The 288,358-nt window shown below is 42.9% G+C and overlaps 1 protein-coding gene across 1 annotated transcript; it reads right to left on the bottom strand.

Annotated features, from left to right (window-relative positions):
- Positions 1–72,545: 72,545 nt before the first annotated feature.
- On the bottom strand, positions 72,546–219,971 carry LRIG2 (leucine rich repeats and immunoglobulin like domains 2). Its single transcript, XM_073615716.1, has 19 exons — positions 219,498–219,971; positions 160,490–160,561; positions 154,792–154,866; positions 146,964–147,098; positions 143,490–143,633; positions 143,228–143,371; positions 138,035–138,178; positions 136,822–136,965; positions 120,592–120,672; positions 110,453–110,524; positions 107,890–107,958; positions 105,622–105,785; positions 103,558–103,878; positions 97,914–98,195; positions 92,740–93,189; positions 88,527–88,676; positions 86,574–86,723; positions 85,982–86,233; positions 72,546–83,536 (listed from the first exon to the last, which is right to left on the bottom strand). Exons 1-19 carry the CDS (start codon positions 219,674–219,676, stop codon positions 83,301–83,303), a joined length of 3,264 nt encoding a protein of 1,087 aa, XP_073471817.1. The 5' UTR covers positions 219,677–219,971; the 3' UTR covers positions 72,546–83,300.
- Between the last annotated feature and the right edge of the window lie 68,387 nt (positions 219,972–288,358).

The raw sequence follows: 288,358 nt of genomic DNA on the forward strand, positions 1-288,358 counted from the left end.
AAGATCCTGGCTTCGATCGTAGCGGTGAGTCGGTAGAAGCACCGCAAGGCGGCGGGAAGGGGGGACGTCCCCTCTCGCCTCCCGTAAGAACGATCAAGCAGTGGAACAGCTGCTATGATTGTTCTCATGGTGTAGGGAATCGCCGGCTGAAAAAGCTGATATCTGAATGATGCCTGTAGCTGCAACCATCATTCAGATATCTCCGCACAAAGTCAAGGACGTTGTATGACGGCCGGCGGGCGGGAAGTGGTTAAAACGCTTTTTTTTTTTTTTAACACAAAGTTGTCCATTTATACAATATTTCTACCACATAACATGTACATACCAAAAATGACACCCCAAAATAGATTCTCCTGCTCCTCCTGAGTACGGCGATACCACATGTGTGAGACTTCCACAGCCTGGCCACATACAGAGGGCGAGTACAGCTGAGCATGGCTCAGCATGGCAGGGTATGGCGGGGTATTGCGGAGTATGGCGGGGTATTGCGGATTATGGCGGGGTATTGCGGAGTATGGCGGGGTATTGCGGAGAATGGCGGGGTATGGCGGAGTATGGCGGGGTATGGCGGAGTATGGCGGGGTATGGCAGGGTATTGCGGGGTATGGCGGAGTATGGCGGGGTATGGCGGGGTATGGCGGAGTATGGCGGAGTATGGCAGAGTATGGCGGGGTATGGCGGAGTATGGCGGGGTATGGCGGGGTATTGCGGAGTATGGCGGGGTATGGCAGGGTTTTGCGGGGTATGGCGGAGTATGGCGGAGTATGGCGGGGTATGGCGGAGTATGGCGGAGTATGGCGGGGTATGGCGGAGTATGGCGGAGTATGGCGGAGTATGGCGGAGTATGGTGGGGTATGGCGGAGTATGGCGGGGTATGGCGGAGTATGGCGGGGGCATGGCAGAGTATGGCGGGGGGCATTGCAGAGTATGGCGGGGGCATTGCAGAGTATGGCGGGGGCATTGCAGAGTATTGTGGGGGCATTACAGAGTATTGCACAGCATTGCAGAGTATTGTGGGGGCATTGCAGAGTATTGCACAGCATTGCAGAGTATTGTGGGGGCATTGCAGAGTATTGTGGGGGCATTGCAGAGTATTGCAGAGTATTGTGGGGGTATTGCAGAGTATTGTGGGGGTATTGCAGAGTATTGTGGGGGTATTGCAGAGTATTGCAGAGTATTGTGGGGGTATTGCAGAGTATTGTGGGGGTAATGCAGAGTATTGCACAGCATTGCAGTAGTGAGGGATGGCTGAGCATGGATGGATGGATGGATGGATGTCTCTGTGCAGCGTTGTGGGCACTACACATACAGCCCACAGCGCTGCAGACATCCATCCATCCCCCTCTCCGCTCACAGTGTACCGATCGGTACACAGGAGGGGAGGAGAGGAACCGGCGTCATCAGATGACGCCGGTCTGTTTACATGTGATCCCGCCGTCATTTGACGGCTCGATCACATGGTAAACGGCCGCGATCAGCGGCCATTTACCAGGATCCGTGATGCGCCGGGTCCCCTGGACCCGGCGGTCACGGATGTGTTCGGGTGCGCGCCCCAGGGGGCGCGCAAGAGGGGTATTCTGGGAGGACGTCATAGTACGTCCACCCAGAGTTATCCAACCGCCCTGCAGCCGTCATTCGGCTATGGGCCGGTTGGTAAGTGGTTAAACAGAGTTGAACCGTGAAAACCAATAAAGGTTCCGCGCTGTTTAACCGTAGCAGAAGCAGTATAGAATTGTGGATATGATGATGAAAGAAATTTGGGATAAACTTTATCAGTGAAATGAGTTTCCTGCAAACATATAATATTAGCTTTCTTCATAGCAAGAGAGCGTAAAGCCTTGGTTCGCTTATGTGGAGTATTAAACCCTTGTACATTCAATGACAAGATATTTATAGAAGCCATAAACCAACAAATCTGAATATAATATCATAACGAGCAAAGTACTCACCGAGAGCCAGGATCACCAACCCGAGAGTCAGAAGGGAATAGTAAAGGTTAAAGAAAGAAGCAATAGAATAAAAAAAGAAAAAAAAGAGAAGAGAATCGAGCAAACCCAATAGGAAGACAATTTAGCAGTATATAAAGGCTAAATAATAGGGTGTGGGAGCATCTCAGGAGAGTTTTTAGAACTCCCTGAGAGGGTCCGGGACCACCAACAAAGACCCCCATAACAATGGTAGGAGTCCTTAGGTGGTATGAGGGGCAGCAAGAAATTCCTAAGGGATGAATAACATTGGAGAACCACAGGAACTATTCCATTGCTATCATGGAAATATTTTGTTGAAATTGTTACAAAAAAGAAGATAAAGTTCAAAAACTGAGAGAAAAAAAAAAAATTTGTAACTATAACAGTAGCATGTAACCATAGCTCATTTCAGTCATGAATACGGCCAATTAAGTAACTCTGCCAGCATGCAGTGCTGGAAAAAAGTAACAAGGGCGAATAACTAGTCGGACCTAGAGTGTTAGTCTATTGAAGCCTCATTGTTCGGCGGTGAATGTTCGTATCAACCTCGCTTATTAAGATTTTGGTGGGAATATGTGGAATAGCTGGGTTTTAGGTTCTTATTTTACTGTGTAGATCTAGAGGCTGGGCGTCTGTGAGACTGGTCTTTGGATAAGACTGCTTTGGCTAAACCCATATCGATTAGGGCTGACTTCGAGTCCTCTGAAGAGCGACAGACATATTTAGTTTCCAGATGAGTGAAAATAAGACAAAAAGGAAATCCCCATTGATAGGAAATTTGATTTCGCTGAAGTATCTGCAGTTGAGGTTTAAGTGCACGTCTCTTTGCGACCGTAAATGGGGACAAATCTGTGAAGAGTTGATAGGCATTGCCTTGAAAGCTGAGAGATTCTCTACCTCTGGCAGCTGTTAGTAGCTGTTCTTTGGTTCTGTAGTAGTTCAATTTGGCTATTATGTCCCTCGGAGGACCATTTATTTTACGTGGGGCTAACGCTCTATGCATTCTATCCATTTCAAGCCTGTCAATAGGGGTTCCAGGTAATAATTCCTGAAAGAGCGCCGTGACAGTAGCCTGCAGGTCTAGAACAGATTCAGGGATTCCCCTGATTTGCAGGTTCGATCGACGATCCCTATTCTCTTGGTCCTCTAAACGAGTCTGTAGTGTAAGGTTTTCCTCTTTTAGTAGGAAAACAGAAAAAACTGCGCTATATATAAAAAATGTGAAAAATTATTATATGCAATAAACACACACATATGACAATGATGTCAAATCAGTATAGTAGATTACTAACAAAGTTCGTTAGTGTAAAAGAAACAAAAAAAGTCCCCTGATATTTCTCCGTGAGATTCTAGTGAAAAATGGAGAGCAAGTACACCATGCAAAATGAGCCTCCACCATCAAACGTATGCGCTTACCAGATGGGTAATGCAAATAAGCACATCTCAGGACAGCATCCAGGTAGAGCTGCAGAACAGTGGAGACAATCCTCTAGATACCCCTATGGATGGTGAGCATATGAGCTAGATCACGGTATGCTGTCTACGATCTCTCTCTGTGCAGCGTGGCTCCGACCAACCAGCAATCCAAATTATAAACAAAACATCAGTAGTAAAGGAGCAAACGCCGGCCGGCAAGCGAGCACCCGTTCGTGGTGAGTTGTGATGACGTCAGAGCGTCACCCTCCCGATGTACGTTTCGTCTGTCACTGACGTCGTCTGGGGAACCTTTCCTCTTTTAGTATCATCATCTCAGACATGTAGTTCTGTGTAAAGTTACCAATTTCTTCAACCCTCAGTTCTAAGTCAGCTGTTCTCTGACCTAGTTTTCTTATTTCTTTAGTCAATTTGTCAGTTATGTGATCAGAAGTCTGCTTGAGGGCTTTCTGAAGCATATGTTCAAATTTTTTGAACATGTCAGGCTGTGTAGCAGTTTGTAAATCACAGTTTTCATATTCAAACTCACCATTAGCAGCCTGTGTCTTCTGGCTGTGAGGTAAAGATTTTTTAGTGTATGCACCGCTGCGCTGTGAGGGAGAGGATGCCGCCGCCATTTCAGCCGCCAGCCTGTGTGCCGTTTCCTTCGATTTACCGGTTTTAATTTTTGTTTTAGGTACTCTCAGGACCATTGTCAATAAAGCTGATAGTATTAGGTAGAGTTGTCAGCAATTTTGAGCTATTTGCCGCTTCTCTGGGACCTGTAGTCCTCCGGTGAAAACTCCAGAGGAGCGGAGCTCTAAGGTAGCATTACCATCACCTCAGGCCCCCCACTGAACATATTTCAAGCCTTGCAGAAAATATGCTAAAGTCCATAATTCGATTTACTGCTATTTTCCTGCAAGATACAACTGATTTTTTTTTTAACAAGCTTCCCAATATATAGAGCAATATACTGCATTTACCAGAAAATAAATTTCTAGTGATTATGGATGTAGAATCTCTGTATAGCAACATGCATCACAAGGAGGGGATTGCTGCATGTCACAGATTCTTATCATCTTCAACCAACCACAAATACAGTGCTGAGATGTTAGACAGCTCATAGAATTCATTCTAACACAACAATTTAATTTTCAATAATTATATCTATCTTCAAGAAATGGGCACTCCTATGGGGATTAAAATGGCACCACAATATGATAACTCATTAATGGCAAAAAACAAAACAAAATAAATTACACAAAACCATCCAAAGGTCACACACAATACATGTATTATATACATGTATTTGGTGACCTTTGGTGTCCTTGTGCAGTTTTTTCCTTTAAGAAAAGAAAACAAAGAAACAAACAATTAAACATCATTTTATGGCAATTTAAAATTCTCCTTTGTAAATGTCAGTGCCTGAAAAAATGATCCCAGCTGCTTTGAATTTTGATTTTATTGGGGTTCGGGTTCAGCATATAAACTACTATGAAGTTCAGCAAGCTCTGCTGGAATCAGGTTGCTGCCCCTGCACCCTTAGCTGACACTCTGTTCTGACAAATATATAACCAGCGTGGAAATCATTCTCATTTTAATAGTGTGCAGCATCAGCCCTGAATAAGGGAGACCCTCTCTCCCAAAATACATTGGTTTGATGTAGTTGTCGCTACTCTCAATAAACGCCTCTTAATCTACCATCAAACTTTTTTTCTTTTGTACATCGGGCGCTCCTTCTATTTTACTATTTCACAAAACAATCACAGAGTTTAGAAATATTCGGATCATACAGCTGGCTGCACCTCCAGTAATGTGGTGTACCTCATTCAATATAGGCAACCAGATATGCTACTTTGGGCAAACAGGACAGAAATTACAAAAAAGAAATAATCTACAGGAATACAGCATAAAAGAACATAAGGAAAATGACTACTGCCCATCTCTGGGTCATCATTTCTCATATCCAGACCACTGTATAAAAGACATAAATGTTTTGGTTTTTAAGGGAGATTTTGAAAAACATTAATAGGAAATGAAAACCTTAGATATATGCATATTAAATCTGTTGGAGACAAGAGATAACAGACTGAATGTGGATTTTAGTTCTCTAAATCACTATCAAAAAGTTTCATGACCATTCTCTCATCTGTGACTCCTCCCCTCCCCCTCATTTCCCCTTCTTTGCTCCTTATCTGACCAGCTGAGGTCCGGAAGGCTTAAACCCCTTCACGACCAGGCCATTTTTTTCTATTTGGCACTGCGCTACTTTACCTGGCAGTTGCACTGTCATGCAACACTCTATCCATATAAAATTTATATTATTTTTTCACACAAATAGTTTTCTTTTGGTGGTATTTGATTACCATTGATTTTTTTTTTTTTTTGCTACAGTATATAAAAGAAAAAAGGCCAACAATTTTGAAAAAAATATTTTCTACTTTCTCTCTCAAAATATATCCAATAAAGTCAAAATTCTTCATAGATTTAGACCAAAATGTATTCTGTCACATCTTTGGTAAAAAATAATGCTAATACGTTTATTAATTGGTTTGGGTGAAAGATATAGCATCTACAAACTATGGTATATATATTTGAAAATTGATCAATCGTGGTATACTGACATCTCATTTCTTGAAGTCCTAAAATGCCAGGACAGTACAATTACCACCCAAATGACCCCTTTTTGGAAAGTAGACAGTCTGGGGCATTTAGTAAATTTTTTTAAGTTGTAATTATTTGGCCCAATTTTTTGGAAATGGAAGAAATTAAATAAAATTTTTTTTTTGTCACCTTTTTGATATTGTGTCAGCTGTGCAGTACAGCGTCATCTGAGATGGTTCAATAAAAGGTGGATTAATCATAATCATAGATACAGTCGACCCCCGCGAAGTCGTGGTTCAAAGTTTGCGGCCTCAGTTGTTTGTGGGTTTTTCCCAGCCTAGCATTCCCACATCATAAATGCCGGTTCACACAGGGGCGACCTGTCTGGTGACTTGTCAGCCTGACAAGTGGCGCTCCATGCAGTACATTGGAACTGTTCTAAGTCAGAGCGACTCAAGTCACTCCGACTTAGAAAAAGGTTCCTGTACTACTTGGGGGTGACTTTGGAGCAGCTTGCATTGACTTCTATAAAGAAAGTTGTTTTGCAAGCAGCGCTGAAGTCGCTCTGTATAGGTCGGCTTCAGAGTTGGACAGGAGTCAAGCGATTTTGAAGCCGCCCCTGTACGGCACTTACAGTTTAATAACACATTCAAAATTTGCGGATTTTCATCATATTCATGGGTGCTCAAAGAACGTAACCCTCACGAATTTCAGGGGTCGACTGTACTCCATAATAAATCCAACTAAATTCATCCAAAATCGATATGCAGTGATTAGTGATGAATACAGCCCATAGCCTCCCTGGCGGTTTTCCCGAGTGTGGCTCGGGGTTAAAAATCAGGACCATTAGCGGTAACCCCGAGCCACACTCGGGATTACATCGCAGGATCCTGGTGTGGCTTTACTTACCTTGTCCCCGGGATCCTGCGATGTCCCCCGCAGTGTCCATGGGCTCCGTCCTCGTCCGAAGCCTCTCCTTGCCAGGCTCCGTTCCCTGCGAGCGTCGCGACGCACGGGGGCGGAGCCTGGTGGCAAATTCAAAAAAATGTCAAAAAAATGCACATCCCTTTTGTCCCCAGTGCTTTGGCCCATGCCCTGCATGCAGTTTTATGTGATATATACTGTTCTTTCTGCCTGGAAACTGGAGATTGTCCATAGCAACCAAAAAGTGTCCCTTTACGTCAAAAGTGGATTTAGACCATCTAGAAGTAAATTAGAACACTTGCAGAATTGAGCGATAGTGAATCGTGGGGAAATGTATTTTATTACTATTTATTTTTATTTTTTTTAATTATTTATTTTTATTTATTATATTATAATTTATGTTTTTGTGTTTCAAACTTTATCATACCCGGGATATCTACTAGACTCTTGTTTGGACAGATTTAAGTGTGTTATTGTTACAGACCTACAATATAAAACGCCAAATTTCCATGCAAAATAATTGTACCGCTTTCAGCACCTAAAATCCAAAATAATCATACCGCCAGGGAGGTTAATATCCACAATAAATTCCAAGAAAAAACTCTGAAGTCTCTCCACGTGCTTGTAATCTTGTGTGTTGCCCTCCATCTGGCATTCACAAATACAGTCACAAAGTGCTATACAACATCATGTGCTTTTTATAGGCTCCCAGTATAAATAACACCTGTACACACACTGTACGATTTATATTCCCTTCTTAGGATGGTACCAGTCTCTCCTTCCATCCACAGGGGCCCCTCTCCAGCTCACTCCTTATTATGCAGGTTATGTGTATGGCTCCTTAATTCCCACTCTCAGAATTCAGGCAGCCATTCTGCATAGCTCACACTTCCATAGACAGATCACTTCCTTCACCATACTATATCCTGTGCTTCTCACCATAGAGTATTCAATCTTGGAAGCCAATCAACCAACAGTCCTGTTTTGAATCCAAGTTTTTGCTTGGATTTTATTGTGAATATTAAAAACTGTAATCATCACTAAACACTGTGTATCGATTTTGGATGAATTTAGTTGGATTTATTATGGAGTATCTATGATTTTGATTAATTCACCTTTTATTGAACCATCTCATTACTTTTTTTTAGCACATTAAGTTATTAGCACTTTTAATAGCAGTGCAGTACTTTCTATACTATTTATGTTACTATATACATACATTGTAGTTGCAAGTAAGGGAATGGGAAAGGGGATAAGGTAACAGGGATATGGAGGAAGATGGATATGGGAAAAAGATGTTAATGGATGCTAAAATTGATACATACAGATGAAAATGAAACTGGACAGAAGATAGATGTGCAATCATATGTAAATGTATCAGATAGAATCCATATTCTGTCATCTGTTTTTAGTAGCGGTGACTATGACGCCAATGTGAAAGTGGCCTAAAAAAATGGATATCAAGCGAAAAATGTATTTCTGGCTTTAGACTTGAAAGGGAAACAGAGATTTTGTTGAGTTTTTTTGATATACTGATATAGTTAGATTTATCCTCTAATCCTATTCTGCAGACCTCTGGTCCCTTCCAGCAGATAACAATTTCAGGACATGGGAATTGTAATAAATTTAGAAACAGAAGCATAGACAAAATGAAACGTATGACAGGTGTTTTAACCTTTCCACAGTCTGCTAAATACAGTAAAACCTTGGTTTGCGAGCATAATTCGTTCCAGAAACATGCTTGTAATCCAAAGCACTTTTATATCAAAGTGAATTTCCCCAAAAGAAATAATGGAAACTCAAATGATTCGTTTCACAACCATTTATTCATAGGTCCTTCAGTTTATAGTCCATATAAAAAGATGATAGCAATGTGACCAGGTTGTTTAACCATTTATTCATAGGTCCTTCAGTTTATAGTCCATATAAAAAGATGATAGCAATGTCACAAGGTTGTTTAACCATAAAATGTCCATCCACAAATGGAAGCCTCCACAAGGGGATTAGAAGCAAAATCCGTCAGGAGCTACAGAGTATAAAAGAGAAGAGAGGTTCCTCTAAGTGTAGCAATATGGTTACATTTAATGAAGGTACAACATTTAGCAACTCACATGGTTGATGATTAAAAGAGGCACATCTAAGTATGCAGGTATCTGGGATAAAGCTGTTCATATAGACTATCCCCCGCACCGCCGGCTCTCACTGCTGTCAGACTGCAATTGTGACCGGGAAGACTACCCTGCAGTAGAGCGATCTGAAAGCGAGGCTTGAACCGCTTGAGGAGTGCAGAGTGGAAGGGATGATGTCGATGGCGGTGCAGGGGATGGTCTATGTGGACAGCTTTACCCCAGATGCCTGCATACTTAGATGTGCCTCTTTTAATCATCAACCACTTGAGTTGCTAAATGTTGTACCTTCAATAAATGTAACCATATTGTTACACTTAGAGGTATCTCTCTTCAGTTTTATACTCACTATAGTTGTGACATGACGCTACTTGTATATCAAGAGATCGCTTGTATATCAAGTCAAAATTTATGAAAAATGTTTGCTTGTCTTGCAAAACGCTCTCAAACCAAGTTATTCTCAAACCAAGGTTTTACTTCATACGCAGTGTTTTCCTATTTTATATATGGTGGCAAATTAAGTTAATTTTGATACTGTTAAAACGCTTTCAACAGGCCAGAAAATCTGTTTAAATCACTCTACACTAGCAGTTAAAAAATAACATATCCTTCTACTCAAGAAAGGCATTTAACTGACTTCTAAAGAAAAAATGGTTGAGGTAGTTAATAAAGCATGTCTCTGGACAGCCCAGTGATGCACAAAAAACAATTGAACCTAACTCTTGGTTGACATGTTCAGGTCCATTCCCATTTTTTCTCTCCTTCTATATTAGGATCTCAGCATCTCTATCATTACATACGACTCCACAGTAAAACACACTGCTGTAACATAGTGTGGTCCCTAACAATAACCTTATAGTCTTTGTTGCATGTAATATTTTTTTTTTTTGGTGCAAGACAGCAATCTATGTTTTGATTCCTTTTGCATTGCTTGTATTTTGTATGGGTTTGTGTTTTAGGGCTATTAAAAATAATACAAAAATTAAATTATAATGTTGACTATCAAATACAGAGGATTTTTTTAAAATAAATTTGCAAAAACTTTAAAAAGCTACACCCTGAATATGTGTCATGAGAGATAATTATAAAAAAAAAAAGTGGGACCTACAGAGAAAGGGAATTTGCACTTAAATTAAGTAATTATGTAAATCACAAACTGGAATTTTAAAGTAATTTAGACCATTGAAGATATTTCTAAACTAATTATCAAGCGTACTGGCCTCAGATTTAGAAGTAGCTGAAATCTCCTCATATAATATGCTTGTCTCAGGATCATGTTCTTTAGAGATGTTCTAAGTACGGTAAATAAATTAAGATTTTAAATAATCCATTATACAATACTAATATAAAATTATTTGCAATGAAATGAATCAGATTAGGAAATAGGACTGCAAGTCAAAAGACAAATGAAAATGCTGAAGGATGACGATAAAAAAAGAAGGTTGTTTTTCTTATACTGTTTCCACTCTCGCCGATGACTCCTCTGCCATCATGGACAGAGCTGCTGTAAAAAAATCAATATTAATAAGATCCTTAAAAAATATATAGTTTTATAGGTTAGAAAGACAATTTAGATCACAAAATATAACATTTTCTATTCTGCTTCTTTAAAAAAAAATGGTGTTTAATTGTTAAATATTACTCAAATTATGTAACTTGTGGCACCTGGGGGTTGATTTACTAAAGGTAAATAGGCTGTGCGCTCCACAGCTTAGTAAGTGAGGGGAAGCTTCTGAAATCAGCCCCTTGTGGGCGGGGTTTATGCGTCCATGTGGGGACAAGTGGAGCTGCGCTCCCTAATGACTGAACTTCAGGCTGGGAGCTGTGGTCATGTGACAGTCAACATTAAGGCAGGTCTCCTGGACTAAGAAGAGAACTGCAATGACACCGTTAACAACGTTGCTCTTCGTTCTAACTTCATTACACTGATGACACTTAAACACTCCTTTGTATAGAGGACACCACTCTCAGGTGTGCAGCATTTTGAGATCAGTACCTCTGAGCCTGTAGCGGGCTCCACCAATCAAGCAGTTTATGTCATCTCTCCCCCAGTGATATCTCATGGTTGCTATGGAATACATAAAAAGCTCTCTTTCTTTCTCTCTCCAATCTCCATGCTTGCTCTCTCCTCCAGGGGCACCTCCACACACCCTCTTCCATGACTCCAGGCTGGGTCCCTAGGCACATTGTGCGGGTCTGGTTCCTAATGAGTGGGGAACCCCTTTTGGAGGTGCCAAACACTTAACCCCCTCCAATACCAGAGGAATCATCACCCTCGCCAGTCACCCGTCTCCTAGCTGAACGACTGCATTAACCACTTGCCTACAGGGCACTTACACTCCCTTCCTGCCCAGGCCATTTTTCAGCTTTCAGCGCTGTTGCACTTTTAATCTGATGGATACTAGATCTAGTGTCTAGTGGTCTAGTGTCCATCAGATGGTTTATCTGGGGGGGGATTTCAGGAGGGGGACCGTACCTGTTTAGCCTTCGTGCACAGCCATCCAGTGACATTCACAGTGATGTTTGTTTGTTGTTTTTTATTTTTTTGCCTAATTGTTATTTATATGTTTCTTGTAGAACAACAACCGCTATAATCCTTGCTCTGTTCCCCTGATGAAGCCAATGTTTTGGTGAAACTAGTAGGGACACCTCAACCTACTTTCATCTACTATTGGTTGTACAAAACACTGTTTCATGCTCCCTCAACTTGTGTGTTATCTATGAGTTGTTGTTTTTTAAGCAATTATAATAAACTTAATTTCTTTTATATGCTATTTTGTATTGATGTATTTTTGGCACCGCAATAATCCCCTCTCCCTGTTTCCTATTGTATTCATTATCGGGATGAGGTGCGTTATCTACTAAGGACATTCCAACCACTACTTTCTTCCTTTTACAGCCAAGAAAGCTGCTTCTGTTTGATCTGAAACTGCCATGGTGCTGCACATGTGATCAGTTATGACTCCAGCCATTTGACGGTTTGACAGTTTGGTCGAGGACACATTCAGATGCGACAGTTTGCATTTCCAGCGTGCAAGGAATGTATCTGTTTTTTTAAACCGGTAAATTGATGGGTTTAATTCTGTCGTATGAATTAGCTGGGGCTTTGGGTTTCTGCAAATTGGCAGCTTCCAGCCAGAAGTAACAGGAATAGTGCTGGAGGCAATTTACAGCACTCATTAATTTTGGTAGCATAATTATTAATGTGGAATGTATGTTGCTAAATAACATTATTTGTTATGGGTAAAGTTGTTATGGGTAAAGTTCCACTTTAAGCAATGACACAAACACTGTAGACCTTAGCAAAAACAATTAACTTCCACTGGACAGTACTCTGTGTGTATTTATTGCATCTTTCTTTAGCTCAGTCCCAGGATCACCACGGATGGCACTGACAGCTGCAGCTTGTGGGTGCATGAAATACTGTATTATTGGCTGCAGTCTCTAATGACAGCGCTGCCCGTGGTGATCCCAGGCTATATGCAAGCTCTTCATCTATATTGCACCAGATTTTTGCACAGAATAATGTGTGTTATTTTATTGCTGCTAATAAATTATGGTTATTTCTTGGGAAAAAAACACCCCACAAGGATAGAGCCCCCCTTTGCGAGGGGGTGTGCTGGGTTGAGTGGGGGGATGATAGCAAGGGGGGGTTGGGTTGGAGGATCCCCCTGTTTGGGGTTAGCCGACACACACTGTGATGCTATTTGCATAAGCATTTGATGTCCAATAAATTACTATATACTGCAATTAGTAGCCTCTGAGGTGCTCTGCCCTTGTGGGGTGTTTTTTTTTTTTTGTATGGTTTTTGGATGCACTTCCCCTTCAACTGGGTCTGGCACTAAGCAGGTCTTCAACTCCCAGGAATCATTTCAGGTGGGGTTTTATGGAAAACACTTATGCCGTGTACACACGGGCAGACTTTTCGACCGGACTGGTCCGATGGGACGAATCCGTCAGACAATCCGACCGTGTGTGGGCTTCATCGGACCTGCAGCGGACTTTTTCGGTCGAAAATCAGACGAACTTTAGATTTGGAACATGTTTCAAATCTTTCCGACGGACTCGAGTCCGGTCGAAAAATCTGCTCGTCTGTATGCTAATTTGACGGACGAAAACTGACGCTAGGGCAGCTATTGGCTACTGGCTATCAACTTCCGTATTTTAGTCTGGTCGTATGTCATCACGTACAAATCCGTCAGACTTTGGTGTGATCGTGTGTAGGCAAGTCCGTTTGTTCGAAAGTCCGTCAGAAGTCCGTCAAAAGTCCGTTGAAAGTCCGTCGGAAAGACCGTCGGACCTTTGATGCCGGAATGTCCGCCCGTGCGTACACGGCATAAGATGTTGTAAATTTCTTTTGGAGGATTTATATCTGGATATATGGCAAGGCATATGTGATCTGGTGGAGGTGGTGCAGGATTCCAGTGATCTGGCACATTGGAGTTGTTACCCCTAAAGGGACAAGTGCATTTTTACCAAATTGGTAGTAGGTCATAATATTAAGATGAGCTGCTTTATGGCAGTGGAGGACACATCACATGGTGATTGGTAACATCACTGGAAAATTGTGGAGAAAACAGTGCAGTCACCTTTAACCCCCCCACTGGCCGAATCCTCCAACAGCTCCCTGCAAACACCTTCAAGCATATGCAAAATCCCAGGCTGGTAGCTCTCCAGGCTAACCTCATGCCATTATGTGCCAGGCAAGGTTGTATGTGAAAATAGTACTAACCTTCCGGCTGCCTTTTACCTGGTAAAATCATACATGTATGTTACCATACAGTGCAACATTTCATCATGAAGTACCTGGCTTCCAGAAGGTCCTACAGCAACCCAGAGGTATTTGTGGCCACTTTAGGTGGTCATACCATGCTATGGCTCTCCTGGCAGAAATGCAGTGCCAACTGCCTGACCTGTGACACCCCTACAGAATGGAACTCAATGTTGTGATGAATTAACAGGAAGTATAGGCAGACAGCAAGGAGCTTTAACAAGAGCCTTGTGTTTAACCACTTCAACCCCGAAAGATTTTACCCCCTTCCTGACCAGAGCACTTTTTACAATTTGGCACTGCATCGATTTAACTGACAATTGCGCGGTCATGCAATGCTGTACCCAAATGAAATTTGCCCCTTTTTTTTCTTCCCACAAATAGAGCTTTCTTTTGGTGGTATTTGATTACCTCTGCGGTTTTTATTTTTTGCACAGGGCTGAGCTTTCTCAGCTGCTTCAATCCCATTTGTCTTTTGGCGACAAAAGATGAATGGGATTGAAGCAGCTGAGAAAGCTCAGCCCTGTGCACTGCCCTAGGAGCCTGGAGGAAGCAGAAGCCGCTGGTTGAATTGGACCCTCTGTCTGTCTGTCTGTATCTCAGACACCTTGGGTATACCAGTCAATAAGCTCAAATTGACAGCTTTTGGTTTGGCTGATCTGCCTCTGGATTTATCTGCATCCATCTTACTGAACCCATCACCTTGGAGATTGCATTCTATGGAATAATCAGATGCCCTTCTGGTCACCCCTAAAGCGTGATTGGCTTGTCCAATCGTTACGGTAAGAGACTGGTGGTTCTGGTGGTGGATGCTCTATGTCACTCATTACTCACTCTGATGTTTGCTCAAGACTTCAGTGACTGTCATTTATTTTATGTTTTTTTCAATTACACACCTTTGAGACTTACCATGATCTTTTGTGGTCCCTCAATATTTTAAATGGACACTACTCCTCACCGAGTTTATGTAATTATTTTTTTAATTATTCTATTTGATTTTTTCATTGGTTTATTTATTATATTTCTTAACATTTTGTCATCACATCTTCACTTTGGATTTTTGATCATAGTCATTATCACTGTTGCTGAATATCCTAATTTTTGTAATTAGTTTTTTATAGCGCTGCATATTTTATACCTTGTCTGCGGGCGGGGGGCTTATCGGAATCTGGAAGCCCCCTTTACCAAGGGGACCCCCAGATCCCAGCCCCTCCTGTGTGAAATGGTAACGGGGTACAAATGTACCCCTACCATTTCACAAAAAATGTGTGAAAATAGTAAAAAAAAAAGACAATACACACCTTGGGACAAGTCCTTTATTAAAAAAATAAAGAAATAAAACTGCCCCACAAAGTCTTCTTCTTCTCTCGCTCCGACGGACTGAAAAAGAAAAAAAAAAAAAAAAAAAAGCTGCACGCCGCCTACGATCTACCCACCATAATGACTGGCCTATCAGGTGACAGCTCTTTTATAACTGAGGGCGGGACCACATGATGATGTTGCCGGGTGACCCCACCCCCCTCTGACGCATGGGGACATCCCAATGGCTTCCCCGTAGCATCAGAGGGGGGCGGGGCCACCCGGTTATGTAGCTAAGCCCCCCGCCTGCAGACCCCCACAACCTCCGGGCAAGGGTTGTGGGGATGAGGCCCTTCTCCCCATCAACATGGGGACAAGGTGCTTTGGGGGGCTACCCCAAAGCACCCTCCCAATGTTGAGGGCATGTGGCCTGGTAAGGTTCAGGAGGGGGGCACTCTCTCGTCCCCTCCTCTTTTCCTGTGGCCTGCCAGGTTGCGTGCTCGGATAAGGGTCTGGTATTGATTTTGAGGGGGACCCCCATGATATTTTTGTTTAAATTTTGGTTCGGGGTTCCCCTGTGGGGGAATCCCATGCCGTTTTTATCAATGAACTTTTATGTGTATTGCCGGGACCGACAATTCATTATAGCCGCAAGTACTTTTAAATGACTTTTTTTCCTTTAGAAATGTCATTTTGCTCTCGGACTGTTCTAAACACGGGAAACATGCGCCACTTTACAGGCATACTATAGACACCCCCCCAGGTACGAAATTTAAAGGAATATTACACTTTTATTGTTTCACTTTAAGCATTATTAAAATCACTGCTCCCGAAAAACGTCCGTTTTTAAAACTTTTTTTTGCATTGATCCATGTCCCCTGGGGCAGGACCCAGGTCCCCAAACACTTTTTTAAGACAATAACTTGCATATAAGCCTATAAAATGAGCACTTTTGTTTTTTCATGTTTGTGTCCCATAGACTTTAACGGTGTTCGCATGTTCGAACAAATTTTTTGCCTGTTCGCATGTTCTGCTGCGAACCGCACCCGGGGGGTGTTCAGCTTATCCCTAAATCATCTTTCACAGGCCAGAATTCCTGTTGTTCAGGACACAGCTTCTTTGTTTTTCTGGCCAGCCATTGCACATTACACGGGTTAGGTTTTCTTGGACTTTATCCTGCTTGATGACTTGTCTTATCCTATCCAGCCATACATCCGATATTGGAATGTTTACTAGTACTGTATGTACCTGTTCTTCCAACTCTATCTGCCATTGGAAGTTGCTTTCCAGGCTTATACTTCACTGTGAGATCATACTGCTGTAATTTCATAACCATCCGCTGTAGACATGGAGGTGTAGAAGCTAGAGATTTCTATAGGATGTATAGGATGTTTCTATAGGATGTGGTCCATTTCCACAACTACCGGGTGACCATATATGTACTGGTTGAAATTTCTCACATCCATTCACAATGGCCAGCATCTCTTTCTCAATTTGAGCATAATTGGCTTGCGTTGTGGTCAGTGCTCGTGAAGCATATGCCACAGGATGTCCTTGTTGAGTCAGTACAGCACCTAACCCAAACTGGGATGCATCCACTCAAAATACAGCGTCACAGTTTACGTCAAAATATTTCCGTATTAGCCCTGGATGTTTAGTGATCATTTTTTTCACTTTGTCGAAAGTCTTTTCCATGTTTGCATCCCAACACCAAACAGCATCCTTCTGTAGCAGTGTACGTAGTGGTGCTAGCTGTTGAGCAAGGCCCTGAAAGAATTTGGATAGATAGTTGAAAATGCCCAGTGATGTCCCCAGCTCCTTTCTGGAGGTTGGGGCTTCATGTTAAGAACTGCTGTATTTTTCTATGGATCAGACTTCAAGCCCTCTTTGGTTAGTAGGTGTCCAAAATATGTAACTTCTTCTACCCCAATTTGCATTTTGTTTGGATTGAGTGTAAGATTCTGCTCATGACACCGATTGAGCAAAGCAGCAAGGTTTTTTGTCATGTTCCATTTGATCCTTTCGATAGACCAGCAAACTATCAACTATTACTTCAACACCCTGTAGACTAGCGATTGATTTGTGTGATTTCTTTTGAAATATTTCCTGTGCAGATGCTATGCCGAAAGGTACCCTTGTGAAGCACCATCAACCCAAAGGGGAGTTGAAAGTTTTGAAGTAACTGCTGGCTTCATCAAGACGCAATTGCCAGTAACCAGAATGGGCATCTAGTACACTAAATACTGTTGCTTTTACTGGCTTGTGTGCTACATCCTTTATGGTGGGGAGTTTGTAGTGTTCTCTCTCATTATGAATTTGTTCTGATCATGTGGGTCAATGCATATACGAATTGCACCTGTGTTCTTCTTCTCCACCACAACCATAGAACTGACCCATTCCGATGGTTCTGTGACCTTTTTTACTACTCCCAGATTCTCCATCCTAGTGAGTTCTTGTCTGGCTTTATCCACAAGAGTTAAAGGTATTCTCCTTGGTGCGTGAATGACAGGTTGTGCATCCTCTTTTATACATATGTGGCTTACACCCGGGAGGCACCCCAGGCCCTGGAATAGATCACAGTACTCACATTTAATATAAATTAAAAAACTGCGCTAAAAGAGAATAAATGTCCAAAAGATTTATCTGTGGGCATCAAACAGAGGCGCTAAGGATCACCCGAACACCATAAATGTATGGAAAATAAATAGTGAGGTGCCCGACCACCGTGGCTGTAAATTGCACTTACCAAACAGCAAGCAGTATGAGCAGATGGCTTACAACAAAGCCCGGGCCTTTTGGGTGTAGTAAATACTTCCGCTCTCTCCAGGCTCAGATCACCGTTCCCTCAGTAGATATATACCAAAAAGAGAGAAAAAACAAGAGAACTGGCCATAGTGTAGTATGTCTGAGTATCACACGTGGACACTTAGTTGCAGCAAACACCCTGGTGTGCACTTAAAACAAAAGTGATAACCCGACCACCGTGGCTGTAGAATGTGCTTACCAGCTTGCAAGCTTTAAAACGCAGATGGCTTAGAACTCAACCTGGAATCTTTAAGGGTGCTGATAGGAAGTAAGGCTATTCAATCACTACAGCCAGGAGATCCGTTTCCTCAATGTGTGACCCTGTGGCTGGAACCTAGGCACTGGAGGTCCCTACATGGCCTGACACTGATCTTCCATTATCTTAGATGCACAAGCACCACAGACCTCTGTACAGACCGCCGCCGTTCCGGGCTGTCCAGTCACCGCACGTACACACCGACTGGCCACCTGTACCGCGGGCTGCACAACTCCTCACATTTAATGTCAGCCTCTGTCAGACCTCTGTGCCCACTGTCCACGGTCATTATGATCTACACAAGTCCAATCTCTTTACTCGTTCTGAGAACTAGCAAGGCTGGGGCTTGCGTTTCTATCACAAACAATTGTAAAACCTTTTCAGATCCCTTGTAAGAACATTTTGCATGACAGCGACCCATTAGTTTTAGCTTTTCACCCCCATATCCCATTAGTTTTGGTAGGTACTGAGTATCTAAGGGGGATTCATTACTGAGGTGTTCCAGGTATATGTGGCTTGGCACACAATTTACTTGTGCTCCTGTATCTATTTTGAATGTGATTGAAGTTTTGTTAGCCCCTATCTGTAATGTTACATTTGCTTCATCTGCAGACTGATGTGTTTTCTGTACTGCTGCAAGATGTATTGGGTTGCAGTCAAAATCTTACCCTGCATTGTCATCATTGTCCTCAATGGCCTGTGCAGACCGTGTTTTTGACCTTTCAGGTTTGTGAAGACAGTTTACACACCCTGGCAAAATGTCCTCTTTTCTTGCATTTATTCCACATTTGCCCACTTGAAAGACATACACTATTTTTATGGTGCATGTTCCCACAATATCCACACGCTGCTTGTGTGTTACTTGTCCCAGTGCCTTAGGTGCCATTTAATTCTTTGTGTGCTTTTTCTTGCTTATATCTGCTGCAGTGATTTTCTATAGCATTAATCAAGAGCTGTATTCCTTCCCGTACCCGCATGTCCTTTCTTGACATTTCATATGCCCTGGCAATCCTTATGGCTCTCTCAAGATTTAAGTCTTCTTCCTGCAACAGCTTTTCCTGAACTTCCTTAAACTTATTTCCCATCAGAATGCGGTCTTTTATCATATCTCCAGCATCATAGAAAGCACAGTGCAGCTGTGTCATCTATTTATCCACAGACTCACCTCCACACTGGTTCCTCTCATAAAACAGTTTCCTTTGCACTGTGGAGTTTCTCCTTGGGATGCAGTATGTTTCAAACTTTGCAAACAGTACCTCTATTTTCTTTTTGTCCTCTGCAGTGATCTGCCCACCTGCTTGCCAGGCTCGGCACACATTGCGTCTTTTTTGTCCCACACATATCAGAAAGTGAGCTGCTCTCTGCTGATCCGTCCATTTGTCTGTATCTGGTCCTGCAAACACAAGCTCTGTCAGCTCCCTCCATTTTGACCAGTTTTCAGAAACATTCCCCAATTCCTTGTCAAAAGAAGTTTATTGAGTATACAATGTTATAAAGATACATAAAGTAAGTTTACAAGGATCTATAAAGTAAGCTCATTGTTTTACAGTAGGGTTTATATAGGTAAATATCATGAAATTTCAAATATTAAACATTGGGTTCACGTAAACCTAAATTAAAGATATATATCATTTCCTTAGTTACTTTTGTAGGTATTTAAATGATTTATACCTACTATACATATTGTTTACAATTAGAGTGTATATAGGTCAAATAAATTCTGATAATGAGCTTTAATCGTAAGGTGGAGAAAAGGAAAGAGAAAGAAGAAAAAGGGTTGAAAGGTAGAGGTATGGTCCACAAGGTTGTCCCGCTCGTCAGTTTATTATTCTTTTTAGTTCTCTTTGAAGCCTTAGAATGGGTGTCTCTGTAAGTCATTTAATCTGTTACCATGGCAACAGGACAGAGTCATTGAAGTTTGACAGGAACTGTTGTTTTATCCAAGGATGCCAAAGTTTTTCAAATTTTGGAATTTGATTTTGATCGATGGCTACCATCTTAGCATGGGACATTGTATTATTCATTCTATGAATTGTTTCTGCTAGTACCAATGTAGGAGATTTCCATGCCTTGGCCACTGTTTGTTTTGCAGCCGTTATTAGTTGGATCATAAGTTTGAATTGAGAGAGTGTTAACCATTCCGGTTTTAGATTAAGTAAAGTTAAATATGGATCTGGTTGTATTATTTTTTAAAATATTTTAGATGCAGTCACGAAGACTTCCTTCCAGAAGGTTTGGATTACTGGGCACGTCCACCATATGTGTAAATATGTGCCTATTTCTGGGCATCCTCGAAAACAAAGAGCTGAGGTATTAGGTGAATATTTTGCCACTCTAGCGGGTACAAGGTACCAGCGAGTTAGGACTTTATAATTTGTCTCCAGTGCTAAGATGTTGGGTGAAGATGACTTAGATGTGAGCCATATGTTAGACCAGTCCGTGTCTTCTAAAGTTCGTCCCAGGTCCTCCTCCCACCTCTGAACGTAAGAGGGTCTCTTAAGATTTGCTACTCCATATAATTGATTATAAAGTGATGAAATTGTACCTTTAGCAAATGGATCTTTTGTACAGATTGATTCAAAAATGGATAATTGGGATAATGGTGTATCCCCCTTTAGGAATGGTGTATAGAAATTTTTGATTTGGAGATATCTAAATATCTCAGAGTTTGGTAGATCATATTTTTCTCTAAGCGATGGGAATGAAAGGAATGATTTAGATGCTATGAAGTCATTTAGTGTCTGAATGCCTGATGTTGTCCAAGCTTTAAAAGAATTTGGGTAGATCCATGCCGGATAAAAGGCCAGATTTCTGATAAAAGAAAGGAGAGGATTGTGTGGAGATTGTAACTGATATTTGGTTTTTAGTTTATCCCAGAGAGATAAGAAGTGTTTAGTTATGGGATTATGTATTTTAAAGCGGTCTTTAGGATCAAGCCATAATAAATTTGATATTAATAGAGGGTCATTTTCTGAAGCCTCTATAAATACCCATAATGGGATTTCCTGTTTTGCATGGTATTTGGACAGACTGGCCAAATGTGCTGCTCTGTAGTAGTTAGTAAAATTAGGGTATCCCAGGCCTCCTTTATTTTTGGGAAGATGTAGTGTGTGTATAGGTATACGTGGTTTAGAAGAGCCCCATATAAACGAAGTTGCTCTTTTTTGTACTATTCTCAAAAAATAGGAAGGAATTGGAATAGGGAGGACTCTGAATAGATAAAGCAATTTGGGTAGAATAGTCATTTTGATTGCATTAATCTTCCCTATCCAGGATAAAGGAAGTTGTGACCATTGTTTTATTAGATTTGTGATCTGTCTTAATACAGGAGGATAATTGGTTGAGAACAAGTCAGAATGAGATGCTGTTAAATGAATTCCAAGATATGGGATTGATTTTTCTGCCCATGTGAATGGGAGTGCAGCCCTAGCCGGGATCAATTCCATGTTTGTGAGTGAAATATTAAGCACTAGGCATTTCTTAGGATTAATCATAAGGCCGGATAGGGCTGCAAACCCATCAAGAGCTGGTATTAAGTTAGGACCAGAGACCTGTGGTGATGATAGAAAAAGTAATATATCGTCTGCAAATATACATAATTTGTGTGTAATACCTCCTACTTCAATGTCAGTTATAGTTTGGTTTGTTCTGATGTATTGGGCCATGGGTTCGAGTATAAGGGCAAATAATAAGGGAGATAATGGGCAACCCTGTCGGTTACCTCTTTCGATATTAAAGGCTTCAGATTTGTATCCAGCATATTTTATATAGGCTTTGGGTTTATTATATAATGCTTTGATCCATGTTAAAAAGTGGGGTCCAAAACCCCATTTTTGTAATGAATATTGCATATATTGCCAGGATACTGTGTCAAATGCCCTCTTAATATCGAGAGATAGAAAACATAAAGGGATTTTCCGTTTTTTAGCAATATGTGCCAATAACACTGCCCTGCGTATATTATCTCCTGCCTGTCTATTTGGCATGAAGCCTACTTGATCTCTATGTATTAATTTTCCTATAATGCTATTGAGGCGTTTTGCTATTATTTTTGCTAATAATTTAATATCGAGGTTTAACAGGGAGATAGGCCGATAATTCACACAGGAAGTATCATCAGAAAGGGGTTTTGGGATCATACAAACAATTGCCATTAGTGTTTCTTGCCGAAAAGAATGTCCATCTAGAAGTTTGTTGAAAGTTTCAGTGAGAATGGGAGAGAGTATTTCTGAGAATGTTTTATAGTATAAAGCCGAGTAGCCGTCTGGGCCTGGTCTTTTGTTAAGTTTTAGGTCTTTTATGGCGTTAGCAACTTCATCTATAGTTATAGGCTCATCCAAACTGCTTTTTTGATTCTGAGATAACTCAGGTAAGGTTATTTTTGAGAAGAAGGATTCAGCCTCTGTAGGATTAAATTCATTGTTTGTCTTGTATAAAGTTGCGAGATGTGAGTGAAATTTATGGACTATTTTAACTGGATTACAAGTGTAAACATTTTTTGATAATTTCAAACGTATTGGTTTGAAAGATTTGTTAGTTGAATTTAATGCCCGAGCCAAATATGTACCTGGTTTGTTTGTATTCATGTAGAAATTGTGTTTGGAGCGTTTGAGGGATTTATCAACTGACTCAGTGAGAAATAGATCGTATTCCAATCTAGATTTTTCCAGATGAGATTTTGTACTCTGAGATGGATTATCTTGAAATGATATGTAGGCTGCATTAAAATTGAGTTCTAGTTTTTTTGCTAGATTTTTGCGTTCCCGTTTAAATAGTGCCATTTGTCTTTGTATTGTACCACGCAAGACAGGCTTATGAGCTTCCCACAGTGTTATTGGGGAGATGTCTGTTGTATTATTAATTGATATGTATTCCTTTAAAGCTTGTTCAATGGCCATCTGATGTAGTGGGTGTTTGAGCATTATGTCCGGTAAGTACCACGTTGGGTCATGCGCTTTTGGTATGGCTGAGGCTATAGTAGTGTATACTGCATTATGGTCAGCCCACGGAATCGGAATTATATCTGATGCAATAATTTCTGGTATCATTCCTATTGTTAGAAAAATATGATCTATTCTGGTGAAGGTTTGATGAGGGTGCGAGTAATAAGTGAATTTCTTTTTCATTGGGTTACTTTCTCTCCATGAATCTACCAGATTGTATTTGGAAAGAAGTTGAGAAAAAGGTAATCTAGAGGTTATTTTGGATGGTGTAAAAGGTGATTTATCTAGAAATGGGAGGAGGACCTGGTTCGAATCCCCACACATTATCACTGTTCCTATTTTGTGTGTATTAATCACTTGTAATATATGTGAGAGGAATGGTGTAGGTTGTTTGTTAGGAGCGTAGTAGGAAATCACCGTGATTGCTGTATCCATTATATAACCCATGAGTATCAGGTATCTACCTTCTGGGTCTTTAATTTCTGATGATAAGGTGAATGGTGTGGATCGGTGACATGCAATTAGAGTTCCCCTTTGCTTGGTACAGGCAGAAGCCGTGTAAATTTGTTGATAAAAAGGAGAAATATATTTTGGAGTAGAATCTTTGGTGAAGTGTGTTTCTTGGAGGCATACTATGTGAGCCTTCTTGTTATGGAAAGTACGGAAGGCTTTGGTCCTTTTTTGAGGGACATTTATTCCCTGAACATTCAGGGAAAGTATATTCAGTGGTGCCATGGCAATAGATCAAATAGTTTTGACTTACTTTTTGTTATGCAGAGCTGACTGCGCAGATCAACCTGTGTGGACTGAAGAGATGAATAGATAGAAAAGAAACCAGTGAATTCTGGAGTAAAGAGTAAACAAAAAACATATGAGATTAGATGATACATTGTATAAATTATTTTTTGCAAGTAATCACAATTTACCCGTGAAAGAGAATAAATATCTCTCTCAGGGGAATAAGTGCCTTCGTCACACTCCCACATAATATGGTTGGGAGAATGAGGAGGGCTAATGGGGGTACACGGATCTTCCGCTTACAGGAGAGAAGTGCTATGTCAAAAGACATCAAAATGATGTTTCATTAATTGGAGTGCAGAATATAGTTTTTGTTGAAATTATTTATTCCAGGGTGGTTGTATATGGTTAGTCTTGCCCTAGGCTAAATAATTCAGTTAGAAAGGTACTGTTAATAACTTTGGTATTGATGAAGATAGTTTGAATTATTTTGGGATTTTAACCCTTTTAGAGTAAACAATTACATATTTTATTCATACGTAACTGTTTAGATATGTTAACTCATAAAATTGAGGTTGTATTGCTTCAGATTAGAATAAACAAAAACATAATTCTAGGAACTAGTTAGGTAATAATATATTTGTTTTAAGAAAAGAAAGAAAAAGCTTCCATTACTTCTGGATTATTGAACATATTTGTCCTAAAAAGTAATAAATCTATTGTTATTACCTGATAATATATAACTGAACAAGAATTTCCTTATTTCACTTATATATTCTAAGGCTATATGAATCAGAAGTAATAAGAAATATAACTGGAATGTAACATGATCCCACACAGTGTGTGACTCACAGAATGCAGTTACATTCAGTTATAAATATAGGTTTTATATAGAGAACCATCTCTTAGTATAATAAATGAAGAGATATCAGGAATTAGGATGTCAGTCCATTGAATCTTCTTGGTCCATGGATGATGTGGCATAACGGCCTTTTTTGTGAGAATGATGATTCCCATTTTGTTCTGAAATTTTCTGGGTGCTGCCTGAAGGTGAAGATGATGCCATTCTTCTGCGTGTGGGAGTGTTGCTGCTTGTGGGTTCTGTCAGATTTAATTTTAAAAGGGTTTGTTGTAGTTCATCTGCTGATCTGCTTCTGTAAATTGTACCTTGGTAGTTAAATCTGACTGAAAAGGGGAAGCCCCATTGATACATAATGTTGTGGCGTTGCAGTTCCATTAGTTGGGGTTTCATGGATCGTCTTTTAGTAATAGTAAGTTGGGATAGGTCAGCAAAAATTTGATAATTGTGTCCTTGAAAATTAAGTAACTTTTTTTCTCTTGCAGCAATTAGTATTTGTTCTTTCGTTCTGTAATAATGAAATTTTGTGATTATATCACGTGGGGGTCCATCTTTCTTTTTGGCTGTGAGGGCTCTGTGTACTCTGTCCAGTTCTAAACGTTCAATAGGGATATTTGGCTTTAGTTCTTGTAATAGAGCAGTAATAGTAGATTGCAGGTCTGTCACAGTTTCAGGTATTCCCCTTATGCGTAAGTTTGAACGTCTGGCTCTATTTTCGTAATCTTCGAGCTTAGTTTGAAGTATTAAATTCTCTTTTTTTAATTGTTCCAAATCTGTTATATTTTCTTGGGTTGTAATTTCAATTTCATCCATTTTTATTTCTAAGGCTGCGGTGCGGTTTCCCAGCTCTCTTATTTCTTTGATTAGGCTGTTTGTTATTTGGTCTGAGGTTTGTTTTAAAGCCTTATGAAGCATCTTTTCAAATTGTAATAATATTACTGGGGATACTGAGGAGGCTTGTGGAGAAGTTTGTGAGAGGATTTGTTCTGTATCTGACTCAAATGGAGAGTCTTGCTGTGACATTTTCTGTCTGTGAGAGCGCCCTGATGCTGTATCTTGTGAGGTGACTGGAGCTGCTTCAGCTGCAGTGAGTGCCTGTGAGCTCTTTGTGAGGTGATTTTTATTTCTGCCACGGTTTCCTCCCAGTACCATATTTCCTGCCCAAACTTTCACAGTTTGTTCCCTGGGGCAAAAAGGTTCAAATGGATACCTTTTGAGCCTGCAGGCTCCGCTTTGTCCTTCTCTTCTCTCCTCAGCGGTGTGGAGCTCTAACAATGCATGTCTGCTCCGCTAGGCTCCGCCTCCTGCCTTTCTGAACATTCCCCAATTCCAAATCCAGGGAAGGAATTTTCTTTGTGTTGTCGTTTGCTGCAATGATTCTTCTGACCCGACTTCTGGTACCATATGATGAATAAACACAATGTATAAGCAGACAGCAAGAAGCTTGAACAAGAGCCTCCTGTTTAATCAGCAGAGTCCATTTTACAACAACTACTGCTCCCCGCCCCCAGATCACATGACTAAGACTGTAAACTGTTTCCTAACATACATAAAGAACTAGGCATAACAATTGAACTTGAAGTATATCATAAGGCATACAGGTCATTACAAATGTTGGCCATGTTGGAGAGGCTGCTCAAGCAGCAGTGTGCTATAAGTGAATATCTGTGCAATTATGGTATGGTGACAGAATATGGAAGATGTTTCACAGTATTAATGGCTCATTATTTAGGATGTGTGGGGAATGTTAGCATCTTTTGAAGAGGTGACCAAAATAGTGAGCTGTGACGAAGTAGAGAATAGTGATAGAATCCCTTTCATGTTCTTCTTGAAGTACTCACTGCATGACCTGATGAATTGGGCAGTAGAGGCACAGCAGCAGGAGGAAGAAGACGACTTGCTGCTGTCTCAGGACCAGGAATTTTTGCCTGCTGCCTCCATTCCTATTAAATCCCCCATTGGTGTAAAATTGCCAATCTACCGCCACCATCCCAAAGGTAGCCCAAAAGGAGGTGCTGCATAAAAATCTTTTTTCCACATATCCAGATGGTGTCAGGATCCCATCTGATGACCAAAATGCTTCCAGTATTCTGATCCCTGACAGGAGGAGCAGCTGTGGTGGTATCTAGGATGAACCATTGTTCACAACTTGTAGGCAGTGTGCTGCCTTAGAGGGCCTTCAGTGCAACGGGACGTTTTAATACGGAGAGGCGAATCAACCTGTCCTGTGTCATTAAAATAAACTAGTCTTAAATTATCAATGGGTACAAAACCCCTGCTGCTGATGCTACTGACTAAATTTTGAGTGACCTGACACCTGACACCATTACCAATTTCTGCTACCTCTACTGGCCTATTTTGGTGCTCCAGCACTGGAAAGGTGCCACACAATTTTTATGCAGCTAAACATCAGCAAAAAAAAAAAAAATTCTAATGTTTGCTGCAGGGTAAAACCTGCATTAGTTTGCATTCTATTACAGTGTTCTGCAAAACAAATAGCAGCTATTGTTTTTTAGATAATAATAATTTATATTAGAGTCTCCCTCTTAGATTATGACCTATCCACATTGCTTACATACTGTCTAGCTACTATAAAACATTTGTGAATATTGTGTTTATTGTTTAATGGTTATTTCAAATTAAAGTGGTTGTAATAAAGCCTAAACATTTTTTACCTTAATGCATTCCTTGCATTAAGGTAAAATATGTTTAGGTGTCAGACAACCCTTTCTGCCCATCTCTGTTACTACTGCTTCTATGAATGAAAAGCAATCTACCCTTCAATCATTACCCCCACTACCTCCATTTATAGCTTGGGATAGCTCTCAGAGTTCTTTTAATTCCCGCCACATCAGAAGATTACGCCATCGGGGGTATCAATGGAGAAGGATTTCACCTAACAGAAGAGGCAGAAGCACAAGGAACACAAACTACTGATTGTAAGTTATGTCCTTTGTGCTTATATTTGTGTTTTTTATTTTGCCTGCACTTGAGCTTTAACTATCATGCTTGCCGTCTTGCTTTACTAGTTTAATTCACTGACGCAGAATACTTATACAGATAGGGACAGACTTTTGTAAGACTTCCCTGCATACTTGCTCAGTCAGTCACTTAGAAAATAAGTAAGCCAAAGGATCAAAATAAAACCCACACAATAAACATTTTCAGAAGGATGCTAGCAAAAGCATCCCTTGTATGTCTCTCATGGCAAGTTTCTGAGCTATATGGTCTTTGCCATCCCTCTGAAAAGTTATTTGTGGTGGATCGCTTTTCAGGGGGCAGTTGACAGGAAGCTGGGAGGCGATCTATCACCCCTTCACACCTATTTTAACCCTGAAAAGTAATCTCTAATGCCCCACAACCATGTGTAGCACAGCCTTATTCACCTGAATGGGTCAATATACATTAGGGCATATTTTATAAATCAGTGAACATGCATTTCACCAAACATTCACTGTAAATCAATCACTGTAATTCAAAACTCATGCACATATAATGTATACACCTGCGCTCAATGTTTGGTGAACATCATGTTCATTACTTTATAACTATTCCCATAAAAAGAAGTCTAGGTAACTCTAGGTAAGATATATACACTCATCAGTAAATATGGATGTATAAGTAAATACTCTTTGTTTATCCCAGGAACCAATGTGGACATGCTTGTCACTAAAAAACCCATCAAACGTGATGTTTTCCTGCATGCTGCATTACTCCAGACTTTAAGGTTTCTTAATACTATTGTAGAGACTTGCTTTGCATTTCATATGAGGTGTATTAGTAGCCAGTCTTCCACTGCCCTCTAGAGGTAAAAAAAGAATAATGCACTAATAGTAACTGCTGTTGGGATAAAATGACCATTTTCTTTCTTTAACCACTTCAGCCCCGGAAGGTTTTATCCCCTTAATGGACAGGCCATTTTTTGCGATACAGCGCTGCATTACTTTAGCTGACAATTGCACTGTTGTGCGATGCTGTACCCAAGCAAAACTGATTTCCTTTTTCCCCACAAATAGAGCTTACTTTTGCTGCTATTTGATCACCTCTGCAGTTTTTATTTTTTGCGCTATAAACAAAAAAAGACCGACAATTTTGAAACAAAAAAACAATATTTTTTTACTTTCTGCTTTAAAACATACCCAATACAAATATGTAAAAAATCTAATTTCTTCATCATTTTAAGCCAATATGTATTCTGATACATATTTTTGGTAAAAAAAAGTCCAAATCAGCATATATTGATTGGTTTGCACAAAAGTTATCGCGTCTACAAACTATAGGATATTTTTATTGCATTTTTATTTTTACTAGTAATTTTGATGATCAGTGTTTTTTTATCGGGACTGCGACATTGTGGGTCACAGATCGGACACTAAGTGACACTTTTTGGGGACCAGTAACACCAATATAGTGATCAGTGCTAAAAAATGCACAGTCACTGCATAAATAATACTGGCGGGGGGGGGGGGGGTAACATCAGGGGCAATCAAAAGGTTAAGTGTTCTCCTAGGAAGTATTTTCTAAATGTGTGGGGGATGGACTGACTAGAGGAAGAGAGACATCTGTGTTCCTGATTAGCAGCAACACAAGATCTCTCTCTCCCCCTGTGATAGAACGATGGTCTGCCTTGTTTAGATAGGCAGACTGCTGTGCTGTCTCTCCTCCGAATGATCGAGGGTGGCTGCCAGACCCGCTGATTGGCTCCTGCTGTGTCCAATCACAGTGGGAGCGGGTCATTGGCGCCGCATGCGCATGCCCCATACCTGGAAGTCGCAAACAGCATACAGGTATGTTGTTTCGCGCAACTGGGTCATCCAGCCGCAGTATATGGGCAGTCCGGAAGTAGTTAATGATGTGATTACTGAGATGGAAGGCTCTAATAGCTTGTCAGTAATAATGATAACAGCACACTAAAGTACAAACTAAAAACTACGGCAAAAGAGTGTACATGGAGTATAACATCGAAAGTAGATCCAAGTCATGAACAACCACTATTCCAAAGAAAGTTGTGATGCTGTGTACAATCTACATGTGTAAAACCCATATTTTATTCACAACAGAAAAAATATAAGTGTTTAAAATGAGAAAATGTAACATTTTAACCACTTCAGCCCCAAAAGGTTTTACACCCTTAACCACTTCATTACAGGGCATTTTCACCCTCTTCCTGCCCAGGCCAATTTTCAGCTTTCAGCGCTGTCACAATTGTATGACAATTGTGCGGTCATACGACGTTGTACCCAAATTAAATTTTAACCATTTTTTCCCCACAAATAGAGCTTTCTTTTGGTGGTATTTGATCACCTCTGCGTTTTTTATTTTTTGTGCCATAAACAAAAAAAGAGCGACAATTTTGAAAAAAACACAATATTTTTTACTTTTTGCTATAATAAATACCCCAATTTAAAAAAAAAAAAAAACAACTATTTTTCCTCAGTTTAGGCCGATATGTATTCTTGTACATATTTTTGGTAAAAAAAAAAATCGCAATAAGCGTATATTGATTGGTTTGCGCAAAAGTTATAGCATCTACAAAATAGGGAATAGATTTGTGCCATTTTTATCATTAATTTTTTTTTTACTACTAATGGCGGCGTTCTGCGATTTTTATCATGACTGTGACATTGCGGCGGACATATCGGATACTTTTGACACTATTTTGGGACCACTGACATTTATAAAGCGATCAGTGCTATAAAAATGCACTGATTACTGTATAAATGTCACTGGCAGGGAAGGGGTTAACACTAGGGGGCGATCAAGGGGTTAAAAGTGTGTCCTAGGGATTGATTCTAACTGTGGGGGGAGGGGACTGATGAGAGGAGGAGACCGATCGGTGTTCCTATACACAAGGAACATAGGATCAGTTCTCCTCTCCCCTGACAGGACATTGATCTGTATGTTTATCCACATCCCTGCTTTGTGATGAGCAATTGCGGGTGCCTGGCGGACATCGCAGCCGCTGGGCACGCGCATCAGGTCCCCAGTGATGCGGCGAGCGTGTGTGCACGCCGCAGGCAGCGCACGCTCTCTCCACGATGCCTGGAAGCCGAGGACGTTATATGATGACCGGCCGGAGGGATGAAGGGTTCCTGCGGCCGTCATATTACAATATGGCGGTAGGCAAGTGGTTAAAGTGGATATAAACCCGATTCATGAAATTTGAGCTGGGCACATATATCTGCAGTGTTTTCTTTTCTCTCTTCAAAGCACTACATCCCATGGCTTTCTTCTGCTCCATTCTTCAGTTATCAGCATGATAACTTCTGACAAGTTTTCCGACAACTGTGATAAAACCAGCCTGAATTTTGTGTCAGTGTGGGTGCTATAAATAGCAGAGAGCTGGTCTAAACACAGTACAGCTCTGCAAGTCTCTGCCTATGTGGAAGGGGGTGTGTGCCTTTCCTCCAATCAGCTGTCTCTCAGTATATGGCAAGAATCCACACCCACAGGTGAATCAGGAAGAGAAAATTCTAACAGGACATGCACTTTCTAAACAGTATAGAAAGACTTTCTAAACAGTATATTAAGATGAAGACAGCAAATATACATGTAAAGCTTATTTAGGGAGATAAGTTTTAGCCAAATAAAATGGATATCCCTTTTTACCCACAAATAGAGCTTTCTTTTGGTGGTATTTGAACACCTCTGTGGTTTTTGTTTTTTGCTCTATAAACAAAAAATAGTAACAATATTTTTTTACTTTCTGCTATAAAACATATCCAATAAAAAAAAGTAAAAAAAATCGAATTTTTTCAACAGTTTAGGAGAATATGTATTATGCTACATATTTTTGGTAAAAAAAAAATCTCAATAAGCGTATATTGATTGGTTTGCACAAAAGTTGTAGCAGTCACAAACTATGGGATATTTTTATGGCATTTTTATTTATTTATTTATTTATTTATTCTACTAGTAATGGCGATGATCAGCAATTTTTAGCGGGACAGCGGGACTGCGGCATTGCGGTGGACAAATTGGACACCTAACTGACACTTTTTTGGGAACCAGTAACATTATTACAGTGATCAGTGCTAAAAATATGCACTGTTACTGTACTAATGACACTGGCAGGGAAGGGGTTAACATCAGGGGCGATCAAAGGGTTAAGTGTGTCCCTAGGAGGTGCTTGCTAACTGTGTGGGGGATGGATTGACTGGGGAAACACAGAGATCTGTGCTCCTGCTTAGCAGGAACAGAAGATCTCTGTGTCCTCCCCTGACAGTACGGTGATCTGCCTTGTTCTGGGGAATGATCACAGGTGGCCGGCGGACCCCCTGGTTGGCTCCTCCTCTGTCCAATGGGCGTGAGTATAGATACCCACAGTATCTATGGCATTAAATGACATACAGGTACGTGATTTTGCGCAATAGAGCCGCCCTGCCGCAGTATTTATGCGTTAGGTGGTCTTTAAGTTTTTAAGAAAAAAATAAAGTAATTCTCTGAATTGATGTCAGCAACATGTCTCATAAAACTTGGGACAGGACCATGTTTACCATGGTGTAGCATCCCCTCTTCTTTGAACAACACTCTGTAAATGTCTGAGATCCAAGGAGACCAGTTGATGGAGTTTTGAGAGAGGTATGTTGTTCCATTCTTGCCTCATATGGGATTCTAACTGCTCTACAGTCCTAGGTCTACTTTGTTGTATTTTTCCATTTCAAGATCTGCCAAATATTTTCAGTTGGTGAAAGATCTGGTCTTCAGGCAGGCCGGTTAGCCACCTGGACTCTTCTAGTATGTAGCCATTCTGTTGTCATAGATGTAGTATGCAATTTAGCATTGCCCTGCTGAAATATGCAAGGCTTTCTCTGAAAGAAAAACCCACCTGGATGGGAGCATATGCTACTCTAAAACCTGGATATCTCTTTCAGCATTGATGTTGCCTTTCCAGATGTGCAAGCTGACTATTCCATATGAACTAATGCACCCCCATACCATCAGAGATGCAGGCTTTTGAACTAAGCACTAATAACAAGCTGGAAGGTCCCTCTCCTCTTTAGTCGGAGGATGTGGTACCCTTGGTTGCCAAAAAGAATGTCAAATTTCAATACGTCTGAACAGTTTTCCACAGCAGACCATTTTAAATGAGCTTTGACCCAGAGAAGACGGCTGCTTTTCTGGATCATGTTCAGATATGGCTTCTTCTTTGCATGATAGGGCTTTACCTTACATTTTTGGCTGGTATGGTAAACTGTGCTCACAGACAGTGATTTTTGAAAATATTCCTGAGCCCATGCAGTGATGGCCATCACAAGATCCTGCCTGTTTTTAATGCAGTAATGTCTGAGGGTCCAAAAATCACAGGCAACCAACATTGTGTTTTGGCCTTGTCCCTCAAGCAGAGATTTCTCCAAATTCTCAGAATCTTTAGTTGATATTATGTGCTGTAGATCAGTATTTCTCAACCTTTTTCCAGTCAGAGCACCCTTGAAAAGTATTTTCAGGCTCAAAGGCACCCCAGTCTATGGCTTGATTCACAATACTGTGTGTCCCCAACGCACAGACAAATGCACAGGGGTGTCATTAATTCTTAATATTATCCCTACGCATTGGCAAATGCAGTACATTTTTGGTGTGGCACAATTTTCAAAAATAAACCCTCTTTCCCTGCATTTTTCAAGGTAGGGCAGCCCATTTATTTTGGGCAGCTGCACAAATATGAACCAAGGGTTTGTTCACATGTGAGGTTGGGGAACAGTAAAACTATGTGGTTGAGCAGTGTTTTTATCACCCCAAACTGCTCCCCCATTAGCTGCAGAGGTCAAACACATGCTGTAGCTACGACAGGAAGTATACCCCCAGGTGAATTTGGCCATGCTGCAACCACCCTGCAACAGTGTGCATTGTACGCTGTTGCCGTGCCATGATGATGCACTTAAAGGGTTAAAACAGGCACTAAGGAGGCAACACATTGCCTCTTAACCACCTGTCAAATGCCTCTGAAAACGATCCATGCATGGATCACTTTTCATAGAAACAGCAGTCCTTGCTGCTAATGTGAACAAGCCCTAAAAATCTGTTCTGATTTTTCAGGTTTAGGGGTAAATACTAACAGTAACATACATACATACGCACATGCATATAAACATATAAACATACACATACAAACATACATACACACACATACACACACACTCAGCCTTTTTAAAATCTGCAGTACTGTACCTGCACTCGCTGTCGGGTACTGCTTTGTTGGGTATTGCACTGTAGAGGCAGAGAAATCAGGACTCTGAAAGAATCTTTTTCATTGCTCTTCATTGTTTTGTTTTTTTATAATTAATTCTTTATTGAGTTTTTTTCCAATATTACAAAATTTAATAAGAAGAAAGGAGAGGAAGAAAGTCATATATTATTACAGTCATAACATTTTTCCTATACTTTTTCTTTCCTCCATTTCCACCCTATATTATACACCGACAACCTTTTTTTCCCCTCTCCTCCCTCCACCCCCCCATCCCTTATGCTTCTACCTGGGTTATTATTTTACTTCCCTCTTATCTCCATGGTCATACTATGCTACATAGCACACTTTATGCTAATATTTTCACTTTTTTTAGCCTTCTTATCTGAAATATTTTTTTTTCGAGCCTATTTCGTTCCCTTGATTTTAACCTCAATCTTCCAATCTTCTGGGGGGCTCTTTGATTGCCACCTTTGCGCAATCAATTTTCTTGCTTGGAACAAGCACCGCAACACTACCACTGTGGTACTCCTCCTTTCTCCTGGTTCCTTTCTGTATCCTAATATACACAGCCTAGGGTCCATCTCCAGTGTCTTCCCATATATTTTATTTACTGTATAAATCTCCGTTTCCCTGGCATCTTGGGCAGTTGGCGTCAACTCTTTTACCAAACATAAACAATCTCTTAGGGGTATAATACGTTCTATGTATCAACATCAAATGTGATACCTTATGTGAAGGAGAGACTGATACCAACAGTCCCAGCTCTAGTATCCTCTTCCACTGTTCCTGTGTTATCTCCCCTATATCTTTTTCCCATCTCCTCCTCCTGTCTGGGAGTTCTGGACCCATAATTATTTTATTATGTAATACAAGGATAGTGTAGCGCTAATAATGTGAATATAAAAATAATAATGAATATATTCAAAAAACCGTGTCGTGAATACTGGGTGAATAAATATCAAAAAGTAAACAATCATATAATAAATGTGCCTGAGCAGAAATAAAAAATAAGGAGTGAGAAAGTCCAAAAGTGTGAACTTCAAAATATGATGCAGAAAAAAGTCCACAAAAGTTGAGGCGTGAATGAATGGAAATCCTACCTGTTTGAAGTGACACCAATCAATAAGAAAGTGAAAGAAACAAGTTGCCTGTATTCACGCTAAGAAAACTTTTAGAGATAAGTAGATGGATACTCTTACCAACTGAGATGGACACACATGTCATAGGACAGTGGGTCAGTAAGGCTTGGAATCCCAAAGGATCTGTAACCGGTGCTGTATACAGGAGGTGATCAGGTAGGTATGGAATCCACAATCCTCCACTGGCAAACACCACAAGTATAGTTAAATCTAGATAGATGTACACAATGGTGGCTCCTCACAGACTCCAACGGAAAAAGCATATGAAAAAACTCCAAATAGTGCAGATCAACCAAGTAGGTTTATTCGATTATGTCATACATCAAATAACATTAAAAGGTGATCACAAGTAAAAAATGTATACATTTTTGTATGTATACACATATCGCTTCTACTACGGAATTATGGGGAGCTCCGGCAAGCATTATTCTTAGACTTGCACTACCCCCTCCCTCCATCACACATCCCATTAAGTGTTGCAGCTGAGCTGCTAAGTAATAACTTCTAGGGTGGGGCAATGCTGAAGCCCCCTTCCTCCCTTGGTAGTTGCAGTGTCTAAAGCCTAATCCTTGCCTGGCCCTTTTTCCAAATCAGTTCCCGAAAGAGAGTTTCAATTTTTTTAAACCATTTTTTACAAATCCACACCGGTGAATTGTGTAATAAGAACAGCAATTGTGGCATCCATATCATTTTAATCAGACTACATTGGCCCGTCGCCGACAGAGGAAACGGGTTCCAAGTTTTAAATTTTTGCTTAAATTTATTCAATAACGGTGTTATATTCTTACTAGAATACTGATCGGGATCCTTTGTCAGGTATATCCCTAGATATTTCATTGCATCTACCACCTCTAATTGGGACATCTCTAACACAGTCAAAGTGTCCATAGGGTCTACTGGTAACAGTTCTGACTTCTCCCAGTTTATTACCAATCCCGTGAATCTTCCAAAGCCCTCCACTAATTTTATTGCCGCTTTTAGGGATTGGCCAGTATCTCCCAAGAAGAGAAGAACATCATCTGCATATAATGCGATTCTTTCCTCTCCTGTATTCCTTTGAAATCCTTTCAATTCTGGGCTTGTTCTTATTGCAGCTTCCAGGGGTTCCATTGCGAGAGCGAAGATGCAACAATGGGCATCCCTGTCTTGTCCCTCTACTCATTTCAACACTTCCCGAGGATTCATTGTTAATTCTAACTTTAGCTCTTGGATCTTTAAATAACATTTTTAACCATCCGATAAGGGAAGGTCCAAACCCAAATTTCTCCAATACACACCAGATATATTCCCACTCTAGGCTATCAAAGGCCTTAGTCACATCCAGAGACAACACGGCTCTTGATCCTATGTTCTCTGATGGAGTCTGGATATTCAGGAATGCCCTTCTAAGGCCACATACACACGGGCAGACTTTTTGACCGGACTTGTCCGACAGACTTTCCAGCGGACTTTCGACGGACTTTTGACGGACTTCCAGTGGACTTTTTAATGAACGGACTTGCCTACACACGATCACACCAAAGTCCGACGGATTCATACGTGATGACGTACACCGGACTAAAATAAGGAAGTTGATAGCCAGTGGCCAATAGCTGCCCTAGCGTCGGGTTTTTGTCTGTCGAACTAGCATACAGACGAGCGGATTTCTGGGTCCGGTGGAGTTACGACGTAAAGATTTGAAGCATGTTCCAAATCTAAAGTCCGTCAGATTTGTGACTGGAAAAGTCTGCTGAAGACCCGGTGAAGCCCACACATGATCGGATTGTTCGCCGGATTTGGTCGCTGCATTATGTTCATACTAGTAGACCTATTAGCAATGAATCCTGTTTGGTCTGGAGGTAAAAGTTTTGGGGTGATTTTTTTTAGCATATTTGATAATACTTTAGCTAATACTTTCCCCTTCTCCAAAAGAGCACTGCTTCTGAGAGAGTCGCTTATTCTCTGCCTTTCTTATTATTGCAATTTTATACCCTTGTTTTGTTTTTTGTTTTTTTATAAACTCTTTATTTTCTTTCACAAAGGTAATAAGATACTTTCATCAGTACATCTATACAACACAACATTCTTTTTTTTTTTTTAATCCTGGCCTCCTTGTATTCCTATTAGTTGCAATTAGTCCCTTGTTGTTTATTAAGCCATATTTGTTGTTTTTCCTTCACATAGTTGTTTTCTGCTTCTATCACCTCCTTCCTAATATTTTCCTCCCACTCCCTAGAATCTCTTTTAATTTTGGCCACCTGCTGAATCAAGATCCCTCTAAGAAATGCTTTTAGGGTATCCCAGAATACCCCGGTTGATACTGTTCCTTTATTAAACTTTACAAATTCTTTCAACTTTAATAAGACCTCATCTGTATTCTTCATCAGTTCAAACCAAAATGGAGTTATTTTCCAAGCCCCCTGGGTTATTTTTCCTCCTATGCTCAGTGATAGCACCAATAGTGAGCGGTCTGAGACCCCTCTAGGCAAATATTGTATATTATTCACATTTTGCAGTGCATCCCCATTTCCCAGAACCATATCTATCCAGGAGAGTGTGGAATAAGAACTTGAGAAACAAGAGTATTGCTGAATGTTTGGATTCTGCACTCTCCACATGTCCATCAATCCTGCTTCCTCCAGAAAATGGCACAACTGACCCTGTCCCATGTTCTCCAGACGCATCCCAGGAGGGAATCCATCCATAGTTTTATCAAGGATCTCGTTAAAATCTCCCATTATTATAACCGGCATGTCTATTTTATCCGCCATGAACTCCATCAATCTATACATAACTCCTAATTTAAATGGCGGAGGGATATATATATTTGCCAAAACATATTGCCTATTCTCCAACAAGCAACAAAGGAAAACATATCTGCCCATTTCATCTATACTGACCTGCCTACAGGAAAAAGCCACCCCTGTTCTCCCCATTATACTCACTCCCCTAGAGAAGGAGGGGTGAGTGGTATTGACTTTGATATTTCCTTTTCTTTAAATGTGACATTGTATGTTTAGTTAAATGTGTTTCCTGCAGGCAGGCCAGTCCAAATCCATGTCTCTCCAGCATGGAAAAGACTGCAGCTTTCTTAACCAGGTTACCCAACCCCCTAACTTTCCAAGAACCTAAATTAAGTAACTTATCCAGCATCTACCATTTAAAAAAATTCATACAAAACACAAAAAGAAGATACACACATAAAAATATATCCAATATATACCGATCACCCATTTCCTGTTTGCTAGTGTCCTTAATTTCTTGTGCATTACAATGTGTCCATAGTGTACTTTCCTTTACTATAGTGCTTTTTAATATCTGTTTTATTATCTTTCTAATAACCAAACAGCATTTCCCTTCCAACATCATGTAAAGTGATCCTTTATTCCCCCTCCCTTTCCATACACTCCAATACTCCTACCACCTTCCCCCCCTCTTCTGTTCCCCTCCCCCCTCCTCCCACACCCACCACCTATCTTGGTGTACCCCTTGGGGTTTTATCGTGACCGCCTTCCACACCTCATGTTCTCCACTCCCTCTCAGTGTTGCATACATTCCCACTACTTTCCTCTCCCCCGTCTCTCCCACCCACTCCCCCTTCTATCAGTAAGGGGAGAAAAGAGAAAACACATACTGATTTTTCCTATATGTATGGAGCCATGCCTCTATATGTATCTTCCTACTTTATCTCTTTGAATCATAAATTCAAACAGGTTGACCCCTTCCCTTCTTCCTCTCCTCTCCCCCTCTAATTCTCCTTCCTCCCCAGTATTCTCCCTCATTTTTAATTTAACTGCAGCCTCTCCCTGTTTTCCTCCAACCAAGAAGTCACGCCAACTGGAGAGTCAAAGATCTCGGTCCCTCCCAAAGCTTCCACCCTTAGTCGCGCAGGGTATAATAATGCATACGTAAGTTTAAGTTTTTGTAAGGTGCGTTTGACTTCGGCTCTACGCTTCTGCAAGTCAGGCGAGTAGTCCGGGTAAAAAGAAATCTTCATCCCGTTATAGGAAATGTTCCCCAATAACGGCCTGGGATGTCCTCCTGGTGGTGGGGCTCTAAAGGGAACTCGGTGGGCTCTTTCTATTGAAAAAAATGGTGAAAAGGTCTCCTTTCCAAAGAGTTCTATGAACCACTTTTCCAAAAACTCTATAGGATTGGGGCCCTCACTTTTCTCAGGTAATCCCATCAGCCTCACATTGTCCCTGCGGAGCCTATTTTCCATTTCGTCCATTTTTGAAACATATATACCCATCTGCTTTCTCATATTTTTAACCTCACATTTTAGTGGGTGTAGATCATCTTCCAAGTGACTTATCCTCCCCTCCAGTACTGTTGTTCTTTCTGCTACCTTTTGCAGATCTTGTCTGACCAGTAATACATCCTCCTTCACCCCCTTCAGCTGGTCAGATAGTTACCCTAATGAGAGTCTACATGCATTTACGGCCTGAAAAACATCCTTCAATGTTTGTTCTTCCTCAGAGGAAAGGCTAGGATCATGACTTTCCCCGAGATCTTCTTGGGTCGTCCCCTGAATCTTATTACTCACAGTTTTTGTCACTGAGGTGGCTAAGGCAGCTGCTGATGACTGGCCGTGACTCTTTCTGTCCACTGGTGCACCCTGTTGTATCTTTACATTTGCCTGTTGTCCCCATTTTGTTGGTGTCTGTACAGGGGTATGAACAAAGCGCTCTAATTTCACCGCTGCAGCCACTGCTGTCGCCATCTGGGTGCCTTTTTCCTTTGAGGAGTGTAATTGTTGTGTCCCCACATTCTCTTGCTGTGCTTGTTCCTTGCCTCTTCACCAGTGTTGCCAACCGCCCGTTAATTTACGGGCAGCCCGTAAAAATCACCCCATTTTCGGGGCGTCCGTGAATGCCCGTTACGGGCAGCCGGTGCCCGTAAAAAAGATGGCTGCGGGCCGGCCATGCAACTGCGCATGCGCCGTTCCGAAGCCTGCAGGACTCGGGAAAGATCGTACAAGCTCGGCAGGCCGGCACATGCACAGTAATGTAATGACGCCGCCTGGCGCCATTTTTGAACAGAAGCCGCCGGCCGCCGCTCGATCTTCAGTTCTCGGCGGTTCAGCGGGGGGAGCAGGAGGAGCCATGTTACCGGGCCCGGCCACGGCAGGACAGGTAACAGTCACTCTCTCCTCCCCTCTCCCTGGATGCTCTCCCCTCCTTCTTCCCCCCTGCCCGGAGCTCTTCTTCTGCTGGTTCCAACTTCCATATACACCCGATCACCCAAATTCCACTCTCCGTCTCCGGTGAGTACATCCCAGCCTGCCAGCTTTGTCTCCGGCGCTCTCTCTCTCACTCTCTGCGGGGTTACCCACTATCAGGTGGGCACCTGGCACTGCCCATGTCTGCTGCTGCCTTTTGTTCTGCCAGCCATGCCTGCAGTCCGAACCAGTGCGGCGTTCCCCACTGGGTGGCCGGGGCTGGGGTGACCGATGTGTGCCGGGGATGACCGGGGCTGTGCGGTGTTCATGTCTGCAGAGCACACTGTGCATTGTGATGAAGTTACTCTGATAACGGGATCCGTTGTGTGTGTGCTCATGGCTGTCACTGTGCATGGAGATGTGTGTGTGTGTGTGTGTGTGTGTGTATATATATATATAATGTGTCTGTGTGTATATCACAGTGAGTGACAGCCTCTGACCATCTCCTGTGCCCGCAGCCTCTGACCATCTCCTGTGCCCGCAGCCTCTGACCATCTCCTGTGCCCGCAGCCTCTGACCATCTCCTGTGCCCGCAGCCTCTGACCATCTCCTGTGCCCTCAGCCTCTGACCATCTCCTGTGCCCTCAGCCTCTGACCATCTCCTGTGCCCTCAGCCTCTGACCATCTCCTGTGCCCTCAGCCTCTGACCATCTCCTGTGCCCTCAGCCTCTGACCATCTCCTGTGCCCGCAGCCTCTGACCATCTCCTGTGCCCGCAGCCTCTGACCATCTCCTGTGCCCGCAGCCTCTGACCATCTCCTGTGCCCTCAGCCTCTGACCATCTCCTGTGCCCTCAGCCTCTGACCATCTCCTGTGCCCTCAGCCTCTGACCATCTCCTGTGCCCGCAGCCTCTGACCATCTCGTGTGCCCGCAGCCTCTGACCATCTCGTGTGCCCGCAGCCTCTGACCATCTCGTGTGCCCGCAGCCTCTGACCATCTCCGGCCCAGTGCCCGCAGCCTCTGACCATCTCCTGTCTGCAGCCTCTGACCATCTCCTGCCCAGTGCCCACAGCCTCTGACCATCTCATGTGCCCACAGCCTCTGACCATCTTGTGTGCCCACAGCCTCTGACCATCTCGTGTGCCCACAGCCTCTGACCATCTCGTGTGCCCGCAGCCTCTGACCATCTCGTGTGCCCGCAGCCTCTGACCATCTCGTGTGCCCACAGCCTCTGACCATCTCCTGCCCAGTGCCCGCAGCCTCTGACCATCTCCTGTCTGCAGCCTCTGACCATCTCCTGCCCAGTGCCCACAGCCTCTGACCATCTCGTGTGCCCACAGCCTCTGACCATCTCGTGTGCCCACAGCCTCTGACCATCTCGTGTGCCCACAGCCTCTGACCATCTCGTGTGCCCACAGCCTCTGACCATCTCCTGCCCAGTGCCCGCAGCCTCTGACCATCTCCTGTCCGCAGCCTCTGACCATCTCCTGCCCAGTGCCCACAGCCTCTGACCTTCTCCTGTCCGCAGCCTCTGACCATCTCCTGCCCAGTGCCCGCAGCCTATGACCATCTCCTGCCCGCAGCCTCTGACCTATTCCTACATCATGTCTGCAGTCTCTGAGGGGGAGTCGGGAAAGGAGTCAAGAGTGGGAGCGCCGCCGGGATCATGGGGTCACGGGAGAAGTCAGACGTGTGTGGACTGTGGAGAGGAGACCATAGGAAAACCAGAACCACCAAGCTGGAGCCATCTGACTGAGCCCTGCACGATGCACCTGAGAGGAGGTCAGTGACAGCACTGGCAAGTCAGTCTGGGGGGGTTGCTGATGTAAGGGGGAGTGAATACAATAATGTAAGGGGCACTGATATAAAGGTTTCCCCCTAAATTAGTAACTCCCCTTACCTTAGTGTATTCACTCTGCGGAAGGTGGTCTCTGGTCACCAGAGTGCCCACCACATCAGAGTTCCTGGCATTCCCCTTTACATCAAAGTCTGCAGGATTGCCCCTTACAGTGCAAAGGGGAACTCAATCTGCGGACCCTGATGTAATTGGGAACTCTGATGTAAAGGGAACACAGTGGACTCTGATATAAGGAGGTCTCTGGTCACCAGAGCCCCCCTCTACATCAGAGTTTCCCCATAGATCATGATCTGCAGCGTTCCCCTTTACATAAGAGTTCCCTTTCACTGTAAGGGGGATCCCTACAGACTCTGATGTTAGGAGGGAACCTAGTGCTAGCTGGGTTATAGTAACCTGACCTTCATGTCAATGGAGAAATATGTTTTTTGACTTTTGTTTAGCTTAAACACATTGCTAACAGCACTAGCTATATGTTTATAGTTCAAATATGTATCCTTGCACTGTTTAGCACTGAAAATAGTAATTTTAGGTACTTTTTTGCAGTGCCAGTAAAAAATGCAGATCTGCCAGTAATTTTCATGATTTTTGCCAGTAAAAAAGTGGTGCCGTTTGTAAATTTTGTCATCCTGCCAGTAAATTTCACTTCAGGGGGTTGGCAACACTGCTCTTCACCTTGACATATCTGCACTCTAAGGATGGGAGGGGAGGGAAGGAGAAAAAGAATTTAAAAAAAATTAAAAAGCCCTTACCCCCCCTTCAGGTAGTGAGGTTGTAAAGATGCGAAGGTATTAGGCCCCACAGCTTGCATAGAGTTAGGCGGTAAAGTACTAGATGTAGAAATGTTATTCACTTTAGTATCGTAAAAGGTTTTATATGAAATAACAGAATATCTTGCGCCTTAGAAGGTATCACCAGGAAAGTTAATATATTTTTTTCACAATAATTTGCTAAGCAGAGGTATTGCAATCTTCTAGCCAGTCGTGCTCAGGCAGGCATACAGAGATGTTTTACACATTGTCCCCCTAGAACATAGCATCCAGATTTTATTAGCTATGTTGCTATTGGTTTAGCCAAAACTTATAGCTCTAAAATAACATATATTTGAGATTTATTGGGTATGATGGAGCTGAAGCGAGAGAAAAAAAAAAATGATTTATGATAAGTCAGCCAAGACCAGGATAATAGGGGGAGGTTAGGTGTCCATTCCCTGGGTTTACCAGGGTTAACGAAAAAAAACAGGGCTGAAGGTGTACATCAGAAAGTCTATAAGGCTGGAGCGCTGAGAGTGATACATCAGTTATACTGATATTGCCACTGTGCTAGAGCACAATTTCCTAAGCTTTGCATACAAAAACAAAAGCCACTGTGCCACTATCACCGTGCATTTAAGCAGAGTATTGCAAACATCTAGTGGCTTTCATACAATGCTACAGTCACTAGCTTGAAGAGAAACAAAAAAGTGGCATATATAGGCTGACCTGTATCTTGCTCGGTGATTCAGCTGTTTACTCTGCAGCTTCGGCCAACCAGTTCCTTCGTCCACTGCTAATACCCTGGAATGAAGTTCTCACTCTGAGCTCGGTGCCGTGCGACTCCCCGGGGAGTATCCGCCCACCTGTGGCCGGGATGACAGAGGCCGGTTCTTTCAGGTATCACGTGGTTACTCTCGGTCAGCTTGCGGCGTCCCCTCTGGATAGTTCGGTGTAGTTCGCTGATCTTCGGAGGTACACGCCTCCCCGTACTCCTCCTCTTCTTCTCAAAGAGAGGCGCGGTCAGCCTTCACACTCTCATCGCTCTCTGCCTACTCAGCGGCGGCTGCCGTCTGTCCTATCCATGGGGGGAGAGGCAGGGAGAGATCTCACACACGTCCTCTCACTCTCGCCTCTCACCCCCTCGCATCACACATCTGGCCACGCCCCCAGAAAGAAGACATTTAGCTCAGCTAATCTTGACTCGTAGTTGAGCTCCTCTTCATTGTTAGTACCACTTACTTTGCCAGCTTTTTGTTGCCCTGTCCCAACTTTTCTGAGCCGTGTCACTGACATCAATATAAAAAAATTACCTTATTTTTTTTCTTAAAATGGTACATTTTCTCAGTTTAAACATTTGATATGTTTTCTATTTTCTATTGTGAATAAAACATGGGTTTATGAGATTTTTAAACCATTGCATTCTGTTTTTATGTGGGTATACACAGCGTCCCAACTATTTTGGAATTGGGGTTGTAGGAATGCATCAGTTACCACCATGATATCTAACTACATTTAGTGATGGGGTTGGTGTTTAGATTTTATAACAAATGTTATTTGGAATAGGCAGGTTTAGGAAATTGTAACTAGACATAATTCAGCAAGAGCATAATTCTCTTTATTTTGCCTTTTTTAACCACTTCCCTACCCGGCTATTGTAATATGACGTCCACAGATGGGATCTCCCATCCTGGGTGGACGTCTTAATGACGGCCTGGGCTTCCCGGCTGCCTAGGGGGCGTGCGCGCGTGCCCGCCGCGTTGCTCGGGACCCGGTGCGTTTGCCCGGCGGCCGCGATGTCCGCCGGGCCCCGTGATTGCCCATTAACCAGGCCGGACCGTGGATCTGTGTGTGTAAACACACAGATCCACGTCCTGTCAGGTGAGAGGAGAGCGATCTGTGTTCCCAGTACAGCGGAACACTGATCGGTCTCCTCCCCTTGTACGTCCCCGCCCCCCACAGTTAGAATCATTCCCTAGGAAACATATTAACCCCTTGTGTCCCCCTAGTGGTTAACCCCTTCACTGCCTGTCACATTTACACAGTAATCAATGCAATTTTATAGCATTGATCGCTGTATAAATGTGATTGGTCCCAAAAATGTGTCAAAAGTGTCCGATGTGTCCACCATAATGTCGCAGTCACGAAAAAAAATCGCGATCGCCGCTATTACTAGTAAAAAAAAAAATACATTTTTTTTTTTTTTTAAATGCCACAAATCTATCCTGTATTTTGTAGACGCTATAACTTTTGCGCAAACCAATCAATATACGCTTATTGCATTTTTTTTTACCAAAAATATGTAGAAGAATACGTATCGGCTGAAACTGAGGAAAAAAAAATTGTTTTTTTTTTTTTTTTTAAATTGGGATATTTATTATAGCAAAAAGTAAAAAATATTGTGTTTTTTTCAAAATTGTCGCTCTTCTTTTGTTTATAGCGCAAAAAATAAAAACCGCAGAGGTGATCAAATACCACCAAAAGAAAGCTCTATTTGTGGGGAAAAAAGGACGTCAATTTTATTTGGGTACTATGTCGCACGACCGCGCAATTGTCGTTTAAAATGCAACAGCGCTGAAAACTAAAAATTGGCCTGGGAAGGAAGGGGGTGAAAATGCCCTGTATTGAACCGGTTAAAGGAAACTTGTCCTGGGAGAAGCACTGTCATTACCAATCTAAGGTAACTCCTGTTAAGCTGAAACTCTGACTTTAATACTTTGGTAAAAAAGGGCATGAGTATCTGGGTACTTCAAAAATATGTGTATTTTGCGCTGATTGACCCCCAATTGATATTGAGTATCTGGGTACTGGCATGGGGAAAATAGACCAAGGTAATACAAAAAAAAACATTTAACCCAACATTTAGTGGGTCTTTAAATGTGGCTACAAGTGGAAGAAAATTCTATATATATTCAGCCCAGTCATGTGAGTCTGCATCTCTGGCACCCCTGTGTCAGTAAATGGCTGCTGCAGGGGAGAGTAGGCAGCGCTATCAATGGCTGGGCCATGGAAGCTTATGGGTGATGTCATGACTCCCGGAATTCTAGGAAAGTACACAGTACTTTTTTATACAGGGTATGCGGGATAGGAAGGAGTAAAGTAAAGAGAATGTTTTTAGAATAGTTATTGTTAGGCTCTCCTACCACTTTAAATCTGCATGTGAAATGGCAAACCTGTAGGATGTACTCCCGCAATCGTAGAAATAGTTTATTTTTTTAATATAAGACTTTTTTCATGGTATTTGAATGTTTACTTACTTTGTCAATTTTTTGTTTGTGAATGAGTAGCAAAGAGGACTATTTACCTCTGACTCATTCACATAGAGGATGGAGTGGAGGTGGATATTTGAGAGACCCTTATATCTAAAGTGGGTTTCCAGATTCCCATAAGTGTTGCATGTAAGACCCTTGTTTCCATCAACATGGGGACAAAGTTTCTTGCCACTGCCAACTCCCTCCCTCCCTGGCAAAGTACTCTCCCACAGTTGAGAGCATATTGCCTAGTATGGTTTGAGAGGAAGCCTGGCCAGCCAGGCTGCATGTCTGGATAATGCTCATGTGTGTAATTTTAGGGGAACAAAAACATACTTGGGGGGCACACCCTAAAATGCTTTACATTCAAGATGGTGCTGTTATAAGACCAAAAACAGTACAAAACAGATTACAGCGCACACATACAAAAATGACATTTCTCCTGCAAGGCTAGTTAAAAACACCTGAACATTTTCAAAAATATGGGGGTTTGGTCACACTATATGGTCATATAGTGCTAAGCCCACTTACTGTGACAAAGTACCCCGAATTAGTGGGTCCTACCCTAGTAATAGAATGAAAGTACCTGTGTCTCAACCATTAGAGATAAACTCCTCTATGTGGGAGAACTGAAGGGATTCCTCCTATGCAATGGTGGCCACTAATAAGAGATAATGAAGAGGGGGAGGGGTGATTCAGCCCAAGAGGCCTGTAGTAAGTACCGCAGTAAGTGGGCTGAGCACTATATGACCATATAGTGTGACCAAACCCCCGTATTTTTGAATATGTTCAGGTGTTTTTACTAGCCTTGCAGCCATGTCATTTTTGTATGTGTGCGCTGTAATCTGTTTTGTATTTTTAGGGGGACCCCTTACAATCTATACCAGACTCTAATGAAGAATATGGGCCTGGTATAGATTTTAAGGAAAACTTCATATCATTCCTTTTTGGGTTTTTTTGTGTTTTTCTCTGGGGTCCTCCTTGAAATCCATACCAGACCCTTACGCGGGTTAAGAGTGTGTTAAGGATTTTAAGGGGGACCACACAACTTTTTTTATTTTAGTGGCCTGGCAAGTTTCTGGATAACGGGAACTACACACAAGATGGTTTGGGTGATATTTGAAGATGAGGTTGGCGATGTAGCTGGGGGCAATGTTGTGGATAGCCTTGTATTTTGTGGTTAGCATTTTAAATTTTATATGGTGGGGTAGGGGAAGCTAGTGAAGGGATTGACAGAGAGGAGCAGCAGTCATGGATCGGTTAGTAGGGTGTATTATTCTAGCAGCCGAGGGTTTTCATGAGAGTGGTGTAATAATTACTTGTATGAGGTTATAACTCTTCTGCATTTGACTAAAATATGTTTCTTTGTGTCCCTATTGAAGAGATTTCACATCACTTTCTGTCCTGTCAGAATATCTAGATTGCCAGGCCATTCTGACAAGCGCAGTGCATAAAGGTGGAAATCAACCACCAAATTGCTTAGTACCTTCAAGATTAATTCAGGTAAACACTTTAATGCATTGGCAACCCCAAATGAGGTGAAAAATAGAAGGGTCAAGTGCCATACATTTAAGACAGACTGATGTTCCAGAAGATTGGATTCTCATAAACCGTCTGTGCGTAATTGACAGAAACCGTGAAATCAAACCAAGACAGGAGTACAGTTAGATCACACTTGTTTAATAATAAAAGTAAATAGAACAAACGTAGTCAAAACATAGCCAGAGTTCAGGAACTGGAACGGATAGTCAGACAAGCCAAATGTCAGGGAGCCGGAGATGAGCATATTAAAACAGCAAGCAGGATCTGGAGCCAGAAGGGATATCATCCAAGCAAGGCTTTTAACAGGAATGCAGGAGAGCGTCTCTGTGATGATGACTAAGGCAAAGGCAGAGCTCCTCTGGACTGGACGGCTTAAGTAGGCAGTATTGATGAGCAGGATATCAGCAACAGCTGAGTAACTGTGGAGAGATAGGAGCTGGCAATTAGCTGACAGCTGAGCAGCCAGCTCAGAGAAGGAAGGGCTGAGCCCAGTCCTGACAATAATAAATGTTCTGCGAAAAATGTAAGTTGTGGGGAGTTCCTAGGTGTGCTTCCCACTGCTTAGTATATAAAGTATGTAAACTTTGATTCCATGCTCAAAAGATTGTTTTTACCATTTTGCATAGCCCCCATGGTAAGTAATAGACTACAGTTGTGTTCAAAATAATAGCAATCCAACATCACTAACCAGATCAATCACTGTTTTTGCTATAAATTGTATTTCTACATGGCAAATGATTTACTCGCATGTGTAGTAGAGTAATAGAACACCAATAACCCCAACAGTCATGATATGTATGCTGCTGATTATGTGTAATTGAATCATTAATTGAAAGGGGCGTATTCAAAATAATAGCAGTGTAAAATTCAATTAGTGAGGTCATTCAGTCTGAGAAAAAAACAGGTGTCAAACAGGTGGTCCCTATTTAAGTACAAAGGCAGAAAATGTTGTACATGCTGGGTATAGTGCATTTCTCTCTGAAAATCTGCATAAAATGGGTCGTTACAGACATTGTTCAGAGGAACAGCGTACTTCGATTAAAAAGTTGATTGGAGAGGGGAAAACATATAAAGAGGTGCAGAAACTGATAGGCTGCTCAGCTAAAATGATCTCAAATGCTTTAAAATGACAATCAAAACCAGAAAGGCGTGGAGCAAAACGGAAAACTACCATTCCAATGGAATGATAAATAGCCAAAATGGCAAAGACTCAGCCAAAGATCAGCTCCATCATAGAAGGTCTAAAGTTACCTTTGAGTACTGAAACAATTAGAAGACACCTATGTGAAGCCAAGCTATCACCAAGGAGCCCCCCCACACATTGACTAGCCTAAAGAGGAATAGCCCAACATTTTGTGGACGGATGAAAGCAAGATTGTTCTTTTTGGGTCTAGGGCAGGGCTGGACTGGCCTATCGGGATACCAGGAAATCTCCCGGTGGGCCGGCCGCCTGGCTGCCCCTGGGGCCGCTGTGAGGGCAGCGGCGCCTGAAAAAAATATGGCTGCGGGGGCCGGCCGACACTTAATTCATTTCTCCGCAGCATCTGACCTCCCCTGTACCATCCACAGCCTCTGACCTCCTGTCGCCCCCTCCGCAGGCTCTGACCTCCTGTCGTCCCCTACGCAGCCTCTTTCAATACTTAATACCAGTTTTTGTATTAAGTTGGTGTTTACAGTGAGAATGGGTGTTAGTTAATAATGGAAAAACCACTTGGCACTACAAGTGCACTAGGAGAACCTAGGAGATAGCTAAAAGAAACACAAGCAGTAAATCAAAATCAAGATTTTATCACATTATTTTTTTTTTTTAATATCGAAAATATTTACAAATTTGCTGGCATAGTAATGGCCCCCCTACCCGTAAAATAATCTACATATTTTTGACGCACTTCACGGGCGCTTTGAGGGGGCAAGCCAGGACGGCCAGCTTCCAGGGCCGTCATTGGATTTTCTGGAAGTCTGGCCTCAGGCCCAACTAAGGCAAAATAATTCGGAGCATTTCTCTTTAAAAAGTTGTGAAGTATGCAGCATGCTATAACTATGTGGTTCAGTTTGTACTCCGCCATATTAATTGCCGTAAGAAATAGGCAGAACCGGCTGGCCATTATTCCAAAGGCATTCCCCAAGACTCTTCTGGCTCTGGCCAGCCGGTAATTAAAAACCCTCTTCTCCAGGGTGAAGGTCCTCTTGGGGAATGGCCTTATCAGGTGGTTACCCAGACCAAATGCTTCATCAGCGATAAAAACAAATGGGAGTCCTTCAACGTTCTCTTCCGCAGGTGGCAATCCCAAGCCACCACTCTGGAGACATCGGTAGAACTCGGTCTGGGCAAAGACTCCACCATCCAATATCCGGCCATTCTTCCCCACGTCCACATAGAGAAACTCGTATGTCACCGACACCACCGCCATCAACACAATACTATTAAAACCCTTATAATTAAAATAGTATGACCCCAAGTGGGGTGGTGGGACGATATGGATATGCTACCCATCGATTGCCCCTCCGCAGTTAGGAAAGTCCCAACGATGAGCAAATTGGGAAGCCACAGTCTGCCATTCCTATGGCGTTGAAGGAAACTGTGGAGTCAAAAAACAAAAAAAAAAATAGTATTTTTGCACATAACATTGCAAGCAGAATAGACACAGACATTCTTGGCCAACATCAGTATAACATTTATTTTAAGGAGTATTTAAAGACAAAAATATAAGGTCCACTTATCAGATTCCTCACCTCCTCTGATGGCCCATTGGAAACATTTTAGGGGGGGAGGGTTATAAATGAGTTTTGGACCCCCCCAAAAAAACCTCTGGCACTCTGCCTCAATTTAAGGACAACAATAAAATTTGGACACATTTTAGGGGGTGTTTAGGGTAAAGCACTACAATGGAGCTGACAAAATACATTGTTAAGTGACTAGGCTATGTGTATATGGGCCCAGGATAGCATGCTGGGGAGGTTAGTGAAGGCAAACATGCATGTAGGCCAAAAAAGGAGCATTAAAAGCTTACAGCATGCATGAGGATAAAGGGGACATTCACAACATATTACAATCATGGTAATTAGGGAATGATGAAAGAAATACAAAACATTAGCATACATTAAATACATAGAATGTGATGTTAAAGGAGAAAACTTACCCTAATATAGTCCTTCTGCAGGACCCGTATGATGGCAGAACAGGTCTCTGGAATAATGATCCCCTAGAGCCTGGAGGAGATGCCTGTAGAAAACTTGAGGTCCTGTAAACTGCTCCCTGTCGCCAAGTACCGCAACATGGCGACTAGCCTCTGCTCGGGAGTGATGGCTTGCCGCATGCAGATGTCCTGCTTCGTAATATAAGGGGACAGCAAAGCCAACAGATGGTGAAAAACAGGGTCCGTCATCTGGAGAAAATTCATGAAAACATCAGGATTATTCTCCTGGATCTCACGCAGCAAAGGCATATGAGAGAATTGATCACGCTGGAGCAACCAATTTTTGGTCCATGAACTCCTCCCCACCCTGTTCATGGACTGGGCTTGGGTCAAAGCAAGAACCCCAACACCAAGCCCCCGCATAGCACAAACTCTACAATGAGCACGTACCTGCAACATGGCTTCAAAATGGTCGGCTGGTCAGAACGAACTAACAGAATGCACTGAAGAACAGAAAGGCCTGTGAAGAGCGAGCTGAAAATCAGAAACGAGCGGACAAGAACGCACTGGAAAACAGATACGAACTGACTACACACACTGAAAACCAGATACAAACCCACAAGCACAAACTGAAGAGCAGTAACAGAATGAAAAGCACGAGGCTGAAAAGCGCAAATCGTCTCTCACCAAACTTCTACTAGCACGAGATAAACATGAGATTAGCAGAAGGAGCCCAAAGGGTGGCGCACTGGGTATTGAACTTCCATTTTATAGTCCCGACGTACATGTTGTATGTCACAGCGTTTTTGTTGGTCAGAATTTGGTGTGACCATGTGTATGTAAGACAAGCTTGAGCGGAATTCTGTCGGAAAAACCATCCAAGGCTTTTCCAACGAAAATTCCGATCGTGCATAAGAAGTAGAAGTGTAAGCCTAATTGTCTGAATGAATAATGCTTGCTGATTTTTTGCTATTCTGCTCCTTTTCAGCTGCTCATACAGCAATTTCAGAGGCTCTCTGGGTGAGCAAAAGCTAGCTTTTCATGTGTGTGAACTTGAAAAATCCAAGAAACGGTATATGTTAACTTCTAACTATTGTTGAATGATTCCCAAAAATAAGAACTGCTTGGTTCACTAAAGTTAGCATGGTGGAAAGGAAGAATATTTGTAAAGAGTCTATAGCAAATAAAACTGGATTTGAAGCAGTAAATAGTAAATGCAGAGTAGTCGCCCAACTATTTTTTTTTATTATCATAATGTCATAGGGGTAAGCAGGTAAAAGAACCTGGTCATCAGTATGGATAGTAGTTTGTTCCTAACATCCAATCTATGCCCCTAGGACCCCAAACTACAAGTCGGGGGCATGTCATTTGTCTATAAAGCCTCAACAATACTCCCTAATACCAATAATATTAAATAAAATATATAAACCTTAAATACGGTATATAAAGTGCAATATTTATATATGTCATTTCACTACAATTATCATGGGTATAATGTATAATCACCTGACTGGTGTTCACAGATGTGCTTTTCTCAGGTATGAATTCAGTTAGGGGTTTTTTAACAGAGCTAATTACCTGGCTGGGGTGTGTCACATAACGTTTAGCAACTACTGTATTTTAGCATCAGTGCTAAAGTGATAAATAGGTTGGGCAGTATGGTTCTCAATAAGCAGAATCCTTCAGGCTTTCAAATGACTACATTTAAAGCCACATATACAGAAGGAGGTAGCTGATCTTTTTGTAATGCCGTATTAAATAGACAATACATAGGGAGAAAGTAAATGTAGACCATCCATACCTATACTTTTTTATTTGGGAAATAAAGCAACATTTTCTGCTCTATGGTCTGTTAAATAGACAATTGAAAGCATTTTGCTATATCTGAGCCACCACATCTAAGGAAAAGCAACCTGCAATACATTAGATTTTCTTTCTTGGGTATAAATGTGAATTAAACTCCAAATAATGTAAACAGAGCATATAAAATTTCTCTCTATGCATCATTATATTTCACAAAATTGCATTCCAAAGAGTACACATCTCTATGTTCTTGAGTCCTTACAGCTGTCAGCGCATAGAGTCTGATAGGAATTACTCTCTGCAGGTAAGGAGGTCAATATCCTCATGTGTGTTGTTTATGTGGGAAATGCAGGAAAGGCTAGCTGAACTCCAGAAATATATTCAGTATATTTTTATTCATTTATACCTGCCACAGAATGCTTGAAAAATGAAAAGAAAAAATATTATTTTAGCTGTTTCCAAATGAAGCAGCATATGCTCCTTGCATATCTTTTGCTAGACCTAAGAGTATACTCTGTTTCATTTCTCATGACGTATTCTGCTAGATGTTGCTATTTTTTTAACTAAGCATTTAAAGTGTTACTTAACCCAAGACCCAGCATTCACTATCATTATCTGGACTCCCACAGTACACAGAACATGGAAACGCAATTATTTCAGTAAATATAAACTGCTAATTACCTTTTCTCATCAGTTGTATATAGCAGTTTTGTGATGTCTATCAGTATCCAGCCGAGCACTGGTTAAGGCTTGTAGGAGGAGTTTTAATTCTCATCTGACTGTCCTATGAGGCTTCATGACTCCAGATCCTCTGTATGGACAGTGCTGATTGGCCCTTTGCCAATCACATGCATCCTCCCAAGAAAAAAAAAAAAAACTCTCTAGCAATACCCCCAAAGCGGCTATGTGCAGAGTGCCCCCAAGGCTCTGTACTATCAAGAGATGGATTAGGGACTGTGGAAGAAGGGGAGAATCAAATAAGACATAATCAAACAGCTTTTTTACACAATGCGCAGGATTAAGCCCGTAGGTTCCACAGTGAGTATAACAAGCATGCTTTACTGCATATACAGACTGATTTTACTGTTGTAGGTTTAGTAACACTTTAATAAAGAAGACTCCATTTGCATCACTATGAATATGACATTCAGAAGCTCTAAATGCTTACACTGTCATTAGGAAATTTGCACCAGTAAGAAATCATTTCTGAAACAAATCCAAATTATATGGTAAAAATTGGGTTTATTTTTCAGATTACTGAGGTGTGATTTTCCAGTTACATTTAAACAGTAAATGGCAGTGGTCAGAAAGTAGCCAAGGAGGTAAGAAACACATTTTTGAGAGGTCAATAAAATCCTAGATGCAAATTCAAGGTCTATCCTTGGAAGGATATATGTGTGCTAAAAATGCATAAATATTGACATCAGGGCTCAATAGTTTGAACATACAGTGTCAGGGAGACCAATTTTATCCAGAAGCATATAGGATAGGTCTGGGGATTGTTACATTGGAGGAGGTGGTTTATGACACAGGGGTGTAGATAAGAGGGGGGGAGGGATTGAGGTGGGGTTCAAACCCTCCCCCCAAAATGTCTGAGGCAACACAGCTAGCACTGAAAGCTCCTATCACATGTCACATGGACGGAGGACTTGCTTCACTGAGCTAACTCTGAACTGCCTGGTTTGGTGAGTGGATTTCATAGAGGAAGGGTAGCTGATCTGGGAGAAAGAGGAAGATCTGTACTGGGAGAAGCAGTACTGGGGTAGAGAGAGATTCCTACTGGAGCGAGCTTTGTACTGGGGCGATCTGTACTAGTGGGAGGAGAATATGTGTGTTCTCTGAGAAATTTTGGCCTGGAGAGGGAGGTAATTTTTTGTTGTACTTTGTCTACTGACCTGTACTGTACATTATGCACTCCTGACCCCTGCATTTCGTGTGTTACACTCCTCTGACCCTGTTAGACTTGCTTATGGCACAGTCATTCACAAATACATTTGTGTTCAAGTACTGTGCCATATGTTTCCATATACATAGTGAGTAGGCTCACTCATGTTTTAAGCCTCTTTCACTGTCAGAGCAATTTTGCTGCACTGAAAATTCATTGTAGTGTGCTGCATATGTGCCACCTGATTGTTTCCCTCTAGGTGACTGAACCCACCCAGGAAAAAATATCTATGATCCTCTTAGAACATATGTTTATTTGTCAGCTTGTAAACACCTTCAAATTCACGCACCGAGAAAGGCATTGAAGGGGTGCTGAACTAGAAATGTGGCTCATTCTTTAATAATTACTGGGGAGTAGGGGGGGAGTGCGCAGTAGCAATATTAATAGAAACCAATCTGATATAGTACTGTTTAGAAATATATATCTGTCTGGGTCATTAAAAACCCTATGAGTATTGAGAATATGTGGCATAATTGGCCCCTCCAAACATTTGGGACCTTGTTGCAGGTAATGTGAGTCCCTTGATATGCCACACCATGTCTAGAGTTTTCCTCTAAATATAGTCTAGCAGTTTAGCTTGTTAAATTTTCTCCCAGAGACAACTAACAGCTAAAGTTAATATTAAAAGTCTAATAGAAGGCATAATGGGAAAAGACCTGGGGTTATATATGTGTGTAGTGGGATGAGGGAGCATTGATTTATGGATTTTGCATTCTGAAATACATATAAGAAATAATACAAATATAACAAAGCACTATGACTTAAGCAAGCCATAGATGATATGATTTTTTTTTCCTTCCACCCGGCAGTAATCAAATGTCGAAAAAATCCAACAGGCTGGTTGTAGCCAAATCGATCGATGAATCAACTTGGGTACAATCAGCCTGTCCATACATGGATCGAAATTCAGCCAGCCCCTACTGAACTGGCCGAATTGTGATCCATGTATATCTGGCTTTACGGCCCTGCCATACTCATGTCACGAACAGCCCCCTCAGACTAAAAAATACAATCTGTTTTTGTTGTATGTTAAAAGCCCATCCACAGTCATTGATCTAGACCAAGTATAAAGTTAAGGAATTCTGGCATTTCCTTGACTTTCATTTGTTGTATCATGTGTCTCATTAGTATTAAAGGCAGACAACTAGCATTTCCAGAAGAAGACCAGCAGCTGGAGCCTACATATTTCTCCTCACGACAGCTGTATGTTAAGTTCAGCCAATATAATTAGCTTATAATATTTATAGGTTGAAGAAGACGCTAACTTATCCATTAGAAACTATAGGGTTGATTTATTAGTCAATGGGCTGTTCTAATTGCAAGGGCATTTTCCCTTAGGTTAGTGAATGAAGTGAAGTGCTTCTTTTAAAATTTTGAGTATTGGTTGAGTATTCTTATAAAATTGAATTTTCACCATTTTCACTAAAGCAAAGGGAAAATTCCTTTGAAAAAGGATAATTCACCAACAAAGTAATCAGCCTATTTACTTTTAGTAAATCGACCCCACTATAAGAGGGGGTGGGGATAAGGCAAGAGATGCCATCCTTGCCTAAAGCAAGGATGGCAAAAGTGAGAGCAGGTGCTAATAAAAATCTGTACTTGCTCTCCCCCCTCGCCCCCCCAAAAACCTTATAACTCAGTTACAGGCTCGGGGAGGGAGCAAACCAGTGGGACTTCAATTTTTAAATGAAGTTCCGCTTTAAGGAGCAATTTCATAGCATATGTTTAGCTAGACTTATTAGCCATGATGTGTTCCGTCTTAATACTATATACAGTATATAATATTTGGTAAAGCAATTGGCTGGTAGGAACAAACCATAAATTAGAAGTATTAAAGGACACATACTGTAATTGAACAACATATCTCTAAGGCTGGCCATACATTATACAATTTTCTTGTACAATTTTCCTTTAGATTTACAAAAACCATATAATATGAGGTCAAACCTAAACACTCTCAATTTGTATACAATCAGGCCCTTGCACTACATAGTTGAAGGTAAATCTAAAGAAAATCGAATAAGAAAATTGTATAATGTATGGCCAGCTTAAGCAACCCGCAAGACATACAGTGGTGGGAGGAAATGGAAACAGCAACCAAAAAGAATATTTTGGGGATTATAGAAAATATCTAGGTAGACAATGAAATAAAAAAAAACAAACACAAAAAACAAATGGACTCCAAAACAAAGAGGGGGAACCCTTTATCTACAGAGTGTAACAAATTCATGTTTTAACAAACAGAATTACGTACTACCACATCCCTTATATTTCAGCTGTAATTATAAGCTACAGGATATAATCAAAGTCATTTAACTATCTTCAGTGTTCATGCTGTCCTACTTAAATGAAAAGGAAAGGGAATAAAAAAACAGCTCTCATACACTGGCACTGCTCATTTATCCATAGGAAGATTAGTTAAGAATTAGTAGGACAATGGGGGATTGGAAAACAGGACAAATGTATAAGGCAATTGTAAGGATGCATCTGTTTCTCTGTTTCTCCAAGGGAAACGAAGATTATTCATCTCGCTTGTGCAAGCCTGTAATTTAAATATTTAAATACTACTGGGTAAATGGGAATATTAAATATTCAGTGTTCCAAACTGTGGCTGCCATTTGTTTCAAAGCTATAGCAGCAAAGCTCCTTTATAAAAGTGTTCATTTCAATTCCAAGAACATCTTAGGATAAACAATCTTGCAGGCACTACATTTCATTTTATTTCCTTAGTGTCAAAGTATTGGTTATATTCAAATATAAAGAAAGTGGCAAGTTTTTTTTTTTGCCCAATTATGGATGTAACAATGACGCACTTTAACTTTTTCCCACAAGCTCCAGTAGAATTGGACATATGGAACAGGAGGAGACATACTAGCTTGTTAATGGGTGCACACATTTTTTTTCTTTTTAATTGCGGTACACTTTCCACAGTCAGAAAACCACAACGTCAATAGGTTAATGGGCAAGCTGAAAGTAATAGTAGTGAAGTTTGCTAATTTGAAAATTGTCTGCTTTCGTGTTGGTAAGTATGATGCAGATGGAAGTAAGACTGCTTTCAAACTATTATTACAATAAAAGATGCTCTTTTAGAAAGATTTTGGAACAAAGAGTTCCTTTAAAGCAGAACTTCATTTAAAAAGTGAAGTACCACTGGTTCTCTCCCTCCCCCACAACCTGTTATTACTTGGGGGGGGGGTGGGCGAGTACTGATTTTTTTTTTTTTTTTTATCGGTACCTGTTCCCACTGCAGTATTTTTCTCCTAGGCAAGGATGACTCCCTTTGCCCCGTCCCCTCCTCTCCCACAGCCTATTGAGACATGTTACTTGTCCCAGTAGGCTGCAGGACCATTCACACAGGTGCATTGAGAGCCAGTTGTGGTTCTTCAGGAAGCCACAGCCGCCTCCCATATCCAAGATGGTGGTGCCAAGGATCCACAGTGTTAAGAAGAACTGGCTAAGAGAAAACAGTGCTGGACTCCAGACACAGTATCTGATTTTTAAAAGTCAGCAGCTACAGAAAAAAGAAACCTGAAGTTCCTCTTTAGGCCTCATGTACACTGCTGCTGCTAAACAGACGTTTAGGAGCAGTTGGGCATTTTTTTCAGCTGCCCCTGAACTTTCCTCTGTTATCTTATCAGTACATGTACACAGGGTCGTTTATAGTAGTTTCTAGGCAGTTGAGTTTAGAAGCATTTTTTGGAAAGCAAAAAAAATGCGTTCAGGACGGATGTTCAGAGGCATTTGAAACAGCAAACGCCTGTAACAGCTTGTAAACCCATGTAAACTTGCATTTAGTCGCATTTCGTTTACAGGCTTTTTAAAAATTTTTTGTATTTGGGGAAAAGAAAACGCTTCTAAGTGCAAACGTGGCTAAACGCGGCATGTAAACACGGCAAAACTGACGTTTTTAATGGTTGGTTACTATCTGTCAGGTTGAATCATTCTGAAGAGGTTGTGAAACGTCCAGTGTACATTAAACCCTAAAGGGTAGTTCCACCTTTGAAGTTAAATTTGAGAACCCCCAAATATATATTTGTTATGAGTTCCCATTCACACATCATACCTAAAAATATAAAGAAAAAAACATTTCTGATCTTTCTAGGTGTTTCTTCGAAGCAGGTTTATACTGTACATAGGACACTATAGGCAGGTTCTATCACTCAGAATTGGTGTCAAGAAGAAGAAAAGGGACAAAAGGGAGGGAGTTCTTTTTTATTTTTAAGCGCATTAATGATGTCATTTAACCCCTTTGTTGGGGCAGTAAGCCCTGCGCATCTAGTTTACAACTGATAATGGCAATCTGCCAGCAAAGTACAGGCAGGATTAATTATGGTAAACAACTTCCCAGCTCCAGTTTAGAATTACATAGAAGGAGAGAGCTAAATAGGATTTTCAGCAAAGGAAAAGGTAAGCAGCAATATTAAGATATTTTTTTTACAGTCATGCTATGTGAATGGGAACATGTACCAAATAAAGTGGATGTTATTCCAATTTGGCTGCAAAAGTGGAAAGACACTTTAGTCTGGTGCAAAGTGTATATAGTGTCCCTGGGTTCACACCGCATTGCTGTGCAGATTACATGCAATGTCTGTGCGATGCAAATTCATTCATACAGATGTATGGCTGAACTCACATCGCATTCACACGAAAATGCTGCAGGACTCTTTTATTTGTCCCGCACTGGAATCGGATTGCATGGGTGTTCACATCCATGCGATCCGATTCCTGTACCATGACAGTTCGCACTGCAATACGGAAACCGATCCGGGGGTGTCATTAACTTTGTATTGACACCCGCATCAGTTCGCAGAGGGCAGTATGAACTGCCTGCGAGTGACATGCGATACAGGGACCTGCACTGGAATCACGCTGTTTCCCGTTTCCTGCATCGCATATGTGTGAACCGAGGCTGTATGTATGTATACAGTGCTCAGCAAAAATCATTACACCTCAACAGATTTGTCAGAAAACCTTTACTTTGCCTTTAGAATCGACATTTTGTATGGGACACTATACTCCCACAAATGCAGGCCATTAATTTCAACCAAAATTTGTTAACTTGCACACACACAAAAAAATATTTTTCCTAACAAATTAATTCAAGACCATGTTGCAAAAATGAATACACACCAATGAAAATCTTAGGAACAAAGCTACATTTTAGACAACAAAATCCTAATGAACAAGAATTCGACTACAGGTGAGTCTAACTATTCATTAAACAGGTGTCTGTCTAGCAGACAGTTGATTATAAAAGGGCGTTACTTAAAGCGGAGTTCCACCCTAAAGTGGAACTTGCGCTCATCGGATTCCTCCCCCCCTCCGGTGTCACAATTGGCACCTTTCAAGGGGGAGGAGGGTGCAGATACCTGTATAATACAGGTATCTGCACCCACTTCCGGGTATAGCTAGCCGCAGCTAGCCGCAGAGTCCCCGCCCACCCCCGTTGTGTTGTGGGAAATACACAGTTCCCACAACACAACGGGGACCAGTGTAGACGCGCAGCGCGACTCGCGCATGCGCAGTAGGGAACCGAGCAGTGAAGCCGCAACGCTTCACTTCCCGACTCCCTCCGTGAGAATGGCAGCGGCAGCACCCGAGGATCGAGGGACGGTTCGGCCTCGGGTGCCGACATCGCTGGACCCCGGGACAGGTAAGTTTCCTTATCTTAAAAGTCAGCAGCTGCAGTATTTGCAGCTGCTGACATCTAAAAAAAAATTTTTAGCGAAACTACGCTTTAACAAAGAAAACCCCTTCCCATTTCATGCTGTCAGCAATGGCACCACATGGAAGAGAAATGTCACAAGGCCTGAGAAAGAAAAGAATTTCTTTACAAAAGAAAGGTGAAGGCTACAAGAAGTTCAGCAAAGCTTTACTTATCCGTCAGAATACTGCATCAAAAGTGATACAAAAATTTAACAAAGATTTAACAAAGATGGAACTGCAACCATCTGACTTCTTGATAGGAGCATCTTCTGATAAGAAGGGTTTAGGAAAATCACCATGGAAGTTTACTGCAGTTAGCTAAAGAAATAGAAAGCCAAACTGGGGTGATTGTTTCCCTCAACACAATATGGCGTACACTACAAAGAATGGTATGCATTGATGTGGGCCATGAATTAAGCCTCTCCTAAAGCCCATGCACAAAAAAGCCCACCTAGAATTTGCCAAGGCCCATACTGAAAAAGAAGACTACTTGGACTCTGTACTCTGGAGTGACGAGACCAAGATAAATGTTTTTGGAACTGATGGCTTCAAAACTGTATGGCATCGCAAACGTGAGGAGTACAAAGGAAAAATGCATGGTGCCTACAGTGAAACATGGTCGTGGCAGTGTCCTCCTGTGGGGCTGCATGAGTGCTGCTGGTATAGGGGAGCTGCATTTCATTGATGGTATCATGATTTCACAAATGTACTGCTCTATATTGAAAGAGGAGATGCTATCATCACTACCAAGGGTGATGATACCACTAGAATCATTACGAGATATTCCACGTAACACAAACAAATAATGTACATCTTGAACAAATACTAGCATTTACTAACTATGGATTCAGCGTTGGCCCCCTATGTATCCGATATGCCAGCTGTTGCCTACAGGAGGGACCTACAAATTAAAACACCCCTGAAGAAGGAACATACAGTAACGTTTCCGAAACATGTTGGGTGTTACAAGATACCTCCAGCACTGACCACAGCATGACTCTGACAGCTTATGGGACTAGCTTTACCAACTGGGTTTGATTGCTAAATCTTACTGTGCAATATATCTAATGTATATGTATGTTATATTTTTATTATAGGGCTATGTTTGCCCACTTTGTATATGCTATGTACTATTAAAGGGTATAACTGCCTTTTAAACTTTCTATATTGTTATTACTCCAATATCTGCCTCCAAGGGGTCCCTTACACCCTTCCTGGAAACATATATTAACTACCATCACTCTGTGTCCTTGGACGTGATGCACTTTTTCAACATGACAATGATCCAAAACACACATCTAAGGCCATTGTTGCATTTCTTGAGAAGAACAGGGTGAAAGGGATTCATTGACCAAGTATGTCTGCTGATCTGAACCCAATCGAACACCTATGTGGAATTCTGAAGAAACAAGTTGAGCATCACTCTCCATCCAGCATCCAGGCTCTAAAAGAGGTCATTCTTGAAGAATAGAGAAAAATAGATGTTGCAATATGTCTCCAACTTGTCATACAAAATACTAGATGTAGTAGTAATTGTTGTGGGGTGTATTCATTTTTGCTTATTTTTATCAACTAATTTGAGTAGAACGGAAGATTTTGAAAACTAAGTTATATTATTAACCTTATTTCATGTAATGAGCCAAACAAATGTTCTATAAAAACTCAGTTTTGGCTTTCGGTGCCACATGTGAAGGAGCTCCAAATGGCGTCTCCAGGAGCATCAGCTCATAAAATTGGCTCTCCACAGCACACAGACAGCAACTGACCCACCACCACCTCCGCACCAACCCCGTGGCTGGTGGGGATGGATAGATTTGTGCTGCACAGCCCCTCCACTACAGCCACCCTCCTGGATCTCTCCATGCCACACATGTGGGCAATATGGCAGACGCTGAGGAAATGTCCAGCTCCTCAGTCTCCATACAGCCTTCACCCACAGCCCCTCCTATCTATAAAGAGCAATATGCAGGGTTGGCAAAGGCAGTAGCAGCCCTTATTTTGCCCACAATCACGACAGCAGTTGAGAGGGCAATTGCTGCTGGCATCACATCAGGAGACCATGTCAAGCGCCTATTAGAGTTATAGCATTGCCTATCTGACCTAGAAGATGAAGTGCAGGGCTCTTATACAACTGAACAGCAATCAAGACAAACATAGCAGTATATCCTAGACAAACTGGATCATCTCAAAAATCGGTCCAGACGTAATAACCTGAGGGTCATAGGGCTCCCCGAATCCTTTAACTCTGACTCTCTGCAAGATATCTGCACCTTGCGCATCCTGAGTGCCTTGGGAATCACCACACCCTGCACAGTGGAAAGAGCACATCGTTTGGGAGTCCCCTCCAATGACAGACGCATTCCCTGCCTGGTCACAGTACGCTACTTGAGATACAGTATCTCACAAAAGTGATGATTATACCCCTCACATTTTTGTAAATATTTTATTATGTCTTTTCATGTGACAACACTGAAGAAATTACACTTTTCTACAATGTAAAGTAGTGAGTGTACAGATAACAGTGTAAATTTGCTGTCCCCTTCAAATAACTCAACATACAGCCAATAATGTCTAAACCGCTGGCAACAGAAGTGAGTACACCCCTAAGTGAAAATGTTAAAATTGGGCCCAATTAGCCATTTTCCCTCCCCGGTGTCATGTGACTCGTTACAACGTCTCAGGTGTGAATGGGGAGCAGGTGTGTTAAATTTGGTGTTATCGCTCTTACTCTCTCATACTGGCCACTGGCAGTTCAACATGGCACCTCATTGCAAAGAACTCTCTGAGGATCTGAAAAAAGGAATTGGTGCTCTACATAAAGATGATCTAGGCTATGAGAATATTGCCAAAACCCCGAAACTGAGCTGCAGCACGGTGACCAAGACCATACAGCGATTTAACAGGACAGGTTCCACTCAGAACAGGCCTCGCCATGGTTGACCAAAGTTGAGTGCACTTGTTCAGCATCATATCCAGAGGTTGTCTTTGGCAAATAGACATATGAGTGCTGCCAGCATTGCTGCAGAGGTTGAAGGGGTGGGTAGTCAGCCTGTCAGTGCTCAGACCATATGCCGCACACTGCTACAAATTGGTCTGCATGGCTGCTGTCCCAGAAGGAAGCCTCTTCTAAAGATGATGCACAAGAAAGTTCACTAACAGTTTGCTGAAGACAAGCAGACTAAAGACATAGATAAACGTATTTGGTTCACACGGTGGCAGTCGTGTGGGGTGGCAACCAGGTCAGGAGTACAAAGACAAGTGTGTCATGGTCTGGGGCTGCATGAGTGCTGTCAGCACTGGGAGCTATAGTTCATTGAGGGAACTATGAATCCCAACATGTACTGTGACATACTGAAGCAAAGCATGATCCCCTCCTTTCAGAGACTGAGCCGCAGGGCAGTATTCTAACATGATAACGACCCCAAACACACCTCCAAGACGACCACTGCCTTGCTAAAGAAGCTGAGGGTAAAGGTGATGGACTGGCCAAGCATGTCTACAGACCTATTCCCTATTGAGCATCTGTGGGGCATCCTCAAACGGCAGGTGGAGGAGCGCAAGGTCTCTAACATCCACCAGCTCTGTGATGTCGTCATGGAGGAGTGGAAGAGGACTCCAGTGGCAACCTGTGAAGCTCTGGTGAACTACATGCCCAAGAGAGTTAAGGCAGTGCTGGAAAATAATGGTGGCCACACAAAATATTGACACTTTGGGCCCAATTGTGACATTTTCACTTAGGGGTGTACTCACTTTTGTTGCCAGTGGTTTAGACATTAATGGCTGTGTGTTGAGTTATTTTGAAGGGACAGCAAATTTACACTGTTATACAAGATGTACACTCACTACTTTACATTGTAGCAAAGTGTAATTTCTTCAGTGTTGTCACATGGAAAGATACAATAAAATATTTACAAAAATATAAGGGGTGTACTCACTTTTGTGAGATACTGTACACTGAGTCAATAGCCTGAAATCTGTCTTTCCTATGCTATAACCTGAAATCTTTCCGCAAAATTCCTTCAACTTGAGGGCTATAAGCTTCTTCTCTTTGCGGACTATTCGCAAGAAGTCTCACATGGATGGAAAGCAATGCAACCAATATGTGCGGCGATCTACCAAAAAGGGGCTGAAATTCACTTTATGGATGGTTCTTCTGCACCAGCTCCTCCTCCCATGGTGAAACTCAGAGATCAGCGCAGCCTGAGGAAAGGCCCTCCTGAGAAGCTCTGACTCTCCAACTCCTCAGGTCATAACAGATCTTCTATCCTCAATCCTCCCTGAACAACTCACTACAATGTTTTCTTTTGTCAGGCCCTGACAGTTGCTCTTCTAGTTTTACTGTTAATGTTATCTTATAATTTCTAGGTTGTATTTATTGGGCACGCACAACCTTATCGTGGGATTGACCTCTGGCCCAGTTTGGTGTTTATTCAGGGTCTCCATCAACCCCCCTTCCTCAGACAATTACACACAGTTTATTGTAATGTTAAATTTGGATTGTGATCGCCCTTTGTTGAATTGCCTTTTGCTTGTTGGAAAAAAAAACAATAAGTTGTCTTTGAAAAAAAAGAGGGGGGTGTACTCATTTATACTGAGCACTGTATATATGAGTACACCCCTCACATTTTTGTAAATATTTTATTATATCCTTTCATATGTCAGCACTGAAGAAATTACACTTTGCTATAATGTAAAGTAGTGAGTGTACAGCTTGTATAACAGTGTAAATTTGCTGTCCCCTCAAAATAACTCAACACACAGCCATTAATGTCTAAACCACTGGCAACAAAAGTGAGTACACAAATGAAAATGTCCAAATTGTGCTCAAAGTGTCAATATTTTGTGTGGCCACCATTATTTTTCAGCACTGCCTTAACCCTCTTGGTCATGGAGTTCACCAGAGCTTCACAGGTTGCCACTGGAGTCCTCTTCCACTCCTCTATGATGACATCACGGAGCTGGTGGAGGTTAGAGACCTTGCGCTCCTCCACCTTCCGTTTTGAGGAAGCCCCACAGATGCTCAATAGGGTTTAGGTCTGGACACATGCTTGGCCAGTCCATCACCTTTACCCTCAGCTTCTTTAGCAAGACGGTGGTTGTCTTGGAGTTGTGTTTGGGGCCGTTATGTTGGAATACTGCCTTGTGACCCAGTGTCCGAAGGGAGGGGATAATACTCTGCTTCTGTATGTCACAGTAAACGTTGGCATTCATGGTTCCCTCAATGAACTGTAGCTCCCTAGTGCTGGCAGCACTCATGCAGCCCCAGACCATGACACTCCCACCACCATGCTTGACTGTAGGTAAGACACACTTGTCTTTGTACTCCTCACCTGGTTGCCACCACACACGACTGCCACCATCTGAACCAAATACGTTTATCTTGGTCTCATCAGCCCACAGGACATGGTTATGATGTTTTAAATGTAAGTTCAATAATTTTGGGCTGCTCTTAAATAATAAAAAAAGGAAAGAGCAGTATGGAGCTTTTTCTTGTATTACACTGAGGTCCATCAAAGCAGGTGAGCACACATTCAAGAGGACACCTGGGTGATGTGTTTGTAGATACAGTGCTGGTGATTCACAGAGCTTGCGTGGAAAGACAACAAAGTTTCACTTCAAGTTCATAAATAAACCAAAAAAACCTTACATGCAACCCTAGATGAAATAAAATAAATTAAAAACTACAATGTCTGCAGCAAGCACTTCTCACATTCCCATACAATATGTAAAGCATTAACAAAATCCATTCAATGTGCCACGCTTCTATTGTGTCCTGAAGAAGCCACGTGTCCCTGTGGTGCAACAGGGCGGCACGGTGGCTGTACCCGATGGGAGAAGCTGTATACCAGCGGCTAGTGCAGTGTTACGGAGACAATAAATTGAAGATTTCTAAGCGATATCAGTGTGATGTGCTTCAAACACCCAGAAAATGTGAGTAGCCACTTTGTTGAACTAATAAATATCACTTGGTTTCAAGATATTAGCACTATTGGAGAATTTTTTTTTTTTTTTTGGATACACAGATTTTGAGGAGATTACATGATGTTAGACAGTGACACAAAGGAGGAGGCTTAAGGAGATAAGGACATCTATATACTTTATTCTGGATGGGACTAGAAAGCGTGTTCTGACTGAACTGAATTGTGAGGTCACTGGCATTCAGGGGAGAATACACCCAAAGGGGAGTGCGAGTGAGGCGTTTCACCAGCTTAAAAATAATTGAGCACTTTAAGAAGCACAGGGGATTGGTGGTGATTGCCAGCATGACAATTATGCACTGACTCTCCCTACCGAATAACATTAAGGACTGCGCGTGTATATATATATATATATATATATATATATATATATATATTTTTTTTTTTTACACAGTGTTGCAATTGCACAGATATTGAGATATTGTGAACTGGTTACATTACTATTTTTTGTAGAATTTGCATGTGATTTTGCAAGGATTTTTTTTCTTTGATTGATATCATATATCAGCTGTAATTTACATTTGATTGTTTACTTTGGGCTAGAGGTAATAGAAGCGCAGCACATTGATTGGATTTTGTTAACACTTCAAGTTCATATTAACAATAATTTCTGTGTTGGGACTTTTCTGTTGGATTGTTAATAACATTGTTTGGCTCTTAAGGAGATTTATGATATCACTTATTATGGTATATGTTCATTTGTATACACTTGATATGTGTGTATGGAAATATTTGCACAACCTTATCACTAGATGTTTATTCAAAGGTGTGTTGTTAGTAGATACTATCTTGATGGTATACAGTGCCTTGCAAAAGTATTCACCCCCTTGGCATTTTTCGCATTTTGTTGCCTCACAACCTGGAATTAACATGGATTGTTTGAGGATTTGCCTCATTTAATTTACAGAACATGCCCACAACTTTGAAGTTTTTTTTTTTTTTTATGTGAAGCAAACAACAAATAGGACAAAATAACAGAAAAGTCAATGTGCATAACTATGCACCCCCCTAAAGTCAATACTTTGTAGAGCCACCTTTTGCGGCTATCACAGCTCCAAGTCACTTTGGATAAGTCTCTATGAGCTTGCCACATCTTACCACTGGAATTTTTGCAAAACTGCTTCAGCTCCTTCAAGTTGGATGGTTTGCGCTTGTGAACAGCAATCTTTAAGTCTGACCACAGATTTTCAATTGGATTGAGGGCTGGGCTTTGATTAGGCCAATCCAACACCACTCAAGTGTTGCTTTAGCAGTGTGTTTGGGGTCATTGTCCTGCTGGAAGGTAAACCTCCGTTCTAGCCTCAAATCCCACACAGAATGGTACAGGTTTTGCTCAAGAATATCACTGTATTTAGCACCATTCAACTTTCCTTCAACCCTGACCAGTTTCCCAGTCCTGACTACTGAAAAAAATCCCCACAGCATGATGCTGCCACCAACATGTTTCCCTGTGGGGATGGTGTTCTTTGGGTGATGCGATGTGTTGGGTTTGTACCAAACATAGCATTTTCTTTGATGGCCAATAAGTTCAATTTTAGTCTCATCCGACCAGAACACCTTCCTCCATACATTTTGGGAGTCTCCCACATGCCTTTTTGCAAACTTAAAACGTGCCATTTTGTTTTTTACTGAAAGTAATGGTTTTCTTCTGGCCACTCTGCCATAAAGTCCTATGTACAGATACTCCAGTCTCTGCTATGGAACTCTGCAGCTGCTCAAGGGTTACCTTAGGTCTATGTGCTGCCTCTCTGATTACTGCCCTCCTTGCCCGGTCTGTGAGTTTTGGTATGCAGCTGTCGCTTGGCAGGTTTGCTGTTGGGCCATGTTCTTTCCATTTGGTTATGATAGATTTGATGGTTCTCCTAGGGATCATCAAAGATTTGGATATTTTTTTATAACCTAACCCTGACTTGTACTTCTCAACAACATTGTCCCTTAAGGCCCATACACACGATTGGACTTTGAGACAACAACGGTCTGACGGACCTGTTTTATCAGACAATTGATGTTGCTTTTTCAACGGACAAATGTTCGCTGTGCATGCTCTCAAACTTTGACAACAAATGTCCGATGGAGGATAATCCGATCGTGTGTACACAAGTCCATCGGACTAAAGTCCAAAGTACAAACACGCATGCTCAGAACCAATGCTAAACATCAGCCAACAATAGCAGAAGTTGCCCAAAAGGTGGTGGTAAAGAGCTGAAAAACCACGTGAAAGTTGGCTGAAAATGTTCTGCCATGTGTATGCAGAACAAGTTCACGGCCAACACCCATTCGGACAAAAATCCACAGAAAAGTCAGATCGTATGTATGAGGCTTTACTTGTTTGGAGAGTTCTTTGGTCTTCATGGTAGTGTTTGGTTAGTGGTGCTTCTTGCTTAGGTGTTGCAGCCTCTGGTGTGTATAAAAAAAAGGTGTGTATATGTAATGACAGATCATGTGACACTTAGATTGCACATCATTTCACTACTTATGTGACTTCTGAAGGTAATTGGTTGCACCAGAGCTTTTCATGGGCTTCATAACGAAGGGGGTGAATACATACGCACATGGCAATTATCAGTTTTTTATTTCTCAAAAATAGTTTTATGTATATATTTTTCTAATTTTACTTCACCAACTTAGACTATTGTGTTCTGATCCATCACATATGATTCAGATTAAAAAAAAAAAACATTGAACTAAAGGTAACAAAATAGGTAAAAAGCCAAGGAGGTGAATACTTTTGCAAGGCACTGTATAATATACAGTGGGGACAGAAAGTATTCAGACCCCCTTAAATTTTTCACTCTTTGTTATATTGCAGCCATTTGCTAAAATCATTTAAGTTAATTTTTTTCCTCAATGTACATACAGCACCCCATATTGACAGAAAAACACAGAATTGTTGACATTTTTGCAGATTTATTAAAAAAGAAAAACTGAAATATCACATGGTCCTAAGTATTCAGACCCTTTGCTCAGTATTTAGTAGAAGCACCCTTTTGATTTAATACAGCCATGAGTCTTTTTGGGAAAGATGCAACAAGTTTTTCACACCTGAATTTGGGGATCCTCTGCCATTCCTCCTTGCAGATCCTCTCCAGTTCTGTCAGGTTGGATGGTAAAGGTTGGTGGACAGCAATTTTTAGGTCTCTCCAGAGATGCTCTATTGGGTTTAAGTCAGGGCTCTGGCTGGGCCATTCAAGAACAGTCATAGAGTTGTTGTGAAACCACTCCTTCGTTATTTTAGCTGTGTGCTTAGGGACATTGTCTTGTTGGAAGGTAAACCTTTGGCCCAGTCTGAGGTCCTAAGCACTCTGGAGAAGGTTTTCGTCCAGGATATACTTGGCCGCATTCATCTTTCCCTCAATTGCAACCAGTCTTCCTGTCCCTGCAGCTGAAAAACACCCCCACAGCATGATGCTGCCACCACCATGCTTCACTGTTGGGACTGTATTGGACAGGTGATGAGCAGTGCCTTGTTTTCTGCACACATACCGCTTAGAATTAAGACCAATAAGTTCTATCGTGGTCTCATCACACCAGAGAATCTTATTTCTCACCATCTTGGAGTCCCTCAGGTGTTTTTTTTTTCTGCAAACTCCATGTAGGCTTTCATGTGTCTTGCACTGAGGAGAGGCTTCCATTGGGCCTCTCTGCCATAAAGCCCCGACTGGTGGAGGGCTGCAGTGATGGTTGACTTTCTACAACTTTCTCCCATTTCCCGACTGCATCTTTGCAGCTCAGCCACAGCGATCCTTGGGTTCTTTCTTACCTTTCTCACCAAGGCTCTTCTCCCCCAATAGCTCAGTTTGGCCGGACGGCCAGCTCTAGGAAGGGTTCTGGTCATCCCAAACATCTTCCATTTAAGGATTATGGAGGCCACTGTGCTCTTAGGAACCTTAAGTGCAGCAGAAATTTTTTTATAACCTTGGCCAGATCTGTGCCTTGCCACAATTCTGTCTCTGAGCTCTTCAGGCAGTTCCTTTGACCTCATGATTCTCATTTGCTCTGACACGCACTGTGAGTTGTAAGGTCTTATATAGACAAGTGTGTGGCTTTTCTAATCAAGTCCAATCAGTATAATCAAACACAGCTGGACTCAAATGAAGGTGTAGAACCATCTCAAGGATAATCAGAAGAAATGGACACCACTTGAGTTAAATAAATGAGAGTCACAGCAAAGGGTCTGAATACTTAGGACCATGTAATATTTCAGTTTTTCTTTTTTAATAAACCTGCAAAAAATGTAAACAATCCTGTGTTTTTCTGTCAATATGGGGTGCTGTGTGTACATTAATGAAGAAAAAAATGAACTTAAATGATTTTAGCAAATGGCTGCAATATAACAAAGAGTGAAAAATTTAAGGGGGTCTGAATACTTTGTGTGTGTATATATATATATATATATATATATATATATATAAATATAAAACACTGAGGGAGCGCTGACCTATTTCTGATTTTGAGAATCTTGATAGAGCTTTGGAATACAAATCCCCTGCCACTAAGAAGGTATCAGCGTTTGGGCTAAGCTACATTGGTGATTTTAATTTCTTGATACTGTGAGATTTAACCACCTACTGCCAGTCACCTAATTAGGCTATAGCTACAATGTTTTGTGGCTCAAACCTGCTACTAAAATCACTAGTAATTACTAGGTATAGCAAATGACTGATAAACAGATAAAAAGCAATCTCACATTGTTGCATGAGGCTTCATTTTTGTATGTCTGATCGCTATAAGATGCTACTAGTGTACTTTCCGCCATAGATGTCATTTGCTCCATCTGTTTAACAACCATTTGCTACACCTAAGCAATTAAAGCGGTTGCGAACCGCTGATTCTCAAAAAAACAAAACAAAAATACCTTGGAAGAAGCCCTACAGCGCTGTAAAATCACAGCTGAGAGGGCTGACATGTTTCCCCCGTCTGTCTTCTGGGTTTGCAAGCTCCTGCTACGCAGGGCTGGTGCAAGGATTTTTGACATCCCAGGCGAAACCTAAATTTGCCACCCCTAAATCCACCCTCTTTGGCCAAGCATCAGTGTGACAGGAGCTGGCGCTAGAGGAAGCATGCGGCTGCAGTAGAGAGCACTGATCATAGAGACGCGCAGGGGATGTTTGCTTCCGTTCCATCAGGACAAGTCCTCCAGTGCTGCTCCTCTATAATGACACTAGAGAGCGGCTGCCTGAGTAACAATGCAGCAGAGGCATCCCCTGCATACCCCTAGATGTGCACGCTTTATCGCAGCAGCGCCCACTAGAGGTTATATTTATTACAGAGGCATTTATAATACAGCACCTAAAACGTACATAGCACCGAGACGGAGAGTAGGGAAATCAGCGGCTGGGTGCCCTAGGCAGCAGTGCACTCTAGCGGCCGCCTAGTTTGCCTAGTGGTAGCACCGGCCCTGCTGCTACGCGATTGTCCAGAGCCACGATGAAGTAGCCGTTTCAGGGACGGGCTCTGAAGGTCTGGCACTGCAAGCCAGACCCCTTCAGAGCGCATGCACAGATGTCATTGGCTGCATGCACTCTGAATATCTCTTAAATAGTGGAAATTTAGGAGATATTCACAGTACCTACAGATAAGCCTTATTATAGGCTTACCTGTAGGTACAATTGGTAGTACAGAGTTTCACTAGTTACTTGCACAAGTGAGCTACTGAAAAATTCTCCTGCTTAGCTCCAAGCTCTTTGGCTGTCTGCCAGTAAATGGTTAAAGACCAACTCTGGCTAACTACCCCCCCCCCCACCTTTCTCTAATGCTCATCATAGGAATAATATTTTATATTCTTTGTACCTGAAATCTGTGCAACCAGTCCCCTCAAGCTTCCTCTCTAAAGAAACTCATACTTACCTCCGCACATACAATGCAGGGCTAAAAGTCCCACACTGCACCTAATGACAGTGAGGGACGGCCCACAGTTTGAATTTAGAGGGAGAAGAATGTGCTGGAGCTAGGAATTCAGCCTTTTTATTTGCTCCCATAAGAAGGCCACCACCCCCCACAGCACTGCAAGTGTTTTTTTTTTTTTTTTGTTCTGTCCAGGATTTGGGCTTTAAATCTCTAAGCCGAAACAAAATAATATCGTCCTTGCAGCTCTAGCCATAATATGGCAAATATAAAGTGTTAGTATATGTTAGGTCTAAAGGCAGCATGAAAACATAAGTGTGGTATCCCTACCTGGTAAGTAAAGAAAACATCCACACTTCCAACAGTGCAAATGCAGCAGAGCTTTTCATAAGATAATGAGATTCTTCCGCCAAGTGCAATGTAAAATTTATGTGATATTCCATCTTCATGTACTTGTACACTGAGTGCATTTGGCATTAAAAGAGACTCTGCTTCCACCACCCAAAGGTCACAGAATGAATTGTTAATTTATACAAAGAAAAACAGAGACACACAAGATGTTTTTGAACAGATTATATTGTGTGAATACATAATAGTACCAGGAACATCAGCTTCCAATTATCGAGTTACAAGTACAAGAATATAGTTATCTGCTGTTAACCCCATCACTGTTAAAAATGGCATGCACTGATTGATGACCTGTGCTGCAAGCGTATAGAGCAATGGCAGATTAATATTAACATCTACTGTAGCTCTCACTAAACATGGGAATGTAAAAGTTTCCACAAGGATCTCAGCCTTTGTCAGATATTCCACAGCAAAGATAATGGATTATCAAGGAAGGAAGGAAGAATACTTACAACATGGCTCTAAAGAAAAACAAACCTGTTAACTGCCCTTTCATGATCGGTAAACTATTTAACAGTAAACCAAAAGCCCTAACCATTTTTTTTTCTATACACTGCTATTGCTTTTTATCCTATACAACCTCATTTCTATGTTCCTAGAGTCAGTCATTTTGGGAATACCTTCCCTTTTCCAGTTTGATGTCATCAGGTCTTCCCAACCAAGTCCATTTATGCTTTCAGGTTCCAGGAAAGTTCAATTGTGTGATGTCATGCCATGTGTCACTTCCCTGCTGTAATGCCCCCATAGCCCTGAACTCCTATTTTCCCCCCCTAAGTCTCTTTGGTTAGTTGCACTGGGTGCACATGAAGGCGAAGGTATACATAATCCTGTGTTTCTGTCATTTTGGGTAGTAATAGCAGTGTAGTGTGCAGTTTCCCAACCTAAAATTGAAAAAGGTAATTGCATTTTATAGCTAGAGCACATATAGGCAACCCAAGGCCATAGTGGCCTTGCAACCAAGTAGGCTTCAATCCTTTATGACACAGTACTAATTTTGAAATGCTAACAATGAACATTATTAACTGTACCTATGGGGCCACCATTTCTGGTACTGAAGGTACTGAAGGCGCCAGCACTACTATGCAGGCTTCAAATGGACCCTACAAGCAACCTTCGATGTTAACTGCAGCCCATACGCCCTGAGCAGCTGTCTTTTTAAGGCCTTGGTAACATGCAGGCTTTAGTATGTGTACAACACAACTAAGTGTCCAACCAACCTCAAGCAACTTTGCAGAAACACCATTTAGTTACAGAAAAGGAGACATTAACCCACTTTGGCCCCAGAAGATTTTACCCCCTTCCTGACCAGAGCACTTCTTGCAATTCGGCACTGCGTCAATTTAACTGACAATTTCGCGGTCGTGCACCCAAACAAAATTGACGTCCTTTTTTTCCCACAAATTGAGCTTTCTTTTGGTGGTATTTTATCACCTCTGCGGTTTTTATTTTTTTGCGCTATAAACAAAAAAAAGAGCGACAATTTTGAAAAAAAAAACGCAGTATTTTTTACTTTTTTGCTATAATAAATATCCCCCAAAAATATATAAATTTTTTTTTTCCCCCAGTTTAGGCCGATATGTATTCTTCTAAATATTTTTGGTAAAAAATAAAAAAAATCGCAATAAGCGTATATTGATTGGTTTGCGCAAAAGTCATAGCGTCTACAAAATATGAGTGCTATGAGTAAGCACTCAAATTAGAGGGCGAAACACGTCAGCTGTGTCTGTACCATCTGCCTGATTGTCCTGTATTTTTGATGATCCAAGTTTTACAATAAAGAAGATTTTTCAACTTTATCCGGTGTGCGGCATCCAGATTCTCCTGCCTCAAACTTCGTCTACAAAATAGGGGATAGTTTTATGGCATCATTTTTATTATTATTTTTTTTTTTTTTTACTAGTAATGGCAGCGATCGGGACTGCGGAATTATGGCGGACACATCGGACAATTTTGACACATTTTAGGGGCCATTGGCATTTATACAGAGATCAGTGCTATAAAAATGCATTGATTACTGTAAAAATGTCACTGGCAAGGAAGGGGTTAACACTAGGAGGCGATCAAGGGGTTAATTGTGTTCCCACTGAAGGGGGGAGGGGACTGATCGCTGTTCATACTCTGTATGAACAGACGATCAGTCTTCTCCCCTCAGAGAACCGGAAACTGCGTGTTTACACACACACAGTTCCCGGTTCTCTGTGTGTCAGCAGCAATCGCGGGAGCCTGGCGGTGATCGTGACCTCCAGGGGCAAGCAGCGGGCGCGAGCCCCTAGCGGCCACAGGGCGAAGCGGCATAACATAACATAGTTTCGCCCAGCCGTGCCATTCTGCCGCAGTACAACTGCGGCGGCTGGTTGGCAAGTGGTTACACAGATTTTAAAGAGAGTACCAGCTGCCACTGAGAGTACAAGCTACTGGAAGGCTTTGAGCCAGCCATACACAGAGTGAATTTATTTCCTGCAACCCCAAGAAGATCGTTCGGTTGCCCCCTCCTGCAGATACATTGTATTTTTCCAGTGGCGGAAGCTGCCCCTGCTGGGAGAACACAGTGATTGCTAGTGGTAACAAAAGCCGCTAGCAATAAATGCATTCAAAATCAAACAGGCTGGTTGTACCCAAGTTGATTATTCAAACAACTTGGGTACATTCAGCCTGCACATACATGGTACCGGCTGGTCTCTGCGGAACCGACCAAAACTCAAGCTGTATATGGCCGGCTTTTGTAAGCACTACAAAAGCACGTTGGAAGGCTGCTAGCAGTGTATTTATACTCCCACTCCACCCCCTCTAACACATCCTGCTTGGCTTTTTACTTTTCCTAACAGGTGAAGTAAGATATTCACCCACGTCCCCCTTCAAAAGGTCAGTCACTAAATTTCTGGGAGCAGGGGACCACTGATTCAGAACTACAAACCCACCTGTGACCATCGGTCTGCTTCAGATGCCAATAGGAAGCATCCACATCACACAAGCAGTGATGTGGAAACCCAAAGGAGGGCCCCACAGAAGTAAATAGAATGACAGAGGACGGGCTTGTAGCATCTTGTAACCACGGCTTTAGCCAATATTGTTTTCCATTTCAGCGAATAGTTAAAGAGGGTGCGAAGGAGGTTGCCAATATCGCAGATCTGGAACTGTTTGCTTTAAATTTAATTTAGCATGCAAAAATCTTTGCAGAATCTTTCAAAGGCTGAGTATCCCACTTTTCTGAAAACACAATGGCATTATAAAGGACTACACAAAAGCATGTGAAATGAAGTGTACAGATATAATAAAAAGACAATTTCTGTTACATGGAGTGTACAAAGACAAGCAACCCATTTCTGTATCACCCACAAGCTGCAGTGCTGTCATCTTTTACAATATACTAGGTTTTTTTGGTACAAATTACAATCACAGATATTGAAACAATTTTGCAAGTGTAGCACATTTTACATTTTCATCTCTTAAGCGGTTCTTCTGTTTTACGGCAAATGCCTAGAAAACGTTTCATTTTTGAAGGTCATAGCTTACATTTGCAGAGATCAAGCAACCCACTGGGCTAGTTCTAAAACCGTTCCACTTCTGCCAGAAGCCATATAAATTCATTGTAGCAGCATGTGACACCCTAGCTGCCGCATCCAAAACAGGTGTAATATAAAAGGCAGCAGGGCAAGTGACTACACACTTATCTTAGCTATTCATCATCATTTCTAATATTCTGCCGAGACCATAAAACCTTTTTGTCCTTTGCCATCTCTAAACAATTTATGTGGTTTCATTTCATGGAAGATTAACCATTAAAGAGCTATTTCAAAGACTAGCGCCGAGGCAACAACATCAAAATAGCTTCATATCTAAAAAGAGTTGACCCACACACATCTGTATTGAGGATGTTAATAAAAAATAACATTTCAAACATCGAAGAGTAAGATAACAGACTGATTAACATAGAATAATATAACATTTGGCATAAAATAACAAAGGGAAAACAAAAAACGGAAAAGATTTACAATGATCTGACAAACAGGTATGTGCAATGTGTACAAAAATATTTTATCATTGCAGGTATATTTACATATATAACAAGAAGCTATCATCTTTGGCTGCCATATTTGGCAAACATGGATCAGATTTATAGTGCATAAAAAATATTTGCTATGAAAGTTTACAGACATTGTAGTGTAGTATATGAAGAATGAAAGAAATAATGTTTTTCATGCCATTGAGTCTAGAATAAACATTTATAGAAAGTTGTGAAGAATGGCTGCTATTGCTTCTAACTTACAATATTGTTTATCTGCTGATCATTTGCAACACTAGGGCTCATACGTCCTATATTTTTTGTGAGAGGCCAATGGAATATCAATTTACCAGACTAATAACCTCACCCAGGCATTGACAGTTTGTAATATCACAACTATCCACTAATGGCATTGAAGATGGCGGCTGTTGTGACTATAATGGAAAAAGAATCAATTGAAACTGGTTCAGATTTCAAAATGGCTGCTGTAATATGTATATGACATGGCTGTGCTTGTAAAAAAGGACTAGACTCACAATCATATCTAGTAAGTGTAAGGCTGGCCAGACACTGTTCAAATATCGACCGGTTCAGCAGGAACCGGCCAAGATTTGAACCGTTAATGGGCAAGCTGAATGTACCAAGTTGATCGATCAACTTGGGTACAACCAGCCAGCCAGATGTCCTTGTTATTATCTCTAGTGGCTGCTAAAGCCGCTAGCAATAATCACTGTCTTCTTCTGCTGGGGATGGCTTTCCCCGCCTGCCCCCCCGCCGGGAAAAGACAATTGCTGACACCCCTGTCAACACTGTCTGTGTTGATGGGGGAATAGTGCAAATTTCTTTCCTGCAACCTTTGGTTGCAGGAAAGAAATTTACACCATATATGGCCAGCCTTAGTTTAGAATATTTAAATGGACAGAGAAAGAAAATCACCTGACTTTTACTGGGGTTAACAATATGTGTTGGCTTATACAGTCTTTCAAACTGGTCTATCATGGGCTCTTATCTTTCCAAAGATACACTGTAATGCAATCATTAGAAAGGCAAGCTGAAAAGCACTACTTTCTACAGAAAATCTAAAGTTCTGGCTGCACATATGGTTAAAAAAAAGTCAATTTGCAAAATAGAGTGCTGGAGATCCCTAGGCAAGCATGTAAGTGGGTACCTGGGAACTGTTCCTAAAGGTGGCCATACAGCAACAGAACTATCGTCAAACGTTCGTACAGAAATTCAGAAAAATAGTGTCAGAGCATTTGATAGTACCATTATGAACGCAAGAAATTTTGCATAAAAATCCTGAAAAATTATGTTCAAATGCCAGTGTTTGGAATTCTGGGTTTGATTTTGGGTTGCACAAGTGCATTACAATAAGTATCATTTTTCACAATCAAAATTCACATTCACAGAATTCTCTTGAGAAAAATATCCCTTTAATCTTCCTTGTCACTACAATCAAAAACAATCAGCAATCTGCCCACATTAATTATTAGAAAATGGGACAAATGTTGCGAAAACAATTTTTTTCGAACAAAACCCTACTGGTGTATGGCCAACTCTGGACCAGGGGCCACTTTACATGGAAAGCCTGGGAAAGGTACTTTTTTTTTTAGCTTGAAACATGCTAGTGGTAAATATAAAACTATTCACATTAAAACAATAAAAAATAGCATAGTCCTGACCATAATCTAAGTCAGAAAATCTAAAAAAAAAAAATATGTACATTAAATGGATCTTGAATTACAAAGCAGCATCCTAACAGTTTTCAGAATGAGCAATAGATATACTAAACTCACAAACCCAGAGATCAACTGAATAAATTCATCCCTAAGCAAATTCAGCTGTGAGGTAAGCAGATAGTAATGTTCCATTGTCCCAGGAGCTTCCAGTTCCTGTCCCTCAGCTTTAGTATAATACAAGATTGCAAGGCAACTAAAGCATGGCTAGAATTTCTGCCGAATTCTGCTGAAAAGGCCAAATTTCGAGAAGTGGCAACACCACCCTGCTTTACAAAAGCTAGTTTAAAAATCAAAGGAACTGGATAGTAAAATATCAGCCAAATAGCAACAGCATCTTATCAGATGCAGTCAATATTCAGGTATTCAGAAAGTCACTGGTGCAGTGGCTGTCTGAATACAATAGAAGGCAAGGGAGATTCCACCATCCATGCAGTTGGAGTGTGGATGGGAGAATCAATTGATTTCTCTAAATCTAAAGGTGTATGGTTAGATTAACTTACCAAGAAGCAAAGATTCCATCTACCGAACTGTCTGAGGCAAGATTATGCCGTAAGCCTATACACGGGCCGAATGTCGGGCGGCACATTCGGCCCGTGTGTACTGGAGACAGTCTAACAGAAGCTTGACATTCAGCTGACTTCTGTCAATCGGGCATGAATGAAAAAGGTCTGCTGATCAACTCTTGATCAGCGCTCTTAGCCAATGGCTGAGATCGCTGACCGGAGTGTTCTAGCGGGGGTTTTCCCCCTGTCAGAACACAATAGCATAGCAGGGGAGATGACTGTACTAACATTGCATGGTTAGTACAGCGGCTTCTCCGGATCGGTCAGTTTTTTTTCAGGGCTTCATACAAAGAATGATTGCTATAACATGTTTTATAGTACTTGATGTTTACCTTCAACTATCATATATAATGGATTTTAGTAACATAGTCAAACTACAGAGAGAAAAGTGTAATTTCTGTTAATAATAATATAATAATAATAATAAAGTGCACTAGAAAAATTAAGAGGTTGTCGGACAGATTACAATAAACCAATCTTGGAATCCGGGTCGTTAGTATAAGTACCAAATAAAAACACCATAAACACGAGTTATGAAAGAGAAGTCTTATGGTTAATAACCTAAGTTACAATGTTGGAATGGGCAAGCATATCATGCGCTCAAGTGGCATATGCTGTACATTATATCCATTTCTGAATTATTTGCCATGTTTCAATTTTTTTTATGAATTTGGGATATAGGTTGCTGATTGCAAAATTTTAATTTAGCATTTTTTATTTTCTGGATGGTAATTTAAACATACTAAATACTGCTTTAAAGATCAATAACATCATTATCGCTTTGTTATATAGTGTCCGGTCACATTGACCACATTTATTTCCGCTCAAGAAATTACAATGTGATCTAAAAAATTTGGTGTAAAAAATGCAAAAAGAAAAGTTAAAATTTTTTCCCACTGTGTGTCATTTAACAGTACTGCAGCAAGCACACTTTCTGTCCATTGTCTATGCAGGGTGTTACTACCTGCTGCTGTGAACAAAAGTGAAGGTTGGAGCCAGTGAAAATGACAAACAGCCAAAAAAGCCAATGTGTTACTCACTGCTGCCATGTCCTATATGGTGCACAAAACCATAGAGCCTGTTTCATCTAGATGAGAAAGACTTTGCCCCCCTCTATTTGCACACTGAAGGAACTCCCCTGTAGCTGACAGTGCATTGCATATTCATGCGTTGCTCTCAATTTGTAATGTAGTGGTTTCTTAGTGAGTAAAACTGCGGTGTTATTTTTTGCATTAGGTGGTTATATGTGCTGAAATATCCACTCATAAAGAAGCAATAAAGTCTAAGGAAGAGTAGCTCAGCCTTGTGTCTTAGGCAGGCCATAGATGGTTCAAACCTCAGCCGTTTCAGCAGGTTTGATCAACTTGGGTACAACCAGCCTGCCGGATTTACTTGCGATTATCACTAGCGGCTGCTACAGCCACTAGTAATAATCACGGTCTTTTCCCAGCAGGGACGGCTTCCCCCAAGCCGAGATAATACAAAGTCCAAAGTCTCAGCAGGAGAGCTTCCCCTGTCAGCACGGTTTGTGTTGATGGAGGAATCATGCAAATATCTTTCCTGCAACCCGTGGTTGCAGAAGAGATTTGCATGGTCTATGGCCTGCTTTATTCTGTGCAGTGTAACCTGGAAGCAAACTGTGTGTAACACACAGCATGAGGTTTTGTGTCGCGTACTGTTTGCATTTAGGGAAAGCTGTGTGTATTAGATTAGATAGGCTTGATATCGGCAAAATGTCAATCACTGTTGAAGTGGACGCCACCAGACTCCTCCCAATTGTCAATGTACAAAAGAGACTATGGGATAGTTATATAACCTTTTTTTCTTTAAAGGTTTAAAGTAAATGTTAAAATAAAAGAAGAAAGCTTTTTTTTCCCCGTGGTTGGGATATATAAAAAGATGATTGCAACTAAGAGTAATAGCAGCACAACAAAAACATACGGTTTATCCTTAAAGCCTAAGTGCAGCGGAAATGAGAAAAAAAAATAAAAATAAAAATCAGCACAAGGGACATAACTTACATTTAGTATGTGTCCTTTGTGCTGATGCCTTTTCCGTTGGCTGAAATCCTCCTCCGTTCACGATTCCCTACCCCTGTAATCTTCCGAGCGGCAGGGGTTAATAGAACAGAGGGACCTCTCATCAAGAGTGCCCAAATAAACCCATCCTTTCCACCCAGCTACTCCATTTATAGAAGCTGAACTACAGCTTCTATGAATTGAGGACAGGCAGTTGATTTAAAGGTATGCCCCTCCGTTCATAGAATGTTTACAGCTTCTATTAATTGAAACAGTGGAATCCTGGCTGTTAAACTAAGGTAAGTATTCACCTGAAGAGGGGAAGGGATGGTTTAAAGAGGAGGTCCAGCCCCCCCACAGAAAAGAGGAGACAGATAAGTGGAAGTTCCACTTTTGAGTGGAACTCTGCTTTGAGTTAGGGATAGGGGCAAAAGGATAAACACACTTAGTTTAAAAGTACCCTTAATCTTCGTTAAACAATCTGACCCTTTCAATATTCTGATGTTAATCTGCAGGTGGAATTTTGATTTGACGTGCATCTGTAGCCAACTATTTGTAATTTGTCTACTAATAACAGCCTATTCTTATTTTACATTGCACTGTACACTGTACCAAATATCCAGGCTTTGTAGAAGATAAGATTATTCATTACCAAAGCACTGTGTAGCAAGAAATAAAGTATATGAATAAGGCCATAGCAAGATATTTCAGAAAAACATTTACAACAGTAGAGAACCAGGCTATCTCATTAATGCAATCAAATGACATAATGTCTTATACGATACAATTGTTGGTATACAGGCAGCCCCCAGGTTACACGATAGGTTCTGAAGGATTAACTGGCCATATTGTGATATGGGATTGCCAACAGGTCAGTCGGACAGTAGGTGGTAGCATGCGGTGAGTAGGCAAGATGGCTGCCTTGCGGTGACATCACACTGCCTCCGCTCTTAAGTACGAGTAATATGTAAGGCAGATGTTTGTAACTTGGGGACTGTCTGTACTGTATATTTTTAACTTGACGAAAAAAAAAAAAAACTGAGCCAATGTTAACAAGCAAAAAATTCTCATGAAAAAAAAAACAAAAACCATGCAAAGTCCTGTTTGCAAAATAAATTGATCCCAACCTGATCACACCATGAATGTGCATACTGAGGGGTGAGAAAAGCAATGAAATAACAAGCAGAGAAAAGATTTATAGCACAACCTAAAATGGTTATCAATTATTTTTTTTTTTAAATTAAGCTGAAATCCAGGCAAATATTTTTAACATGTAATCTATTCTAAAACGTACTAAACAGCAGACTTGGAGAGCACAGCTCTTTCCACCAATCAGGATGTATTGCTTTACACAGTATTGTCACTTTAACTCTGCATACGTGCTTACTGGAGGGGGGAGCAGAGGGACAACCATATGAATGTGGTACTGCTTCTTTACAGACCCATTAACAGGTTGAGGGAGAAGAATGGACCAAGAAGCAGAACTTTAGAAACTGTTTTTAATCTTTGGTCACCAAACGAAGAAGGCCATAAACATGATTTTAAGGGGAGGAATAGCGTTTACCTCTGCAGACAGAGGACGCTGAAAGCTATAAGTCTATATAACTATGTATAAATCAGACTGTGAAATAACAATGTTGCCTGGAGATTCACTTTCAGTTTTAGCTCTTGAAAGGCTGTAATGGAAGGCAATACACTTAGTTATGAAGAATATAACCATTTGTTAATGCAGTAATCAGAATTCAAATTAAAATAGACTAGGGATTGTTTTTTTTTTTTTTAATCCCTGGTGCAACAAGCAGCTGCATAAAATACTGTAACTTAAAATACAACACAGGAATGTAAATATACTATAGGTTACAGCACTTTTAAGCAGATACCAGAGCAGCAATTTTATAATAATGCCAACATTTGATTTCACATATGTTAAAGCTCTTGAAAGCAGCAACAGCAATATCACACAACTTGCCTTTCCATGGAATGTTTTCTTATTTAATTCTAGGTTTCTGTAATCTTAGACTGTAAATTCACTTGATATAGCTGGTATAAATAACATAAAATCATAGCTACTGCTTTAATGTTAATTGCAGTAATGTTCAAAAGCTTTACTGATTATCACAGTACTTGTATGCATTTCCGACTAGTACCACTTGCATAAGACTGCTAGTACCAGATGTGAAAGTACATGCTTAGGCATGTGTTCATTGAGCATATGCTGACATTGCACACTTCGCAATGAGTAAATCCACTTTACTGCGAGCCTGTGACAATGGAACATGTTACAAAATGTCCATCTGTAGTTCAGGAGATCACATAATAAGCCACTATGGTCACAGCCAATGTCCCAACTGACTCAATCTTTGAAGCATATAACTGTAGAAGCGAGAAGTGCTCATGTTTTGACCAATCCAAGCTACATAGTATTTACCTCTCTGCACTTCAATGCAGTGGTATTTTTTTTTTTTTTTGCATTGGTCCACTCAACATTTGTAAACAAGCCTATTATAGCACTTTTTGGCCATGGAGTAAATTCTGAGGTAGTCCACACAAAGTCAGCTGACTTGCAGATTTGTTTGGTATGATTAGGTTGTTTCCTTGTAATCGCCAATAAATAGAGTCCTGCTAAGGTCACAGTCTTGGTCATAAGATCTCAAGCAAGGTCTTGGCAGGGGATGCTCTTCTGCCTTGACTGAAGATGGTCCTTCATTTCTGAAGAAGGTTTTTTCAAGACCAACAGAATGGTGGCATAAAGGAGGGTGTGGTGCTGCTGGCAAGTTGCCATCTTTCTTTATGGGCCAATTTGGACAAGAACAAGAATCTGTAAATGTGAAAAAATAAATAAAAAATGAGACACTGTTCTACTATAGCGTGTTACAGAATAAAATATAGACTTTTTAATATTACATTGTTACATAGTAGGTGAGGTTGAAAAAAGACACAAGTCCAACCTGTGTGTGTGATTATATGTCAGTATTACATTGTATATCCCTGTATGTTGTGGTCGTTCAGGTGCTTATTTACTAGTTTTTTGCAACTACTGATGCTGCCTGCTGAGACCACCGCCTGTGGAAGGGATTTCCACATCCTTGCCGCTCTTACAGTAAAGAACCCTCTATGTAGTTTAAGGTTAAACCTCTTTTCTTCTAATTTTAATGAGTGGCCACGTGTCTTGTTAAACTCACATTAGATGTACATTGAAAGTTTTACTTAAAGTGCAAGTCCAGCCAAAATCTAATCTAATGCTAAACCTACTCTCAGCCACATTGCAAATCTAATCTATATAACCCTGTGGAGAGAAAAAAAAAAAAAAGAAAAAAAAAAATCGCTATACTTACCTTTTCTGAAGCCGATCCAGTCTGGTCTCCAGTGGCAGCTGCTGTGTGCAGGAGAGAACCGACAACGGCTGGGAAATGTCTGAGACATGACATCACCCACAGACTTAGAACGGGGCTTCCGTTGTCGACGGTCTCTCCTGCACATTTCCACACACTGAAACCACCACTGACAGCTAAGCATGGGACCAGACTGGAGTGGCTGCAGAACATGTAAGTATAGTGATTTTTTCTTTACAGGGCTAGATAGATTAGGCTTAGAATGTGGCTGAGAATAGGTTTAGCATTAGATTTTTAGGTTTTGGCTGAACTTCCACTTTAACTTTTAGAGCAATTTGCCCAACCTAGACAGACATGAAGCAATCATGCATGTAAACTGTATTTTACAAAGGGTCAGTGTCAAAAGGCTTTTGTCAGATGCTCACCCTTGTACAGTCAGAATGGTTTCTCACTCACGCAAGTCAGTAGGAATACAAAAAGAAGCTTGAAGCAGGTTGACGTAGCTTTAAATGAGGCTAAATGCATCTGTCAATGAACTCTGTACCTCTCAAACTAATCTCAAAAACACTTGGAAGAAAGAAGCATTTGCTAATCAAGAGACGCCCAAAGCCATCCGACACAGGTACCGCGACACAGGCCCCAACTCAAATATACCCCAAATCAGTCTACATTTATGAGAGTAAAGAACGGCCTCAGGTTCTAGGCCTCTGTCAAACCATGCCCTCTGACACGTTTTGTCCTGCCCACTGGGGCTTAGTCATAGGAACTATGACTAAGCAACTGAGGGTGGGGCAAAACGCACCAGAGGGACGTGGTTTGACAGAGGCCATGGGCTGGTTGATAGAGCAGTGTCTCCTCTATATACACTTGGGCACTCTCTGGATAAGCATACAGACACGTTGGCACCCCGTTTCTGCGCACCCAGAGACGAGATTTCTCTATAGCTTTGAGTGGTGCTCTAAGTTCTTGCCCATAACCATCCATATTCCCAATGCACATGTTCCTGGAATAGACTAGCATACTGGGTGTTGCAGCAACCACCAGCTGGAGATTGGATCTTAAATGATCCAGTGTAGATATTTGCCTGCACACCACGTATCTTCAAGTTGAGTCCAAATGGCTTTACTGAAGTACGATCACATCACAAATAAGAGAGTGCAATGTTTCGGAGTCATGCAGGACCCCTTCGTCAGGCGTGTGACAATTGTACAGCAATTGTGCAAAATAGTTCAATAAACACCCACCAATCATTGGCTATGATTGATGGATGTTTATTGAAATATTTTGCACAATTGATGTTTAATTATCACATGCCTGGTGAAGCTGCATGACTCCAAAATGTTGCACTCTTTTTTGTGATGTCACCATATTTCAATAAAGCCATTTGGGCTCAACTTGAAGATCTGTGCTGTGCTGGCAAATATCTACACTGGGCCAAGTTCTTACCCAGTCTACATTAATCTTGTCCTTTCCATTGTAGACGCCACTACAACACTTCCTTCGGGGCCCTTACAGCAAATATTTTGCATCTGCCCCTATAATTTTTTTGAGTAATAAGTAATGAAGTCAATCTAGGTCTTACCAGTAATTTTTTTGAAAAACGCATTAAATGTGGGAAATTTTACTCTAAAGCTTTGTATAATGGTTAAAACACAAGAATAGTCTATACTGGAATCTACAAAAAAATAAAAAGAAATACAAAGTGAAATGCCTATAGGATTAGCTATAGTTTATTTGTGTAAAATATAGCAGTTCATTTTGTATGCCTTCTGTGTGAAAAATATCCCTGTTGAGAGATGGAGCAAATAAGGATACACAGCTGTGGTTATTTTAGTGCTCAGTTTAAAGAGCTGGATACTACAAAAAGCCTATCTTCCAAAAAACGTCAAGATTTACAATCACAGAAGTAAAAGAAAACACAGATTGCTTACCACAGCTGGGTTTTTCGCCCTCTTTTCTGTCATAGTTGAGGAATGCAGACATATCCCTTTTAGCAGCAGATGCTCCCACTTCATTAGAGAGAGACAGGAAAGTTTCCTTTGGAACTTGTGACATAAAGCTAGACAAAGTTTGGTCCATTGGGTCCTCCTCTGTCATGTATGTATATGGACAATATTCTCTAGTCCGTGAGTAGATATTAGCATTATCATAGCAATCTGAGCAGATCATATGTTGTCCAGCACCTACAAACATAATACATTCAGATCAGCAACATAATCACAGATGTGAAATTAAAATTGCACTGGATAAAACATTAAAGAAACCTCTCAAAATGGAATTGTTTATACTTTATGCAAACACTATCCAAAAGAGATTTTAACAAATTAAGCAAGCTGTGGAATAGAGGAATTTTGACTTACCTGTAAACTCCATATCTTGCAGTACAGTTCAGGACTGTAAATCATAGACCCTGGGTTATATGCTACTACCAATCACATAAGGGTAGCAGTCTATAAGCCAGCCAATAGCCATACAAATAGTAAACACAACCACCAATCATTGTTTGTGCAAGTGACATCTCACCTGGTACTGGATGACTGTCACGCATCTCCCCTGGGTGCATGCCTCCACGAACACCATATAATGGGGGAATTCGGCTATTCTGAATATTTGGTGCAAATGGGGTATTCAGGATTTCTGCATCTGCCTCACTTCCAGTATCTACATATAATCCTTTGGAGAAAATGTACATGTCTGGTTTAAGACACACACAAAAGTGATGAATACTAAAAATATATGTGCAATTAAATCCTAAAGCAGTATTAAACCCAAAACCAATAATAGAATATATTGCAGCTTACCAATCATTAGATGTGGTGGCTGCATTTGTTTTCTTTTTGTAGGCTTTTTCTGCTCTGTTTGAACCTGGTGATCTGGTCAGTAACACATATCCTGTATTGAGTGCCCCCACTCTGGATGAAGCAGCATAGGGGGCACATTTGGACAGTAGCATTGTCAGTCTGGGGGGAGGGGGCTGTTAGATGTACTAGCAGATTTAAATACATTAACAAATTGAAGCTGAACTCCAGCTAATACTTTATAATCAGTTACAGCAAACAGTTTTTTTCCTTTTGGGATAAAGGTTTTATATAAATAAATTCATCATTTTAAGCACTCCTGTCAGTGGTAAATGGTTTGTCTCATCTATGCAATTGCAGGAGAGCTTGTTCTTTTGAAAAACAAGACTTAATGGCCACCAGATGAGAACAGAAAGGCTAAAAAAGGAAACAAATGCAGCCATCACATCTAAGAATTGGTAAGCTGCATCATAATAAATGTTTTCTTTTGGGTATAATACCGCTCTAAACATCAATGCCTGTGTTGTTAAAAAAACAAAAAAAAAAAAACCCTATTTGTCTAGGCTTCTGCCCTGTAGTAAAAAAAAAATCCCCCCATTCCCCACAATCCCTTGTGAACACTGGGATCCACTGCCTGTACTTGGCAAACTGTGAAACTGCAAACATTCAAGAAAACGATTGGATTTCATGGCTCAGGTGCAATACCCGATCACAAAAGGTGGTTGAGCTGCAGTAAAATTCAGGAATTCTGGCTCAGCGTTCATGTAAAATACAGGAGTGATGTGATAAGATGTAAGTAAAATTATGGGATAAGGAATCCAATAAAAAATTTTTATCAGAAGGCAAACATATTTTGTAGATATATGAAGCACTTCATATATAGCGGAAAGCAAATACACACGTATCAATCGCTATATTCTGCTTATTTGTCTATAAATGGTGGCCCACCAGATGGGTGATAAAGTAGGCAGATTTAAAAAAGCCATACAGTAAGTGAGTGTGTGTGTGTGTGTGTGTGTGTGTGTGTATATATATCTCGATATATAAAAAGGGCAGACCTTATGGACTACTTGGTCTTTTCTCTGCCATCACTTTTCTACCTTTCTTTAAATTCCTAATGAGCAGGCTAAAATTCATTCAGTGGGTCACCTCACTGGCCACCTTCCCGAGAAAATTCCTCTTACTGAAAAATCAAGGGAACTGGATAAAAAAATTGTTGGCTGAACAATGATTGCATCCAATCAAATGCTGGCACACTTTAGGTATTTTGACAGCCGGTGGATCCAGCTGTCAAACTACAATAGCTGCAGTAGGAGATTGATCCATCCTCGCTCTGTAGATTGGATGGAGGAATCTGTTACAAAACTATGTGTATGTCCAGCTATATTCTTTTAAAATTACTTGTAAGCAGACATCCAAAATCATTACACTCTAACCTAACAGACATAAATACATTTTTACTATGCTATTCTCATCATTAATCCGATGCACTATGTTCTGGGGAATCTTTCCTTTGTTAAGATTAATTTTGTCTTACACAGCTGGCTCACCATCTAGATAAAAAAATCCGACAAGGCTCCTATTCAGCAATCCACCCAGTACATCTTATTTTGTTTTTAATAAGGCAAGCAATAAAACTGTGTTCGGGTTGAATAAAGTGTCATCTAAAGCTATTTACCATCGGTTCCTTTGTGAACGCAGCCGCTGGCAGTAGGCATGAGCTGCTGGTGACTGCCAGCTTCAGAATTACTGTATCCTTCTGGTGGCTCTGACAGTGTTCCCTGGGAAGAAAGGTAGCTTGGAATATCAGCCGGTAAATTCATGTCCTCTGTGAAGAGAGTCAGAAAATATGTCAACTTTATATGTACTGCAGTGCAGTAACCAACCTTCGCTAAAATACACATGATCTTCTAAATTTCTCAAGATTATAAAGTTCAATCATGAGCCAATAAAAAAAAAAAAAAAAAAAAAAAAAAAAAAAGAAGTGTCTTAAACCTGAAAGTTCTCTAATAACCTAGAATTCGATTTACTGGCTTTCAAATGAATATGCTATAAATAATATGGCTATGGTATAAATAACTAGAATATGTAGCCACAATTGCAACCGATACTTAAAAAATCATTTTCAGACACAGAGCTTTTGTATAACATATCCCACAGGCAAATGGCATAAAAAGCTCGGAGAATAAGAAAATTGCCACAAACAAGCTATTTAAAGGCCATTAATTCAATGGATTCAAAGTCTAATTCCTGTGAAGCCAATATAAAAAATGGCAATAGCTTACATAAAGTGTTTTGCTTTATCAGATGTTTTTAATGCATTCCCAGGTCTCTCTTTCCAGTCTACTATGTGGTAAGCTGTACAATTAACTAACATCTAGTGCTTAACCACTTGACCTTCAGAAGGTTTACCCCCCTTTCATGACTAGGCTACTCTTTGCTTCACGGCACTGCGTTACTTTGACAATTGTGCGACGCTGTTTTCCCACAAAATAGAGCTTTCTTCTGGTGGTATTTGTTCACCACTCCGTTTTTTTGCACTATAAACAAAAAAATAACGGCCGACAATATTTTTTACTTTCGGATATGAAATATATATATATATATATATATATTCTTCATAAACTTAAGCCAATCTGTACGTTGTTGGTAAAAAAAATCCCAATAAGCGTATATTGATTGGTTTACGAGATCTATGGTACAGTATCTCACAAAAGTGAGTACACCCCTCACATTTTTGTAAATATTTTATAAAATATTTTCATGTGACAACACTGAAGACATGACACTTTGCTACAATGTAAAGTAGTGAGTGTACAGCTTGTATAACAGTGTAAATTTGCTGTCCCCTCAAAATAACTCACCACACAGCCATTAATGTCTAAACCACTGGCAACAAAAGTGAGTACACCCCTAAGTGAAAATGTCCAAATTGGGCCCAAAGTGTCAATATTTTGTGTGGTCACCATTATTTTCCAGCACTGTCTTAACCCTCTTGGGCATGGAGTTCACCAGAGCTTCACAGGTTGCCACTGGAGTCCTCTTCCACTCCTCGCTGACGACATCACGGAGCTGGTGGATGTTAGAGACCTTGCGCTCCTCCACCTTCCATTTTGAGGGTGCCCCAAAGATGCCCAATGGGGCTTAGGTCTGGAGACATGCTTGGCCAGTCCATCACCTTTACCCTCAGCTTCTTTGGCAAGGCAGTGGTCATCTTGGGGGTGTGTTTGGGGTCGTTATCATGTTGGAATACTGCCCTGCAGCCCAGTCTCCGAAGGAAGGGGATCGTGCTCTGCTTCAGTATGTCACAGTACATGTTGGCATTCATGGTTCCCTCAATGAACTGTAGCCTGCAGCACTCATGCAGCCCCAGACCATGACACTGCCACCACTATGCTTGACTGTAGGCAAGACACACTTGTTTTTGTACTCCTCACCTGGTTGCTGCCAGACACACTTGACACCATCTGAACCAAATAAGTTTATCTTGGTTGCATCAGACCACAGGACATGGTTCTAGTAATCCATGTCCTTAGTCTGCTTGTCTTCAGCAAACTGTCTGCAGGTCTTCTTGTGCATCATCGTTAGAAGAGGCTTCCTTCTGGGACGACAGCCATGCAGACCAATTTGATGCAGTGTGTGGCGTATGGTCTAAGCACCGACAGGCTGATCCTCCACCCCTTCAATCTCTGCAGCAATTCTGGCAGCACTCATACTTCTATTTCCCAAAGACAACCTCTGCATATGACACTGAGCCCATGCACTTAACTTCTTTGGTCGACCATGGAGAGGCATGTTCTGAGTGGAACCTGTTCTGTTATACCTTTGTATGGTCTTGGCCACCGTGCTGCAGCTCAGTTTCAGAGTCTTGGCAATCTTCTTATAGCCTAGGCTATCTTTATGAAGAGCAAGAATTCTTTTTTTCAGATCCTCAGAGAGTTCTTTGCCATGAGGTGCCATGTTGAACTTCCAGTGATAAGTATGAGAGAGTGAGAGCGATAACACCAAATTTAACACACCTGCTCCCAATTCACAGCTGATACCTTGTAACACTAATGAGTCACATGACACTGGAGAGGGAAAATGGCTAATTGAGCCCAATTTGGATATTTTCCCTAAGGGGTGTACTCACTTTTGTTGCCAGTGGTTTAGACATTAATGGCTGTGTGTTGTTATTTTGAGGGGACAGCAAATTTACATTGTTATACAAGCTGTACACTCACTACTTTACATTGTAGCAAAGTGTAATTTCTTCAGTTTAGTCTCATGAAAAGATATAATACAATATTTACAAAAATGTGTGTGGGGGGGGGGGTGTACTGACTTTTGTGATATACTGTATATATTTATGGAATTTTTTATTTTTTTATGTTAGTAATGGGGACAATCAGCAACTTATAGCGGGACTGTGATATTGCGGCGGACAATCGGACACTGACACATTGTGGGAATCAGTGACACTGATACAGCAATCAGTGCTAAAAATATCACTGTTTCTGTACTAATGGCATTGGCTTAGAAGGGGTTAAACAGCTAGGGCAATCAAAGGGTTAACTGTGTGCCTAGCCAGTGTTTGTGTGTATACAGTGTGCTGCTTTTACTAGGGGAAGAGATGGATTCTAGTCCCTGCTTTGCAGACACACATAATACATCCCTTCCCCCCTGTCAGAACTGAAATCTGCTTTGTTTACATAAGTATATCTCAGTTGTCTGTGTATTGCCGATGATCGGTGGGTGCCGTTTGCACTCGCAAATCGGCTTTTGTTGTGAACATTTACAGCATAAGCAGCATGGCTCTGCAGGCGGAAGTGCAGAATTACGTGAGTCTGCATAAGGGAGTCGCCCTGTAGCAGTAAAACTGCTATGGGCTGGATGTTAAGTGGTTAAAGTGGTTGTAAACCCTCACATATACCCAGTGAAGTGACTGGCCTCAGGTGATGTACAGAGATGAAACAAATCCTCCTACATAAGTTGTACCTGTTTATCCAAAGTCTTCTCTTCTCTACAGCCATTCAAAGTGCACAGTTTGCACAAGATCTCTCAGTTCTGAAAAGCAGGGGGTGGGGAGCTTAAGTTAACATGGCAGAGCTCAGTGAGGAGAGCTCTGAAAGCTGATTGGAAGGAAGGGACACACCCCCTTCACATGGCACAAAGAAACAGAGCTGAGGCTGTCAATTAGCTGGAGGTCCCTACCCTGTCACCATTTTACTCATGGATACATTTTTCACCATTTGTACGTGTTCTCACATCTATACACCTAATTTTTTTATTGTTTTTGTCATTTATTTGTTTTTATGGTGTTTTATGAAGAGATTTCATCTTCTTTTTACACACTTCATAAAACCATCACTAGGTAGTACACACTTCAGGTTCTGGTATCTTCCCTTTAGATATCACTGTTATTTGACCAATAACACTATTTTTAGCGCCACACTTTAGTATTTCATACATTTTACTCATGGTGTCAGAACTTGTCGGAAGTGATTCATGCTGACAGCAGAGGAATGAAGCAGTAGAAATTACACTTAGGGGGTTATTTACCAAAGGCAAATCCACTTTGCACTACAAGTGCAAAGTGCACTTGAAATTGCACTTGGAAGTAAAGTCACTGTAGATCTTACGGGTATGTCGTTTTGTGCACCCGTGCCACTTTGCCGACGTATATCGGCGTGAGCCAGTCAGCATGTAGTTAAATAAGTGTTTGTCCCTAAGTACAAGATAGAACAAGATTTACAACCATTGTGTTTAGTTAGACCTCTCCAACTTCACTGAGCCACAGCATATCTAGCCAATATAACTGAAATCCATTATCACCACTTATCTTTGCTAATAAAACAATGTTCTGGGCATGACTGGAAGCAAACTAAAGTAATGTAGAACTGAATATTCACCGGTGCTGGTTATGCTGTAGTCTTCATTTTTCCTCCGCATATGGTATATGACAATAACCCAGACCAAAGATGTCCCCACCACACAACATACGACGACGATTATAACAATGCCCACAGTAGTCCAACCATCTTCTTCAAAGCCTATAACATTCTGGGAAGAGTCGCAATTAGGGGATGACAGTACGTAAAGGTTAATGTGACCTCTTTCAGTTCCAAGGGTATTGGACATGCTACATGTGTATTTCCCAGCATCTTCAGGTCCTGTATCCACAATGATAAGCAGCTGATTTGCAGCAGCAAAGAAATGCCGCTCAGTGACCACCAGGGGACCATCATCTTTGGTCCAATTCAAACGTGGAGCTGGGCTTCCCCCAGCTATACACTGCAGTACAGCAGTCTCCCCACGGGCAACTGTTCTGTCTTCTAGGGGTCTTATGAACGATGGCGTTTCTGAAACAGAAGCAATGGAAACATATAAACACGATGCATACAAAAATTGTAAAATAATAAATCCTACATCTCCAGCAGATCAACATATCAAGATACCTGTTGCACACTAAAGCTTTATTTATAACAAGTGCAAAAAATGATTATGCATATGGAGTCACATGAGAGATTACAGCTCTCATTATCAACTCCAAAAAGCCTATACACAATACTTGTCATAGATAAAAGCACAACGACCCTAACATTAAAGCGGATATTCACCCCCCCCCCACCCCCCCGTCACATTTTTTTCTTTACAACCCCTGCATGTTAGATACTCACCCACCCAGCAGATACAGAACCTCTTCTCTTCTGTCAGCGCTCAATCCAACACCGCCATGCTTGGCAGTGACATCATCGAGGGGCTGTCAGCTGTTACGCATCCAGATGATGCACTGACAGGCCTGCACATTCTTTCTTTCCTGAATGAAGGGCTATGCCTCCTGGAATATGTGATGTGCATATCTCAGCAGGCAAAGGAAGCACAGTGCATGTCATTTGCCTAGGCATATGATGTGCACTGGGGGGGGGGGGGGGGCTGAACAAATTCAGTAAAAAAAGAAAAAAAAAAAGTTATACATGTTGAGGACCAGAGGTGGGGTGGAGTGGAGGGATGACGTTTTTCAGGGCGAAGATCTGCTTTAAGGCTTTCGACTATTCACACATGTTTACTGTAGTTTGCTCAATAAAGTTTATTTCCCTGGATCGCCAGTGTCATCTAGTGGCTATAATAACAGCATTTTTTTGATTGGGATATTTCAGGAAAATTCCAGCTTATGGAGATGGAGCTAATAATGCTAGGGTGAAGATCTGAAACAATTTTTTTTTATAAATAGTCCAGGTATCATCATTTTCAATGGCACCTAACATGTGGTAGATGAATGGGAACTAGTGCGCAAAACCACAATGTGGGCAAGAAAATCTTGAACCTGACGGTAAACCACCCGATGGAGAGCCGCCAACATAGACAGGTCCACTCAGTTCCCCAAAATACAATTAAATAAAAGATATGTGGCGCTATTCCATCAATCAGTGGTACCACTCGAAATATAAAATGTAATGGGCCGATCAAACCCCACCTTCTACAGTAAATGTCCGGAGAAAGTACCCAATAAGTATTAGCATACCAAGTGAATAAAAAATGGTGGAGATACAATTCTAAGGTATGGGAAAATTTAAAATCTATAAATATACTATCAAGTGCTTAATCAACAATACCAGTTTCCCCTCGTTAAGTAAAAACAAAATATTTTTCTATGTGAATCTGTGAAAAAATAAAACTAACTTCTCAAATAAGATGCTCAAAACCAAATTTCATGTGATAATGATAAATCAGTGCCTTACAAACAAATCAATACCTCATACATATTCACTGTAGATGAAATAAATAAATATATGGATATAAATATGACTAATATGGTAAAGTGACCCTTAATCGTGAGTTTGCATATACAAATATTAAAGTGACAAAATAGTGCAAAGATATCATATGTTCAGCATCAAATGTGCAATAACTGATACATGGCCAAATGCAAATTTCAATCGTACCATAAAATTATAATAAATAAGTAATAAAAATAATAAATTAATAGGGCAGCCAATCCCACCACAGGGATGCTGTCCCGAACAGTGTCAATAGTGTAGTAAAGTCCAAAAGAGTGCAGTAGTGGTAGGTGTTTTCCACAGCAAAGTCTTTACACACAGTGCTAAACCAATGTGCAGTGATTTTTTTCTTTTTTCTATGCACGTTTTAGTGCATCTCCCAAGTGTTTCCCCCAGCCTCTCACCTCCAGAAGCGGCCCCCAATGGGCCAAGTAGAGCGGGTGGATAGTAACTAGGAAAGGATGTGTTCCCTGCAGCGTGTCTTTAAGCATCAAATGAGTCTGTCTCTCATCCCCAGCTTCCAGCGCTTTCAGCGGTCCCAGCAATTTAATCAAGAACAGAGGAGAGGTCTCATGGTGTAGTATTTAAAAACACATTTATTTGAAAAAAACGTAATAACTTACATTAAAATAAGCAGCAAACGGTAGATGTAAGCAAAGCTTCCGGGTTCGGCCGTCCCCGTGAAGCGTCGGCACCTGACTCCTCCTACCCTGACGCGTTGCGTCACAGCACGTGACTTTATCAAAGGGATCCCTTTGATAAAGTCACGTGCTGTGACGCAACGCGTCAGGGTAGGAGGAGTCAGGTGCCGACGCTTCACGGGGACGGCCGAACCCGGAAGCTTTGCTTACATCTACCGTTTGCTGCTTATTTTAATGTAAGGTATTACGTTTTTTTCAAATAAATGTGTTTTTAAATACTACACCATGAGACCTCTCCTCTGTTCTTGATTAAATTGCTGGGACCGCTGAAAGCGCTGGAAGCTGGGGATGAGAGACAGACTCATTTGATGCTTAAAGACACGCTGCAGGGAACACATCCTTTCCTAGTTACTATCCACCCGCTCTACTTGGCCCATTGGGGGCCGCTTCTGGAGGTGAGAGGCTGGGGGAAACACTTGGGAGATGCACTAAAACGTGCATAGAAAAAAGAAAAAAATCACTGCACATTGGTTTAGCACTGTGTGTAAAGACTTTGCTGTGGAAAACACCTACCACTACTGCACTCTTTTGGACTTTACTACACTATTGACACTGTTCGGGACAGCATCCCTGTGGTGGGATTGGCTGCCCTATTAATTTATTATTTTTATTACTTATTTATTATAATTTTATGGTACGATTGAAATTTGCATTTGGCCATGTATCAATTATTGCACATTTGATGCTGAACATATGATATCTTTGCACTATTTTGTCACTTTAATATTTGTATATGCAAACTCACGATTAAGGGTCACTTTACCATATTAGTCATATTTATATCCATATATTTATTTATTTCATCTACAGTGAATATGTATGAGGTATTGATTTGTTTGTAAGGCACTGATTTATCATTATCACATGAAATTTGGTTTTGAGCATCTTATTTGAGAAGTTAGTTTTATTTTTTCACAGATTCACATAGAAAAATATTTTGTTTTTACTTAACGAGGGGAAACTGGTATTGTTGATTAAGCACTTGATAGTATATTTATAGATTTTAAATTTTCCCATACCTTAGAATTGTATCTCCACCATTTTTTATTCACTTGGTATGCTAATACTTATTGGGTACTTTCTCCGGACATTTACTGTAGAAGGTGGGGTTTGATCGGCCCATTACATTTTATATTTCGAGTGGTACCACTGATTGATGGAATAGCGCCACATATCTTTTACCTAACATGTGGTGGTTTTGCGGGGATTGTCGCAAGATTTACTGCGTGGCGAACGTGGTAAATAGCATCGCATAAAGCTGGTCACCCAAAAAGGCGCAGGAGCTTCCTGAGTTTTGCAACTGTAGTGTGTTTTGGGAACGTGGGCATAATCGCAACAGATCTGACACAATCTCCAAACACTCAGATATGAATGGGGCACAAGTCCCTAAGTCACAAAATGCAATATTTTAAAGTATAAGTAGCAATACTTCATGCATAAGGATACTATGTTCATATAAAAGATGTGACCCTTAGCACAGTGTTAGTTCACACCTAGTGCACTACGACAAGACACCCTTTATTGCAGGAATGGAAACCCAATGTCAATTTACAACACATCTGCAGTACACCACAATGCATGATGTGAAAAAAACAACAGGAGGAGCTAGAACACCTCAAAGGTGGGTGGGAAAAAGTAAGGATAAAACAATAGAAAGAGGTTGCCACTAGGTAGTGATAAATACATACTGACTATATATATATATATATATATATATATATATATATATATATATATATATATATATATATATATATATATATATATATATATATATATACACACACACACACACACACACTAAGGTTTTACTATATACATGGAAATATTTACCTCTGATTAAATAAAGTACTGGTGAATCCTCACCGTGTAAAACAACCCATTCAGTTTAAAATGGAAATGAAAGCCAAAGCATTTGTGAATATTAAAAAAAAAAAAAAAAACCCAAAAAACCCATTCTAAAATACCTTTTTTTTTTTTTTTTTCTATAAGTGATCACATACCCTCTCTGTTCTCAGCTGCATAAGGAGCTCAGAGAGTTGAGGGAGGAATAAACAGCAGCACATTGGCATTCCCAGTTAATGGCTAGGCAGAGAAAGGGGGAGGGGGTGTCAGGACAAGTCTATTGATTGGAGGAGAGCAGGTCGAGTTCCCAGCACAGCCATTAAAATTATTTTTTAATAGGAAAGCAGAGGGACTGACAGGAACACCAGGGATTGCACACAAAGGAAGCAATACAAAGAGAACAGGATACCTTTCAATACAGGTACATGGTACAGCAGGCATATATCAGGAATATGAAATGGGGTAACACATTATTTAAGACACCTGTAACCATGCACGTTGGGGTTTAATAAATAAGGGCCTTGGGGTTTCTATTTTAAAATGTTACTACTGAAAACTAAACACTTTTCCCAACATAATACTGATCAATTTCATCTCATCTAAAATTGTTTTACCAAGTATTTTTACAACCCAACAGTGTTTTGCCCCATATGCTGCTGGGCCCTGCAACAACCACATGCTCCCTTATGGCCAAAGTCATATATGCACAATTATATGTATGTCTTAGCATTCAGCAGTTCCATTATAAAGGATTCTTACCTAACACAGTCAGTGTGACATTGGTTGATATACTTCCTGCAGCATTTTGAGCCATGCAGCTATAAAGGCCCATGTCTTCAATTTTAACATTGACGATAAATAGAACTTCATCTTCGGGCATAACGTGCATACGACGTTCTCGAGCTGCAGGAAAATCTGTTCCCCCATCTTTCTGCCATGCAATTTGGGGAGGTGGGTGACCTTCTGCTGCACATTCCAAACGTGCCATGGCACCAGTGCGAATGGTCAGATCCATTGGAGTTTTCAGGAATGAAGGCATTTCTGTAATAAAAGACAAAGAAATGTCAAAGCTACTAAATGCCAAATGAAAACCTTAGCAGCTTATTCACTTTGCAAGAAAAGTCTTTAAAGTGGGGTTCCACCCAAATTTTGAACAATATATGTATGTATTCTCTTCCTTGCCTAGATGCTGACATGCCGTTTAAAAAAATTGAAATCGCCGTAATTACCTTTTATTTTTCTATTCTTCTTTGCACTTCCTGGTTCTCCTCCCATGGGAGTAGGCGTGTTTCTAGCCTCTCCCAGTCTCCTGGGAGCTAGTCTCAGGCTTCCCAGGATGCCACTGAGCATGTGCGGGAACGAGCGGTGAATGCTGGGAGCACAGCATTCACCACATCCAGGAAATAAATGCTTGTGGGCTTCAAATGCCCACAATGAAGATGGAAACCGCCTGCAGTGAATAATATAAGTTATTCTTTCCGACAAAATCTGACCCAGGCGGACATATTACACACAATATGTGAGTATGTAATGCTGAGAAGAAAAGTTTGTGAATGAACTAAAAAAAAAAAAAATGATAGATAGGCGGACCCCCGCTTTAAACCAATCCGTGAATTGAAGAAATTCTTATACAGCACTGCACAATAACTATTGCACATATATACCAGAGGCTTAAAGGGGTTGTAAAGGCAGAAGGTTTTTTTTATCTTAATACATTCTATGCATTAAAGCGGAGTTTCACCCAAAAATGGAACTTCCGCTATAAGGGAGGTGACCCCCTGACATGACTTTTCAGAGGGTCCCAGCTCCCACTTCGTCCTGGCGCACCGCGGCACCGGAAGTGAGATCACCTCTTCCCCCTCCCTCTCGGCATTCATCTGGAACACGTCACAGGTCCCAGATGATTGCCCGGCCAGTCGAGGCGCGCGGCGGGGCTCGCACATGCGCAGTGGGTGCCCGGCTGTGAAGACAGTTACAATGCCAGTGCTGCAGAGAGGAGGGGGAGACGAGCAAGGCTTCATGCGCCCGCATCGTTGGACCCTGGGACAGGTAAGTGTCCGATTATTAAAAGTCAGCAGCTGCAGTATTTGTAGCTGCTGACCTTTAATTTTTTTTTTTTTTTAAAGCAGAACTCCGCTTTAAGATAAAAAACCTTCTGTGTGCAACAGCCCCCCTAGCACTTACATGAGCCCCCTCTCTGTCCAGCGATGTGCACGAGTGAGTGCCTCGGCCGCCCGGGACTCTCCCTCCTAATTGGCACAGCAGTGGCGTCATTGGCTCTCGCTGCTGTCAAAATTAGTTAGTATTCCTCACCTATAGCAGTCCCCTTTCCCATAAGGCTACCAGGACTTATATACAATGCTATAGTGCCTGGCTACCACTCCGGGGCAGGCACGAACTGAGCAAACAGGTGCTTGTGGTTGGCAGACAGGCAGAGTGGTTCAATGATAGTCCAGGTACAAGGCAGGCAAGGTTAAGAGTAATCAGGGTCAAATCTGTAGTTCAAAGGGCAGGCAGAGTTCACAGAGTAAATGATATCAGATCCAAGGTCATCAATGAGGAAATCCAATCTAGCAGGGCAGACAAACAGGGAGCCTGGAGCACAGGAAACAAACAACATCACAAGCATGAGACTGCAGGCGTGGCTGGCAAAAATCAGGTTTGGCCTCCACCCAGAGACTGGCCACATCAATCACCCTGCAGGTGGACAGACAGACAAGGATGCATCAAAGCCAAAGCCAGGATGCTGGAATGAGACCAGCAGCTTTCAAAGAGCAGGAGCATTTACAAACAGGGCTAGTAATGGCAAAAACAGCTACCCAGCCCCCTTATAAACAAACTAGTAGGATTTTTACTTGCTGGAGATTGGAGGATAGAGGATCTAAAAAATGTAAGCTGCAGCTTTAAATATTTTTTATAAGTTATGTAAATGGGGATATGTAACAAATATAAAGTAGGTGTTATCCTAATCTGGCGGCAAAAGCAGAAATACACTTTAAGATGCTTAGCACTGGTACAAAAAGATAGCAACACACCATATCCTGATCCGGGTGGAGCGAAGAAACCATCTTAAACTGGATGTAAACCCTCACATACAGTTGTGCTCGTAACTTTACATACCCTGGCAGGATTTACGATTTCTTGGCCATTTTTCAGATAAGAAGATCAATAACACAAAAACATTTTTCACTCATGGTTAATGTTTGGCTGAAGCCATTTATTATCAATCAACTGTGTTTAGTCTTTTTAAATCATAATGACAACAGAAACTACCCAAAAGACCCTGATCAAAAGTTTACATACCCTGGTGATTTTGGCCTGATAACATGCACACAAGTTGACACAAAGGGGTTTGAATGGCTACTAAAGGTAACTATCCTCACCTGTGATCTGTTTGCGTGTAATTTGTGTGTGTGTTTTATATATATATATATATATAAGGTCAATGAGATTCTGGACTCCTGACAGACCCTTGCATCTTTCATCCAGTGCTGCACTGACCATTCTGGATTCTGAGTCATGGGGAAAGCAAAATAATTATCAAAGGATCTGTGGGAAAAGGTAGTTGAACTGTAAAAAAAAAAAAAGAAGAGAAAAAAAAAGTGCGCATGCGCTCCCCCCCCCATACCAGGCCCTTTTGGGTCTGACATGGATTTTGAGGGGAATCCCCACACCAATTTTTATTTTTTTAAATGGCGTGGGGCCCTCCCCAAAATTCATACCCGATTCTTATCAGAGCATGCAGGAAAAAGGGGGGGAGGGGAGCGAGCGATCCACCTCTTAAACCACACCATGCCACATGCCCTCAACATGGAGGGGGGGTGCTTTAAGGCATGGGGACGGGAGCCTCTTCCCTGGCCAGTGGTTGTGGGGTTCTGCAGGCAGGGGGCTTATCGGAATCTGGTAGCGCCCCCCCCCCCCAGCGCCAACAACCTGGAGAAAAAAAAAGAACCACCAGCAACATGGGGACAAGGTATTTTGGGTCGGGCATGTGGCCTGGTATGGTTCAGAAGGCGGGCCCCCCCCCCCCCCCCCCTTTACTGGCCTCCCAGGCTGCATGCTCCTATAAGGGTCTGGTATGGACCCCACGCCTTTTCTTTTTTAAATTTTGGCGTGGAGTTCACAACAAAATCCGCAACACGTGTTTTTTTTTTTTTCATAATATTTATTGCCGGCAATGATTATTTTACATTCAGCTGTCAGCGGGGTTCCCTGATAAATCATCCGCTGTTAAGGACGCGGCGAATGGCTTCCCGGCCCACTGCTTAAAGCAGAGTTCAACCCAAAAATGTAACCTCCGCTTTTCTGAATCCCCCCCGGTGTCAAATTTGGCACCTTTCAGGGGGGAGGGGGGACCAGATACCTGTGTAATACAGGTATTTTGCTCCCACTTCTGGGCATAGATACCTGAGCCACCCACTGGGTATCTACCCCACTTCCGGTGCCTTCTCCGTCCCCCCCGCGGACTTCTGGGAGACACACAGGTCCCAGAACACAGCAGGGACCAGTGGGATCGTGCAACGCGAGTCGCGCATGCACAGTAGGGAACCAGGAAGTGAAGCCCCAAGGCTTCACTTCCTGAATTCCCTTACCGAAGATGGCGGCGCCTCCATCCAAGAGCCAAGGGACAGATCGGCTTCAGGTGCCGACATCGAGGTCGTCCAGGACAGGTAAGCATCCTTATTTTAAAAGTCAGCAGCTGCATTATTTGTAGCTGACGTTTTAAAAAAAAAAAAAAAAAAATTAGGCGTAACTCCGCTTTAACAATCGGCTATTGTTAAAGACAACAGTGGTAGCCAGCTCCAAAAATTGCAGTGAAATCGGTGGGGAAATTCGTACCTGACATATGTGAACCTAGCCTAAGTAGGTATCAAAGCAGCATCAAGAGCATGATAATCAACACAAAGGGGTGATACCTCTGTCCCTCAAAATGATTTTATGCTGTGTACAAAAAAAAATATATTTCCTTTCTTTTCCATTGAGGGACACAGGAAGTCTTAAACCTTTGGGATGTCCAAAAGCAGTCTAATGGGTGGGCGACACAACAAATGATAACAGGACCAACAAACAATTGGGCACTTTCCCCAGCTCAAAGCTGTCTGAATGACCCTACGCCTGACTCTGGCGTAAGATGAAGCAGTAGTATTCATTTAATAGAACTTGAAGAATGTGTGCACAGAAGACCAGGTGCATATCTGTGAAACTGAGGCCTGATGCCGAAAAACACAAGAGGCACTCTCAGCCCTGGTGGAGTGAACTTGCACAAGAAAAGGGTGAGCCCAAGCTTCCCTCAAGGCTATAAGCCTGAATGATGGTTATACCTAGGGATGGTGAAAATAGAAGCTGGGGCACCTTTTCTAGACCCATCCGGGATGAAAAAAAAGGGAATCCTTCTTTCTGAAAGAAACAGGGGCTGAAAGACTCACACAGCCCAAAGCCCAAACCACAAACAATGGCGTTCTAATTCACTCTTATTTTCTGTCTAGGCAGTTGAAACCTCCGTAGCCTCCCTGGCGGTTTTCCCGAGTGTGGCTCGGGGTTAAAATTCAGGACCATTAGCGGTAACCCCGAGCCACACTCGGGATTACATCGCAGGATCCTGGTGTGGCTTTACTTACCTTGTCCCTAGGATCCTGCGATGTCCCCCTCAGTGTCCGTGGGCTCTGTCTCCTCCGAAGCCTCTCCGTGCCAGGCTCCGTTCCCTGCGAGTGGCGCGACGCACGGGGGCGGAGCCTGGCGGCAAATTCAACAAAATTGTAAAAACATAACACATACAGTACTGTAATCTTACAGATTACAGTACTGTATGAAATTATTTCACATCCCTTTTGTCCCCAGTCCTTTGTCCTATGCCCTGCATGCAGTTTTATATGATATATACTGTTCTTTCTGCCTGGAAACTGGAGATTGTCCATAGCAACCAAAAAGTGTCCCTTTATGTCAAAAGTGGCTTTAGACCAGCTAGAAAACAGCGATAGTAAATTAGAACACTTGCAGAATTGAGCGATAGTGAATCGTGGGGAAATTTATTTTATTATTATTTATTTATTTATTTTTAATTATTTATTTTTTATTTATTATATTATAATTTTTTTTGTGTTTCAAACTTTATCATACCCGGGATATCTACTAGACTCTTGTTTGGACAGATTTAAGTGTGTTATTGTTAAGAATTACAGACCTACAATATAAAACGCCAAATTTCCATGCAAAATAATTGTACCGCTTTCAGCACCTAAAATCCGAAATAATCATACCGCCAGGGAGGTTAAGATGAGAACGTACTGTATTTTGTGAAAAGCTGCTTAGAATAATGAATTTACAACCTGGACAGAAATAGTTTTATCATATACAATTCTCTTACATACAACTTTGCATTACTAAAAGGAAAAAAAACACATACCATTGACTGTGAGCTTAGCTTTACTGGAGTAATTAGATCCAAAATGGTTGGTGATGACACACTGGTATTTCCCTTCATCTGTAAAGTTCACATTAAACAGATTCAAAACTGTAGTGTACTCTATGAGCTCCAGTCCATTTTTATAATATCTGGCAAAGGTTTCTACTTTGGCATCATACAGGATTTCACTGTCTTTTCTCCATGCCGTATACATGGGAGAATCACTGCTACTGCCTGCAGAACAAATGAGCGTCACATTCATCCCTTTCAATGCCACAGTTGTCTCAGGATGTAATTTGATTTGCGGTTTAGGAAAGTTATCTGGCAAAAAAAAAAAACAACATTTAAAATCAGCAAAAAAACCCCCCCCAAAAAACACACATCTACAATACTTGAGTTGAAAAGTAAAAGCTATTATCTGGCTTTGTATAGACCAGGGGTTCTCAATGCCTGTCCTCAGGACCCGCTAACAGGCCAGGTTTGCAAGATAACTGAAATACATCACAGGTGATATCATTTGCTGCTCAGTGATTGCAGTATTCTAGTCTGTATCTCCCCATAGTAATACTTAAAATCTGGCCTGTTAGTGGGTCCTGAGGACAAGAGTTGAGAATCACTGGTATAGAGGATAAGATGCTTCAGGGCTATCTGCTGCCTAATGTAATAGGTTTTCCAAATTGGTATGTAGCAGTTAAGGGTTAGGAGATTGAAAATTGAAGTCACGATGACGGATCTTAAATTAAGGATTCTGCAAGCACATTATTTGTTTTTTGTGTAATTTAATTTTTATTACTCAGCTTTATTGCTATCAAAAAGGGGATAAGGGGCACTTTCTATCCACATTGATGCCTTATGTCAGTGGCAGCAAAAGGATTAATGACTAGTAAAGCCATTTTGGTACCAGAAATTCTGTAGGACTCCAGTATAAGGCTTTGATCAACCTTACAATGTGAGCTTATGTCGCCTGAGTCTGGACATTCATCTTAATCAATCATATATTTCTACAGACAACTGAAGCACTTGCATTGTGGGGTGAGCGTAAAGCTGGCCATACATTATACAATTTTCTTATTCAATTTCCTTAAGATTTACCTTCAACTATGTAGTGCAAGGGCCTGCCTGACTGCATACAAATTAAAAAAAGCATTTAGGTTTGACCTCATATGTTTTTTTTAAATCTTAAGAAAATTTGTACCAGAAAATTGTAAATTGTATGACCGGGCTCATGCCACTGGATATCTGGGAGGAGGACACTTCTACTCCAGGGCCCCTAGGATATGAAGGAAACAATTTTAAAGCTGTAACATGTACCGACACCCTATGGCGTTACCTACTAGCAAAAAGGGTCAGATTTTGATGAATTTCCTAAGGACAAGATTAAAACGATACAGAAGCAGAAAATCAAACACCCAATACAAAAGAAAGTTCTTCGTAAGGCCCCTTTCACACGTGCGGACAGTATGTCCGTATTTCATCCATCCGTTTTCAGATGAAATACGGACATACATGCATCCCTATGGGATAGCGGGTGTCAGCGGATGAACATCTGCTGACACCCGATATCATCCGGCCCCACTATTGTCCGATTCGGCAGACGGAAGAAAATCCTATTTTTCTATCCATCTGCAGAGCGGATCGGATGAACACGGACAGACGGTCCGTGTTCATCCGATCCCCCATAGGGGAGAGCGGAGATCTGACAGAGCGGTCCCTGCACAGCAATGTCATCCGCCGGCTCAGCGGGGATCAACGGAGCGATCCCCGCTGAGCAAGTGGATGTTCACGGGTCGGATCAACACGGATCCGCACGCGTGAAAGGGGCCTAAGATAACTTTTCAATATTGCAGTTGGGGTTTTTAAATCCACAGCTGTTGAGACCTTACGTTTTAATATTGTGTCCCACACAAAGTTATATTCTTTGCAAACTGAGTCCTGACAATATAGCACTTACATGCCTTTATAAAGGAAAGGGGAAAAAATAGGCTCTTCTTTTAAATATTAGCAGGAGGAAAATAATCAAAGTCCCCAAACGTTGCAAAAGCAGCATTCAAATAAAATACTAACCGCAGATAAAATCTCCTGCATCCACACTGAGTAGAGAACGCCCGGAGAGCCAATCAGGATGAGCGCAACTCACATTCACAGAATGCTGAAAACCACTGTCAATGAGCCACTGGGGGAACCATTTTAGCTGGCAGTCACAAAGCAAACTGCTTGTGTTTAGGTTTCTGAAAGCAGATTCACATAGTAGGTTATCAAAGAAAGAGTTGTCTTTATATATATATATATATATATGTGCATATAATTATTAATGTGACAATAAATGGACAGAGCAAACCAACAAGTAACCTAAAAATACACCAATCTTGACTGAAGAAAAATAAGTCAAAGAATCTGAACCACGTGGAAAAATTGCAACACATCTGAAGTTTTGATTTTATACTAAAAAAGCTTAAGGCTTCAATACATTTTTACCCCATTACTGCCCAGGACAATTTTCAGCTTTCAGCGCTGTCATTGTTAATTACTGCTGGGTTTTAAATTTTTTGGTAAAAAAAAAAAAAAAAAAAAAAAACGAAAAAAAAAAAAACGAAAAAAGTGAAAAAAAAAAAAAAAAGTTTCCTTAGTTTCTATCAGAAAATTTTCTAAATAAGTAATTTTTCTCCTTTACTGATGTGCACTGATAGGCTGCGCTGAAGAGCACTGATAAGGCAGCATTTATGGGTACTGATAAGGTGACACTAATATGCAGCACTGATAGACAGCACTAATGGGCAGGCACTGAAAAGCAGCACTGACTGGCATTTCTGATGGGCACAGTTGGGGCTGCACAGATGATCAGTGACCTGATGATATGTACAGGTTTCCCCTGTGAGGAGATGCATAGGATTGGCTATCCTTTCCTCACACTGTCAGTGTGAGGTGAGGAGAGCCGATAAACGGCACTTCCATGTTTACATGTGATAGGCTGTGATTGGACACAGGCAATCACATGGGTAAAGAGCTGCGTTATCGATTATTTACAAAGATCTGGATTGCAGAGTGTCCCGGGGACACGGCGCGCGCCTGCGATCGTCACATTGCGTGCAAGTGCATTGAGTCTGAGGAAATGTCATATGACGTCACCCCAGAACGAGAGGGGATCAAGCCCGCCGTCATTTGTCTATACAGCGGGACGAGAGTAGGTTAAAGATACCCTGTCACCAACTTTAAACATTTCAGTGAACATTCAAATATTTTAAATTATGGTTTCACCTATGCCTTTTTTTTACCGGCAAGTACAAGTATAGATACTTTCAGTCAAGTACTCACCGATGCAGAGTACTGATTCTTTGCAGTGCAATTTGAAACAAAATGAATGAGCGCAAATCACACTGCAAGGAACAGCATGTGATTTGAACAGAAATGCGGTGCAATACCAGTATGAATTGCATATGGTTTCCTGTACCGCTCCTGTGTGAATCCAGGCTTGTTTTAGTGATTTTGTGCCTGAGTTTACACGGGAAATCTCCCTTCATGACGGGTTCCATCAGCTCCGGCTCCTGATCTGGCTGTGGACATCAGCGGCTCCTCTTGCCTCTTCCATGGCTTTGTTACCCTCATCTCCAGCGCCCCCCGGTTTGATCCATCCACTGGACCCTTGCTTTCAGACGCAAAAAAGCTGCTTCACTGGTCCGGGAATTCTCAGTGGTGATAGTACGAGATAGACGGCTTCTGATTGGTCAGTGCCTTCCATGTGATGGTGCTGACCAATTAGAATCCCTGTAGTCTGTACTGTAAGCACTGAATGGAGAGGAAGCATGTCTTTTTTTGCAGTGTGACTTGCACTCATTCTTTTGTATGGATGAAAAACGCACCGCAAAGTACTCGTTTCAGGAGTATTTACAGAAGTACGAATGAAAATATTTGGTATTGGTGCATCCCTATTTTAAATGTCTAAAGTTATATTTTTAAGAAAGATACTATAATGCCTCTTGAGTGACAGCTCTGAAACGGCTGACATCACATCCAAGATGGAGTCTACCAGCAATAGTCTCAAGACTTTTAGATGCCTACATAAGGGAGGCTTTTTACAGGTAAATACCATGTAGTATATAATATTTAGTACAAATTTAATCAGAAAATGTAGACACAGATTATAAGTTCTCAGGATCAGGACCTTCCTAACTCAGTTGTATTAAAACTGTGCTGTCTCTCTTAGTAACGTAAAGTGATGCACAAATTGTTGACATTATATAAATTAAATCTTGAATAACAATATTAAAATATGGCAACTGCACTCAAACATACAATTTTATTTGCTGGTCATGCATACAAGATTTCACTACTTACAATTCCTGAAGTTTAACATGAGCAAAGGCATTCTCTTGCACAGACATGACCCCATTATTGCTCAAGTCACTGCAAAACAAAATTAGAAAATGTAAGAAAAATAATCAATTGCAAACAGAACTGCATCGGATGTAAAAAAAAAAAAAAAAAATCCATATTTGATGTTTATTAAGTGGAGCAGCTCTATTAATTATGCATTGAGGAGAGAACAGCAACCAAGCAGTGTCACATGCAGTGTCATTTCAGGGGCAAACAATAAATGACAGCTTAGTACTTTATTATAGAGTGGATTAGCACAGTAATTAGAATTGAAATTGCTAATAGCACAGACTGACTGAAGCTGGGGTGTCTCCATCTTTCCCAAGCAAATTGGAAAGCTTTTTTTCTATAAGGTGCATCTGCTTCTGGAAACTCCCATATACTATCATTCAGCAGTGTCTTGCCAGATGCAATATTCACCTAAATATATTCATTTTAACAACAGTATTTTACCACAGAGAACCAAATAGTATCTTATGCCTCTGCACAAAACCAGAAATTTAAGTGGCGCTGAACAAGTAAATGTTTGCTATGTTATAGAACGCATCTAGAAATGTTAATAGTCAATATAACTTTCATCTTGAGTTCCTCCAGAAAAAAAAAAAAAAAAAAAAAAAAAAAAAAATACAGTTCCGATACCTAGGCACTCCTGTGACTTGAACTTCATAGCGGTTTGTCTGCAGTGTAATATCTAAAGCACATTTGTCGCTGGCTGATAGTCTCATGCGTTAAGTGGGGGGTATCACTACTGTGCTGCTGTATTCTTGCTGGAGACTAATGCTGGCCATACACATGTCGAATTCCGAATAGTTTTATGTTCGAAAACTCGCCCCTTTGAATAATTGTTTGATTTTCGATCATCAGTGGGGCCACAGCAACGGACAATTTTCGAGTAGCCATCGAATTTGAGTGATCAGGTATGTTGGAAATTTTTTGAACAATGAAAGCATTTCTAATCAACGAAGGGAGAATTGTGCGAGAAATGTAATCGAAAAAGAAATGCGCATGAGCTGTGACCAGAAAAGAAGGTTCCTGGCCAAGAATTTTCTTTTTTAAAAGCCATCCCCGCCAGGAGAAAACAATGATTTTTGCACAGTGATTAGAATCGCATTTAAAAATCTGATCGATCAACTAGTACGTTACTTTAAAAAGGCTGAGCATCTGATGCTAATCGCATGACTGGGTCCATTCCACTAAGTGCGATATCAATGTATTACTCACACAAGAGAGCATGATTTTTAGATACCATTAATGAACATAAATAAAAAAAAAAAAACTTCCAAAAACATTCATAAAGTCACATTTAAACAATTACCTGGCCCTTAGTTTATATAAGATGGTATCCCAACATTACCAAGTTCCAGTTGGTTAACATGGACAGTGTTGACTTGCATTACTAAAAAAAAATGGCCTACATCTAATGCCGCGTACACAGGATCGGAATTTTCGTCAGAAAACACTTAGATGGTTTTTCCGACAGAATTCCACTCAAGCTTGCCTTGCATACACACGGTCACACAAACGTTCTCTGAACTTTCAACCGTCAAGAACGTGGTGACGTACAACACTACGACGAGCCGAGAAAATGAAGTTCAATGCTTCCAAGCATGACTGAAATTGCTTCCGAGCATGCGTGAATTTTTTGCGTCCGAATTGCATACAGACTAACGCATTCTCGGATAGGAACTTTTCCTGACCGAGAAATGGAGAACGTGCTCTCAATCTTTTGCTGGCTGGAATTCCGCCAGCTAAAGACCGATGGAGCACACACACGGTCGCATTTTCCGACAAAAAAGCTCTCATAGGAGTTTTGCTGGCAGCACTTCCGATCGTGTGTACGAGGCATAAGGATCACAAAGGAGCAAATATGGAAAAGTGAAAGGAAGCATAGGCAGGGCATATTCCGGGAGATGAAGACTTCCACATATGCTTATTTGTGGATGATAATACTGGGCAGAAAGACCTAACCAGTAGTTGTATGCAACATTTAGGGACATAGCAATGAGTTTACTTGATCACCTCTCTCAATGCCCTCTTTGAATTAGATGTAAGCAAGGGATATTATTTAGCATTTGTGTACTGCTGTGTTAAACCCAAAATTAAAGTGCTTTTTGCGAAGATAATGCCATTAGGTTTTCTATAAATTTTCATTTGCTGATTGGGCTTACTTTTATCTGTTAGGTTGTAGGTCAGCCCAAATGAGTTTATGTGTATATCTTCTGACACACTGAAAGGCACAAGAGAGGCACGGGGAGAAAGGAAATCACTGGATGATCTTACCATTTGAGTGCCACCTTCACATTTCAGCTGCCCTAACTACTAATGATAGTTCTATGGTTTTCTTTAAATACCGTATGTCCCACCCCATGGCAGTTGTGTTGTACTCAAAGCTATTGCAAAATCTTGAATGTGCCTGTTTTCCATGTTAATATGATCAGGAGAGATGGAACATTGCCACATACTTCATACAAGATTATTACAATACGATTTTACCTTTAGAAAGATAGAAACAGAAAACACTTACAGATGCTGCAGGGAATCCAGACCAGTGAAAGCTTTCTTAGTGATGGATTTAATCTTGTTCCCTTGCAAAATTCTGAAACAAAAGTGTTAACAGCTAAGTAAAACACAGATCTTTACACCTCTAGATCACATGAAATTACAATACTTAAATCTCAGTTCTTTACTAAATAGGCCAACTTTTCTTTCATAATGGAGAAAGGCTTGGAAGATGCCAAATGCAAGTTATTCCTACATTTAAAGCATATCCTAACCTGCCCAGGAAAAAAAATTAGAGTTACGTACCGGTAACGTCTTTTCCAGTAGTCTTTCAGGACAGCCACCATGAGAGATAGTCTCCTCCTCTTCCTCTTAGGAAACACTGCGCCAGCCCATAAATTCTCACTTCCCCCTGCCAGACCTCAGTATATTCCGAGATTACCTCCGGTCAGCTGGGGAGACACAAGAACACATTAATAACATACTATTCCATATCATTATCATGCTGCGTTCTGGTCTTTTGTAAGACCCCCCCAAAAATTTCGGGTGGGTAACTAGGGCTGTCCTGAAAGACTACTGGAAAAGACGTTACCGGTACGTAACTCTAATTTTCCCCTTTCGTCTTTCAGGACAGCCACCATGAGAGGATAAACGAGCACTTACCAGTTTAGGGTGGGACTACCGCTTGCAATACCTTTCGCCCAAAGGCTTGCTCACTAGCCGACACCAGGTCCACTCTGTAGTGCTTTACAAAAGTGGAGTAGCTGGACCATGTTGCAGCCCTGCATATTTGCTCTGGCGTTGCTCCAGCCCTTTCTGCCTGCGAAGCTGCCATAGCTCTAGTAGAGTGTGCTCTTATACCCATTGGGATTTCTTTCCCTGCCAATGTATAGGCCTGGCCAATGGCTACTCTGAGCCATCTGGCAATAGTGCGTCGAGACGCTTTGCATCCTTTTCTGGCCCCAGAAAACAAAACAAATAAAGAGTCTGACTTTCTAAACATCTTGGTCAGCTCTAGGTATCTAAGGATACATCTCCTTACATCCAAAGAATGAAATTTTAATTCCCTTTCCCCCGAGGGGTTGGGACAAAATGAGGGTAAAACTACCTCCTGACTTCTGTGGAAACCAGAAGCAACCTTAGGTAAAAATGCTGGATCGGTCTTAAAGACGATCCGATCTGGAAAAATAACGCAAAAAGGAGATCTAACAGATAAGGCCTCAATCTCGCTGACTCTCCTGGCAGTTGTCACTGCTACCAAAAAAACTGTTTTTAGCGTAAGATCCTTTAGTAGACATTCCTCTAAAGGTTCAAAGGGGATTCCCGTCAGGCCCTGCAAAACTAACGATAGGTCCCACTTGGGAAAGGGAGGACCTTGAACCGGTCTTTGTCTAGACAGAGCCTTAAAGAATCTGACCACCCAGGGGTTGGTGGCCAGATGTTTCTCTAAATAAGTACTAAGTGCTGACACCTGACCTTTAAGGGTACTTATGGATAAACCCTTGTCTGCCCCGCACTGAAGGAATTCCAACACAGCTGTGGGACTATGTACCGCAAGGGAGCCTTCTGCACACCATTTATTGAAACGTACCCAGATTTTTTTATATATCTGGCGTGTTTCCTTCTTCCTGCTATTGAGGAGGGTGGAGATTAATTTCTCAGAAAAACCCCTAGCTCTCAGCATACCCTCCTCAGTAGCCAGGCCGCTAACTGCCATTGGTGAACCTGTGGACAGAGGACTGGGCCCTGTGAGAGGAGATCCTCTCGAGGTGGCAGGAATAAGGGAGGTTCGACCGCTAGCTGCTTGAGTACTGAGAACCAAGCCCTCTTTGGCCAATGTGGTGCTACCAGAATCAGGGACGTGTTTTCCATCTGAAACTTCCTGAGAACTGCTGGTAATAACGCTGGGGGCGGGAAGGCATAGCAGATTCTGAAATGCCAGTCCTGGATCAATGCGTCGACCCCTCGTGCTCCCTCCCCTCTGTTTAGGGAGAAAAAACAAGGGGTTTTCGCGTTGTTTCTTGACGCGAACAGATCTACCTCTGGAGGACCCCACTTCTCTGAGATGAGATTGAAAACCTCCTGGTTGAGGATCCAGTCGCCCTCTCTCAGCCTGGTTCGGCTGAGAAAGTCTGCTATCACATTCTTTTCTCCTCTCAGGTAGACTGCTGAAAGTGAGAGAGTGTGAGTCTCGGCCCAGCTCAGAATGTCTGATGCCAATGCCAGCAGTACCCCGCTCTTTGTGCCTCCCTGCTTGTTCACATAAGCTACGGCGGACGAGTTGTCCGACTGCACCTGTACATGGTGGCCCTGTAGCTCCTTTTTGAAGAACCTGAGTGCTAGCCCGATTGCCTTCAGCTCCTTCCAATTGGACGACCTTCTGAGTTCGTTTCCCTCCCAGGTGTCCTGTGCTACAAGGGAACCCAGGTGCGCCCCCCAACCTCTGCCGCTTGCGTCTGTGGTTACCACCTGAGAGACTGGGATGAACCACAGACGACCCTGCGACAAGTTTGAGACCCTCCTCCACCACCAGAGGGATCTCTTTACTTGGGATGGGACCTGAACCAAGGCATCCAGACTTCTCTGGCTGTGATCCCACACCCTTAGGACAAAGGACTGTAAGGGACGAAAGTGCAGACCTGCCCATTGCACTGCTGGGAGGGTCGCGGTCAACAGACCCAGGGCCGACATCAGAACTCTTATAGAGACCCGACTGCTGCACTGGAGACCAGCCACTGCCCTGTCCAGCTTTAGTATTTTTTCTCTTGGAAGAAACACTCTCAGAAGTGTTGAGTCCAACTGGTAGCCCAAGTAGGTAATGCGCTGGGAGGGAATCAAACTGGATTTCTCCAAGTTCATTAGCCACCCTAGACCTGTAAGAACTCTTCTTGTAAGCTCTAGATCCCTGACTAACTGCAGTGGACACGCTGCAAACAGGAGCAGGTCGTCCAGGTATGCTATCACTGATATTCCCTGGAGCCGAAGAAAGGCCATCACCTCCGCCAAGACCTTGGTGAAGATGCGGGGCGAGGAGGATAGCCCGAAAGGCAGCGCCTGAAACTGTAGATGTACCGATGTTCCACCTAGATCTACCGCTAGCCGGAGAAACCTCTGTGAGGCTTCTGCTATGGGAACGTGTAGATACGCGTCCTTTAGGTCCAGGGATACCATAAAGCAGTTGCGGGGCAACAGTGTTCTCACCGTGAAAATTGTTTCCATACGGAATCTCCTGTATGTCACTGACTTGTTCAGGGGCTTTAGATTCAGAATCAGTCTGAATTTCCCTGTGGGTTTCTTCACTACAAAGATGTGTGAATAAAACCCCTCTCCCTCCTCGGCTTTTGGAACTTTTAGAACCACATTCTGATCTACCAGATCTCTTAATGCTTCCAACAGAGCCTCGGCTTTTGCCGTACACCTGGGTAGGTGCGTGACCAAAAATCTCCGAGGAGGAAGATTCGTGAAATCGATATGGTACCCCCTTCTTATAATCCCTAGGATAAAGCGATTGGGGGATATTGCCTCCCACTGTGGGAGGAAGGCCCCCAATCTTCCCCCCACCATGGTTGGGGAGTCATTGACTTTTACGGGGCTGTTCAGGAGGGCGAAAAATCGCCCCTCCTCTGCCCTTGCCTTTCTGACCCCAGAACTTCCTTTGCCCTTCCGGCTTTGGAGTCTCTTTACGCTTTTGCGGACGAAACCCCTTCTTTGTAGGTGCAGGGGTTTTCCGCTTAACCGGGAAGGATTTCTTCCTGTCTGCTGTGCGGTCTAAGACAGTCTCTAAGCCTGGGCCGAAGAGAAGGTCTCCCGTTAACGGTATGCCGCACAATTTGACTTTAGAGGCGCTATCGCCCGGCCAGGTTTTTAGCCAGAGGGCTCTCCTGGCCGAATTGGCCAGAGCCGCTGATCTGGCCGTCATACGTACTGACTCTGCCGAGGCATCAGCTATGTAGGCGATACCCCGCAGAATCGTAGGGAAGGAAGACAGAATGGTTTCTTTTGCCGTTCCAGCCTCAATATGCTCCTGAATCTTAGAGAGCCAGTGCTCCAGATTGCGAGCCACTACTGTGACAGCCAACTCCGGTTTCAAGTTACCAATTGTTGAATCCCACGTCTTTTTAAGGAGAGAGTCTATTCTCTTATCCATGACATCCACCAGGGCCCCCATGTCCTCAAAAGCCAGGTCAGTGTGTCTGGAAACCTGGGAGAAAGCAGCATCTAACTTGGGATTTTTATTCCAGATAGATGTAGGATCATCCGAAAACGGAAATCTCCTCTTTAAGGATCTAGAAAAAAAGGATTTCCTTTCGGGATCCTGCCACTCCTTTTGGATAGTTTTAACCAGTACTTCATGAACTGGAAAAACCTTTCTCTTTTGTTCCCCCAAGCCTCTGTACATCTGGTCATGAAGGGTCAGGGGTTTCCTGTCCTCCTGAATACCGAGGGTTGTATAAATAGCCCCTAAGAGGTCCTCTACCTCCTCTAGGGATAATTTATATCTGGAGGATCTCCTGGACTCCCCGTCCTGGTCCTCCCCCTCTGAACCATCCTGGGAATCGGAGGAGGAACTATCTGGCTGTCTTAGTTCCACTCCGGAAGGCCCTGGAGCTTCCTCTGCCCTAACTGAAGTTGCAGGTTGGGCAGGAGCAGAGACCTGCGCCTGAGGCGGGGTTGTATCCTGGGGAGCTGGACTAATGGGAGGTTGAAACCTTTCAAATAAGGCTTTAAATGAAGAAAAGGTGGACGAGAGCTCTTTAACTGAGGCTGCAAGTCCTGACTCCTGTTCAGAGTCCCTCTCCTTAACAAGGGAGTCTATGCACTCCCTACACAAGACCTTTGTCCATGCCTCCCCTAATGTGTCCCTGCAAGAGGCACACCTCCTCTTAGAGCTATGGGTAGACTTAGATTTTTCTGTAGCTTTCTGAAATACAAGAAAGGAAAAACAAACATTTTTGTCACTTTTTTTTTTTTTTTTTTTTTTTTTAAAAAACAAGGATACAACCCTGGGAGTGCACTAGACCCTCCTTCATCTATGGGGATCTGAGCCTCCCTCCCCTGACCACCCAGGGTATCTGCCCCCCCATGACAGGAACCATACATGGAGGGACAATCCTAGGTAAAGAGTACTTTTCCCCAAGGCACTCTTACCTTAGGAAGGCTGGAGGTAGTGTCCGTTGGTTGAGCATCCGCTTCCGACATGACTTGCAGGTGGTTGCTACTACCGAGTCCAACGCTGCCTGTGCGCGTCCCAGACTCGTCTCCAGCCTGTGCCTGGCTTCCCTATCAGCCCTGCGACCCGGAACCGGAAGCCGCAGTTCAAAGGCAAGCCCCCGCCCTTCCGCCGGAAATGACGTCGCCCGTCGTCCGGCCCGCCTAGTTCCAAAAAGAGAGCGGCCTGTAAAGTATACAGGAAGGGCGGACGCCAGCCTGCTGCAGCCCTGTGACCGCGATAGGGAACCCCCACAGCCTGAAGCTGCGCTCAGCAAGGAAGTGGTGGCCACTGAATCGAGGGGTAAGTCCCCCCCATGCCCATAAGAAGCCCCTGCTCCCATTAACAGGCTCAAAAAAAAACAAATAACAGCCACAGTCCCCTGACTGAAAAGCCTGGTTCCTTGCACAGTGTCTCCCCACCGGAGGAAACACTAATACTGCGGTCTGGCAGGGGGAAGTGAGAATTTATGGGCTGGCGCAGTGTTTCCTAAGAGGAAGAGGAGGAGACTATCTCTCATGGTGGCTGTCCTGAAAGACGAAAGGGGAAAAAAGCCATACCTTAATGTCCAGAAGAAACATTGCCGACACTTTCCCCTGTCTTGTGACTCCAAAGTATCAAAATCATTTTTAAGTGTGTGGCCAAACTTTCCCTGTCCATGGACTCTATGGAGATGCAATATTGTCGCACACATTGTCACAAAGTGGGTGTCAACATGTCCCCTGTCTGCTGTCTCATATCTGTGCCTCAAGACCGTCTACCGGTGAATTGAATGACAGGAGTAGTTGTCTAGCAATCCCAAAGTGAGCTTTGTCATTAATATAATGTGTGCCCGCCTGTAGACCACCCACTATATCATGCGCCTGCTTGTAGACCACCCACTATATCATGTGCCTGCCTGTAGACCACCCAATATATCATGCGCCTGCTTGTAGACCACCCACTAAATCATGCACCTGCCTGTAGGCCACCCACTAAATCATGCCCCTGCCTGTAGACAACCCACTAATTCATGCGCCTGCCTGTAGACCACCCACTAGTTCATGCGCCTGCCTGTAGACCATCCACTAATTCATGCGCCTGCCTGTAGACCAGCCTTCAAATTCTCTACTCGGCTACTCGCAAAATGCAAGTGGAAATTGAGGGCTGGCGAGCGTGGGCTGCCTGGGAGCGAGGGCGCGAATGGGAGCTCTTCTCCCAGTGATCACCCAGAGGAAGAGAGAGCTGGCCGGATCATCAGAGCGCGGAACATCATTTCAATTGCCGTGTGTCCCCTATGCTCGCCATCACATACAGCTGGCCTCCTGGCCGGGGTACTTTGATAGACAGATCACCTGTCCAATCCCAGGACATGTATCAAAGTACCGGGGCCAGGAGGCGGGCTGTATGTAACGGTGGACGCAAGGAACACGCTGCAATTGAAATGAAAGCTGCTACCGGGGTATTCCTCGGTGCTCTGATGATCGGGCCAGCAATCCTCTTCCTCTCTTCCCTGCACAGGTGCGGCAGCATGGATGGACACAGGTGCGGCAGCATGGATGGACACAGGTGCGGCAGCATGGATGGACACAGGTGCGGCAGCATGGATGGACACAGGTGCGGCAGCATGGATGGACACAGGTGCGGCAGCATGGATGGACACAGGTGCGGCAGCATGGATGGACACAGGTGCGGCAGCATGGATGGACACAGGTGCGGCAGCATGGATGGACACAGGTGCGGCAGCATGGATGGACACAGGTGGGGCTGCATTGATGGACACAGGTGGGGCGGCATTGATGGACACAGGTGGGGCGGCATTGATGGGCACAGGTGAAGCGGCATTGATGGGCACAGGTGAAGCGGCATTGATGGGCACAGGTGAAGTGGCATTGATGGGCACAGGTGAAGCGGCATTGATGGGCACAGGTGAAGCGGCATTGATGGGCACAGGTGAATTGGCATTGATGGGCACAGGTGAATTGGCATTGATGGGCACAGGTGAAGCGGCATTGATGGGCACAGGTGAAGCGGCATTGATGGGCACAGGTGAAGCGGCACTGATGGGCACAGGTGAAGCGGCATTGATGGGCACAGGTAGGCTGCACTGATAGGCACTCAAAGTTGTATTTTTAACTTAATTCTGCATAAAACATTTAAAGGTCATTTCATGAGAATTTATGAGGGTGCGTTTAGGGGCAGAATTAAGGGAGGGGCGGGGCAGGGTAGGGCAACTGGTGGCGAGTAACCCTTGAGGCCTGGCTAGTAGCTCAGGACTTGAAATTTTGAGCCCTGTTGTAGACTACCCCCTTTTTAATGCGCCTGCCTGTAGACCACCCACTATATCATGCGCCTGCCTGTAGACTGTCTACTAGGCACTTGAATGACAGAAGTAGTTGTCTAACAATCCCAGAGTGAGCTTTGTCATTACTATAACGTTGTGTGCCTGCCAGTAGACCACCTACAATATCGTACAATATCATGTAGAATGCCTACCAGGCACTTGAAGTACATGGATTGTTGCCTAGGAGTCAAGAGAAAACTGTCAGAAGACTAAGGGCCAGTTCACATCATAGAAACGCAGTCCGGATGCATTCCAGATGTTTCTCTGCATGCACATTTTTGATGCATTTTTGATGACATCTGCTGCATTTTTTTCCCGCCTCTTTTTTCTTAATCTTAAATAAGGACATGTATGTTCCAGTGCGTTTTTGGTGCTTTTAGGTGCGTTCCATGCTTTTTTGATGCGTTTTACAGCGTTCCAGTGCAGTCCAGTGCAGGAAAAATGCAGCATGTTCTACTTTTTTTCTGGAACTGCAAGCGCTGCTGTGAACTATGCCATTGAAAACCATATAACCTACTTTCCATGCATTTTTAATGCAGAAAAAAACCCGCACTGGACTGCATGTGGTGTGAACTGTCCCTGAAAGAACAGACTAGCTGTGGCTCGGTAATCATAGCAATACCTCCTTCCTATCTGTGGGCTGTACTTTACTGCAAGATGATCTGAAATCTTAATTTTAAGATTATGTTAGAGCAGTAAATCTATGAACAAACAGTGAACAGATGTCATCCCTTCTTCATTAGATTGAGTTGTAGCACTAACAGGAACAAAATATTTTAAAACAACTTACAGGTATAATATAAGTTTTAATTATGTAAAGCTCTAAAAATACATTTCTTTTGAAAGTCTGCAACACCAAAAAAAAAAAAATCCATTATAACCAAATGCTCCTATATTTGAAGAATATCAAAATACAACTGCCTCTGCAACACATACTCTCTATTAAGAGAGTTAAAACTGCTATTGATTGTTAAAGTCCACTTTTTATAAAAACACAATACATTCACCAATATAAACCCACTTGAGCTCTGGAAGATTTTACCCCCTTCATGACCAGGCCATTTTTTGCTATTCAACATCGCGCTACTTTAACTGCTGATTGCGCAGTCATGCAACACTGTACCCAAACAAAATGTATATAATTTTTCACACAAATAGAGCTTTTTTTTTGGCGGCATTTGATCACCACTGGGTTTTTTATTTTTTGTGATATAAATACAAACAGGCTGAAAATTTTGAAAAAACCCCAAAAAAACAATATTTTTTAATTTCTGCTAAAAAACATACCCAACAAAAAAAAAAAAAAAAATCAAATTTCTTCATACATTTTGGCCAGAACGTATTCTGCTACATGTCTGATAAAAAAAATATATCCTAATAAGTGTATGTTGATTGATATGCGTTAAGGTTATAGTGTCTACAAACTATATATATATATATATATATATATATATATATATATATATATATATATATATATATATATATATATATATATATATATATATATATATATATATACACACACACACACACACACACACACACAGGAACTTACAGGTTTTTTTTTTTAATACTACTAATGGCAGTGATCAGCAACTTATAATGGGACTGCAATAGTGCGGCGGGTGGTCTGACGCTGACACTGGGGGGAACTGACTAAGGGCTCTTTCACACATGCGGACCATTCAGGTCCGCCTGTCAGTTTTTCAGGTGACCCTGAATGGACGCTCCATGCATCTCTATGGAGCGACGGATGTCAGCGGTGACATGTCCGCTAACATTCGCTCAGCTAAATCCAGACGAATGGAAACCCTATTTTTCAACCGTCTGGCGGATCGGATGAAAACGGACAGTCGGTCCATTTCATCCGATCCCCCATACAGGAGAGCGGGCTCTGACAGGTCTGTCCCTACACAGTGAGCAGAAATGGACCTGTCATCCGCCGGCTCAGCGGGGATCAACGGATTGATCCCTGCTGAGCAAGCGGAGTCCGTCAAAATGGACAGCCCCGTGTGAAAGGGGCCTGACTGTCACTGATATCACCAGTGATAATACAGTAATAACACTATAGATGGTCGCTGTGCTGACACTGGCTGGGAAGGGGTTAACATCTAGGGCGATCAAGGGGTTAAACGTGCGTAACTATGTGTAAAGTGTGCTGCTTTTACTAACACATCTCTGTTTCTCATCTGAGAAACTTACAAATCACTCCCTCTGTACAGAGCTCTGTGTCGTTTACCAACACAGAGCTGTGATTGTACACAGCCGATCAGCAGGTCCTGGTCATGAATCATTGGCTGGGTCGTATCAGTACATCACTTTGCCTACAGCATCCGCTTGCCCACAGTACATTGCGGGTGGGCGGTTGCCAAGTGGTTAAAGAATAAAAATCACCATTTATTCAATCTGCATAGGCACCGGGAAAGCACTGCAACCGCCATTATTCGATGGTGGGTGCAGTGCTCGAGTATGGGTGTAACATGAAACATGCTCAGAAAAGTGGACTTAGTCTTATTTTAAGACGCTATTTGTAATTATCCAGTTATCAGAATGTCAGACAGCGAGTAGTTGTGAGCTGCTTCACAAGGAACACACTTAAAAGCAGCATTTTACAATATGGTGTACTTACAGTGTATTCAGCTTGACCAGTCCAGCAAATGCTTCATTAGAATCTTCAATAGCCCAGGAGATCTCATTATTTCGAAGGTCCCTACGTTAAACAAATCATTTTGACAATTAATATTAGTAGCATATAAAAGGGATTTTTTTTCTTAAAAGAATGAAAAATTAAAATATAATTAAAAGTTGAAAAATACTGTGAAAATCTTGTACAGAAGAAAGTCAAAGCAACATTGACAAACACAAACGTTGGTTTTCAACGTGTACTAGAAAAATGATATGGTTCATATAAAGCTAGACAAAACTAGGATATAACCAAAAGAATCAGGTATTGTGGGGGAGGGAGCCGCCTGTTTGTAAGGATTCCCAAACTTCAATGATTCAAGTATAGGGCTAATGAAGCACAGCTGGGTTCATATAAAAGATGGTCTTTATTTAATAACATCATCACATAATAGAAATATATTTGGCTGAGAAATAAATTATTTTGGCAATCTCTTTTGCACAGCGAGTTGCTCAGATAGAACTATTTATATATTAGGGCCGAAACAACTAATCGATTATGAAAATAGTTGTCAGCTATTTTCATAATTGAATTTTTGGTCAGCCAATTAATTGTCCTGCATACAGAATGCATTATTTGTTTACATATCAGGAAATACAGCGTAGCACACATACAGCTCAGTATACCATCCATACATGTCAGTAAGTTCCTGCGAACTTGTGAATGTGAATGTGTGAGTAGCAATGTCTCATGGGACATGTAGTCCTGGGCAGGAAGTGAGTGGTTCTAAAAGGTAGAAGTTTTTTTTTTTACCTTGCAGCTTGCTATAGGGACACTCTGAGGGCAGGAGGAGCCAGAAGCGTCAGTGGGGGATCCCAGAAGAGGAGAATCAGGGCTGCTCTGTGCAAAACCATTACACAGAGCAGGTAAGTATGACATGTTTGTTGTTTAAAAAAAAAAAAAAAAAATCACTTTAAAGATTCTGTGCAGTGAAATCAGATCAGCCCAGATCTGAACCCAGAGAAGGTGGGGGCTGATAGACTGGAGGTAATATAAGGCATTACAATTCTATCTAGTAAACTTTTATCAGTATTGTGCATTATATTTAAAATGATATCCATGAAAAAAGTCTCAGCTTTTAGTACTACTTTAACCACCGAAGGACCAGGCCTTTTTTTGAGATTTGCTGTTTACAAGTTAAAAACAAGTTTTTTTGCTAGAAAATTACTTAGAACCCTCAAACATTATACATTTTTTTTCTAACACCCTAGAGAATAAAATGGCGGTCATTGTAATACTTTCTCTGTCACACCGTATTTGCGCAGTGGTCTTATAAGCGCACTTTTTTTTTTGAAAAAATACACTTTTTTGAATTAAAAAATAAAACAACAGTAAAGTTAGCCCAATTTTTTTTTATATTGTGAATTGTGAAAGATAATGTTATGCCGAGTAAATTGATACCCAACATGTCACGCTTCAAAATTACGCCCGCTCGTGGAATGGCGACAAACTTTTACCCTTAAAAATCTCCATAGGCCACGTTTAAAAAATTCTACAGGTTGCAGGTTTTGAGTTACAGAGGAGGTCTAGAGGTACAATTATTGCTCTCGCTCTACCGATCGCGGTGATACCTCACATGTGCTTTGAACACCGTTTTCATATGCGGACGCTACTCACGTATGCGTTTGCTTCTGCATGCGAGCTCGGCGGGACGGGGAGAGTTTTTTTTTTTTTCTTTTTTTGCCTTTTTTTTTTAACACTGTTCTTTAAAAAAAAAAAAAAAAAAATCTATCACTTTTATTCATATTATAAGGAATGTAAACGTAAAAGAAAAAAAGCATGACAGGACCTCTTAAATATGAGATCTGGGGTCAAAAAGCCGTAAGATCTCATATTTACACTAAAATGCAATAAAAAAAAATTTAAAAAAAAAAGGCCCTTTAAGAGCTATGAGCGGAAGTGATGTTTTGACGTTGCTTCTGACCTGCAATGGTATGGCGACGGGTGGGGGCCATCTCCCCCTCACTCGTCTCCATGCTAAGGAAGGAGCAACATCCGATCGCCTCCGCTGCTGCCGACGGCTCCGGTAAGTGGTGGAGGGCACCGGAGCGCAGTGATTTTGCAGTGAATCTGCTGCAGAGACCACTTTTTTGCAAAAGCGGACTGCCGGCTGAACAAGAGGATATCAAGGTTATGACAGCTAGCTGCTGCCATATCAACGATATTCCTCATCAGAGTTAGGACGTATATCGGCGCGTGGCAGTCTGTAAGTGGTCAATATAAAAGAAGTACAGTGGGGACGGAAAGTATTCAGACCCCCTTAAATTTTTCACTCTTTGTTATATTGCAGCCATTTGCTAAAATCATTTAAGTTCATTTTTTTCCTCATTAATGTACACACAGCACCCCATATTGACAGAAAAACACAGAATTGTTGACATTTTTGCAGATTTATTAAAAAATAAAAACTGAAATATCACATGGTCCTAAGTATTCAGACCCTTTGCTCAGTATTTAGTAGAAGCACCCTTTTGATCTAATACAGTCATGAGTCTTTTTGGGAAATATGCAACAAGTTTTTCACACCTGGATTTGGGGATCCTCTGCCATTCCTCCTTGCAGATCCTGTCCAGTTCTGTCAGGTTGGATGGTAAACGTTGGTGGCCAGCCATTTTTAGGTCTCTGCAGAGATGCTCAGTTTGGTTCAAGTCAGGGCTCTGGCTGGGCCATTCAAAAACAGTCACGGAGTTGTTGTGAAGCCACTCCTTCCTGATTTTAGCTGTGTGCTTAGGGTCATTGTCTTGTCTGAAGGTAAACCTTCGGCCCAGTCTGAGGTCCTGAGCACTCTGGAGAAGGTTTTCATCCAGAATATCCCTGTACTTGGCCGCATTCATCTTTCCCTCGATTGCAACCAGTCGTCCTGTCCCTGCAGCTGAGAAACACCCCCACAGCATGATGCTGCCACCAGCATGCTTCACTGTTGGGACTGTGTTGGACAGGTGATGAGCAGTGCCTGGTTTTCTCCACACATACCGCTTAGAATTAAGGCCAAAAAGTTCTATCTTCGTCTCATCAGACCAGAGAATCTTACCATCTTGGAGTCCTTCAGGTGTTTTTTTTTAGCAAACTCCATGCGGGCTTTCATGTGTCTTGCACTGAGGAGAGGCTTCCGTTGGGCCACTCTGCCATAAAGCCCTGACTGGTCGAAGACTGCAGTGATAGTTGACTTTCTACAACTTTCTCCCATCTCCCAACTGCATCTCTGAAGCTCAGCCACAGTGATCTTTGGGTTCTTCTTTACCTCTCTCACCATGGTTCTTCTCCCCCGATAGCTCAGTTTGGCCGGATGGCCAGCCCTAGGAAGGGTTCTGGTTGTCCCAAATGTCTGTTATTTAAGGATTATGGAGGCCACTGTGCTCTTAGGAACCTTAAGTGCAGCAGAATTTTTTTCGTAACCTTGGCCAGATCTGTGCCTTGCCACAATTCTGTCTCTGAGCTCTTCAGGCAGTTCCTTTGACCTCATGATTTTCATTTGCTCTGACATGCATTGTGAGCTGTAAGGTCTTATATAGCCAGGTGTGTGGCTTTCCTAATCAAGTCCAATCAGTATAATCAAACACAGCTGGACTCAAATGAAGGTGTAGAACCATCTCAAGGATGATCAGAAGAAATGAACAGCACCTGAGTTAAATATATAAGTGTCACAGCAAAGTGTCTGAATACTTAGGACCATGTGATATTTCAGTCTCTCTTTTTTAACAAATCTGCAAAAACGTCAACAATTCTGTGTTTTTCTGTCAATATGGGGTGCTGTGTGTACATTAATGAGGAAAAAAATGAACTTAAATGATTTTAGCAAATGGCTACAATATAACAAAGAGTGAAACATTTAAGGGGGTCTGAATACTTTCTGTCCCCACTGTAGATCTCCCTTCCACCCTTCATATATCTTCATGTCCGACTCCTAGTTAAAATGCCCATATATCCTACTTCTGGGTGTATTTATATATATATATTTTACTTTCATTGTTTCACAGTATAAATGAACCCCTTATAGTAGTGATTATCTGCTCTTTTTGTACTATAAAGGATTCATTTTAGGTTTTTTTAACCCCATTATGAAAGGTGATACCAAAAAAAAAAAAAAAGCATGCTGCTGCTGTTGCTACTAGATGTCTTAGGCCTGGTTCATACCCATGTGTTTTTTGGTGCTCTTGCAGAAATGCACTACAGTTCATTTAACATGGTTTCCTGTGGAACACGTTCACATCTGCTTTTTTCAGCCGCTGGAAAGGGAAAGGGTCAAGGATTTTTTTCAACGCAAAACTGTGTTTTTTATTTGCTTTGTTGGTTCAATAGACTTCAACGGAGAAGCTGCAGAAAAGCATGTACTTTGTTTTTGCCGCAATTTGGGTTTTTTAATCTTTCCAACAAATTCCGGCCCCAAAAAAAAGCATTAAAAAAATGCAAATCGCCACAAAATCGCATAGGCAAAAACACCGCAAAAAGCACAGCAGGAACGAATCAAAAGCAACTGCATAGGTATGAATCGAGCCTTATGCTGGCCATACACATACAGATTTTCAGACGAGAATATTCATGTGAAAAATCTTGTCGTTTGAAAATTTTACTTGCTTTTAACATTCAGTTTTAAAATGAATGTAATTTCTGAACGAAAAACACATACACTGAAAATGCCTTTGACCAAGATGTTTTCTATTCTGCTCCTTCGAATTTTTCCCATCACTGCGGTCGAAAACGAACATCGATTTGACCCCACAAACAATTAGAAAATCGAATGAACATGAAGGAAGACAATGTTTTTGTATGGCCAGCATAAGTGACAGCAGGCACAGGTAGCTTTTATCAAGCCACGTGCCTATGACAAGGGAGTCTGTCATACATAATAGATTACCGTCCTGTCTGAAAATCAGCAAAATAGTCTTTAATTTTTTATTTTTATTTATTTAAATAAAAAATTTGATCTCTGAGTCTGATGATATTTACCAGATTCAACCTCCATACTATATACAGTATATCTCTTCTGTCTGGTATTCTCAGAGTGGATTAGATATTTTGCTCCCTAACCATATAGTTGGTTATTTATATTTACCAATGCATAGAGAAATTTAAGAATAAATTGCCTTTTTTTTTAAAAAACTCTATATACTGTATATACTCAAGTATAAGCCGAGATTTTCAGCACATTTTTTTTTTGTGCTGAAAATGCCCCCCTCGGCTTATACTCGAGTCAAGCACTTTTCTGCAGCAGAGAATGACATTTTCCGAACCGACTTTGGGGCCCCATATCTCAGGGCCACTTGGTGCTAAGAACCCCAAATTTGGTGTGCAAACCCAGTGGAACTAGCACTACAACATATCCATGGGGTTCCTAGCACCAAGCGGGGCCCCAAAATCGGTTCGGAAAATGTCATTCTCTGCTGCAGAAAAGTGCTTGACATTTTCCGAACCGACTTTGGGGCCACGTATCTCAGGGCACTTGGTGCTAGAAACACCAGCTTTGGATATGTTGTAATGCTAGTTCCACTGGATTTGCACAATGGAAATGTGGGGTTCCTAGCACCAAGTGGCCCCAAGACATGGGGCCCCAAAGTCGGTCAACTGTGTCCATCTGCAGCAATGTCATTTCGGGACCCTTTGGGTCCAGAGAGCCCAAATTCTGGCTGCAGCTAGGGGGCATCTAGGAACCTTAACCACCGAGTTTGAAGTTCGGGAGACCTATGGCTGCAAATGGGCACAGTGAGGCTGCAAATTTCTCACCCTAGGCTTATACTCGAGTCAATAAGTTCCCAGTTTTTTGTGGTAAAATTAGGTGCCTCGGCTTACATTATAATAACTAAATTATACACAACACTTTAAGGTTATTATTCAATTAATCAAAACAATAAATCGGCCAACTAATGGATTATGAAAATAATCTTTCCTTACAGCCCTTATATGATATTGCAAGTCAAATAAAATAATTTTTCCTATGTGCCAATCTGCTATTCAGCTGCATTACATTAAAAGCAGTAGGCACTGAGACACACCAAGGTCTGTGCAAATATCTTTGAAGGGGGGAAAGAAGCATCCAGGAGATTTCAAATGCATTCAATAAGACATACCTGTGTGTTTTCCTGCAAAATAGCACAAGTCATTTAAAGAAGAAATACTTCTCTAGTCCGACATTAGTTTGATTACTAATATAAGACAATGTGCAAAGGAAAAGGGAGATGAGAAAGCCAGTTCCTTGTCTGATTGAGTTTCCCGGCTCATGCTTGGCTAAGCATCAGTGATTGGAGTCCTATTTACCAGTGCTGCCCTCCTGCTTGTGAACATTTCATGACCCTGAACTGCATAGTCTGCCTGTCATCTGTTCTTATGCCCTTCCTGCACCACAAAAAAACTCCTAATTAATGTATTCTTGTTCTCTTTCATGCAGCACTAACTCTACCAGATTGGTTTTAATTATTGCATTAGGGAGGTTGCACAAAGGTTAACAGAATATGAATGCATGGAGACGTTTTTCTCAGCTAGGGATGAAAAAACGCGGATGAATAATTGGGTACAAACTGTGCAATTTCCACATGTTCTCTATAGTCTATGGGAATACAGTATGAGCAATGTTAAATATTAGGTGTAGAAATCCAGCTTAATTAGGAAAGCATATAGCAATTACATCTCAGAGAAAAAAAGGGAAAGAAGGTGAACAGCAGTGTATATTAAAAAAAAAAAAAATAGTAATAACCCTTGCCACCCATGAGAAAAAGGGGGAAAATATACTGCGCTTGATAAATTATTGATGCTGCGCCAGCTGACATACACAAAAACGATTTATGGAATGCAGTAAATAATCGTTCAAGTTGAATGCCAAATCAGCAAGATCTGACTAGAGTAGTGAATGTTAAAAATAAATAAATAAATGTTGCACTTTGAGATCAAAGTGCAACATTTAGCATATGTTAGCATATGCGTGCTGAAATCAGTTTTCTAGTGCGATTTAGTCTTATTGAATACCATTGCGATTACAATGCGATTTTAGTACAGGTGTGATTTTGGCCTGACATGCAAACCAGTGTCTGTGAAAACACACCACAAATTGCATGTGTGTGAACCAGGGCTCAAAGTTGTACAATCTGTGCCAAATAAGGTTTAAGAATATGAGTATGTCAATATTTGGTGCAAAGAAGATGTGCAGTAATGTACCAAGAGGATGATGGCACAAAACATGTGTCTGCGTCTAGTAACCATACATACTTCAAAATAAAGGTTCATGTGAAATGCAATGTGCCACAATCACGTGTTCCTTTTGACACTTTGCATATCTTTCTGCCACAATATGCTCAGACTTGGCATAGCTGCAGTTATAGTTAGAAAGCGAACAACCAACAATAATAAATATATATATATATATATATATATATATATATATATATATATATATATATATATATATATATATATATATATGAAACGCTATCTCTCCATCTCTACACATACATACTGTGTATGTGTTAGAGCTGCACAATTAATCCTTAAAAAAAAAAAAAAACGCAATCTCAATTTAACCCACCTCATGATCTTAAAGCGGAGTTCCACCCAAAAATTGAACTGCCACTTTTAGGCATCCTCCCCCCCTCTGGTATCACATTTGGCACCTTTCAGGGGGGAGGGGGGAGCAGATACCTGTATAATCCAGGTATTTGCTCCCACTTCTGGACATAGATAGCCCCAGTATCGGCGGATATCTATGCCATATCTGGCGCCTCCTCTGCGACCCCCCCCCCCCCCCGCTGTCTTCTGGGGGACACACAGGTTCCATAAGACAACAGGGACCAGTCGGATCACGCAAGCAACTTGCGCATGCGCAGCAGGGCACCAGGCTGTGAAGCCGCAAGGCTTCACTTCCTGATTCCCTTACTAAAAATGGTGGTGCCTCCACCTGAGGGACAGATTGCCTTCGGGAGCCAACACTGTGAGCGCCCTGTACAGGTAAGTGTCCATATTTTAAAAGTCAGCAGCTGCAGTATTTGTAGCTGCTGACTTAAAAAAAAAAAAAAAAAATTTGGCGGAACTCCACTTTAATACAACATTCATGGATTCAGTGCAGAGTTCTCTGCTCACAGTGAACAAAAAAAAAAAAAAACGGGCAGCCTGCCAAGTTTATCACAACATTATCAGGGCTGGGAGATAACTATAAACAAAGTATCATATAGTTCTTTTAGATTAAAGGGATGAACTTCAGTTAAAGAGGAACTGCAGTCCGCTCACATAATTTGTAATAAAAACATCTTTGTCATTCTGAAGCTTCCCTTCAACCACTTATTGCGTATAATGCATATTATTTTATATATACTGTGATTTTGTACTTGCCAAATATGCTGCAGAAATCTCCCTCCACTGAGTCTGGCTGCAATCATTTTAACTGTGGGCAGCAGAGGCTGCTGCCTGTTCACTTCCTGGATTTACACAGAAACACGCCTCCAGCTCTGCAGCTCTCATTGGCCCTCTTATGACTCACCCCCCCCCCCCCCCCCCCCTTCCTGGCAAACTCTCACGAGAGTGAGAGCTGTACATGATGTCATATGCCTAGACCAAGGACCAGACAAGAAACAGGAAGCGGGCTGTATAAGGTATTTACTGGCAGAAAAAAAAAAGTTTCACTATGCAATAAGGGCAGAAGATTAAATAGATAAAAAGATGAATAAAATGACAGAATTTCCGCCTTAAAGACTAAGCCTTTTTCTGACACTTGTTGCTTACAAGTTGGATAGCAAATGTCACCAGCCAAATGTCCCTGCTGTGCTGCAGCCGAATGTAAGACCCGTTCACCAGCGTGTGCAGGATGGCTGGATGTGCTGGAGGAGGAGGTGAAGGCAGCAGTCGGCGGGAAGGTGGAGAGCCAGAATCAGTGCCTCACGTGTCAGGGACACCAGACCCGCTAGAGTGCTGACAGGAGGGGGAGAAAGTGCCATGATGCTGCAGATGAGTTCCCGCTGCTCTCTCCTGGTGTAACCAGACACGTTGGTTGCTGCTCACTGCTGCGTGGGCGTGTCCTGGGGCAATGCAATATCTGGAGGGATGGAAACCAGAGCTGGGTTGGCTGATGGTCAGCGTTGCTGGAGGTTGTGATGACTGAGACACCTTGTGGACCAGAGTGAACCGAAAGCTTCTCGGTTGCCTAGATGACGCATTTCGCATGCACTTTTTCAAAGTTTCTCATGACTTTGAAAAAGCGCATGCGCGCAAAACAGATCATCTAGGCAACCAAAATGCTCTCGGGTCACTCTGGTCCACAAAGTGTCTCAGTCATCACAACCTCCAGCAATGCTGACCGTCATTCATGTCAGCCAACCCAGCTTTGGTTTCCCTCCCTCCAGATATTGCATTGCCCCAGGACACACACACGCAGTGTTGAGCAGCAACCAATGTGTCTGGTTACACCAGGAGAGAGCAGCGGGAACTCATCTGCAACTAAATTATACACCACACTTTTTTGAGGTTTTTATACAATTGATCAAAACAATATCAAATATTTAATCCATTATATAAACAATCCTTAGTTGCAGCCCTAGATTTTACCAATGGCATGTCCTCTCATTAGGAACCCTTCTACACCTCCCAAGGTGTAGAAGGGCTCAGTACTCACATTCAGGGATGTATTGGCCTGGGAGGTGGTGAACGGAGCCAGGAGTGCTGGTGGGGGACTGAGAAGAGGAGGATTGGGGCTGTTATATGCAAAACCATTGCACAGAACAGGTAAGTATAACATGTTTCTCAATATGTGTGAACTGACCCTGAACATCAAATTCCATTCATAAATCAGATTTTCAGGACAGAGTAAATGTATTCCCCCCATTAATATGTATGCTCTAAATTCTGTTTATGCAGGATTGGTCATTTGAAGTTCTAATCAAGCATTGAGACGTGTATTCTTGTAAAATACTCTTTGAGTTGACCTGGTCATGAAAATATACCTTTGTTCTTGCGAGAGTGTAAATACTTCTGTCTCTTGCTACACGCACTACTGAACACAATTCTATTGATGAAGAAACCTCCCCTGAAGTCTGCTGGGAAACCGACATTTGCGGGAATGAAGGCAACTTCTAGCAGAAAGTCGGTTTAGGAATTTGGAGGGTACTCGAATTCAGAATAGACACTTGCATAGATTTTTTAGTGTCACTTCAGACATTAACAGTTATCTAACTGCAATCAGTCAAAAACGTATATTATTAGTCAGAGTTCCTATTTAGTGACCATGACATACCGGTAATTAAGCTATTTTATACACCCATCCCTCCCAAACTTACAATAAATAAGGCTCCTCAGCTCACTTTCAGAGGCTTTTCAGAAACTTCATCATGAAAACCTATGCTCAAGAACAGCTAACTAAATAGTACCATCTGACAAAATTGTACGGTCAATCAAAAGAGGAATTTATGGTTAAAGTTTTATAACATTTTTTTTTCAACTGTGGTCGGAGTACAGTGACTCAGAGCACATTTTTGACACAGTAACTTTACAGCAATCTTCAAATCTGCAGCTTTACCACCCATATGCAATAGTACAGAATTACATTGATTAAGAAGGAATATACTGCATATATTATTTGGTTTACTATTGACAAAAATATACAAACAAGTTAAGAATCCTCTGGCTGGAAAAAAATAAATTCTAACTAAATGCACTGCTTAATCCTTCCAGTAACCATTTTGTCCTCTTCTGCTAAGTTTATAGCTCGCACACATTTTAGATACACTGTAGACTTTAATTAGACTGCGGTTGTCTTGCGCATATTTGGCAAATACATGAGACATGGATCCTGCCAAAAGAGCAGGGGCATGTCCGTTCTATCATTTCTTTAGCTGTTCAAAAGCTGGAGCACCTCTAGTTCAGAACTAGACCACCCTAGCATTATTTAAAGCGGAACTAAAAGCACTTACTAACCATCGTTACAACAGCCCAATGCCCACGAGGTCCTTCACAAGCTTCTTACAGGCGACAGTCTTTGGCTGTTTTGATTGACAAGCACAGGATGACATCACTCCCGTGCTTGTATGGGGATGCAGTCATCCCAGCACACTGGTATTGGAGCAGTAGGTGAAGTGAGCCGCTCATCTACAGTTCAAGTGTACATTCCACAGAGGATTGCGAATAGGCAGGTAGGTGTACTTTATTGCAGAAGAGACTTATGTCTCTTCTGCAATAAAAGGCCTACCTGTTTGCATTTTTTTTTTAAATTTATTTTTTACATTTAGTTCCACCTTGTGTACTACTTATGCAAAACATTGGCAAATTGAGAAGATGGAAATGTGGGGGCAGTTGCTGATGCTGAAGACTACACAAGATCACCTAATGTGATTAATGGACTATCTCGGTACTCATACAATGACCCAATGGTTTTATAATAAAAAATCAAATTTTAATACAAATCAGAAAAAAGAACCGACATCCAAATATTAAAAATACATCACATTAATGAGCTAACTCCTAACGGGTTCCCCCGTAGAGCTTCTGTTGGAGTGAAGTATAAAAGGCTTTCCTCAAAGGGTTTGAGGAAACCCTTTATACTTCACTCCCACAGAAGCTCTACGGGGGAACCCGTTAGGAGTTAGCTCATTAATGTGATGTATTTTTAATATTTGTATGTCGGTTCTTTTTTCTGATGTGTATTAAAATTTGATTTTTTATTATAAAACCATTGGGTCATTGTATGAGTACCGAGAGTCCATTAATCAGGTTAGGTGGTCTTGTGTAGTCTTCAGCATCAGCAACTGCCCCCACATTTCCATCTTCTCAATTTGCCATACGTCAATCTGGATGATGGTACTTTTTTATCCCATATTGATCATTAATACTTGAGGCCACACTCTAATATACTTGTTATGCAAAACATTGCAATTTTATGTTGCAAAGATTTTTTGCTACTTTGTTAACTGGTAGAACAGTGCGTAGATAGAATTTTTAGGGCCTCTGATTCCTCCTGTATGGAACTGTACTGTCTGCCCTCATGTTGTAAAGCGCTGCACAAACTGCTGGTGCTATATAAATCCTGTATAATAATAATAGGGTCTATGTTGACTCGCTTTTTCTTACAGGCTTGCATTTGTGTCAAAACTTCTCCATACAAGTCAAAGTAAATGCAGAAGCAGCTTTAAACAAAATGATGCAAGTAGGCATAAGATTTAATTTAGGTCAAAGGAGGTTAACTGCAAGTCAAATGCACCTGTAATGGAACTATAAATGATCTGACATCAAGTGCAAGCTAATGCATCTAAACACAAGCTGCATTTGTTCAGCAAGCTAAAATCCCATCCATAAAGTCCCTTACGCAGTGTGTATATGTATAAGTTAACCTGCAGTGTGTCATTTTTGCTGTATTATAAAGCCATCTACAATTGCAAAGTCTGAGCATTTTAGACCTGTTTTTAACTCCAGTAAGCAAGCACAATTCTGCATGAATGCAATAAAAATGGATGAAAAAAAAAAAAAAGTTTCCTATTTTTTAAATATGTATTAATAAATAAATATAAGTTGCACACAATGTCTGTGATTGCACTACTCTCCCACATTGTAAACTTTCCAGATGTAACTTCTTGGTGTACATTTTTACATGTGGCAGAAGGCAGAGGTTAATATACAGTACACTGACAAGAAGCAGTATGTAAAACTCTTGGAATTAAAAGCAAAGTATGAGTTTAATTTTTTTCCCTATTTACACTTGCATAGGTAGATGCAGCATGTGTCCGATGCTGCACCTGTCCCCCGGTGCCTCTGCTCTGAAAGCCGAGCAATTGAACATCGCCGATCGCTCGGTTTTAGAGCTCCGTGAGCAAAGAGCTGCAGACTGTCAGTCAGAGCTCTCTCCGCTCTTCTTCCTCCTCGCTCACTGGAGCGCTGAGCTGTAGAGAAGGCAGAGCCGGCTGTCTCAGGCTCTAAGCGGCTCACTGAGAAGCTGAGGATAGCAGTACAGGTACCTGGCAGATCCAGACTTCCATTGTCTGGACGACACGTGCCTGGACTGATTTCTGTGATGTCAGCAGAGAGTGGACTACAGTCTGCTCTCTGCTGAATCCGGGTCACGGGAGTGCAAAATAAATTTCACTCTTGTGATCCATAGAAGCCCAGCCAAACGAGCTTAGGCTGGACTACTCCTTTAAAGCGATACTGAAGTCTGTTATTTAAAAAAAAAAAAAAAAAAAAACAAACATGTTATTCTTGCCTGTCCTGTGCAGTGGTTTTTCACAGAGCAGCTCAGATCCTCCTCTTCTCGGGTCCCTCCCCCCTGTTGAGTGCCCACACAGCAAGCAGCTTGATATGGGAACACCGAGCCGAAGCTCCCTGTGTCCATTCTGACAGGGAGCCATGGCCCCGCCCTGCGCCCGTTTCTCTCCTCATTGGCTCTCCTCACTGGTTTCTCTCATTTACTTTGAGAGCAGCGAGAGCCAATGGCACCGCGCTGCTGTCTCAGAGAGTCTCTCGTGCAACATCGCTGGATCGAGATGTGGCTCAGGTAAGTATTAGGGGGCTGATGCACACAGAAGGCTTTTTATCGTAATACAAAGAATACATTAAGATAAAAAACCTTGCGTCTCTACAACCACTTTAACTGGTTTTCTGCAGTAATTTGCCATAAAACGTGATCTTATCCTCATGTAAGTCACAACACTAGACTAATACAAAGTGCTTAAGCTAATAACACAAACAATTCAAATTTCTCGTGTCTTTATTAAATACACCCATTAAAACATTTACAGTGCTGGAGGAAAAAGTAAGCAAATCCATAGGCTAACTGGAGTCAGTAGTTTGCACAACTGGAGTCCAATTAATGAAATAAGTTTGGAGTTGTGGCATGGAGCTACTTCGATAAAAGTCTCAACTATTTTAAGAATGGTGTTCATAAGAAGCATAAGCTGATGTGAATCACACCTCGCAAATAAGAGCTTTCTGAAAAGATTCAATCAAGAGTAGTTGATCTGCATAAGGTTATAAAAGGATACAAGGCAATCACAAAGTGTTTAGGCATCCACCAGTCGATAAATTGTCTATGAATGGAGAAGGTTTAATACTGTGGCTATTCCTCCTAGAAGTAGTGCCCAGCCAACTCTGGATAATACACTGCCTACCCCCTGATTTTGACGAATCGCTATTATTGCCTTGTTGGAACTCTCCTCTACTCGCTGCTCCTTTATCATCTGGGTCACTGGAGCCGCATCACCCCCCAGGGATCTACCTCCTTCTACCCTTCCTCTATTCTCCTCTTTGTTTCTCTCAAACTTCTTGTTTTTCACTCCCCTCTGCTTTCCTTCCATCATGGTACAGTAATAATATTTGTCTCAACCGGGAATCTAACCTTCAGTTATCCTGGTATAAGACTGCTGGATCCTACCCAGTGTGCTGGCTGTGAAGTTTGGTATTTTACAGGAACGTCCTGACTATAGTTTTGGGATGACCACTCCAGTTGCTTTGCTGATAGCAGCCTTTTGCTAGCCTTACCAGCCAGCGTAATACTTGATCTCAACTCATGTTCCTTATTGTTCATTCCTGTTTTATGCTGGTGTAAACGTATACTCCTATATGTATCATTGGCTGTATCTGATTTGCTTATGTTATGTTTAAGCTCAAGCAAATTTGACTAGAAGTAGCTCCCAGCCAAGATGACTCCCAAGGCACAATGCAGAATCCTCAATATGATAAAGAAGAACCCACAAGTAAAGGCTAAAGGCTTGAAGAAATCACTGAACTGGCAAACATCCCTGTTCATGAGTCTACCATAAGTAAGTCTTTGAATAGGCAGGGTGTATAAGGCAGGACACTACAAAGGATGCCGCTGCTCCCCAAAAAAAAAAAAAATTAAAAAAAAACATTGCTTCATGCCTGACGTTTACCAAAGAGCAGCTTGGTAAACCGCAACACTATTGGGAAAGAGTTTTGTGGATTGATTAAACAAAAGTTGTATTGTTCAAGAAGGCACTGTATATGGCGCAAAAAGGGCACAGCCTACCAACAATGAAGTATGGTGGAGGGAACATCATGATTTAGGCTTGCTTTGCTCCCGCAGGGCCTGGACCATTTGGCATCATTGAGTTGAAAATCAAACTCAAATTTACCAAAATATCCTACAGAATAAGGTCAGGGTGGCTGTCCACCAGCTGAAGCTTAGTAGAAGATGCAGCAGGACAACAACCCTAAGCTTTGAAATAAATCCACCAGAGACTGATTTCAGAAAAAGAAAATGTGCCTTTTAGAGTGGCCCAGTCACAGCCCAGGCCTTAAGCCCATAGAGATGTTGCTCAAGAGAGCAGTTCACACCAGACATCCTAGAAAACTGTCTGAGCTGAAGCAGTTTTGTAGCGAGGAATGGTCACAAATCCAGAGCTGCCAAATTTGCTGGCTTGAATTCATTGCTGCCAAAAGAGGGTTAGACCAGCTATTAACTAGAAGCGTTCACTTTTTCCCCCAGCACCATTAATGTTTAATGTGTATGTTCAATAAAGACACAAGAAATTAGAATTGTTTGCGAGTTATTAGTTTAAGTACACTATGCGTGTCCATTGTTGTGACTTCAGATTAAATTTTATGGCAAATTACTGCAGAAAACCAGGTTTTTCCAGGATTTCACATCCTTTTCTTGTCACAGTAATTAACACTATTAAATGAAGCTCAACCCACAAAGTGGGTCTCTGCTAGAGTCCTATTTTAGGGCACAAATCTAGCCAAAAAGAAGAAAAATAAAAATTCCATCAAAAGGATAAAATAACAAAACTAGCTGCTGCTGTAAATTCACTTTCAATCCAGAGATTATACCTGAAGAACTTTTCTCTACCACTAAACGTCGTCGTTCTGATGGAGAGCATTATTAACCTTTTCTGAGCCCAGGTCGTCCTGGACCTGTTCCACCCTGTCACTGCACAGTAAAGGAAGGAATGCAGAATAATGAGCTCTCTTTTCCTCTGCTTTCTTTTCCTAATACAATGCTTCATGTCGGAACATGAACTTATTGGCACCTTTCACTGCTTATTCCTCTCACACTCCTGCAATAGAGAGACTGTAAGAGGCCCATAGCAGGTCAAATTCAGGTATGTACACTGCCTGCATTTAAAACATATACTTAATGGTGTATTAATGAACAAAGAACTGCATTCATTTGTGTCTTTAAGATCTGCCTAGAGTTCCACTTTAATGTTCAAATTCAGCTCTCATGTAACAAAGTACAAGAAAATTCATGCCACTTACAATGTCACAAGATTTGAAAGACCCTTAAAAACGCCTTCAGCAATGTGATTTATCCGGTTATCGCCCAGGTTCAGTTTTTCCAGTGAGCTCAGCCCAACAAATGCAAACTCATCCAAACGGTTCAGCTGGTTGTATGACACATCCCTAGAGGGGGAGTTACAGGAAAATATGCAGACGGTCAGAAAAGCAGAACAAGCTGGAAAAATATTACCACATTTTTTTTTGCTTGCTTTTACAACCTGAAGCAAAATTTTAACATACTGCATGAAAAAAAAAATCAAGCAAAAAAATCCAGTATCTAAACATTTAATAGATTGGTAAATGTCTGCAACTTTTTGGTATACTTAAAAAAAAAATGACAAATACTAAAAACAGTCTACAGTACTAAGCAGTCTATAGTAGCATGAACCATTCAAATATCTACTTTGTCAACTTTAACCAGATCAAACTGCTAAAAGTTAACTAGTTGGTTTCCTTAGGTTAATATTAAATCACTGCCCTTTGCCGATTGCTTATTATATTAAACAGTTACAGTGCCTTGAAAAAGTATTCATACCCCTTGAAATTTTACACATTTTATTCTGATTTTATGTGATAGACCAACACAAAGCGGCACATAAAATTGTGAAGCGGAAGGAAAATGATGTTTTTTCAAAATGTTTTACAAATAAATGTGTGAAAAGTGTGGCGTGCATTTGTATTCAGCCCCCTTTACTCCGATACCCCTAACTAAAATCTAGTGGAACTAATTGTCTTCAGATGTCACCTAATTAGTAAATAGGGTCCACCTGTGTGTAATTTAATCTCCGTATAAATACAGCTGCTCTGTGAAGCCCTCAGAGGTTTGTTAGAGAACCTTAGTGAACAAACAGCATCACGAAGGCCAAAGAACACACCACACAGGTCAGGGATAAAATTGTGGAGATGTTTAAAGCAGGGTTAGGTTATAAAAAAATATCCCAAGCTTTGAACATCTCACAGAGCACTGATCAACCCATCATCCAAAAATGGAAAGAGTATGGCACTCCTGCAAACCTACCAAGACATGGACATCCACCTAAACTGACAGGCAGGCCAAGGAGAGCATTAATCAGAGAAGCAGCCAAGAGGCCCATGGTAACTCTGGAGGAGTTGCAGAAATCCACAGCTTAGAACGGAGAAAGAAAAACTAGAGCAGAGCTCAACATCTTCACAAATGCACTTTAACACTTACAGATCCAATAGATTCTGGCAGAACTCCCATGCATCTGGACTGATCCTGTATACAGCATTCTGGTTCATGAAAAGCTGCTGTAGAGATCGCAATCCATAGAGCCAACCTTTATTTATGTCCGAGACATTGTTATATTCCAATTCTCTGCAGAAAGACAGGAGGGAACACCACATCTTTCCAGTTACTAAATCATTCAGAAACAGGCCTAAGCTAGAGCATAACTACAGGTGGTGCAAATAATCTAAGCTCAACGTGATGTTCTTCTCCCTTTTGCATAATTGTATTTTAATGCATGAATTTGCTTTTTTAAAACTTAAAGTGGTTTTAAAGGCTCAAGGGTTTTTTTAACCTTCATGCAGGTAAAAAACCTTCTGTGTGCAGCAGGCCCCTCCCCAGCCTCCTGTATTACTTACCTGGGCCTCATTGTGATCCAGCGATGTCCACAATAACCTTGGCTCCCTGGGGACTCTCCCTCCTCATTGGCTGAGAGAGCAGCAGGGGCTATTGGCTCCCGCTGCTGTCACAGTCAGTGAGCCAAAGAAGAGAGAGGGGGTGGGGCCAAGCCACGGCTCTGCTCCGTGTGTGAATGGACACGCAGAGCAGCTGCTTGGGAGCAAGCCTGCATGGGTGGCCACATAGCAAGCTGCTTGCTGTGGGGGCACTCAGCAGGAGGGAGGAGCCAGGAGTGCTGGCAAGGGACCAGAGAAGAGGAGGATCGGGGCTGCTCTGTGCAAAACCATTGCACAGAGCGGGCAAGTATGACATATTTGTGATTTTTAAAAAATGCCTTTAATATCACTTTAAAGTATATGTAAACCCTAAATCACTTTTCCAGTATGTTGGGCATCATGTTTCAATGTATACAATTTGTTTTATTAACAAATTGCTTTTTGTAAATCTGTTGCAAAGTTTCTCACCCGGTAATCCTGGCAGTAAAATGCAGCTCAACAGACATGATATGAACAAGCCCTAAACCACTGCCTCCCAAATAGCAACAGCATTGTCGATTCCCCATCACAGCACCCTACCTACCTGAAATTTATAGCCATCTCCCCTTCTAAAGGAAGCAGCTAAATACTGTCTGTGCTGGCCAAGCTCCTTCTGCTCCTTCTACCCCTTCCAGCCCTACCTAACCTTTTATGTAATAGTAAGAGGGAGCAAAATGTCACTTCAGTGACAGATAAAATCTGCTGAGACAGCCGATATCACATGCAAATGAATACTATGGCAATAGGGTCTCTATATGAAAACAGTATACGGTGAGGCATGATGCCAAGCAAATAGTTTTAGGATTTACATACACATTAATTACAGATGTGAAAAAGAAAAAAAAAAAAATTACACCTCATTTTATTAGGTCAGAACGGAACCGCAAACTACTGTATGTTTGATGACAACATGACTCTGAATTTGCACTAATATATATATATATATATATATATATATATATATATATATATATATATATATATATATATATATATATATACATATATACATATATACATATACACACACACACACACAGAATCTCACAAAAGTGAGTACACCCCTCACATTTTGTAAATATTTTATTATATCTTTTCATGTGACAACACTGAAGAAATGACACGTTGCTACAATGTAAAGTACAGAGTGTACAGCTGGTATAACAGTGTAAATTTGCTGTCCCCCTCAAAATAACGCACGACACAGCCATTCATGGTCTAAACCACTGGCAACAAAAGTGAGTACATCCCTAAGTGAAAATGTCCAAATTGGCCCAATTCGCCCTTTTCCCTCCCTGGTGTCATTTGACTCATTGCAAGGTCTCAGGTGTGAATGGGGAGCAGGTGTGTTAAATTTGGTGTTATCGCTCTCACTCTCTCATACTGGTCACTGGAAGTTCAACAAGGCACCTCATGGCAAAGAACTCTCTGATGATCTGAAAAAAAGAATTGTTGCTCTACCTAAAGATGGCCTAGGCTATAAGAAGATTGCCAAGACCCTGAAACTGAGCTGCAGCACGGTGGTCAAGGACCATACAGCGGTTTAACAGGACAGGCTCCACTCAGAACAGGCCTCGCCATGGTCGACCAAAGAAGTTGAGTACATGTGCTCAGCATCATATCCAGAGGTTGTCTTTGAGAAATAGACCAATGAGTGCTGCCAGCATTGCTGTAGAGGTTGAGGGGGGGGGTCAGCCTGTCAGTTTTGGTCTGCATGGCTGTCGTTCCAGAAGGAAGTTTCTTCTAAAGATGATGCACAAGAAAGCCCGCAAACAGTTTGCTGAAGACAAGCAGACTAAGGACATGGATTACTGGAACTATGTCCTGTGGTCTGATGAGACCAAGATAAACTTATTTGGTTTAGATGATGTCAAGCATGTGTGCGGGCAACCAGGTGAAGAGTACAAAGATAAGCGTGTCTTGCCTACAGTCAAGCATGGTGATGGGAGTGTCATGGTCTGGGGCTGCATGAGTGCTGTCAGCACTGGGGAGCTACAGTTCATTGAGGAAACCATGAATGCCAACATGTACTGTGACATACTGAAGCAGAGTATGATTCCCTCCCTTTGGAGACTGGGCCGCAGGGCAGTATTCCAACATGATAACGACTCCAAACAGACCTCCAAGACGACCACTGCCTTGCTAAAGAAGATGAGGGTAAAGGTGATGGGCTGGCCAAGCATGTCTCCAGACCTAAACCCTATGGGGCATCCTCAAACGGAAGGTGGAGGAGCACAAGGTCTCCAACATCCACCAGCTCCGTGATGTCGTCATGGAGGAGTGGAAGAGGACTCCAGTGGCAGCCTGTGAAGCTCTGGTGAACTCCATTCCCAAGAGGGTTAAGGCAGTGCTGGAAAAAAAATGGTGGCCACACAAAATATTGACACTTTGGGCCCAATTTGGACATTTTTACTTATGGGGTGTACTCACTTTTGTTGCCAGTGGTTTAGACATTAATGGCTGTGTGTTGAGTTATTTTGAGGGGACAGCAAACTTACACTGTTATACAAGCTGTACACTCACTACTTTACATTGTAGCAAAGTGTCATTTCTTCAGTGTTGTCACATGAAAAGAATAAAAATATTTACAAAAATGTGAGGGGTGTACTCACTTTTGTGAGATAGTGTATATTTAGTTTATTGATGAGAGCTGATGAATTAGAATATGTTAGGTAGAAAGAATAGTTAGTCATAGAGAAGTTAATCACATTCAGTTGGACTTGTTCTGTAACACTGAAGACATGTCTTTGCTTATCCAAGCAGCTTTTTCCAGTTCTAAAGAACTGATCATTAGGACTGAAGAATCTGCTTGGATAAGCAGAACAAATCCAGTTGAATGAGACCTACCACTGTCATGACCTGGATAAATGAGAACCTTCAGACAGTAATGAATATAGGATTGTGGCATTAAGTCAGTTCAGTGAGCTACTATTCAAAGAACCAAAGAAAATTAGTATCTAATTGTAGGTATTATATAAAGGTAAGTAACTCCTGCGCTGTCAATATGAAGGTGAAGATAGGGGGCCAAATACACTGCAGCAAGCACCTGATTAACTGATCCTAAGCAGAAAAAATATATAAATGTATACGTGATGGCGTTGCGCTGTGTGTGGTATACAAATGTGTATCAACTCAATATACAAAATATATAAAATACCATGTGATGAAAAAAGTCTAGAACCAAATATATGAAATCTATATAACAAAATGTGACATCGAACGAATAAGTGAACAACTGAATAAACAGTGTGATAAAGTCCAACATGCACCACTGAGTGTGCAATAAAGCTGGATAAAACCAATATAGTCTGGTAGTGAGAGTCTACCAGACAATATTGGTTTTATCCAGCTTTATTGCACACTCAGTGGTGCATGTTGGACTTTATCACACTGTTTATTGATTTGTTCACTTATTCGTTCGATGTCACATTTTGTTATATAGATTTCATATATTTGATTCTAGACTTTCATCACATGGTATTTTATATATTGAGTTGATACACATTTGTATAATACAAACAGCGTAACGCCATCACGTATACATTAATAGTAGGTACTGACATTTAACAAACTGGCCCTGTAATGTTTAACACCTTCATGCCTAAGGGTAAAACAAATCTAAATGTCCAAGCACAATTTTGCAACTTTGACATGTTTTAATAAAACTGTACATATCACAACTATTTAGTGTATCTAGGTGGATTATACCTTTTTTTTTCTGGAAAATTGGCTTTCTTTTTGTGGTAAATTGCAACAGATATCTCATGATTTTTTTTTTTTTATTTTTTTTTTTTTTTTATGATCAAAAGGAAAACTGGCCCAAAATAGTTTAAAAGAAATGTTTTTTTTTTTTTAATTAGTTGTAAATTTCTTGCTATTAACATAATTTACCACATATGTGTATGTTCATTGTGTGCATTTTGCCTAAAACATGCAGACACTGACACCAATTAAACATTTTTTTTTAAATGCTACCCAAAATATGCTGGCCATGACCTTTGACCCTAAACCTGGCAAACCTTTATCTAATTTTTTATTCTTTATTTTTATTTTATTTTTTTAACACTTTGTTTTCTTTACATTTTCTCTCCTGCAAGAAGAGGTAGATACAATGCATCTTTCTCTTCATTCAGGGGTGGGCTCACTGTGATAACCAATCAGAGGTTATCACAGCGATTAGGTGACCCGAAACCGACATTCCAGGTCTCGATCTTTAGTACAAGACTTGGGGCTCTCAGTGAGACCCCGAGGTCTGTGCTGAGAGCACGCTGTGCAGCAAGCTTTCAGGACAAGGGGAGATACGCATATACGCAGCCCCACTGATAAAAGACCATTTCTGTGAGGCCGCATATATGTGTGTGGTCGATGGGAAGGGGTTAAGATGTGTTAACACTCATTCAAGTGGCTTTCTCAGGCTCTTATGAGTGGCAGGGACATAACCCAACATTTAAAGCCACACAGGAAACTCAATCACCTTTAAAAGTATCAGCTACCTGGATACAGAGCTTTATTCAAGCCTGCATTATCCATTCATTGGAATATGATTTACTAAAAAAAGTTTAGAAAAAAGGATTTTTACAAATAATTAAACATACATAGACATGCAATCATACAGAATCTCATTAACTTGTACTATTCATTTCACAAGTTATCAGTTCCTATGCAGACATGCAACTAGCCAAAAATGCAATCAGAGAACACTTACAACTGCTCCATGTTGTCTAGTCCAAAAAACGCCCCATCCATGAGTTTGCCGATACCATTCCGTTGCAGTTTTAAAGATTTCAGCGAATCCAACCCTTGAAAAGTCAAGCTCTCCACAATTTGAATTCGGTTACGCCTCAATTCACTGCAAGAATGAAGGGTGTCAATTTACATAACCTTATGAGTTGTAATCATCTGGCTTTCATTGCTATTGCCACATTCTTTAGAAAATCCAGACAGAAGGTGGAGAGTAAAATACTTACAGGAACTGCAGATGAGGGAGCTTCAAACTTTTTGGTTGAATCATACTGATTTTGTTTCTGTTCAGTTTTAAAACGATTAAAGACCCAGACAAGTTGTCAAAGGATCCAGCATCCAAAGTGGTAATTCTATTGTTACTTAGATTCCTGCATAAAGAGGAATTAAACATGTAAAGATAAAGTCAGAATACTTGAAGCAAAATAAATAAATAAATAAATAAATATATATATATATATATATATATATATATATATATATATATACATACATACATACATACACACACACATATACATATATACATACACACACACACACACATATACGCACAAAAACTAATAGGATAAATTTGCATTCCCACTGAAACCACGAGTGTAAATTATCACAGGTTTACTAAAAAAAAAAAAAAAAAAAAAACAGAAAAAAAAAAAAATCTATACAAAAGTTAGCGCATACACTATCTTTACAAAAGGCTGTACTGCAGATTAAAATGGTTGTAAACCCCAGACATGAAATATGAACAAAGCATAAATCTTACATAGGTTTCTTAAACTACAGCCAAAGCAAGAGCGGATGAAGTTACCATACCCGTTTCAAGTACGATGGGATGCAGGCGCGAGCTGCATTTACTGGGTGGATAAGTAGAGAGCATATGTATGCATTGCGTGACAAATAAAAGAATTGCCACTGGGTTATAAGTCTATTCCTGTGAGGTCTGTAATAAATAACTTTACCTTGGCCCAGAAGTGTCTCTGAAAATACAGAGAAGCATACTGCATGTTTCTCTGCACCTTCAACACAGTGAGGACTACACGGGGAAAAGTTTGTATAGGTATGCAAGAACCAAATACACCTGGAGAGTAATTAACGGGATCCCAGAGTTTTACAGATGCTTTATGAACAAAGCAGATGATTTTGTCTTCTGGTGTCTGGGAGAAAGTGTCCCAGTTTGGCTTTCCACTTTTGGATACAAGGTGGAGAAACATTCGGTGGTGGCGCTGGTAACTCTTTCACTCCCCTCCTCTCCCGTACATCTCATATCCAGTCTGACTCCGTATGTGATCTGTATGTTCAACCTCCCTTATCTTGCACCTTCACCCTCTGACCTCCTCCATCCCCCTGTGTATGACCTGTACACATGATGTGCTGTATCTAGTGCACCAATTACCAAGCTCCATAATTAATAAACAGCCATAATACCAACATGTTTCCCAAAAAATAGTGACAAATTGTGGGTTATTTTGGTGGTTTAGTACTTTCCCAGCATTTTTATCTGATGCTTCATGGCAGTAAGGGAGACCATTTGTTTTCCAACTTTTTAAAATTATTTTATACAGTAAAAAAACTGCAGTTATTAAATACCTACAAAGTAAACTGTGCCTCAAAAATAATATAAAATTTGGTGACAGTGCTGCATGACCGAGTAATTGTCAAACTATGACAGCACTGAAAAATGACCTGGCGATATACAGGCTAGTACTCGAAAAGGGCTCATTCTCTAAAATGTTAGTCAAACCATCAAAAATGGATATATGCACACCGAATGCCAACATCTTTCATCACTAATCAAACATGTTTTAGAAGAAGGGCCTAAGCACTGAGCAGGCAAACACCAAACTGTCATTTATTTTCAAGGGGTGTTTTTTTGAAAAATTAGATCAATTACATACTTTCAATAACCTCTCCAATATTTAATATGGATGGGAACAGGGATTAGGAAAAAATTAACATTTTACAACTGCCAGACAGCTTTGTAGGGTGTGACTTTTCTGTCATAAAGGAGTTATCTTCTCAATCTTTAGAAATGAATTCTGGGAATATTGGAAATTAGAAACATATGTTATTGTTCCCTCACAAACTACAAAGATAAATGATCCCTCAATAATGCTCATGAAGTTTACAAGCATTTAGCTGCAGTTCAGTGACGCAGTATGGCACTTATTTTGTATGATTTGATCAGAATGAGTACAATACAAGAGAAAAACACAGATCAGCTGGGCACGATACAAAAGAATGAAACTAAAGTTAATTCTCACTGGTCATGTGAAGGAAAGAAATTAGAAAGTTTGAATTACAGTTCAGTAATTATAAACTGCTAAATCCCCTGTTTTCACATAAAACAATTAAGTGTCCTGTTACCAACATTCCACCGCACATTAAAGGATAAGAAGCGCATTTATCCTTTTTTGTCCTCTTCTCTTGACCTAACCTAACTCATACTCCTCCACAAACGCATACCAATCTCGATCTGATGGCTGCGGTACCTCAGTTTGTTTAGATCCAAGCATGTTTTCACTATTAAGCACATTGGTGCCCCACAACTCTATGGGGTCGTCTCTGGGTGTCGCTGGCCCCCGGGCACGGACAGATAGAAGTCTATGGGACACCAATGCACAGGCAAGGCTAGGATGGAGAAGACTTGCACTACTGGTTCAAGCAGTGGAACAACAGCCTTCAGATCAAGGTAGAGTATACATCTGAGGGGTTAGCCTTGGGTGTAGCTGAACATCCATTCTGTGACTAGGGAAAGGGTAGATGAATGACATAATCTGCTCTCCCTCATTCACAGAAAGGGTAACATTCTGTGAAGTCAACACAAGGCCTTTTTTTATTGGATAGGGAGGGTTTAGTCGTCAGGACCTTAAAAGGGGTTGTAAACGCTCGCATTTTTTAACCTCAATGCATTGAGGTGAAAAACCTCTTGTTCTGCACCAGCCCCCCAGAGCCCCCTTTTTACTTACCCGAGCCTGATCATTCCTGTGCCGGGGACGAGCACACCCGCTCCAGCCGGTGTCTCGGCTCCTGCTTGGATAGATAGCAGTGCAGCCATTTGCTCCCGCTGCTGTCAATCAAATCCAATGACGCAGGAAACGGGGGGCGGAGCAGAATCCTGCTGTCTGCGTCAATGGACGCAGCAGCAGGACACGGTAGCAAGCCCGCACGAGTGCCCTGAGGGAGAGCGCTTCTCCGACAGGGCACTCAAGAAGAGGAGCAGCAGCCAGGAGCGCCACTGAGGGACCTCAGAAGAAGATCAAGGCCACCTTGTGCAAAACCAACTGCACAGAGTAGGCAAGTATGACGTTTGTTTTGTTTTTTAAATGAAACGTTTTCTTATCCTTTAATGTGCTGTAATTCAATGTTAGACGTGATGCAAATAACCCACCAAAAAAAAAAGAAAAAAGAAAAAACGAAATTTCAAGTTTAAATGCAAAACATCCCAAGTTGAACATCACGGTAGGAAAAAAAGAAAAAAAAAAAAAAAAAAAAAAAACACAGGAAGCGCCATAAAGTGTCTAATCTGATACTAGCATTCTCAATTCTAGGCCGTATTACAATTAAAAAGCAATCAAACCTGTTTTCTGCATATCATAAAAGAATCATTTAATTTCAAATCAGTGTTTATGTATGCCGCAACAAAGGTTTCTGGGTCAAAAACATGCACATTGTTATAAATCTGACACAAACAGATCACTCACAAGTACTTCAAAGGGATCCGTGGAAAATAAGAGCTTTTTATTTCTGTGAGAAGATTTGAGCTGAGGTCTAAGGTTTCCAATGAAAGGTACTGCTGAAGCAAATCTCCGTTTAGCTCTGAAATTTTATTATGTATTCTGCAAAATAAAAGAAAGATAAATAAAAAAAATAAAAAAAGCGATATAGCATAAACCATAACTTACCAAAGCTAAATAAATTTGGAAATATGAATGACATCACACAACACTAACATTTACACTTGCTGATATTTAACATTTCAAAAGGAAATTTGTTGCTTGGAAGGATTCAAAGTGTATATCTAAGCATTACCAGAAATGTACCCTCAAATCCAAACCTCCATTTCCTCTCACTAGTGCACGTCTCCGCAATCATTTATTTCATTTTTGTTTTTTTGTTCTTTACTCGGCACAGGGCTGCTCAAAAGTCCGCATACCCTTGGAGAATTGGTATATATACATTATGTACCATTTTTAAAGAAAACAAGAGTGAGCAGACAAAACCTCTCTTTTATTTCTTATGTGATTCATATTGTGGCATTCAGATCAGAATGGCACAATCATTAAACAAAACATGGCAACAAGTAAACATGACCCCTGTTCAAAAGCCTGCATTCCCTCAGTTCTTAATACTGCATGTTGTCCCCTTTTAGCATCAATGACAGTGTGCAGTCATTTTTATTAGTATTCTACGAAGCCACAAATTCTTGCAGGTGGAATAGCTGCCCATTCATCTTGGCAAAATGTCTCCAGGTCATGCAAAGTCTTTGGTTGTCTTGCATGAACTGCACATTTGAGAACTCCCCAGAGTCGCTCGATGATATTAAAAGGCAGGAGACTGAGATAGACATTCCAGAACCTTCAGCTTTTTTTGCTGTAACCACTGGAGCGTGAACTTAGCTTTATGCTTAGGGTCATTGATAACATGATGCATTCATGCTGTATTCATGTTGTATTCATGTTGCCATGAATTTTCACAAGATTCCCTGTGCCTTTAAAGCTCACACACCCCCAAAACATCAGTGACCCACCACCATGCGTCACAGTGGGAAAGGTATTGCCATCATTATAGGCCTTGTTGACCCTTCTCCAAACATAGAGCTTAATGTGGTGACCATAAACCTCTATTTTGGTCTCGTTACTCCAGATTACAGTGTGGCAGAAGCTGTCAGAAGGGTGTCAAGGTGTTGTCGGGCATACTGTAACCAGGCTGGCACAGTAAAGGCTTCTTTCTGGCACCTTGATCATGCAGCTAAATTTTGTAGAGGTGCACCGCAATTTCAGCCACCGAAGAATATAGGCTGAAAACTGTTTTCGGAATTCGGAAAAGGTGCAGATAATGGCACCGAAAAGGGGGCGGGGTATGCCCCGGTTGCCGCACATTGCAGAGGTGTCATCCGCCCTCCCCTTGCTCCTTCTCACACAGAGCGGCGATCTCCCTGTGTCAGAAGGCGGGACATTGTTACTGTGGCCAGGAAATTTAAATCCAGCTCCGTGACACAGCGGGAGATTGCTGCTCTGATCCAGGCACTGGTGAGGCTGCATCTGACACGCACTGGTGAGGCTGCATTCATCTCTTGTATCATGTCTGCAGTCTCTGACCATCTCCCATATCATGTCTGCTAGAGGTGCACCGAATGAAAATTTTGCTAATACTATTAGCAGTGTGTTTAAGTAAGAGATTGCAGACATGATACAAGAGATGGTCAGAGACTGCATTTTTCTTGAGCTTTTCTTGCACTAAAAAGGTGTCAATAATGGCCAATACATTCATATTAAATTATTATTAAAAAGTCAAATACAATACAATTATATATAAAAATATTAACATTTTTTAAGAACTGTAATTTTCGGCTTCGATTTTTGGCTAAGTGCATCCTGAATTTTCGGTACCAAAATTTCCATTAGGTGCACCCCTAAAATTTTGTTCAAGTATTGTTGTTTTGTGCTCCTTGAAACAACCATACCGTCTTTTTCCAGAGCAGCCTGTATTTCTCCTGAGGTTACCTGTGGGCTTTTCTTTGTATACCGAACAATTTTTCTGGCAGTTGTGGCTGCAGTCTTTCTTGGTCGGTAACAAGAGATCCCGGAATTTTCCACTTCTTAATAAGTGATTGAACAGTACTGACTGGCATATTCAAGGCTTTGGATATCTTTTTATATCCTTTGCCATCTTTGTAAAGTTCCATTACCTTGTAACAGGTCTTTTGACAGTTCTTTTTTGCACCCCATGGCTCAATATCTAGTCTGCTCAGTACATTCACGTGAGAGCTAACAAACTCATTGACAATTTATACACAGACACTAATTGCAATTTAAAATTAACCTTTAACTGCCATGTTAACCTGTGCATGTCACCCTGGTGTGTCTGTACCAAGGCCAAACATTCAGGGGTATGTAAACTTTTGATCAGGGCCATTTGGGCGATTTTGGTTTTAATTATGGATTTAAAAAGGAGCCAAACAACTATGTGATAATAAATGGATTCATATGGTCACTATCCTCAAATAAAATACTTTTCCTGGCATGGTCAGTCATATTTTCAATACCAATGCCAATATTTCTCAATTTCTGACAGGGTATGCAAACTTTTGAGCACAGCTATAAGTGGGAATTTCAGTGTGGAAGGTAAGTTTTCAGGCCAAACAAGTTAGGAGCACTCTGAATTTCTGGCAAAGCAACAAGTACTTTTCGGTACTTGCTGTGTTTTTAAAGGGATAAAAAAAAAAATAGGGAAACATACATATACTGCTAGGGCTAAAACAAACAACTAATCGATTATGAAATTAATCAATTACTATTTTCATAATCGATTAATCGGCCAGTAACATAATGGGGTTAAAAAAGCTAAAATTAGCCCTATACAGTAAAAAAGGGCAAATAATCTCTACTGTAAATATTACTTTCACTGTTGCACAGTAAAAAAACTATTTTTTTTTTAACTCCATTATGTTACTAAATATCTTAGGCCTGGTTCCCACCCAAGTGTTTTTTGGTGCTTTTTGCAGAAATGCACTACAGTTCATTTAACGTTCACATCTATGCTTTTTTCAGCTGCTGTGCATTTGGAAAAGGTCAAGGACCTTTTTCAATGCAAAACGGTGCTTTGTTGGTTCAATATACTTCAATGGAGAAGCTGCAGAAAAGCATGTAAATTTACAGTTCTGTTTGAATATCTGCAAGAGAGTCTAGAATTTTTTTTTCTTTAAATAAAAAAATTTGATCTGAGTCCAGATTCAACCTCTAATAGTATATAGAGTATATCTCTTCTGTCTTATTCTCAGAGAGAATTAAAGATTTTACTCCCTAACCATATAGTTGGTTACTTATATTTACCCCTGCATATTAAGATATTTAGGAATATAGTGCCTTTTTTTTTTAAACTTTACATATTAACTAAATTATACACCACACTTATTTTTAAGGTTATTAACCGATTAATCGAAACAATAATCGGCCAACTAATCGATTATGAAAATAATCGTTAGTTGCAGCCCTATATACTGCAAATATGTAATGATTTTTTTTCCCCCATTTCAACCTAACATGCACTATATGAGCATCTCAAGTCGATTAATAAAAAAATAAGCAATGCAAATCACAATTAACCACTTCCCGCCCGCTGGCCGTCATATGACTTTATGCGTGTATATCTGAATGATGCCTGCAGCTACAGGCATCATTCAGATATTGGCTTTTTCAGACGACGATTCCCTACACCATAGTGGTGATCATAGCGGCTGTTCCACCGCTTGATCATTCTTACGGGCAGCGAGAGGGGACACCCCCTCCACCCGCCGCCCTCCGGTGCTTCTACTGACTCACCGCTTCCATCTGTGAGTCGGAGAATGGATCTGCCGATCCCGGATGTGTACCTTAGAGATTTACGGCGAACCAGATGGTCGCTGGAGTCTCTATGATCGGTCGGAGACCGGGCGTCACGCCCGGCCTCTGCATTCAAACAAACTGCGCCGCCTTGGCTGGAAAGCCAAGATCGTTTTTTTTTTTTTTTTTTTTTAATTATTTCAGGCTTCTCAGCCTAGAGGTGAGATGTGAGGTCTTATTGACCCCATATCTCACTGTAAAGATGACCGATCATGCCATGTTCCTATTACATTATTATTAGTATATTGTAAACATTCCTTGTAATAGGAATAAAAGTGATCAAAACATTTTTTTTTTTACAATTTAAAAAAAAAAAAAGTAACTTTTTTTACTTTCAATATGTTTTTATTTTCAATTAATACATACATATTATGCATCAACATATCAAAATGCACAGGAGGGAATGCCTCCTAGAACATGAAACATAAAGGTTACATTTGAAAACATATAACAAACGATGTCCTTATTGACGATTGGGGGGCCAATCTGATAATTAGTAATTCCCAAATACCAAATTGTCAGTCTCCAGGTTATGCCCCTAAAACATCACGGGTCCTTTCCCCACCCCCAGCACCCCTGACGGGATCTGACTGTGCCGGGCGGGGAAATTCCCCTTCTTCTCCTCTGCCCACATGGGTTGAGCCAACAGGAATATTACGGTGATTGTGAGTCCCCCTAAGCGAGGGAGGCTACCATATGGTAGCTTCATACTGATTTATCACCAATTAGCTATCTGATGAAAGTAACATTTTTAAAGTGCCCCTGTCCCCGTGTGCTCGCACGCAGAAGCAAACGCATACTTAAGTCCCACCCACATATGAAAACGGTGTTCAAACCACACATGTGAGGTATCGCCGTGAACGTTAGAGCGAGAGCAATAATTCTAGCCCTAAACCTCCTCTGTAACTCAAAACATGTAACCAGTAAAAAAAAAAAATTAAAGTGTTGCCTGTGGGGATTTTAAAGTACCGAAGTTTGTTGCCATTCCACGAGCGTGTGCAATTTTGAAGCATGACATGTTAGGTATCTATTTACTCTGCGTAACTTCATCTTTCACATTATGCACAAAAATTGGACTAACTTTACGGTTTTGGTTTTTTTTTAAAGCACAAAAAAAAGAAAAGCATTCAAAATTGCTGCGCAAATACCGTGCGAGATAAAAAGTTGCAACGACAGCCATTGCATTCTCTAGGGTCTTTGCTAAAAAAAACATATATAATGTTTGGAGGTTCTATAATAATTTTCTAGCAAAAAAAAAATATGATTTTTACATGTAAGAGAGAAATGTCAGAATTGGCCTGGGTGGCAAGTGGTTAAACAAGTTGGAAAATTTCTGATAAAAAGTACCACTGACTACATGAAGGTGCTGGTTATTGCTTTATCATCGTACAGAAATACCAGATAATTACAAGTGATTCTTAAAATCAAAAGCCTCAACAGCATTTATTGAGCTTTCTTTGCCTAAAGAAATGCACATAGTGTGGTTACATAAACGTATGGGAAAACCTGCATGTTCCAAACTATGATCAATCTTCAAATTATGGCAACTACGTAAGAACCCCATTAACTACCATAACTGGTTATCTCATGATTACTTTGTCTAACGTATCTCTTTGATATACATTTGAACACTAACAGGCTAAACAGTACGCCACATAAGATGGTCTTTTTTTTTTTTTTTTTTTTAATACCTTCTACAAAGCATTTTCATCTTTTTAGTAATTTACTTGAGAGTATGTATGAATAACAACTGACACTTGAATCACTTCTGCATGAACAGCTGCCTACTGCCTTGAGCAGACCACCATATTTGTCTAATTATTTGTTATTATTTAAAATCCCACACTGCAAGAGTTTTAAAACAGCAATTTGACCTCCCAAGAGGTCAGGGATTTGTCAGACCTCCCTAGGACTGTTATCTAATGGAGAAGGAGAGAGAAGAGGAAGTGCACAGACCAGGAAAGTAACAATTGTGGCAATTGAAGGCACATATCAATCAACTCTACCAATAACTTCCTAGCTAGACTACAGGGGATACTTTGTCCTGTAGCTAAATCTCCAAGTTAGAGACATGTGAATTGAATAGCTATTCTAGCTCCAATCACTTTTTTATATAACTGCCTTTACCACTTGAGCTCCAGAAGATTGACCAGGCCATTTTTTGCTATTTAACTGGTAATTGCGCAGTCATGCAACACTGTACCCAAACAAATTTTATATAATTTTTTTTCACAAAAATAGAGCTTTTAGTGGTATTTTATCACCAGTGGGTTTTTTATTTTTTGCAAAAAAAAATAAAAAATAATAATAATATTTTTTACTTTGGGCCCTTTCACACAGGCTTTCCGATCAGGTCCACCTGTCAGTTTTTCAGGTGGACCTGATCAGACGCTCCATGCACCTCAATGGAGCGGTGGATGTCAGTGGTGACATGTCCGCTGACATCCGCCGCTATCCGATCTGATCCGATACGGTCTGTGAAATCCAGATGAATGGAAACCCGATTTTCCATCTGTCTGGAGAATCAGATTGGATGAAAAACAGACAGGCGGTCCGTTTTAATCCAATCTCCATAGAGGACAGTGGGGCTTTGACAGGTCCATCTCCGCACAGTGAACAGAGACGGACCTGTCATCCGCCTGGTCAGCTGGGATCAGCGGATCAATCCCTGCTGAGCAAAGCGGAGTCCGTACACTGACAAGCCCTCATGAAAGGGGCCTTTCTGCTATAAAACATTTCTTTGAAAATGTTGGCCTAAATGTATTCTGCTACGTCTTTAATAAAAAAAAATAAGTGTATATTGATTCGGTTTCCGTTAGCATCTACAAACTTTGGTATATATATATATATATATATATATATATATATATATATATATATATATATATATATATATATATATATATATATATATATATAAATATACACTGTCACTGTACTAATGACTCTGAATGAATGGGGAGGTGTTAGCATCTAGGGCGATCAAGGAGTTAAATGTATGCCTAACAATGTTTACTGTGTGTACTTTGTGCTATTTTTATTCAGCAATGTGCTGGTTTTTACTCCCTGCAAAAAAAAAATGGCACATGGCTGCTGTCTGTAGACAGTGTTGTGTTTTTTACCAACACAGGGCTCTCTTTTGTCATTCGCTCAGCCAATCACCAGGTCCTGGCCATAAATCATTGACCGGAACCCGCTGATCAGCTTGTGCTGCAGCGAATGATAGTTCGGGTTTCCGGACACGCGCGCTGACCCAGAAGAAAGCCCTGTCGTACAGGTACATTACCTCAATTTAAGAGGTAAGGAAATTACCTCAATTTAAGAGGTAAGGAAACTAAAAGGAGACATACAGCCAAAGCTTGTTTGGCTATGCTTCTCCTGTGCATCACAGGAGTGCAGTTCATTATACTCCTGTGACCCGTTTTCAGCAGACAGTGGGCTGAAGCCGGTCCACGCTCAGGAAAGATCACGACCATACGGTCGGGATCCCCCCCACATTCCTGGACCAACACCTGACTCAGCCTCTCAGCAAGCCGCTGAGAGCCTGAGCTGCCCACATCCACCCCCTCCACAGCTCAGAACTCCAGTGAGCACTGGAGGGGCAGAGCAGAGAGACGGTTGACTGACAGTCACCAGCTCTCTGCTCAGGGAGTACTGAGAACTGAGCAATTGGCAATGTTTGATCGCTCGGTTCTCAGTGTTAGAGCTGGCGGAGGACAGATGCAGCATCAGATCAATGCTGCAACCACCTAGGGAAGCATGATTCCAAAAAAGAAATCCAAAATACGAGTTATGACTTTGATAGAAGAAGGGAAAAGTTAGAATGTGGTAACAACTAATATATGCAGGAATGCACTTGCCATTTTAAAGAAGAGACAGCAAATAAATGTGGATGGCAATATATCAACAATCTCTCATTAATACTTACAAAGAAAGAAGAGTAATATTAGCTGTTGGTTCTCCAAGGGGAGGAATTGCAGTTAGCTCATTGTAATTCATTTTCCTAGAAAAAGCACAAACATTTTCACTAAAGTAAAAGATAATTATCAATGATACAAGATTGCATTTTTTATCTATGGAAACGTTAGCCTTTTACATGGTGCATATTATACCCTGCAAACAATATAGGTAGTCCACTGTCAAGCACTTTCTTCTCCAAGTACTTTAATTGCAAGTACCAAACGTGATAGATGTCTACTGGCACACATATTCTTAGGCCCCTTTCACACTGGGGCGGTTTGCAGGCGTTATTGCGCTAAAAATAGCGCCTGCAAACCGCCCCTAAACAGCCTCCGCTGTTTGTTCAGTGTGAAAGCCCGAGGGCTTTCACACTGAAGCAGTGCGCTGGCAGGAGAAGAAAAAATCTCCTGCAAGCCGCATCTTTGGAGCGGTAAAGGAGCGGTGTATTCACCGCTCCTAAACCGCTCCTAAACCGCACCTGCCCATTGAAATCAATGGGACAGCGCGGCTATAGCCGTGCTATACGAGGGGTTTTAACCCTTTTTCGGCCGCCAGTGGGGGGTTAAAACCGCACCGCTAGCGGCCAAATACCGCGGTAAAACAGTGCTAAAAATAGCGCTGTTTTAGTGCCGACGCCCCCTACCGCCCCAGTGTGAAAGGGGCCTTACAGTGGATGCTGCAGGACATTGAGAGGGACATGAGTAGCTTCAGATTAACAGATTCCTGGAAAGCATGAACAGGGCCTATGTCAACAGACTTAGGTTTGTATTGAGACAATTCCAAGATCATGCAGAACTTCCAGGTGCATCTGACCTGCAGCTGACCTACTTCTGACCCATTTCAAGTGCATTTTGCATTCCTATAGATGTGAACAAAAATGCAAAACTGTCGAAGTGAGCAAGCCCATTGTCAAAGGCTATGGTGTGATTTTTAGTTTGGTGCTCATTTTAAAACGTGACTCCAAGCAAAAAACTTTGACTGGATATTCACTTTAAAGTGGTTGTAAACCTCAGGCATGAAATATGAACAAAGCAAATCCCTCTTTAGTGTGTACTTGTCTCAATTAAAAGCACTAAGTGTCATTTCTGTCTGCTGCTTCGTTCCCCCACTATCAGTATGAGTGTACTTGTCTCAATTAAAAGCACTATGTGTCATTTCTGTCTGCTGCTTCGTTCCTTTACTATCAGCATGAGTCACTTCTGACAAGTTTTTCTGACACCAAGAGAAAAAAGGTGACAGGGAAGGGATTTCCAGCTGATTAACAGCCTCAGCTCTGTTCCTGTGTGCTGTGTGAAGGGGGTGTGTCCCATCCCTCCAATCAGCTCTCAGTATTCTTCTCACTGAACTCTGCAGAGTGTAACTTCAGCTCTCTGCCCCTTTTTTTTCCTGACAGCTCAGACAAGCTTTATACATTCTAGACTTTGAACAGGTATAGAGTAGGGAGGACTGGAGATAGACAGATACTTATGAAGAATGATTTGTGTCATCCCTGTGTATCACCTGAGGATAGTCCCTGGGTATATGTAAGGGTTTACAACCACTTTAAAAGGAATTTTTCTGGCACTATACTATAGCATGTAAGATGAAGTTGTTTGCCAATGACCCACAATCAAATCAGCTTGTTCTAAAAGAGAGAAAAAATGTACAACAGAATATATGGCTGTATACATATGTAATAAACTGCTTAAAAACGTTTTTTCTCGGCTTAATGTCTTAAGGAAAAAGAGAACAACTGTACCAAATGGCATTACTCCGTGAATACGTGTCAGTGGAAGGAAACATACATGTGCATGAATAGAAAATACCTGCCTTTTAACCCAGCCATTTTTCTCCCCATATCAACATCTACTCTTCAATAAAACTAGAGACAACCTTGTTCTTTGTTACTGCATAAAAACCAGTTACCACTGAAAGACCTTCTTATGACGTATGAAGCACTGGAGCAAGTTAACAATGGCAGTCTTACTACAAGCAGGTGCTTAATGCCTAGTACACACCATCAGAAAATCAGAAGAAAAACACCGCTTTTGAAATGATCGTACGTTAATTTGGTCATTACACAGTTTGAGAGCTGATCATGACCCATCATGTAAAATTATCCGAAGGGACCAACACAAAAATTACCAGAACACAGGGTTTTTTTTAATCGGTACAGTAATCGTCTGAGAAAAAAAAAAAAATCAGAAGACCACGCATACTCAGAAATTAGAGCTGCACGATTCTGACCAAAATGAGAATCACAGTTTAGAATAAAAAGATCACGATTCTCGCTGCGTAAAATCTTTAGCATTAATACAAAAAAATGGGCTAACTTTACTGGTTATTTTTTTTTTTTTTTTAATTCAATAAAGTGTAATTTTTTCCCCAAAAATTGCATGACTGCTGCGCAAATACAGTGTGACATAAAATATTGCAACAACCACCATATTATTCTCTAGGGTCTCTACCAAAAAATAAATTATAATATATATATATATATATATATATATATATATATATATATATATATATATATATATATATATATATATATATATATATTTCTAAGTAATTTTCTAGCCAAAAAATGATTTTAACTTGAAACCAACAACTGTGAGAAAAAGGTTTAGTGTTTAAGTGGTTAAACTTCCCTCATTTACACACCAAAGTGTATTCCTTTGATCTAAAGGACAAATCATTACAATGTTTATACTTAAGTTCCACTGCTAAAAATTGTTGTGATTCTTGGCAGACTGCCTGTTTTTTTTTTTTTTTCTTTTCCTTTCTTTTGATGGGCTGTCGGCTTTAACAGAGCAGAGAGAATTCTCTGCATAGAAAGAATCGGGAAAAACTTTGTCAAGATCACAACGGGGAAAAAAAAAAAAAAAAAAATCGCGATAACGATTCTTAACGATTAGTCTTGCAGCTCTATCAGAAATGAAAGCATACATTCTAATACAACTCATTACATCACTTCCAAAGTTGTATTCTGTCATATGAGAATTTTATTAACTTAATTTTCAATGAGACTAGCATGTAAAAAAAATAAAATAAAAAAATTAAATAAAAAAATCGGATGATCATTTGTCCAATATTCTCATTTTGTGTACTAGGCTTAAAGGCCCATTCACACCAGGTGCACAGGGCTGCGCTGGGCAGCCAAGCAAACAGCCTTGTTCGCTTCAGCATCCACCCCATGTGTGTTTATGAGCACTGGATGTAGTGAAAACTGCATTCTCAAATATTTTATTGTACACTATGTGCTGAAATACACTATGGGGTTGATTTATTAAAACTGGAGTGTGCAAAATCTGGTGCAGCTGTGCATGGTAGCCAATCAGCTATGCAAAGCCTGGTTTCTATGCAAAGCTGCACCAGGTTTTGCACTCTAGTTTCAGTAAATCAACCGCATAACAGGCCCATTAAAAAGCAATAATAATGTAAATATAGACAAGTGTCCAGTGCATTTTTGTAACCCATGTACTATAAGGCTCACGACACAAAACGAATTCAACCACTTACAGCAAACCGCCATAGCTGTGCATCAGTACTTTGACGTAGAATACCGGGGTAATGGCAGCAGGTAGCTGCCATAACCCCAGTATTTTCTGCAATGGCGTGTGGTCCTCAAGATAAAAGGGATTACTTTTATCGGCGGCGGGAGAGGCAACACCACCAACCCCCCCCAATCATCTCCGCCACTTACCGGAGCCGCTGGTAGCAGTGGAGACGATCTGATGCCATCCCCTCAGTAGCATGGACTCGGCTCCATAACATTGGATGACGGAAGCAATGTCAAACATCACTTCCGCCCAATGGTCTTGAAGTGAAAAAAAAAAAAAAAAACTTTTTTTTTTTAATTGCATTTAAGGTGTAATTGTGAGATCTGAGGTCTTTTTGACCCCAAATGTCACATTCAAGCGGTTGTATACCCTTTTTTGTTATTTAGGCTTACCTGTAGGTAAAATGAATATCTCCTAAACCTGTACGGTTTAGGGGATATTCACATTGCATGCAGCCGCTAATGGCAGCGGCACATGGGATGTGAAGGCCTGGGAAGAAGACTCCCACACACATGCGCGGGAATGACGTAATTGCAGCTCCTGCCACTCACAGCTCCAGAGCCGCGAGCCAGAAAGAAACAGAGGGAACATGTCAGCTCCCCATGGACCGGGATCAGATGCTGACGCCTTGTTCTAAGGTGAGTATTTCATAATGAGCTAGTATGCGGTGCATACTAGCTCATTATGCCTTTGCCTTACTTTTTTTTTTTTTTTAAATAAAAATTTCAGTGCAGTTATACAACCGCTTTAAAGAAGACTTGTCATGCTTTTTTTTCTATTACAAGGACAGTGTAAAAAAAGTAAAATAAATAATAAAATGAATAACTTAAAGCACCTCGTCCCACCGAGCTTATGTGCAGAAGCGAACGCATACCTAAGACACGCTCGCACATGAAAACGGTGTTGAAACCACACATGTGCGATATAGCTGCAACTGTTAGAGTGAGAGCAATAATTCTAGCACTAGACCTCATCTATAGCTCAAAACTGGTAACCTGCAGAAATTTTTAAACGTCGCCAATGGAGATTTTTAAATGCCAAAGTTGGTCGCCATTTCACAAGCAGCGCAATTTTGAAGCATGACATATTGGGTATCAATTTACTCGGCGTAACATTATCTTTCACAATATAGAAAAAAAATTGGGCTAGATTTTACTGTTGTCTTATTTTTTAATTCAAAAAAATTGCGCTTGCGAGACCGCTGCTCAAATATGGTGTGGCAAAAACTGCCATTTTATTCTCTAGGGTGTCTAAAGAAAAAAGAAATATAATGTTTGGGGGTTCTAAGTAATTTTCTCGCCAAAAAAAAAAAAAAAGATTTAAACTTGTAAACAACAAATCTCAAAAAGAGGCTCAGTCCTTAAAGCGGGGTCCCAATATCTCCGAGTTTTTTTTTTTTGGCAAAATGACATTGATTAGGATCTATGAATAGAGAACTCACTTGTTCCATTTTTAAGTCACAGTGCTGTCCGTTTTCTCCTAATAAGGAAAGTTATAAAATCAGATCTAGACGGTTGTCATCTTGCCTGTGGGCATGTGAAGCCCACAGGCATCCTCTTCCGGGATACAGTGCTGCTGATCGACCAGCATGCACCGCCCGTTCTTTTCCTGATCTCGCGCATGCGCAGCAGACTGAAATCGGAGAGCCGTCAACAGCTCCGGTTGCCATCACAACGAGCGGCGTCGTAGGAAATCCCACCCCGTTGTGATGGCAATCGATTACAATGGTGGTTTTGGAACGGCCCTACGAACGTGACTGTCGTAATGACGTCACTCCCAGTATTGAAATCTTGAGATAACTCTCATAACAGGCCGCCGCACTGACTCCTGGGAACAATGACACAAGCTCCCAGGAGCCAGTGTGGCTAAGAGGAAGTGACGAATTAGCCGCAGGAAACACGCCCCTATCCGCAGCCTGTACTTCCTAGAAGATACAAACATACTATCAACAAAAGGTACAGTCGAAAAAAAAAGCGCCGCTTTGTCATTAGGACATTGCGGTAATCCTCTGCAGCTAGTGTTGTAAAATCGAGTGGAGATCCCCTTTAAGTGGTTAAAGACTTGCCATCCTCTCCACCAAATCACACAGGCCTGTCAAAAAAAACAAAAAGACTAAAAACTTACACTTCTTGCAGAGAGTACAATTCTGGCACCAGACTGCTGTTGGATAGAGTCAACCAATTATGGCTTATCTCCCTAAAAAAAAAAAAAGAAAAATGACAGATTAAACATTTGCTTGTATTAATACAGGCAACAGCATTACATTATTGCAAGTATACGTCACGTGGAACCGTTACACAATGCTCAAATGAGCATCACAATAATTAACAGTTTTAATTTTTGCAGAAAATGTTAATGGTAGGGGTGCACCGAATGGAAATTTTGGTGCCGATACCAAAAATGAGTTTTTAAAAAATATTAATATTTTTAATTAATATAATCAATTTAATATAATATAAATTTATTGTTGGCCATTATTGGCACCTTTAGTGCAAGAAAGGTCAAAAAAATGCAGTCTGCAGTCTCTAACCCTCTCTTGCTTAAACTTAAACACATTGCCAATAGTATTAGCAAAATGTCCATTCGGTGCACCTCTAGCAGATATGATACAGGAGATGGTCAGAGACTGCAGACATAGTACAGGAGATCAATGCAGTCTCACCAGTGCCCATCATATGCAGCCTGCCAGTGCCCAGCAGCCTCACCAGTGCCCATCATATGCAGCCTGCCAATGCTCAGCAGCCTCACCAGTGCCCATCATATGCAGCCTGCCAGTGCCCAAGCAGCCTCACCCGTGCCCCTCATATGCAGCCTGCCAGTGCCCAGCAGCCTTACCAGTTCCCGTCATATGCAGCCTGCCAGTGCCCAGCAGCCCCACCAGTGCTCGTCATATGGAGCCTGCCAGTGCCCAGCAGCCCCACCAGTGCCCGTCATATGCAGCCTGTCAGTGCCCAGTAGCCCCACCAGTACCCTTCATATGCAGCCTGCCAGTGCTCAGCAGCCTCATCAGTGCCCGTCATATGCAGCCTGCCTGTGCCTGCATCAGCGGTGATCTCCGTGTGTCACAGAGCTGGATTTGAATTACCCGGGCCACAGTAACAATGTCCCGCCTCCTATGATCACTTCACACTGATTCAATGTCCTGCCATTGGATCAGCGTGCCGTCTATCACAGGAGATGGGACACTGTTACTACGGCCTGGGCTATTCAGCTCCACGACACACAGAGATCGAGGAGAGGAGGAGGGAATGGAGGACTGGGCACGCCAGGATGACACTCTGCAATGGGCGGCACACTGGATGGACCACGCCCCCTTTCGGTATCGGCTGTTTTTTTCCTTTCGGCCGAATGAAAAAAACAGTTTTCGGACGATAATTTTCCGCGGCCGAAATTTCGGTGCATCTCTAGTTAATGGCACAAATAGAAGCAAAATTCTAGCATAAAACATAATTTCAAAATGTGAATTTTCTGTTTATTATATATAGATAGATATAGAGAGATATATATCTCTATATCTATATCTATATCTATATCTATATATATATATATATATATATATATCTATATATATATATATAGATATATATATATATATATATATATATATATATATATCTATATATATATATATATATATATATATATATATATATCTCTATATCTATCTATCTATCTATCTATCTACCTATATATATCGGCCGATATTTGGCTTTTTTCACTTAATCGGCATCGGCTGATTGTGCTGATAAAAAAAGCTGATTATAACTTCAGCGGGACTTGCAAATGACTTCTGTAATTGAAGTCAATTGCAAGTTGTCTGAAGGTTTCTTCTCTCCTCCTCTGGGCAGCCTGCCAAGTCTGATAAGAAGATACATTGTATCGCTTTCAGGTTCTTTTATCAATAGACTGAACTCTGTGTGTAGAAGTTCTCAGTTTAACCATTTAAAGACTCAATCTTTTTTGACATTTGTTGCTTACAAGTAAAAATCCTGTATTTTCTGCTAGAAAATCACTTGGAACCCCCAAACATTATATATATTTTTTTAGCAGAGACCCTAGGGAATAAAATAGCGGTTGTTGCAATATTTTATGTCACATGGTATTTGCGCAGCGGTCTTTCAAACGCAATTTTTTAAAATAAAATACACTAATTAAAAAAAAAAAAATAAGCAGTAAAGTTAGCCCATTTTTTTTCGTCCAAAAGTTTTGATTACCTGTTTTTGTGTATTTAATATTTAAGATATAGTTTTTTTTTTTTTAATCTAAATTATACATACAAGTGAACTGATTGGATGTTTGTTTTGTTCAATAAATCTTTAAATGTAAAAAATTTTCTGTATCACTTATTACTTAAGGTTGCTTTCACACTGGAGCGGGCAGGCGTTGACGGTAAAACACTGTTAGTTTTAGCGGCGCTTTACCGTCATTTTAGCGGCGCTATTCGGCTGCTAGCGGGGCGCTTATAACCCAGCTAGCGGCCGAGGAAGGGGTTAAATGCGCCCCTGAAGTCCTGCTGCCGAAACGCTTTGCAGGTGCTTCGGCAGCGGTGCGCATTCATTTCAATGGGCAGGAATGGTGGAGCAGCAGTATACACCACTCCAAAGACATCCTGCCAGCGCATCGCCTCAGTGTGAAAGCACTCAGGATATCACACTGAGACTGTAGGGAAGCCGTTTTACAGGCACTTTACAGGCGCTATTTTTAGCCCAAAAACGCCTAAAAAAACGCCCGAGTGTGGAAGGGGTCTAACTGTTAGATTTTATGAGATGAAGGGGGAAAAAAAAGGAAAAAAAAAAAATCGGCCTAATATATCGGCCTAATATATCGGCCACCGCGATTTCTAAATATCGGCATCGGCCAGAGAAAAACCCATATCGGTCGACCTCTAATATATATATATATATATATATATATATATATATCCAGCTCACACTTACAGCTGCAAGTATCCTCTATGTCAATCTCCAAACCTTTAAAATGAAGTGTCAGTTTACTGCACTTCAAGCTTTAGGGGGGCTCGACTGTGGCCAATGGGAGCAGAAAATGCCCTGGCATCGGTCGGAGCAAACAATGCCATAGGCTTGGTTATCAGTGGGAGAAAAAAAAAAAAAAAACAACACTATTGCTGTCAGTGGGAAGAAGAGTGCCCCATAATTTGTGTCAGTGGGAGAAATAGTGCCCCAGCATTAGTGTTAGTGGGAAGAATAAAGCACCATCATTGGTGTCAGTGGGATAAATAGTGTGCCATAATTGGTGTCAGTGAAAAAAAAAAAGCCTCATAACTGGTGTTAGTGGAAAGAATAGTGGCCCATAACTGGAGTCATTAGGAGAATTAGTTCCCCATCTCTGATATCAGTGGCAGGAATAGTATCCTATCACTGGTGTCAGTGGGAGGAACAGTGTCTCGTATCAGTGGAAAGAAAAGTGCCAGATACAGGCAAACAAAGGGCCACATCTGGCCCGCAGTTTGGGGACCCCTGCTCTTTGTAAACAACTCAACATCGTAATCTTACTGATGGAGCAGCATGGAAACAAGTCTGCCACAGCTGTGCTTTCATAATCTCTGGTCATCCTAAAATATTAGAGCTCAAACCATACCAGGGAAAATAAAAATCATATATCCTCCATGGGCTGATAATCAGCATAAAAAAAAATATTGACCAAATAAATTGTGAAAATCCATAATAGTGAACATTCCAAAAGGTGAATAAGTGCAATGTGCAACGTAAACCAGCAAAGAGGATCCACCACCAGAAACACCCTCTTGACATACGCCTCTTACCAGATTGCAGGGCAATGAGATTATAATGGTCAAAAAAGCCTAGAACAAAGCAAGAACAGCTGATCGTCCAGCAAGAAGCAGCAGTCAGTTGGTAGCAGGTTCCAATTAGTAACTCGGAAAAATATTTAAAAAGAAAACTCCCATCGTGAAGCCCATCAAAAGCTAAAACTTTTATTAGAAGTAGTGGCACAATTACCTTAACCACTTGCCTACCAGGCCAATTCTGACATTTCTCTCCTACATGTAAAAATCATCATTTTTTTGCTAGAAAATTACATAGAACAACCAAACAGTATATATGTTTTTTTAGTAAAGACCCTAGAGAATACAATGGCGGTCATTGCAACTTTTTATCTCGCACGGTATTTGCGCAGCAATTTTTCCAATGCGTTTTTTTTGGAAAAAAAAAAAAAAAAAGTTTTGTGCTTTGAAAAAAAAACAAAACAGTAAAGTTAGCCCAATGTTTTTGCATAATGTGAAAGATGAAAATACGCTGAGTAAATAGATACGTAACATGTCACGCTTCAAAACTGCACACGCTCGTGGAATGGCGCCAAACTTCGCTACTTAAAATTCCCTTAGGCGATGCTTTAAACATTTTTACTGGTTACATGTTTTGAGTTACAGAGGAGGTCTAGGACCAAAATTATTGCTCTCGCTCTAACGTTTGCGGCAATACCTCACATGTGTGGTTTGAACACCATTTTCATATGTGGGCGGGACTTATATATGCTTTCGCTTCTACGTGCGAGCTCACGGGGACAGGGGCGCTTTAAATGTTTTTTTTTTTTTTTTAGTGTTAATTTTACTTACTTTATTTTAGCTTGACACTTTTTCCCCAAAAAGATTTTTTTGATCACTTTTATTTCTATTACAAGGAATGTAAACATCCCTTGTAATAGGAATATGGCATGACAGGTGCTCTTTACAGTGAGATATGGGGTCAATAAGACCCCACATCTCACCTCTAGGCTGGGAAGCCTGAAATAAAAAAAAAAAAAAAAAAAAAAGGATCACCGTTTCCCAGCTGAAGTGGCACCGTTTTTTGAATACAGAGGCCGGGCGTGACGTCATAACATCGCGCCCGGCCTCCGAACGATCATAGAGACTCCGGACACCGTCTGCTCTGCCGGAAATCTCTATTCTGAACATCCGGGGCCAGCGGATCCTGTGTCCGACGCACCGATTGTAGCAGTGAGTCGGTAGAAGCACCGGAGGGCAGCGGGAGGGCGTCCCCTCTCACCTCCCGTAAGAACGATCAAGCGGCGGAACAGCCGCTATGATCATTCTTACGGTGCACAGATTTGCCGGCTCCAAAAGACGATATCTGAATGATGCCTGTAGCTACAGGCATCATTCAGCTATCCCTGCTCAAAGCCAAGGACGTCATTTGGCGTACAGCGGGCGGTAAGCGGTTAAGATGGCTTAAAAACAGCATATAGAACCATAAAGTCTGTGTGTAGTCCAGCAAGCTACCGTCTCGTAGTCAGCCACTGGATAGTGGCTAAGGGCATGCATGATGTCATCCTTTCCTGGCCACTCCCGACACGTTTCATCACCAATGACCACCATTATGGACTTTCACTATTTATTTGGTCAATTTTTTATGCTGATTATCAGCACATTGACACCTTAATGTTATTGGATTTATGTTTGTCGTGTTTTTTGTTTGCACAATTGCACTTTCAATTTGTTTACTTTAGCGCTGCTTATAAATTGTTTTTGTAATGTCTAGTAACTGGTATCACAGTTAAGTAGATAGAAGAAGAAATGGCGGCACATCGATTAAAATCCAAATGCCCTTTATTGATCACTAACATGACATCAAAGGACACCAACACACAATTGCACTGTGTGAAATGCATCTACAAGACTTGTGTGTTGGTGTCCTTTGATTTCATTCTGGTGATCAATAAAGGGCATTTTGATTTCTATCGATGTGCAGCCATTTCTTCTTCTATCCACATGCCCACGGAGGCGGGCCGGGGCTAGCACTTGACCAGAGTTCCAATCAGGCATTAGCCTATTCACCTGGGGTGGCAAGTTCTTTATTCCTATCACATTTAAGTAAGTGGCTGCTGCTATCTTAATACCATATAACTGAGCACGGATTTTTTTAATGTTTTGATCCTCTAAGTGCTATTACACATATGGGGCTCAGTCCTATACGGGGCCCTTGTTTACTTTTCAGTCCTAGTGCTGAGAACGGGTACATGGACCCTGATGAGAAGCCTGTGCATCGAGGACTGTGCACCCATCCCTGCCTGCCTGTCAAACTGGGCTATTCGAGTGAATCCGTCCAGCCACTAATATGGGCTGCCTGCACACAGCTCAGTGCTAGGACAATAAAAAAAAATAGACAAAGGAGTCTCCATGCACTGAGCACCTATGTGAATGAACCCTGAAACTTTAAGACGTTTTCCTTCAGTAAATGTCACCTAAAATAGAAGTGCAATTTTCTTTTTATTAGCAAAAAAAAAAAAAACTTTACAAGGACGTTCACTGCAATTGCCACTTGTTTTCATTAATCTGAATTTCATACATCATATCAAAAGTAACTGCAGTGTTCATTATGGAATAACAGGACCATATGTGCCATATACTACTCTCGAGAAAGGATATTATTTGTTTTATTAGTCATCATCGTGATGTTTCCTGCTCTCACACAGAGATAAATGCAAGTGTGGTTAGTTTATATGACTCACAGAGAAAAATACTACATGGCAGCACTAGGTCTGACACTGCTGTGTCTAGAGGAGCAAATTGATCCCTGCCTGCATCATTCTTTATCGACAGGCTGTAACTGAAGTGACTTTATAAATATTTCACGAGCAAGAAGGATGTGTCTGCACAACAGGATTTGGTTGGATCCGAGTGATGTCATGTAATCATCTATAAGCCAATTGATAAGGGACAACAGCCAATTCTCAACAGAGAAGTCCAGAATGTTCTCACAATGTAATATAATAAAATCGCCAAAAAGCTCCATTTATGAAAAAAAATAAAAAAAAATAAAAAAAACTTAACAAGTAAACACTTGTATACACATAACATTGGTTTCTATTCATAGAGTTGAACTTCCAAGCACACCAATAAAATCTAGGCAGGGCAAGACAGTTCACATTGATGTAATCAAAAGCAAATTTATGACTGGTCAGTGACCTCCCCGGAAACTGACTGCATGGTGTGAACTAGAGCCGTTGGAATACGTGGAAAACACTGTGCGTGCATTTTTAGTGCAGGAAAAAAAGCGCACGGAACTTCATCTGGTGTGAACTGGCCCGAAGGAGATTCAGCCTCTCAAATTTGTCCTGGTGACCACTGTCAGAAAGACAAAGTGATGGAAAGAAGAAATCCTCTAAGATCTTCTGAGATCCCTTTCATGTGTGACGGACTCCGCCTGGAGTCCTCCAGCTCAGGAATCGGTCCACTGACAGATTGAGTTTGGATGTACTAATATCTACACAGTGTTGTTTTACAACCTAGATGTATCTGGATAGAGTTATCTTTTTTCCTTTTGGTTATTGGAAGGTGTTTTGGACACACTCTGTTCTTGGTCCTGTTTTAAGTGTTCCTAGTTGGTGGGCACCTTCTGTCCAGAACCTGGGAGGTGATGTACCATGAACAGTGGTATAGTTTGCATATATGTGAGTAACACTTTGTTAATATGTCTGATGGCTGTGATGATCAACTATGCAGAGATTATTGATAGTGGTTTCTACATTTCAGGGTGGCAGTATATCCCTGATGAAGATAATGTCTGAAATTCTCGAAACCCATTTGATTTTCTTTTCCATAAACTAACTGAACCTTGGAGTGATGTACAGTCATGCATGGTTTTGGGCATCACCACCTCTGTATAAATGGTTTACTGCTAATTTAAAAAAAAAAAAAAAGTTTGAACCTAATGGAGGTCTTTTTTTTAATCATGTCAAACAAAAATGTATACTTTTATATAAAAACTGGTTGAATATATTGGTTGCCGTTTTAAAGTCCCCCAAAAAAAGAGGAACGATTGGATGCTATAATTACAACCACTTTATAACGTCAGTCCTTCTGCTATGTAGTATGAGGATGAAACTGTCTGCAGCTAGGAGGTCAGAGAAGGTTTGTTTTAAGATTCATTTACTGGTTTTAAGTAAATACAATAAGTAACAATAATGCCCATAGTTACAATATAAGTACAGCTGTGTCACCGACCCAATCAGTGACCAAATAGAAGAAAAGCACTCCTCTAAGCACAATTTTTTTTTTTACATAAATGCATTCTTTGCAGGGTAAAGAAAACCTTCTGCAAGCAGCTCCCCCCCACAGCCCCCCTTATCCTTACCTGAGCCTGATCTCGGTCCAGCAATGTGCTCAAGAGCAGCATCCCACTCTCTCTCTCCTCACTGGACAGAGGCAGCAGCAGGAACCATTGATTCCTGCTGTTGTCAATCAAAGCCAGTGAGGAGTGGGGCCAAGCAGCACTGTGTGTGGCAATGGACACACAGAGGCAGGTTGGGAGCAAGCACGCACTAATGCCCCTATAGCATGCAGCTTACTATGGGGCACTTGGTGGGGGGAGGGGGAGCCAGGAGCGTCAGCAGGGGACCAGAGAAAAGGAAGATTTGGGCTTCTGCAGGATGTGTAAACCTTGCAAGAAGATCTGAACAAATTAATGAGGTGGGCAACTATATGGCAAATTAGGTTTAATGTAGAAAAATGTAAAATAATGCATTTGGCTGGCAAAAATATGAATGCAATCTACTCACTAGGGGGAGAACCTCTGGGGGGAATCTAGGATGGAAAAGGACCTGGGGGTCCTAGTAGATGATAGGCTCAGCAATGGCATGCAATGCCAAGCTGCTGCTAACAAAGCAAACAGAATATTGGCATGCATTAAAAAGGGGATCAATTCCAGAGATAAAACGATAATTCTCCCATTCCACAAGACTCTGGTCTGGCCCCACCTAGAGTATGCTGTCCAGTTCTGGGCACCAGTCCTCAGGAAGGACGTACTGGAAATGGAGTGAGTACAAAGAAGGGCAACAAAGCTAATAAAGGGTCTGGAGGATTTTAATTATGAGGAAAGGTTGCGAGCACTGAACTTATTCTCTCTGGAGAAGAAACAATTGAGAGGGGAAATGAATTAAATTTATAAATACCGTACTGGTGACCCCGCAATAGGGACAATAGGAACTTTTTTGAGGAAAGGAGTTTAATAAGACACGCGGCCACTCATTAAAATTAGAAAAAAAAGAGGTTTAACCCTTAACTGCGTAGAGGGTTCTTTACTGTAAGAGTGGCAAGGTTGTGGAATTCTCTTCCACAGATGGTGGTCTCAGCGGGGGGCATCGATAGTTTCAAAAAACTATTAAAAAACTTTTGTTTCCCAGAGTACTATAGTGCAGGGTATTACAGCAATAAAATATAAAAGGCAGACCAAGGTAAGGATTGTCTATACATCTATAGATTATATAAATATATATATATATATATATATATATATAGATATATATATATATATATATATATATATATATATATATATATATAGATAGAGAGAGAGAGAGAGAGAGAGAGAGAGAGAGAGAGAGAGAGAGAGAGAGAGAGAGAGAGATATATCTATAACTATAGACATACACACACACACATACACACACACCTATGCTGCAACATCGCTGTGATGCTGTCCCCTGCATAAGACCGAGAGCTGAGCGACCAGTTCTGAGAAGAATGGCGACTGTCAGTCACTGCTCTCTGCCCCTCCAGAGCAGTATTTTCTCCAGGAAAGGCATTTCAACCCTTGGTCAACTTTAAACTAAATTAATGTGTTCATATGGATAGCATACATCTTATCCTGGGAGGGAACAGCAGCCAAAAACCATGTGTTTCTATACATCTAATGAAACTGACTGAGAACCACTGATGGCTCCCTCTAATGGCTATTCTACAAACCACAATAGTTAAATATACACAGTTGTAAGCTTATAAAAATATGAAATTAATGTCAAAGAATACTTGAAGTGGAAACGCATAGCTAAAAATACAGGTATGTGTTGCAAATATACTTTAGAGTGGTTGTAAAGGTTGAAGGAGGTTGTTCCTTTATGCATTTTATGCATGAAGGTAAAAAACCTTCTGTGTGATGCATCCCCCCCATACTTACGTGAGCCCGATCTCATTCTCAAATGATGCTGCTGTCAATCACATCCAGTGAGGAGAAAGCAGAGGGCGGGGGCCCCACACTCTGTGTTTCTTATGGACACACAGAGGTAACTCGGAAGCGGACATGCACGAGTGCCCCATAGCAAGCGGTTGCTATAGGGGTACTCTGCAGGGGGGGGGGGGGGTCGGGGGTGTGACAGGAGCACTGGTGGGGAACCCGAGAAGAGAAGGATCGGGGCTGTTCTGTGCAAAACCACTTCACAGAGCAGGTAAGTATAACATGTTTTGTTTTTTTTTATTTAAAAAAACAAAACATGAGCCTTTAATATCACTTGAAGGGCTCTCTGACACAGGCTTTGCTCTGCAGGGATCGATCCGCTGATCCCCACTGAGCAGGCAGTTGACCGGTCCGTCTCCACTCACTGTGCAGAGATGGACCTGTCAGAGCCCCATTCTCCTCTATGGGGAGATCGGATGAAAATCCATCTAGATTTCACGGACAGGATCGAATAGCAGCAGGTGTCAGTGGACATCAGCCGCTCCATAGAGGTGCGTGGAGTGTCCGATTAGGTCCTCCTGAAAAACTGACAGGCGGACCTGATCGGAAAGCCCGTGTGATATGGGCCTAAGCCCACAAAATAGATTTTTCTTTTTTGTATAATGAAAGGATAATAAGCCTTGTCTTAATCTATATGAAATACAGAAAATGCATGCAATAGTTTTATTTTCAAGCGAATACTCACTTTGGGCTCATCGCCACTACTGTGATCAGTGAGGAATTATTTGTAGTGGCAAAATAAAACCGTTGCCTAAAGAATGGGAGTTGTAAAGTTTTTATTTCATGTTCAGGCAAGATGCTACTTCAAAGTAGCAAAGCACCATCTGCTATAAAGCATCATAAAAAAAAAAAAAAAAAAAAAAAAAAAAAAAACGCATTATAAATGAATAATGATATTAAACTATATTAAGGAAGAACTGTAACAAACAAATGAAAACCAGAACTAAGTACAAATTAATTACTGCTCCGAGCTTAACAGGATTAACTAAATACACTAGTCCTTTGTCGGATAACCTTACTTAACCTCCCTGGCGGTATGATTATTTCAGATTTTAGGTGCTGAAAGCGGTACAATTATTTTGCACAGAAATTTGGCGTTTCATATTGTAGGCCTGTAATTCTTAGGAATAGTTCACTTAAATCTGTCCAAACAAGAGTCTAGTAGACATCCCGGGTATGATAAAGTTTGAAAAACGAAATAAAAAATTATAATATAATAAATAACTATAAATAATTAAAACACATAATAATATAATAATAATAAAAATTATATAATAATGTAATCAAATCAAAAACACTGAAATTTGCACAGTTGCAGAATTTTAGCTTTTATTACTTTTAGTGTTTGATGACGGATCTCCCCACAAATCACTATCGCTCAATTCTGCAAGTGATTATAATTTATTATCGCTTTTTTCTAGCTGGTCTAAAACCACTTTTGATGTAAAGAGACAGTTTTGGTTGCTATGGACAATCTCCAGTTTCCTGGCAGAAAGAACAGTTTTATATATATAAAACTGCATGCAGGACACTGGACAGACCACTAGGGACAAAGGGGATGTGTAGTTATTTGATACAGTACTGTAATCAGTAAGATTACAGTATGCTGTATCTATACTGTGTGTTTCACTTTTGAATTTACCGCCGAACTCCGTCCCCGTGCGTCGCAACGCTCGCAGGGAACGGAGCTCGGCACTGTGAATCGAGCGAGACACAGCGGCTCGCCGATCACAGCGGGGAGACATCGCAGGAACCAGGGGACAAGGTAAGTATGCTCTTCCTGGATCCTGCGATGCAAGCCCGAGTCTGGCTCGGGGATACCGCTTTTGGTATGTAAAATCCACCCCGAGCCAGACTCGGGAATACCGCCAGGGGGGTTAATAACTCCCCTAAAAATTTTGGGCATCATGGAAAATGGAGATTAAAGTGATACTAAACGCTTACTTAAAAAAAAAAAAAAAAAAAAAAAAAAATAATAAACATGTTATACTTACCTGCTCTGTGCATTGGTTTTGCACAGAGCAGCCCAGATCCTCTTCATGGGTCCCTCGCTGGCACTCCTGGCGCCTCCCTCCTGCCAAGCGCCCCCACAGAAAGCAGCTTGCTATGGGGGCACCCAAGCCGAGCTGCTGATGTGTGTGTCCATTCAGACACGGAGACGTGGCTCGGTCCCGCCCCCTCTCTCCTCAATGGCTCCCTGACTTTGACGGACGGCAGCGGGAGCCAAATGGCACCCTCTGCTGTGTTTCAGCCAGTAGAGAGTCCCTGGACTTTGTGGCTCTTGTGCAACATTACTGGATCGAGATGGGGCTCAGGTAAAAATTAGAAGATGTACAATCAGTCAACGTGATATAATGGAATTAGGGGTGCACCGAATGGGTTTTTTGGTGCCGAAACAGATACCGAAAGTAAAAAATACACTAGGCCGAAAACCAAAAATGACCGATAACGAAAATGACTGTATATATTTTTATATAACACATGATAGTATTAGCAAAATTTCCATGTGGTGCACCTCTAGTAGATTTGGTGCAGGAGATGGTCAGAGACTGGGGACATGGTGCAGGAGATGGTCAGAGACTGGGGACATGGTGCAGGAGATGGTCAGAGACTGGGGACATGGTGCAGGAGATGGTCAGAGACTGGGGACATGGTGCAGGAGATGGTCAGAGACTGGGGACATGGTGCAGGAGATGGTCAGAGACTGGGGACATGGTGCAGGAGATGGTCAGAGACTGGGGACATGGTGCAGGAGATGGTCAGAGACTGGGGACATGGTGCAGGAGATGGTCAGAGTCAGAAGGATCCCAATCAGCTTTGATTAAATCATTGCAGCCCTTTCACGTGCGTTTAAAAAAAATGCAGAGTGCTGAATTTTTATGCGCCGCAAATGCACATGAAAATGCACAAACATGACTTTGGCAGGAACCACATGAGTGTGGTGTGTTCTTTTCCCTGCCACATTTTCTATGCACGTTTTTAGACGTGCTACCATTAGATCAGTATGCATGTTTTATGAAGGCGCATCAAAGAGGAGGTATGAAGGAGTTTGATGCACTTTCATGAAAACATTTACTTTTACTCTGCCATGGCATGCTGGGAGTTGTAGTGTTACGTTAAACTTGTTGCTCTTCTTCCAGTCAGGGCATGCTGAGACCTGTAGCCCCCTCCACCATCACCTCTCCAGGCAGCCCTCAAGGTCCCAGATCTGGAGTTTGTAGAACTCCTTGTTCTCCTCTGTGACAGGCTCCCCTCTAGTTGTCTCCTCTGCCGCCTTCTCCTTCTTCCCACCCACGCTCTATTTTTCCTCCTCCTTGGACGCCGTCACGCCATAGTACCTTCACCCACCACTTCACCGTCTACAGCATCCCGTTGCTAGGCAACCATGGGGGAGGAGCCGCAGCCGGACACAGACGCTGGGATGGTAGATTGGGCGGGCTGACAGGGTTTTTCTGAGCAGGGAGGGAAACTGGCGTTCCTATGATGAAGCAGGCGACGATCAGCCCGCCCCTGGGTGGGTGTGCCTAAACTAGTGCCCCTGCTAACACAAGGAGAGCAGGAGAGAGGGACACTCCCGCAATGGGCGGCACCCAGGGCGGACCACACCCCCTTTTCGGTATCGGCTGTTTTTGTCATTCGGCCAAATGACAAAATCACCGTTTTCGGACGATAATTTTCAGCAGTCGAAATTTCGGTGCACCACTAAACGGAATGGATTGGAACGGACATAAATGTGAGGAAGATCTCATGAGGAATCCTAGCTGATCTTTTACTACAAGGTAAGGAAGTGCTGTTTGTATTTAGAGATTACAACATTTTTGCATTTTCAAGGCCTCATTAACCGAGCAACTAGTATAGGCAGTCTTATACTGTATTTTGTATTGTTAAATTATCTTATTGGCTTCAATCCATTTGTTTATTAAATCTCAAGATCATAAAATGACTTTGGCAGAGCTGCTTAGTACATCATGTACATTTGTAGCTTACAGGCATTATGTCCAGGATGTGACCATGTCATGATCTTCCTTTTAACAAGGGGAAACACTATGGAGCATATTTTTAAAGCAGTAAATGTGACTGTCATTTAGAAACACATTGACCTTGAAGATGCACATAGCAAAGGACACATCGGTCATAAAGTGGCTGAAGCGTGCACGTGGGCAGAACTGGAGGCCGGTGCTGTAGCAGTCTTTTAGCTATAGCGCGGGCGAGAACTGGTTAACCACTACCGGAACGCACATATACTGCGGCAGGGTGGCCTGGCTGCGCTAAACGACGTACATGTACGTTGTTTCGTGCATGAGATACTGTGAGCATGTGCGTGCGCCTTCTGTATGCCATGGGAGCGCAAGCACCACAGACTCGATGTCCGACGGCAACACGCAATTGCTCCACAGAGAAGGCAGGATCTGCCTATGTAAACAAGGCGGGTCCCCGTTCTGACAGGGGACAACACCAAGACCGGCTGTTCCTAGTAATCAGGAACAGCAATCTCTGTGTTGTCCCAGCGAGCCCACCCCCCCACACTGTTAGAACACACCCAGGGAACACAGTTAACCTTTTGATCGCACCTAGTGTTAACTCCTTCCCTGCCAGTGTCATGTATACATTGAGCTGTGCATTTTTTTTTTTTTTTTAGCACTGATTACTGTATTGGTGGTAATGGTCTCCAAAAAGTGCAACTTAGGGTTAGATTTGTCCGCAGTCCCGCTAAAAATCAGATTGCCACCATTACCAGTAAAAACAATTTTAAAAAAATGTATTTTGTTTGAGGACAGCATCGCACAACTTCGAAACTGTCAGTCCAAGTGACGTAGTGCTGTATTGCAAAAAATGGCCTGGTTATTAAGGGGGTAAATCCTGCCAGGGCTGAAGTGGTTAAAGAGCAGTTTTCATTAGTTTGGCACATGCACAAAAGTTCTAAAGGGCTCTGCCTAGCCTCTGGGTTCTGGCAGAGCCCTTCAACACATCTTTAGACACACAGGAGATTTTCTGTGCATGCACAAACAGAAAAAATTGGTGAGAATCATAGCAAACTGTTGGCGCTATATAAATCCTGCATAGTAATAATAACAACAGCTTTTGCACATGCGGGAGGAAATCTGTGCATGCACAGATGTGCCATAGGGCTCTGTTGGGACCCAAAGCCCTGTGACACATCTGTTTTCACGTGCAGAACCTTGAAGGTGGGCTGCGGGGACGCAAAAGTTATTCTTGCCTAGGCAACAAATGAGGAACTGCAAAAATCTATTGATTGAAAAAAAAAATGAATATCCAAATGTAAGAGAGAGAGGGGGGATGGTAAACTTAAACTTAGTTTAGGGTGAAAGTCTGCTTTAAGGACTGCTTTTCAATGACCATAAGAAAACACTAAACAGGAGTTATTTTAATATATTTGTTGTATGGCAAACATCAATTAAAATGTGTCCACATGTAACCTAGTAAAGCTTCAAAGTAAACAATGCCCAATTGTGTAGCTCTAATAGAGACTTTATTCTAGGCTTACCATCTCACCTAAAGCCGATAGCTACTCCTCACCATTGCAGAAAAAGATACCTGAAAGCTCCCTTAGAATGCTCTTATTATGGATTAACTAAAACCAGATGTCTGCAAGCCGGCGACTCCGTAATTAAAATCCTGAGCAACCTCTGCGTGTTCCTTACAGGAAGTAGACAGGCCTTCGCAGCACAAATCTGTTTGAATGCGCACCCTGCAGCAAATCCAGTCTGGTTGGTGAAATGACAGCCAGTTCTACACAAACTCTGGCTCAGCTATCCTTCTGCTTGGGGGAAGGGAAGGGTGGAAAATACTTTAAAAACATATTAGAATTCCTGGTCATTTGCTTAAAGGAACCGCACAATCAACTTTATTCAAAGCACAGTGATATAGCTTTGAGGGATTGAGGGAACCTCAGGGCAACGAAAAAAAGCTGTAGCAGCAAAAGAAGGCCATCTCAGACTTCATGCTCCTATTAATCCAAGACGACCATTGACAGTGATCCATTTCCAAGCAAACCAAAGACATTTTAGGCCCATGTACACTGCATTTCAACTCATACTGACAGTATACTTACAGTGCTGTCCATATGATCTGAGATGCATACTACACTCTGTGAATATGCTGCTGGTGCCTACACATTATTTACATTTCACCCAGAAAGAGTCATGCAGCACCTTCCCATCATTGGTAAAACACAAAGAACTGAGATCTGCATATGTAAACAAGGCAGATCTCAGCGGGGGAAAGAATTTAAAGCAGGAAACAAAATCCATATCTTCCCTTAGTAAAAGCACTGGACAAGTGTCAAAAGTGTCCAATTATCTGAATATATATATATATATATATATATATATATATATATATATATATATATATATATATATATATATATATATATATATATATATATATATACATATACATATATACATACACACACACATATACATACACACACACACAATATATTATATATAATATGAAATGTATGAGATAGATAGCTATATATCTATATATATATAGATATATATATCTATATATATATAGATATATAGATATATCTATATATCTATATATCTATATATCTATATATATATCTATATCTATATCTATATCTATATCTATATCTATATCTATATATATATATATATATATATATATATATATATATATATATAATTCATAGTTTGTAGACGCTATAACGTTCGCATAAACCAATCAATATACGCTTATTGGGATTTTTTTTTTTTTTTTTTTTTTACAAAAAACATGTAGCAGAATACATATTGGCCTAAATGTATGAAGAAATTTGATTCTTATTTTTTTTTTATTGGATATGTTTTATAGCAGAATATAAAAAATAATTTTTTTGTCTTTTTTCAAAATTGTCTTTTTTTTGTTTATAGCAAAAAAATAAATAAACGCAGTGGTGATCAAATACCGCCAAAAGAAAGTGTGTGGGGGGGGGGGATGACATACATTTTATTTAGGTACAGCGTTGCATGACCGAACACTTGTCAGTTAGGGCTAGTTTACACTTGCTTCAAGACATGGCTTCAGACACGCTTTGTTAAAGCTCTCTGAATGCTAGTCAAAGCCCCTATCACTAAATAAAATGGTTAGCTTACAGTCCTGGTTATGCCTTGCTTTTGCTTGTCCTGTTTACACCTTGCTTTGATGAGGTTTCGGTGGGGCTTCAAGCGAGCTTTGCCATAGACTTCTATGGAGGCTTTGGAGATGCTTTGAAGCACCACTAAAGCTACATGGGGTATAATTTTTGAAGCGAAGCCAAAGTAAAGCAAAAGCACGGTGTAAACAGGACTATAAGCTAACCATTTAGTGACGGGAGCTTTGACTAGCGTTCAGAGAGCTTTAACAAAGCGCGTCCGAAGCCATATTTTTAAGAAAGTGTAAACTAGCAGTTAAAGTGCCAGATCACAAAAAATGGCTTGGTTATGAAGCAGGGCAACTGTTCAAGTGGTTAAAGAGGACCTCCAGCCTCCCCCCAAAAAATTTTAAGTCAGCAGCTACAAATACTGTAGCTGCTGACTTTTAATATAAGGACAACTCACGTGTCCCAGGATCCAGCGATGTCCTCACCCAAACCGATTCTTCAATCAGCTTCGGGTACAGGCATCTCAAGGAAAACAGGAAGTGAAGCCTTGCGGCTTTACAGCCAGTGTTCTACTGTGCATGTGCGAGCCGCACTGCACCTTGTGACTGGCCCCGTAGTCTTCTGGGACCTGTGAGGTGCCCCAGAAGACAGCAGGGGAAGGGGGGCAAACTTCCGTTTGAAACCGCCATGGCGATCTGAGCTTCAAGTTGGATCGGGTACCTGTCAAAATCAGGTACCCACACCCCCCTCCCAAAAAAAAGTGCCAAATGTAACAGTGGAAGAGGGTAGAGTGCCTCTAATTGTCCTAATGTGCATGGATGCATAGGAGAACATTGAGCTACTTCTACAGGCAAAACACTAAACTCCTCTAGAAGCAGAGTTTTTTTAAGCCCAGTGTGCATAGACCCTTAAAATATTTTTTAGACATTCTCAAACTCACCATTTACAGTTGGTTTTTAAATGATTATTCTACTTTCCTGCCTCACATGGGCTCAGGTAGAGATGAAATACATTCTGAAATACTCTACGAGGTTTTCTTTTTCATGCACAAGAATAAAGTAATGGAATTCCACAACTTTCTCCAACAGGAGTAAACACCAGAGGAGCTTAAAAATGTTTCAGCATTTATGTGACTTAACGTGAAAGCGTTTCTTCTAATTACAAGCCATAATCTGAAAAACTGTAGCACAGTCCATCTAGCAGCTATAAAACTTGACACTTTCTCAAGTATGCAAAATAAAATTAAACTGGGGGCAATAAATTCCTCACGCCTTTGGTGTATATAGTGCCATAAACAACGCCAGCCGAGTGTCTGGAAAACTGTCTGATGCAACATTTAGAAATGGACAGCTTGCAAATATTTTACTAGTACAGGCATGAAAATCATAAGGGCTTGGTTGCTATGGGCAACAAGGACAGTTTGTATTTCAGATACTTCAAGGTGAATGCCTTGCTCACATCTTTTTACGGTGACCCTGTGGGGGAGATTTACTAAAAATGGAGCACTTAGAATCTGGTGCAGCTGTGCACGGCAGCCAATCAGCTTCTAACTTCAGCTTGTTCAATTAAGCTTTTACAATAAAATCTGGAAGCCGATTGGTTTCTATGCAGAGCTGCACCAGATTTTACCCCATGCAGTTTTAGTAAATAATCCCATGTGTGTACCTCAATGGCCTGTAAGGTTACTCTCACTGAATGGTGGATAGCAGAAAGTCAACAAGCAGCACATTACTAGCTTTACTGGCTAGTAACAATAAGAACAGGCATCTTGTGGTGTCTGCTTTTGGACAGGACTTTTACAATTAAAAGGCTCACACACACGGTTGATTTGCTGTTTAGATCCAGTGGTGGCTGGTTGTTTTTATTTTTAGGGGGATGGGTGGGGTTGGCGGCAATCAACCACCCCCCACCCCGTTGGTCGGTCAGTGGCACCCCCACCTCCCCCCCGGCACTTACCCTATCTAGGTAACGGCCGGGTTGCGGGCAGCGGCTCCTGTGTCCTCTCCTCCTCTCCTCAATGGCAAACAGCATGGATTCTGTGTCCTCCTCTCCTCAGCGGCAGGCAGCAGCTCCTGTGTCCTGTCCTCTCTGAGGCAGCTTCCAACGTGTGGCTCCTCCTTCTAGGTGTCCAATAGGATCACCTGTCCTTTCAGCCAAGCGGGTGACGGGTCTCAAGACCTACTTCCTAAATGGCCGGGGGGAGGATCACTGTGGCGATAGCAAATATGAGCACAACTAAGCACTGCGCCCCGAGCCCACCCTTTTTTAAAGCCTATTAAAACACTCACCCCCTATTGGAATCCATGATTCTGGCACCCTGTATGTAGATGAGGGTGTCAGACGCATGGATAGGGGGGTGGGGCCCGTGCTCCCCTAATGGACGGGCCACCCGCTGTTTAGATCCATGATTAATATGGATCTGAACATATAGGTATAGTGTTCTATGGGCCCATGCACACTACCCCACTTTGCGTCTTAGCTGTGTAAACTCAAACTAGAAAAATCAGCTTTCATAGTTCTGTGTATAGACCATATTTTATGTTTTATTTATTTTACAATTGTGCCAAAGTTTACATAAGTACATTATTATTTTTCTTATTACAGATACTTGTATAGTGCCGTCAATTTACACAGCGTTTTATACATATTATACATCCGCATCATTCCCTGCCATTAAGGAGCTTACAATCTAAATGGTCCCTAAGTCACATTCATACACACACATACTAGGGCAGTTCAGACAGGAGCCAATTAACCTACCAGCATGTGTTTGGAGCATAGGAGGAAACTGGAGTACCCGGAGGAAACAGAGCAGGCACAGGGAGAACATGCAAACTCCAGGCTGATGGTGGCGTGGTTGAGATATGACCGACGACCCCAGTGCTGCTAGGCAGAAGTGCTAACCACTTAGGCACTGTGCTGCTGGCTGACATTAAAATATGTCAATAATGTGCAGCTATTGGCACTGCTGGCACTAATTCCATACCTCTGAATGAGTCACTCAATGCTGCGATTACACATGTACAGAAAGATCTCAGCCCTCGGCCGTCATTCAGGATCTTCGTAGTTATTCTGAGCATGTGTCACAGACACATGAATGACTTATTCAGGAGGAGATGTAAACAGCAATGGTATGTAATCAGCAGCACCACTGGCTACAAATTGTTGACAGCTACATGTCAGCCCTGAGCAGCGGTGGACGCCAATAGGGTCCATATATGCTGTACGCCTGTAAACATTAGCACAAATATAAACAGGAGTACAATGTACAGATGATTAACGTCTGCCCAAAAACAATACGTCCAACTGTATAAGTCTTGATGGCCTATTCACACCAGCCTACTCTCGTGCATTGAGTTAATTTATATGCGTTTTTCTGTATGCTGCCATTGGACCAGAGCAGACAGAAAAACCTGCACCTTCTTCTCAAGTTCAAAGGAATAACAGGATATCTAATAAAATCATAGACTTTTAAATGAATCAGTCTGTTTCTAACATAATATTTCTAGATTTATAGGGATACCATTTATAGAAGCACCAAAACACAATAAATTAAAACTTGTAGAGAGGAATGAAATAAACGGCACCGCAACACAATGTTGAAAATCAAACCTACATTTCTTAACCACTTGCTGACCGCCCTATAGCAGTTTTACTACTACAGAGAGGCAGCTGTGCGTGGAATCACGTATATATACGTGATCCCGGTGGCGAGCACACGCCGATCTTGCTGTCCTTATTTACAGCAGAAGCCAATCTGCAGGTTTCTGGTGTTTTGCCGAGAAAGGTCCCCCTATCATATAGAGTCCGCCCTGTACTGTGCAGGCGCAGCTCTTGCGCAGTACGAAGGACAAAGGAGACGCCGAAAGTCTCCGAACATGAACAGCGGTTCATCAGCTGTACACGGCGCCTGCGCAATTAACACTGCATTGTGCCACAGGCTCCCAATGCTCCTGTAACTCTGCAAGGGGCGGGTGTAGGGGCGGATGCATACAGAAAATGGCCAGAGCTAATACGATGGGGGGTGGATTTCATCAACATTGCAAAACCCACCCTTCAGTTGTTTAAACACACCCTACAAAGATCCTCCCCTTTGAGAAATACACACCCATCGTATGAGCACTGGACAGCATTGTAACTGTGGGCTCCCGGCGCCATGACTGGCCGGGCAATCATCTGGGACCTGTGATGTGTCCAAGATGAATGCCGAAAGGGAGGGGGGAGAGGTGATCTTCCTTCCGGTGCCGCGGTGCGCCGGGAGGAAGTTGGAGCTGGGACCCTCTGAAAAGGACAATGACAATGTGGCATGTCAGGAGGTCACCTTCCCTTAAAGCGGGGGTCCACCTATCTATCGTTTTTTTTTTTTTTTTTTTTTTTTTAGTTCATTCACAAACTTTTCTTCTCAGCATTACATACTCACATATTGTGTGTAATATGTCCACCTGTGTCAGATTTCGTCGGAAAGAATAACTTATATTATTCACTGCAGGCGGTTTCCATCTTCATTGTGGGCATTTGAAGCCCACAAGCATTTATTTCCTGGATGTGGTGAATGCTGTGCTCCCAGCATTCACCGCTCGTTCCCGCACATGCTCAGTGGCATCCTGGGAAGCCTGAGACTAGCTCCCAGGAGACTGTGTGGAGTCTGGGAGAGGCTAGAAACACGCCTATTCCCACGGGAGGAGAACCAGGAAGTGCAAAGAAGAATAGAAAAATAAAAAGGTAATTACGGCGATTTAAATTTTTTTAAACGGCATGTCAGCATCTAGGCAAGGAAGAGAATACATACAGATATTGTTCAAAATTTGGGTGGAACCCCGTTTTAAAGCCGAAGTTCCATTTTTGGGTGGAACTCTGCTTTAATCTCTTCCCCTAGTAAAAGCAGCACAAAGTAAACACAAACACTGATTAGGCACACATTGAACCCTTTGATCGCCCTAGACATTTAACCCCTTCCCAGCCAGTGTCATTAGTACAGTGACCATACACATTTTTTTTTTTTAAATTGTCGATCTTTTCTGTTTATAAAAAAAATTATAAACTGCAGAGGTGATCAAATACCACCAAAAGAAAGCTCTATTCGTGGGAAAAAATTATATGAATTTTATTTGGGAACAGCGTTGCACGACCGTGCAATTGTCAGTTAAAATTACGCAGTGCCTTAGCAAAAAGTGGCCTGGTCGTGAAGGGGGTAAATCTTCCGGAGGTCAAGTGGTTAAATGGATTGTGTGTTTATTATAAAATGAAGAAATCACACCACATTGAAAAAAAAAGACATTTGCATAATATCTTAGCACACATATACAGTTATGGTTACATTACAAGGACTGGCAATTTTGTTAGATAATTGTGTACAAACACACTAGAAATGGGGTGAAAGCAGCTTTGTACTTTTTTAGTTTTGAATAGAGTGGAGAGGGATTAGAACACCAGTCAGGATTTTATTGCCGTCTGTGTACTTAGTAGGGAGATTCGCTCTCTCGATTCGCCATGGTGACTTATCACCGAGAGTGAAAGTAAAAGAAAATCCCAAATTTTGAATCGTCTCTCTCCAGAACAACAAAATGGAAACCTTCCAATGGGACTAGGGCTTTCTCTCTTTTTGATAGGCTTTCCTCTCACTCCCTGTTGTGACTATGAGACAAGAAGTAAAAGGAAAATCCCCCTAAAGAGGCACAAATGGCAACAAAAATCTAATAGGGGTTATAACTCTCCCTTATGCTGGCCATGCACTATACGAAAAATCGGCCAAACCCATTTTCGATAAAACGAACATTCGGCCGTGAGCGCAAACGATAGTGCCATCATGTAATGTCCTATAAATCGTTCAGCGGACATGACGGTTGCATTTTTTGTTAATTTTTTTTAAATATACCTAGAGCAGACAGTTCGGACGGGAAACACATTAACCTTTCAGTTTATCGTTCGGCAGAAAATTTCCAAACTTGTCCTTCATTTTTTCGGCTCAAAAACGTTCCAAAGATTAACGATTTTGTGCCCATTAACTGGCCGAAAAACGAACGAACCGTCTAAATGACTGAATTTTGGCCGATTTTTCGTATAGTTTATGGTCAGCATTACTCTACAACTGTAATGTCATACATACTGTTATAACATAGGAATAAGAACTTGCAGAATAACTTTAACTTAGGACACAGTGAGGATGTATAAGGCATGTATTACAGCTATCAGTTAGCACCAGGGTGGATAAAAATCAATGATTTAAAAAAATAAAAATAAATTAATACAAAAATAAAAACAGATTTTTTTTTTTTTTATTTAAATCAATTTTTTTGATTATTATTACATTTATTTTAATAAAACGCTTTTGGAGTCAAATCTATCTAAAGCTAGTTTTCTGTTTAACCACCTCAATACAGGGCACTTACACCCCCTTCCTGCCCAAGCCATTTTTCAGTTTTCAGCGCTGTCGCACTTTGAATGACAATTGCGCGGTCATGTTACACTGCACCTTAATTACATTTTTATCAATTTTTTCCCCACAAATAGAGCTTTCTTTTGGTGGTATTTGATCACCTCTGCGGTTTTTATTTATTGCGCTATAAACAAAAGAAGAGGGACAATTTTGAAAAAACACAATATTTTTTACTTTTTGCTATAATAAATATCCAATTTTTTTTTTTAACAAATTTTTTCCTCAGTTTAGGCCGATAAGTATTCTTCTACATATTTTTGATAAAAAAAAATTGCGATAAGCGTATATTGATTGGTTTGCGCAAAAGTTATAGCGTCTACAAAATAGGGGATAGATTTATAGCATTTTTATTATTTATTTTTTACTAGTAATGGCGGCGATCTGCAATTTTTATTGTGACTACGATATTGCGGCGGACACATCGGACACTTTTGACACATTTTTGGGACCATTCACATTTATACAGCGGTCAATGCTATAAAATTGCATTGATTACTGTGTAAATGTGACTGGCAGGGAAGGGGTTAACACTAGGGGGCGCTCGAGGGGTTATGACCTAAGGAGGTGATTCTAACTGTGGGGGGAGGGGACTGACTGGGGGAGGTGACCGATCGCTGTCCCTATGTACAAGGGACACGCCATCGGTTTCCTCTCCTCTCTGACAGGACGTGGATCTGTGTTTACATGCACAGATCCACGCTCCTGCTCTGTTACCCGGCAATCGCGGGTGCCCGGCGGACATCGCGGCCGCCGGGCACGCGCACCGGGTCCCGAGTGACGCAGCGGGCGCGCGCGCGCCCCCTAGTGGCTCGGGAGGGCGAGGACGTCATATGACGTCCTCCCAGAACAGAAGCTTCATCCAGCCGTCATATGACGGTGGGCGGTGGCTTAGTGGTTAAGATACATTAATAATTTAGTTTATTCAATGAAATGGAGCTTAGTTATGTAGCATGAGGCTATATATTCTGCAATATTTACATTTTTGGTAAACCCATTCAATGAATCCATGCTAGATAACATGCACTGTATTGATGCATTCACACAATCTCACAGTAACCATGAGATAAAACAAAGTTCAGGAATATTCCTTTATCCCATTTTTTGGCAAATCTACATACACTACAAACTGTATGATTGAATCGGTTCTGATTTTTGCTGTTTTACTAACCTGACAGCTTATTATTTTAACCACTTGAGCCCCGGACCATTATGCTGCCTAAGGACCAGAGGTCTTTTTCCAATTTGGCACTGCGTCGCTTTAACTGCTAATTGCGCGGTCATGCAATGCTGTACCCAAACGAAATTTGCGTCCTTTTCTTCCCACAAATAGAGCTTTCTTTTGATGGTATTTGATCACCTCTGCGGTTTTTATTTTTTGCGCTATAAACGGAAAAAGACCGAAAATTTTGAAAAAAAATGATATTTTCTACTTTTTGTTATAAAAAAAATCCAATAAACTAAATTTTAGTCATACATTTAGGCCAAAATGTATTCGGCCACATGTCTTTGGTAAAAAAAATGTCAATAAGCGTATATTTATTGGTTTGCGCAAAAGTTATAGCGTCTACAAACTAGGGTACATTTTCTGGAATTTACACAGCTTTTAGTTTATGACTGCCTATGTCATTTCTTGAGGTGCTAAAATGGCAGGGCAGTACAAAACCCCCCCAAATGACCCCATTTTGGAAAGTAGACACCCCAAGGAAATTGCTGAGAGGCATGTTGAACCCATTGAATATTTATTTTTTTTGTCCCAAGTGATTGAAAAATGACAAAAAAAAAAAAAAAAAAAAATATTTACAAAAAGTCGTCACTAAATGATATATTGCTCACACAGGCCATGGGCCTATGTGGAATTGCACCCCAAAATACATTTAGCTGCTTCTCCTGAGTATGGGGATACCACATGTGTGGGACTTTTTGGGAGCCTAGCCGCGTACGGGGCCCCGAAAACCAATCACCGCCTTCAGGATTTCTAAGGGTGTAAATTTTTGCTTTCACTCTTCACTGCCTATCACAGTTTTGGAGGCCATGGAATGCCCAGGTGGCACAAAACCCCCCAAAATGACCCCATTTTGGAAAGTAGACACCCCAAGCTATTTGCTGAGAGGCATATTGAGTCCATGGAATATTTTATATTTTGACACAAGTTGCGGGAAAGTGACACTTTTTTTTTTTTTTTTTTTTTTTTTTCATAAAGTTGTCACTAAATGATATATTGCTCACACAGGCCATGGGCATATGTGGAATTGCACCCCAAAATACATTTAGCTGCTTCTCCTGAGTATGGGGATACCACATGTGTGGGACTTTTTGGGAGCCTAGCCGCGTACGGGGCCCCGAAAACCAATCACTGCCTTCAGGATTTCTAAGGGTGAAAATTTTTGATTTCACTCTTTACTGCCTATCACAGTTTCGGAGGCCATGGAATGCCCAGGTGGCACAAAACCCCCCCAAATGACCCCATTTTGGAAAGTAGACACCCCAAGCTATTTGCTGAAAGGCATGGTGAGTATTTTGCAGCTCTCATTTGTTTTTGAAAATGAAGAAAGACAAGAAAAAACATTTTTTTTTTTTCTTTTTTCAATTTTCAAAACTTTGTGACAAAAAGTGAGGTCTGCAAAATACTCACTATACCTCTCAGCAAATAGCTTGGGGTGTCTACTTTCCAAAATGGGGTCATTTGGGGGGGTTTTGTGCCACCTGGGCATTCCATGGCCTCCGAAACTGTGATAGGCAGTGAAGAGTGAAATCAAAAATTCACGCCCTTAGAAAGCCTGAAGGCGGTGCTTGGTTTTCGGGGTCCTGTACGCGGCTAGGCTCCCAAAAAGTCTCACACATGTGGTATCCCCGTACTCAGGAGAAGCAGCAGAATGTATTTTGGGGTGTAATTTCACATATTTCCATGGCATGTTTGAGCAATATATCATTTAGTGACAACTTTGTGCAAAAAAAAAAAAAAAAAAAAAAAAATTTGTCTCTTTCCCGCAACTTGTGTCGCAATATAAAATATTCCATGGACTCGACATGCCTCTCAGCAAATAGCTTGGGGTGTCTACTTTCCAAAATGGGGTCATTTGGGGGGGTTTTGAACTGTCCTGGCATTTTATGCACAACATTTAGAAGCTTATGTCACACATCACCCACTCTTCTAACCACTTGAAGACAAAGCCCTTTCTGACACTTATTGTTTACATGAAAAAGTTTTTTTTTTTTGCAAAAAAATTACTTTGAACCCCCAAACATTATATATTTTTTTAAAGCAAATGCCCTACAGATTAAAATGGTGGGTGTTTCATTTTTTTTTTTCACACAGTAATTGCGCAGCGATTTTTCAAACGCATTTTTTGGGGAAAAAACACACTTTTTTTAATTTTAATGCACTAAAACACGCTATATTGCCCAAATGTTTGATGAAATAAAAAAGATGATCTTAGGCCGAGTACATGGATACCAAACATGACATGCTTTAAAATTGCGCACAAACGTGCAGTGGCAACAAAATAAATACATGTTTAAAAGCCTTCAAAAGCCTTTACAGGTTACCACTTTAGATTTACAGAGGAGGTCTACTGGAAAAATTACTGCCCTCGATCTGGCCTTCGCGGTGATACCTCACATGCATGGTGCAATTGCTGTTTATGTTTGACGACAGACCGCCGCTTGCGTTCGCCTTAGCGCGAGAGCAGGGGGCGACAGGGGTGTTTTTTTTTTTTTTTTTTTTTTTCTTTATTATTTTTTTGCTTTTTTAATCTTACTTTTAAACTGTTCCTTTCATATTTTTTTTTTTAATCATTTTTATTGTTATCTCGGGGAATGTAAATATCCCCTATGATAGCAATAGGTAGTGACAGGTACTCTTTTTTGAAAAAATTGTGGTCTATTAGACCCTAGATCTCTCCTCTGCCCTCAAAGCATCTGACCACACCAAGATCGGTGTGATAAAATGCTTCCCCAATTTCCCAATGGCGCTATTTACATCCGGCGAAATCTAAGTCATGAAATACTCGTAGCTTCCGGTTTCTTAGGCCATAGAGATGTTTGGAGCCACTCTGGTCTCTGATCAGCTCTATGGTCAGCTGGCTGAATCACCGGCTGCATTCTCAGGTTCCCTGTTGAGACAGGAGAGCCAGAGAAAAACACGGAAGACGGTGGGGGGGGGGGGGGGGCATTCCCTCCCACGGCTTGTAAAAGCAGTCTAGAGGCTAATTAGCCGCTAGGATTGCTTTTACATGAAAGCCGACCGCTGGCTGAAAAGAATGATACCAAGATGATACCTAAACCTGCAGGCATCATTCTGGTATAACCACTCAAAGTCGTGAATGGCGTACCTGAAGACAAAAAAATGGTTAACAATGGTTAACAATAAAGCACAGTAAAGTGTAAATAATTACACACCTGAAAAACAAACATGATAAAACATAATAACAATAACAATAACAATAAAACATTGCAGAATAGAATACAGTAAAAAAGAGCAGAACAATAGAGAGAGAGAATAGAGAGAGAGAGAACAATAAAACAACAACTATTTTTTTTTATTTCATATTTTTTTTTTTTTTTACACTTTTTTTGTAACTAACTTTTATAACGGTAACCGGTTCCAGGTTCGGGTCTCTCAAAATGCGATGGCATCTTGGGAGACCCTGTGAAAGTGTGCCTAGTCTGTGCAATGCTGTACCCTACGCTAATACTCAACTAGTGAATGGTAGCGTTCAAAACATTCACCAATGCAAAGACCAGGATTATCAGGACAGGAGGGACAATAATAGCGGGTGTCACGCCTATATCTGCGCTTGCTGCAGACACGACATCTTTTTTGGGGGGGTTCGTTGGGTAGGGGTACTCGGGAGGACATAAAAATGCCTCTCATGCAGCCGACTGCATTTGGTTGGGGATGTGAATGGGGGAAGTACGGGCGCTGCAGAAGCGGTGGGTTCCCAATTAGGATTGGCGAATGCAGCAGGAAGGGCACTATGGGCACGATGGGCCTGTGTTTGTCTTTTTGGTGGCAGCGGGACACTACTTGTGCTTGTCACCTCACCAGCTTCAACTGCACTTATGGGACTCGCCACGTCACCAAGTGTTACTGCAGTGCTGGTTTGACTACGACCGGGGTGTACTAGGCCGCTGGCGCTTGCCAGTTCACCAAAACGCTACCAAAAAACGTTAGCGATCGCAGGGATCAGGCCTGACTCTGCGAACGCTGCAGTTATGCGTTTAGTGTTTTGTAAGTGACAGTGATCGATCGATACTGCACTTGGGTGGGCTGGGCCGGGCCGGGCGGAGGGGCAAAACGCAGGTGCTAGCAGGTATCTGGGCTGATCCCGCTAACACTGCGTTTTTGGGAACCCTAAACTGCTGGTGACGCTAGTATAGATCTGATCGGATCAGATATTGATGCGATCAGATACTATACCACTAAGGGAGGTGTACGGTGCGTGCGTGGGTGTTAGCGGTACTGGCGCTAATCTGACGCTGCCTGGGGCTGGTGCTTGCCAGTTCACCAAAACACTACAAAAAAAACTGTTAGCGATCGCAGGGATCAGGCCTGACTCTGCGAACGCTGCAGTTATGCGTTTAGTGTTTTGTAAGTGTCAGTGATCGATCGATACTGCACTTGGGTGGGCTGGGCTGGGCCGGGCGGAGGGGCAAAACGCAGGTGCTAGCAGGTATCTGGGCTGATCCCGCTAACACTGCGTTTTTGGGAACCCTAAACTGCTGGGGACGCTAGTATAGATCTGATCGGATCAGATATTGATCCGTTCAGATACTATACCACTAAGGGAGGCGTATGCTGCGTGCGTGGGTGTTAGCGGTACTGGCGCTAATCTGACGCCTGGGGCTGGTGCTTGCTAGTTCACCAAAATGCTACCAAAAAAACTGTTAGCGATCGCAGGGATCAGGCCTGACTCTGCGAACGCTGCAGTTATGCGTTTAGTGTTTTGTAAGTGACAGTGATCGATCGATACTGCACTTGGGTGGGCTGGGCGGAGGCACAAAACGCAGGTGCTAGCAGGTATCTGGGCTGATCCCGCTAACACTGCGTTTTTGGGAACCCTAAACTGCTGGGGATGCTAGTATAGATCTGATCAGATCAGATATTGATCTGTACAGATACTATACCACTAAGGGAGGCGTATGCTGCGTGCGTGGGTGTTAGCGGTACTGGCGCTAATCTGACGCTGCCTGGGGCGACGCATATCACCGCCGGGCGATCAGAGGGCTAAACCTTTATTCGGTAATAAACGGCGGGTGCCCTGACACTATAAAAAATAAACAAACTAACCAGCATCAACCGTAACAGTTATACGGTGATCAGTGGTGAAAGGGTTAACTAGGGGGCAATCAAGGGGTTAAAACATTTATTAGGTAGTATATGGGGGTCCCTGACGCTATAAAACGTTGACGGCGAACCTAAATATTTACCTCACTAACTAGCGTCACCAGCGACACTAATACAGCGATCAGAAAAATGATCGCTTAGTGACACTGGTGACAGGGGGTGATCAAGGGGTTAAAACTTTATTAGGGGGGGTTAGGGGGGTACCCTAGACCTAAAGGGGGGTAATACTCACTGTCCCAACACTGTAACTGTCACAAACTGACACTATGCAGTAATCAGAAAAAAAAAAAAAAAAAAACTGCTGGTGTCAGTTTGTGACAGGGGGGGGGGGGTGATTGGGGGGGGATCGGGGGGCGATCGGGGGGGGGATCGGGGTGTTTTGTGTGCCTGGCATGTTCTACTGTGTGTGTGTGTGTTGTGCACTCACATAGATGTCTTCTCTCCTCGGGCCGGAACGGAAAATACCGACCCGAGGGGAGATGACATCACTTCCTTTGCTGCTGTTTAGCATACAGCAGCAAAGGAGTGTTTTCATTGGCCGGCGGCGATCGCGAGGGGGGGGCCACGAACGGATGGTCTCCCCCTCATCACCGATCGCCGCTGGACAAAAGACGACCGCCTCGGGCACCGGGGGGGGGTCCGATCGGACCCCCCACCCGCGGAAGGCAAATCACGTACCCTGTACGTGATTTTGCCTGTCCGTGCCACTTTGCCGACGTACATCGGCGTGAGGCGGTCGTCAAGTGGTTAATAGGAAACCTTCATTTTGTTTTCAAATATTAAAGATTTTAACTACCAGCAAGAATAAGTCCTTACATTTAAAGAGCGCCTGTCATTTCAGATCCATCATGGTAGCACTCACCTGCTGCCGCCACGTCCCTCACCTTGTTGTGTCACTGCCGCATCACCAGCCGTCCCATTAAAGTGAATGAGACTGTCGGTGAGTCAACAGCGTTCAGAGGAGGAGCCGATGCAGGACAGAAATGACAGTTGCTTGTTTAAAATTATGATTTAAAATCGAGTTGATTTAAATCAAGTCTTTTTGCTAGTGATTTAAATCAGGCCTTAAATCGACTTGATTAAAATCAAATCCACCCTGGTTAGCACACAATGGTTATGGTTACCTCTGCAATGGGAAGCAATTGTTATCTTCTTTAAATCGGTAGAAAAGTAAAAAAAAAATAAAAAATTACAAAAGTTTCACCCTGCAAGGCAATGTCATAATGTGCTAGTATGAACAACATACTAGCACATTATGAAAGACTTACCTTAAAACGAAGCCCTCCAGCGGCACGCTGTCACTGCTGCAGAGGTTTCTATCTTCACCAGGTCTGGGTTCTTGGACTCTGGCGGAGCCGAGATAACATCACTCCCATGCATACATGCGGGAGCCTCGGCCGTGGCACACAGCTCTGAAGGAACAGCACGGGTATGCTCTTCCTTCGGAGTGCATGTGTTGGTGACGCCACCGGCTGCTGCTCGCTACAATATCTGCTAAACGGTGCACGTTTAGGAGATATTCATTTTACCTACAGGTAAGCCTTATTATAAGCTTACCTGCAGATAAAAATAATAAGAGAGTTTACTACAACTTTAATTGTTTAATCTACCAAACATGCTTCATGCCCAACTGGCTATAAACCAGTTTGGTCACTAGACTGCATTTGCAAGGCCTTTTGTTATATCATACCACAATGGAAAGCCTTTGAACAATACACTAATCAAGACCTGTGCTAGGCATTCATTCAGTTATAGGTCAAATTCTTGGTGACAAGTTGCTGGGAAAACACAACAAACGCCCAAAAACAACACAGATTCTGGAAACAAACATACAAAACTAAGCTTCTCACGGTTTAGGAATATATGTTACATTTCCCCCCCCCCCCCCAAAAAAAAAAAAAAAAAAAAAAAAAACAGTGGTGATCAAATACCACCAATAGAAAGCGTGTTAGAAATAGTGCTGCATGATGGCACAATTGCCAGTTAAAGTAGTGCATATGGTCGGGGATAACCCTGGTCATGAAGGGGATAAAACCTTCCGGAGCTCGAGTGGTTAAACATTCGCTAATAACGGCTCTATAATCTATTTTTTATTAAATAATTTCTATCTTTTGTAGCCTCCTTGTAATGTCCCCCATAAGCTCCTAGACCTCCCCTTTTTTTCTTCCATTTGATTGAAAGGAGTAGTGCTGTAGTCATACTCACGGCTTTATGCACACTACAAATCCCACACTCTATAGTACCTAGTCCCCAGTCCATGTCAGGAGCAAACAAGGGAAGGGTGGCTACTTTCAGTAGGACCATCAAGAAGAGAACGAACGTGACAAACCCTCTAACAGAAAGTCAGACCATAGCAGCAAAAAAAAAAAAAAAAAGGAATTTGGAGGAGGCTGAGAGATGGAAGGTGTTTGTTTTTTGTTTTTTTTTAAGATATGAAAAGCGGAACTAAACCCAATGCTTTAACAGCTTAAAAAACAGTTACATTCCCTACACAGGAATGTAACCGTCATGTTGTTCTTGACAGCACGCTTGTGCTCTCAACTAAACTGTCAAATCGTCAAAATGCTGCTGTCATAACTGATCACATGTGCAGCAATGACAGTTGAAGATCAAACAGATGTCAAGATGGCAGCTTCCTAGGCTGAAAAATAGGAGGGTTTTAGTCCTGCTTTAAAAATATATACGTGAATAGAATTTTTTTTAAACCTGAATTTAGTGTCATTTTAAAGGTTCTTATCCACCCAAAATGTACATTTCACCATAAGTGGACGCCGACGGGCTAAATCACCTTTTTCCTGTATCTCTCTGGCATCCAGGCAAGATGATTGCCTCGCTGAAAAGAGAATTTCACACCACCTTCTAAATTAGAATATAAACAAATTGAAGAATCATCAGGGAGAGTGAAAACTCCTTGTTATAGCTGGGCAGGTAGCCAGAACTGTTAATACAAGAGCAGAAAGCTCGGCAGAGTTCCCTTGAGATATGAGGAGGATCTGATATGTGATTCAACCTGCAGAAATATGACCGGTGTGAAATGATCATACAAATGGGAAAAAGCAGGGGGAAACATCCGTTCTAGATATCTCCCAAAGGTAACATAATAGTTTGGGATATTTTTTTTAACTTTAAAGAGGTTCGTCACAGTAGAAAAAAAAATTAAAAGTCAGCAGCTACAAATCTAGTAGCTGCTGACGTTTAATAACAGGACTTGTCCAGGAATCCAGTACCGTCCTCGCGTTGGCTAGTTCTTCACTAGCCTTCAAATTCCCAATGCCGGTATCTTACATAGCCTAGGAGATTCCGAGCTGAGGTAGAAGCGGGTACCTGTCAAATCAAAGTACCTGGCCCCCAAAAAAATGACATGCCAAACGTGGGTCGGGGAGGAGGACTTAAAGCAGATCTTCTCCTTTTGGGTGAAGTTCCGCTTTAAGTTTACTATGTAAACTCTCTAAAACACAATCAGAAAAAAATGTTTTTGCTCAATGTTAAAAGTGGAGTTCAACCCACTTTTGAGAGGTGGTCTTAAATGAGACCACCCCTCTCCACCACTCGTTTTTGGCTAGTTAAATTTTTTTTTTCTTCTAACTTACCATTTTATGAAGTACAGCCTGTACTTCTGATCCATCCTGTCCGCAGTGCAGGATGTCCCCCCCGGATGTCCTCTGGGACATGTGTGTCCCCCAGAAGACAGCCGGCCATTCACAAATCGACACGCGACTCGTGCATGCACAGTAGGAAACGCACAGTGAAGCCGCAAGGCTCCACTGCCTGTTTCCCTTAATTAGAATGGCGGCGTCTGCACACAATCCGATGGACGGATCGGCCTCAGGGGGCCAACATCGCTCCCTGGACGGCTAAGTGTCCTTAAAAGTCAGCAGCTACAGTGTTCGTAGCTGCTGATTTTAAAAAAAATTGCAGGTGGAACACCGTTTTAAAAATTTTTTAAAGACTTTTTTAATGTCTTCATTGAATCCTCAGGAAGGATGATGTGGTCTAGCCACCTGCAGCCTTACAGTGAGGAAAAAAGTATTTGATTCCCTGCTGATTTTGTACATTTGCCCACTGACAAAGAAATGATCAGTCTATAATTTTAATGGTAGGTTTATTTTAACAGTGAGAGACAGAACAACAAAAGTTTCCAGAAAAACGCATTTTAAAAAAAAGTTATAAATTCATTTTAATGAGTGGAAAAAGTATTTAATCGCCTATCAAATCAGCAAGATTTCTGGCTCCCAGGTGTCTTCTATACAAGTAACGAGCTGAGATTAGGAGCACTCTCTTAGGCTCGATTCACACTAGCGCGTTTTTTGATGCATTTTGCAGAAATGCACGGGAATTTTTTAACATGGGTTCCTATGGAACATGTTCACATCAATGCTTTTTTGTATCTCTGCGTTTTTGGAAAGGGTCGGGGACTTTTTTTCATGCAAAAAGCAGCGTTTTGCATGTAATGGTTTTCAATGGACAAGCATCAAAAACGCAAGTGCACCGTTTTTGCAGCGTTTTTGATGCGTTTTTGGTGCGTTTTTGCCGTTTTTTTTTTTTTTTATTTTTTTTTTTTGTAATTTTTTTTTAAGACTGTAAAAAAAAATGAAAAAAAAAAAAAAAAACGCAAAACGCAAATCGCGGCAAAAACGCCGCTAAAACGCGGCAAAAACGCGGCTCAAAAACGTGGCAAGCATAAAAAAAAACCTCCAAAAACGCTCAAAAGCAACATGCATAGGTGTGAATCGAGCCTTAAAGGGTGTCCCCCCTCATCTCAGCTTGTTACCTGTATAAAGGATACCTATCCACAGAAGCAATCAATCAATCAGATTCCAATCTCTCCACCATGGCCAAGACCAAAGAGCTGTCCAAGTATGTCAGGGACAAGATTGTAGACCTACACAAGGCTGGAATGGGATACAAGACCATCAGCGAGCAGCTTGGTGAGAGGGTGACAACAGTTGGTGTGAATATTGACAAATGGAAGAAACACAAAATAACTGTCAATCTCCCTCAGTCTAGGGCTCCGTGCAAGATATCTCTTTGTGGAGTTTCAATGATCATAAGAACGGTGAGGAAGCAGCCCAGAACTACACAGGAGAATCTTGTCAATGATCTCAAGGCAGCTGGGACCATAGTCATCAAGAAAACAATTGGTAACACACTACACCGTGAAAAACTGAAATCCTGCAGCGCCCGCAATGTCCCCCTACTCGGAAAAGCACATGTACAGGCCCGTCTGAAGTTTTCTAATGAACATCTGAATGATTCAGAGGAGAAATGGGTGAAAGTGCTGTGGTCAGATGAGACCAAAATTGAGCCATTTGGCATCAACTCAATTCATCATGTTTGGAGGAGGAATGCTGCCTATGACCTCAAGAACACCATCCCCACCGTCAAACATGGAGGTGGAAACATTATACTTTGGGGGTGTTTTTCTGCTAAGGGAACAGGACACAGCATCAAAGGGATGATGGACAAGGCCATGTACAGTTAAATCTTGGGGGAAAACCTTCTTCCCTTCCCAGGGCATTGAAAATGGGTCGTGGATGTGTATTCCAGCATGACAATGACCCAAAACATACGGTCAAGGCAACAAAGGAGTGGCTCAAGAAGCAGCACACTAAAGAGAAACTGCAGGTTGCTCACATCATTTGTAATAATAACATTTTTGCCCATCTGAAGCTTCCCTCCAACCACTTTTCATATTATTTTATATATACTGTGATCCTGTACTTGCCGAATATGCTGCAGAAATCTCCCTCTACTAAGTCTGGTTGCATCCATTTTAACTGAGGCTGCTACCTGTTCACTTCCTGGATACATTAACACACAGAGGCATACCTCCAGCTCTGCAGCTCTCATGACCCCCCCAGCAGAAAAAAAGTTTTACTATTCAAAGTTAAAACAAGCGCAAAAGATTTATTAGATGGAAAGTAGAAAAAAAAAAATGACTGAAGGTCCACTTTAACCACTTGCCGACCAGCGCACGCCGATGTACAACGCTGGTAGGCAAAAGGGCGTACAGGTACATCCCCTTTAAGAAGTGGTGTCACGGTCTCCATGACAGTGACCGCGGGTCCCGCGGACTCGATGTCTGTGATTGTGTCACGGAGAGGTAGAACAGGGAAATGCTTTTGTAAACAAAGCATTTCCCCGTTCTACCTAGTGACAGGACAAAGATCACATCTCTCATTGATCACTGTCCTGTGTGTTGAAGTCCAGCCCCATAACAGTTAGAATCACTCCCTTGGACACACTTAACCCTGCCCACTAGTGGTTAACCCCTTCACTGCCAGTGTCATTTACACAGTAATCAATGCATTTTTATAGCACTGATCGCTGTATAAATGACAATGGTCCCAAAATAGTGTCCTTAATCCCATAGAAGATATGTGGAGGGAGCTGAAGGTTCGAGTTACCAAATATCAGCCTTGAAACGTTAAAAGGAGAAGTCTTTTTAGGGTCACAGGAGCGCAATTCGTTTTGCACTCTGACCCATTTTCAGCGGAGAGAAGTCTGAAGTCCGCTCTCCGCTGAGGTCACTGCCAACAGTCGAGGCAGCCCGTCATCCCGCCTTCCCAAGTCTGGATCTGCCAGCTGCTCTGATTGATGGCAGTCTCAGTGAGCCACCCCTCCACAGCTCAGCGCTCCAATGAGTGTGGAGAAGCAGACCAGGAGCAATGCTGACTGACAGTCAGCATCGCTCTGCTCGGGGAGGAGTGAGAACCGAGCCATCAGCAGTGTTCAGTGGCTCGGTTCTCAGTGCAGAGACGCTGGGGGACAGATGCAGCTAGGGTTGTCCCGATACCACTTTTTTAGGACCGAGTACAAGTACCGATACTTTTTTTCCAGTACTCGCCGATACCGATTACCGATCCTTTTTTTTTAATCTCACGTGACAGTGATTTTTTTTTTTTTTTTTTAACAGTGTTTTCTTTTTTGGGGGGGGTGAACGGTGTATGTGTGTGTGTTTTTTTTTTTGTTTTTTTTACAATTTTTATTTTTTACAATAATATTTTTTTTTATTCTTTATATGTTTTTTTTTTTTGTTTTTTTTTTAATCAGCCCTGTTGGGGGGGCTTTGGTGAGATATCAGGGGTCTTAACAGACCTCTGATATCTCCCCCTTGAGACAGAGAAAGAGACAGAGGATAGAGATTCCCCAGTCCCTTTCTCTGCAGCCTCAGCTGCACTGAGAATGAATGGAGAGAAGACAGCGGCTCCTCTCCATTCATAAACTGACACATCGTAATCACAGGAGATTACAATGTTTCAGTTATGTGAGCGGAGAGAGACAGCAGAACGGAGGGGACAGAGAAGGAGAGAGGAACGGAGGGGACAGCGGAGAGACACAGGGAAGGAAAGAGGAACGGAGGGGACAGCGGAGAGACACAGGGAAGGAAAGAGGAACGGAGGGGACAGCGGAGAGACACAGGGAAGGAGAGAGGAACGGAGGGGACAGCGGAGAGACACAGGGAAGGAGAGAGGAACGGAGGGGACAGCGGAGAGACACAGGGAAGGAGAGAGGAACGGAGGGGACAGCGGAGAGACACAGGGAAGGAGAGAGGAACGGAGGGGACAGCGGAGAGACACAGGGAAGGAGAGAGGAACGGAGGGGACAGCGGAGAGACACAGGGAAGGAGAGAGGAACGGAGGGGGACAGCGGAGAGACACAGCAGAACGGAGGGGACAGCGGAGAGACACAGGGAAGGAGAGAGGAATGGAGGGGGACAGCGGAGAGGCACAGGGAAGGAGAGAGGAACGGAGGGGACAGCGGAGAGACACAGGGAAGGAGAGAGGAACGGAGGGGACAGCGGAGAGACACAGGGAAGGAGAGAGGAACGGAGGGGACAGCGGAGAGACACATGGAAGGAGAGAGGAACGGAGGGGACAGCGGAGAGACACAGGGAAGGAGAGAGGAACGGAGGGGGACAGCGGAGAGACACAGGGAAGGAGAGAGGAACGGAGGGGGACAGCGGAGAGACACAGCAGAACGGAGGGGACAGCGGAGAGACACAGGGAAGGAGAGAGGAATGGAGGGGGACAGCGGAGAGGCACAGGGAAGGAGAGAGGAACGGAGGGGACAGCGGAGAGGCACAGAGGAACTGAGGGGACAGCGGAGAGGCACAGGGAAGGAGAGAGGAACGGAGGGGGACAGCGGAGAGGCACGGCAGAACGGAGGGGACAGCGGAGAGGCACAGGGAAGGAGAGAGGAACGGAGGGGGACAGCGGAGGGGGACAGAGGAAAGAAGGGGGCATGGAGGAGGATGCAGTGACAGTCAGCGGTGACCGATCACCGATGTATGTCACTAAAGCTGCTGAAAGCCGCTGGGGCAGAATCTTGGAACTCCCCCACGCGCTGATCACAGCTGACTTCCAGGTATCGGCGGAAGCATCGGGAGCATTTGCCCGAGTACAAGTACTTGGGCAGATGCTCGGTATCGGTGCCGATACCGATACTAGTATCGGGACAACCCTAGATGCAGCATCGGTCTGATGTTCCATCCACTGAGGTAAGTTTGATTAGCAAAAAAAGAAAAAAAAAAAAAACATTTCTCTTTTAATGACTTGGAGAAGATCCGCAAAGAGGCGTGGGACAAAATCCCTCCTGAGATGTGTGCAAACCTGGTGGTCAACTACAAGAAACGTTTGACCTCAGTGATTGCCAACAAGGGTTTCTCCACCAGGTACTAAGTCATGTTTTGTTAGGGGGATCAAATATTTATTTTACTCACTGAACTGCAACTTGATTTATAACATTTATATTGTGTTTCTGGATTTTTGGTTGATATTCTGTCTCATTTTAAATACACCTATGATAAAAATAATGGGCCCTTCATTTATTTTTTTGCGTTTTTCTGGATATTTTTGTAATTATTCTGTCTCACTGTTAAAATAAACCTACCATTAAAATTATAGACTGATCATTTCCTTGTCAGTGGGCAAATGTACAAAATCAGCAGGAGATTAAATACTTTTTTCCCTCACTGTATATGTGGATGGCTGCATTAGTTTTCTTTTTTTAGGCCTTCCCTTTGGTTTTCACTTGTTGATCTGGCCAGTAACAGCCCTCCTGTTTTAGACTTTGGATGAGGGAGCACCTTTGGACAGCAGCATTGTCAGTCTGGGGGGAGGGGAGTGTTAGATGTATTAGCAGATTCACATACAGTAACAAATTGAAGCTGAACGTCAGCCTCCAGCTAGTACTTTATAATCAGGTACACTATACAGCTTTTTTCCTTTTCAGATAAACGTTTGACATAAATAAAAGCTCATCATTTTAAGCAGCCCTGCCAGTGTTAAATGGTTTGTCTCATTTTTGTAACTGCAAGAGAGCTTGTGTTGTTGAAAAACAACACAGACACACAGAATCACAAGATTAAAACAAACAAAAAAAACTTTAAAAAAGGAAACCAATGCAGCCATCACATCTCAGGCCCCATGCACACTGGACATTTTTACAGCTGCTGTTTTTGGCTTCAGACATTTTTATCTACAGTCAATAAACTCCCCATCATGGTATCCTGTTGTCCATGTACACATAGTCTGTTAGTTTTTGGCTGGGGCGTTTTTTGGCTGTAAAAAAACCTCCAAAACTAGTGGGTCCTGAGAGGAATTTTTCAGCTGTAAAAAACGCTGATAAACGCAGATAAGCGCTCAAAAACGTTTTACCAGCGTTTAATGTTTTTGAACCATTGAAAGAAAAAAAAAAAAAAACGCTAACGTGGAAAAACGATAATAAGCGCTAAAAACGCTATTGCAGGAACGTTGAAAAACTCACTGCAAAGCTACTGGCGTTTTTATATAGTTATTTTAACATCCAGTGTGCATGAGGCCCCAGAATTGGTAATATGCTGCAATATAATGCAGCATAGGTAGTTGGTATCATCTACCTATGGAAGGCCATGCAGACATCCCATCAATCCACTTCTACACAGTGCCATTCTGAGCATTTGCGCAGCAATATGTGCTCTCCAATAACCACCAATCTAAGCAGGCGGAACCTTGCACTTAAAGTAGAATGATAGGAAAAAAAATGTTGCCTATTAAGTGGATAGAGTGTTATACCCCTGTAAGGCTTCTTTTTTGCCATGTGTGTCCCATTGGCTAGATTTAGCTTTACTTCTTGTCCCATAGACAAAAAAGGAAATACCTGCAAAAAAAGAGAATCTCTTGGGGAACCTCAGGTCAATGGAACCAGTGTGCCCATTAGATGATTTCCCCTCTATTATTGTTCTAGGGCTGTGTTCTTCAAACTATCTAAACAAAGGGCCAGTTTACGGTCCTTAAGTGGCCGGACAGTGGGAGAAGAAAACATTCTGGCACCACGGGGGGGGTATAGTGCCCCGGCGTTGGCGTCAGTGGGGGGGGGGGGGGAATAGTGCCCCGGCGTTGGCGTCAGTGGGGGGGGGGGGGGGAATAGTGCCCCGGCGTTGGCGTCAGTGGGGGGGGGGGGGGAATAGTGCCCCGGCGTTGGCGTCAGTGGGGGGGGGGGGGAATAGTGCCCCGGCGTTGGCGTCAGTAGTGGGGGGGGGGGAATAGTGCCCCGGCGTTGGCGTCAGTAGTGGGGGGGGGGAATAGTGCCCCGGCGTTGGCGTCAGTAGTGGGGGGGGGGGGGAATAGTGCCCCGGCGTTGGCGTCAGTAGTGGGGGGGGGGGGGAATAGTGCCCCGGCGTTGGCGTCAGTAGTGGGGGGGGGGAATAGTGCCCCGGCGTTGGCGTCAGTAGTGGGGGGGGGGGGAATAGTGCCCCGGCGTTGGCGTCAGTAGTGGGGGGGGGGGGAATAGTGCCCCGGCGTTGGCGTCAGTAGTGGGGGGGGGGGAATAGTGCCCCGGCGTTGGCGTCAGTAGTGGGGGGGGGGGGGAATAGTGCCCCGGCGTTGGCGTCAGTAGTGGGGGGGGGGGGAATAGTGCCCCGGCGTTGGCGTCAGTAGTGGGGGGGGGGGGAATAGTGCCCCGGCGTTGGCGTCAGTAGTGGGGGGGGGGGGGATAGCGCCCCGGCGTTGGCGTCAGTAGTGGGGGGGGGGGATAGCGCCCCGGCGTTGGCGTCAGTAGTGGGGGGGGGATAGCGCCCCGGCGTTGGCGTCAGTAGTGGGGGGGGGGATAGTGCCCCGGCGTCAGTGGGAGGAATAGCGCCCCATCCTTGGCGTCAGTGGGAGGAATAGCGCCCCATCCTTGGCGTCAGTGGGAGGAATAGCGCCCCATCCTTGGCGTCAGTGGGAGGAATAGCGCCCCATCCTTGGCGTCAGTGGGAGGAATAGCGCCCCATCCTTGGCGTCAGTGGGAGGAATAGCGCCCCATCCTTGGCGTCAGTGGGAGGAATAGCGCCCCATCCTTGGCGTCAGTGGGAGGAATAGCGCCCCATCCTTGGCGTCAGTGGGAGGAATAGCGCCCCATCCTTGGCGTCAGTGGGAGGAATAGTGCCCCACCCATCATTGGAGCACAGGTGTGTCAGGAGGAGGCTGTCTCTCTGGAGCTGCTGCTGATCCGTGTGAGAGGGGACTGGTGAGGAAATCTATCCCAGCTCTCCTGGCCCCTTTCTGGGGAAGCCATGGAGGCCAGCGGGGCCTCTCCTGCTGGAAGCTCTCAGCCATCTCCTGGGCCATCAGGTGACATGCCTTCCTCTGTACAAACCATGGCTTGTGATCTTTCTGCCCCTGGTAAGGATGAAGGCTCAGAGGCAATTCAGGAGCGAGTGGTGGCCGGGATTAAAGCCCTGAATAGGGAAAGAGACAAACTCTATAAACTGAGAGCGGAGCTGAAGCGCTTGAGAAGGCAGCGTGAGGGCTTACACAGCCAGAAACGAGGGTCCATGGATCCGGAGATCCAACTGGCCAAGGTCCGGGTGGAACATCAGGAGACCATTGTGTCCATCATGGAAGGAAGAGATGGGCCATTTAAGGAAAAGTTCTGCAATGACAGAAGGTTTGCCAGGATGACAAAAATGGAGGTGGAGGAGGAGACCCCCAGTTCTGACCCCCTGCCCCCTCAGGGAGAGGTAAGCAGCCCCATGCCTTCCCAGGACTCAGGAGGCATGCTCAGGGCCATCCAGGCAATGGAGTCTCCTATACGGGAAGATCAGTTGGTGTTCCATGAGGAGGACATTACTGATAACATGCCTGACAAGGTAAAGCCTGTCAAGCCCCATGTGGTGCATAAAACTGTTTTTGTGAACACTGTGACTGATACAGACAATGTGCCCAGTGACAATCAGGCTGCTAATCCCATTTGTAGCAATGCTGTGCCTGCTGATGCTGCAGTACAGCAAAGTTTGCATTTAAAAAATGACATTCCTGCAGATGAACTGCAGCATTCAGCAGAGCCAATTAACCCCCCTTCAGCTGAGTCTAATGCTGTTTGCCCCACAGCTGCTGAGGACTCTACAGCACAGCTTCAGGAGACAGCTGGTATTGCAGCAGAAACTGTGATTATTCCTGATGGGAATGTGAATGTTTGTGTGACTGATAAAAATCATCCCAGTACAAGTGTGATGAATAATGGTCCCAGTTCAAGTGTGATGGACAGTCCTACCAACTCCGTTCCAGCAGATAATAATAATTGTAATGTACAGACTAATGTAACATCAGTGTGGGGCCTTGGCCCTGATAAGCCTACATTTGCCCAGGTGGTACGTTCTGCTCCTGGTAGCTCCGCCCCCAAGAGGGTTTTCCCCCTGCGACCTACCACCTTGAGCACCCTGGGATCTGGTCTTGGGTCTCTGGCTTCTGCTGGGGGTCCAAGAAGAAATGTAGTGATTCTTAAATGGGAAGGTGGTGCAACCCCTCCAGCACGGCGTGCAGTGGTGGACATGATTTTGGAGATGGGTTTTGGGGCAAACGATCTGTATGCCCTAATACATGTTGCTGGGAGCCGGGAATATACTATTAGTTTCACCAGGCCAGAGGGTCTTGACCTGTTCTGGGAGAGATATGAGGCTCGGTGCAGGTCAAGACCCGAATGGGAAGGTCTGACTCCAGTTGCAGTTTCACAAAGGTCTACAGTGAAAAAAAATCACAATTATTCTCACTAATGAGAGTGTTCCTGCTCGAGATCTAGAGGTCTGGTTAAAGAATTATGGTGAGGTATTGACTAAGCCCGATAAAATACTTGATGAGCGTAACATCTGGACTGGGGGTTGGTCGGTTACAGTCAGGTTGGCCAGGGATGGGAATGTTGTCCGTCACCTGCCCTCCTCAGCTTTTATAGGGAGGGATAGGATGACTATTTTCTACCCTGGTCAGCCGAAGCTGTGTCACCGCTGTGGGGAAAAGGGACATTTGAGCTCCTCCTGTTCAGCCTTGATATGTTCAGTGTGTCGGGGTCAGGGTCATATGGCCAAGGACTGCACCGAGATGATCAGGTGCAACCTGTGCCTGCGCCTTGGCCACCCCTATAGCAGATGTCCTGAAGCCTGGCACAATATGGAGAAGGAGGTAATTGATGACATGTCAAGGCTGGACAGGATGGAGGGTGATGCCCCTGGTGTACCATCCTCCTCTGTGGTGACCGACTCCCCTGGTCCTGCTCAGGATCCCTCTCCAGTTCCTGTGGCCACCCCTCCTGTGTCTGTAAGTATTCCTTCTGTATCTGTCTCTGTGTCCCCCCAGCCTACTGTATCCCCTCCTCTTGTGTCAGAACCTTCCAAGTCTGTGCCCCCCGAGTCAGTTACCCCCCAGGAGTCTACCCCTCCTAAGTCTGATTCAAAGGGAGCACCCCCCCCACCAGGAGTGGTAGCGGGTACTAAAAAGGTTGCTTCTTCCTCTATAAAGAAGTCTTCTGTAAAGACTTCACAGAAAAAAGTAAGAGATGAGGGCATCTCTGAAGCTGACCTGCAGTACCTGGAGGAGAGAAGGAAGGTTGGGAAGCGGAAGAAGCAGGTGGTGAGGACGGAACAGGCTCCAGTGCCTGTCTCCAACCGTTATAGGTCCTATAATTGGGAAATTTCTTCATCTGGAGCTTCTTCGGAGCGAAGTTCTGATTCTGAGATGGAGTTTGAGGCGGCCTCAAGAAAGAGAGAGGCTTCTGGTGATGAGCAGCAGAGGGGAGCTAAGAAGCAATCCACCCAATAACCCAAATGGCGGTTCCCCCTCCGTTAAAAGTGGTGACAATAAATGTCGCCAGCATTAAGTCAGTAAGAGCTCGTTCTATGGCCTTCTTTTTGTTCAGCCAATTAGATGCTGAAATTTTATTTTTGCAAGAGACTAGGCTCACCTCCTTGGCAGATATTCATATGGCCAAGAGAGAGTGGAGGTATGGTCCATCTTACTGGTCTCTTGCGGCCGAGCCTTACGGCGGTGTGGCGGTGTTGTTTAAAACCGGCATGGTAACTGTCCGGCGGGTTATTGAGGTGGTGATTGGGAGATGTATGGTCTTAGACGTCCTTGTGGGAGGGCAGGACCTGCGCCTAATTAATGTTTATGGACCGCACACAAAGTGGGACAGGAAATGCCTTTTTACAAGGATCAAGCCATTTCTTTTTACATCCCGGCAAGTGGTCTTTGGAGGTGACTTTAATACAGTAACTAGGCCCAAGGACAGGAAGGACTTCAAGGACAGGCTGGGATATGATAGCGTTTTTTTAAATAGTATGGTTAGGGATGCTGGTCTTGTGGATGTGCACATTAAGCACCTCCCGGATGACACTGGGTTCACCTTTCATCGAGGTAATAGTCAGAGTAGAATAGATAGGTTTTTTTTGAAGGAGACCTCTGCTTTCTCACCCCCAGTGGTGCAGGCAGTGGAGTTCTCTGATCACTGTATGCTATCTGTGGTCCTGAATGCTTCAGACACCCCTCAGAGGGGTAAGGGCATCTGGAGATTGAATTCGACTCTACTCAAGGAAGAACATGTTAGACAATCCTTTGAGGAATTCTTTCAGGTACAGGTGACCATCCTGGACTTTTGTAGCAGCAAGGCTGAGTGGTGGGAGCTGACCAAAAAGAGGATTGCTGGATTCTTCAGGGGCCTAGCCAATAGAAAGCAGTTTAATAAATACATGACCTACCAACGTTTACGGAGGAAGCTGGATATTCTTGTCTCGAGAGGAGGAGATCCTGGGGCAATCTCCGAAGTGAAACTCCTTCTCAGGAAGTGTCAATATGACCGGCATGCCTCTTTGGTTCTGGAGAGGGACTATGGGAAGTACCACTCGCCTGACCCTTACCAGAACTGCAAACAAGGTGTAGCTGTTAAAACGGTCGTTGGCCTTAAGGACAGTACAGGTTCCTTGACAAAGTCCAGGTCAGGGATTCTGGAGGTCGTGAGGTCCTTTTATGCTGACCTTCTTGGGAGGAAAGAGCTTGACCGTGACAAGATGGAAAGCTTTTTGGACTCTACTCCAGGTCTAAATGATGAAGATGTCCCATTGATGAATTTGACAGAGGAGATCACAGTTGAAGAGGTGATGAGGGCAATTGAACAGCTTGCCATCAAAAAGTCACCTGGACCGGATGGCTTGACGGCTGAGTTTTACAAAGCTTTTAAGCCTATTCTGGCCCCACATTTGGTAGAGGTTTTTAACAGTTGCCTTGCAGAGGGGGTACTTCCCCCTTCCATGAGGCACTCAGCTGTGATTCTTCTTTCAAAGGGTAAAGATCCTTCGATGATTGAGAATTGGCGCCCCATCAGCCTTCTTAATGTCGATAGAAAGATACTGGCAAAGATCATTTTCTGGCGCCTATCGTCAGTAGCAGAGTCTTTGCTTTCTCGTCATCAGCACTGTTCGGTCCAGGGTAGGTGCACCTTCACAGCAGTTTTAGCTGTCCGGGAGGCCTTGGAGCGATGCAGGGCTGCAGGCTGGGGAAAGTATTTGCTGACATTGGATCAGGCAAAAGCTTTTGATCGTGTTAACCACGAGTACCTGTGGTTGCTCCTTAGTAAGTACGGTCTGCCGGGTGGTTTTGTCAATTGGTTAAAAGTCTTGTATAAGGGGGCAGAAAGCTTTCCTCTTGTTAATGGTTGGGTTGGGCAGTCCTTTGAGGTTGGCTCCGGGGTGCGCCAGGGTTGTCCCCTGAGTCCCTTGCTCTATGTGTTTGCAATCGACCCCTTCATCAGGAGGCTAGAGAGCGGCATGTTGTGTGGGGTGCCAGTGGGGCTCCCAGGTGAGCCGCCTTTGAGGGTTGTTGCCTATGCGGACGATGTGTCCGTGATTGTCACTGGGGCGGATGAAGCAGAGGAGGTGGTCTCTCTGACATCACGGTATTCTGAAGCATCAGGCTCCAAGATCAATCAGGAAAAGACTGAAGTTTTCTGGATGGGAAAGGAAGGTGAGGGTTTTGATCTCCCGGACACCTTTCCAGTGCCCCAGGAAAGAATTAAGATTCTAGGCATTGAATTTGGACCTGGTGATTATGGCCTCAAAAACTGGGAAGGCAGACTGGAAATTGCCAATACTAAGGTGGTCAGCTGGAAGAGATGGAAGTTATCTATGAGGGAAAGGGTTGATCTGATTAAGACTTACCTGATTCCGATCTTCTTGTATGTCAGCTTTGTCTGCATCTTGCCAGTGTCTCTCTATGCTAGGGTCAGTAGTGTGTTCTTCCAGATGTTGTGGGGGAACAGACTGAACCCCATCAAGAGGAATGTCACCTATCTATCCAGGAGGGAGGGTGGCTTAGGTATGGTCAACCCAGTTCTTTTCTTTTCACTGCTTTTTCTCAAGTTTAACATTGGTAATATGCTTGCAGTGGAACCTCCTGGATGGGTAGGCATCTTTAGATCTTGGTTTAGGCCTTTTCTGCGACTTTGGGAAGAGGGTGGCCAAGTGAAGAATCTCAGGGGTCATCGTGGTCAGCTACCAGCCTATGTCGCTCCGTGCCTGAAGTTACTACGGCAGTGGCGATTGTCGGCTGAAGATCTCAGATCGGTTCCGAGGAAAGTCCTTATGAGTCGAGTCTTGAGCGAAGTCTTTCATGACCCACTGGCCTTAAGGGATTGCCCAGGCCCAGTTTTGAGGGCAGGGTTAAGACTTATTAATTTGGACAGAGTACCCCCTAAATTTAGGGATCTGGCCTGGTTGTGCTTCCATGGGAGGCTCTATGTTAGGGGCAATTTGAAATTCCGCAGTGGGGTGGATCGTAGCTGTCCTCGGGAGGAGTGTGCAGGTGAGGAGGAGACTATGGACCATTTTCTGCTTCATTGCCCCTTTAACATAGAAGTGTACAAACAGGTGGGGCGGGCCCTCGGTGTTCCTTTCCTCTCCAGGCTGGGTTATGCTGAGTGGGTGTATGGAGCATTCAATACTGGTGGGCTTTTTTGTTTAGATACACTTTTTCTAGTTAGCCTAGTAGTCCGTTATTTCACTTGGAACGCACGGTGTCAGGTCTGCATTCGGCGTAAAATCCTTCCTGTTCAGGTGGTGGTGTATGACATTCTGCATGAGGTGGAGAAGATTCGGGTACTTGAGAGAGACAAGCGGAGTCAGGGGGCTTGGTTGAAGGCGTGGAGGGGTTTCAAGCCTCCCTGACTGCCAGGAGTCTCTTTCCCGGGTGTGGCTGTCTGTCTCTTATCACCCTAGATTATTATTATTTGGATTTATTTTTTGATAAATGGCTGCGTACATAGGTGATGGGTTGTGCCTCTTGGGCCCTCTCTGCTGCTTTATGTAAATAGTTTTGGTAGTGGATTATGTATATATTGTAAATATTCTGAACATGGATGTGTATTCCTTGGATTTATGTTGAAGTTTTGTACTTTGGTTTTGTTTTTTTACTTTTGTATAAAATTGGTTGCTTGATTCTTTTTAATAAAAGATCAATAGCGCCCCATCCTTGGCGTCAGTGGGAGGAATAGCGCCCCATCCTTGGCGTCAGTGGGAGGAATAGCGCCCCATCCTTGGCGTCAGTGGGAGGAATAGCGCCCCATCCTTGGCGTCAGTGGGAGGAATAGCGCCCCATCCTTGGCGTCAGTGGGAGGAATAGCGCCCCATCCTTGGCGTCAGTGGGAGGAATAGCGCCCCATCCTTGGCGTCAGTGGGAGGAATAGCGCCCCATCCTTGGCGTCAGTGGGAGGAATAGCGCCCCATCCTTGGCGTCAGTGGGAGGAATAGCGCCCCATCCTTGGCGTCAGTGGGAGGAATAGTGCCCCACCCATCATTGGAGCACAGGTGTGTCAGGAGGAGGCTGTCTCTCTGGAGCTACTGCAGGTGATCCGTGTGAGAGGGGACTGGTGAGGAACTCTCTCCCAGCTCTCCTGGCTCCTTTCTGGGGAAGCCATGGAGGCCAGCAGGGCCTCTCCTGCTGGAAGCTCTCAGCCATCTCCTGGGCCATCAGGTAACATACCTGCCCCTATACAACCCATGGTTGGTGATCTCTCTGCCCCTGGTGAAGATGAAGGTTCCGGGGCCATCCGGGAGCGAGTGGTGGCCGGGATTAAGGTCCTGAATAGGGAAAGAGACAAGCTCTACAAGCTCAGAGCCGAGGTGAAGCGCCTGAGAAGGCAGCGTGAGGGCTTGCATAGCCAGAGACGTGGATCCATGGATCCGGAGATCCAACTGGCCAAGGTTCGGGTGGAACACCAGGAGACCATTGTGGCCATGATGGAAGGCAGAGATGGGCCATTTAAAGAAAAGTTTTGTAATGAGAAAAGATTTGCGAGGATGACAAAGATGGAGGTGGAGGAGGAGACCCCCAGTTCTGACCCCCTGCCCCCTCAGGTAGAGGTAAGCAGCCCTATGCCTTCCCAGGACTCAGGAGGCATGCTCAGGGCCATCCAGGTAATGGAGTCTCCTATGCGGGGGGATCAGCTGGCATTTAATGATGAGGACATAACAGACAATGTGCCTGACAAGGTAAAGCCTGTCAAGTCCCTTATTGTGGATAAAACAATTTTTGTGCCATTCAACACTGTGACTGATACTGACAATGTACCCAGTGAGAGTCAGGCTGCTAGTCCTATCTGTAGCAATGCTGTGCCTGCTGATGCTGCAGTACAGCAAAGTTTGCTTTTAAAAAATGACATTCCAGCAGATGAACTACAAGATTCAGCAGAGCCTATTAACCCCCTTTTGGCTGAAGCTGTTTGCCCCACAGCTGCTGAGGACTCTACAGCACAGCTTCAGGAGAGAGCTGGTATTACATCAGAAACTGTGACTATTCCTGATGAGAATGTGAAGTTTTGTGTGACTGATAAAAATCATCCCAGTACCAGTGTGATGAACAATGGTCCCAGTTCAAGTGTGGACAGTCCTACCAACTCCGTTCAAGCAGTGAATAATAATAGTAATGTACAGACTGCTGTGACATCAGTGTGGGGCCTTGGCCCTGAAAAACGTACCTTTGCTCAGGTGGTACGCTCTGCTCCTGGTAGCTCTGCTCCCAAGCGGGGTTTTCCCCTACAGGCTTCCACTTTGAGCACCCCAGGATCTGGTCTTGGGTCTCTGGCTTCTGCTGGGGGTCCCAGACGTAATGTTGTTATTCTGAAATGGGAAGGTGGTGCGATCCCTCCAGCACGGCGTGCAGTGGTGGATTTGATTTTGGAGATGGGTTTTGGGGCAAATGATCTGTATGCCTTTATACATGTAGCTGGGACACGGGATTATACAGTTAGCTTCACCAGGCCAGAGGGTCTTGACCTGTTCTGGGAGAGATATGAGGCTCGGTGCAGGTCAAGACCTGAATGGGAAGGTCTGGCCCCAGTTGCAGTTTCTCAGAGGTCTACAGTAAAAAAAAATCACAATTATCCTCACTAATGAGAGTGTCCCTGCCCGGGATCTAGAGGTTTGGTTAAGGAACTATGGGGAGGTTTTGACCAAGCCCAATAAAATCCTTGATGAGCGTAACATCTGGACTGGGGGTTGGTCAGTTACAGTCAGGTTGGCCAGGGATGGGAATGTTGTCCGTCACCTGCCCTCCTCAGCTTTTATAGGGAGGGATAGGATGACTGTTTTTTACCCTGGTCAGCCGAAGCTGTGTCACCGCTGTGGAGAAAAGGGGCATTTGAGTTCCTCCTGTTCAGCCTTGATATGTTCAGTGTGTCGGGGTCAGGGTCATATGGCTAAGGACTGCACCGAAATGATCAGGTGCAACCTGTGCCTGCGCCTTGGCCACCCCTACAGCAGATGTCCTGAAGCCTGGCACAATATGGAGAAGGAGGTAATTGATGACATGTCAAGGCTGGACAGGATGGAGGGTGAGGCCCCTGGTGTACCATCCTCCTCTGCGGTGACCGACTCCCCTGGTCCTGCTCAGGATCCCTCTCCAGTTCCTGTGGCCACCCCTCATGTGTCTGTAAGTATTCCTTCTGTATCTGTATCTGTCTCCCCCCAGCCTACTGTACCCTCTCCTCTTGTGTCAGAACCTTCCAAGTCTGTGCCCCCTGAGTCAGTTACCCCCCAGGAGTCTACCCCTCCTAAGTCTGATTCAAAGGGAGCACCCCCCCCACCAGCAGTAGTAGTGGGTACTAAAAAGGTTGCTTCTTCCTCTGTGAAGAAGTCTTCTGTAAAGACTTCACAGAAAAAAGTAATAGATGAGGGCATCTCTGAAGCTGACCTGCAGTACCTGGAGGAGAGAAGGAAGGTTGGGAAGCGGAAGAAGCAGGTGGTGAGGACGGAACAGGCTCCAGTGCCTGTCTCCAACCGTTATAGGTCCTCTAATTGGGATATCTCTTCATCTGAAGCTTCTTCGGAGCGAAGTTCTGATTCCGAAATGGAGTTTGAGGCGGCCTCAAGAAAGAGAGAGGCTTCTGGTGATGAGCAGCAGAGGGGAGCTAAGAAGCAAACCACCCAATAACCCAAATGGCGGTTCCCCCTCCGTTAAAAGTGGTGACAATAAATGTCGCCAGCATTAAGTCAGTAAGAGCTCGTTCTATGGCCTTCTTTTTGTTCAGCCAATTAGATGCTGAAATTTTATTTTTGCAAGAGACTAGGCTCACCTCCTTGGCAGATATTCATATGGCCAAGAGAGAGTGGAGGTATGGTCCATCTTACTGGTCTCTTGCGGCCGAGCCTTACGGCGGTGTGGCGGTGTTGTTTAAAACTGGCATGGTAACTGTCCGGCGGGTTATTGAGGTGGAGATTGGGAGATGTATGGTCTTAGACGTCCTTGTGGGAGGGCAGGACCTGCGCCTAATTAATGTTTATGGACCGCACACAAAGTGGGACAGGAAATGCCTTTTTACAAGGATCAAGCCATTTCTTTTTACATCCCGGCAAGTGGTCTTTGGGAGGTGACTTTAATACAGTAACTAGGCCCAAGGACAGGAAGGACTTCAAGGACAGGCTGGGATATGATAGCGTTTTTTTAAATAGTATGGTTAGGGATGCTGGTCTTGTGGATGTGCACATTAAGCACCTCCCGGATGACACTGGGTTCACCTTTCATCGAGGTAATAGTCAGAGTAGAATAGATAGGTTTTTTTTGAAGGAGACCTCTGCTTTCTCACCCCCAGTGGTGCAGGCAGTAGAGTTCTCTGATCACTGTATGCTATCTGTGGTCCTGAATGCTTCAGACGCCCCTCAGAGGGGCAAGGGCATCTGGAGATTGAATTCGACTCTACTCAAGGAAGAACATGTTAGACAATCCTTTGAGGAATTCTTTCAGGCACAGGTGACCATCCTGGACTTTTGTAGCAGCAAGGCTGAGTGGTGGGAGCTGACCAAAAAGAGGACTGCTGGATTCTTCAGGGGCCTAGCCAATAGAAAGCAGTTTAATAAATACATGACCTACCAACGTTTACGGAGGAAGCTGGATATTCTTGTCTCGAGAGGAGGAGATCCTGGGGCAATCTCCGAAGTGAAACTCCTTCTCAGGAAGTGTCAATATGACCGGCATGCCTCTTTGGTTCTGGAGAGGGACTATGGGAAGTACCACTCGCCTGACCCTTACCAGAACTGCAAACAAGGTGTAGCTGTTAAAACGGTCGTTGGCCTTAAGGACAGTACAGGTTCCTTGACAAAGTCCAGGTCAGGGATTCTGGAGGTCGTGAGGTCCTTTTATGCTGACCTTCTTGGGAGGAAAGAGCTTGACCGTGACAAGATGGAAAGCTTTTTGGACTCTACTCCAGGTCTAAATGATGAAGATGTCCCATTGATGAATTTGACAGAGGAGATCACAGTTGAAGAGGTGATAAGGGCAATTGAACAGCTTGCCATCAAAAAGTCACCTGGACCGGATGGCTTGACGGCTGAGTTTTACAAAGCTTTTAAGTCTATTCTGGCCCCACATTTGGTAGAGGTTTTTAACAGTTGCCTTGCTGAGGGGGTACTTCCCCCTTCCATGAGGCACTCAGCTGTGATTCTTCTTTCAAAGGGTAAAGATCCTTCGATGGTTGAGAATTGGCGCCCCATCAGCCTTCTTAATGTCGATAGAAAGATACTGGCAAAGATCATTTTCTGGCGCCTATCGTCAGTAGCAGAGTCTTTGCTTTCTCGCCATCAGCACTGTTCGGTCCAGGGTAGGTGCACCTTCACAGCAGTTTTAGCTGTCCGGGAGGCCTTGGAGCGGTGCAGGGCTGCAGGCTGGGGAAAGTATTTGCTGACATTGGATCAGGCAAAGGCTTTTGATCGTGTCAACCATGAGTACCTGTGGTTGCTCCTTAGTAAGTACGGTCTGCCGGGTGGTTTTGTCGATTGGTTAAAAGTCTTGTATGAGGGGGCAGAGAGCTTTCCTCTTGTTAATGGTTGGGTTGGGCAGTCCTTTGAGGTTGGCTCCGGGATGCGCCAGGGTTGTCCCCTGAGTCCCCTGCTCTATGTGTTTGCAATCGACCCCTTCATCAGGAGGCTAGAGAGCGGCATGTTGTGTGGGGTGCCAGTGGGGCTTCCGGGTGAGCCGCCTTTGAGGGTTGTTGCCTATGCGGACGATGTGTCGGTGATTGTCACTGGGGCGGATGAAGCAGAGGAGGTGGTCTCTCTGACATCACGGTATTCTGAAGCATCAGGCTCCAAGATCAATCAGGAAAAGAGTGAAGTTTTCTGGATGGGAAAGGAAGGTGAGGGGTTTGATCTCCCGGACACCTTTCCAGTGCCCCAGGAAAGAATTAAGATTTTAGGCATTGAATTTGGACCTGGCGATTATGGCCTCAAAAACTGGGAAGGCAGACTGGAAATTGCCAATACTAAGGTGGTCAGCTGGAAGAGATGGAAGTTATCTATGAGGGAAAGGGTTGATCTGATTAAGACTTACCTGATTCCGATCTTCTTGTATGTCAGCTTTGTCTGCATCTTGCCAGTGTCTCTCTATGCTAGGGTCAGTAGTGTGTTCTTCCAGATGTTGTGGGGGAACAGACTGAACCCCATCAAGAGGAATGTCACCTATCTATCCAGGAGGGAGGGTGGCTTAGGTATGGTCAACCCAGTTCTTTTCTTTTCACTGCTTTTTCTCAAGTTTAATATTGGTAATATGCTTGCAGTGGAACCTCCTGGATGGGCAGGCATATTTAGATCTTGGTTTAGGCCTTTTCTACGACTTTGGGAAGAAGGTGGCCAAGTGAAGAATCTCAGGGGTCATCGTGGTCAGCTACCAGCCTATGTCGCTCCATGCCTGAAGTTACTACGGCAGTGGCGATTGTCGGCTGAAGATCTCAGATCGGTTCCGAGGAAAGTCCTTATAAGTCGAGTCTTGAGCGAAGTCTTTCATGACCCACTGGCCTTAAGGGATTGCCCAGGCCCAGTTTTGAGGGCAGGGTTAAGACTTATTAATTTGGACAGAGTACCCCCTAAATTCAGGGATCTGGCCTGGTTGTGCTTCCATGGGAGACTCTATGTTAGGGGCAATTTGAAATTCCGCAGTGGGGTGGATCGTAGCTGTCCTCGGGAGGAGTGTGCAGGTGAGGAGGAGACTATGGACCATTTTCTGCTTCATTGCCCTTTTAACATAGAGGTGTACAAACAGGTGGGACGGGCCCTCGGTGTCCCTTTCCTCTCCAGGCTGGGTTATGCTGAGTGGGTGTACGGAGCATTCAATACTGGTGGGGTTTTTTGTTTAGATACACTTTTTCTAGTTAGCCTAATAGTCCGTTATTTCACTTGGAACGCACGGTGTCAGGTCTGCATTCGGCGTAAAATCCTTCCTGTTCAGGTGGTGGTGTATGACATTCTGCATGAGGTGGAGAAGATTCGGGTGCTCGAGAGGGACAAGCGGAGTCAGGGGGCTTGGTTGAAGGCGTGGAGGGGTTTCAAGCCTCCCTGACTGCCAGGAGTCTCTTTCCCGGGTGTGGCTGTCTGTCTCTTATCACCCTAGATTATTATTTTTTTGGATTAATTTTTGATAAATGGCTGCGTACATAGGTGATGGGTTGTGCCTCTTAGGCCCTCTCTGCTGCTTTATGTAAATAATTTTGGTAGTGGATTATGTATATATTGTATATATTCTGAACATGGATGTGTATTCCTTGGATTTCTGTTGAAGTTTTGTACTATGGTTTTGTTTTTTACTTTTGTATAAAATTGGTTGCTTGATTCTTTTAATAAAAGATCAATAGCGCCCCATCCTTGGCGTCAGTGGGAGGAATAGCGCCCCATCCTTGGCGTCAGTGGGAGGAATAGCGCCCCATCCTTGGCGTCAGTGGGAGGAATAGCGCCCCATCCTTGGCGTCAGTGGGAGGAATAGCGCCCCATCCTTGGCGTCAGTGGGAGGAATAGCGCCCCATCCTTGGCGTCAGTGGGAGGAATAGCGCCCCATCCTTGGCGTCAGTGGGAGGAATAGCGCCCCATCCTTGGCGTCAGTGGGAGGAATAGCGCCCCATCCTTGGCGTCAGTGGGAGGAATAGCGCCCCATCCTTGGCGTCAGTGGGAGGAATAGCGCCCCATCCTTGGCGTCAGTGGGAGGAATAGCGCCCCATCCTTGGCGTCAGTGGGAGGAATAGCGCCCCATCCTTGGCGTCAGTGGGAGGAATAGCGCCCCATCCTTGGCGTCAGTGGGAGGAATAGCGCCCCATCCTTGGCGTCAGTGGGAGGAATAGCGCCCCATCCTTGGCGTCAGTGGGAGGAATAGCGCCCCATCCTTGGCGTCAGTGGGAGGAATAGCGCCCCATCCTTGGCGTCAGTGGGAGGAATAGCGCCCCATCCTTGGCGTCAGTGGGAGGAATAGCGCCCCATCCTTGGCGTCAGTGGGAGGAATAGCGCCCCATCCTTGGCGTCAGTGGGAGGAATAGCGCCCCATCCTTGGCGTCAGTGGGAGGAATAGCGCCCCATCCTTGGCGTCAGTGGGAGGAATAGCGCCCCATCCTTGGCGTCAGTGGGAGGAATAGCGCCCCATCCTTGGCGTCAGTGGGAGGAATAGCGCCCCATCCTTGGCGTCAGTGGGAGGAATAGCGCCCCATCCTTGGCGTCAGTGGGAGGAATAGCGCCCCATCCTTGGCGTCAGTGGGAGGAATAGCGCCCCATCCTTGGCGTCAGTGGGAGGAATAGCGCCCCATCCTTGGCGTCAGTGGGAGGAATAGCGCCCCATCCTTGGCGTCAGTGTTGTAAACCAGCCAGGTTGAAGCGCAATCAGACATTTAAAAATGTCCTGCAGTACAGAGAGGATGCTCGTGCTAGGTGCTCCCAATGCCTCTGATCTTGCAGTCAGTAGGCAGGAGAGATCTTAGGCAAACTGCAGAGAGATAATCAGAAATCACAGATGTAAACACTACATATGTGTGTGAATATCACCGAAAGACCTGTCTGTCTCAAAAATTATATAAAATTAATTTGAGCATAGTGTTGTGTGACCGAGTAATTGTCAGTCAAAATATCATAGCACTAAAAAAATAAATAAAAATTGTCTCAACAAAATGGACTATGTCGAGCTGGCCGACAGATGGTTGCATCTGAGCCGTCTGGAAGGGTGCTGTATTGGGTCTGGCCAGAGGGTCGGGTCCCTGGCCTTCTGGCTTAGATTGGTGTAGTTCTAGCTCCGGTCAGTTTTTCAGGAGAGAATGCTGACTCCCCTATAGCACCGGGGGGGGGGGGGGGGGGGGGGGGAGCAGTTAGTATTTCCTGAATGTAATTAGGTAGGAGTGATGGGAGCGATGGTTGAGCCTCAGGGGTCAAGGGCTCTCCCTAAGCTCTCGGAACTTCAGTTCTTCCTGGCTGGGGTGGGGGCTGCGCTGACTGGGCTGTTGGTCAGCGTTGTGACGAAAAGCCTGTGGTGAATGTGCCCCTGAAGTGGCAGTTCAGGGGTGCCGTACAATCACTGTGAGGGTCACTTTGATTTATGACACCATGGTCGCTTCACCATACACACGTTTTTCACACCTGCCTCTAGGGCCGAGCCTTTTGGCTAGGACCAGGGGGATTTTTTTTATTCCTGGCCGAAGGTCCAGTCATTGTATTGCACAATGGCCACTTTTCACTTCTCCCACACTTTCTATTTATTTACCCTTTGTCTGTCACTTTTTTGCATTTCTTTGTTTGATGTCGCATGTTTTTCACAGTGTGATGAGTAGGGTGCGGATCCTTGGGCCTACCCTGAAAGTCTTGGGAGTGGGTGGACAAGGCCTTCTGGCTTGCTTCGCCCAATCTCATGGGGTCTCTCTTCGAGGGAGTCCCATTGAGTACTTGGGTGGGTCTGTTTTGGCAGACCTTCCAGAGAAAGGGGGGCCATCTGGTTTCGGCCAGATGGACCTAAGTGAAGTACCTCAGTCCCTGTCTGGAGCTTAACACCCCGGAGGATCAGGGTAAGGTCCTTCCTAGGGAGGAGCAGTGTAACACCCGTTGCACGTTTTGTGTCACCGCTTTATGTGTGTGCACTTTTTTGGCACCTGGTGGAGTTTTTGGGTGTGTTTCACACGCCACAGGCTTTTCAAAAAAAGTGTCCCGTTGAAATTTAACAGGAATAGAGGGGAAATCTTCCAATGGGAATACTATTTCAGGCGGCCCTGAAAACACCCTAGAATCTCCTCTCACTTCCTGTTGTGGCTATGGGACAAGAAATTAAGGAAAATCACCCCAAAGAGACACAGACGGCAAAAATAAGAAAAAAAAAAAAAATCTGAAAAAGGGGTTATAACCCTCCCTTGCTCTATCCAAAATTTAAAAATAAAAAGTTTTGACTTTAGTTCCACTTTAGGAATACAATAGCATATGATTACAATTCTAAACAGTAAGTAAACATGAACATTAAAGCGCAGTTTCACCCAGAAATGGAACTTCTCCTGATCGGATTCCTCCCCCCCCTCCAGTGTCACATTTAACACCTTTCGGGGGGGGGGGGGGTGCAGATAACTGTATAATTATACCTGTATAATATCTCACTTCCGGGCATAGATCGCCGCACTTTCTGCGGCGAACTACGCCATGTCCGCCCCCCTGCTGTCTTCTGGGAGACACACAGGTCTCAGAAGACAGCAGGAACCATTGAGAATGTGCAGCGCGACTCGCGTATGCGCAGTAGGGAACCAGGAGTGAAGCTGATGGTCTTCACTGCCTGGTTCCCATACCAGGAATGACGGCGGTAGCACCCGGGAGTAAATCCAAAGACCAGCTTCAGTTGCAGGCTCCCTGGACAGGTAAGTGTCCATGTATTAAAAGTCAGAAGCTACAGTATTTGTAGCTGCTGACTTTTACATTTTCTTTTTTCCCCAGGCGGAACTCCGCTTTAACGACTGATTTATCCAACTCCTTGTAAGACCACGCCAAGCTGCCTGTGACATCTACAAAGGAAATCCTCATGTGACCTAGCACACTTCCGTGCCAGCAATGTTACTGGTAGCAATATGCACATCCCAGGGATACGCAATAGGAGCCCAATGCAGAAGTCAGAATATGCTGACGATTTAAAAGCAGTCAACATGTACCATTACACTTCAATGAGCCCGCAAACCAGACTAGAGGTACTTTACATGCATAGGGTCTATGTAAGAAAAAGATTCAGTTCACATTACAGCATTTTTGTAAACGTACAAATGCGCATTTTTGCAAAATGTCTTGCCACAAGCATAGATCAAACCAATGAGCTGCCCTTCATGAGGCAAAGTAGCTTATGCACCTTTCTAAGTGTCAAACTGAAAATGTCACACATTTTGCACGCATTTCATTAACGAGCGCAAATCCGCACAATATAGTGTGAATGCAGCCCAACACCCAAGGATGAATACTTCCTTTAGAAAAGGCAAAAGTTTTTTTTCAGCAAAGTCTAATGATATTTTAAAATTACAGTCACATGACTAGAATCCTTGTGTTGAAGCTTTGTGACCTATATCCAATATTAGAACATCGATCCCGATTGGTTGCTATGACTGCTGTAGCATACTTGCCATACAGTCATTCCCTAGCAATAGTGGTTCATTTTCAACAGACAGCACCTACTCCAAACAGGAAACAAATACAAACATACGCATAAAAAAAAAAAAAAAATCTAACATCATAGTACAGGTATTAGGCTGCCAAACCAATATGTTGAAAAAAAAATGACAATTAGTATAAAACAGAAACAGGCAGAAACTTTGATGGGAGTGGGTTTCATTTCTTCAGAATCATTGCGAACAGTATCCATTCCCTTTATCCCTGAAATAGGCAGATAGTCTTGGTCACCCTGCGGGCTGCCCCCCATCCCTAGAAATTCAGTGCACAATCCACATCCTGGTTACCCCACGCACAGCCCCCATCCCCTGGTCACCCTATGTGCAACCCCTATTTCCAGGTTACGCTGGGCACAGCCCATAATCCCCAGAGATCCCATGCACAGTCCCCATCGCCAGGGAGATCCCGCATGCAGCCCCCTTCCCTCATCTTCTCTGCAGCCCATAATCCCCTGGAAATTTTTATTCTCTGGTAACCCCACACGCAGCCCCCATCCCCTGATCACCCTGTGCGCAACTTACAAACCCCTGGTTATATTCTGTACAGCCCACATCCCCGGAGATCCTGCGCAGACCCCCCCCCCCATCCCACGGTTAGCCCCCACGCTTGCAGACACCCCCCCCATGGTGATGGCACGTAGATTCCCACCCACGGGGATGGCGCGCAAACCCCACCCTCACCCCACGGGGAACGCGCGCAAACCCCACGGGGAACGTGCGCAAACCCCACGGGGAACGCGCGCAAACCCCACGGGGAACGCGCGCAAACCCCACCCACCCCACGGGGAACGCGCGCAAACCCCACGGGGAACGCGCGCAAACCCCACGGGGAACACGGGGAACGCGCGCAAACCCCACCCACCCCACGGGGACCCTGTGTGCATGCTTACAAACCCCTGGTTATATTCCGTGCAGCCCTCATCCCCAGGGATCCCATGCGCAGCCCTCATCCCCAATTACCCTGAGCACAGCTCCCATCCCCGGAGATCCTGTGTGTACACAACGCTCACCCTGCAGCACACCGGAGAATGCAATGAGACACTTACAGGCTGGTGATGCCCTCTGGCAGGGGCGCTGCGGGAAGCCGGCCCAGTCTTCTTCTGCTGCAGTCCAGCATTCGGCCCTCGCACACACACGGAGCCGGGCAGGACGTATCGGAGGATGCGGCCTCCAGCAGCAGCACAGCTAGGAGGACCCCCAGAGCTAGCCATGTAGCGGCTGCCATCTTCTCCCTGTGGCTCCTCTCCCGGAGCCCGTACACAATCCCGATCAATCCAGCTAACGCTCCCCGGTAAGGCCCGCTCTATCCGATCCCCGTCTAGCCGTAGGACCGCCTATTGCTTACACTCCGTTCTGCCGTACCATACGTGTTGACGTCACGGCCAAGCGCCGACCAGTAACCGGAAGTATTCTGAGTTGTAAACAGAATGTCAGAGGAGTTGGCGGGTCGTTTCATAGAGCTGGATAGGATCACGTAAAGGGAACCAGTCACTTCAGGGAAACTGAAGATTTTGTCTACAACTATTCATTGGGGAAAACAAGAAAAGGCAAAAATCAAAGTGTTTTTTCCTGATGGAGCAGTGGGGCTTTAGGGGTTCATGTCAACAGTTTCCTGTGTTTGGAATTCACCTCACAGTCCATATTCGCATCGCACACATTCCTGGAATAAGCTCTCTTCACCTCAAACGCCAGTCCGTCAACCACTTAAGGACCAAGCCTCTTTTTGAGATCTGTTGTGTTTTTTTTTTTTTTTTTGCTAGAAAATTACTTAGAACTCCCAAACGTTATATATATTTTTTTCAGACACCTTAGAGAAAAATATGCAATAATTTATGTCACACTGTATTTGCGCACTGGTCTTACAATCGCAATTGTTTTGGAAAAAATACACTTTTTCGAATTAAAAAAAAAAAAAAAGTTAGGCAAATTTTTTTCTATATTGTGAAAGATAGTGTTACACCAAGTAAATTTAAAGCGCCCTGTCCCACCGAGCCCGTGCGCAGAAGCGAACCCATACGTAAGTCACGCCTGCATATGAAAACGTTGTTCAGACCACACGTGAGGCATCGCCACGATCGTTGGAGCAAAAGCAATAATTCTAGTACTAGATCTACTCTAATTCAAAACTGGTAACCTGTAGAAAGTTTTAAACGTCACCAATGGAGATTTTATAGGTGCCAAAGTTTGTCGTCATTCCACGAGCGAGCGCAATTTTGAAGCATATGTTGGGTATCAATATACTCACATTAAAGAGGTCCTGTCATGCTTTTTTTTAATTACAAGGGGTGTTTACATTCATTGTAATAGGAATAAAAGTGACACAATTTTTTTTTTAAATCAACAGTGTAAAATAAGAAAATTTTAAAAAAATAAATAAGAAAACAAAAAACTTTTATTTTTACACTGTCCTATTAAAAAAAAAAAAAAAAAAAAAAAAGGATCACTTTTATTCCTATTACAAGGAATGTAAAAATCCCTTGTAATAGAAAAAAAGCATGACAGGACCTCTTTAATGTGAGATCTGGGATCAAAAAGACCTCAGATCTCACATTTACACGTAAATGCAATAAAAAAAAAAAAGTTTTTTTTTTTTTTTTCAATAAAAAAATTCCCCCTTTAAGACCATTGTGTGGAAGTGGCGTTTGACGTTGGTTCCATCATCCAATGTTATGGAGCTGAGTGGGGCCATATTTTTTTTATTACAAGGGGTGTTTACATTCATTGTAATAGGAATAAAAGTGACCCAATTTTCTTTTTAAATCCACAGTGTAAAAATAAAAAGTTAAACAAATAAGAAAAAAAAAACTTTTTATTTTTACACTGTCCTATTAAAAAAAAAAAAAAAAAAAGGGTCACTTTTATTCCTATTACAAGGAATGTAAAAATCCCTTGTAATAGAAAAAAAAGCATGACAGGACCTCTTTAATGTGAGATCTGGGATCAAAAAGACCTCAGATCTCACATTTACACGTAAATGCAATAAAAAAAAAAAAAATTTTGTTTTTTTTTTTCAATAAAAAAATTCCCCCTTTAAGACCATTGTGTGGAAGTGACGTTTGATGTTGCTTCCATCATCATTGTTATGGAGCTGAGTGGGGCCATATTTCCCTCACTCGACTTCCAGCCTCACAGGGGAAAGGACCCGATTGTCTCCGCCGATGACCAGAACGCGGCGGGAGAGGGGGGCCTCTCCCGCCTGATAAAAGTGATCTCACAGTGAATATGCCGCAGAGACCACTTTTATCCGAAAGAGGACCGTCCACCGTTTTTAAAAATACTAGGGTTATGGCAGCTACCTGCTGCCATAACAACGGTATTTAGCATCAAAGTACCGATGTATAACGACGGCAGGCAATCGGTAAGTGGTTATCCCACATTTAGTGTAATTGAGCCATACACACATGGTTGAGAAGCTGCGTTTGACCTGCTGTCTTTGGATATGGGAGGCTGATTTACTAAAAGCAATTATACTGTGCACTTGGAAGTGCACTACAAGTGCGGTTTCTCTAGATCTGATGGGAAGCTCTGCTAATTTCTATCATGTACAAGCAAAAATTTTTTTTTTTTTTTTCATTACATGTGATTGGGTTTTCTTTGCAAAGTGAAATTTTTCTTCATTTACTAAGCTCTGGAGCAAGTGCACTTGCAATGCACAGTATATTTGCCTTTAGTTAATTAACAGAACAGAGGCGCCTCTTCAGTTTAATCGTGTAGCATTTAATAACAAATATATATATATAAAAACACTCACATTTGAAAAAAGGGAACGCCTGTCACTTATGTCAGCAGAGCGCACTCTCGAAAACGGGTTACGGTCAAATCCGGTGACGTCACACGCATGGCGCTGTGGTCTATCTTGGTCGAGGATACACGCCAAGTGGGCGTTTAGTCCCCATAGGAGACCCACAGGAGTCCTGGTGGAACACTACACTTTACATTTAGTAACACTGCAGATTACATCAGCGTGTATAGAGACGTACCCCTGCAGGACACCCCTGAAGTGCTGGTTTTCTTATACTCAAATGTGAGTGTTTTCATGTTGTAGATGGTCAGCCTGGGGCAGGGTTAGGAAGGGGTTAATCGAAGAGGGCAGTTACTTCCCCTTCAGACCTGCTTATTGTCAGCTGGGCTGAAAGTGTAAGAGGAGAGCTGTTTGAGTAGGAGAGAGAGACACAGCAGCACGCTATGTGAAAAGTTCCATTGCTTGATTGTGTACTTGTTGGGTGAGCTTAACCACATAAAAGACTATAGCTCTGATTAGAGCCACAAACTATTGCCTGTAAGCCTGTGTGCTGCGGAACTGTGAGCTTTACCTGTGTGCACAACTGTATGACAAGACAGCCTGTCGTGTCTTCTGTTTGTTTTTGCCAGTTTGCTGAATAAAGCCATTTTTATTTTTACTGGACTGTCTCTGAGCCGGCTGTTCACCCCTCTGATCCCCTACAAATTGGTGGAGATATGCATTGGGCAGTTTGAGGGGTACAGACCAATCCCATGTCCTGAGTGAAAGCTGCACAGGCTGTGAAGTCTTCAGAACAAGCCATGGAGGAGCTAATTAAACAATTAGCAATGGCTAATGCCCAGGCATTCGCTGTGCAACAGGAAACAAACCGCTTACTGGTTGAACAGCTATCAGGACTGCAAAAGGCGGTGACCCAGAAGGCTGAAATGATGAAAGGTTATCCCGCTGTAAAGAGTGACCCCCGGAAGGTAGTGCAGCGGGCCCTGCAAAAGATGACGGCCTCAGATAACGTGGAAGCATACCCAGCGATGTTTGAGCGGGTTGCAGCAAGGGAAGGTCTGCCTGATAAAGACTGGGCAGATGTACTGGCTGCTTTCCTGACCGCAGACCCCCAACAAGCGTACTGTGACTTGGCCCCTGAATCAGCACGGGATTATAAGCTCCTGAAAGCAGAAATCCTAGCAAGGCTGGGAGTGACTGTTGCTTTAAGGGCAAACTGAGTCCATGGCTGGCACTTTGACAAGGCTAAGCCTGTCTGTGCGCAGCTCTACCACCTGATGCACATGTTCCAAGTTTGGCTGAAACCTGAGGAAAAGACACCCACTCAGATTGTGAAAAGAGTCGCACTGGACCGTTTCCTGCATGGACTACCCAGGGAGCCCCACCAATGCGTGGCTCAGTCCGAGCCTCAGTCCCTGGATGAGATGGCTGCTGCTGTTGAGCGCTACAGTTGTATGGAAAAGTTCCAGGAGAGTCCCTCTGTCACAAGAGAGCTGGCCCATTTCAAAGAAGTGCGTTCCAGCACCAGAATGGCTCCCGGTGATCGCATGGTGGCTACTCGGGGGTATAATACAACTGCCAGGAGCACCCCAGGACCTAAGCTTCCAGGGAACTGACAGGGGGAACCCCGTGAGGTTCGCTGTTGGTCCTGCCATCAACTGGGTTATCTGGCGGCCAGGTGCCCAAGTCGGGAAGAACCAATGGAGTGCGACACGGGTCGCCGTCGCTCCATGTATGCCCATGCATTATGTGCTGCAACCAGCCTGAATCCACATGAGTGTGTGGTGCGGGTCAATGGACAGGAGGTGGTAGCGCTCCTTGACTCTAAGAGAGTTGTCACCCTGCTCCGATTGGACGGGTTGCCAAAAAAGCTGGTACCAAGGGAATAAGTCGGGGTCATCTGTGTGCATGGTGATGTTAAAAACTATCCAGTGGCCTGTGTGACTCTGTGTACACCAGCAGGAACGGCTACACTAAAAGTTGGGGTGGTCCCAGGATTACCTCATGACTTACTAATCGGGCGAGACAGCCCCATGTTTTGGGACTTGTATGAGCAAAGATTCAGGGGTTTCCCCCAAAAAGAAAGAACCCACAGAGGTGGTAAATAATACTGTGTTGCAGGAGGTTGTTAATAAGGATCGGTACCAGGTTGCTGAACCTGCAGGAAGTGAGACCGGTCCCCTGGAGGTGATTGTGGGATTGGAAGCGGAAAGTACCTCCTCTGAGCCAGATATGTCAGATCTTGGGGGCTCCTGGGAAGATTTCTTTGTGCTCAGATTAGGGACCCCACGTTGATCCCCGCCAGGGAACAGGCCACAGTCTAATGCCCCGTACACACGGTCGGACATTGATCGGACATTCCGACAACAAAATTCTAGGATTTTTTCCGACGGATGTTGGCTCAAACTTGTTTTGCGTACACACGGTCGAACAAAGTTGTGGGAATTTCCGATCGCCAACAACGCAGTCACGTACACCACGTACGACAAGACTAATAAAGGCCAGTTCAGAACCAAGCGCGGCACCCTTTGGGCTCCTTTTGCTAATCTCGTGTTAGTAAAAGTTTGGTGAGAGACGATTCGCGCTTTTTCAGACTCGTGGCTTTCAGATCGTTTTCTGCGGTTCAGTTTGTGCTTGTGGGTTTGTATCTGCTCTTCAGTGCATGCAAGCAAGCTACGCGTGACTTTGTCATTGTGTTCTTGTTCATTCGTTACTGTTTTTCAGGTCGCTCTTCACGGCCTTGCTGTTCTTCAGTGCGTTCTGTTACTTCGTTCTGAACAGCCGACCGTTTTCTAGCCATGTTGCGTATACGTACTCCTCATAGAGTTCGTGCTGTGCGGGGGCTTGGTGTTGGGGTCCTGACCTTGACACAAGTCCAGTCCATGAACAGGGTGGGGAGGAGTTCATGGACCAAGAATTGGTTGCTTCAGCGTGACCAGTTCTCTCATATGCCTTTGCTCCGTGAGATCCGTGAGAATAATCCTGATGATTTCAGGAACTTTCTCCGGATGACGGACCCCGTATTTCACCGTTTGTTGGCTTTGCTGACCTCCTATATCAGCAGGCAGGATACCTGCATGAGGCAAGCCATCACTCCGGAGCAGAGGCTCGTCGCTACCCTGCGGTACTTGGCGACAGGGAGAAGCCTGCAGGACTTGAAGTTCTCGACAGGCATCTCCCCCCAGGCTCTGGGGATCATTATCCCAGAGACCTGTTCTGCCATCATCCAGGTCCTGCAGAAGGAGTATATGAAGGTAAGATTTAACCTTTAATATCACATTTTATTGTATTGAATGTTTGCTAATATATTGTATTTCTTTCCTCATTCCCTAATTACCATGATTGTAATATGCTATGAATGTCCCCTTTGTTCTCATGCATGCTGGATTTTTATGTAATTATTTTTTTAGTCCTTCATACATATTTGCCTTCACTAACCTCCCCAGCATGTTCTCCTGGCCCTATATTCACCTCATGTAGTCACTTAACAATGTATTTTATCAGCTCCATAGTAGTGCTTTACCCCAAACACCCCCTAAAATGTTTAGAAATCTGATTTGTGCTTTAAATTCAGGCAGAGTGCCAGAGGCTTTTTTTTGTAGTGTCCCCAAATCATTTTTATTAACCCTCCCTCCCCCCAACTGCTAAGTCAGCTGATACCAATTCTCTATCTATCCTCAATCATCTATCTGCTGACTTTGCCAAACCCATACACACTATACCCATCTCTTTTGTGGCCAGATGTATGGATGAATTCCCCAAAGCATGTAGTGCAAGGGCCTGCCTGTATACTTTCAAATGGTACTGTTTAAAGTTTTTGTATCCTACTATTATCTTGATAGGTAATAGCAGAATGTCCAAATGTGTACAATGTGTATTTATATCTTTGTATTCTGACACTTCTTACCTGTCCAGTGGGCTGCCAATAGTGTAACTAAGGAGGGGCTGTTCCAAGTAATACCCTGTATTTAGGCATTCATCTCTCAATGAAGTGAAGAGGGTTACCTGTCCAAGATTCCCCTCCTATAATGTTAGAAATGGCCCATGAGAGGGGGGGGAGGGGGAATATGATAGGTGTACCTTATACTTTGGTGTTGTAAAATTCCCCTTAATAAATGTTATCTGGATGTTGGCCAAGAATGTTTGTGTCTAATCTGCTTTCCATGTTTATGTGCAAAAATACTAAGTTTTTTTTGTTTTCCTCAACAGTTTCCTTCTACGCCACAGGGATGGCAGACTGTGGCCTCCCACTTTGCCCAGCGGTGGGACTTTCCTAACTGCGGACGGGCAATTGATGGGAAACACGTCCACATCGTCCCACCACACAACTCGGGGTCGTACTATTATAATTACAAGGGGTTCAATAGTATTGTGATGTTGGCGGTGGTGTCTGCTAATTACGACTTCCTGTATGTGGACGTGGGGAAGAATGGCCGGATGTCCGATGGTGGAGTCATCGACCAGATGGAGTTTTACAGGCGTCTCCAGAATGGCAGCTTGGACTTGCCACCTCCAGAAGAGAATGTGGAAGGACTCCCATTCGTCTTCGTTGCAGATGAAGCATTTGCGCTGGGGGACCATCTTATGCAGCCATTCCCGATGAGGACCCTCACCCCGGAACAGAGGGTTTTTAATTACCGGCTGGCCAGAGCCAGAAGAGTGGTGGAGAACACATTTGGAATCATGGCCAGCCGGTTCCGCCTATTTCTGACACCCATCCATATGGCGGAGTATAAACGTAATCATATAATCCTGGCGTGCTGTGTTCTACATAACTTTTTACGCCAACATTCTGCAAACTATGCTGGCTCAGTTGGGCCTGAGGCCGGAATTCTAAATGAAACAACGCTGACGGCGCTTGAAAGTGGCCGTCCTGGCTTGCCCTCCATGAGTGCCCGTGATGTCCGGTTAAAATACCTTGAGTTCTTTGTGGGTAGGGGGGCCATCAATATGCCAGACAATTTGTGAAGCCTTTATCAAATAAAATCCAAAAAAATGCAAATCTTTGGTGACATTTACTGCTTGTGTTTGTTTTAGCTGACCCTGACAGAAATGTGGGGAGTTTTGAAAATGGCGTGATTGTGTAACCTTATACAAAGCACTGTTGGGTGTTATTTACTAAAGGCAAAGATACTTTGCACTACAAGTGCACTTGAAACTGCACTGAAACTGCACTTGTAGTGCAAAGAGGATTTGCCCTTAGGAAATAACCCCCATTTTCACTGAAAGCAGCAATTACATCACCACAAAAGTGTTGTAGCGTTGAGACAATAATCCACACATTCTTGATTAACAATCTTTTTAATACCTGCACAATCACATGTGCATTTAGAAAAGGTTTTTAAAACAAACCAACATGTTTGTTGTATAACAATTTTTGGGGTGGCATTATCAAAAATAGAAATGTCCATTTAAGATAAAACAGGCATGTGTAAAACCAACAAGAAAGACACAAATCTTGAACTTACAAAGTTCACATTTGGTAGAACTTGAAGGCAATATCAGACATAAGTATTTAGGAACTGTGTTTGATATTGCGTGAAGGGGTGAAGTCACCCCAGGAAAAGCCAAATTTGGAAGATGCACACAAATTTGACAATGTCAACATGTGCTAGCTGCCATCACGGGGGATCAAGGGACGTGTTTTGGGGGTGAAACCCCTTCCTCTCAGCTACTTTATTATTGAGGAAGGGGTTTCACCCCCAAAACGCCTACATTGATCTCCCGTGATGGCAGATAGCACATGTTGGCACACTGTGTGCATCCTCCAAATTTGGCTTTTCTAAAAATCGCTAAAACATTTAGAACTTTGTAGCACACAAAAGAAGAAAGTGATTTGGAGGGGTTTTAAACTCGCCCCAAAACATCAATGATTTTTTTGAATAACATCATTGATGTTTTTCTTGAGGTTTTCCAATTCTAAATTACACCCCATGATCTCCCCGATCAGGATCTGGGCACTTTCTGATGTGAAAGGATCTGGATCCACAACATCACAATCACCTAAAAAGAGAGAAACCAAACAAAAACAGGTATCAAAAATATGCCGGCATCCATCTCTTACCTGAGCCTGTGGTCGCAGAAACTCACATGTTGTGGTGACTAGTTCCACCACATCTTCTTCCTCCTGCTCTTCTTGGGTTGGGAGGATTTCCCCTTCTTCCAGAGGTAGGGGGTCTGTGGTCTCCTCGGATGAGATGTGTCCTCCGAGTCTTTTCTCCCCTATGTAAAACAAAAATGCTATACTTAGCACACAGATTATTGATGGCAGAACTATAAATAGGAAACATTGCTTGGAAGTGGGGTACAATTGTCAATTTTGGCAGAGTTCCAAAATGTAGCATTTTCAGTGTCCTTTGTCAAGCTGCAATACTTTACCTGTTTAGTACAAGCTTCACAGATGGAGACCCCCCCCCTATAGTATACACTGGAGCACCTGTGTGCCCCCCCTAATAAAAATGGTGTTCTGGTGTCCCACACTAGTGCTCCAGTGTCCAGATGTGAAAAAAGCTGCTCAGTGTCCTCTCCTTACACAGAATCTAGTTTGCATTTCATTCTAGTAACAAAGCCATCTACACAGCCAAATTAGTTTCATACAAGCAGGGCGTAAAAAATGTGGCCAAATGCATATGGCCAAAACAATGGTGTTTTATAGGCCGAAAGAAAAATGTTTGATACGAACGAATAATGTGCCCATGAACATGAAAGTTGCCATTTTAAAATGTACACTTTTAAGAAAAGCACATGGAGCAGCACGAACGTAATAAACATAAAGAATAGGAACACAGCACAACTACTTACTTTTTTGCAGCACTCTCCGGATCTTTCTGTACTGCTCATGTTCTCGTAATTTGAGGTCTGACCACCGTTTCCTGAGCTGATCTTTCGATCGTCGTACCCCGAAATTCCGGTGCAGACTCCTGACCACTTTCGCCATGATCTTGGCCTTTCTGACATTGGGGTTGGGGTAAGGTCCATACTTTCCATCATAGTCGGCCTTCTTCAGGATATCGACCATCTCCAACATCTCCCCAAAGGACATATTTGAGGCCTTAAATCTCCTTCTGGATCGGGACGTGTCCGGATCCGGGCTTTCCTCCTCCTCCTCCTCGTTCCTGTAATTAGCACGCACCTGCTGTGTATCCGCCATGTGCTCTTCCCCCACTGAGCAGAACGAAAAGGGGCGGGGAATAAACTAGAAAGAACGTCAGGGGCGGGCGGAGTTACACACATGCGCAGTGTGTATAAAGCGTAACACACGTGCGTATTATGTACGATCTGTGAGCGGAGGAAGGAGCATCGGAGGCGCTGATCGTAAGAACGAAGGTAAGAGACAAACTTGGGCCTATACTGCTTCTAGATTGAGGCCTATATTGTAACAAGATTAGGAGAGTTTTGGCTGACATTAGGGTTTGTCTTGTGTTGTGTCTTGCAGTGAAAATGGATATCTTGAATGATACCGACTTCATGGCAATATTCATTGACATGTTCAGGGAGCCGCCTTGTCTGTGGGAGATCAGCCACCCACATTATAAATACCAAACAAAGAGGAAGGCAACGCTGGATCAATTGTTGGAAATTGTGAAGCAGGTGATCCCCACGGCAGACATCACCTATTTGAAGATCCTAATTGGTGGCCTGAGGAGCACATATGTAAGGGAGCGCAAGAAAGTCCAGGATTCACAGAGATCCGGAGCAGCAGATGACATCTATGTCCCCAGGATGTGGTACTATGACAGGCTGCATTTTCTGGCAGGTCAGACTGAACCCAGGCCAAAACTCTCCAGTCTTCCTTCCACGCTTCCTTCCCCCCCAGCTGAGGCTTCTGATGCCCAACCTGGGCCTTCCAGGCAGCAACATGTGGAGGAGCCCAGCTTGAGCCAGGTATAGCATTCCTCTAAATATTTCAGGTTGTCCAATCAATGATGTTAACTAGATGTTAGTTTGGAGTACTAATTTATGATTGTGATTGATGATGCAAAACATTACAACCATGTCCCTTTTTCATACACAGGGAAGTCTCAGCCAGGAGGTGGCCGGGCCGAGCAGGCTGCCTGATATGCAGGTCCCTCCCCTACACCTGCAAAGAGAAAGTGGCAGGAAGAGGAGTACCCTAGAGGAGGCTGCCATAGGCCTCTTTTGCTCTTTTGGAAGGCTACAGAGGCCCTGGGAGCCCCCCACACTGTGGAGGAGGACTTTGCTGCCATAATTGCCTGTAAAATGCAGCGGATGGAGGAGGGCCAACAACTCATGTGTGAGTCATTAATGTTGGAAGCTCTCAATAAGGGGTTGAGGGCCCAAATAACATCTGATACCCACATTTGTGACCTCACACATGGTCCTCCTCCTCCAGGTCCTACTACTCCTCCTCCTCCTCCTCCTCCTCCAGGTCCTACTGGTCCTACTCCTCCTCCTGCCACATCTCCAACAGCAGAGCCACAGCCAGGAAGGAAGCGTGGAAGGAAGACCAGAAAGTGATGACCCTGGATCTCCAGTCTGGTCTGGCAAAAGATGCAGCCTCTTGTAATACCACATTCTGGGGACACAGATGTCATCTGCTGCTTTCCGGATCTCTGGGACTTCTGGACCAGACTGCACTCCCTTACATATGGACTCCTCAGGCCACCAATTTTGATGTTCAAGAATTGATGTCTGCCCTGGGGGTCCAAGGCTTCGCTAATTTCTGCTGTTTATCCAGCGTTGCCTCCCTCTTTGTTTGGTTCTGAGCCCTTAATAAAGGATTTTTGGTTTCAATTATACTTGCCTATGTGTGTTTTCCTTCAAAAAGGACAGTTTGTTTGTGAGGATTCAGGTACATTTCAAAAATACAATGTGAAATTAACAAGGGACACCAACACCAAACAATCTCCTTGAGATTAAATAATACAAGATAATAATGGTGTTGTGGTAACTTGACACACAAAACACACACAAAAATATTCTGGAGTAAAACCAAAACTAAAATAAAACAAAGCTTACGAGTATGTTGGACCTTGGGATCATTGAGGAGCCTTCAAGTAGCTGGTCCAGCCACATAGTCCTTTTACCCAAGCCGAATGGAATCTGGCAGTTCTGCAATGACTTTCACAAGTTAAATGAGGTCTCCAAGGCAGACGCATATGCCATGCCCCGGGTGGATGGGTTAATCGAGAGATTAGGACTGGCCCAGTACATCACCACTCTTGACTTGACCAAGGGATACTGGCAGATCCCGCATTCCCCAGAAGCTAAAGAAAAAACTGCATTTGCCACACCAGAGGGGTTATGGCAATATGCCCGAATGCCGTTTGGGTTACATGGGGCCCCAGCCACTTTCCAGAGGGCCATGGACTTCGTCCTGAGACCTCATAAGGAATTCTTAGGAGCCTATCTTGATGACATTGTCATCTTTAGTCAGGACTGGGAGAGTCACTTACCAAAGGTCCAGTTGGTCTTCGATGCACTCTGAAAGGCAGGGTTCACAGTGAACTCGGAAAAGAGCAAAGTTGGGTTGGAGGAGGCCCGCTACCTGGGGTATGTTGTAGGAAGGGGCGTGATTAAACCCCAACTAAACAAGGTGGAGGCTAGCCAGAAATGGCCCCATCCACGCACAAAGAAACAGGTGCGTTCTTTCCTTGGCATTGTGGGCTATTATAGGAGGTTTGTCCCCAACTTTGCCAGACTAGTAGCGCCTCTGACTGATCTCACCAAGGAAAAGAACGCAACTGTTGTTCAGTGGAGAGCAGAAGCAGCGTTCTGCCGGTTGAAGCAAGCTTTGTGCCAGGAACCAGTGTTGGTAGCTCCCGACTTCCTAAAAGAGTTCCTGGTACAAACAGATGCCTCAAAGTTGGGTCTGGGTGCAGTACTGTCCCAGATGGTTGGGGGGGGATGAGCACCCCATTGTGTACTTGAGCCAGAAGCTCACGCCAGCTGAGAGGATTTATTCCATTGTGGAAAGGGAGTGTCTCGCAATAAAATGGGCTTTGGAGACACTCCGCTACTACTTGTTGGGCGGACCCTTCATGTGGTACATAGACCAGGAAAGGTACATCAGAATGCGGATGCCCTTTCCCGGGTTTATTGCCACTTGATTCATGGTGTCCAGACTCCTGGCCTGGAAGGGGGGGGATGTAGAGGGTCAGCCTGGGGCAGGGTTAAGAAGGGGTTCATCAAAGAGGACAGGTATTTCCCCTTCAGGCCTACTTATTGTCAGCTGAAAGTGTCAGAGGAGAGCTGTTTGAGTAGGAGAGAGAGACACAGCAGCACGCTGTGTGAAAAGTTCCATTGCTGGATTGTGTACTTGCTGGGTGAGCTTAACCACATAAAAAGTTGTAACTCTGATTAGAGCCATTAACTATTGCCTGTAATGTATTCTGCAGAACTGTGAGCTTTACCTGTGTGCACAACTGTATGACAAGACAGCCTGTCGTGTCTTCTGTTTGTTTTTGCCAGTTTGCTGAATAAAGCCATTTATATTTTTAGTGGACTGTCTCTGAGCCGGCTGTTCACCCATCTGATCCCCTACAATATATTTGTTATTAAATGCTACACAGTTTATACTGAAGAGGCACCTCTGTTCTGTTCTTTTCTACATATCCTTGGAGTGTGCTTCTACTTCCTATAAGAGGCTTGCCCTGAATATTGGACTGTCTTTCCCCACAGCAGGATCACCATCTTGTATCTCCCATATTACTTTTTCCACTCCTCTCCAATCTTCGATTATCCTTCACGTACAGACTGATGGTTCTAGTGTTGGTGACTACAACTTTGTGCCAGTACATGCCCTAAGGTGCGTCTAAACTACAGGCAAAGCAGGTCAATTACAGTATCTTCTTGCAGTGTTTTTCAGTCAAACACAGGTTCGTGCATTCAGTTGTAAAGCACATTTGACTAGAATGCCCAGTGACAGGCCCCTTTCACACACGCGCACCGTTTGTTTTCCTAGTTCAGTCACTTTTTTCAAAGAAAAAATCATCAGCTTTTAGTGGTTTTCTTCTGATCCTATTAGTACAGTACTGCAGGCAGCTGCAGTATTTACAAGTTAGTGTAGTGCGTCCTCTGCACAGTGTGCACCTAAAGCTACCTGAAGAAAATTAGTGGTGTTCTTCTGATCCTATTAGTACAGTACTGCAGGCAGATGCAGTATTTACAAGTTAGTTTAGTGCGTCCTCTGCACAGTGTGCACCTAAAGCTACCTAAACAAAATTAGTGGTGTTCTTCTGATCCTATTAATACCACAGGCAGGCAGCTACAGTATTTACAGTTATTGTAGTGTGTCCTCTGCACAGTGTGCACCTAAAGCTACCTGAAGACAATTGCTGGTGTTCTCATACTAATAATACTACAGGCAGGCAGTTGATTCCGCTAGCTGCAGTATCAGTATATATATATTATATATACACGACCCTGTTATATTTAACAGGGTCGTGTAATTACAATTTTTGATGCAATATTTTGCAAGGAGGGTTCGTTGCTGTACTCAACTAGAGTATTTGTGAGGGGTTGCAGTGTTGTGGCACCAGTGCCTAAGGCCCAATTTTTCAGTGCCTGTTTAACAGGGGCGTGTAATTACAATTTTTGATGCAATACTTTGCAGCAGGGCTTGTTCCTGCGCTCCAACTAGAGTATCTGTGAGTGGTTGCAGTATTGTGGCACCAGCACCAGTGCCTAAGGCCCAATTTTTTAGCCCCTGCTTAACAGGGGAGTGTAATTTCAATTTTTGATGCAATATTTTACAGGAGGGCTCATTCCTGCTCTCCAACTAGAGTATCTGTGAGGGGTTGCAGTGTTGTGGCACTAGCACCACCACCACCAAAGGCCCAATTTTTCTGCCCCTGTTCAACAGGTGCATGTAATTACAATTCTTGATCTAATATTTCACAGCAGGGCCCGTTCCAGCTCCCACCAAGAGTAACTGTGAGGAGTTACAGTGTGGCACCAGCACCACCACCACCAAAGGCCCAATTTTTCTACCCCTGTTCAACAGGTGCATGTAATTACAATTCTTGATCTAATATTTCACAGCAGGGCCCGTTCCAGTGCCCACCAAGAGTAACTGTGAGGACTTACAGTGTTGTGGCACCAGCACCATCACCAAAGGCCCAATTTTTCTGCCGCTGTTCAACAGGGGCATGTAATTACAATTCTTGATCTAATATTTCACAGCAGGGCCCTGTGAGGGCTTACAGTGTTGTGGCAACACCAACACCTAAGGCCACAATTTCTGCAGAGTATATAGGGCAGGCCCCTAATTTAAAACATCCAACTTACAAACGACTCCTACTTGCAAACGGAAGGAGACAACAGGAAGTGAGATTAAATCTACCCCTAGGAATAGAAATTCTCTCCTGTAAGAGTTAATATGGGGAAAACGTGTCTCCTTTCCACTGATGCTTTATCACCAATCCTTGTTTCACTAAAAACCCCAAATTGTCAAAAAACATTTGTCATTGGTGCATGCAGGACACCTGCATGAGGGCTGCTATTCCAGCAGAGCAAAGGCTCATAGCCACCTTGCGTTATTTGGCGACAGGGAGGAGTCTCCAGGATATAACATTTACCACTGATATCTCTCCCCAGGCTCTGGGAGTCATTATTCCTGAGACATGTAGTGCTATTATCCAAGTCCTGCAGAAGGACTATATTCGTGTATGTTTTTTGCTTTAATATCACCTTCATGTTTTCTAATGTATTTTATATTTTTTGTATTCCATCCTTCCCATTTTTTGTAATATGCTGTGAATGAATGTCCTCTTTGTCCTCATGCATGCTGTAACCTTTTTCGTGGCCTACATGCATATTTTCCTTCACTAACCTCCCCAGCATGCTACCCTGGGCCCATAATACACACCTAGCCTAGTAACTTAACACTGTATTTTTTATGCTTCATTTTTATGTTTACCCTAAACACCCCCCTAAAATGTCTCCCAATCTTATTCCTATCCTTAAATTCATGCAGAGTGCAAGAGTCCCTTTTTGGTGGTGCAAACACTTATTTTTAACCCCCCCCAAAAAAGAAAAAAGCAGAGTCAACCAATAGAACTACTATATCTGCTTATTTTTCTGCTTATTTTTTCTAAACACATACACAGTATACCTTGTTTTTTGAGTTAAGATTGCTGAATAAATTCTCAAAAGCATGTAGTGCAAGGGCCTGCCTGATTACCTTCAAAAGGTACAAATTATACGTTTGTTATGATGAATTTAGCATTATGAGGGGCTCCCACCATCCCTGTGCTGTGTTCATTATGAGGGGCTCCCACCATCCCTGTGCTGTATTCATTATGAGGGGCTCCCACCATCCCTGTGCTGTGTTCATTATGAGGGGTTCCCACCATCCCTGTGCTGTGTTCATTATGAGGGGCTCCCACCATCCCTGTGCTGTTTTCATTATGAGGGGCCACCACCATCCCTGTGCTGTGCTGACTTCCTGGGTTTTTAACTTCATCATAATGAATAATCATAATTAATGAACATTGTTATTATTTTGTCCGATGTATGTCAAAATTTGTATAGATTTGGACAATGTGCATTCTTATTTTTGGATTATGCCACTTCTTACCTGTCCACTGGCCTGCCAATCTTGTAAAGATGGATGGTCAGGCAAAATTAAACTTAATTTTTAATGCATTTAGCTCTAATGGAAGTGTAGAGGTTTACTTGTCAAAAACATCTACCCATTCAAACCACCCCCCCTAACATTTTAGGAATGTGCCACCAGAGGGGGTGAGGGAGCATATAATTATAACTTATCCTTTTTTTTGTAAATACACATTTAAATGTTATAATATTATGTTGCCCCACAATGTTTGTTTCAAATATGGTTGCAATTTTATGTGCTCAAGTATTATTTTTTTTTATTTGTTTGACTCGACAGTTTCTTTCAAACACCCAACAATGGCAGGATGTGGTGGCCCAGTTTGCCAATTTATGGAATTTCCCCAACTGTGGAGGTGCCATTGATGGCAAACGTGAGGATAGTCCCACCACCAAACTCGGGATCATATTATTTTAATTATAAAGGGTTTTGCAGCATAGTTCTGCTTGCTGTGGTGTCAGCCAATTATGAGTTTATGTACGTTGATGTTGGGATGAATGGACGCCACTCTGATGTATGTGTGATGATGCGTACAGAATTTTATGATCTGCTACAAAAAGGGACCTTACATTTGCCACATGCTTAGGATAATATTGAGGGACTAAATTTTCTTTGTGGCAGATGAGGCCTTTTCTTTGGGGGAACATATTCTAAAACCATTTCCAATAAGGAACCTCACACCAGAACAAAGAATTTTCAACTATCGCCTCTCTCATGCCTGGAGGGTTGTGGAAAATGCATTTGGCATCCTTTCCAGTAGATTTAGGCTCTTTTTAACCTCCATAAATTTGGCAGAATATAAAATTAATCATGTAGTTTTATGCTGCTGCATTCTCCATATTTTTTAAGGAGGAATGCTTCCAGCTACATTGCCTCAGGGCAAAGTGATGAGCCTTTTTCCCGACCAGCTGAAGAGGCTGTGATGCCAGCTCTGGAAAGTGTGCGCGTTGGTTTGGGCTCCCAGAATGCCCGTCTTGTCCTTGAACAATATATGGACTACTTTGTTGGTAGAGGGGTAGTGCCTTGGCAGCAAAATTTACTTGCTGATTAATTACTTGACTTATTAATAAAATAATATTTCCTTTGAACTACTGTTGTCTGTGTTTACTAGCTTTACAAATAGCCTTGATCTTTGTCATTTTTGCCACTAGTGCAAACCAACCTGATGTGCAACATGAAGTGACAATCTCGCTTTGAGCTAACTATTATATTGTGCTGTGTCTCGGTTACTCACATACATTTTAGAGTACACTGTCAATGTAACTACACGAATTTAACAAATATACTGGTATTGAGCATTGAAATAAGAAGCCACACATTGTTTTTTGTAGAAAATGTTTTATCTGTGCACGTTCATGTGCGTTTTGAATTTTTTTTTTTCCAGAAACAGGCATGTTCTAAAACAGAACTTGCATAACTCTGGAACTTACAAAGTTCAACTTAAAAAACTATGCAAAAATCACACATATATGTATTTTTTTTTTTAAAAAGAAAATATATATATATATATATATTTTTTTTTTGAAAAATAGGCATGTTTAAAAACATAACATAGACAACTATGGAACTTACAAAGTTAAACGTATACACCTTGAAGGCAATATCAGACATTATACTGACAAAAATTTCTTTATAAAAGCCAAATTTTGAAGATGCACGAAAATTGAGAGTCCAAATGGGTTATGTCAACATGTGCTATCTCCCATCATGGGGGATCAATGGATGCGTTTTGTGGGTACAATCCCTTCCTCTCACCTACTAGCGTTATGAAGAAGGGGTTGAGGAAGGGGTTGCAACCACAAAACGCATACATTGAAATCCCATGATGGCAGATAGCACATGTTGACACACCATGTGCATCTTCAAAATTTGGCTTTAAAAACTTTAACAAAAGCAGGAAATGAAGAACATGAGAAATGTTGTTTGACGTAAAAAGGGTTTATATTCTACCCAAAACATCTATCATGTTCTTCATTTCCTGCTGCATGATGTCCAGGCGATTACGCATGGCATCAATTTCGCCATTCCAGGCCATGATCTGGCCAATGAGCCTTTGGACGCTGTCCGTAGTGAAACGTTACGCTTCCTGTTCCACAACCAGCACATCACCTAAAAATGGGTTAAAAAACATGTATTTAGAAATATGCAGACATACATAGATTACCAGAAGCTGGGGTGTCAGACACTCACTTGGTGGGGTACACTCTTTCACTTCCTCCACCTCTCTTTCCTCCGCATCCTCTGTGATGCTGGGGCTCAGTTCACATTGAGCCTGGCGAGGTTGGGGGTCCTGGCGAGGTTGGGGGTCCCGGCGACCCTGTTGCCTGCGTCTTTTTTCCCCTATGAGAAAGAAACAAAAGGTATAATTAGCACACAGAGATTTATGGCCAGAAATAGGAATATGAAATATTGCTTTCAAGTGGTGTACAATTGTCTGTTTAGGAAGAGATCCAAGTTGAAGACATGATTAAAATTCCCTTTTAACCAAAATGTAATACTTACCTTTTTTGGCCAAGTTTCTCTGGTTACCCACACTAGTGCTCCTGAGTCTAGATGTGTAAACAGCTGCTGAGTGTCCTCTCCTTACATTCCACTGGATCTATTTAGCAATTAATTCAAATTTCAAAGACATCTAGACAACAATGTCTTAAACTTCGTTCTATCAGACAAATTATCATGACCAAAACAGTCATAACCCTATATCAGCTAAAGACATCATATTTATTGGCAAACGATTGCTGTTTGTCCCTACGAACGGTGTTTCCTACCTACGAACGGTGTTTCCTACCTAAGAACGATTAAGTACAACAGTAAAGAAAAGCACATGGGGCAGCATGCAAGTGAATAATCATTAATAGGAACACACGACAAGTACTTACTTTTTCGAAGCACCTTCTTTATTTTGAGATACTGATCCGGCTTCCTGTTTTTTATGTCGAACCAGCGCTTCCTCAATTGGTCTTTCTTCTGAAGTACCCCAAACTTGCGTTCCAGAGTCCTCACAACACTAGACAGGATTTGGTCCTTTATTAAATTTGGACGGGCGTATGGACCATGTTTCCCATCATAATCCTCCCTGTGTAAAATCTCCACCATTTCATCAAATGACATGTTGGTGGCCTTACATCTCCTCCTCCTGGATCGTGATGTTTGTGGCTCTGGCCTTTCTTCCCCACTAGAAGATGACACATTATCACATATCTGTGTCTCCGTCATGTTGCTCCTTACTGCGCACCGAAGAGAGCAGGGGCGGGGAATATTACAGAAAAAGAACGTCAGGGGCGGATGACGCGAGCGGAGTTTCACGCATGAGCAGGCTATGTCAAGCTAACACGCGGTACGAAAGTAGGCGTCACGACATTCGGAAAGCGGAGTTTTCACGCATAGCCAGTGTATATCAGTCGACTGAACGTGTGATGTAATGTAACGTTCAGATTAGGCGCGATACGAACGGAAGCCGAAAGTAGCCACGCAAAGAAGGTATGTTTCTAAATTCTGTCGCTTACCGCTAGTACTTTTAAATGACTGTTTTTTGCTTTGGAAATGTAATTTTGCTCTCGAACTGTTTTTACATACGGGAAACATGCACAACTTTACAGGCATACTATAGACATTGACAGCCCTCCACACCCCCACCCAGTTACAAAATGTAAAGGAATATTTAACTTTTATTGTTTCACTTTTAAACATTATAAAAGTCCATGGACCCAGGTCCCCAAACACTTTTTATGGCAATAGCTTGCATATTATCCATTAAAATTATCACTTTTGAATTCTCGCATAGACTTTTATAGGGTGTTCCGCGGCTTTAGAATTTGACGCAAACAACATAAATGGTTTGCTATTCGGCGAACGGTCGAACAGCCAATGTTCAAGTCAAACTCATGTTGGACCTGAACATACAGCCCATCCCTACTGCTTAAATAAAGGCCTATATTTTAACCAGATTATGACCCACCCATTATGGTTTGTCTTGTGTTCTGTTTTGCAGACATCTGATACTTGTCACCAAAATGATGAAGTCAGGTTTGAATTCACACAAATTCTTTAGCCAGTTTATCGAACAATACAGGGAGCTCACCTGTCTGTGGCAAGTCAAAAACATAAAGATTATTGCAATAAAACCAAGAGGATGGCAGCAATGGAGAAACTGGTGGAATTTGCGAAGACTGTGTACCCCAGAGCAACCTATAGTTTGATAAAGACCAAAATTGGAGGCCTCAGAAGCATGTATAACAGGGAACGAAAGAAGATTGATTAATCCAAAAAATCAGGAGCAGCAGCTGAAGATGTCTATGTTCCCAAGCTGTGGTATTTCAACAGCCTCCAATTTTTGTCGGATCAAACTGTACCACGCAGATCTCTCTCTACACTACCCTCCGCATCAGCTGAGGCCACCGATACTGAGCCTGACACTGATCCTACACAGGATGAAGAGGAGGAGGAGCTCAGCTTGACCCAGGTATAGCATTGTTTAAAAGCTTGGCTAAAAAATATGAATGATTTAATTAGATGGTAGTATGCATAGTAATTTGTTGTCTTAAAAAAGTGAGTTCAATATCAATAGAAAGTAGTGGCCAAAAAGGATTAGGACAAGAATGAGAAATTCTGGAATCAGAATGCTAGTCTTTACTATTTGGACACATTCCAAATTAAAAAGTCAGGACCTAAAAAGTGTTTGTGATTGATGTCCAAAAATAAAAATGATGTTGGTTTTACACACACGGGAACTTTTGAGCCAAGAAGAGGCTGGGCCCAGCAGCCAGACGACAACTGAGTGCAGAATCCCTCCCCTGCGTCCTCCCAAAAAAAGGGCCAGGAAGAGCCAACACCTGGATGAGGCCACAGCTGAGTTCCTAACTAGGGCTACATCTGTGATCACCACAGCACCCGATAGTGCTGAAGGGTTTGGCTGTTCTACAGCTAATAAGCTCCGTGAGATTGACGCAGATCAAAGGGAGCTGTGTGAGGGTATAATCATCCAGCTCCTCAGCAAGGCCAGGAAACGAGAGCTAACCACTAAATCACATGTGTGTCATGTGGACCACACACCTCCACCTCCTCTAGAACAAGCCTACCCACCCCAGCAAACCTACCCACCTCAGCAAACCTACCCACCTCAACAAACCTACCCACCTCAGCAAACCTACCCACCCCAGCAAGCCCACCCACCTCAGCAGCATGGTGGTCAGTGGCAAAATCAGCCCCAGGATCCACAACAAGGCAGTGGTCTGGGGAGTTTAGGGGCTACTAATTTAGCATGTTGTATTTTTTGATTTGAGTGTGATTTAATAGGCTATATTTTTGTATTTTTCTGTGTATCATTTGCTCTTTTGGTTTCTAATTTTGAATTTTGAATTGTGATGACAGAACATGTCTAATAATTTAGTAATTTTATTTATGTTGTGAATGCACAATAAATAAAATGGGCAAAAAAAGACAACATTTTTTTATTGATATCACTAGAACACAAATCCTATGTAAAATATGTTTGTCTGTACTCTGTCAGTATTACCAGCAAAGCAGATTTATTATTAAGCCATTAAAAAGAAGAAAATGTGCGCTGCATTTAGAAATCTCATAATTTGACACGTCACGAATGTGCTATCTCCATTACGAATGCTAGTTTTACAAGACCCACCACTTCGTGCTGGTCCTTGCTTCAGAGCATGCGTGTTTGTACTCTGGACTAAAGTCTGATGGTTTTTGTGTAGACACGATCAGACTTTGCTCCATCTGACTTTTGTTGCCAGAAATTTTGTCAGTTCGCACAGCAAAAGTCTGATGAAAACCGAAAAAGTTTGTCCGATGGAGCGTACGCGCGGTCGGATGTTGCCCCAAAACAGCTAATTTGCATGTTTGTTGTCAAAAAGTCAGATCGTGTGTATGGGCCTTAACTGAACACAAGGCCTTTTAGTGAAAAATGTAGTCTTTCACTAAAGATGTAGTCTCTGGTCTTCTATCTTCTGCTAGCTATTATACTGCAGTGTTTGTAATCCAAGGGTTTAACAAGCAAAGAAGTAACATAAACTGATGATTGAAACTGTTCTTGATGTGCAACGCACTTATAACTGCCTCTGGTATAGTTGTCTCTGAAACGCACAGTGTCAGTTCTCAGTGAAGTATAGGCTTGAGGCCTGCTTGAACTCAGTCTACTTGTCTACTTCCCCTCTGCGGAAGTGCAGGTCTCAGCAACACAGTAGTATGAGTCTAAGTGTGTAAAGTGCATTAAATAACTTCTGGGCATCCGCCCTCTCACCACACCAGGCCTGGAAAGTTGGATGCCTCCGCTCCACAAGATCTCAGTGTATTTGCTGCGACCACGTTGTCACGCTGTTCCGTTCCACAAGATGACCGGGAGTCCTCAGTTACCTCCATCAGGTGTCTCTGGATCCTTCCCAATCCGACCACACTGCTGCTCCAGCATGCTGCGGTGTAAGCTTCTCCTCTGGCTTCAAGTTCACTCCGCACAAAGTAGGCCGCGGCTCTGTTGGACACACACACCCACAGACCCCTGCAGGCAGGCAATGCGCCCCAGGAAGAAGAGAAAGAAAATGGTCGTGCTGAGCCTTTTATTGCTAACCCAGCATGCAGTTCAGTCATTCAGTGTTCATGGGTAGCTGAGTGAGCATTCTGGGTAAATGAGTTCTCTCCCAAAGTAATCGTTAAGTCACTTCCTGTAAGGCTTTCCTTATGGTCTACAAATGAAAAATAAACAAAGTCTCACATTTATACCACTAGAGGGAGCCAAATACCAATTTATAGCATTGTCCATTGTTTAGCATTACATGGCATTAGAAGGCAAAAATACCAGCGCTACATACTCCCCCTGCTTTAACTCTTTGCTCCCCAAAGATATTCAAAATCTTAGCTCTATTACACATTTTTGACTCTAGGCGATTGCACAATACTGACAGAGGAGCCTCCCACCAGTTCTTATATGATGGGAGACTGTTCTGTGCACTCACAACTGACACTGTGGTGCCTGGTACAGATGTGTCAAGGGGTGAGATGGGGTTGTCCTCCACCAAATCTGTGGTGAGGAGATTTGGCTCTCTTGATAACCCTTGAGGGGTGAGAACAACTTTTTTGGAACTCTCATCCAACACCTCACAGATCGGTCATCTTGAATTGGGGAACGACTCTTCGCTTCCTCTGTTTCACTGGTTCAGGCACAGTAGGCTCACTAGTCTTCCCTTTCTGTTCAACTACTTCTGCCTCCTGCAGATCGGTTTCTTCCACTTCTGATTTGGATATTTCTTCATCCACGGTGGGAAAAGAAAACACTTTCAACCCTTCTTCTGGCAGTGAGGGTAAAGGGTCACATCTGGGGACAACAGGGGCTAACAGCCACCTCACCAAATCTGTGTTGGTCCAAACGATCAATGAACTTTTTGTGGACGCTGGCAGCCAAGGGCAGACAATGGCCAGTGTCTCAAAGTTCTGAGACTTCCTATCCCTCAATGGATCACATGACAACTTGATCCGCAGACATCCATCACAAGGGTAATCATCTGCTTGAATACCATGAATCTTTATACTTTCCAACTTATTCAGGGGCAGGTATGACAGGTACCTCTGGTAAAAGTCTCTGGTCAACAGGGTAACTTGGGCACCCGAATCAAGGATAGCTCTGGTATAAATTCCTTCAACCAGAACAGGCACTACCGGCAGAGGGCCTACCAACTGAGTAGGAGGCCTGTTGAAAACATCTGGAACAGTAGATTTGCATGGCTGGAATCGTGCTTTCTTCAGCTTCCGATGCTGGGAACGCCACTTCTAGCGTCGGTTTAGAGACTGATAAGCATTTCTCACTGAGACGGCATAAACTGCAGGTGTTCTACATTGTTCCCTTGCAGACACAGGGAACGTTCTTCTTGAAGGCCCGGATCTTCTCTCCATCCTTGGGTCACTTCTCTGAGGTCTATGCCAGTCTTCTGTCTCCTTTCGTGGACTCGGACATACTCGCTGATAGTGACCTACACCTCCACAGTTTAGACAGACGTCTTGGTTCGTGGGTTTCTGGCCGGACAACCCAGTACGTTCTGCTGTCACTTGATTCATCATCTCTGCCATTTGGGACACTTGCATCTTCAGTGCATCTATCTCAGACATGAGATCCAATGACCCAGTCACCATCTCCAGTATCTTGGACATCTGAGTCCTCAGACCCTCAATTTCTGAATCTCTATCAGCTGTGCTGACCACTCTGACTCCAACAATAGATTCAGACTTTTGACTCTTCTTCTTTTCCCTTTCCATTTCCATATTGGCTGCTTCATTAGTTTCCTCTATGAGCGCCTCATCTGAAATGAAGGAATCATCCAAATACTTCCTTAATTTGAACTTGATGTAATCACTCCTCAGTCCTGTAGCCATGGACCTCAAGAACTTCTTCTGGATCGGTTCAGCCCTGAAGTGTTCATCCGAGCCTTCTCGTTCTGAGGAAAACAACAGTCGATCCTTCAACTCGATAGCTCTGAACAAGAAGTTCTGGGGAGTTTCTTTACTGTCTTGTGCAATATTTATCAGTTGGTGGTACAGTTCAGAAGCATTTTCCTCCTTGTAATGGCTTCTAAATTTCTCCTGAGTTGAATTAGGGTCAGTCCATTCTTCATCTCCAGCATCCCTCTGAGATTTAGGCCAGGAATAATAGCTTTCACTACAGCTCCCACAATCTCGAATTCAGGATACCCTCTGTGGAATCCCACGTCGATCTGGTGCATAAGGTTTGTTTAGGACATCTTGTCTTTCTGTTCCCTCTCACCTATCTGACCTTCAATCTTAAAATCCTTCCTGATCGTTACCTCTGGCAAGTTGCCATGGGGAAGTCTCCGCATGACTGAAACAGGTCTTGTCTTTGAATGCCTGTCACTCGAGTCCTTGCATGAAGCACTTAGCTTTCTGATCTGCTCCTCAATCATTCTAGATGTCTCCTGGAACTTCCCCTGTATATGGTGAGATTGTTGCTTCAGATCAGCTAGTTGTTGTCCCAGTTGGGAACCTCTCTTGTGGGTGCTGGGTATTTCAACAACAGCTCTCTTCTTCTTCAAAGGGGCCTCTGACCCACTTTTGGTTGGAGTTGACTGAAAACTGACTTCCCGCATTACCGACTCTACTCGCCTAGAGCTGGTAGGGCTTTCACCTGGTTCCTCTTGGTGTGTCAGGTAAAACTTAGTCTTGTCAGCTAATTGTACACTTGTGCCTTTGAAATTTTCAGGGACTCCCTCTCTCCACTCCAGCAATGCATAAGTGCGGGAGGTCCCATTATCTGGTCTGACAGCAATCATCCATGCCTTTCTGTCTGGGGACAGTACCTGCACAACTTGGCTGATTTGTTCTTCCTCCCAAAAATCTCCCCAGGACTCAATTGCCACACTCGCCTCATAGCAAACGCCTTCTGCTTCGCACCACTGCGCCACTGTGAGGGGGTCCATTTTGGAGTTCATGAGGGTGGGCTTGATTGCAGAGTAACAGTATCCTGGATGAGCCCCCACGTGTAGCACTGACTCCCGAAGTAGCTGCTGATATTTGATTGGGCCTGTACTCTGCTCTTCCACCCACAATGATAAGACAAGTAAAACAGGCACAATGCAACGGTACCTCTGTAAAGTATTCCTTGATAGTCCAGGGGGAGGGGGGGTGAGAATATATATATATATATATATATATATATATATATATATATATATATATATATATATATATATATATATATATATATACAAGTAGAAGAGTCTGTCAGGGCAGCCACCGAGAGGACCAAAAGCAGAATCCACAGAAAACTGAGAAAAAACAAGGAGAGGGGCGCCTCTGAATATATATCAATAAATCATTTATTTATAAAAAGCAATATCCCCTCACATGAAAGACTGCATGTATGCATATGAGCATGTCTCAGGAAGAGAAGGGTGGAGGAGGACTACAGGTCTCAGCAAGTCCATGGATGGCTGGCATCAAATCCAATGAGGATGGTGTGAGATGGTGAGGCACAGCGATTAGTCCTTTGGCTCATCAAGATAGCACACTGGGCAAAGATAAAGTCACTGGTTTATTGTCCAGGTGTAAGTTCCAGAGATAGGGGAAAGGGACGCCCGGTCCTGTCACGGGCTGTGCCGCAGTGTCTGTGTAGCTCGTCTGGCGTCCCGGTTGAAGGAAAGACACGGCCATGTATGGGGAGCCAGAACGAGGCCTGGAGAGCACAGCAGAGCGTGGTGCAGGGCCGTGACGTCACAAGAATGCGACGCATTTCTGTGTATTAACGCTATGGATGGAAAACATAGCAGCACTCCTTTGTCAAGCATGGGGTGTATGATTACAGGGCACAGTTATAAGGTCTAAATAAAGGGAGGGGTCAAATTAAGAACATACATCGTTAAAAAGACATAATTTAAAAGGCACAAGGAGCTAGAGGACAATATGATTAGTGACAAAGCAATAATGTTATTAAATATATATAATATAATCAATAAATATTAAATAAAAAATAAAAACAATGGAGATAGATCATATAGTGGGAACATAAGAAAAGTAGGGACAGATATCGTAATAATATGGATGTTAAGATAAAATAGTAGAATCTGTAAAGCTACTGATAAGCGGTGGTACAGCATCAAACAAATATGAGATTTGGCCCGTGCCACCGCTCACTGGAGTAAATAGAGTATATAGATTATAAAATAATATATGATATACGGAACCATATAAATAGATAGATAAATCAGCCACTATACAGATATGGTATCATGGGGAGTGTAGTGTATATATAAAAAAGGATACGGAGTGAAGATAACCCGTAGCTATTGAAAAATTGAGGTAGATAAGTAATAAAAATACATATATTATTTAATTAGAAGTTAAAATTGGGAATTCAAATAAAATAAAGTAGAGCTAAGAGAGTGATCTATACTATATGAGGAATAAAGTGGGGGGGGATAGGGGAAGGGGGGGAAAGGGGGGGTTACAAGAGGGGAAGGGGGGGAAGAGAGAAGAGGGGAGGAAAGGGAAGGGAAGGAGAAGAGAGGAGGGAAGGGGGGGCGGAAAAGAGAGGGTGGGGGAAGAGGACGGGAAAAAGGGGAGGGGAAGAGGAAAGGAGGGGAATTGTAACACTTACTGGAGAGAGAACGAACTGGAGAAAGAACGAACCCGCCACCCCCATACATATGATCAGAGAAAGAGACATATAGAAAAAGAGATACCTGTGGTAAAAAATAAGAAATGTGTGAATATAAATTCCATAATAACATCAGAGGTAATAACTAGAATACAGTAAATGATTGTAAGACCGTGGAGATTTCAATACCTTCGTTTTAAACCACCGGGCGAGAGGACATCAAGAGTGTAAATCCAGAATGTCTCCCTCACGCACAGTTTTTTAAAACGTTCTGCTGTGGTGAGTGATTTGGAAATTTGCTCAATAACCCAGAGTTTTAGGCTAGTAGTGGACTTTTTGTGGTGCTCAGCGAAATGCCGTGGGACGCTGTGCATGTCCTTGCCTCCCTCGATCAGCCGGCGATGCTGGCCAAAGCTTTGCCTGAGGGGGCAGATATTGCGACCAACATAAATTAAACCACAGGGGCGTGTGAGGCCATATATAACAAAATCGGAGGAGCAATTATAGAATTGGTCTAACATATAAGTTTTACCTTTGGATAGAAATGATTTTTGGCCATGTTCAATAAACGAACAGGTCTTGCATCGGGCTTTTCTACATTGGTACATACCAACTAGTGGTATGAGAACAGTAGGATTAGTACAGGTATGGGTGGTTCTGAGTTTGCTAGGGGCAATTTTATTTTTGAGATTGGGAGCTTTTCGGTATGTAACCCTGGGTACTGGGGGGAGAGTAGTTTTGAGGAGGGGATCTTGTAACAGGATGCCCCAATGGTTACTCAAAATATTCTCCATTTTTTTTATATTGGAAGTGAAACGTGGTGATAAATCTAGTGGAGTGATCTATATTCTCTTTTTCTTTTTTGATAAGTTTTCCTGTTGCATACAAGGCACATGCTTCATCAACCAATTCCTTAGGATATCCTTTATCGGCAAACTTTTGTTTGAGTTGGATAATACATGTAGCATAATCACTATCCAATGTACAGTTGTTTCTCAAATGACAAAATTGTCCTTTGGGTATATTTTTTGTCCATTTTGGATAGTGACAGCTGGTAAAGTGTAGAAAAGAATTACCGGACGTGGGTTTGGTGTAGTTTTTAGCTACTATATTTCTGTCTGCATGGCTAAGTTCCAAATCTAGGAAGGCCAGACTGGTGGAATTGGAAACATGAGTAAATGCCAGGCCATAGGGGTTTTTGTTGCAATGATCTACAAAAGAGGCAATGAAGTTGGGGGGCCTATCCCAGATCACTATTAGATCATCGCTATACCGCCCAAAAAAGACGAGGTTCGATGAGTATGGATTATTATGCCAGATGAAGTCTTTTCCCAGTAACCCATGGCCAAATTCGCATAGGACGGAGCAAAGTTGGCTCCCATTGCAGTCCCTTGGATCTGTAGAAAAAAGTCACCGTCAAAATCAAAGTAATTATGGGTTAAACAGAAGTTTGTAGCCTCCAAGATAAAGGCAACTTGTCTGAAGTTGATGAGGGGTTCCTGGGCAAGGAAGAATTCTAAAGCCATGAGGCCAAAATGGTGGGGATGGAAGAATACAGTAAAGTGACGTCAAGGGAGAGCCACATGTATGTGTGTTCCCATCTGTAAGGTGCTAGAAGTTCTAAAAGGTGTGTGCCATCTCTACTGTAGGATGGCAACTTCTGGACTATGGGTTGTAGGAATAAATCAATATACTGACTAAACCCAGTGGTAACGCTGTCCATGGCAGCTACAATGGGTCTGCCAGGAGGGGATATGGAATTTTTGTGTACTTTCGGCAAATTGTAAAAATAGAGGACCTGGTAAAAGCTTTTTCCGAAAAAAAGAGGCTTCCATTTTGTTGATCACTCCATTGTCGAATGCTGATTGGATGAGATGGTCAGCCTCTATAGCAAATTCATTAGTAGGATCTTTTTTGAGCTTACGGTAAGTGGTTTGATCAGAAGGGAGTCTATGGGCCTCTGTGATATAATCAGCTCAGTCTTGAATGACTATACCACCCCCTTTATCAGCGGTTTTGATGATGACGTCTGTAGTTTGAATGAGAGACTCTAAGGCTAGGGTTTCGGTAGCTGAAAGGTTGTGTATATAGGGTGGTATAGAGGAAGATGACTGGCAGAGCTTAAGAAAGTCTGCATACACAACTCTGTAAAAGCTTTCCAAATAGGGGCCTTTAGACTGTGCCGGGTAAAAGACTGACTTAGGTTTGAATGATGAATGTGTGATAGGTGTTGAAGTAGCTAAGTGCTGAGTAAAGAGATTAAGAGCATCTTCTTCCTCCGTAATGGATTCTAGGGCATCTATTAGATCACCGTCATACTCAAAATGGTTGGAAAACAAAATGGGGGGGGATGGAACTATGTCATCAACAGTGGGTTTATTTGATTTCGCGTGAAAAAACCTCTTAAGGGTGAGATTGCGGATGTATCTGTTCAAATCCTTCAACAAGAGAAAGGGATTGGGCTTATTAATAGGGGCAAAGTTGAGTCCCCTGTGAAGTAGACTAATGTCAGCAGGGGAAAGTTTGAGGGAAGAAAGATTATAAATCTTCATAGTTTGCGGAACTTTGGTGTGTTGACCTCTATGTTTATTGCCCCGTCCTCCTCTGCAACCTCTCCGGTAAGTGTTCTTTTTCTCCCGTTGACTCGAGGAGGACTGCACACTAAAAAAGGAGAAGGGTTAGAGGACAAGAAAGAGCTAGGGACATGAGATGTAGATGTGGATGAAATGGGCAGGGGGGTGATCCCACAGTAGGAGGATCCAGATCGTCTCTTGTACTGGATATTGTAGAATGAGTAGCAGGGGGAAGGTCAGCGGTATGGGCAGGCTGAACCTCCATGTGATCATCTGTAGTATTGTAGCTAGGAGGATTATGGTTAGGAGGGTCCACAACCTCATCGGGTTGGGTGATACTAGGTGCAACTTCAGATGAAGGGGCATTGGTCTGGCGGGGGATGGGCATAGAGGCGGTGGTGACAGGAATGGCACCTCTCCTAACATGGGAAGGTCTGTTCTAAAATTTATTGAGGTCACCTAGTAAGTTGTTGGTTTTATAGGAGGGATGCTTGGGTACTGTCTGGTTATTATCACGGGATGGGAAACACTGAAATTTAGTCTTAGTAAGGGAGATTCCCAGGAGAGGAGGGGGATGAGGTAGATGGGATGGTGGTGAAGGACGAGATAATGGGCGAAGGGTGTGGGAAGACACGGGGGGAGGAAAAGAAGAAGAAGAGTGGGACTGGGGAGGAAATCTGCCTCTGGTGTGAAAAGAAGATGTAGAATGTTGCTTCCAATTAAATACCCAGTCAAGATTGAAATCATCCAAATCTCTCTTAAACTTCCCTAATTTGGTTTTGACCAAAAAATCTTCATCAGACTTAGTGTTTCTCTGTAAGATACCAAGCCAGGTAAATGGTGCAGTAATCTTATGGTCAATGATCTCCTTGGCTATGGTATAAGCTTCAGATTTTAGTTTTCCAAATAGATGCAGTCTGTGGTCAATCAGGACTTCCATCCATTTGGAAGTGCAGAATTTGGAAATGCTTTCCCATCCTTTCTACTGGCAGCATTGAGGAATGGGCAGTCCTTGATGACTCTTAAGCCTCGGGGGAGACCTTGGTAGGGATGTATTTTTCTAAAAATAATTTATCCCACCATTGTTGGTTGGCGTGTTTGAAACTTCTCTCTAGATGTTTAAATTTACCACATAGGGAGTATCTTGTGGGGCCAGTTAATTTGATGTCATTAGAAAACATGGTGGAAGGTAAAAAAGTGTAAAATTCCTCTAGCACTTTGTATCTATGGGTCTCTAATTCATTTAAAAAATCCATGTGAAACAATAATAAGGGTAAGAGTCGGCTGGGATAAAATAGTGGGAGGGGGGGAGTATTTAGTGGGGGAAGGGATAACACAATGCACTAAAATAGAAAGTCTGCAACCTGTCTCTCTGTAAAAAAGACACTATATACGAATCAACAAGTGCAGATACAATGGATGATACAGATACAAGGCTGATGTACAAGGAACCAACAATATGTTAAACAGTATGATCTGACACATTGGGGCATGGTAATAACTGAAATAACTTAAACAGGTATATGCATGCAGCACTGAAGCTTCAACATATAAAACATAAGACAAGTAAAACAGGCGCAATACAACGGTACCTCTGTAAAGTATTCCTTGATAGTCCAGGGGGGGGAGAGAATAGATATATATATATATATATACAAGTGGAAGAGTCTGTCAGGGCAGCGACCGAGAGGACCAAAAGCAGGATCCACAGAAAACTGAGAAAAAACAAGCAGAGGGGCGCCTCTGAATATATATCAATAAATCATTTATTTATAAAAAGCAATATCCACTCACATGAAAGACTGCATGTATGTGTATGGGCATGTCTCAGGAAGAGAAGGGCGGAGGAGGACTACAGGTCTCAGCAAGTCCATGGATGGCTGGCATCGAATCCAATGAGGATGGTGTGAGATGGTGAGGCACAGCGATTAGTCCTTTGGCTCATCAAGATAGCACACTGGGCAAAGATAAAGTCACTGGTTTATTGTCCAGGTGTAAGTTCCGGAGATAGGGGAGAGGGACGCCCGTTCCTGTCACGGGCTGTGCCGCGGTGTCTGTGTAGCTCGTCTGGCGTCCCGGTGGAAGAAAAGACGCGGCCGTGTATGGGGAGCCAGAACGAGGCCTGGAGAGCACAGCAGAGCATGGCGCAGGGCCGTTATGTCACGAGAATACGACACGTTTCTGAGTATTCACGCTATGGATGGAAAACATAGCAGCACTCCTTTGTCAAGCATGGGGTGTATGATTACAGGGCACAGTTATAAGGTCTCAATAAAGGGAGGGGTCAAATTAAAAACATACATTGTTAAAAAGACATAATTTAAAAGGCACCACCCATACCTGTACTAATCCTACTGTTCTCATACCACTAGTTGGTATGTACCAATGTAGAAAAGCCCGGTGCAAGACCTGTTCGTTTATTGAACATGGCCAAAAATCATTTCTATCCAAAGGTAAAACTTATATGTTAGACCAATTCTATAATTGCTCCTCCGATTTTGTTATATATGGCCTCACGTGCCCCTGTGGTTTAATTTATGTTGGTCGCACTATCTGCCCCCTCAGGCAACGCTTTGGCCAGCATCGCCGGCTGATCGAGGGAGGCAAGGACATGCACAGTGTCCCATGGCATTTCGCTGAGCACCACAAAAAGTTCACTGGCCTAAATGTCTGGGTTATTGAGCAAATTTCCAAATCACTCACCGCAGCACCACAGCAGAACGTTTTAAAAAACTGTGCGCGAGGGAGACATTCTGGATTTACACTCTTGATGTCCTCTTGCCCGGTGGTTTAAACGAAGGTATCTCCACGGTCTTATAATCATTTACTGTATTCTAGTTATTATCTCTGATGTAATTATGGAATTTATATTCACACATTTCTTATTTTTTACCACAGGTATTTCTTTTTCTATATACTATGTCTCTTTCTCTGATCATATGTATGGGGGTGGCGGGTTCGTTCTTTCTCCAGTTTGTTCTCTCTCCAGTAAATATTACATTTCCCCTCCTTTCCTCTTCCCCTCCCTTTTTTCCCGTCCTCTCCCCCCCCCTCTCTTTTCCTCCCCCCCTCCTCTTCCTTCCTCTCGTCTCCTTCCCTTTCCCTTCCTCCCCTCTTCTCTCTTTTTTTTCCCTCCCCCCTTCCCCTCTTGTAACCCCCCCTTCCCCCCCCCCCCTTCCCCTATCCTTCCCCCCCTCCACTTCATTCCTCATACAGTATAGATCACTCTCTTAGTCCAGTACAGTACACACTTATTAATTTCCTCTCCTTTATATTATTTGAATTCCCTATTTAACTTCTAATTAAATAATATATGTATTTTTATTACCTATCTACCTCAATTTTTCATTAGCTACAGGTTATCTTCACTCCGTATCCTTTTTTATATATACACTACACTCCCCATGATACCATATCTGTATAGTGGCTGATTTATCTATCTATTTATATGGTTTTGTATATCATATATTATTTTATAATCTATATACTCTATGTACACCAGTGAGCGGTGGCATGGGCCAAATCTCATATTTGTTTGATACTGTACCACCGCTTATCAGTAGCTCTACAGTTTCTACTATTTTCTTAACATCCATATTATTATGATATCTGTCCCTACTTTTCTTATGTTCCCACTATATGATCTATCCCCATTGTTTTTATTTTTTATTTATTATTTATTGATTATATTATATATATTTAATAACATTATTGCTTCGTCACTAATCATGTTGTCCTCTAGCTCCTTGTGCCTTTTAAATGATGTCTTTTTAACGATGTATGTTTTTAATTTGACCCCTCCCTTTATTGAGACCTTATAACTGTGCCCTGTAATCATACACCCCATGCTTGACAAAGGAGTGCTGCTATGTTTTACATCCATAGCGTGAATACTCTGAAACGCGTCGCATTCTTGTGATATCACGGCCCTGCGCCACGCTCTGCTGTGCTCTCCAGGCCTCGTTCTGGCTCCCCATACACGGCCGTGTTTTTCCTTCCACCGGGACGCCAGACGAGCTACACAGACACCGCGGCACAGCCATGACAGGACCGGGCCTCCCTTTCCCCTATTTCCGCAACTTACACCTGGACAATAAACCAGTGACTTTATCTTTGCCCAGTGTGCTATCTTGATGAGCCAAAGGACTAATAGCTGTGCCTCACCATCTCACACCATCCTCATTGGATTTGATGCCAGCCATCCATGGACTTGCTGAGACCTGTAGTCCTCCTCCGCTCTTCTCTTCCTGAGACATGCTCATACGCATACATCCAGTCTTTCATGTGAGTGGCTATTGCTTTTTATAAATAAATGATTTATTGATATATATTCAGAGGCGCCCCTCTCCTTGATTTTTTTTTTACACCCCCAATGAATTGGCTCAACCCACTTGACACAGCTGTGAAACAGTGTTGGTGTGAAGCTAAACAACAAAGGACAATCTCACAATAACAATATACCAATAATGTACCTTTACCCTTACCTGGGTATCTGCTGTTCCACCTGTAGAAGAATGAACAACACTTCACACCAACTGTAGTTAACCAGAATGTAATTTTACTGAGACTGGTATAAACGGTAATCACAATAACTGTATTGCCACACAAACGTAATATGACAATGTGATAAGTATTCACAAATTATTAATGTGTAAAGATTTCTTGGATGACCCCTGCAGGCGAGTCTCCAAGTGCGACTAGTGCCCAGAGTGACAATGCCTTGACACTGGGCACCTTCCCACTTCTAGCACGCTGAACTAAGCACAGTAATGCAAGGTTATCAAATACAGCACAGTACAATTGCTCAAGAGCTCCCACTGAGGTATTATGCAGTCCTTTGTTTCTGTAACTGAACACAAGGCCTTTTAGTGAAAGATGTAGTCTCTGGTCTTCTATCTTCTGCTAGCTATTATACTGCAGTGTTTGTAATCCAAGGGTTTAACAAGAAAAGAAGTAACATAAACTGATGATTGAAACTGTTCTTGATGTATAACGCACTTATAACTGCCTCCGGTATAGTTGTCTCTGAACCCCACGGTGTCAGTTCTCAGTGAAGTATAGGCTTGAGGCCTGCTTGAACTCAGTCTACTGGAATGAGACCCCTCTGCGGAACTGCAGGTCTCAGCAACACTGTGGTATGAGTCTAAGTGTGTAAAGTGCTTTAAATAATTTCTGGGCGTCCGCCCTCTCACCACAAGAGGCCTGGAAAGTTGAATGCCTCTGCTCCACAAGATCTCAGTGTATTTGCTGCGGCCATGCCGTCACGCTGTTCCATTCCTCAAGATGACCGGAAGTCCTCAGTTACCTCCGTCAGGTGTCTCTGGATCCTTCCCGGTCCGACCACACCGCTGCTCCAGCACGCTGTGGTGTAAGTTTCTCCTCTGGCTTCAAATTCGCTCCGCACAATGTACGCCGCGGCTCTGTTGGACACACACCCACAAACCCCTGCAGGCAGGCCGTGCGGAAGAAGAGAAAGAAAATGGCCACGCAGAGCCTTTTATTGCTAACCCAGCATGCAGTTCAGTCACTCAGTGTTCATGGGTAGGTAAGTGAGCATTCTGGGTAAGTGAGTTCTCTCCCAAAGTAATCATTAAGTCACTTCCTGTAAGGCTTTCCTTATGCTCTTCAAACGAAAAAATAAACAAAGTCTCTTTCACATTTATACCACTAGAGAGAGCCAAATACCAATTGATAGCATTGTCCATTGTTTAGCATTACATGGCATTAGAAGACAAAAATACCAGCGCTACATTGATGTAAATGAATGATCATCTGTTTACATCCGCTTTTCCATAGAGATGCATTAATGCCGTTTTTTATCCGTCAACGCATGGATGACAAACAGTCTGCAAGTGTGAAAGGGGCCTAGATGCCTGTTCTGTTTGCATTTTTTTTCACAGGAAAACCAAAAAGACTGTAAAACCAAAAAATTAAAGCTACCAAATAGCAATCAAATGTACAAGACACACAAATACAAAGAAAACTAAAATAATCTAAATACACCAAAAACACCTAAAAACATCTAAATAAGCAAAATAAAAACTAGATTTTTTTAAAACAAATTTTGCTGTAACCAGCCGAATAATCATAACTTTGGTGCAATGTCATTGATGACAACATCCCTCCACTCATCCCTTCTGACTGTCTGAGATTTTAGTATCAGTGAGGTGAGAGGTCAGCTAAGTTGTAGACAGGTGTTGGGTTGTAGTTTTTTCCATGGATCTGAGGATGGTGCTGTGAAGATTCTTCAGGCTGACGGGAACTCTTTCAGGACTAACTTGTCCCCTATTATGGGCTCCAGGTGGCCATCTTGGAGGGGAGGGGGGCAAAGTCTCGTTTTAGATGCCAAAATCCAAAGAGATGTGGGTGGCCATCTTTGACACAAGAGCTTAAAAACATTTTCTACATCACTGTGGTGTGCCCTCAATGTTGGAGTAAAGAAGGGACAAAGCCACGCTGGGTAGAGGGAGAGTGAAAGCAGTGTTATTGAAAGGTACATGATGAGGAGAGAAAGAGCAGGTTTTCCCTTGCAGAACATCTTATCTGCCAACTTCTTTCAATAGTCTCCCACTACCAGCCAGACAATCTGCAAGGACTTTTAGGAGTCTCTGAGCAGCCCAGTAATCTAAATATCTACTCCAAGGGAAGTGCTCCTCAGGCATTCAGTGGTCTGATAAAAATATTATAATGCTGTTATAAAAGTGCCTTGTTCTTGGGTAGGGATGAGCTTCGAGTTTGAGTCGAACTCATGTTCGACTCGAACATTGGCTGTTCGCCCGTTCGCCGAACAGCGAACAATTTGGGGTGTTTGCAGCAAATTCGAAAGCCGCGGAACACCCTTTAAAAGTCTATGGGAGAAATCAAAAGTGCTAATTTTAAAGGCTTATGCAACCCCTGGCAAAAATTATGGAATCACCAGTCCCTGAGGATGTTCCTTCAGTTGTTTATTGTTCTAGAAAAAAAGCAGATCACAGACATAGCCAAAAACTAAAGGCATTTCAAATGGCAACTTTCTGGCTTTAAGAAACACTAAAAGAAATCAAGAAAAAGAATTGTGGTGGCCAGTAACAGTTAGATTTATAAAACAAGCACAGGTAATAAAATATGGAATCACTCAATTCTGAGGAAAAAAATATGGAATCACCCTGTAAATTTTCATTACAAACACTAACACCTGCATCAGATTAAATCTGCTTGTTAGTATGTAGGTAAAAAGGAGAAATCACACCTTGGAGAGCTGTTGCAACAAGTGGACTGACATGAAGCATGGCTCCAACACCAGAGATGTCAATTGAAAAAAAGGAGAGGATTATCAAACTCCTTAAAGAGGGTAAATCATCACGCAGTGTTGCACAAGATGTTGGTTGTTCACAGTCGGCTGTGTCTAAAACATGGACCAAAATACAAACAACATGGGAAGGTGTTTAAAGGCAAGCATACTGGTAGATCAAGGAAGACATCAAAGCGTCAAGACAGAAAACTTAAAGCAATATGCCTTGAAAACAGAAAATGTACAACAAAACAAATGAGGAACAAATGGGAGGAAACTGGAGTCAACATCTGTGACCGAACTGTAAGAAACCGCCTAAAGGAAATGGGATTTACATACAGAAAAGCTAAAAGAAAGCCATCTCTAACACCTAAACACAAAAAAACAAGGTTACAATGGGCTAAGGAAAGGAATCGTGGACTGTTCATGATTGGATGAAAGTCATATTCAGTGATGAATCTCGAATCTGCATTGGGCAAGGTGATGATGCTGGAACTTTTGTTTGGTGCCGTTCCAATGAGATTTATGCAGACCACTGTCTGAAGAAAACATGCAAATTTCCACAGTCAATTATGATATGGGGCTGCATGTCAGGTAAATGCACTGGGGAGATGGCTGTCATTAAATCTTCAATAAATGCACAGGTTTACATTGAAATTTTGGACACTTTTCTTATCCCATCTATTGAAAGGATGTTTAGGGATGATGAAATCATTTATCAAGATGATAATGCATCTTGCCATAGAGCAAAAACTGTGAAAAAATTCCTTGAATAAAGACACATAAGGTCAATGTCATGGCTGATACTGTTTATCACTCATTAAGTCAATGCCTTAGAGACTGCAAGCAGTTATAAAAGCCAGAGGTGGTGCAACAAAGTACTAGTGATGTGTTTGAGTGTTATTTTGTTTGTTTGTTTTTCATGATTCCATAATTTTTTCCTCAGAGTTGAGTGATTCCATAATTTATTTCCTGTGCTTGTTCTATAAATCTAACTGTTACTGGCCACCACAATTCTTTTTCTTGATTTCTTTTAGTGTTTCTTAAAGCCAGAAAGTTGCCATTTGAAATGCCTTTAGTTTTTGGCCATGTCTGTGATCTGCTTTTTTTCTACAACAATAAACAACTGAAGGAACATCCTCAGGGACTGGTGATTCCATCATTTTTGCCAGGGGTTATATGCAAGTTATTGTCATAAAAAGTGTTTGGGGACCTGGGTCCTGCCCCAGGGGACAAGGATCAATGCAAAAAAAAGTTTTAAAAACGTCCGTTTTTTCGGGAGCAGTGATTTTAATAATGCTTAAAGTGAAACAATAAAAGTGTAATATTCCTTTAAATTTCGTACCTGGGGGGTGTCTATAGTATGCTTGTAAAGGGGCGCATGTTTCCCGTGTTTAGAACAGTCTGACAGCAAAATGACATTTCAAAGGAAAAAAAAGTCATTTAAAACTACTCGCGGCTATTAATGAATTGCCAGTCCGACAATACACATAACAGTTCATTGATAAAAACGGCATGGGAAATCCCCACAGGGGAACCCAGAAACCAAAATGAAAAAAAAAAATGACGTGGGGGGTCCCCCTAAATTCCATACCAGGCCCTTCAGGTCTGGTATGGATATTAAGAGGAACCCCGCGCCAAAATTTAAAAAAAAAATGGCGTGGTGTCCCCCCAAAATCCATACCAGACCCTTATCCGAGCACGCAACCTGGCAGGCCACAGGAAAAGAGGGGGGACGAGAGAGTGCCCCCCCTCCTGAACCATACCAGGCCACATGCCCTCAACATTGTGAGGGTGCTTTGGGGTAGCCCCCCAAAACACCTGGTCCCCATGTTGATGGGGACAAGGGCCTCATCCCCACAACCCTTGCCTGATTGTTGTGGGGGGTCTGCGGGCGGGGGGCTTATCGGAATCTGGAAGCCCCCTTTAACAAGGGGACCCCCAGATCCCGGCCCTCCCCCCTGTGTGAAATGGTAAGGGGGTACAAAAGTACACCTACCATTTCACAAAAAAACTGTCAAAAATGTTAAAAATGACAAGAGACAGTTTTTGACAATTCCTTTATTTAAACGCTTCTTCTTTCTTCTATCTTCTATCTTCCTTCGGTTTCTTCCTCCATCTTCTTCTTCTTCTGGTTCTTCTGGTTCTTCTGGTTCTTCCTCCAGTGTTCTCTTCCTGCATCTTCATCCGCTGCGTCTTCTTCCCTTCTTCTCCTCAGGCCGCTCCGCATCCATGATGGCATGGAGGGAGGCTCCCACTGTGTGAAGCTTCTCCTCTTCTGACGGTTCTTAAAAAACAGGGGGGCGGGGTCACAACATGGGGACAAGGTGTTTTGGGGGGCTACCCCAAAGCACCCTCCCAATGTTGAGGGCATATGGCCTGGTACGGTTCAGGAGGGGGGGCGCTCTCTGGTCTCCCCCTCTTTTCCTGCAGCCTGCCAGGTTGCGTGTTCGGATAAGGGTCTGGTATGGATTTTTGGGGGGGACCCAACGCCATTTTTTTTTATTTTGGTGCAGGGTTCCACTTAAAATCCATACCAGACCTGATGGGTCTGGTATAGATTTTGAGGGGGACATCATGCCATTTATTTTTTTTAATTTTGGCCGGGGTTCCCCTTAATATCCATACCAGACCTGAAGGGCCTGGTATGGAATTTAGGGGGACCCCCATGTCATTTTTTAAAAAAAATTTTGGTTCAGGGTTCCCCTGTGGGGAATTCCCATGCCGTTTTTATCAATTAACTTTTATGTGTATTGTTGGACCAGCAATTCATTAATAACCGCGAGTAGTTTTAAATGACTTTTTTTCCTTTGAAATGTCATTTTGCTGTCAGACTGTTCTAAACACGGGAAACATGCGCCCCTTTACAGGCATACTATAGACACCTCCCAGGTACGAAATTTAAAGGAATATTACACTTTTATTGTTTCACTTTAAGCATTATTAAAATCACTGCTCCTGAAAAACGACCGTTTTTAAAACTTTTTTTTGCATTGATCCATGTCCCCTGGGGCAGGACCCAGGTCCCCAAACACTTTTTATGACAATAACTTGCATATAAGCCTTTAACATTAGCACTTTTGATTATTCATGTTCGTGTCCCATAGACTTTAACGGTGTTCGCGTGTTCGAACAAATTTTTTGCCTGTTCGCAAGTTCTGGTGCGAACCGAACAGGGGGGTGTTCGGGTCATCCCTATTCTTGGGTACACTGGTTAAACCCCACCCAAATTTTAGCATAGTCAGCAGGATATGGAAAATCCATCCTCAATAGCAGATACAACCCAAAGCATTACCGTGGTACTTTTAGGAGCTGCTTTGGCACTGATTTCAGATGCTGATTGCAAACCCTCCTGATCTGGAGATTAACTGCATGGAAGGTGGTGCTAGCAAAGCTAAAAAGTACTTACGCGTATATATGTATTGCTAGAAGCTGAATAAATCACACCGGCATAAATTATGGCCCGCTTGGACAGACTATACAGTAACGTCACCCCTGTAGCTGAGCTATGCCACAAATTCAATTTTGTTGAGCCAACAGGAGGTAGAGTCTGTAATGGCCATTCAAGATTTGTGCAGATGGCTATTAAAAAAGTCAGAGAAGGCTATGCTACTCTAAGCATTCTTGATCAAGTGATGAGGTATTCGTTTATTTTGGGGATCTGAGCTGCTCCCCTGAAAAAGGGGAAGACAGCTGTGTGAAAGCGAATGTAATGTTTAAGCTTAATGCTATCCTTTACAAAACAGTAGAGTATGAACTCAGTAATTGCAGGAGAGCAAAAAAAAGTTTTGCATGAAAAAAAAAAATCTGAAAAGTAGGATAGAAGGATAGCTGAGCAGGTGCATTATCTGTGTTAGGAACAACGTACAAGGACCAAGACATGGTAAGCATGAACATTTACCACCCCCAAGTGGTCCATTTCAGGAACTCCCGGTTGATTTTACTCACAAAGGAGTAAAAGTAAGTATCCATTAGTAATAGTTGATACGTTTAGCAAATGGGCAGAGGCATTTGAAACAAACAAGGAAGATGCAAAAACAGTTGCCAAGATTCTTTTTAAGGAAATCATTCCAAGATGGGGATGCCCGATGAGTATTGATTCAAAGGACCAGCCTTTGTTTCAGCAGATAGTAAAACTAATGGCCATAAAATGGAAGTTTCATATCCCATATCACCCCCAAAGATCAGGGGTCTTTGAAAGGATGAACCGAACCATAAAGGACAAACTGAGAGAGGCCACTGGAGGTAGTAAAGGCCAATCGGGAGACAGAGCAGTAGTAAAAGCCCTTCATAAGCACAAGCCAATAGACCCTTCTTATGGAGAACCAACAATGGTGACCACAGTGACCAGAACGGCAGTGTTATTGGCACGTTCGCTGGATTTGCGACCCTTGATGCACGTATTGAGAGTCAAGAAAGCTCCAGACGGGCCCCACCCATTGGGCCAAGAAGATGTTGCTCTATCTGGACTATGCCTACAAAGCCTGCAAGAACCTTGGGCTGATTACAGTAATCTCAACAACAGTTTTCTCTATAGTATGGATTAGCTCCATATGCTGGTTCCACCCACAGGGACTGTCTTTTTGTCCAGATCATGTACCACATAATGAGACATGCCACAGACATGCCAGAGACTTAATGTCAGCGGACACAACATCCCTTCCTAATAAAATGTCTTTGCTATAGTTTAAATATGAGTATTGTGACAAGAAGCCAGGAAAATCTATGGGTTGTGTCCAGGATGGGAAATATATTTGTCCCAGGTTCATGCTGTACACTGATTGCTTTTGTGTTTGTGCTGTGTAGTGAGCCTGTTTGGGCTCAATGAGGGATAACAAGCTCAGGTGTAACAGATAAAGCACTCAGGGCTCTATAAAACTCCAAGGTTGCTTCGACAAGGGGCTCCACCCTGGAACCAGATCTCTGTAAGAAAGTCACAGTGCATTGGTTCATCAAAAGCTGGACAAACTGCCGCTACATATCCCTCTTCCTGGCAGCTGTAACAAATTAACTTCTAGTCACCTCCTGTGGGATTGGTCTTCCAGGCCGCTCTTGCCAGACATCAGAAGCAGTCCAAAAATACCTTTAGTTCTCCCTTTTTCACTCTCTCTACCCCCAGCCCTTGGTGCAGTCTTACCTGTAGCTGAGGATGGTCTGGTCTTGGGGTGGAAAGTCTGTGAGTCTTTGAGGGGAGACGTCAGGTTCTCAGTCGTTAGGTACCTTTCCACAAGGTCTACAAGTTTGTCTGCTGATTCCGGATCTCCATGGCTCACCCATTTCTGCAAGGTGGTAGCAAGAGACACCAGAAATTTGTTCATGACCACCCACTCCACAATTTTTGGTCCAGGCAGAGTTTCTGGCTGCAGCCATTTCCTGGTCGAGTGGATAAGGTCATACATTTGTGACTGGGGTGGCTTTCTCAGCCGATAACTCCAATTGTGGAGACGTTGAGCATGGACAGCCAGGGTTACACCCAGTTGTACCAGTATTTATTTTTCAAACAATCATAGTTTTTTGCATCCCCAGGCTCCAAGTCAAAATAAGCCTTTTGGGATTCTCCAGATAGTAGGGGGGGCACTAGTCCAGCCCATTGTTCTTTAGGCCAACTTTCTTTTTCCGCTGTTCTTTCAAAAGTGGTCAGAAACATCTCAGGGTCATCATCTGCAGTCATCTTTGGCAACAGATGGCTTACCCGAAAAGACAGTATGTTACTGGAATCACTCCCAGCCTTGGTCTGTTGCCTTTGCTGAAACCTTTATGATGGCCTCTATTTGTTTTTGGTGTTTCTCTTCCTGCTGTTCCAGTGCTTTCTGCTGAATTTCAAGGCTCTGTTGCAAAGTTGCCTTTGTCTGCTGTTGGTTTGCATTTTCCAGAGCAGGCTGTCTCAGTAGCTTCTCCATGCTGGCCTTACTTTACCTGCCCGCATCCTCCGCCATATGTAAGGGATTATCTCAATAGCAGGGTGTGCAGGACCCCCTGGATGGGTCACAGCACAGTGAAGTAGGCATGGACAGACAGCAAGACCTTTGTGAAAGCAAAATCTGTGGTTACAAAGTGCAGGCATCAAAACAGGTAAAATAAAACAAAACAGAAAATAAACCGTGTCTAACTACAAAAACACAGGAACCTAACTACTTGTTCTGCCACACCCTACTGCTGACCAGACACTTGGCGGTCACATAGAAATAAACAGAGGCTTTAAGTCACACAGACATAATCTCACCATTCGGAGGTATTGCTTCTCCCCAGTCAGCCATGCACAGAGATCTGGTTCCAGGGTGGAGCCCCTTGTTGAAGCAACCTGGGAGTTTTATAGAGCCCTGAGTGCTTTATCTGTGACACCTGAGCTTGTTAACTCTCATTGAGCCCAAACAAGCTCACTACACAGCATAAACACAAAAGCAATCAGTGTACATCATGAACCTGGGACAAATATATCTCCCATCCTGGACACAACCCATAGATTTTCCTGGCTGCCTGTCACATTATGCACAATAGGGCAGGATATGATAAATTTTGGGTTTGCAATAAATTACACCAAGGTACAATGAGGATTCCTTTAATGGCTGCACCAGTGAACATCATTGATAATGGGTGGAATCCTTTTAAGGGCTTGGGAAGATTTTGAGATTTTTTTGGTTGTATATTTTCATGGTTTAAACAAGTTGGAATGTTAATCCTAATGTGTGTATTTTTTTTTCTTTTTTTTTTTATGACCATATGGAGGAGCCTAACCCCTGTATGCAACCGAGAATTGGCAGTGAGTCTGACGTTTAGTTTGTGATACCAGGCTTTGGACTGTTTATTGAGTTCGGTTGAAGTAAAGCCTCGCACACGCGATCGGATTTTCCGCAGACGAAACCTCGGACTTTTGTCTGAAGGCGTGTGCCTGGATTTTGTCTTGCATACAAACGGCAAGGAATTGTCGGCCAACAAACACGAACGTAGTGACATGCTACATGGTTTTTTAGCTCTTTAGCGCCACCCTTTGGGCTCCTTCTGCTAATTTTGTGTCAGTAGAAGTTTGGTGAGTGTTGATTTGCGCTTTTCATTTCAAGCTTTTAATTTAGCGCTTTTCAGTTTGCGTTTTAATTCTCCATTACGAGCACTAGTTTACAGGACCGACTGCTTCTGGCTCGTCCTTGCTTCCGAGCATGCGTGTTTGTACTTTGAACTTTTGTCCGACGGACTTGTGTACACATGCTCAGAAAATCCAACAACAGACATTTGTCAGCGGAAAATTTTAAAACCTGCCATCCAACATTTGTCTGCGGAAAATCCAACAACAATTGTCCGAAGGAGCGTACAAACGGTCGGATTTTCCGCCAACAGCCTGTCATCACACATTTCCTGGTGGAAGATCCGATCGTGTGTATGAGGCTTTAGCTGTTTAACCCTGATTCAAATACTGTAACTGTTTTGCTTTCACCAAACTGGCTGGTGGTCATTCCAGGGCTACCCCAGAACATATTTGGTGGTGGATGTGGGGCAGGGTGTAGCCGCAAAAGCTGTTTGAAAACATTTTAAAGGGCCAGTACCAGGACCCACATTTTGCATGTCCTGGGGCAGGACAGCACAAGCTCTGAAACCTCAGAAGGTGACATGGAGGAGATGATAAAAGTCCTGGCTCAGAGCACGATAGCCCAGCAACAGGCCTCTGCAGAGTCCAATCGTCACCATGAGGCAATGGCCCAGCAACAGGAAACAATTCACTTACTGGTCACCCAGTTCACAGTCCAGCAAGAAACCGCTCAAGCACAGGTGGCTGCCTTACAGGGAGCGGTCCAGCACCTTGCACAGGGATGGCAACAAACAGTTGTTGCCCCTAGCAATCCTATAGTGATGATGTGGAGGCATTTATGGCTACTCTTGAGGGAACAGCAGAAAGAGAGGGGTGGCCCCAAGACCAGTGGGCTGGTATTATTGCTCCTTTCCTCACTGGGGATCCCCAGAAGACTTCGATCTGTTATATGCTGCTGCCAAGGATTATAAATGGCTGAAGGCCAAAATCCTGGCCCGCCTTGGGGTGACTCCTGCTATGCAGGCCCAAAGAGTACACCATCGGTGGTACCATCTGGACTGTCTGCATGACCTCAGTCAGCGGGTCGAGGTGTTGTTGAGTCCCCAGATGGTGGAGCGGGTGGTGTTAGACCGGTACCTGAGGTGGCTGTTGCTCTATCTGGACTATGCCTACAAAGCCTGCAAGAACCTTGGGCTGATTACAGTAATCTCAACAACAGTTTTCTCTATAGTATGGATTAGCTCCATATGCTGGTTCCACCCACAGGGACTGTCTTTTTGTCCAGATCATGTACCACATAATGAGACATGCCACAGACATGCCAGAGACTTAATGTCAGCGGACACAACATCCCTTCCTAATAAAATGTCTTTGCTATAGTTTAAATATGAGTATTGTGACAAGAAGCCAGGAAAATCTATGGGTTGTGTCCAGGATGGGAAATATATTTGTCCCAGGTTCATGCTGTACACTGATTGCTTTTGTGTTTGTGCTGTGTAGTGAGCCTGTTTGGGCTCAATGAGGGATAACAAGCTCAGGTGTAACAGATAAAGCACTCAGGGCTCTATAAAACTCCAAGGTTGCTTCGACAAGGGGCTCCACCCTGGAACCAGATCTCTGTAAGAAAGTCACAGTGCATTGGTTCATCAAAAGCTGGACAAACTGCCGCTACATATCCCTCTTCCTGGCAGCTGTAACAAATTAACTTCTAGTCACCTCCTGTGGGATTGGTCTTCCAGGCCGCTCTTGCCAGACATCAGAAGCAGTCCAAAAATACCTTTAGTTCTCCCTTTTTCACTCTCTCTACCCCCAGCCCTTGGTGCAGTCTTACCTGTAGCTGAGGATGGTCTGGTCTTGGGGTGGAAAGTCTGTGAGTCTTTGAGGGGAGACGTCAGGTTCTCAGTCGTTAGGTACCTTTCCACAAGGTCTACAAGTTTGTCTGCTGATTCCGGATCTCCATGGCTCACCCATTTCTGCAAGGTGGTAGCAAGAGACACCAGAAATTTGTTCATGACCACCCACTCCACAATTTTTGGTCCAGGCAGAGTTTCTGGCTGCAGCCATTTCCTGGTCGAGTGGATAAGGTCATACATTTGTGACTGGGGTGGCTTTCTCAGCCGATAACTCCAATTGTGGAGACGTTGAGCATGGACAGCCAGGGTTACACCCAGTTGTACCAGTATTTATTTTTCAAACAATCATAGTTTTTTGCATCCCCAGGCTCCAAGTCAAAATAAGCTTTTTGGGATTCTCCAGATAGTAGGGGGGGCACTAGTCCAGACCATTGTTCTTTAGGCCAACTTTCTTTTTCCGCTGTTCTTTCAAAAGTGGTCAGAAACATCTCAGGGTCATCATCTGCAGTCATCTTTGGCAACAGATGGCTTACCCGAAAAGACAGTATGTTACTGGAATCACTCCCAGCCTTGGTCTGTTGCCTTTGCTGAAACCTTTATGATGGCCTCTATTTGTTTTTGGTGTTTCTCTTCCTGCTGTTCCAGTGCTTTCTGCTGAATTTCAAGGCTCTGTTGCAAAGTTGCCTTTGTCTGCTGTTGGTTTGCATTTTCCAGAGCAGGCTGTCTCAGTAGCTTCTCCATGCTGGCCTTACTTTACCTGCCCGCATCCTCCGCCATATGTAAGGGATTATCTCAATAGCAGGGTGTGCAGGACCCCCTGGATGGGTCACAGCACAGTGAAGTAGGCATGGACAGACAGCAAGACCTTTGTGAAAGCAAAATCTGTGGTTACAAAGTGCAGGCATCAAAACAGGTAAAATAAAACAAAACAGAAAATAAACCGTGTCTAACTACAAAAACACAGGAACCTAACTACTTGTTCTGCCACACCCTACTGCTGACCAGACACTTGGCGGTCACATAGAAATAAACAGAGGCTTTAAGTCACACAGACATAATCTCACCATTCGGAGGTATTGCTTCTCCCCAGTCAGCCATGCACAGAGATCTGGTTCCAGGGTGGAGCCCCTTGTTGAAGCAACCTGGGAGTTTTATAGAGCCCTGAGTGCTTTATCTGTGACACCTGAGCTTGTTAACTCTCATTGAGCCCAAACAAGCTCACTACACAGCATAAACACAAAAGCAATCAGTGTACATCATGAACCTGGGACAAATATATCTCCCATCCTGGACACAACCCATAGATTTTCCTGGCTGCCTGTCACATTATGCACAATAGGGCAGGATATGATAAATTTTGGGTTTGCAATAAATTACACCAAGGTACAATGAGGATTCCTTTAATGGCTGCACCAGTGAACATCATTGATAATGGGTAGAATCCTTTTAAGGGCTTGGGAAGATTTTGAGATTTTTTTGGTTGTATATTTTCATGGTTTAAACAAGTTGGAATGTTAATCCTAATGTGTGTATTTTTTTTTCTTTTTTTTTTTATGACCATATGGAGGAGCCTAACCCCTGTATGCAACCGAGAATTGGCAGTGAGTCTGACGTTTAGTTTGTGATACCAGGCTTTGGACTGTTTATTGAGTTCGGTTGAAGTAAAGCCTCGCACACGCGATCGGATTTTCCGCAGACGAAACCTCGGACTTTTGTCTGAAGGCGTGTGCCTGGATTTTGTCTTGCATACAAACGGCAAGGAATTGTCGGCCAACAAACACGAACGTAGTGACATGCTACATGGTTTTTTAGCTCTTTAGCGCCACCCTTTGGGCTCCTTCTGCTAATTTTGTGTCAGTAGAAGTTTGGTGAGTGTTGATTTGCGCTTTTCATTTCAAGCTTTTAATTTAGCGCTTTTCAGTTTGCGTTTTAATTCTCCATTACGAGCACTAGTTTACAGGACCGACTGCTTCTGGCTCGTCCTTGCTTCCGAGCATGCGTGTTTGTACTTTGAACTTTTGTCCGACGGACTTGTGTACACATGCTCAGAAAATCCAACAACAGACATTTGTCAGCGGAAAATTTTAAAACCTGCCATCCAACATTTGTCTGCGGAAAATCCAACAACAATTGTCCGAAGGAGCGTACAAACGGTCGGATTTTCCGCCAACAGCCTGTCATCACACATTTCCTGGTGGAAGATCCGATCGTGTGTATGAGGCTTTAGCTGTTTAACCCTGATTCAAATACTGTAACTGTTTTGCTTTCACCAAACTGGCTGGTGGTCATTCCAGGGCTACCCCAGAACATATTTGGTGGTGGATGTGGGGCAGGGTGTAGCCGCAAAAGCTGTTTGAAAACATTTTAAAGGGCCAGTACCAGGACCCACATTTTGCATGTCCTGGGGCAGGACAGCACAAGCTCTGAAACCTCAGAAGGTGACATGGAGGAGATGATAAAAGTCCTGGCTCAGAGCACGATAGCCCAGCAACAGGCCTCTGCAGAGTCCAATCGTCACCATGAGGCAATGACCCAGCAACAGGAAACAATTCACTTACTGGTCACCCAGTTCACAGTCCAGCAAGAAACCGCTCAAGCACAGGTGGCTGCCTTACAGGGAGCGGTCCAGCACCTTGCACAGGGATGGCAACAAACAGTTGTTGCCCCTAGCAATCCTATAGCCGTGAGGGCCAGCCACTACATGCAAAAGCTAAGGCCTAAGGCCAAAAGCTAAGGCCTAGTGATGATGTGGAGGCATTTATGGCTACTCTTGAGGGAACAGCAGAAAGAGAGGGGTGGCCCCAAGACCAGTGGGCTGGTATTATTGCTCCTTTCCTCACTGGGGATCCCCAGAAGACTTCGATCTGTTATATGCTGCTGCCAAGGATTATAAATGGCTGAAGGCCAAAATCCTGGCCCGCCTTGGGGTGACTCCTGCTATGCAGGCCCAAAGAGTACACCATCGGTGGTACCATCTGGACTGTCTGCATGACCTCAGTCAGCGGGTCGAGGTGTTGTTGAGTCCCCAGATGGTGGAGCGGGTGGTGTTAGACCGGTACCTGAGGTGGCTGCCAAATGACCTTTGGCGTTGTGTGAGTCATGGGGACCCAAGACAGCAGACAAACTAGTGGAAATGGTCGAGAGATACGCTGTGGAGGATCTACTGGGACCTGTCAAACCTTGAGGACCCTGTCAAAAAGGAGGTGAAAGGGGATTGGGACTTTGAATGAAGCACGTAGGTATAAAGAATTCAGTTTATTATATAAATTAACATACAAACGCATAATCATGAATGAGTGTATATCCAATACAATTAAAATAACTGGTACAATTCATAAAAATGTATATCTATACATATGATATAGACGGGTTGCCACATGATTATAAACGATTAATATAAAAACTTATACATACTGACAGATATCAACTGAATCATAGGGACACTGCATATAATAGCTCTATGCATTTTGTGGATTGATCCACTCTTCAGGAGCATGCACGTGAGTTCAATAAGAAATATAATAGAAGGAGTTGCTGTATGATCTGATCCTACCCAAGGAAAAAAAGAAAAATTATATAAAATAAAGAAAAATAAAACTAAGTATAAAAACCCACTCTCTACCATACTTACAAAATTGACTATATAATAAAAGTGTGGCACTGTAGATCGTGGACCCCCTAAAGGGGGGAATCTCCACCGGGTGCTGAGGTGGTGTGAGTGACCTGCTATCCAGCAAGAAAATCATCCAGGGGAGACAGATTTCAAGAAATTGAAGTAGTCAGAGTGACCATAAGTGCTAGTTCCCCAGCCTTTCTGGTGCTTGACCTAGCCCACAATGACACATTTGGGAGGTCACCTGGAGGCTGAAAATATCGAGGCAAAAATAACAGACCGGTTCTACTGGAAGGGAGTGACAGCAGAGGTGAGACTTTATTGCAGTTTATGTCCAGTTTTATGCCCATTATCGAGGTACCATTTGAGCGGATTGCGATGGATTTGGTTTACACTTTGGTGATATCAGCTTGAGGCCACCAATGCATCCTCTCGGTACTTTATTATGCCACTAGGTATTCAGAGGCAGTTCCACTAAAGCAGACTACTTCAAAAGCAATATGTTCTCTGGGACAGAATTCCTGAAGGAGATCTAGACAGACCACTACACCCCATTCATGTCCCGGGTGATGACAGATCTGTGCAAGTTTCAAAGCAAACAGCTCTGCACATCTGTCTATTATCCACAGACAGATGGACTGGTAGAGGGATTCAATAAAACTCTCAAGTCAATGCTTAAAAAGGTTGTGCAACAAGATGACAAAGACTGGGACTGTCTGCTCCCAGCACTGATGTTTGATATTAGTGAAGTGCCTACGGCGTCCACAGGATTTTCCCCGTTTGAATTGGTGTATGGGCAAAGACCACAGGGACTGCTTGAATAAGTGAAGGAAACGTGGGAAAGTGAGTCATCTCCTCATAAGACAATTGTAGAACATATAACTCAGATGAGAGAGAGGATTGCTAAGATGATGCCTCTGGTCAGAGCACATGCAAAAAGCGCAGGGGACACAAAGAAGGGTGTACAACCGGTCTACCAAACTTAGACAGCTCCAGGTTGGGGATCAGGTTTTTTTGGGGACCAGTAACACCAATACAGTGATCAGTGCTAGAAAATACACTGATACTGTATAAATGACACTGGCAGGGAAGGGGTTAACATCAGGGGCAATCAAAGGGTTAAATGTGTTCCCTATGTGTGCTTTTTTACTGTGTGTGGGATGCTGACACTAGACAGAGAGATTGGTTTTCCTGATTAGTATGAATCACAGATCTCTCTCTCTTCCATTGTGACAGAATGATGGTCTGCCTTGTTTACATAGGCAGATTGCCGTTATGTCATTCCCCCAAACAATCGCAGGTAGCCGGTGGCCATCACGTTCACCAGACCCACTGATTGTTCCTGCTGTGTCCTATCACAGCAGGAGCGGATTGGTGGCTCGTGTGCGCACCCCAGATCAGGAAGTGCGAACAATGTACAGGTACATTGTTTTGCGCAGCCGGGCCACCCTGCCGCAGTATATGTGTGGTGAGTGGTCCAGGAGTGGTTAACCTTGATTCAAATAAATGAACTGTTTTACTTTCACCAAACTGGCTGGCTACCCCAGATCACAATACTTTACATATATCGTATATATGCTCACATTCCTTGTCTCTTGTTAAAGCTATTTCATTTTTTGGTAAAACTGGTCTTGAAGCGGAACTATACCTACCTGTTCTCCATCTCCAGCGCTGTGATCCCCTGGAGCTCCCACTGACATCTTTAATTGACTAGCCCAAGATGACATCACATGGTAGGTCTCTTCTGCACTAAAAATCCTGCCTGTGCACAATTTTTTATTTTATCATTTAAGTTCCTTAACTTTAGTTTCCTAGACAAGGAAGTCCCACAATATGAAAGGTAGTGTGAGGTATCTTGCGATAGACTTCTGCGCTACTAAAGCGATAAGTGAGAAGTAATGTGTGTAATGCTGCAAAATCAAATAATAGTGAACACCACTCACTACCTATAGGCTACCAGTTGCACAATGAAGATAAATTGTGTATGTGATTCCGCGCAAAACCTCTAAAAAACTGGCTAGTAATAAACAATAAAATGTGCAAACACTGAGTGTTAAATCAATATAAGTGAATCCACCATAACTGAAGATGACTCTACGTAGAATAGTTCATATATGAATGAAAAGTGACTTCAGTGCTGGTACATCAAGTGAAGTGGCTAGTACATAAATATAATGTGACTTTAAAAGTGCAAGTGCGTTGATAGTAGATCTGGTGACTTTCGTGGTGTTGGATACCCACTCGGGGCTCCCAGAACTCTCACCTTGATGACACAATAAAAGTGCCTGTGTGAATCCGTTGGATGCTGTACTCGTTCTATTCCGATCAAATGCTGACGTTCTGATGCGTCTATGGGGAGGCGGTGCTCCCTCCGATGGATGGACTCCACATAAGGAATAATCAAAAAGGGGGGGACTCCGATAGTGTGATAAAGTATAGCCAAAGACTTTTATTAAAATAATAACTGCTTACATTAAAATAAGGGTAGTAGCGTTGAACAGCAAAAAAAACCAACATGGTTTCTATCCCCGCTACGTCACTTCCGGTCCGCACTGTTGTGTATCCGGTTACGTCTTACGCGTTACGTCATATCACATGACTTCCTCAGGGCACCGGATTGGCTATTGCCATTATGTATTTATATAGTTCGGACAGGAAGTAAACAAATGGCCATTTTATTGTAGACCAAATGTATGTCATTGCAGCGGCCATCATAGGTAAGGTAAGAAAGGTAGTGTATATAAATAAGTGGAAGATAAAGGGGATGATTTACTAAAGCAAATGCACATGTGCTGCAATAGCAGAGTTTCTTTAATTGTGGGAAAATGCATATACAGTAAAACCTTGGATTGTGAGCATGATTAGTTCCAGAAACATGCTTGTAATACGAAGCACTGGTATATCAAAGCATTTGTATTTCCCCATAACAAATAATGGAAACTCAAATGATTTGTTCCACAACCAAGTCATTCAGTTTATAGTCCATATAAAAAGATTATAGCAATGTGACCAGGTTGTGTAACCACAAAGTGCCCATCCACAAATGGAAACCTCCACAAGGGGATTAGAAGCAAAATCCAACAGGAGCTACAGAGTATAAAAGAGAATAGAGGTCCCTCTAAGGGTAGAAAAATGTTGCTAATTGTTGTGCCTTCATTAAAGTGATACTAAAGGTTCCTTTAAAAAAAAAAAAAAAAAATAACAAACATGTCATACTTACCTCCACCGTGCAGCTCGTTTTGTACAGAGTGGCCCCGAACCTGCTCTTCTGGGGTCCCTCGGCGGGTCGCTCGGCTCCTCCCCGCATTAGATAACTCCCTGGGAGAGCACTTCTTACCTTGCAGGCGCGCTCCCGAGTCCAGCCTTCTGCATCCATAGACACCGAATGCAGGACTAGGCCCCGCCTCCCGGCGGCCGCGTCATTGGATTTGATTGACAGCAGCGGGAGCCAATGGCTGCGCTGCTATCAATCTATCCAATCAACAGCCAAGAACCTCCTAGCCGAGAGATGGCGCCTCCCCGTGGGACAAGTTCGAGGGTTCAGGTATGTAAAACGGAGGGGGCTGGGGGCTGGTCACTGCCAGGTGTTTTTTCAAGGTAAAACACTTACCTTTACAACCCCTTTAAATGTAACCATATTGTTACACTTAGAGGAGCCTCTCTTCTCTTTTATACTCATTTGTGACATGACACTAGTTGTACATCAAGACATTGCTTGTACAGTATATCAAGTCAGAATATATTAAAACATTTTGCCTGTCTTGCAAAACGTTCTCAAACCAAGTTACTCTAAAACTGAGGTTTTACTGTAATTGGGAATTTACAAAGTGGTTCTACAAAGTATTGGAAATTTGGAAAACTATTTATCGTTTTCCTTCCACTTCACAATTATGTGCCACTTTGTGTTGGTCTATCACATAAAACCCCAATAAAATACATTTACGTTTTTGGTTGTAACATAACAAAATGTGGAAAATGAGGGCACTGGCACTGTATATTTGGTAAATGAACACAAAGGGTATCTGGGGCAAGAAACCACATTTGAATCAACAGTAATGACCTGTAGGCCCTTAGAGAACCTTTGGCCTCAGGCATGAAAGGGGGGGAAAGACTGACCTTCTTCGTGTCAATCCACTCCCTTAAAATTGTGAGGACATGGGCCCAGAAGCAACGGCACAGTTTAGTAAACAATATGCAAAGAATGCAACATTCAACTTTAAAGCAAGTGTGTGCTATTGTTTTATACGAAGTCCTTTAAGTGTGGGGGGAAGAAATGAGGAGGTCCTTGCAGTGCAGATATCTAGCATCTTCAGCTAGCTCAACAAGTGCCCAAGGGAACTGCTGCACAATGATGACCAGCAACAAGGGATAACATATGCAAAGTGTTTCCTTTGAAAGCTCTCATATAGAAAGATAGGATAAAGATGTCTGCATGCAGTGTCCTTTTTATTTGTGCACAAAGTGGGCTTCCACCTGCTCGCCAAACCTGGGGATACTAAAGCTCAAAGGAATGGGATGTCCTGCAACAGGCTCTTGAAGGTTACCCAACTGGCAACTTGATGACCCAGGGACCCAGCATGCCTGTATAGAGGTGTCCCGGGTGTACAGGCAGCCAATGGGGTGTCTGCGACAGGTGACCTGTGTCCAACTGTGGATCAGGCAGCCTTGTGGTCTCTCTCCCAGGATCACTCCTTCCTTGGCTCTGAATGCTGGGGGGCTGTAGTCTGCCTTGAGGATCACAGTGAGGCCGTTGTGGCCGGGAGTGCATGTTCCAAGATGCCCCTCTCCTCTTCTTTTGTGTAACCTCCCCCTGCTGCAGCCAATGAGGAGGGGAATAGAGCAGCTGGCTTTTTTTTTGGCAAAGCCAGTCTCCTGTAGCAGCAGCTGGCCGAACACATGGGGGATGGTTTGACACCGGTTACACTTGCATTAACCAGTTCCCGACCGTCTCACGCAGATATAATGCGGCAGAATGGCTCTCACGGGTGAAATCCCATATGGGTACGTCCTACCCTTTTTCGACCACCAGAGAGCGCGCGCCTTTTGCACGGCGGGGGGACCCGATGACCCGCGATCGCGTGTACGAGCGCCAGCACGGGGATTTGTGTGTGTAAACACAAATCCCTGTGCTGTCAGAGGAGAGGAGCCATATCATTTGTTCCTATTAAAGAGGAAGTAAACCCTGGTGGGTTTTACTTCCTCTTTATTTCCCTGCAAAGGTTAAGCATAATGAGCTACTATGCATCGCTTAGTAGCCCATTATGTGTCACTTACCTGAAGCCAAAGCCCGCGATGTGTCCGTTGTCCCCACTAGCAGGGAGCGTCCATCTTCTCCCCTCTTCCATCCAGGGCTGCGAACTCCGGCTCTGTGACTGGCCGAAATCACGTGACATCACTCCCGCGCATGTGTACGGGAGCCGCCAGTTACGGCATGACCCCTATTAGAAACGGCACGATGTGCCCTTTCTAAAGGGCGCATGCACCAATGACATCGGCGCTCAGCTTTTTAGTAAATATCTCCTAAACCGTGGAGGTTTAGGAGATATTTCAAGCACCTACAGGTAAGCCTTAATATAGGCTTACCTGTAGGTAAAAGTGGTTGTACACGGTGTAAAACCACTTTAAGTAGGAAAAACGATATGTCTCCTCTCCTAGTCACTCCCATCCCCCCACAGTTAGAATCACTCTCTAGGACACACAGTTAAACCCTTGATCGCCCCCTAGTGTTAACCCCTTCCCTGCCAGTGATATTTACACAGTAAACAGTGTGTTTTTATAGCACTGATTGCTGTATAATTGTCAATGGTCCCAAAAAAGTGTCAAAAGTGTCCGATCTGTCTGCCATAATGTCGCAGTCCCGATTAAAATCACAGAGCCCCGCTATTACTAGTAAAAATTAAAAAAAATAAAATAAAAATGCCATAAATCTTTCCCATAGTTTGTAGATGCTATAACTTTTGCGCAAACCAATCAATGTACACTTATTGTGATTTTTTTTTACCAAAAATATGTAGAAGAATATATTAGCCTAAACTGATGAAGAAATTTTTTTTTTTTTTTTTTTTAATTCAGGGATATTTATTATAGCAAAAAGTAAAAAATATTGTTTTTTTTTTCAAAATTGTCTCTCTTTTTTTGTTTATAGCGCAAAAAATAAAAACCGCAGAGTTGTTCAAACACCACCAAAAGAAAGCTCTATTTGTGGGAAAAAAAAGGACGCAAGTTTTGTTTGGGTACAGCATCGCACAACCGCGCAATTGTCAGTTAAAGCGACGCAGTGCCAAATTGTAAAAAGTGCTCAGGTCAAAATCTTCCAGGGCTGAAGTTGTTAAAAAGAGATATAAAGATTATACCAAAAATTTATATTAAAACAAGCAGTGTGAATAACGTTGCAGAAAGTGAACCAGAAAGTTACACCAAAGACAAACCAGATGCTCTAATGGCAAGAAGTCATAGTAGCAATTCAAGTTTTATTGGACAATAAGGCCGGGTTCACATTGCTCCGACATGGAAGTCGAATTACTTCCTCACGCCAAAATAAAAAAAAGTAAATAAAAAGACACGACGTGGGGTTTGTTTAACAAGGGGGCATCCAGATCCCAGCCCCCCTATGTGAGTGAGTATGAGGTACTTATTCACCCCTAAAAAGGTCAAAAATAAATAAAAACAGTACACAGGTTTTTTGACAGTTTTTTTCCTCCTAAAAATGATCAATGCTCCTTGTCGTAGCTCCAACGTTTCTGCTTTCTCCAATGATGTCTTCTCTCTCCGGTCAATACACATGTTCGCCAGCACACCATGGATCTCGAATTGCAGTCCAAAGCTTTTATTGTAGAAAGATCAGATCACAACGGAATAAGTGCAACGTTTCGGAGCCATGCAGGACCCCTTCATCAGGCATGTGAGGGCATGATGGGGCAATGATGGCACAAGGGAGCGGGGTCTCCGGATAACATCACTGGATGGCCACGCCCCATGGCTATATAGGAAATAGCACACCGGAGCTAACACAACAGCGTGAACTAGCATTGGGAGAAGACATCAGCAGAGGGAGAAGAACAAGCAGAAGAACCAGAGGAAGAAGATAAGGGAGGGAGAAGAACCAGAGAAAGAAGACATTAGCGGAGGGGGAAGAACCAGAGGAAGACTTCACCAGAGGGAGAAGAACCGGAGGGAGAGGACAGCACCAGAGAAAGAAGACACGTTGGAGCTACAATGGGGGAGTTTCTTCATTTTAAATAATGGACTTTGTCAAAAACCTGTGTACTGTTTTTATTTATTTTTGACACTTTTTTTGGTGAATGAGTAGGGGTACAATGTACAACATACTCATTCACATGGGGGGTGGAATTTGGGGGCCCCCTTGTTAAAGGGGGCTTCCTGAATCTGACAAGCCCCCCGCCCACAGACCCCCACAACCACCGCCCACTGTCCGGAAGAGGCCCTTGTCCCCATCAGCATGGGGACAAGGTGCTTTGGGGTGAAGGGAACAGAGCAAAGCACCCACTCCCCTATATTGAGGGCATGTAGCCTGATATGGTCCCCCCCCTTTCCTGACCTGCCAGGCTGCATGCTTGGATAAGATTCTGGTATGGATTTTGGGGAGGTCCCACGCCATTTTTTTTCTTTTTAATTGTGGCATGTGAATTTTCGCCTTAAGATCCATACCAGACTGAAGGGTCTGGTATGATCTTGGGGGGCCCAACACTGTTTTTTTTATTTTGGCGTGGGGTTCCCCTTCAAGATCCTCAGAGCACAAGTCACATGCCACAAGGCGGATCAGTTAAGATAATGATAAAATAAGATAAATAAAAATCAATGGGCTGAAATCGTGCCCAAGTCAGACCGAAGTAGTGCAGGAACCGTTTTCAAAGTTGGACCAGTTAAGACGGCTCTCATAGGGAACCATTGATTTATACACATCATGCGACATGTGCTCCCAAAGTCGGAGCATATGTCGCACAAGTCATACAACTTCTGATCCACCTTTGCCCAACAACTTCATGTTCCATTCAACTTCAATGAACGGGATCCGACTTTTATCCAACCATACCAGGCCCTTTGAGTCTGGTATGGATCTTGAGGGGGGAACCCCACGCCAAAATGTAAAAAAAAACAGCATGGGGTCTCCACCAAAATCCATACCAGACCCTTATTCGAGCACACAGCCCAGCAGGTCAGGAAAGGGGGGAACGAGTGGGCGCCCCCCTCCTGTTCCATATCAGGCCACATGCCCTCAACATGGTGGGGTGGGTGCTTCTGTGCCCACCCACTCCAAAGCATCTTGTCCCCATATTGATGGGGACATACCAGCCAGGCCACATGCCCTCAACAGAGCGGCAGCCCAAAAGCACCCACCCGCCCATGTTGAGGGTATGTGGCCTGGTATGGTCCAGAGGGGGCACTTGCTCGTCCCCCCTTTCCTGACCTGCTAGGCTGCATGCTCAGATAAGGGTCTGGTATGGATCTTGGGAGGGACCCCACACTGTTTTTTTTTAATTGTTTAGTGTGGGGTTTCCCCTCAAAATCCATACCAGACTCTTCGGTCTGGTATGATCTTGGAAGGGGGGGCCCACGCTGTTTTTTAAAAAAAAAATAGCATGGGGTTTCCCCCTAAAGAACCTCAGACCACAAGTTGCATGCCACAAGTTGGCTCAGTTAAGATGCGACTTACATTCAAATCAATGGGATGAAATTGTGCCCAAGTCGAACCAAAGTAGTGCAGGGAGCATTTTTAAAGTCAGACCAACACAAGTCGGACCAGTTAAGATAGCTCTTATAGGGAACCATTGATTTTGACATGTCATGCGACTTGTGCTCTGGAAGTCGGAACAGTATAAACCGACCATAAGTCGCCAGGTATCAGTGATATTCCATGTGAGTTAATCAGAGGCTCTGAAGATGCTATCCTGGCCCTTACTTGTCTGTGTCAATGGATCTGGAAGGAAGAAACATGTCCAACATACTGGAGGAGATCGCTGTTCATTCCTATATTGAATAAAGGTGATGCCCAAGAATGAAACTACAGAATGATTGCATAAATGCCACATGCCAGCAAATTATTACCAAAAATAATACAAATAAGAATACAATCATACATTGAGAGAGAACTACCTAAAGCTCAGGCTGGGTTCAGAGAAGGTTGAGGAACAAGAGGAATAATTGTCAATGTTAGATAGTGTAGCAGAGTGTCTCAAAGAGAGCCTGAAACATTAAAATCTAATAAAAATTATTTATAAAAAAAAAGAAAAAGGGAGCTTGGAAAAGTCCTGTTGGGAGTTTACACATCTTCCAGGCTCCTCTCATACACTTTTAGAAACCTCTGACTGTATATCCAGTTCGGGTTTTGCACCTCTCTGTTTTGGCAATTTAGGTTTACTTTGGAGTCAGTGCTCTAGAGCCTGGGGGACAAGTTGTGTCTCTGAAAGCTGCAAGGTTGGCGAAAGCTGTGAAACTGCATATGTGAAGACTGACAAGCATTAGGCTTGCGCAGCCTGCTAGTTAGAACATGGATTTGTGTAGTTAGTGCTGGGACATGACTAGGATTTTGTTTTAGAGTTTTTGCCTTGTTTATTTTCTGGAACACTATAAAGCACCTGTAAATAGACATGTAAATAGCACCAATAAACACAGCACTGTTTGTCACTACATCACTGGACTCAGGGCCGATCCTAGGGTCACAGATGCCTGGGTGCAGAAATATTTCTGGCGCCCTCACATGGGCGTGGTTATCTTACTAACTCCTCCCCTTTACAAATGTTTCTATGGCAACGACTCAAACACAGAGATGCTCCCCTAAGGAGTCTTCGCTACCCTGGGATCCTCCCATGATCTCTTAACAATAAACAAAATACAGAAAGAGAAGCGAAGTACTCTAATGGGACCTGGAGGAGGAGTCTCTCTAATGTACACAGAGCCACCAGACATACTACAATAGATGGTCAGAGACTGCAGACAGGATACAATAGATGGCCATAGACTGCAGACAGGATACAATAGATGGTCAGAGACTGCAGACATGATACAATAGATCGTCAGAGACTGCAGATATGATACTATGGATGGTCAGAGACTGCAGATATGATATAATAGATGGCCAGAGACTGCAGACATGATACAATAGATGGCCAGAGACTGCAGACATGATACAATAGATGGCCAGAGACTGCAGACATGATACAATAGATGGCCAGAGACTGCAGACATGATACAATAGATGGTCAGAGACTGCAGACATGATACAATAGCTGGGTGTAGGGGCAGGGGATTATAGCGGTGCTAAGGTCAAAGAATACAAAAGAGAAAAAAGAGTTTTTTTTTATAAAAGGTAAACAATACAAGGTTTATTGGTAATAGTACATACATAAAAAAACACATGAGAATCGATTAACACTTAGAATAAATATGTATACTGCATGTAACCCAGGATAATGTAGAGTAGGCCAGATGGAGGTGGCCATCGAAATGGGGGGCTCGATTTCCTACATGTTTCGCCAAGACATTGGCTTCCTCAGGGAACAAGAGCTCAAATATGTAAAAAGGGTCTGTATATGAGGGTACAGAAAACATCATGTGAGCAAAATCATTTAACAATACAGTGTTTAGTACATACTCAGAAAAAAAAAAAAAAAAATTATATCAGAAATGTGGCTAGATAATCATGCAACAAGGCAGCCCCACTGGTACCGGTAACGCAAACATACCTGGAACGCCGACTCCCAGAAAGGGGGGCCGCGGAGGGCATCACCACAAGGGAATAACGGGCAGGCCGCGCCGTATGTTGTGCCTGCAGGGGGCACACAGTAAACCTGGCAGAGGAATGTATTGAAAATCTGTGAGTAAGTGTTAAATTTGGCATATAAGGGACTGAAGATGATGCAGTTATGCATCACTTGCATAAGGCGAAGAAATGTATATATCAATATCAATTTAAAGAAGTGTAAAAACTCACAGTTTTCTTTAAAAACAGTGAATTGCAGTGGACACTGGGTGCTTATAGATGGATGCACACACACAGCAAATCAATAAACGGAATCAGCAATCAATTAGGAAAAAGGGCCTAGGCGAAACATGTAGGAAATCGAGCCCCCCATTTCGATGGCCACCTCCATCTGGCCTACTCTACATTATCCTGGGTCACATGCAGTATACATATTTATTCTAAGGGTTAATCGATTCTCATGTGTTTTTTTATGTATGTACTATTACCAATAAACCTTGTATTTTTTACCTTTTATAAAAAAACCTCTTTTTTCTCTTTTGTATTCTTTGACCTTAGCACCGCTATAATCCCCTGCCCCTACACCCAATAGTTATTTTGATTATTTTGGGGATGAGGTGCTGTATCCCATGGTACCATCTAGCCACCATTACATTTAATGATACAATAGCTGGTCAGAGACTGCAGACATGATACAATGGATGGCCAGAGACTGCAGACATGATACAATGGATGGCCAGAGACTGCAGACATGATACAATGGATGGTCAGAGACTGCAGACATGATACAATGGATGGCCAGAGACTGCAGACATGATACAATGGATAGTCAGAGACTGCAGACATGATACAATGGATGGTCAGAGACTGCAGACATGATACAATGGATGGTCAGAGACTGCAGACATGATACAATAGATGGCCAGAGACTGCAGACATGATACAATGGATGGTCAGAGACTGCAGACATGATACAATGGATGGTCAGAGACTGCAGACATGATACAATAGATGGCCAGAGACTGCAGACATGATACAATGGATGGTCAGAGACTGCAGACATGATACAATAGATGGTCAGAGACTGCAGACATGATACAGGAGATGGTCAGAGACTGCAGACATGATACAGGAGATGGTCAAAGATTGCAGACATGATACAGGAGATGGTCAAAGATTGCAGACATGATACAAGAGTTCAATGTAGCCTCATTAGTGCCCACCAATTGCAGCCTTATCGGTGCCCACCAATTGCAGCCTACCAGTGCTCACCAATTGTAGCCTACCAGTGTCCATCAAATGCAGCCTCACCAGTGCCCATCAATTGCAGCCTACCAGTGCCCAACAATTGTAGCCTACCTGTGCCCACCAAATGCAGCCTTGAAGGTAGGAAGGAAGGATCACTATGGAAGAAAGGAAGGAGGAATCACTATGGTACATGGAAGGCAGGAAGGAGGGATCACTATGGCACATGGTAGAAAGGAAGGAGGGATCACTATGGTACATGGAAGAAAGAAAGGGGGGGTCACTATGGTAAATGGAAGAAAGGAAGGAGGGATCACTATGGTACATGGAAGAAAGGAAGGAGGGATCACTATGGTACATGGAAGACAGGAAGGAAGAGTCCCTATGGTACATGGAAGAAAGGAAGGAGGGATCACTATGGTGCATGGAAGGAGGGGTCACTATGGTACATGGAAGGAAGGATCACTATGGTACATGGAAGAAAGGAGGGATCACTATGGTATATGGAAGAAAGGAAGGGGGAACACTATGCTTTATCGAAGGCAGGAAGGAAGAAACACTATGGTACCCAGAAGGCAGGAAGGATTACTATAGTACATGGAAGGCAGGAAAGAGGGATCGCTATGGCACATGGAAGGCAGGAAGGAAGGACCACTATGGCACACAGAAGGCAGGAAGGATCACTATGACACCTGGAAGGCAGGAAGGATTACTATGGTACATGGAAGGCAGGAAAGAGGGATCACTATGGCACATGAAAGGCAGGAAGGAAGGATCACTATGGCACACAGAAGGCAGGAAGGATCACCATGACACCTGGAAGGCAGGAAGGATTACTATGGTACATGGAAGGCAGGAAAGAGGGATCACTATAGCACATGGAAGGCAGGAAGGAAGGACCACTATGGCACACAGAAGGCAGGAAGGATCACTATGGTACATGGAAGAAAGGAAAGAGGGCTCACTATGGTACATGGAAGGCAGGAAGGATCACTATGATACATGGAAGAAAGGAAGGAGGGATCACTATGGTACATAGAAGGCAGGAAGGATCACAATGGTACATGGAAGGATCACTATGGCACATAGAAGGCAGGAAGGATTACTATGGTACATGGAAGGCAGGAAAGAGGGATCACTATGGCACATGGAAGGCAGGAAGGAAGGACCACTATGGCACACAGAAGGCAGGAAGGATCACTATGGTACATGGAAGAAAGGAAAGAGGACTCACTATGGTACATGGAAGGCAGGAAGGATCACTATGATACATGGAAGAAAGGAAGGAGGGATCACTATGGTACATAGAAGGCAGGAAGGATCACAATGGTACATGGAAGGATCACTATGGCACATAGAAGGCAGGAAGGATTACTATGGTACATGGAAGGCAGGAAAGAGGGATCACTATGGCACATGGAAGGCAGGAAGTAAGAACCACTATGGCACACAGAAGGCAGGAAGGATCACTATGACATCTGGAAGGCAGGAAGGATTACTATGGTACATGGAAGGTAGGAAAGAAGGATCACTATGGCACATGAAAGGCAGGAAGGAAGGACCACTATGGCACACAGAAGGCAAGAAGGATCACTATGACACCTGGAAGGCAGGAAGAATTACTATGGTACATGGAAGGCAGGAAAGAGGGATCACTATGGCACATGGAAGGCAGGAAGGAAGAACCACTATGGTATATGGAAGGCAGGAAGGATCACTATGATACATGGAAGGCTGGAAGACTGACACATGGAAGGCTATGGGACATGGAAGGCTGGAAGACTATGGGACATGGAAGGCTATGGCACATGGAAGGCTGGAAGACTATGGAACATGAAAGGCTGGAAGGCTATGGAACATGGAAGGCTGGAAGGCTATGGAACATGGAAGGCCATGGCACATGGAAGGCTGGAAGACTATGGAACATGAAAGGCTGGAAGGCTATGGAACATGAAAGGCTGGAAGGCTATGGAACATGGAAGGCTATGGAACATGAAAGGCTGGAAGGCTATGGAACATGGAAGGCTATGGAACATGAAAGGCTGGAAGGCTATGGAACATGGAAGGCTATGGCACATGGAAGACTATACATGGAAGCTTGGAACACTATGGCACATTTAGAAAAAAGAGAGAGGGGAGAGATCACTCACCCAGGCTGCACTGTCTTCAGAGGCACAGGCACTCAGGCAGCGACATCAGGCAGGATCGCTGGCTCACTGGCTGATTTGAAACCTCCCGCCCACACTCCTTTCCCAGGCACAGATTGGCTGCATGAAGGGGTTGTGGGCGGGCACAGGGGGGACATGGGGAGGAGGTGGGGCAGACCTAGCCTACCTCCTCCTCGTAATGAATATACAGCAGGCGCCGGGCGAGGGATGTGCAGCGGGCGGGGAGCGCCGGTGGGAATATGCTATATGCACACTGCCGTTGGGTGGGGATTCGGGGAATATGCTATCTGAACACTCCCCGTGGGGCAGGGAATATGCTAATTTATACACAGTGCCGCGGGTGCGCCGGGGGGGGCAGGGAATATGCACACTGCTGCGGGCGCGAGACAGCACACTCGGGACGGGACTGACGATACCCTGGCACTTTGGCGCCCCCCGCTCTGCGGCGCCGGGGTGCAGTGCACCCCGTGCACCCGCCCAGGACCGGCCCTGACTGGACTGGTGTCTGTGCCTGAAAGTGTGCTCACCCCAAGGAGCTTTCTACCTGCTACCTATCCCCAGCTCACAGTGAATATTAGAGAAGAGCAAAAATACCAAAAGAGGTATTCTTTTGCTTCATTGACTACAGCAAAGCGTTTGATTGTGTGGATCATCATCAGTTGATTAAGAGCCTCTACAGAAATGAAGAAGCTGTAGTGAGAAATGAATATGGCAACACTGGCTGGTTTCCAATAAAACATGGTGTCAGTCAGGGATGTATCATGTTCAACTTGTTCAACCTATATGGTGAGGCCAGTTTGAGAAAAGTAAATTTGGAAGAAGAGTCTTAAAGTTGATGTAAACCCTCACATTTAAAAAAATCCTCCTACATAACTTTTACACGTATATCTCCTGTCTTCAGCTTTATATACTGTTTAGAAAGTGCATGCCCTGTTAGAATATTCTCTTCCTAATTCACCTGTGGGTGTGGATTCTTGCTATACACTATGAGACAGCTGATTGGAGGAAAGGCACACAACCTCTCCCCACTGTCACGGATGTCACATCTAGCCCAATGCAGGTGGTCAGACACTATAGCTAGCTACTGTGTGCTTCACCTATAGCAGCCCCCTTTCCCTTAAGGTAAGCAGGCCTACCGGTACTTGGTTTCCCCCAGGACTTATACACAATGCTATAGTGCCAGGAGCGTTCCTCTGGACCGTACCCCTTCCAATGCACCAGGTACTGTATGCGCCCACGGAACCTACGGGAGTCAACAATGGATTGTACCTCATACTCCTCATGGTTCGCAACCTGTATAGGGTGAGGACGTGGCACCGAGGTGGTAAAGCGGTTGCAGACCAACTGTTTCAATAAGGAGACACGAAACACATTTGAGATGCGCATACTAGGAGGAAGGTCCAACGCGTAAACCACTGGGTTAATCCTGCAAGGGATACGAAAAGGCCCAATAAACCGAGGTGCGAACTTCAGAGAGGGAACACGAAGTCGAAGTCGGAGGTTGCGAGATGACAGCCAGACCCTGTCCCCAACCTGGTAGGAAGGCGCAGTCAGGCGTCTGCAGTCAGCCTGGAGTCTGTACCCATCATTAGCATGATGCAAAGCCTCCTGGACTTGTGCCCAAGTGGAACGAAGACCATGGAGATGCTCCTCATAAAAATAAAAATAAACTGGCGCTCAGAGGTAATGAAGCAAATTACTATAAAATGAATCAGAAAGTCATATACTGAATTAATCCTGGTGTAGCATGAGTGATGTTAATGAAAATGATCAGGTGCTGAAAAGCAGTCCATAGTTCAGGAAAAATCCATAAGGAATAAACGATATGTTGCAAGACACCGGATATAAGGATTTTCTTGTGAGACACAGTATCTGGATATTCACAAAGGGCCGCTCTTCTCTGGAGTGAAGTCAGCTCAGATCCATCAAAGAAAAAAACACAAAAGGAGAAGGAGCACCGCTAAGTAAAAGGGTTTATTGCAATTGACAAATAAAAGTATCCACTTACATATAAAAACGGTATGCTGGACAAGATCATCTTGTCCAGCATACCGTTTTTATATGTAAGTGGATACTTTTATTTGTCAGTTGCAATAAACCCTTTTACTTAGCGGCGCTCCTTCTCCTTTTGTGTTTTATGGAGATGCTCCTCTAGTGCAGGAATACTCTGTGCAACAAACGAGTCAGGCAACGTGGAAGGTTGGAAACCATAATTCGCCATAACCGGAGACAATCGGGAAGCAGAATTCAAGGCACTGTTGTGAGCAAATTCTGCCCATGGTAATAGGTCTGACCGGTTGTTGTGATGGTCAGAAATATAGCAACGTAGGAATTGCTCAAAGGACTGTTTGGCTCGTTCTGTGGCCCCATTAGACTGCGGGTGATACGCAGAGGAAAAAGCAAGCTGAATTCCCAGCTGTGCACAAAAGGCTCGCCAGAATCGGGACACAAACTGACTACCCCTGTCCGAGACAATCACCTTGGGTAGCCCATGTAAGCGAAAGATCTCCAGAGCAAAAATGGAAGCCAGTTCCTTAGAAACGGGCAACTTCTTAAGTGGAATACAATGACACATCTTTGAGAACCGGTCAACCACCATAAGGATAACTGTGTTGCCTTGGGAGTTGGGCAACTCCACAATGAAATCCATAGACAGGTGGGTCCAGCGCCTCTCTCCATTAGGTATGGGTTGTAGGAGGCCCACTGGAAGGTATCGTGGAGTCTTACTCTGAGCACACACGGAACAGGCAGCTATGAAGGCAGTTACATCAGCACGTAGACTAGGCCACCAGAATTGTTGGGAAATGGCCCAAACTAGTTGATTCTTACCAGGGTGGCCAGCTGCCTTGGGAGAATGGTAAGTCTGGAGCACGGCAGTACGGAGGCACTCTGGGACAAAGCAGCGGTCACAAGGTTTCTCAGGAGGAGCATCGACCTGAGCAGCAATAATTTTGTCACCCAAAGGAGATGTAAGACTGGTGCGAACCGTAGCCAGAATACGATCAGGAGGAATCATAGGAACCGGAACTGTCTCCAACTTGGAAGTAGTAGAAAATTGACGTGACAAGGTGTCAGCCCTTACATTCTTAGTCCTGGGTAAGAATGAGACAATGTAATTGAAACTTGACAAGAAAAGAGCCCATCGCGCCCTTCTGGGAGAGAGGCGTTTAGCCTCAGACAAGAATGTGTGATTCTTATGGTCAGTAAGAATGAGAACCGGCACAGTGCTACCTTCGAGGAAATATCTCCATTCTTTCAGGGCTACAATGATCACTAACAGCTCTCTGTCACCAATCTCGTAATTGCACGCCGCAATTTCTTGGAAAAGTAGCCACAAGGATGTATAGCACTCTCAGAGGTAGGACGTTGAGACAGAAGGGCGCCAACACCAGTCTCAGAAGCATCAACCTCAAGGATAAAAGGTAACGTGGGATCAGGATGTGCCAACACAGGAGCAGAAACAAAGGCAGCCTCGAGACTTTCAAAGGCCTTAATGGACTCTGGAGACCAACTCTGTGGGTTACAGTTCTTTCTGGTCATATCGGTCAGGGGCTTGACAGAGATGAGAAGTTATGAATAAACTTCTGATAATAGTTGGCAAAACCCAGGAAACGCTGCAGAGGACGTAACCCCTCGGGTCAAGGCCACTGTAGGACTGCCGAAAGTTTCTCTGGGTCCATCGAAAAACCAGCAGTGGAAATGACATAGCCCAGGAATTTAACCTGTTCCTGACTTCTCCAGTTTACAATAGAGATTGTTCTCTCTTAATTTCTGAAGCACACGACAGACATCTGTATGGTGGCTCTCCGGGGACTTGGAAAATATGAAGATATCATCGAGATAAACCACCACACATAACTGCGACAAATCTCGGAGGACATCGTTAGTCATTTCCTGGAAAACTGCCGGGGCGTTACAAAGGCCAAAAGGCATTACGAGATACTCATAATGGCCTGTTCTGGTATTAAAATGCAGTTTTCCACTCATCGCCCTTCTTAATCCTCACAAGATTGTAAGCCCCTCTCAGATCAAGCTTAGTGAAAACTGTTGCAACGTTGAGGCAGTCAAATAACTCTGTAATCAACGGGATAGGTTAGGCATTCTTAATCGTGAAACGATTGAGACCCCTATAATCAATACAAGGTCTCAGTTCACCGCTTCTCTTCTTCACAAAGAAGAAACCAGCACCAGCAGGAGACGAGGATTTACGGATGAAACCCCAAGAAAGTGCTTCTGCAACATACTCCTCCATGGCTTTATCCTCCAAGACCGACAAGTGGTAAACACGGCCAAGAGGGGGATTGGCACCAGGTTGAAGGTCAATTGCGCAATCATACAGGTGTGGAGGCAAACTACCGGCTTGACCTTTGTCAAAGACATTGTTAAAATCACGGTACTCCTCTGGCAGGGAGGAGAGTGAAGAGGTACACAGGACCTTGGCTACCTTCCGGAAGCATGTTTCACTGCATTGTGGTGACCAGGAGAGAACCTCAGCATGGAGCCAATCAAAAGAGGGGTTGTGCCTCTGTAACCAAGGATAACCACTAACCAGCGCAAACTAAGTAGGGGAAATCACTTGGAATTGGATTATCTTATGGTGAAGAGCCCCTATGGCCATGGACAACAGAACCGTCTCATGAGTCTCATGGGCAGGCTGTAGAGGTCTTCCGTCAAGAGCCTCAATGGAAAGTGGAGTGTCACGTAGCTGCAGTGGAATCGAGTGCTTTGATACAAAGGCAGCATCAATAAACAGGCCTGCAGCCCCAGAGTCGATTAAAGCCTGTATCTCGATAGACGACTTAGCCCAAGAAAGGGTGACCGAAACCAGGGACTTATCCTTCTGGATAACTGGGGACGACACAACACCACCTAGGGTCTGTCCATGACAGGACCTCAAGGTTTGGGTGTTCCCAGGACGGGTAGGACAAGACTTCAAAAAGTGACCTGCCTGACCACAATAAAGGCACAATCTCTACCTCCTCCTAAAGGCTCTCTCATCCGCAGAGAGACGCG

The sequence above is a fragment of the Aquarana catesbeiana genome, linkage group LG02 (assembly GCF_042186555.1).
Source record: "Aquarana catesbeiana isolate 2022-GZ linkage group LG02, ASM4218655v1, whole genome shotgun sequence".
Lineage (NCBI taxonomy): Eukaryota > Metazoa > Chordata > Amphibia > Anura > Ranidae > Aquarana > Aquarana catesbeiana.

Excerpts from the sequence above, each read along its gene's own strand:
- LRIG2 (XM_073615716.1), bottom strand. The coding sequence starts at position 219,676 with ATGGCAGCCGCTACATGGCTAGCTCTGGGGGTCCTCCTAGCTGTGCTG. Across the intron at positions 154,867-160,489 it reads TTGTACTCTCTGCAAGAAGT|GAAAATGAATTACAATGAGC; the intron begins GTAAGTTTTTAG and ends TGCTTTTTCTAG. Across the intron at positions 88,677-92,739 it reads CTACAGCATAACCAGCACCG|AGGACATGAATTTACCGGCT; the intron begins GTGAATATTCAG and ends CTCTCTTCACAG.